Source organism: Microtus oregoni, unplaced genomic scaffold, assembly GCF_018167655.1.
Source record: "Microtus oregoni isolate MIOR12 unplaced genomic scaffold, Mior012 000029F_ref0000214, whole genome shotgun sequence".
Lineage (NCBI taxonomy): Eukaryota > Metazoa > Chordata > Mammalia > Rodentia > Cricetidae > Microtus > Microtus oregoni.
Window position 1 is genome coordinate 25,521,042 of NW_024543088.1, and position 288,358 is coordinate 25,809,399.

At 44.7% G+C, this 288,358-nt stretch overlaps 4 protein-coding genes and 2 pseudogenes across 8 annotated transcripts; 3 read left to right on the forward strand and 3 right to left on the reverse strand.

The window, feature by feature from the left end:
* Positions 1-4,052: 4,052 nt before the first annotated feature.
* Positions 4,053-4,616, reverse strand: LOC121465124 (phosphatidylethanolamine-binding protein 1-like). Its single transcript, XM_041678309.1, has one exon. It carries the CDS (start codon positions 4,614-4,616, stop codon positions 4,053-4,055), a length of 564 nt encoding a protein of 187 aa, XP_041534243.1.
* Positions 4,617-46,363: 41,747 nt separating this feature from the next.
* Positions 46,364-46,802, forward strand: LOC121465170 (60S acidic ribosomal protein P1-like). 2 transcript variants are annotated; one of them, XM_041678366.1, is made up of 2 exons: positions 46,364-46,523; positions 46,605-46,802. In XM_041678366.1, the coding sequence occupies exons 1-2, from the start codon at positions 46,458-46,460 to the stop codon at positions 46,800-46,802; spliced, it is 264 nt and encodes an 87-aa protein (XP_041534300.1). In that variant the 5' UTR covers positions 46,364-46,457. The 2 variants fall into 2 exon arrangements, with proteins under 2 accessions (XP_041534300.1, XP_041534299.1); XM_041678365.1 differs by having other exon boundaries at positions 46,364-46,802.
* A 12,651-nt stretch (positions 46,803-59,453) lies between these two features.
* Positions 59,454-60,619, reverse strand: LOC121464831 (annotated as a pseudogene).
* A 6,033-nt stretch (positions 60,620-66,652) lies between these two features.
* LOC121464669 lies at positions 66,653-67,023 on the reverse strand (annotated as a pseudogene).
* A 965-nt stretch (positions 67,024-67,988) lies between these two features.
* Positions 67,989-68,349, forward strand: LOC121465088 (40S ribosomal protein S26-like). Its single transcript, XM_041678271.1, has one exon. The coding sequence runs from the start codon at positions 68,002-68,004 to the stop codon at positions 68,347-68,349; it is 348 nt and encodes a 115-aa protein (XP_041534205.1). The 5' UTR covers positions 67,989-68,001.
* Positions 68,350-86,554: 18,205 nt separating this feature from the next.
* Positions 86,555-226,558, forward strand: St6gal1 (ST6 beta-galactoside alpha-2,6-sialyltransferase 1). 4 transcript variants are annotated; one of them, XM_041678067.1, is made up of 8 exons: positions 86,555-86,897; positions 115,222-115,365; positions 183,341-183,476; positions 187,033-187,666; positions 193,120-193,217; positions 219,482-219,580; positions 220,848-221,022; positions 223,758-226,558. In XM_041678067.1, the coding sequence occupies exons 4-8, from the start codon at positions 187,081-187,083 to the stop codon at positions 223,997-223,999; spliced, it is 1,200 nt and encodes a 399-aa protein (XP_041534001.1). In that variant the 5' UTR covers positions 86,555-86,897; positions 115,222-115,365; positions 183,341-183,476; positions 187,033-187,080; the 3' UTR covers positions 224,000-226,558. The 4 variants fall into 4 exon arrangements, with proteins under 4 accessions (XP_041534001.1, XP_041534002.1, XP_041534000.1 ...); XM_041678068.1 differs by lacking the exons at positions 86,555-86,897; positions 115,222-115,365 and adding an exon at positions 173,426-173,515; XM_041678066.1 differs by lacking the exons at positions 86,555-86,897; positions 115,222-115,365 and adding an exon at positions 177,282-177,416.
* The last annotated feature ends 61,800 nt before the right edge of the window (positions 226,559-288,358 follow it).

Genomic DNA, 288,358 nt, shown 5'->3' on the forward strand with positions numbered 1-288,358 from the left:
TTTAACAACTGATAAATACTTTCAGCAAACTAGCAGGATATAAAACTAACACACAAAAATCAGTAGTCTTCCTTTATACAAATGGCAAACAGATGGAGAAAGATTGGGGGAAAATACCTTTCACAATAGCCTAAAATAAAAAGAAAACAAAATTTAACTCTAACCAAGCAAGAGAAAGTCTTGTAGACTAAAATCCGAGAAATTTAAGATGATAAGATATGAAGATCTCCCATGATCATAGATTAGTAGGATTAGTGTTGCAAAAATGGCCATCCTACCAAAAGCAATCTACAAAGTTAGTGCAATCCCTTCCAAAATCAAAAATTTTCACAGAAATTGAAAAAATTAAACTCTGTATAGAAATGCAAAACATCCAAGATAGGGCTGGAGAGATGGCTCAGCAGTTAAGAGCATCGACAGATTTTCCAGAGGATCTGGGTTCAGTTCCCAGCACCCATATTATGGCAGGTCACAGCTGTCTGTGACTCCAGTTCTAAGAGACCCAACACCCATGGCAAAACACCAACGGGCATAAAAAATAAATAAATAAATAATTTAAAGAAGGAAAAAAACACCCAAGATAGCTTTTTAAAATTCTGAACAATAGAGGAATTGCTGGAGGTACCACAATCCCAGATTTTAAGTGGTCTTGCAGAGCTATGGCAATAAAAGCATCATAGCATTGTCTTAAACACAGACACATTGCTCAATGGAATAGAATCAAAGACCTGGAGATGATTCTACATACCCACAGAGAGCCGAGTTTTGACAAAGAAGCCAAAAATATACACTGGAGAAAAGGCAACATCTTCAATAAATGGTGCTGGTCAAACTTTATGACTACATGTAGAAGAATACAAAAAGATCCATATTCATTTCCCTGCATAAATATTACCCTTCAATTCCAAATGGATTAAGGACCTTAACATAAGACCAGGTACTCAGAATCTGATAGAAGAGAAAGCGGAGAATAGCGTTAAACTCACTGGCACAGGAAAGATTTTCTGAAACTGACAGCACAGACACTGAGATCAACAATTAATGAATGAGAACTGTGAACGGTGAACTGTGAACTCTGTGAACTATAAAAGTGACAGGTGTGGCAAGATACGAAGTAGTGGTACAATAGTGGCATGGATGTCCTGGGAGTTATCAATAGATTTCTGATTGGAAGAGACTCATGCCTGGTGCTGTAAATCTAACCAAGAGTAAATAGTGGGGAGCTCACAGGCCCCAGGGATGAACATACCACTGCTATTCTACTAAATGGTCATAGTGTCAAAAATGAAATGAGTGAAATTTATGCTCTGGCAATGCTGAAGTATTCATGGGCAGCCTGTATATGGTGGTACTTTTGAATTTGTCCATGTTGGGTTTCATGGTCTAAGTTGATGAGGACAACTGATCAGGTCTTGTCCTCAAGAGGATACCAGATCTCATTATAGATGGTTGCGAGCCACCACGTGGTTGCTGGGAATTGAACTCAGCACTTTAGGAAGAGTATACACTGCTCTTAACTGCTGAGCCATCTCTGCAGCCTGCCCTCTAAATTCATGTCTCTAAATCCATAGATTAGTACAGCTCTCAGACCTAAGGAGAGAAGTTTCACTGTATGGTGGATAGTGATTAACACAGAAACTCATAGCTGGTCAAAATGCAGACAACATATGCCAGGGAGTACTCACCCAGAGGTGGTATATCTCTATCACCCTGCACTGAGTCTTAGGGGCCTTTACAGAAGAGGAGGTGGAAGAATTATAACAGGCAGAGGTTGGGGAGGACCAGATTGAAACAGATCCAGAAAGGACAAGATCTCAACACTTTACACACAGCAGCTGCGGTTACCTGCAAAAACCTTCACAAATTCAGTTCTGTGAACATTCCAGCTCATAGTGAGAGGGACTCAGGAGTCCCTTCTGCTGAGGAGCTATGGACAGTTGATGGCTTCTATGGGAGAAAGAGTCAGTTTTCTTTAAAGGTGTGACTCGTTTTATGTTGAATTCGTTCTACTGGATGGCCCCACACTTGTGAGTACATTGGCAGCACAATCTGGGCTTAAGCAGAGAGAGAGAGAGAGAGAGAGAGAGAGAGAGAGAGAGAGAGAGAGAGAGAGAAATATCAAGAAGCATGAAGTTGAGAGGAGTTAGGGAGGGGAGGATCTAGGAAGAGTTAAGGGAGGGGTGGACTATGATCAAAATACATTGTAAGAAATTCTCAAAGATTTAATAAGAGTATTAGTATTATATTAAAAATGACTGATTTGAAGATTGTCTATTTATTTTTTATTCTGATAACTTTTGCTTGATATTCTGAATCTCTGTCATTAGGGTCAGACACAATATGTTGTCTTCTTGAAGAATTCACTCTTTCATCCCTGCAAGGGGCCTCAGAGTTGGCACGGAAGATACCCAGATACCAAATTCTCAACACAGTGGAGACTTTCATTCCCTGTACAATGTCCCGGTTTTTAAAATTAATTAACTATTTCATTTTATGAGCATTGGTGTTTTGCCTGCATGGATGTCTGTGTCAGTGTATAGGATTCCCTGGAATTAGAGTTACAGATTGTTGTGAGCTGGCATGTGGATGCTGAGAATTGAACTTGGGTCCTCTGGAAGAGTAGTTAGTGCTCTTAACTGCTAAGTCATCTCTCCAGCCCCATAGTGTCCTATTTTAAAGATTAAAAACCATTCATTTATTTATTTTATACATATTGTGTGCACTACAGCACGTGTGTGGAGGTCAGAGGACAACCTGCTGGAGTCAGTGCTCCCCTCCATCTGTGGGTCCTGAGTGAACCCCAGGAGTAGTGCTCCCCTCCTTCTGTGGGTCCTGAGTGAACCCCAGGGATTTCACTGCCCCACCAGCCATCTCACTGCCCCAGAATGCCCTTCTTTAGCTCTGGTAATTTTTATTGCTATGAAGTTGTTTCTTCACTAATTGTGTGTGTGTGTGTGTGTGTGTGTGTGTGTGTGTGTGCGCGCACGCGCATGTGTGTGTGCACGGATGCTCGTGTGCATGTGTCTTAGTTAGGGTTCCTATTGCTGTGAAAAGACAACTTGACCTCATCAACTCTTATAAGAAAAACATTTAATTGAGAGGGCTCGCTTGTAGTTTCAGAGGTTTAGTCCATTATCGGCAGGGACCATGGCAACATGCAGGTAGATGTGGTACTGGAAGAACAGCAGAGTCTTACATCTTTCAGGCAACAGGAAGTTGACTGAGACACTGGGTGGTATCCTAAAGCATAGAAATCTTCAAAGACTGCCCTCTAAGTGACATACTTCCTCCAACAAGGTCACACCTAGTCCAACAAAGCCACACCTCCTAATAGTGCCGCTCCGTATGAGATTATGGAGGCTTAATAGGATTTACCATTGTGTCTTAGGTTTTCTATTGCTGTGAAGAGACACTATGACCATGGCAACTCTTTTTTTCCCTGAATTCAATGCCTTTATTTTTATTTGATGATGTACAGACAAGATTAACACACCTAGCAACTCCAGGAACTTTTGCTCATACAACTGAGAAGCAAGGCTTAGCCCTCTCTCTGGGGCCTTGCCTCAGCACAGTGGCCCTGTTCTTTAGAGCTACAGGACACCAACACCTGTGCAGCCACCTGCCCCAGCTGAGATGGAAGCCTTGTGTTGTCCCAGTTGGGGACAGAACTTTAAAAACACATCTCAGAAGATGCCATCGTGCCTGGTTCTGGGCGAGTCCTTGTCAAACCACATACAGACAACACTAGCCCTCACCCTCACATGGGGCAGAGTGTCTTTACTTTCCAGAGTTGCAAATCTTAAATTAACAACACAGGACTCCATCAGAACACCAAACACCCCCTAGGTGGAGACTAAATTCGAACAAACACAAACCTGGATACGATTATTAGAATCCTAAGGATGGGCAGTGGGAAGTCACCCTACACCTCTACCCTAGCACAGCTCAGGACTCCCTGCGAGGGGGTAGGAAGGAAGGAGGAGAAACAGCATGCTTTGCACAACTTGACAATACTGTGGAGGTCCCCAGGACCGCTGGCCTCCACGGCGCCTCTATTTCCCAGAGGGCTGCTCATACAGCTTGGGCACGTAGTCATCCCACTCTGCCTGGTAACATGTGCCCGCCACCGGGGCTCCCAGGTGATACTTCTTGCGGAAGGCTGCCACCTTGAACTTGCCGCGATGATCTCCTGACCTGTTGCTGAGGATGAGTTCGTCACAGTTCAGTGGCTTGTCCTGTTCGTACACCAGCCAGACGTAGTGGTGGAGGCCTGTGGCACTGGGAGGCCCAGAGCCCACGTAATCGGAGAGGACCTTGCCACTGCTGATGTCATTGCCCTTCATGTTGACCACCAGAAAATGGTGCCACTCCCTGAATTTGGGGTCTTTCCTGCTGGGAGCATCCGGGTTGGTGAGGACCAGGGTGTAGAGTTTTCCTGGGTCAAGGCCATCCCATGAAATGCTGCTGGGCCTATTCTGAACCTGGGTGGGCGTCAACACTTTGCCCAGCTCGTCCACCTCCACCTCAGCGTAGGCGACCCGCAGCGCGTGCTGAGGGCGTTCGTCCACTTCCTGCAGGCTCAGTGGCCCGGACCACTGGCTGATGTCGGCGGGCATGGCGACAATGAGGACGAGGACTCCATGGCAACTCTTATAAAGGAGAACATTTCACTGGGGCTGGCTTGCAGTTCAGAGGTTTAGTCCATTATCGTCATGGCAGGAAGCATGGTGGACCACAGGCTGAAACGGTGCTGGAGAGGGACTGAGAGTTCTACATCTGGATCCTCAGGTAGCACGAAGAGAGAGTGAGGCACTGGGCCTGTCTTGAGCATCCGAGACCTCAAAGTCCACTCCCAATGATACACCTCCTCCAATCAGGCCATACCTCTGCCACGCTCCCTGCCGTGATGATAATGGACTGAACCTCTGATACTAGAAGCGAGCCCTCTCAATTAAATGTTTTTCTTATAAGAGTTGCTGTGGTCCTAATAGTGCGACTCCCTAGGAGCCTATGAGGGCCATTTTCTTTCAAACCACCACACATCAGGCTGTGGAAAGTAAGCAACAGCTTTGGCAATATAGACTGTGATGTTTTGGTTTTTCCATGGGGCTTTGTCGGGTAATGACTCAACTAGATGTAACCCATTCTTGGCAATGGAGGTTTTACTTGATGTTGTAAGCTATATAGTTGAATCATTGTCTCCTCTATTTGGTGACTCCATTTAGATTTCCTTCATATATGCATATATTTTAGAAAGCATCTGCAGTAGTCGGCTTCCATATTGTTTCTGTATGGCTTTTATTGTTGCCCCTCTCTGTATTTCCTTCTTAAACCTTCTCTTCCGGCCCCCTCCCTAGTAAATCCTCCTATTCTAGCTTTCCTCCTGTCTCTCTATAATAATATTTTCTATTTCCTCCTCCTTGGGATATCCTCTCCTCACCCCTAGTCCTTTACTAGGTACCTAACCTTTATGGTTATATGTATTGTAGCACACATATCAAAGGCTTAAATGCTAACATCCACATATAAGAGAAAACAAGCAATGAGTTTGGGTTGCCTCATTCAGGACGATTGTTTCCAGATCTTTTCACTTACTTGTGCATTTCATAATTTCATTTTTCTTAATAGCCGAGTAATATTCCATCGTGTAAATGTACCACATTTTTGTCATCCATTTATTAGCTGATGGGCATCTAGGCTGTTTCCAGTTTCTGGCTATTATGAATTAAGTATCAGTGAGCACAGATGAACAAGATGTAAAGTCCTACGGGGACATACCCGAGGGTCATAAAGCCAGATCTTGAAGTAAATCTATTCCCAGCTTCTTGAGGAACAGCGGCTACACCAATTTCCATAGTGACTGTATAAACTGGCATTCCCACCAAGAATGAATAAGTGTTCCTTCCTCTCTCCTCGAATCCTTGCCAGTGCATGCTGTCATTTGTATTAGTGATCTTGGCCTGCCTGGCTGGTGTAAGACATTTCAGAGTAGTTTTAGCTTTCATTGCCCTGATGGCTAAGGATGTTGAAACCTCAGCCATTTGGGTTTCATCTTTTGAGAACTCTCTGTTTAGTTCGCTATCCCATTTTTTTTTTAATTGAGTTGTTTATTTTCTTGATGTTCAGTTGTTTGAGTCTTTATATATTTTGGGCACTAATCTTCATTCAGATACGTACTTCACACAGATCTTTCTGCATTCTGCAGGCTGCTGTTTTACATAAGCAATGGTGCCTGTATAACTTTTCTATAGAGAAGTATTTTTTAGAGTTCTCATTTATTATTTGCTGATCTCAGTGTTTGCGCTAGCCATTTCTTGTTCAGAAAGTCCTTTACTGTGCCAGTGAGTTCACGGCTATTCTTCACGTTCTCGTCTATCAGGTTCAGTGTACCTGGTCTTATGTTGAGGTCCTTAATCCATTTGGAATTGGAGTTTGTGCAGGGTGAATATGGATCTATCGGTATTCTTCTACATGTAGTCATAAAGTTTGACCAGGAAAATTTATTAAAGATGTTACCTTTTCTCCAGTGTCTAATTTTGGCTTCTTGGTCAAAACTCAGCTCTCTGTGGGTATGTAGAATCATATCCAGGTCTTTGACTCTATTGCATTGATCAATGTATCTGTGTTTATACCACTATTATGCTGTTTTTATTACTATATCTCTGTAATACAGATTGAAACCTGGGATGTTGATACCTTTAGCAGTTCTTTTATTTAGGTTTTGTTTTGTTTGTTTATTTTGCTATCCTGGGTGTTTTCTGTTTCTATACAAAGTTTAATGTTTTTTTTCAATTTCTATGAAAAATTGTGCTGAAATTTTGAAAGCAATTGTATTGAATCAGTAGGTTGCTTTTGGTAGGGTAGCCATTTTCACAAGATTAATTCTACCAATCCTTGACATGGGAGATCATTACATCTTCTGATATCTTATTCTCTCTTCAATAATTTAAAGTTTTTATTATATTGGTTTTTCACTCGATTGGTTAGAGTTGTTTCAGGTTTTTATATTTATCTATTAAGCCTATTGTGAAAGCTCCTGCTGCTCCTATTTTTTCTGTCTGTTATTTATATATAGAAAGGCGACAGATTCTCATGTGTTAAGTTTGTATCCTGCTGCTTTGCTGAAAATGCTCATCCACCGCAGATGTTTCCCAGTGCTCATCCACTGCAGATGTTTCCTAGTGTTCATCCACTGCAGATGTTTCCTAGTGTTCATCCACTGCAGATGTTTCCTAGTGTCCATCCACTGCAGATGTTTCATAGTGTCCATCCACTGCAGATGTTTCCTAGTGTCCATCACTGCAGATGTTTCCTAGTGTCCATCCACTGCAGATGTTTCCTAGTGTCCATCACCGCAGATGTTCCTAGTGTCCATCACCGCAGATGTTTCCTAGTGTTCATCCACTGCAGATGTTTCCTAGTGTCCATCACCGCAGATGTTTCCTAGTGTCCATCCACTGCAGATGTTTCCTAGTGTCCATCCACTGCAGATGTTTCCTAGTGTCCATCCACTGCAGATGTTTCCTAGTGTTCATCACCGCAGATGTTTCCTAGTGTCCATCACCGCAGATGTTTCCTAGTGTCCATCCACTGCAGATGTTTCCTAGTGTCCATCACCGCAGATGTTTCCTAGTGTCCATCCACTGCAGATGTTTCCTAGTGTCCATCACCGCAGATGTTTCCTAGTGTCCATCCACTGCAGATGTTTCCTAGTGTCCATCACCGCAGATGTTTCCTAGTGTCCATCCACTGCAGATGTTTCCTAGTGTCCATCCACTGCAGATGTTTCCTAGTGTCCATCCACCGCAGATGTTTCCTAGTGTCCATCCACCGCAGATGTTTCCTAGTGTCCGTCCACCGCAGATGTTTCCTAGTGTCCATCCACCGCAGATGTTTCCTAGTGTCCATCCACTGCAGATGTTTCCTAGTGTCCATCCACTGCAGATGTTTCCTAGTGTCCATCCACTGCAGATGTTTCCTAGTGTCCATCCACTGCAGATGTTTCCTAGTGTCCATCCACTGCAGATGTTTCCTAGTGTCCATCCACTGCAGATGTTTCCTAGTGTCCATCCACTGCAGATGTTTCCTAGTGTTCATCCACTGCAGATGTTTCCTAGTGCTCATCCACTGCAGATGATGTTTCCTAGTGTTCATCCACTGCAGATGTTTCCCAGGCTCTTAGAGCATTAAATGATGATTTTTTTTTCTAGTTTTGTTTTGTTTTTCTTTAAGGGAAGGTCTCCTTGGGTTGCCCAACTTGGCATTTGACTGCCACGGTCCTTGCATAGGCCTCCCACCACTGGACCAACTTGGAATTTTGTATTGGATCTAGCACATTTGGGCATTGTAAAGCCAAATTCTGGGTCCTGTTAAAATCCTCTCGTAAATGTTGATGTTTGTGTGAACTGTTAACTGGCTTAGGTACAGATTTCAGTGTCTCATCCACCATGGGTGTGGTTCCTCCCCGGGAGGTCAGGCTCCGAGCCCTGGAAGTTAACACTTTCCATTCCGTGTGTTCCCGTGTGGCATTTACTCTGGGACTTGACAGTTGGGTCTGTCCCCTTGGATCTATTCCATGTTGTGCAGGCCGAAATTGAGCTTGGGAATTATGTAGGGACCTTTACAGAGTAAGAAGGAGCTTTTTTCAGTATCCTCTCTGGCACTTCCTGGCATCCTCCAGCTTCCAGGATCCTCCCATACCTGGTTCTTCTGGACAGGAGTCTGGGGGCCTCTAACAGCTGTAATCCCTGCGATCCAGTGCTGCTTTGTGTGACTAGGGCCAGTTTAGAGTAAAGCAGTAAAACAGAAGAAAAAGCAGCAGTGGGTTTTCTTGAACTGTTTGAAAGGTGACACCCTCCCTCCTACTTCTCTCTGGCCCAGGGCAAGCTTGCTTCGGTTGCTGTTGCTACTTCCTGTCAATGCTGCTGCTGAGGCATGGGAGCCCTGGCAGCATCACCGCTGGGAGGCTGGAAAGGGCATCCAGAAAGCCAGCAGTTTCAGTTACTGTTTCCGGTACAGAGGCTACTTTTCTTGGCCTGTTGGTTTGCAAAGGTGATTTCTGGAGTTTTCCTGATAGTCCTGAACACACACTTCTAGAACCTGACCTGCCTTTGCCTTAAGTCGAGGAGGCAAAGAAGACAAATGCATTCGGGATGCTCGACTAGGTTGTCGTTTCTTTGGCTTCTGCGCCTGCACCTGTTCACCTTTCAGGCTCCTTCAGGGTTTGCCTTTTGCCCTTTGTTCAAAGCATTATTTGTAATCAGTGGGGGAAGATAAACTGTAGCTGGCTAGCTTCGGCTTGGCTGGCACAGGACAGTCCACCTGTACTAACACTCCTGTGAAAAGAAAAAAAAAAGGAGTTTGGGAATGGCGGGTACCCCCAAGAGTGCATGTGATTTTGCTAAACTTGATAAAAGTCTAAGAAAATAAATCTAATCTTGAATTAGTCTCCTACTGAGGAGAAAATGTTGAAGGTTCCAAATAGGGTCCATGATGGAGGGAGGCTGGAGCAGAGAAAATTCTGGAAGGTGATCCAGCCCCTGCTGTGTTGCTGAGGCAGGTGTGGTTGGGGAGAACGCAGATGTGGTTCCAGATACTAACAAGTTACCCCAAAGCAGGAACCAAAGTGGAAGTATTTACCTCTGGACTCAAATCGTTTCAAGAAGTGCTTTCCTTAAGAAGATTGGGCCATAGGTTTTAAGACTATTTACTATTTTTTTTAAGTTATGAGTTTCTACCCCCCCCCTTGAGAATTTTCCTGTAAATAAACATGTTTTTGAACAGAGTTTATTGCATAAAACAACAAATTATTTTTCACGATAAGTGGAGTAATAAAAGCACAGAGACCTCTTCAGTTTATTTATTTATTTTGTTTTTTCAAGACAGGCTTGACCGTTCTAAAGCTCACTCTGTAGACCAGGCTGGTCTCAAACTCTCAAAGATCTGCCTCTGCCTCTGCCTCTGCCTCCTGAGTCGGGGGACTAAAGGCGCGCACCAGCCACGCCCAGCCCTCATCACCGTATTAACTGACTTTCTTTACAATAAGGCCTTGGGTAGAATGAAAGGTTTATCTGCAGTGGGTGGGCAGAGACTCAAGAACTTCCACCCTTAGCTGAGATACAGCTGGCAACTGGTGTGGACATCCATTTTCTTCAGAGATGTGGTCCGTGAGAGACTCCCATGCTCCTGTGGTCCCACACTCGCGTACATCCAGGAAGCACTAAGTGGACAGTGCGGTGAATGTGGGAGGAGGCAAAAATGGGACTGGACTTAGGGGAGGAGTGAGAGGGTAGAAGGGATCAAAACACGTTGTATGCATTTATGAGATTCTAATAAAAGCATCATAAAAGGTTCATCTGTGGTTCAGTTTATGGTGAGAGTCAGGGCTCTGATGTTTGTGCACCTGCTGGATCTTTTGGATGCTCTCTTATCTGTCCCTCAGCAGTGGGCAGCTTCCTGGTACAGCTCTTCTGGCCCCCTTGAATGCAATATGATTTTCTTCTTCTAAAGACCTTTGAATGGCCTTGAGTGGGCACAGGAAGCAGCCCGGGGGGGGGGCTGTTGGAATGAGCTCTTTAAGCTCCTGTTGAGATTTTAGTTGCCATTGTTAAGAATATTAGGGGACACAGTCTGCAACAGGTGACTGGGTCACAAGGGCTCCGTTTTAAAGGAAGGATTAACACGCTCACGCTGGGAGTCCATTCTGCCTTTTGTTTTTGTTTTGTTCTGTTTTGCCTTTTTGCCACGTGACAGCTTCTGCTATGGGCTACTGGCAGCAGGAAGGACTTGGCCACACACCTACATTTTAGATTACCCACGCTCCAGAAATTTGAACTAATAAAGAATGTTTCTGAAGCAGTTTGCTGTATAACCTTGGTTGGCCTCCACCTTGAGATCTTCCTGCCTAAGCTTCCAAAGTATTGGGATTACAGATGTGTGCCATTATAAATAGCTAATTTCTGTCTCATGAATTACCCGGGCTGTAGAATCCTGTTATAACCTCTCCAGACAGACTATTATACCAGGTCAGCCAGATTCCTTCATCAGTGCGGATTAGGACAAACACTATGCAGACTTAAAAGTCAGGGGTAGCTGTCTTCTACCATGCAGTGCAAGAAAGGAAGCCGGGCTGCAGAGAAATAAGTGGGGGGAGGAGGGACAGATGGGGAAGGAAGGGGGGATTAAGGGAAGGAAGGAGAGAGAGGATGAGAGAGAGAGAGAGAGAGAGAGAGAGAGAGAGAAAGAGAGAGAGAGAGAGGAGATATCTCCTTGGTTTCTGAAGGGTTTCCTATGTTTTTACTCAGGGGTCCTTGAGACAACAGTTTCTAGAGTTTTACACAATTTCTCTTTCAAGCTTGGCTTGAGTTCTTTTATGTGTATCCAAAGGTAGAGGGCCAGGAATTATTCCGTGACTGTGTCCAGGGACCAGGCTGAGGTCTAGTCATGCAAATGATCAGTTAATAGAGCAATAAAGGCACTATTATTAGACCCTCACAGGACCAAAATAGAGAACTGCCATTTCCCATTTGTTCATTAGCATTAAATCACCCCACTTAGAATCCCCAGTGAAATGCTCCATTTCAACACTGGAGTCTTTACAGAAACCCTCCATTCACTCAGCAGATATCTATTCAGCAGCTCCTTTGTCCAGACATAGTACAATGAGAAAAATATCAAGAATATTATTGAAACTCCTAAATGGTATTGCATTATTTAATCCTCATGACACTTTATAAATTAAATATCGTCAACCAACTTGATGGGTAAGAAAGCTGTGGATCAGAGAAGCTAACTAATTGCTTCAAAGCCACAGCTAGCTCTTAGACGGTCTAACAAGGACTCCCACCCAGAGCCCATATGGTAGAGGGGAAGAATCCTGGTGGCCAGTTTCCTGCTAGGGCTGAGACATTTGGGGCACGGGTTGTTCATAGGAGCCTTTGCTTGAATAGTCACGGTGTTGTGGAAAATCTCACCTTGGAAAGTGAGTCACTGAGTTTGGTATATGACAGAGAGTCTGGCTCTTAGGAAAGATGAGGGAACGTCTGAGCCGTCGTTCAGACAGATGAGCTCTGAAGCAATGGGGTTCTTTGTAGTGTGACGCGAGGAACACGAGGGGCATGTCCCTTGCCCGAGGAGTTTGTTTATACCACTGGAATGAGGCTGGGTCAATGTCAAGGATTCTTTATTTCAAACACTAATAAAATGCTTTTTAAATTACACATTAAATGTAAATTTAAAAAATAAGAATTAAAAATTAAAATACGGTTTCCTTAACATTATGAAGAATGAAGAATCTGGAGCAGTGTGAAGCAAGCGAAAGTGTGTCCCATTGAAGTTGGTCCAAGGTAAGGGCGCTGCTGATCTCCATCTGGGTTCCAGGTTAGCCAGGGCTACAGAGTGAGAGATCTTCTAAAAAAAAAAAAGAAAGAAAGAAAAAGAAAAAAGAAAAGAAAGGAAGGAAGGAACAGTGTTTCATGGGTGGGATAGTGAGACAAACAGCTGACTTTGCTTGGATATAGAACCACAATAAACCAGGTGACTCACTCCTGTCCTAAGATTAGGTAGGCAGGCTATAGCAGATTTATTACAATTATAGGTTTGTAAATGAAGCTTATATCTTCCACTTATTTAGAGTCTTGTCTTAAGAAACACCTGGGCAACCTTGCAAATTGATCAGGAAAGTAATTTACAGTAGGCCTGGGAATGTAGCTTGCCTACCGCACAGGAAGTCCCAGTACCCACAGACTGAGCACGGGAAAGCTCAGCAGTCGTGATGTGGAGACAGGAGGCACAGAAGTTAAGGGTTGTCCCCAAACATAGCAAATTTAAATTCTGGGCCAACCTGAGCTACACCACACTCTGTCTCAAAAATATTTGCTATGTGTCATCGTATACAACACCTTTACACCTAGCATTCAGTAGGCAGAGGCAGGAGGATCTCTGTGAGTTCTAGGTCAGCTTAGTCTACTTAGGTACAGGGCAAGACCTTGCGGGGGGGGGGGACGAGGGGAGGATTCAATAAAAAAAAAATCCTTCAAAGAGTTAAATAAAACCAATTCCAGAATCTCTGGGTCAGAGAAGAAAATGTGTAAAAGACTGCAGGGCTGTGGCTCTCAACCTTCCTGAAGCTGCGACCCTTTAACACAGTTCCTCATGCTGTGCTGACCCCAACCGTAACATTATTTTCATTGCTGCTTCATAACCGCAACTTTGCTACTGTGATGAATCATAATGTAAATATCTGATAAGCAGGATGGCTGATACATGACCCCTGCTCACAGGATGAGAACCTCTACTGTAGAAGAAAAGATAGAGAGATACGGCTACTAATGAGAAACGTAGCTTCACTGCCTTTAAAAGGCTCTAACTGGGCTCAGTAGGCCATATATCTATCATTCTCATCCCCCCCCCCCCCCCGTGTGTGTGTGTAAAAAGAGAGACTATAATCATAGAAGACGAGGTCATGAACTTGAGAGGCAGTAAGGAGGACCCCTGAGGAGTCGGAGGGGTAGAAGGAGCAGACATATGTTAATATACCAGTCAGTGATGGTTCACATCTTTAATACCAGCACTCAGGAGGCAGAGGCAGACCAGTCTCTGAGTCTGAGGCCAGCCTGGTCTACAAAGTGAGTTTCAAGACAGCCAGGGTTACACAAAGAAAACCTTTCTCTTAACCCATCCCAACTCTCCCCCACACCTCAATACCACTCATACCACTCACGCATGAAATTGTCAAAAAAAAAAAAAACCCTAAAAACTGTTTAAAATTATAAGGCAACCAGTAAACTTGGAGTTATTTGCAATAAGTGTGCCAAGTTAATGTCCATAAAATACCAAGAGGCCAAACACAGGATAATAAACCAACTCATGGGCAAGCGGATGAGGAGGCAAGTCACACAGATAGGCCAGGAAGTAAATTGAGCATTTAGCAAATACATCTTTCATAAGATTGAAACAACAAGGCACATATTTTACTTTTACCATTGTCCACTATGCAATTAAAGATCCTGATCTTCATTTAATGTAGGCATGAGACATGAATTTGGATTCTTCATATGGCTAATTTATTACTTTACCACTCTTTGAAAGTAAATTAGTCAACATTTTATCAGACATTGAAACGATTGTATGTTTTTGTCTAATAATTAAACTCTTGAGATTGTACAGTAAGAGAAGAATCCTAACTGTAAGGAGACCATCTTGGTATTTACTAGTATACTTTATAATAGACAGATGCTGAAAATGAACTAAATACTTAAGAATGGAATTATAACATCATTACAGGACAGCACAAGATACTGCATATTCACGAACAGTGAGGTCCACAAGGAGGCTTTAATTACTCGTGATTTAATGTTTAAAGAATTATGTTAAGTAAAAGTACAGAATTGTGGTATATAATTATAAGTATAAATATATATGTATAAATTAGGCATAGAAAAAGATGAATGAGCCTGGTGAGCCTAGCATCCAGGAATTAGCGGGAAAATACTGTGCTGACTTTCTGTTACCGTAGCTAACACTGGAGATCTCCCGTGTAAAGAGCAAAGAGTAAAGCTTCACTTTGACATTCAGTTTTGGAAGCCAGTTAACTTGGTTGGCTTGTGACAAGGCAACACACCGTGGTGGCAGTATGTGACAGAGAAAGCCATTCCACAGTCTCTGGAAGCAAGCCAGAGCACAGGCTAAGTCCCAGCACTCCTTTGAGCCCATCAGCACAAGGACATTTTCTGCATTCCTCTTCCTAAGGATTTCACAGTCTACCAATAGTGCTGTGGGCAGGGCACCGAGTCTTGCACACTTGGCCTGGCAGGGACATTCAAGATCTGTACATCTGTAAGTCCCAATGCTTAGGAGGAAGAAGCAGGCAGAGTTCTATGAGTTTGAGACCAGCCTGGTTTACATAACGAGTTCCAGAACAGACTACATACAGAGTTCCAAGACTACATACAGAGATACTGTCTCAAAAAACATCTAAACTTGCCGGGTGGTAGTGGTGCACGCCTTTAATCCCAGCACTCAGGAGGCAGAGGCAGGGAGATCTACAGAGTTCAGAGTTCTACAGAGTGAGTTCCAGTATAGCCAGAGCTGTAACACAGAGAAACCCTATCTTGAGAACTCAAACAACAAACAATATCTAAACTTAGCATCAGATACTAAAAGGACACAGTTGTCTTTTGGTGGATACTTACTTTTCATTGTATTATTCATTTACTTCATTTTTGGTTTTTGAGGCAGGATCTTCTGTATGACCCATGCTGGCCTCAAACTCTCTGTACTCAGGATCCTCCTGTTTCAACTTCAGGCCTGGCTGGGTGGAAAAATTAACACTTCATTTTTCCTTTTATAATTTTTTGATTGTTAATATTCTTTTGCAAATGACACAAACCCAACTAGCTTGCCCAGAAATCACAATTCTATCATCCCAGCTCTGCTTTTCTCTATCTATCTATCTATCTATCTATCTATCTATCTATCTATCTATGTCTATATATATATATATCTATATATATCACATCAGGTGACTTCTTTTTTAACTTTTTAGATTTATTTATATTCTGCATATGACTGTTTGGTCTGCAAGCACATGTCTCTGTGTGCACCACTTGGGAGCCTGGTGGCTGTGGAGGCCAGACAGGGGTGTTAGATCCCTGGGAACTGGAGTTGCATATGGTTATGAGCCATGTGGGTGTTGGGAGTTGAACTTAGGTCCTTTGCAAAAACAAGTGCTTTTGCCAGGCGGTGGTGGCGCATGCCTTTAATCCCAGCACTCGGGAGGCAGAGGCAGGCGGATCTCTGTGAGTTCGAGACCAGCCTGGTCTACAAGAGCTAGTTCCAGGACAGGCTCCAAAACCACAGAGAAACCCTGTCTTGAAAAACCAACCAACCAACCAACCAACCAACCAACCAACCAAACAAACAAACAAAAAAAAACAAGTGCTTTTAACTCTATCTCTCTACTCTCTATTTCTCTAGTACTGTCTCTCTAGTCTCTTTAGGTGACTTCTTTTGTGAGACCAGAGGAAAAAGGCTGTGAAACTATATCAGTTTCTATGTATTATTCTTTTTTTTAAAAAAATATTCTTTTGTAATTTCACACATGTGTACAATGAAATGTGTTATATCTACTACTCATTTCCCCTCTCAGCTGCCCCATGCCCTCCCCAACCAGCCATCCTCCCAACTTTATGTGATTTGTTTCCTGATAAGTCCAATATATATATATATATATATATATATATATATATATATATATACTGCCTGTATATATGTGTGTTTGGGGGGGACCTTTTATTGGAGTGGAAATCCTGTCCGTGGCCACACCTCCAAAGAGGAGCGATTCTCACTCCTGCAGTCAATGCTGTCTCAGCAAGGGATGGGGACTGGAGAGCCATTACCCAGTCTGCGCTGGAATTCTGGCTAGCTTGATCCCGTATAGGTTTTATGCAGGCAACTACAGCTGCAGTGAGTTCGTGTTCAGAAGACAGCATTTCACAGCATGATTTCCCATCTTCTGGCTCTTACCTCCTTCCTGCCTCCTCTTCTGCTAAATTCCCTGCGCCTCGGCAGTGTTGGGTTGACCTAGGTGTCCACTTAGGGCTGAGCACCCAGCTGGTCACTTTCAGCCCTCTGACCAGTGACGCATCTCTCCATTGACTGCCGACTGTGCAGAAAGAAGCTCAACTGGCCAAGGCTGGGAGCAGCCCAGGTCCATGCGTACAAACACAAATATTTAGAAGACAACTTGACAGCAAGATCATTTAGCAAAGTATCAACAGCAGGTTCTACTGCAGTATCTCTGATTTCCTCAGCCACGGGCTTTTGTCCTGCATGACAGTACCAGGCATGAATTTCCTTCCTGTGAAGCAAGCTTCAAACAAGAAATATGTCAGTTATCCTGATAACTGCTGTGCCACTGTTGCTCCAGTGGGCACGTCTTGCCTGGTAGGTTGGTATTGGAACATACAGGATCCAGTGCTGGGTAAAGTCTCTTTCCAAGCAGCCTGTAGAGAATCTTCCAGCATCAGGAACGCTAACCAACAGGGAGGAAGCTTCCAGGTTAGTTTGAGATTGATTTCTCTAGGTCTTGCAGTCCAAGTGTGTGGTATCTTCAACAATGAGATCTTACCATGTAGTTATGGCGGGTAACCAAGGGCACGGACAGTAGAGAGCACTGTTTTGTGCTGTGGGAGAATGCTTCTGTACACTGTAAGATTTGTCACTCATATTGGTTTAATAAAGCACTGATTGGCCAGTGACCAGACAGGAAGTACAGGCGGGACAACCAAATGAGGAGAAGTCTGAAAAGAGGAAATGCAGAGACACAGTCATAAGTCAGATGACAAGGCAGCAAGATGAGAATGCCTCATGGAAAAATGGTACCAAGCCATGAGGCTAAACATAGATGAGAATTATGGGTTAATTTAAGTTGTAAGAGCTAGTTAATAATAAACCTGAGCTAATAGGCCAAACAGATTATAATTAATATAAGCCTCTGTGTGTTTCTTTGGGATTAAACAGCTGCGGGGATCAGGCAGGACAGAAGCTACAGTTTTGGAGACCTCTGGGGCTTCTCTGACCAAAAGCTCGTGAAGGAAGGTATTGCATACCTGTACTGTGATTTTTGTTTAATAATCTGTGTTGGTTAGATTTTTGTCAATGACAAAACTAGGATTATCTGTGAAGACAAAGAGTCAAATGAGAAAATGCCTCCATCAGATTGGCCTGTAGGCAAGTTTTTGGGGGCATTTTCTTGATTGATGATTGTTGTGGGAGGGCCCTGCCCCCTATGGGTGGTGTCACCCTCAGGCAGGTGATTTTGAGACATCTAAGAAAGGTAGCCAAACAAGCCAGGTGGAGCAAGCCAGGCAGAGTCAGCCAGTGTTAGGGTTCCTCTGTGGTCTCTGCTTCAGTTCCTCCCTCCACATTCCTTACTGCCCTGACTTCCCTTCATGACAGACTATAAGCTGTAAGAAGAAACAACCCCTTTCCTCACCAAGTTGTTTTTGACCATGGTCCTTATCACAGCAATAGAAAACAAATGAAGAAAATGATTTAACAACTCTTGTGACCTTTAGGTAGGTTCTTTGGAATGTATGAGTCCACCTTGAATTTCCACCTATCAAAGGGATAAGATATTTTTTTTTAGCATCTAAGATCTATAGCAGAATTTTTCCTGCTCTGTTATAGTGTGCCTACTGAATTCATCCATCAGTATATTTGAAAAGTGTGTTATTCAAGTCCAAAAAGACCTCAATATAAAGCCAGCCACACTGGGCCTTATAGAAAAGAAAGTGGGAAATATACTTGAACACATTGGCACAGGAAACCACTTCCTAAATATAATCCCAGTAGCATAGATGCTGAGAGAAACAATTAATAAATGTGATCTCCTGAAATTGAAAACCTTCTGTAAAGCAAAGGACACAGTCATCAAGACAAACCGACAGCCTACAGAATGGGAAAAGGTCTTCACTAACCCCACATTAGACAGAGGTCTGATCTCCAAAATATACAAAGAACTCAAGAAATTAGACACCAAAAGATCACATAATCCAATAAAAAAAAATGGAGTATAGACCTAAACAGAGAACTCTCAACAGAGGAATCTAAAATGGCTGAAAGACACTTCAGGAAATGTTCAATATCCTTAGTCATCAGAGAAATGCAAATCAAAACGACTCTGAGATTCTATCTTATACCTGTAAGAATGGCCAAGATCAAAAACACTGATGACAATTTATGCTGAAGAAGATGTGGAGTAAAGGGAACACTTTTGCATTGCTGGTGGGTGTGCAAGGTGGTACAGCCCCTTTGGATGTCAGTGTGGTGATTTCTCAGAAAATTAGAAGACAACCTTCCTCAAGACCCAGTAATATCACTTTTGGGTATATATCCAAAGGATGCTCAATCGTACCACAAGGACATGTGCTCAACTATGTTCATAGCAGCATCGTTTGTCATAGCCAGAACCTGGAAACAACCTAAATGCCCCTCAACAGAAGAATGGATAAGGAAAATGTGGTACATTTACACAATGGAGTACTACACAGCAGAAAAAAATAACGACAGCTTGAATTTTGCAGGAAAATGGATGGAGCTAGAAAAGATTATTTTGAGTGAGGTAACCCAGACACAGAAAGACAATTATCACATGCACTCACTCATAAATGGTTTTTAAACATAAAGGAAAGAAAATCAGCCACAAACCACAAGCCCAGAGAACTTAGACAACAATGTGGACACTAAGAGAGATTTACATAGAGCTAATCTACATGGGAAGTAGAAAAAGGCAAGATCTCCTGAGTAAATTGGGAGTATGGGGACCTTGGGGGAGGGTTGAAGGGGGGAAGCAGAGAAAATGTAGCGCTCAATAAAAATTAAAAAAAAATGAAAAAAAGAAGTGTATTATTATATAACTTTCTTTGTTCTGTTACTGTAAAAAGTTCATGAAATAGCTACATCATTGAGGCGTGTCATTTGGGGAATTAATCTATGTCCCTGGACCATGGTTGCTCGTATCTAGCTCCAGGAAAAACCATCTCTTTTCTTCCTTCATGGTATGAGCTGTTTTTTCATGAAAGTGCTTAGATTTTTGAGTTCTTAACCTGCATGCACGGACAGAATCTCTCCCATTCCGCAGGCTGCCCTCACATGGTGTCCCTTGCTTCTTTTGCCTTGTGATTTGTTAACCACTGGTCAGCTTGTGCTCTTACTCTTGAGCCCCTGCAGGTCTCCTTCAGGGAGTCCCCGTGTGTTGTTCTGTGTTTTGCTCTGCTTGTTTCAGAGTTTCAGGTCTTACAATATGGTCGCCAGTCACCTTTGAGCTGATTTAAGCATATTCTGAAAGACTGGTATATAGCTTGATTTCCCAGTATCACTTGTTGAAGAGGCTCTTCTTCTCAAGTTTATTGTCACTTTTAGCGAGATCCAGATGGCTGGCTGTGGTGGGGTCTTCCACTACACTCCCTTGGTCTGGTTTTGATTCAGCACCATGCCCTTTTGTTACTATAGTTCAATAGTTAGAAGTCAGGTGCTGCCATACTTCCAAATCTGGCTTTTGCTCAGGATTGCTTTGGCTATTTGGGGTCTTGTGTTACCGGATGAACCTCAGTGTTGGGGGCCAGACCAAACATAAACCATTTCTTGTACCAGAGTGGAGGTGAGGGAATAAATGAGGCACACTTCACACGACAATATCAGGAGGGAGTGTCAGGGTTCATTCAAATCCTGAAGATCACCCGTGTTTATTATTCAAACAGCTTCTATATCAAAACATGAGGGGGAAATTCATTAGCATTCTGTTTCCTATGTAGCTGGGGTGGGGGGACTTAGGTCACATCCATAGCTATGCCTGTTTGTTACATAGACTGAAAAACACCTCTTCCCCAGGCAACCTCCTAAATTGCAATAGAAAGAGCAGAACGACATTAGCATATCCTGACCACTTGCTCAGGCTGTTTCACTATCAAAAGGCTAAGCAACCAACCTGCTGTGTGGCAGGTGCAAACTGTGCTTTGTAGGTCGCTCAGAATTCTGACTGCCAGTTTGTATGCTCACCTTACTAGACCTGGATGGAGGTGGGTGGTCCTTGGACTTCCCACAGGGCAGGGAACCCTGATTGCTCTTTGGGCTGACGAGGGAGGGGGACTTGATTGGGGGAGGGGGAGGGAAATGGGAGGCGGTGGAGGGGAAGAGACAGAAATCTTTAATAAATAAATAAATAAATAAATAAATAATTCTGACTGCCATACAATGTAGGAATCCTGCCCTTATACCTCAGGATTAAACTTTTCTATTTCTTTTTATTTTTTTTTCCAAGACAGGATTTCTCTGCATAGCTTTGGAACCTGTCCTGGAACTCACTTTGTGGACCAAGGCTGGCCTTGAACTAAAAGAGATCTGCCTGCCTCTGCCACCTGAGTGTGTTGGGATTAAAGGTGTGTGCCACCTCAACCTGGCAATTTTTTTCTATTTCTATGATGAATGGCATTATTTTTGGTGGGAATTACATTAAGTTTATAGATTGCCTTGAGTAATACGGGCATTTTAACAGTATACTTGTATTTATCAATGAACATGAGAGAACTGTCTTTCGGTGTTTTATCATTATTGTTACTATTATTAGTATTATGTGTGGTGCAAGCATGTGTATGTGTTCATGTGTGTGTACTTGACCTCAGTTTTGAGACAAGGTCTCTCACTGACCCTGGAGCTAGACTGGTTAGCCAGACTTATTGAACAGCCTAAGAGAAGGGTTCCTTCTTGCAAGAAGGCCACGTGGCTATTAGTATTTTACAACTGTTTCCATAAAATGTATAAGATAAGATTTCCATTAGGCAAGGAGTTGTAGGCCCCTACCACAGGTCAGTCAGGAAGTCTTTGCATTGGAGATACTGCTGGAAGGAGGTGCTGAGTAAACTGAGGCCAGCAGAAAGGACAGCCACTCACAGCAGACAACAGTTGAAGAGCAGAGATAGGCTGATAAAGCAAAAGGAGAAGCCCAGGGTGGCCAAAGGAAAACATGATAGAGAAAAGGCCACACAGAAAGGCAACTGGCAAGGAAAATTTCAGATGGAAAGATAAAGACCTTTCAAATAAGAGAATAATATAAGCAGATAGGCCAAGCAGTAATCGAATGAATACAGTTTCTGTGTGCTTGTTTCAGGGCTGAGCAGCCGGGAACAAGCAAGTGGCCTCCTGCAACAAGCAGAGGTAATTGAGTTCAAGTGGAAAGACCCAGGTCCAGAGATACAGCTGTTTTAGAATAGGAGATTACAGACTCAACTTCGCTGTTTCATCAGTGAGACTGCTGTTCTTAGTCAAGTGAAAGGAGGGGGTGAGGGTGTGCTGGGTGGAGTGAGGGATCCAGCCTCCACTACAGAGAAACAGACATAGCATTTGGCCTCTTCTCCAGCCCGTCATGGGAGCGCTGTGCTCTTGAGAAAGTGGTGTAGCTGTGAGGACAGTCAGGAAAATACTGCGTGACCTCCTTGCCAGTTGGACAATTGGAGACAGAAGCAGCCTAAGTCCTCTAGAAAGTACAAAAACGGTCTTTGCAAGTTGCCTTTGCATTGGGGGCACTGCCTTTAATAACTGACACCTCTAATTTCCATGCGGTATCTTAATCTAGGACTGTCTACATGCTGAAGGATATTATTAGGAAGGGTTGGGATGAGGTTTTTAGAATTGTGTAACTTTGAGTCTTATGAAAACATCGTCTAAGGTTGAAAGAGGTCTGTCGATGAAGAACTTTTAGGAGTTGATGCCAACCAATGAGCCTTTTCCCACAATTATGATTATTCTTATCCACATTTTATGTTTGAGTTAGTTACTGTTTTCAAGAACGAGTCAGGAAGTGTGCATGGCAACGGCAGTTGGCCAGATAAACCAGGGGTACCATTCCCCTTTGTCCGCTGGCCACAGACTCAGGCTTCCTCCTTGGTTGGGTAAACATCCTTTCCTTATCCCTGTTTTTCCTCTGAGTCAGCACTTCCCTAATGATTTCCTGTCCTGGCCCCAAGTCTTCCAGCAGTCAAATGTCAAGTCGAGCAGGAGATTTGGTAAGGACGGCTATGGTGAGGGAACTGGAATTCAAAGAAGTGTTGGTGTGCCTCAGGTCCCCAGCTGACTAGCTCTCTCTCCCTGTAGGGCCTTCTGTGGGGACAGGACACCAGTGAACAGAAGACTCTCCATGAAAGTAGCCTCCTACAGTCATGTGGAAAGAGCAGCATTCTTCTCAAGTGGAAAAAAAATTAGGACCAGAAATACATGCTTCTTATCTAAGAACGCTTCTAATTAGCAAGCTGCTTGTCTCCAAAAGGAAAGGTTAAAGCCACTGCCTTTTCTTTGCAGTATTCTCCCTGGAGGGTCTACTGTCAAGGTCCTGACATCCTTCTGAGGTGAAGAGTGGTCCTAAAGTTGATATATGTCTTCGTTTATTTTGTTATGCTCCCATAGAATACCTGAGACTGGTTAATTTATAGAGACGGAAATTTATTTTTTTTTTTAGCAGTTCTGGTATCTGGGGAATCTGAGACTAATATGTCAATATCTCATCAGGTTTGGCCACTGAACCCAGCACAGTGCTTTGAATACCGTGTTCTCTAGATGGGAGGGATTCTGTGTGTCATCGGGGCACCTAGCAGAACAAACCTCTTGCAGCTTTTCCTATAATGTCATGAATCTGTTCATGAGTGTGGAATCCTCCAGACCCAAGGATCTCTCATTAGGCCCCACCTCCAGACACTGCTGCATTAGGACTCAACATAGCAATTTTGGGGAATCGTGCAGATTGTAGCATTAGCTTAGTTTTTGAGATGTTAAATGCTGTTTGTTTTCTCCTTTAGATCAAATATTGGGTCTCCCAAAGATCAAAGGATGTGATATATTAGTAGAAACCCGGTTGTACAGACCGATGGGTAAGAATAGAGGGGCTAGGATACAGCTCAGTGATGGCATGTTTGCCTAGCGTGCAAAGGTCCCTAGGTCCGAGCCCTAGCGCTGATGAGAAACAAACAGGTCCCACTTCTAAAACAGTTTTGGGCCAGTGAGTTGACTCAGCAGGTAAAGGCACTTGTTGCCGTGTCTGAGGATCTGAGTTTAATCCCTGGGACCCATGGGTTGGAAAGAGAACTGACTTCCCCAAGTTGTCTTCTAACTACACAAGAGTAGGCATTGTATTGTGTTGTGTTGTGTTGTATTATATTGTATTGCATGCCCACCTCCCCCCAAATAAATAACTAAAAATTAAAAATAGAAAGCGCAGACTTAGACTTACACATTAGAATACTAGTAGCTCAATTAAGATAAGACGAAATGTTATTAAAAAGAGGTAAAATGTCAAAAAGCTTCACGAATATCCACAAAATCATGAAAACCATCCATCATCAGAAATATTTTAGTTAAAAGTCATAGTACTACTTTCTAGGCACTAAAGTAGTTCTTTAGCCTTTAGAAGTCTGACAGGGCGACATTGTAGTCACTGTAATAACACTACAGAAAAGCAGTGTGGTTGTTACATGTAAAGTTAGGTGTGTATTAACCACACAACCCAGGGAAAGGAAAGCACCTGTGTAGAAGAGGAGCTGCCGATCAATATTCACGTAGGCTTAACTGTAAACTGGAGTAGCTCTGGGTTGAAAACCTAAAAGCTTGCCCACATGTAAATGGATAAACAAATCATTGAATGTTTACTGATGCAAGACACTGACATTCAGCAATCAAAAGGAACAAACTTCCGTAATCAATGGAGAAAATGTGGAGTGAAACAAAGCTAGATTCGGAACCCAGACACTGTGCGACTCCATTGATGTGAAAGTGTTAAAGAGAATGGATCTACACTGAGGGACGCGCGCGCAGTGATCTACAGTGAGGGACGCATGCGCAGTGATCTACAGTGCCGGTCCTGTGCTGGGTGATGGCTGTCTGAGATGATAGTGAGCCGTACTGCCTGAGCTCGGACAGGATGGAAATCGGCATTGTAATGCAGGGCAGTCACTGTGTTGCCCAGCGGAATTTTATGTATTTATAGCATATAGATTCTATCTCAATTAACTTGATAAAAACACAGTTAGATGTACAGTAATACGCATGTATTTAATGCCACTGAATTCTCTCTGTCTCTCTTTGTCTCTGTTTCTCTCCCTGTCTGTCTGTCTGTCTGTCTGTCTCTCTCTCTTTCTCTTCTTCTCTCCTAGTAGTTTTTTGAGACAGGGTCTCACAATGTAGCCTTTGCTGACATGGAACTTGCTATGTATTTTTGGCTGACTTTGAACTCATAAGAATTTGGCTGTCTCTGGCTGCCGAGCGTTGGGATTAAAGGTGAGTGGCATCATGCCCAGTACCAGCGAATTCTTGAAGTGATTGAAATGGTAATGCTTATGCAATATATAATGTACTATAAAAATCATAGTGATGTCACTTACACACATTATATTTGACTGAAAGTTCCAAATATAAAAGTTGTAAAGGATAATCCAATTCTTTCCTTTGACTCTATTATAAATTTTCTAAATTTAGCATTTATTAAATCAAATATGGAACAATATAGAATGGAGTTAATAAAGTGTTTAATTATATTTATTATACTTACCATGTTTATTAATATTTATTATATGTATTATAGCTGAGTGAATTAATAACTAATTTTTGATTTTTGATTTTTTCCTTTGTATAGCCTTGGTTATCCTGGAACTTACTCTGTAAACCAGGCTGACCTTGAACTCAGAGATCTGCCTGCCTCTGTCTCTGCCTTCTAAGCACTGGCATCAAAGGCATGCAGCCAGATCTCTATGAGCTCAAAGTCAGACAAGAATATATAGCAAGTTCCATGTGAGCAAAGACTACATAGTGAGATCCTGTTTCAAAAAACTATTAAGAGAAAGAGAAAGAGAAAGAGAGAGAACTCAGTGGCATGCAGTACAACACCAAACTTCGAAATTTTCTTTTTTTTATTGTTTTAATTGAACTATGTATTTTTCTCTGCTCCCCTCCCTACCTCTCCCCTCCCCTTCTACCCTCTCCATGGTCCGCATGCTCCCAATTTACTCAGGACATCTTGTCTTTTTCTACATATCACGTAATTTAGATCCATGTATGTCTCTCTTAGGGTCCTCATTGTTATCTAGGTTCTCTGGGATTGTGAATTGTTGGCTGGTTTTTCTTTGCTTTATGTCTAAAAGCCACTTATAAGTGAGCACATATTGTTGACCAAGTTTTCTGTCCCACTTGGTCGTCCCACAGCTGTCCAGCCCTAAAGATACACAGAGGTCTATATTAATTATAAACTGATTGGCCTATTAGCTCAGGCTTCTTCTTAACTCTTATAACTTATATTAGCCCATAATTCTTGTCTGTGTTAGCCATATGGCTTAGTACCTTTTTCAGTGACACATCACATCACGTCACATCTTGCTTGCTGTGTCTGGCTTCCTCTGTGTCTGGGTGACCACTGCAAGCTGACTCTTTCCTCTTCCCAAAATTCTCTTCTTCTCCTGACCCCACCTCTACTTCTTGACTCTTTTCCCCGCCTATACTTCCTGCCTGGCTACTGGTCAATTAGTGTTTATTTAAAATACAAGTGACAGGGTACATACTATTGTCCCACAGCAACATATGATATTTGTCTTTCTGGACCTGGGTTACCTCACTCAGTATGATATTTTCTAGATCCATCCATTTGACCACAAATTTCAAGATGTCACTTTTTTTCTGCTGTGTAGTACTCCATTGTGTACATGTACCACATTTTCCTTATCCATTCTTTGGTCAAGGGGCATTCAGGTTGTTTTCAGACTCTGGCTATGACAAACAATGCTGCTATGAACATAGTTGAGCACATGTTCTTGTGGTAGGATTGAATATCCTTTCGGTATATACCCAAAAGTGGTATTGCTGGGTCTTGAGGAAGATTATTTCTTGATTTTCTGAGAAATCACCATACTGGTATCCAAAGGAACTGTACCAGTTTGCACTCCCACCAGCAATGGAGGAGTGTTCCCTTATCCCACATCCTCTCCAGCATAAGTTGTCATCAGTGTTTTTGATTTGGCCATTCTTGTAGGTGTAAGATGGAATCTCAGAGTTGTTTGGATTTGCATTTCTTTGATGACTAAGAATGTTAACATTTCCTGAAGTGTCTTACAGCCATTTTAGATTCCTCTGTTGAGAGTTCTCTGCTTAGGTCTGTGCCCCATTTTTTTGATTGGATTATTTGTTATTTTGATGATCAGTTTCTTGAACTATTTGTAAATTTTGGAGATCAGCCCTCTGTTGGATGTAGGGTTGAAACACTGTGATGGTCTGGATTATGGCCACCCCTTGAACACCTCTGGTACCTGCTTTGTGTTGCTGGGAGGTGTTAGCAACTGTCTTGCAGTGGCTCGCTGCCTCCCCACAGGTCCAAAGCAATGTGGAAAATCCACTGCAGACGAAAGCCTCTAAAACTGGGAGTTCTGATCAATGTGTTCTCATAATAAGGGGATTATTTATCACAGTCACAGAAAAGAGACTAATACTGGTGCCTTTCTCCCACATGATACAAGCTTTCTAAGTCAGCAGGCAAATTGGAGTGCCTCATATTCTGGATTGAACTGCTTTTTCTATTGCTGCTTATAAAGTCACTTTGTCTCCTTTCTTTCTTATGATGTGGAAATTTTACAGAGGGAGGGCTTGATTGGCAACTTAAAATGTCAGGCAAGAATTGTTCCTAGGTAAGTTGATGGTGTTCATATCATTATGTGATACCATATTGTACCACCAAGTCATATCATGTTATATAATACCATCAAATCATGTATTATCATATCATCACATACATATCATTATATCATACCACACCAGACCATCATATCATATTATATCATACATATCACATCATATCATCTTATCATTACATTTCATATCATCACTCATAATATCATATCATTATATCAATAGCATATTATACCATACCACATCATCATATCTCGTCATGTCATGTCATGCCATGTCATATCATGGAGATTGTAATGTCTGGCATTACAGACATAATGCCCATAATCAATGATGTCAAATCTAGTTGGTGAGCTAATGTGGTGAGGCCTGTGTCTTTCTACAGTAAGCATACCTTTCTTTCTTCCCAATTCATAAGCCATGGTTTCCGCTTCTATTGATGATCTGTGCCAGAGTCACTTGTGTTGGAAATCAGGCACTCTACCGGCCTGCCCTCAGGGACTTAGCACCAGTGCCACCAAATACGACACATTCTCCCCATGGCTATGAGCTGCATTTTTGCCCTATATGACACCAGTACCCTTTAAAAGGTCCCTCTGGATATCACACCCTCTCTTGTTCATTCTCTCTTTCTCTCGGTCCCTCTTTCTGTCTCTGCATCTGTCTCTCTCTCATGTCCCCACTCCGAGAAGGCCTTTTATCCCACTCTCAAATAAACCTCTCTGTTAGATCTACTGCATGCTGTGACTTCTGCTCAGACCGCCAAGGTCCTGATGCATGAACCCTAACATTGGTTCTGCCACTAAATCCTAACAGCTTGTTTCCTTGGGGTGGAGACACCGTTTTAAATCCTCTAGATTGTCATAAATTTTAAACCCTGATAGTACTAGAACATTAAAAGAAGTATAAAGCTGTACTATCCCTTACCCACTGCTGGTGTTACGAATAGTTTAATGCCACTGGAAATTTTACATTTACCTTGTTATTTGTAGCACCGAAGGAAGTACATTTTACAACCCCCTCTTTCTCCTTCTTAAGAGAAACTCACAGAGAGCTTTACACAGGGTGACAGATGGAAGAATATTCATAGAGATACTGATTTTTAGTAAAATTTGGATGAATCCAACATGTGCATAAATTGGGTAAAATGTTATGGGAATAGAATGCACAGACAAATGATGTAATACTATAGAATAGCGAGTTTTGGATGACCTAAAGCCATAAGTACAGATTTGGTGAATCTCAGAGTCATTAGATAGTCTACATATTTTAGGAAAAACGTGCACACACTTGGACTAAACATGGCAGGAAGAATGCACATACTTATTCTGCTCTTCCTACGGACGTCAGGAAAACAACAGCACTTTGAATAAGGGCACACATTTTGCACAAAGACATGAAAGAGTACACAATTGGGATGAAAAGAAGGATGCAGACTTCGCCGCTGCGCCAGTAGCATACACCTGTAATCCACATACCTGTGAAACTCTTAGAGAGGAAGACTTCCTCGAGTGTGAAGTCAGCCTGGGTTGCATAGCAAAATCCTGTTGACAAAACTAGGAACTGATCAGGCTGACAAAGTCATTTTTGACCAGGTAAAGTGAATGAGAATAAGCTACAGATTTTCTAAAGCATTCAAGGGGTCGGAAAAAAAAAAAAAAGAACAGTTAGTTTCATTTCTCTCTCAATCCCTAAGTGGGAAGGCAGCCTCTCTATATCCTGGCAGAAGACAGAGTGAAACAAAGGTCAGGTGTTGGAGTAGAACAGTGGGAATAAAACTCTCACTTAGCAAACACCGTGGTCCCATAGTCAGCAACGAGGATGCCCCTGAAGGTCTAGATGGGGAAAAGATCAACCTACCAGAATCTAGAGAGGAAAAACTGGTTGAGTGGGTGTTGGGGGGTGGAGGGGTCTGAGTTGCAGGTATGAAAGGAGATTTCTTTCAGAGTTGAAGCCTGAGGTGAAAATCATGCCCATTTCTCTTCAAGGATGCCCTGCTGAGAAAGAAGCATTCTCCAGGAATCGGGCTCCAAAGCAGTGGTCCTTAGCCCTCTCAATGCTGCAGCTCTTTAATACAGTTCCTTGGGTGGTGGTGACCCCCAACCATAGAATTATTTTGTTGCTACTTCACAACTGCAATTTTGCTGCTTTTAAGAATTGTAAAGTGATATCTGATATGCGCCCCCTGAGAAAGAATTGTTTAACCCCCTGAATGGGTTATTGTTCACAGGTCAAGAACCACTGCTCTAAAGCATTCGGGTTAGGAGTAACGGCATTCACTGTTTCCCCCTATTTTCAGGGAGGACCCATAGAGAAAAGTAGGTCAAGAAAGAATGTTCTTGAATGTAATGAAAGGTGGGACAAACAAAACTGCAAGAGTTGTTCTTGCTGTAAGGAGCAACAAGGGTGTGAGATGGAGCCTTGAGCCGCAGGACAGAGCTGGGGCATGGTGGCGCACACCTGTGATTCCAGCACCGGAGAGGCTGAGGCACAGGGATCTGGAGTTCAAAGCCAGCCTCGATTACCCAGGGAGAAACTATCTTACAAGTGATAAAACAAAACAAGAGCATGCAGAAAAGGCCTTGCTCTACCTGGCTACCTGTGACAGCTATTCTTGGAATCTTGGCCAGCAAGCCTGCCTGATGCAAGGCCTTAATTTCACCAAAATCTGGAGGACTACTCCTCCAACCTCTTCCTTCTCCTCTTCCTTCCCCTCACCTCTCTTCCTCATTTTCTTCCTATGTTCCTCCTCCTTCTTCTTGTTCCTTTTCTGTTTCTCTTCTTTTCTTTTAGAGGAAAAGAAATTACTTTTTGAGATTATAATATAATTTTACCACATCCCTTTTCATTTCCTCCCTTCAAACCCTCTCATATATTCTTCCTTGCTCTCTTTCAAATTCATGGCCTCTTTTTCTCACTATGTATATGGAAATGTATAGTCCTAAATACAACCTGCTCAGTTTATATAGTGTTACTTGTATGTATATTTTCTTGGTTGACTATTTGGTACTGAATGACCCTTTTGTGTGTTCTTCCATGGGGAAGACTATTCCTCCTATGTCCAGCATTCCTTCCTTGTCTGTAGTTCTTTGTCTAGGGTTGAGGCATCATGGACTTTCCCCATCCAAGTTAGCATGTCTGTTGTGGTTTTCTGTAACTGTCTCCATTTGTTGCAAAGACAACATTCCTTGATTGGGAGTAAGGACGGTACTTACCTGTGGGTATAAGGACAAATATTTAGAAGGTAGTTAGGGATTGCACTGGTTTAGTAAAGAGGTGGTTGTAGATTTTCCTTCAGGATCCATGGTGTCACCTGCCCTAGGTTTCCAATCCCAGGCCTGATTTCCCTCTTGTTGAGTGGGTCTTAAGTACAATTAGAAAACTCTTGGCTGGCACCATGGTATGCATGCTGTTACTGCACTTGGAGGGTTATCATGCCAGGCTGCTCATTGTTGTGTATAGGCATCACACTGTTGATTGCTTCCCTTTACCTTCTGGTACCCATGAAACGTAGTCCCTCAGTGAGGTGACTTTAAAATTAATTCCAGTTCAGAGGCCTCTCGGCCCTCTGAAGTATATGGTGTTTGTGACAGAAGGGACCTCTCTTTCACCCCTCTGGGGCAACTAGGAGCAACCGCAATAGTCTGTAATGTTTGGGAAGTCTCTCAGACAACCTAACCAACAACTTAAAAAGAGGTTTCTTTTTTCATGCTTGGTTTTGGGGATTTTATTAGATGGTCTTTGACTCTTGGAGGGAGTGTTGTCAGCTCAGATGGGAAGTTTTCATCTAAACTGTATTTGTATATTCATTCGTAGACATATTCTTCTAGGTAGATTGTTAGCAGTATGACTTTCCCAGACATCTTTCTTGTTACTTTATCCCCCTCTCTCCATATCTCCCTCTGCCATCCCTAATTAGTGCCTTCCTTTTTACCCATTTCCTCAAGCATATAACATGCACCCCGATACTCCCCTCTCTATTGTACCCCCTATATCTCCCACTCCAACAAGGCCCCATTTACTTTTCTGATCTCTGCAGTTGTTCCAGGATGTATACTCACATCTGAAGACTTGGGACCCCACATGAGAGAGAAAACCACAAACAGATATCATCAAGCTATATCCACATGCTGCTTTTAACATTTATAGGGTATTTTATTTGTTTGCTTTGAACCTCTTGGATGCTTTTAGCAAATGATTACCACAATATACACATACATTACTCTGGGTCAGGGGCATGGAAGACTACATCACTTAAGATTGAAGCTATGCATTTAGCTTAGTTTGTAAAAGTAAGATTACATGGGAAATCCAAGACAGTAAGGTTGGGCACGTTGTTCTATTCTAGGCAAGCTAAACACAGATAGGTTGAGTAGACAGCCGGACAGCTGATTGAATACATTGTCTTAAATGATCTCAAGGCATATTATTAACTTGGCTGCGAAGGGTTGTCTTAGTTCGGATTTGTATTGCTTCAATAAAGCACCATAGCCAGAAGGAATTTGGGAATAAAGGGTTTATTTTAGTCTAAAATTCCTGAAGGCAGTGCGGGTAGCTAAGGTAAGAACCTAAAGGCAGGAACGGAGGCAGAAGTCATGGATGGGTGCTGCTTACTGACTTGTTCCTGACATCTTGCTCAGCCTGTTTTCTTATGTAATCCAAGACCACTTACAGAGGAGTGGCACTGCCCACAGTGAGCTGGGTCCTTCACCATCAATTGTTAATAATATTTTTTTTTAAAAAAAGAACACTTTAGACTTGCCTACAGACAGATTTAATAGAAGCATTTTTTTTTTTCTCAACTGAGAGTCCCTTTTCCCAAATGACTCTAGCTTGTGTCAAGTTGACAAGAACTAACCAGGACAACTGATCCTTTGCCAACTTAACACACAAAAACATTAATGATAATCATAACTTTTTTTCTTGTTCATCCAAAAGATCTTATAGAAATATGAATATAATATAAATATAAGACAGAAATAACTTTAAGAAGTTCTAGTCTTTAAAAATTCAAACATTTAAAATTTCAGACTCTTTAAAAAGTCTGTCTCTGCAAACTTGTGAAGTTTCTCTAGAATATGTAAAGCCCCTCTAAAATGCCAAAGTCTCTTGACTCTGAGTTCCTAAACAATTAAAAATAAGTTAGGCACTTTCTTCCTTCAAGAGGGAAGAACAGTTACAATAAAATCAGAGTTCAAATGTATAAAAATGTCAGTGCTTGATGTCTGAGATCCACTCATGATTCCGCTGAGATCCCTACCGTAGCTCCATTCCTCCAGCTCCGCCATCTGCAGCGTGTCCAGCTTGACTCTTAGGTGTTGTAATATGAGAGGCGGGGCTGCGTCCCCAGCACTCCGGCCGCCTGGCTAGCTTATGCCCCAAAATAACAACACACAAATTGTATTCATTTAAACACTGCTTGGCCCATTATATTTAGCCTCTTCTTGGCTAACTCTCGCACCTGGACTAGCCCATTTCTAATAAGGTATGTAGCACCCCAAGGTGCGCTTACCAGGAAGATTCTAGCCTATGTCCATCCTGGGTCGGAACTGAATCGTGCATCTGCCAGGTGAGGGGAGCATGGCGTCTCTCTGAGACGTCTGCTCCTGAGAGGAGAGCTGTCGAGTCTGAGCTCACTTCCTCTTCCTCCCAGCATTCTGTTCTGTTTACTCCTCCCACCTATGTTTTAACCTATGAGGGCCAAACAGTTTCTTTATTGCTTAACCAATGAAATCAACAGATTGATATATGACACTCCCACATCACTTAGGCATAGATCAGGTCTCCTCCACAGCTGCTGTCCTTGCTGGTCATCCCACGGTACTGACATCCCAAAATGCTGGGGCCTCTACTGCAACTTCACCAGTTGTCACTTCTGGCCTGTCTTCAGGGACTCTGATCCTGACATGCGGTACCACGCCTCAACATTTCCCATAACTCCTCAATTCTAGAGACTCTCCTTCAACTGAGGCTGTCTATTCACTAATGGCCGCTCCTGGCATCTTGCAGCTTCGAGCCTCAGCCAGTTTCCATGACTCCTCATACCTTTAACTACAGTCTCACCTGGGAAACTCCTGCACATTATTAAACTGTCAGTGCCACAAAACAATCCATAACATTATTATTCCTTAAAGATCAGATTAAATCAAATAAAACCTTCGAGAACATACCACTTCACACTCACAATGATGGTTATCACTTACAACCCAGGCATTAGCAAATTTTGGTGGAGGTATCATGAAATTCAAACTCCCACATAGTGTTGCCAGGAAAGTACTGGTATAATCACTTTGGAAAATGATGCAATATTTATTTGAAAGGATAAACACAGTTATCACTCCTAGATACATAATCAAGAGAATGGAAAATACGGGTAAACATAAAACTTGTACACAAATGATCATGGTAGCAATATTGACAATGGACAAAACAGTGAAAAAAATACAGTGTCCTTCAATTAATGAATAGGGGAACAAAATTTAAGATGTTCACATAATAGAGGATTAACTAATCAAAAGGAATGTGGCAGTTGTCAATATTGTAACATGCATAAATCTTCAAAGCAGGAAATTAAGTAAAAGAAGCTGGTCACAAAATATCTCTGTGCAACGTCACAAGAAATGTCCAGGCCAACTTGATCCAGAGAAGCAGAAAGTAGATGAGTAGTAGCCTTGGAGGGAGGGACTGGGAGGAAACAAGGAGTGACTGTTTATGGGAATCCACTTTCCTCCCAGAGGTGATAAAAATGTTCTGAAAGGTACTTATCTTAGTTGGGGCTTCTGGTGCTGCTACAAAACGCCATGACCAAAAAGCAAGTTGGGGAGGAAAGCGTTTGTTTAGCTTACACTTCCATAGCGCTGTACATCCCTGAGGGAAGTGAGGATAGGAACTCAAGCAGGGCAGGGTCCTGAAGGCAGGAGCTGATACAGATGCCTTGGAGTGGTGCTGCTTACTGGTTTGCTTCTGGCTTGCTCAGCCTGCTCTCTTACAGAACCCAGGACCACCAGTTCAGGAATGGCACCACCCACCATGGGCTGGGCCTTCCCGCATTGATCACTAAAGGAGAAAATGCCTTACAGTTAGATCTCATGGAGGCATTTCGTCAACTGAGGCGCCTTCCATTGATGACTCTAACTTGTGTCAAGTTGACACACAAAACCAGACAGCACAGTACTGTAGTGGTTCTACACCTTGTGAATACATTAAAAACCAAAGAAAAAGGAGGACCAGGTTAGATGCCTGAATTGTATGATGCTACAATTCAGTGAAGCTCTTGCAAAAGAAACAGCGATGATAATATGATCCGTGGTTCGGGAGAGCACAACCCCAACCTTTTAATCTTCTATGTTGCTATAAATTTTTTGGATGACTTTAGCTTCTTTATGAAAAGTTCAGTGAACAGCAGAGGACACAGGAGATCAACCGACACACATGAGAAAAACAGGAAGCATGCAAAACAAAGGCATTTCACCAAGGCTCTGCTGAGCAGAGACAAGAGATTAGCAGCAGCTCTGCATCCGCTCACGTGTGATTGCACGTGGTTAAACAGGCTCCAACTGACAGCTCTAGAAATTCCACCCAAGTTGGGGATTCTCAAGCTAGGGCTGTGCATTTCCCTTGTGGACTTCTTACCACAGATGACTGGTTTTTCCTCTCTAACAGGATCTAGTTTAATAGGTTTGGGGTGGTACCTGAGTTTCCTGTATTTCTAAAGTCTCTGATGGTGCAAGCCATCATCTAGGTCTTTGAGGATGTGGGTTCGATTTTTCTCAACTCCTCTTTCTCTGATTAGATTAAAGAAGTTGTCTAAAAAAGAGAAAGAAGGGGACTGGAGACATGGCTCAAAGTGTAAGAGCACTGACTGTTCTTCCAAAAGACCCTGGTTCAATTCCTAGCACCCATATGGGGGCTCACAACCATCTGTAACCCTAGTTCTAAGGGACCCAACACCCTCCCACAGACATGTGCAAGCAAAACACCAATGCACATGAAATAAAAATAAGCAATTTTTTTTTTTAAGAAAAGAAGAGAAGATATCCATTGAAACAGCTGACTTGAGCTAAGGAGAGCTCACTGACTCTGGGCTGATAGTGGGGCCTACATAGGAACAAATTAGGCCCTCTGAATATGGGTGACAGTTGTGTGTGGCTCGGACCACTGGCAGTGGGACCAGGATTTATACCTAGTGCCTGAACTAGTGTTTTGAAGCACATTCTTTTTGGAAAGATACCTTGCTCAGCCTGGAAATAGTGGGGGGGGGGGTGGGTCTTAGTTGCCATGGATCGGCTCAGAGGAGCCACTCAGACCATGGGAGAAGCAGGGTCTTGGTAACAGGAAGGCACAAGTTCGGTGAATGACAGACAGACACAACACACAAGAGAGTGGTTGGAATCTGCTGCGATTTTACTGAATTCATGTTTTCATTATATAGCATTCAAACAAAGAACAAATCAGAAGGTCATGTATCATTGGTTGGCACAGTATGAAAGCTTCTTTTAGTCACATCAGCGATATTTAAGAAAAGTATATTATCAGGAACAGGTGTTAGACATAAAGCATCCTTAGAAGAGGAAATCTTGTCCTTGGGACTGCAAACCTCAGGCAAGTGGTTTCATCTTATGAATATAAAGTTTCTGTCTCATTATTGCTATCATGGCCCTTCCTCTTCCTAACCCTTTATTTCATCTAGTGACCAAATATACCTAATCAGTTCTCTGCACCTGTTGAAATATACTTTTTAGTACCTTCTTATGCAGCAGACATCATGGGGGTTGGGATCTAGCAAGCCTATCCATAAAGTTCAATGTATAATATTACACTCTTTGTCCATCTACATTAACCCATCTATTCCCTTGCTCATCATACACCCCATGTATGACAAGGGTTCTGCTGTAGTCTTATACATTCCCATACTGTGCTTCCCTATCCCAGAGCTGTTCCTGAAGAGATAATCCTTGTCCTGTAGATATATAGAATATCATAATTATGAAAGAGATTGTGCAAAGCCCATATCTTGCAAAGCCAGCTAATCGAGAAACCTGTCTATACCTCAAGGGCGGCTAATGCCAGGCTGTCTGCCATTGACCTCCAGGAAGCCTAGTCCCATGGGACACATAACTCCCATCCAGCATAAAGACATATGCTATGTCACACAGACAGCAATGGAATTGGTATGGCACATAGTCCTGCCTCAAAGTGATGTATCAGACTTTGTTGACTCCACTTGGGAAGCCTTACCCTCTCTGAGGAGTGGATGGGGGCCTAGGGTGGAGGGAAGGTGGAGAGAGTGGGAGGAGGGGAGGGAATGGGAACTGGGATAGGTATGTAAAATAAGAAAAGATTGTTTTAAAAAATAAATTTAAAGAAAGAAAGAAAAAGAGAGAGAGAAAGAAATAAGGCAGGAAGGAAGAGAAAGAAGAAGGGGAGGTGGGAGGGAAGAGAAAAAGAACTGTCCAAAGGGTGGGGGAGGGGAGTTGAGGTTAGTAAAGTGACTTCTCTTGTAAAATTCTGTTAAAGACTTCTGTAAAGAATTTCCCATCTTTTCCCATACTGTGTTTTCTGAGCTGTTAAATAAATGCAGAGCAAAGCCCATTGATAGGGATCAGCACAGACAGACAGCACAAGAGACACAGACAGACAGATACAGAACAGATAAGGACACACACACACAGGCAACAGGGACAGACAGATCAGATACGAGTGGGAGGCAGACAAGTTACAGACCAGCAAGCCCAAACTCCAGATAAATGGAAAACATAGGAGAATTGGCCTGGATGCAACTCTTGGCCAAATTCCTACAAGGGGAAGTTGCTTTATTTTCATTCCTAAATGCATTTATTGGTGCAGGTATGTATATGTTTTTTAGGGCTGGCCATTTGGTGTTAGTTAGATAACCAACTGGGGACTCATTCCTGGAGAATTGCTGACTCAACAGTCATGAAATTTACCCTTTCATATTCTTCTAAGAGTTTTTACTAGTTTCAGTTGTACTGTTTAGGCTTCATTCTGTTTTCATTTTTGTATGTTGTAAGATGAGTCTGTGAATGAAAATTCGTGGAAAGAAGCTCTCTCTGGCTGTTGATGAAGAATTTCTGGAAAGAGTTTGTGTCTTCAGAGACGAATGGATGGAAAGAAATTTCAGTTCTGTGGAGAGATTGGGATTTTGCAGATTCAGAAGCTAATTACTTTATCTCGGGCTAGTTTTGGCCTTCTGGCATAAGCAACTCTATATCTGAATTAACATCTCATGATAATAATAAAAACTTCTTAGACGTTTTAGTAACTTAACAAAACACAGCTTCCACCAATTCAAGATCTAAGAATGTCATCAGATAGCATCTTAGGACTAGACGGTAGCTCCTCCATCTTATTGTACCTGCCTCTCTTGTGCACCTGCCTACTTTCTTTGTTCTGTAAAACTATGCATGCTCCATGAAACTACTTCCACATTGGAACAAGGAATTTTGTAATTTTATAAGCTAAATCTTTATTCTCAGACCATGGTCAGTCAAAATGCTTCCAGAATAAGCTATTTCTTATTTCTTTTAAAATGAAAGCTGTGGTTTTTGCTTCAATAGTTATGATGCCCAATTTGGGGCCTGAGCTGGACTACTTTTCATTGGAGGAATCTCCTAAATAGAAGCCAGGACCTATGGAGTCTGTACCATCTGGTGTTATTCCCTAAGGTGAATTGTTGGTGAGTTCTTTCTGGGGCTTCAGACCTTTCTTGGTTTGGTTTTTGGTCTATTATGCCTAATAGTTAATTAAGTTGTGCTGCTTAAGAAGGACCCTACTTTGATATCTTTTTTTTTATCTGCTTTCTTAGTATTTGGTTTAAGGCATCTAATTTGTTTGCCTTGAAAGAATTTTGGTCTAGATGTTTGGCTTTGTTTGCTGGCTTGCTTTAGATCTCCAAGGGCATTGTAGATTCTGGTTGTTAAACTATTTTTCAATATTTTGTTTACTTTTGTAACTTTGAGGACATTTTGGTTTTTGTTTTGTTTGTCTTGTTTTTTGTTGTCTTTGAAGTGTTTTGATTTATTATTGGTTGACCTTTGCCTCCTGACATTCCTCCACAAATGCATAATCTCATGCTTTCTTGCTGCTTCCCCTGTGATTTTTTTCAAGTCTTTAGCTTAGTCTTATGAGCACCCAGTGATAAAGACACTGAAGAAAGGAGACACTTGTTCCCTCGCACTCAAAACTATGGAGATGTCAGAGGGACAGCCCTACAATGTGTGTTGGTCTCATAAAGAAACCCCCAAAACAGACCCCATTCCTTGATAAGAAGGAACTGTACTGGCTAGCTTGGGGAGGGACATATAAAGTCACACTCAGTGTTTTGAGTCCTCCGGTGGTGTTATAAGCATACAGGATAACCCGGAGAGCCAGTATGGATAGATGAAGAAAGTTGATCCCCAAAACAGCTGACCTAAAACTAACCCAAAACATATTCCCAAGATAGCATAAACAGGCAACTTTTCAGGAGGAAAGGAAAACATTATATCTATAGGAAACTACATATCTATGCACATACATATATATATATATATGCATACAGACATATACATATATTCATATACATATATCTATGCACACATACACACTTCGATGCACATATGTATTCACATACCCACATATATGCACATAATACATATATACACACATATACATACATACAACAAGTATGTGTGTGCATATACAAGTTTTCCAAAAGGAGGAGATGTTTTGAGATAAACCATGATCAGGTACTCCAGTTGGCTTTATGTGTGATAATCATTAACTTGCAAGTATTTGAAAAGGAAAGGGGACATCTCCAAACTTGTTTATCTTTTGCACTTAACAGAGTCCTAGGCAATAAAATTTGATTTTTCTTTTAAATAACTAACAGGCAGCCTGCTTTAATTAGAATGTATTATATCTACTAACAATAACAAAAACCCTGATAAAATTGGTAATGCATAAAAATTAAGATCAAAGAAAACAGCAAAACCAACAAATTCTCATCACAAAACATTCAGGAAATCTGGGACATAATAAAAAGACCAAACCTAAGAATAATAGGGGTAGAAGAAGGAGAAGAAGTACAGCTCAACGGTCCAGAAAATATATTTAATAAAATTATAGAAGAAAACTTTCCCAACCTAAAGAAAGATATTCCTTTGAAGGTTCAAGAAGCATACAGAACACTGAATAGACTGAACCAAAAAAAAAAAATCTCCTCGCCATATAATAATCAAAACACAAAACATACAGAATAAAGAAAGAATATTAAGAGCTGCAAAGGAAAAAGGTCAAGTTACTTATAAAGGTAAACCTATCAGACTTACACCTGACTTCTCTATGGAAACGATGAAAGCCAGAAGGTCCTGGATAGAGATACTGCAAAAACTAAGAGACCATGGATGCAAGCCCAGACTACTATACCCAGCCAAGCTTTCGTTCACTATAAATGGGAAATAGAAAATCTTCCAGGATAAAAACAAATTTAAACAATACGTAGCCACAAATCCAGCCTTACAGAAAGTAATAGAAGGAAAATCACAACCCAAGGAGTCCAACAATGCCCACAATAACTCAGACATCTAATGACCTTTCACCAGCACAACTTGAAGAAGAGAAACACACAAACTCTAATACCAAAAAAAAAAATGACCAGAGTTAACAACCACTGGTCATTAATATCGCTTAATATCAATGGACTCAACTCACCTATAAAGAGGCACAGGCTAAGAGATTGGATAAGAAAACAGGATCCAACATTCTGCTGTTTACAAGAAACACACCTCAACCGCAAAGACAGACATCTGCTCAGAGTAAAGGGCTGGGAAAAGGTTTATCAAGCAAATGGACCTAAGAAACAAGCAGGTGTGGCCATACTAATTTCTAACAAAGTTGACTTCAAACTAAAATCAATCAGAAGAGATGGAGACGGACATTTTTTACACATAACAGGAACAATTCATCAGGACAAAGTCTCAATCCTGAACGTCTATGCCCCTAATATAAAAGCACCCACTTACATAAAAGAAACATTACTAAAACTCAAGGCAGTCATCACCACACACACTAGTAGTAGGAGATTTCAACACTCCTCTCTCACCAATGGACAGGTCAATCAGACAGAAACCTAACAGAGAAATAAGAGGATTAAGGGAGGTAATGAATCAAATGGACTTAACAGACATCTACAGATCATTCCACCCAAAGAGGAAAGAATATACCTTCTTCTCTGCAGCTCATGGAACCTTCTCGAAAATTGACCACATACTCGGTAACAAAGCAAACTCCACAGTTACAAAAAAAAATATTAGTAGTCACCTGTGTCTTATCGGATCACCATGGATTAAAGTTAGAATTCAACAACAATGCTACCCCCAGAAAGCCGACATACTCCTGGAAACTGGACAGTCAACTACTGAACCACACCTGGATCAAGGAAGAAATAAAGAAAGAAATTAAAGTCTTCCTTGAATTCAATGAAAATAAAGAAACAACCTACTCAAACTTATGGGACACTATGAAAGCAGTCCTAAGAGGAAAGTTCATAGCACTAAGTGCCCACTTAAAGAAAACAGAGAAAGCACACATTGGAGACCTAACAGCCCACCTGAAAGCTCTAGAAAAAAAAGAAGCAGACTCACCTAGGAGGAGTAGAAGACTGGAAATAATCAAACTAAGGGCTGAAATAAAAAAAAATAGAAACACAGAAAACAATCCAAAGAATCAATGAAACAAAAAGCTGATTCTTGGAGAAAATCAACAAGATTGATAAACCCCTATCCAAACTAATCAAACGGCAGAGAGAGAATATGTAAATTAACAAGATCAGAAATGAAAAGGGGGACATAACCACAGACACAGAGAAAATTCAGAAAATCATTAGATCTTACTACAAAAGCCTATATGCCACGAAATTGGAAAATGTTAAAGAAATGGACACCTAAGGGTGGGCCTATCAAATGGGCCAAGCAGTTTCTTTATTGCTTAACCAATGAAATCAACAGATTGATATATGACACTCCCCCATCACTTTCCCTTTTTCCGTTCAAACAAAAAAAGGAAGGCTTTAACTTTAACATAGCAAAATTACATATAGCAAAACAGTTATCAAGCAAGAATTACAGTTACAATATTCATATCTATTTTATCTTTTATCATAACTAAGGAAAACTATAACTATCTATTCATTCTTAAACTCCATCAAAGACTCCAGAAGGATATAATACTACCTAAGTAAACAAGAAATCCAAACTGTAGAAATGACAGAGACATCTCGCTGCCTGGACAGTCACCCAAAGTTCCTCTGCACTGTTGGGGCATCCATCTTCAGCCTTCAGGCCCATAGTATCCAGCAGACATTTCCATGAAGCAGGAAATTTCAAAGACAGTCACTATCTGCTGTGTCCTGCAGAATGTCTCGCAGACTCTGTCATGAGTCAGGAACCCCGAAAGACCATCTCACCTTTAGGCAAGTTCAGCAGTCCTCTCTCTGCAGGTTCTCTTTGTCCAGTTTATGCAACAGTCCAGGCAAGAACAGTTTCTTGCCCAAATGGCTATCAAACTCCATAAGGATCCTCTTCAATGCCCATCTTCCTCTCGAAGTAGATTGGTGCCGCCAGGAGCAGACATGTCTCATTGTCATGAAAAACCCTAAGTTATTAAAATATTTTAAATGCCATATCCTGCAGCCTTTGAGAAATATGAAGAATGCCTATCTGAAATATATCTCTATATATCTAGAAAATCTAACTAACATGACTACAAGCTTGACTATTATTGATGATTATCCATTAGCAAACTATATTTCCTAATTATACATTACATTTTTCAATGAACTACACAATCACAATACCTTAATCAAGAGCACAAATACATATACATATAGCAAAATTGACCTTAAAATCCACACCAATGCAGATTATTCATATCTATATCATTTCCCCCTTTAAATGTAAAAGAACATTTATAAACAATATTTTGGGAACATGGGTGCAGTTTTTTCTCTCCAAACTGCTTCCTGCTGAATGGGGGCGCTGTTAATCAGATCATTCAGGGTGTAACCTGTGTGCCAGGTTTATCTCAGTTGGCAGTTGAGTGAAGTATTTTTTTTGAGGGTGTTCACAGGAACTTTTCGGGAGGTCGTGGTCTATCATACCATATCGGGATAGATGCAATCCACAGGGTCTGGTCCTCTGTGAAGACAAAAGAAGACCCTTTCCAAAGCATCATATCTGTAGACCCAAATTCTGAAGTCATACTCTCATGATATCCATTCTGGTTCCACATGGCAGCCCATATAATGAAATGTCTCTCTGTACTTAGCTCCTTCATAGTCAAAAATTTTAAAGAAAACACAATGTACATAATCCAGACTCTCTGTGAATTTTCCATTTTTACGTGGCTTATTTTCTTTTATTTCTTTTAATCTCTTAACTATCTGTACTCTGTCTCTTTTATTTTATTTTATTTTTTTTTCGAGACAGGGTTTCTCTGTGGCTTTGGAGCCTGTCCTGGAACTAGCTCTTGTAGACCAGGCTGGTCTCGAACTCACAGAGATCCACCTGCCTCTGCCTTCCGAGTGCTGGGATTAAAGGCGTGCGCCACCATCGCCCGGCTGTACTCTGTCTCTTTAAAGACTTTACCCCCCTTTTTTTTAAACCATTAACTTTATTCTCTATATTCTTTTTCTTCTCTCTCTCAAGCCTACGTACATTCATCGAACAGTGTGTTCTTTTATGTCTGAATCTGTTTTATTGTGAATCTGTAACATTTTTTTTTTTTTACTATCCAGGAGCATTTCTTAAAATGTTAAGCAGTTCTTAAAAACTTAAGTTGCACCATGTACAGGTAATACGATACCGTCTGTGTCCTGCCCAGTTGAAACCTTAACTGCGCTGTTATTACAGTAATTACAGTAGTTCCTGCTGACCAGCACAGTTCATCATGGCAGAGCCGAGCAGCTCCTGCCTCAGAGCCATTTGGTGCCCCTGAGCCACACACAGTTCCAGGCACACAGCAGTCCACATTGCCATCAACCAAGCTGTAGCACATTACTCCAAATGCTCCATTCAAAAGCTCTGTCTCCCACCAGAGCCAGACAGAGATCGTGATGGTGGCACAGCCCAGAAAGCTGGCACTTTAAAACAGCCAGTTTTTTCCTGCTGCTGAGTCAGGAAAATTTCAAAATGGAGGATGTACCATTTTGTGCTAGCTCTGGGGCCGCCAGGTAGGAGTGGCACTCAGCACTTTAATTCTGAGACTGAGCGTACAGCACAGAAATTCTTTTCATCCGAGTTACAGCCAAATCTGATATGCAGAGCACAACACGTCTCTGTATGTAGGCAGGAATCCGCCATGCTCTTCCATCTGCCTAAGCCTGATTCAGGCGGGGAGCGCTGAGCCATCAGCACGGTCTCAGAGCACTCTCCTTCCGATCCCAAGCGGGAATACAAACATAAAGCCAGAGTTTGCACTGGCAGCACAGCCTCAAGAAGCTGCGCTTTAAAATGACACAGCGTTTTTTCTGCTGCTGTTGCTGAATCAGGAAATCTCTCTACAGCACGCCATCAACAAACAGCAAAAATCTGTGTTAAACTCTGTTTCTTTCACTGTTTAAAATTAAGCTCTCTCAGGTTTTTAAGTGGATTTAGCCCATCACATCTGGGCGCCACTCTGTTGAATTTCCTTTTCGTTTAAACAGAAAAAGGGGAAGTGATGGGGGAGTGTCATATATCAATCTTTTGATTTCATTGGCTAAGCAATAAAGAAACTGCTTGGCCCTCATAGGTTAAAACATAGGTGGGAGGAGTAAACCGAACAGAATGCTGGGAGAAAGAAGCTGAGTCAGAGAGTTGCCATGATTCTCCCACTCCAGGCAGACGCAGGTTAAGATCATTCCTGGTAAGCCAGCTCGTGGGCTACACAGATTATAAGAAATGGGCTAGTCCAGGTGCAAGAGTTAGCCGAGAAAAGGCTAGATATAATGGGCCAAGCGGTGTTTTAAAGAATACAGTTTCCGTGTAATTATTTCGGGTAAAGCTAGCCGTGGGGGCGGCCGGGTGCCGGGGACGCAGCCCACCGCTCCTAATTCCACACCAGCAGGTGGCTAGCCTACTGAGGACCAGCCAGTCAGACATAGAGGAATCAGGAAAGCAGGATGGGTGGTATGTAGATGAGGTAAATGAGCCTTCGGGCAACACATAGATTAATAGAAATAATTTAATTTAAGTTAAAGAAAAAAAGCTAGCTAGAAACAATCCTAAGCTAAAGTTGAGTATTCACAATTAATAATAAGGTTCCATGATATGATTGGGGGCTAGTGGTCTAAGAAAGCCTGCTACATTTGGTGTACAATGTGAGGCACAAATTTCTAAGTAAGATCTGAGAAAGCTAGGGACAAAAAAGGAGAAAAAAAACCTACCCAGCTTCTAGTAGCTCTGCTGTGCAGTGAGCCCTTGAGTAGCCAGTATGGTAAGCAGAACAAGCAAACTAAGTAAAAACACCTGCAACAGTACCCACACATACTTCTTGAGCTGGGGTAGTTAAATGCAGCTCCTGGTTAAACGTAGCTATTGGCCAGGCCCTCTGGACATAAAGCTAGGCTCTCACGAACCCAAGCAGAGTGGAGCCCCTGCAAAGTTATGCCGGCAAATTTAAACTGCTACAGGGGCACAGTAAAGCAGATCCAGACCTATAAAAAAGTAAAAACCTCTAGACAGATTACAATATACTTAAATGTGCATAGGTACTTTAAGAAAAAAAATAAAAATGGGTATAGTTAGTAACAGGAAAAAATAGTGTAAAAATAATAAAGGCTTTAAAAAGACAACTATTAACCTCAAAGATTTTACTTTGGTATACATTTTGGTACATTGATACAAATTTAAAGTTACTTTTGTTATATTGTATGTGTGTTTCTACTCTTGCTTGGGGTATTGTGCTTATACAGCTCATTTAAAAGTGTAATGTATAATTAAAAAAGTGCAGGTTAGTAGTTAGTCACCTATAATAGTCAAACATATAGTTATGTTGCAGAATATTACTTTCACTGTTTAAAGCTGTGTCATTGTTGCTTATGCTTCATTTGTTTAATTATTTAATTAATTAAGGTGTGTTGCATTTGTTTCACCTTGCCTGCCTAAGGCACTTGATTGGTCTAATAAAAAGCGGACCGGCCAATAGCTAGGTTGGAAAGAACTAGGCAGGGCTTCTGGTAAGAAAGAGTAAATAGGAGGAGAAATCTCGGTTCGAGAAAAGAGAGGAACAAAATGAAGAAAGGAAGAACAAGGGACACACCCAGGGCAAGAAGCCAGGGAGTCACCACCAGTCAGACAGACACGAGAAGCAGTGAAAGTAAGGCATACAGAAAGAAAGAAAGAAAGAAAGAAAGAAGCCTTAAGAAAAGGTAGATAAAGAGAAAGAGGTTAATTTACTTTAAAAGAGCTGGCCAGAAATGAGCCTAAGCTAGGCCTACTGTTCATAATTAATAAGTCTTCATGTCATGATTTGGGAGCTGGTTGGTGCCTGGGACATTTTGGCACCCAATATGGGCCCATATTTCAGCTTAGTGCCTGATAATGCTGAGAAGAAAAAAAAAAGGTTAAAAAAAAGGACATGGCTCCTTTAAGAGTCTTTGCCCTACAGTGAGCTCTTGAGTAGCCAGTAAGCTAAGTAGAAAGAAAAAGCTATATAAAAAATGCCTTCTGCAGTTTGGGTGCCAGCATTCCAGAGCTGGGAGTAATGAAAACAGTTCATGGACACACCTCTGGACTGGGCCTGCAAGGTTAAGGCCCCACTTTCACAGGCCAGAAAAGGGGGCACAACCAGCTTCCAAAGCCTAGGCAGAGGGCCCAGCAGGAACTTAGTAGTTTGTTTTGCTCTAGTGGCAAGAAAAGATTAGAGATAAGCAGTAAAGATAGATCCAGACAAGAAAAAGCCTCTAAACAGGTTACAGTGTGTTTTTAAATGTGCATACTTTTAAAGAAAGAAAGAAAAAAGAAAATGAATATAGACAGTCATATAAAAAGAATAGTTTATAAATAATTTAAAAAAGAAAAAGCCTTATACAGAGATGGGAAATACACAGGTATTCTAGATCCTGTATAGAATTGTATTGACTTAGAAGTTTTTGAGCTTTCCTCTGCTGCCGCCAAGGTGCTCGGTCCTTCCGAGGAAGCAAAGGCCACGTTGGGGTGAGGCCCTCACTTCATCCGGCGACTAGCACCGTGCCGGCAGTCCGCAACATGGCCTCCGTCTCTGAGCTCGCCTGCATCTACTCCGCCCTCATCCTCCACGATGACGAGGTGATGGTCTCCGAGGATGAGATCAATGCCCTCATTAAAGCAGCTGGTGTCAATGTTGAACCTTTCTGGCCTGGCTTGTTTGCGAAGGCCCTGGCCAATGTCAACATTGGGAGCCTCATCTGCAATGTAGGGGCTGGTGGGCCTGCTCCAGCAGCTGGAGTCGCACCAGCAGGGGGTCCTGCCCCCTCCACTGCTGCTGCCCCAGCTGAGGAGAAGAAAGTGGAAGCAAAGAAGGAAGAATCCGAGGAGTCTGATGACGACATGGGCTTTGGTCGTTTTGACTAGGCGTTTTAATACCATGGCTAATAAAAGGATGAATCTGTAAAAAAAAAAAAAAAAAACAAACAAACAAAAAAAAAAACAAGTTTTTGAATGTTGATGAGCTAACAGCAGCTACTGAGAGACATGGGATTGGAACAAGGACTGCTGAATTAAACCAACCTAGATATTTTAAGAATGCCTTAACTTTAAAATGGAAGTAAAAAAGAAAATGTATTATTTGGGGGAAGAATATGTTTTTGTTTCCAGAGGAGATGAAAGAGTGTGAATTCATTTAAGGCTAATAGCATTCAGGTTTTTTTTGGAAAGACCCCCTTAAAATCCTGGTTACAGACATAAAGAAATAAACCTGGAATAATTACAAAACAGGTGATGTATATTTTACCTGCTCAAAAATAAAACAAACAAAAAAAATAATCTTTGGCTGGCTTGTGTACAAAGCACTGTCCATACTTGTGTTAATGCAGATTAATTAGTTATGTTATTAACACAAGTTATGTTAACACTTGTTATTAACACTTGTGTTAATAACATAATATGTATGTTACCTTTGAAAGTTTGCTGTCCTGGAATGCACTCTGTAGACCAGGCTGACCTTGAACTCAAAGATTGTCCTGCTCTGTCTCCCAAGTGCTGGGATTAAAGGTGTGTGCCACTACTACCTGACTAAATATATATTCTTATTAGACAAAGCCTTTTTATTTTTTTAAATGGTCATTGATTTAAGGACAAAATTAATTTTGAGAATGATGCTGTGGTGGTTTGAAAGAAAATGGCCCCCAAAGGGAGTGATGTTATTTTATTAATGGTGTAGCTTTGTTGGAATAGGTGTGGCATTGTTGGAGGAAGTGTGTCATTGTGAGGGTGGACTTAGAGCTCTCTTTTGCTCAAGTTTCTCTCCCTGTGACTCTCAGTTCACTTCCTGTTGCCTGCAAGATGTCGAACTTTCAGGTACTGCTCCAGCACCATGTCTGCCTGTATGCTAGCATGTCCTACCATGATGATAATGAACTGAACCTCCGAAACTGTATACCACCTCAGTTAAATGTGTTTCTTTTGTAAGATTTGTCACAGTCATGATGTCTCTTCACAGCAATAAAACTGCAGACTAAGACAGAAGTTGGTTAGAGAGACTAGGGTATTACTGTGAAAGTCCTGACTATGCTTTTGTTTTGAGAAATATGGACTTTGGTACTTTGGCTTAGGAAAGCAGTGGGATGCTTTGAGCACTACTAGTGGGATCATGGAAGACAAAGGTGCTAAGAATTATTGAACTGTGGGGGGCTGGATCAAGAGGTTTCAGGGGTGACGAATTTTAGTATGCTGCCGAGAGATGGTTCTTGTGATATTTTGGTGAAGAAAGTAGTTGCTTTTTTTTGCCCTTCTCTGTAAAGTTTGCCTGAGGCTAAAGGAACAGTTTTGGATTAATTCTGTTGGCAGAGTAAATCTCAACAGTATTGACTTTGTTGTGTGGTTATTAGTGGTAACTCTAATGAAGATTTATAATGAAAAGGAGCAAACGGAGCAGGTTACATTACAAAATGTAAGATTTAAGGAGAAGAGGAGCACCAAAAAGTGGAATGGAGCTAAGTCCTGTGTTCAAGAACATAAGAACATTTAAAAAGGGAATAAAGGGATTGGTAGCTTCAGGGCAAGATCTGACCCAGTTAAGTTTCCAACTTGTGAAAAGGAATTAAAGAAAATCTTAAAGCTGGGTGTACACCTTTAATTACAGCACTTGAAAGGTGGAAGTTAGTAGATCTCTGAGTTTCAGTCCAGCAAATTCTAGAACAGCTAAATTTAGACAGTGAAGAACAGAAGGCTGGTGAAGATGTAATTTAATGAGGGGCCCATGTCTCAGTTCCTGCAAGCAGCAGAACCTGACAGCTTTGGCCATGTACTTCTAGGTTTAGAGTCAACACTATAAGAAAGGCGTTATGGAACCTTTCTTCACAACTACGGAAAGCCACTGAGGCCAGGCTGTGTCAGAAATCTCCCTGAATGGAGGCCTAGAGAGGCCTTGTGTGAAGGTGAAGCCTCAATTGCCTTGGACCCCGAGATATTGGAGATAGCAGAGTCATAAGATGTCTGACAAGGAAAGGAAAGCTGCTAACAGGGAATGTGGACAGCCTGTTAAAAAAAAGAAGAATGTTGCAGTCAACAAAGATAAAAAAGGAGTTGGAGATCTGAAGAGCACTTTGACATCAGACATGGATGTTCAGGGTTTAGTCTACTATTTCCTCACTATGCTTCCTTCCCTACATTTTGGTATGCTAATTTATATCCTATGTTGGCAGTATGTGATCTGCTTTTTGATTTTGATTTTACAGGGGATTATAGTCAAGAGATTGCATGAATCTCAGAAGAGACTTTGAACTTTATCCTTTTAAATAAGTTTGAGACTGTTACAGACTATGAGGTCTTTTGAAGTTGGACTGAATGCATTTTTGCATTATAATATGGCTGCAAGATTTTGGGGCTAAGGTGTGGAATATGGCGGTTTGAAAGAAAGGAGTTCCCCTATTAGGAGGTATGGCCTTGTTGAAGTAGGCGTGGCCTTGTTGAGGAAGTGAGTGCCTGTGGTAGGGGCTTTGAGGTTTCTTTTGCTGAAGCTTTACACAGTGTCTCTGTCCACTTTCTGTTGTCCGCAAGATGTAGAATTCTCAGCTGCAGCTCTGTGTATTGCCATGATCCACCATGATGATAATGGATTGAACCTCTAAAACTTTATACCAGCCCCAATGAAATGTTTTTCCTTTATAAGAGTTGCCATGGTCATGGTGTCTCTTCACAACAATAGAAACCCTAAAATAGATGCCTACTTAAAATATTCCTACTAAATTACATAGTTATTATAAATTTTGTTCTACTGGACAAATGTTTAAATCTGTTTATAAAATTTGGTGTATCAGATGAGCAAAATACACATAGTATTGTAAGAGACTTTTAACTGTGATAATTGAAGTTTAAAAATAGTTACAGCATCTTCTTCAAAGGATAAAATCAGATAATTTTCCCAGCTAAAAGATAAAAGGACATCCTACAAGAGATTCTATTTTGATGTAAATATCAGGACTGCTTCCAGGTACTTATACCTCATCCTGGAAGGCAGTAAACTTTTTTGCATCAGCTGAGAGCACTTACACATAAACTTCAGCTCTTACTTTCTTCCTGTCTCCTCTTCTACAAGACTTCCTGAACCTTCACACGATTGATGTAAGATATTCCATACAGGGAAAAGTATAGTGATATTTTGTTTATACTCTAATAAATAAAACTTGCTTGAAGATCAGAGTGCAAAACTAGCCACACTAGTCAACATATAGGCCAAGCAGTAGTTGGCACACACCTTTAATACCAGCAGCCACATTAGTTAGCCATAGAGGCTGGGCGGTGGTAGTACTTGCATGTAACCCCAGCACTAGAGAGGAATATAAGGCAGGATGAGACAGGAACTTACTCTCTTTTCAGTCTGAAGATTCCAAAGAGGTAAGAGTTCTCTAGTAGTTGGCTGCTTAGCTTCTCTGACCTTTCTGCTTGAACTCCAATATTTGTTTCTGAATTTTTTTTATTCATTATACATCTGGAACCCACCTTTTAGGATACAAATTCATGAAAATGTCATTTGCCTGTGGCTTTATGGCCACTGACATAAGTCAGAGCTACATGCAGCTGGAATCACTGTACTACCTGCTAGGTTTTCTTTCCTACTCTCCCGGTGGGCTTTCCCTGAGCCCCCTTCTTGGGCTGCTACCAAATCAGGTAGCTGCCTTGAAATCCAATGGGCTTTTATTGTTCTACACAGCAACAATAAGTCTCACAACTTTATCATCATTGGTGGCAGATTTGAAGAGAAAATTTGGAATTCTTTAAGGAAGGAATTAGTTAAAAAGGAGATTTTTTTTCCATGGGTTTTGATCCTACTGCACATACTGGCTTTGTGGGAGCCTAGACCTGAAAGGAGGTGGGAGGTCCTTGGACTTCCCACAGGGCAGGGAACCCAGTCTTCTCTTCAGGCTGATGAGAGAGGGGGAGTTGATTGGGGGAGGGGGAGGGATATGGGAGGTGGGGGTGGGGAAGAGACAGAAATCTTAAATAAATAAATAAATAAATAAATAAATAAATAAATAAATGGAAGACACAATTACAATAGGCAAAGTTAGGTCTCTGTAAGATTATATAATGCATGATTTAAAATTAGAACAACTAAATTAAGGGATAATCAATTTAACTGGGATTGATATACTGTTAATTATCATTTTGATAATCCTTGTTGTCATTTTGATAATTCTTGATTTATCTCTTAAGATATTGTTTGGATTGACAGGCAGGATACAGGTCTTAGAAAAACTTAATAAAACAGAACATAGAAATATTTAGTTTCAGACAGAGGAATTTAATGAAGAGCCAATTTCACCATTGCATTATAAGGTTAAAGAGGAACAGCTTAAGATTTTCAAACAACCAACCTTAATATACCGAGCAATCTTACAGGAACAACTGCCAAATGATAGCTATACCCAAAGCTGTGTAAGAGTTAAATGATCTCCTGTGGAAATGTTGGATTTAAAGAGAGTCAAGGAAGCGATAGTCTCCTATGACATGCATTCACCTTTTGTGAAGCAAATGTTAAACTTGTGTTTAGTTTGTAATAGAATTATTCCTAAAGACTGGATAGACTTGGTTAAGGCTGTTTTAGAGCCTGTTTTGCTGCAGCACAATGGTCTTCAAGATTTGTTGCTTGTATTGCTTTAATTAAATGCTGATTGGCCAGTAGCTAGGCAGGAAGTATAGGTGGGGCAACCAGAACAGGAGAATTCTGGGAAGAGAAAAGGCTGAGTCTGCAGTCGTAACCCACACAGAGGAAGTAAGATGAGAATGCTTTGCTGATAAAAGGTTCCAAGCCACGTGGTTGACACAGACAAGAATTATGGGTTAATGTAGGATGTAAAAGTTAATAAGAAGCCTGAGCTAATAGTCCAACCAGTTTATGATTAATGTAGAGCTCTATGTGTTTCTTTGGGACTGAATGGCTGTGGGACTGGGTGGGAGAGAAATCTCTGTCAACACTGGTTCACAATTACAGTATAGTACCTGGCTCACAGAAAAGGCTAGGACTATTGAACAATGGAGTAAAGTTAGAGGTATGGAAATCTCCCAAGTTCAACTTCTTGGATAATGAGATCATGCTACTGTAGAAAGATAATCTTTATATGATGACCACATTCTTGCTTTATGCCACACAGCAGCTTTGAATGCTTGGGACAGAATTGGAGAAGAAGGAAGGAAAATTGAGTATTTACTAAAGTTATAAAGGGCCCAAAGGAAGTCTCCATGGATTTCTTACAAAGATTGACTTTTGCAGTAAATAGGATAAAACCAAATTCAGAACCTAGACAAATAATAATTGAATCTCTGGTTTTTGAAAATGCTAATTCTCAAAGTAAAAGGATAATTAGGCCTTAAAGGCAAGGTCAGCACCTTTGGAGGAAAGGATCTGAGTTACAATCAATATTGACTCTCACGACCATGGTATTGCTTAGAGAGTAGAGGTGATTTCCAGAGGTTGGAGGAAAAATGGACATTGTCAAGTGTTATAATTGTGGCAAACAAGGTCACCTTAAAAGAGACTGTAAACAGGGTATTCCAAAAAACAATATTTTTTTCTAAGGATAATCCAAACAGAACATTCCTCTCTTCTGGATTATGTAGAAGGTGTGGCAAAGGCAGGCACTGAACTAATAACTATAGATCAAAAAGGGATATTCAAAGTAACCCTTTGCTGTTGGTAAACTCCTTAAGGGGCCTCTCAAAGCCTCCTATGCCAAATCCAGTTTAGTTGTTTCCTGCCATGCGGAAATTCCTTCCCAGAACAATTAAGAAACCTAATGCCTATTGTAAGAAACCATACCCCTCTGGATAATAGAATAAAAGAGAGAACAAAAAATTCAGGAGAAACCATAATGTGAGTGTTTTGACAAACTTCTATAAATAAACAAAATTAAAGACCAAAATTAAAAATGCAAAATAAATGACATCATTAAAGGTATGCTAGACATAGGTGTACATGTAACAACAATTTCACCAGAATCTTGGCATCCAAATGGGCCTCTTCAGGAGGTAAGTGTTCAGCTTTTAGGGACTGGAACTTTATTTCAGATAAAACAGAGCATGTGATGGGTTGAATTATAGGGCTGGAAGGACAGAATGAAAAATTAAAGCCAAATATGGCTAACATAGCAATGAATTTATAGGGACATTATTGGTTATAGCAATAGAATACTCAGATTAATATTCCCCCAATCTTAGAAACAAACTATAAATTAACATATGTTTCTGGGGAAAATGTTAGAAGGCATTATAAAAAACAGTCACCAACCATTCAGGTTATATAAGAACAGGACACAATAACTGCTGATCTTCCAAGGCACCAACAGCACTACCTTTAAAATGGTAGACAGACAAACCTGTATGGGGTGTGCAGTGGTCTTTAACAACAGAGACACTGTAGGCTTTAGAACAGCTGGTACAGGAGCAACTAAATGCTCAGCATAATGAAAAATCAACCAGCCCTTGGAATTCTCCAGTATTTGTTATTAAAAAGAAATCTGGAAATTGGATAATGGTAACAGATTTAAGACCTCTTAATAAGGTAATTCATCCCCATTGGGAAAGAAAATGCTTTGCCTTGACTGAAGACAGTGTGCTATTCTACTTGGACAAGCAGAACACAAAAGAGAGTGACTGCTAAACCTTATCAAGACAAGGTGGGACAGTCTTTCAAAAATCCTGCTTCATAGAAAAATCTTTCAAATATTCTAGGTCTTTAGGCTGAAGGATATGAATGGCCCAATGTTGCAGAAGAACTGTGGGTGACTGTTCAGGCAGTCAACTGTTTCTGTAATTTCTCATTTTTTTTTGGAAGTTGCTTGCTTGTACTTTCTGCTTACTCAGTTAATATTATTTCCTTCTGGAGTCTCTGAGGTATTGAAGACTAGATAGTTATAGTTTTCCTTGTTTATGAGACTCAGAAAACAATTCACTAAAGAAGTTTAAAGTGTATAAGGTTGGGAGCTATCAAAAGATAGTTTTGGGTGGTAATGCAAGTTATGATAGAAAGTAAATTGGATATAAGACTTTGAACTCATCAAGAAAGGATAGATAATGGAATATTTTCTCTGAATTTGACAAATGCGAATGGATTAGACATTGTTGTACTTATTGCCCTTATATGTTATATATAGTTATTGTACTTATCATATATAGTTTCTCTTATATTAGATATAACCTTCTTTTTTATATTACATGAAAGAGGAAATATAGTGATATTTTGTTTATGATCTAACAAATAAAGATTTTGTAAAGATCAGAGTGCAAAGTTAGCCACACTAGTCAGCTATATAGGCCAGGCAATGGTGGCACAGACCTTTAATGCCAGCAGCCACACTAGTTAGCCATAAAGGCCAGGTGGTGGTAGTGCATGCCTTCAATCCCAACACTAGAGAAGACTATAAAGTGGGATGAGACAGGAACTTGCTGTCTTTTCAGTCTGAAGGTTTTGTAGAGGTAAGACCTCTCTAGTGGTTGGCTACTTTGCTTGTCTGATCTTTTGGTTTGAACCTCAGTATCTGTCTCTGAGTTTTTATTATTCATGCTGCAGATAAGTATTTAACAGTCACTTGCTCTTAGCACTTTGATCACTTATAAATCTCTGCACAGACTGCTGCCCAGTGCAACAAAGAAGCTTTTTTGACTTCTTCTGAGAGCAGCTCTAGTCTATGAGTGTAAGCATAAATATTTAGAAAGCAGTTTGATAACATGTCCTTTAGTACATACAACAGTACATTCCCTGCTATGACCTTTCAACTCTCAAACCATGGGCTTTTGGCTGAGTATATAACAAAAATCATGAATTTCCTCCCATAAAGCAGGCCTCAAACACAGCCAGAAAGTGGTTTGTTACCTCAGTAACAACATACTACTATTTTATCAGTAGGCAACATCTTGCTTGGCAGGTGTTATTCTAACATGTTGGGTCCATCATGGAGTAAGACCATTGATGAGTTTTTTCCTCTAGAGGCTTGCATAGCCCCCTCTAGCACTATGAAAGCCTCTTGTACCAGTTTCTGCTTTTCTTGTTTTAAATGAAGTTTTTGATTTATTTTGAATTGATTTCTTTTTCAGGTAAGAGATGTGGATCTAATTGTTCTACAGATGGATGTCCAGTTTTGCCTTCAGCATCGGCTCAATTGGCTCTCTTTCATTCTTTTGTATGTTTTTGACACCTTTGTCAAATATTAGATGGAAATGGCTCTATATATTTATTTATGGGTCCTCTATTGTATTCCATTGATAAACATGTCTATTTTGGGGCCAGTACCATGTTGTCTTTAGCATTATAGCTCTGTAGTATAATTAAAAATCAGGTATTATGATATCCCTAGCATTTATCTTTCTGTTTAGAATAACTTTGGCTAGTCACTGTCTTTTGTACTTCCATATCAAGTTTAGGATATTTTTTCCTAATCTGTAAAGAAAGTCTTTGGCATTTGATACAGATTTTATTAAATCTATAGATTACTTTTATTAGTAGTTATTTTCACAATACTAATTATGCCAATTCAGCATCATGGATTATCTTTCTTCCATCCAATATCATCTTTAATTTTTTCAGTGTCTTTTCATTTTAAAGGTCTTTCACTTCCTTAGTTAGCTTTACTTTCAGGTACTCTGCTGATTGATCTCCTGTGAATGGTATTCTTTTCCTATTTTTTTCCCCCAGTAAGTTTGTTGAGTATATAGAAAAACTATTATTTATTTATTTATTTGTTATATAAGGAGTGGGGCCCCTTGTTTGTCCCAGCTGCCCAGCTAGCTTACACCTGAAATAACCACCCAGAAACTGTATTAATTAAAACACTGTTTGGCCATTAGCTCTAACTTCTTATTAGCTAACTCTTACATCTTGATTTAGCTCATTTCTATTAATCTATGTATCGCCATGTGGCTGTGGCTTACCGGTAAGATTCTGACCAGCATCTGTCTGAGGCAGAGGATCCATGGCTTCTCTGACTCTTCCCTTCTTCCTCCCAGCATTCAGTTCTGTCTTCTCTGCCTAGCTAAATTCTACCTTATCAGGCCCAAAGCAGTTTCTTTATTCATTAACCAATGAAAGCAACACATGAACAGAAGAACCTCCTACACCATTTGCTTGTGTGTTTTGCCTATGCATGTGTACCACAGGTGTGCCTGGTGCCTACAGAGTCCAGGAGAGGGTGTTGCATCCCCTGGAATTGGAGTGGGCCTCCATGTGAGTGCTAGGACCTGAGCCTGGGTTCTCTGCAAAAACAAGTGCTCTTAACTCTTGAGCCATCCCTAGCTCCTATTCCTTTCTGTGTGTTGATTTTGGGTATTTGCAACTTTACTGAAAGATTAACCGAGCTAAAAGATTTCTAGAGGAGTCCATAGGGTTTTTTTTTTTTATATATGGAGTATGTCATTTACAAATAAAGATACTATTTGTGTCCCTTTCATTTATTTTGTTTCTCTTATTGATTGAACTCAGACTTTAAACATTATATTGTAAGAGTAGAAAGAGTAGGTACCTTCCTCTCATTACAGATGTTAATGTTTTCAGTTTTGCTCACATTAAATATAATATTGGAATATATTTGTCATATATTGTCTTTATTATTTCAGATATGTTCAACCCATCCTTAATCTCTTTTAGGATTTTATCATGAAGACATGTGGAACTTTATCAAATACCTTTTCTACATCTATCAAGATGATGATGTAAGTTTTGTTAAGTTTATTTCTGTATAATTGATTTGCATATGTTGAATGAGTCTTCCATTACTATGATGAAACTAACCTGGTTTGGTGTGTGATTTTGATTGTTCTTGAGTTCAGTTTGCAAGGATTTTTTTTGAAAATGTATGCATCTATTTGAACTTTGCATTTTAAAAAATTATTTATTTTCATTTTATGTACATTGGTGTTTTGCTGGCATGTTTGTCTGTGTGAGGGAGTCTGATCCCCTGGAATAGGAATTCTAGACAGTTGAAAGCTGCCATGTTATGACTGGGCATGGAGTTTGGGTCCTCTGGAAGAGCAGAGGTGCTCTTAACCACTGAGCCATCTCTCCAGTCTCCAATTTTACTTTTATTAATAATCAGTGCTTTGTTGAGAAAATTTAAAAATCGACAGAATCAATTAAAGTACAATTTTCATTTAACATATAGAAAGATACCAAGTAAATAACCTATAAATATATATCAAGGTCTTAGAAAATTAAAAAAAAAAGCCAAACCCAGAGCCATAGGAATCAGGAAGCAGTAGAGACCAGAGTAGACATGACTGAAATAGAGAGACTAAAAGGCTAATTCAGGGTTTCCGGTGCTGTGGTGCATTTGGTGCTGCAGGGAGATGACGAATTGAGAGCTTTGGCGAGCTGGAGAACCACAACATGGTATCAGATCCCATGGAACTAGATTTACAGGTAGTTGTGAGCTGCCATGTGGGTGCTGGTAAGTGAACACAGGTCCCCTCAAAGAGAAGTCAATACTCTTAACCACTAAGACATCTCTCCAGCCCAAAGCTATTCTTCTTAAGAAGCTTACTTGACATGAGACATAGTGTGCACAAGACTCCCCAAACCAGTTTTTTATCTACTCTACCTTATACTTTTCCTATCCTTTTCATCCCTTGGAACCTCCATCTTTTAATTCTTGATAGAAATGTACCAAAAGCAGGGCCAGCAACTCATTTAAGAGGGCAATTAAAAGTTTTTCAAAGTGGAAGAAGGCTTCTGCATTTAAAGGTTCTTGGTTCTAAGCAGCGACAGTGGTACTTCCAAGAGTCTTGAAATGCCAGCTAAAAGGTCACTGACATTGGGTGATCTGTTGGAGGAAAATACGTAAAACACTGCAGCGGCACTAAAAACATTAGAGGTGTAATCAGCAATTTAGAGCACCATTATTCACCTTGTCTTAGAGTGCAGCTGCGATCATGGATCACATCTTTTCCATCGCACAGAAAGTGCAACTCTGGATTTAACAATCTACCTCAGTCATAATAATAAAAACAGCACGGTACCAACACACACACAAAAACTTCCCAGATATATGGCCAAATCAAACGACCCAGGGAAACACCTCACATTGCTATAGCCACTGTGTATTGTCACATTGCTGTGATAAACTAAACTTGAGAAAAGCGACTTAAGGAAGGGTTCCTTTGGTTTAGAGCTTGAGGGTATAGACCACCAAGGCACGAAAGCCGTGGTAGCAGGCACGGGAAATGATGCTTAAACTGTGTCTGCAGTCAGTAAGCAACGAGAGACAAATACTGATGCTTACCCTGCCTTCTCAGGGATGAAAGAAGCAACTAATACAGGACATTCGTCCCAAGAGAGGGTTTGTTGCTCTGGTAAACCTGACCGTGTGGGTTCTTAGCCTCGGGAACTGGTTTGTGGAAAGAACAGGAAGAGTTTGGAACTATGGCCCAGAGAACCGCTAGAATGCGGAGTGTATATCTCTTAAGGGAACATTCAGGTGCGAGAGTTTTGAAGGCCAGACTGCCGAGAGAAATGTGGACAGTGAAAGCAGGAGCAGAAAGTTCCAGAAAGGAACAGGGAACTTAGTTTCAAGCCATTCTTAAGCATTTCGGTGGAGAATCTGGTTGTATTTTGCCCCGTGCGAGGTTTAAAAGTCATGAGCTAAATCGTTCAGCACGGGCAAGACAGCTTGGCGCCCATGGGCATCGCTCACTGTATTTTGTGAGATCTGCAGTGGGCACTCAAAGCAGAAAGATGGAAAAACTGGGGGTTCACAAAGAAAAGAGTGTGAAGGAGGGCCAAGTGTCAAGACAGGATGGAAGAGGGTGTGGACAAAGTAGCTCTAATTATTGTGATTACCAGAATTAAGCAGAAACCAGTACACTTTGCACTAGGACAACAGGAAAGCCCAGGACCCTACCGACTGCCAACCACTAAAAATTCCCAGGTGTAACCATGCCAACATCCTTAAAAAAAGTTCTCACCTGGAAAAGGTGAGAAAACAAAGATAGCCTTCAGGGCACGCTGAACCAGCAGACCTGCATCAGGAAATATGTTTTCCAGGTACAGGCTGTCCCATTACCTAACTAATTAAACCCCACTAGGTTCTCTCTCTCTCTCCATTCAAAGTTTATTTGGTGTTTTTGTCGGCACGACACTTGGGTAGTTGGTTGCATCATCCGTATTCAGAACTTACTTTTTACATAGTAATGCAATGTACATTCCAGACACAAATAACACACACAGTAACATCCTTTAGGATAGCCAAGCACAGGATATGCATACTGGAATTAGACACCGGAGCCAGGGTATGACTAGTAGGGAACTCGTTGGCCTAGGTGCACAGAACAGCGCCCCAGCAGGCTCCCAGTCTAACTGAAGCCTGCACACAATTGGCAGTGTGTCTCCGGGATAGTGGGACTGTTACATTCACCAGGTTACCACCACATAAGTACCACTTCGCGTCAGGGTAGAGCTGTGGGAACTGAGGTTTTCTCTAGGCCACCTTAACACAGCACCATTAACTACCGCTCAGACGAGGAGACAGAGCGTGTTCTCCAGAGAAGCCCTGCTGCAGCCTGGACAGGGACGTTGATGTTCTAGGACGTCTGAGGACCCCAGAACTGCAGATCTTGCTGGATTCCCCAGTGTGTGTCTGTTCTTTTCTTCAAGCCTGTCTCCTTCACTCCCTTCACTGCATCTGAGATTCTATTTTGTCGCAGGACACCAGGAACACTGAGGAATCCTTCTTGACTCCATAGAGACCCTTTATCATGGTGGAAATGGGATGAAGCTGCCTAAGATTCTCCATTATGCTCTTGGCCAAGTCTCCCATGGAAAGGCCAATGGCCCAAGGCTATACAACCTTTCAGTCATGTCATGGGTCCTGTCAACCATCGCCTCGTGAACCTCTTTCCACTGCTCCTGTCTGCATCAGTTCCCAGGTCTGGGTTGAGAATCTTCAGGAAGATGCTGGCAACCCTCATGCCACCCCACATGGGCACAGTGGCATCTCCATGCTCCTTTAGGACCCATCCATGTTAGTGTATCCCATGAACGCCCAGCCTTTCTCTCATCAGGTAACAGGACTGAGCTGACTCCAGGTTGGAATCAGATAACTTGGTGTTGGGGAAAGGCCCTTCTTTTCCAAGTCACAAAGATCAAGATACCCACTGGGTTAGAAACAATAAGCAGCTTGTGATCTGAACCTGTACTTCACAACACAGAGAAGGATGAACTTGAAGATGCTCACATTTCGCTGGCCCAAACTGAGTCAGCTTTCTCCCTGTTGCTGACAGGACCCTGCTGTGATGATGACCAGCTTGGAGTCTGCAGGCATGCTACAGTCTTCATCAGAGACAATTTTGGGCATTCTAAGGAAAAGGCTACCATGCTGAAAATGGATCATCTCTCCCTTCAATTTGTCTCCCGTGATATCGACAGGAGCAAGCTCATCTTGCCAAGTCCTTCATTAAGATACAGATAGCACCGCCCGACCATACTGGCGTGCGCCATTAATCCCAGCACTTGGGAGGCAGAGGCCTGTGCGTCTCTGGGAGTTCAAGGGTAGCTTGGTGTGCAGAGTGAGTTTCAGGAGAGCCAGAGCTACACAGAGAAAGCCTGCCTTGAGAAACAACAAACAAACAAACCAAAGAAACAAACAAATGATATGGATGGTATAAGCCAGGCCAACAGCATCAACCCCAACGATAGTAATCTTGTTTTGTGCGTTGTCTGAAATTACTGAGGAATGCACTTGAGCCATATCCGTACCTACTGGGCTCACTATTAGGCACTGTCTCATGCTGAGAGTGGCGTCTTCGGTGGCTGGCTGCCATCAGTACCTTTAAATATAGTTTCCACTTTGAGCTCTCCCCCGCTCTTTCCCATAGACATGGACATGCAATATTTGTTCCTGAGTCTGCTAACCAAGCTTGACTGTGAGTGTCCTAGTGACGTCTATGGAGTGCTGATTTCGACTGTGGAGCAGGCAGGAAAAGCACCCTGTTACGTTAAGGAATGGGAAATTCCACTGGCAATGGGAGCATAAAGTGTCAAACAGCTAACACCAGCCTAGTGCTCTGCTCCCTAGATGTCTACACAGAATAAAGGGAAAATGCTTTTCCCAATCTCAGTCTTCAAGTTACATAGTGATCTGAACTGAGACATCATCACTCAAGCATACCCACAAGGAGTTTGAGATACTATCTTTCTTTCTTTCCTTCTTTCCTCCTTTCTCCCTCCCTCCCTCCTTTCTTTCTCTTTCTCTCTCTCTCTTTCCCTTCTTCTTCCTTCTTCTTCTTCTTCTTCTTCTTCTTCTTCTTCTTCTTCTTCTTCTTCTTCCTCTCTCTCTCTCTCTCTCTCTCTCTCTCTCTCTCTCTCTCTCCCAAGACAGGGTTTCTCTGTGTAGCCCTGGCTGTCCTGGAACTCAGTCTGCAGACCAGGCTGGTCTCTGTTGGGAGCTGTGAACCCCCAGATCCTGAATTTCTGGTAAACAACTTGTAATGCTTACATCTGCTCTGAGCACGAGACCCTCAGGAGTTCCTGGTGGCAGGGGAGTGGTTTCTGCTGGGTTTGGCTGGGGTGTGGCTGTCAGTTAAGGATCTCTATATAAACGGCTCTGGTACACAATAGGGGGGCATTCTTGTTTCAAGGATGACCTGTGTCTCTGTCTGTGAGTCTTCATGTGTTTCAATCTGCAGCCCCTTGCCCGGTTCGCAGACTGTGTGGTAGCGCATAGAATGCAGACGGGCGTGATGCGCAGCAGATCTCGAACTCAGAAGGCTCCCCGCTGAGTGCTGGGATTAAAGGTGTGCACCACCACTGCCCAGCTGTGCCACCATCACCCAGCTATTATTCATCTATGATATTAGAAGAAATCAAAAAGTTTTATGGCACAATACTTTTTGTAATGTTAAGGAGAGACGGAGCATTTACTGATGGGAGATAGATAATGCAATACTTTCAGAAAGCAACTTGAGAGTGTCTGTCAAAATCTGAGCCTAAAGGTAGTGGTGCATGCTTTTAATCCCAGTTCTTGGGAGGCAGAGGCAGGCAGATTCTGAGTTCAAGGCCTGCTGTTCATATAGTGAGTACCAGGACAGCCAGGGCTATTACACAGAGAAACCCTGTCTCAAAGAAACCAAAAAAAAAAAAAAAAAAAAAAAAAAAAAAAAAAAAAAAAAAAACTAGTTACTTTCGGCCAGTCAGTCACTGTTTATCAGGCTAACACAGGCGTGAAGTGAAGTGCAGGTAGATTTACCCTTCATAAGATTTTTTAGTGTTTTGAGATCTTATTTATCTTTTATTTTATGTTTGAGCATTTTGCCTGTATGCATACTGTGTGCACCATGTGTGTACAGTGCCCGTGGAACTCAGAAGAGGGTGTTGGCTCCTCTGGGACTGGAGTTACAGATTGTTGTAAGCTACCATGTGGGTGCAGAGAATTGAACCTGGGACCTCTAGCATGGCAGCGAGTGTTCTTGAGGGCTGTGCCAGCTCTCCAGCCCCATTAGAGAGTTAAAAAATCAATTGTTGTTATGATACATGTGTGTGCATGGTGTGTGTGTGTGTGTGTGTGTGTGTGTGTGCAGGGTGCAGACAACTTTGTGTAGTCTATTCCTGCTTTCCACCTTTAGATATGTTTCAGGAACCAAACTCAGGTTGCCAGGCTTGCCACCCTCACTGTTTCTTTTGGAAACAACTTGAAATCAACTAGTAAAGAAAGGATTAAATAAACTGTCAAGTGTCCATGCAATGAAAAACCTTGTGGATTTTCAAAAAAAATGAAGCAGTTCCATGTATACTGACTTGGAATGTTGACTAAGCCGCAGCTTTAAACAGCAGTGATCACCCAACAAGTGAAGTACTTCGCAGGACCATCATCTAGAAAAGTTGTGAATGAAAAGGACTCTTTGCCTGTTTCCCATCCATTTATGACTTATGTATATGTGCAATGTGTTCTAGCTTGTTGCTAGGGCAGCTGAAGTCCTCAGAATTTCCTACAGACCGTGTGATTTAATGACAGAAATATTTCTCATCAATCTGAATTCTAGAACTTCAAGATCATGGTGTCCCTCGGGGAATTTTTTTCTTCTGAACTCTTTCTCTTTCTTGGCTTGTCAATGGTCTCCCCCACTGTCTTCACAAAGTCTTCTCTCTGTGTATCTGTCCTAATTACATAAGGATAACACATGCCTGAGGTCCTGCCCCAGTGACAGCTCTTCACCCGAATCTCTTCTTTAAAGAAATTATTTCCAGATGTATCTAGTCCCATTCTACAGTATGAGAAGCTTGGATTTCCACGAGTGGGTCTGAGCCAAGGAAGGGGATACAGCTAGCTCACAACAAGAAGGGATTCCTTTCTGTGCCTCAGGGAAGTTGGACAAGCAGCTATGACCCTGCTGGTCCTGGCAGAGGGGAGCTGTTGAGTCCGTCAACAGGTGAAGAGAGAAGTTATGTCTGCCTTTGAAGGTTATGCCTTATGTAAGTGACACAGATTCTTGAAACTCAATTGGTGTAACAGGACCCAAGACATCAGTAGGCCCCCAGACCTTAGCACAACTAACTCCTCAATGGGAAGGGTACCATTTGGGCCATAAGATTCAACACATAAATAGCACCACCAGCCAAATGAAAACAAAGACCTAATTCATCAAAGTCCGTGATTCTGGGAAAGTTTCTAAATGGATTAACTTCGCTTTTTGCCTTCTGTCATTCTACATCTGGCTAAGTGCTCCTGTTAATAACTGAAGTGTGTCAACAAAGAGTAAGGTTTATGATGCATACAAGTTTGCCCTGAGGAAGGCTCTGTGCTACACCACTAAACATGTGGTGCAACTGCCGGCTGGCTAGCAAAGACTTTCTGTTGGCTTGAGCCCACGACCAAGCAGTCTTCTCTGGTAGAGACCTCACAATAATGACCTATAAAAATAAGAAGAAAACAGAAAAACTTTGTTTTTTCTCCACATTGTGAATGTTCCTTCTTAACCTTTGCCACAGTTCAATATCATGGGCATTAGAATTAGCCAGAGAGATCTAGATTGGTCTCCTTTTGAGTGTGTGTGCCTGTGTGTGTGCGTGCGCGCGTGCGTGCGTGCGTGCGTGCATGCGTATGTATATGACCTCTGAGCAACCTTCTGAGACTTGTCTCGGAAAAAATTACACAGTCCATCCTGGGACAGATTCCTCTACGTCAGCCACACGGAACGGTGCTGAGAATTTTTCTGAGAAATGTCCCCATCGCTGAGACTGGTCTGGGCTCCAGGGCTTCTGGTTCACTCAAATTAATTCCTCTGCCTCTCTGGAGGTGGGGTGCAGGAGGAAGGGCATGGAGAAGGCCTGAGAGCCATTCTAGGGGGAGGCTGCCCTCCGGAGGTATCAAGGGCCCTCAGTCTCTATATTTGGCTCTGTCTTGCTTCAGGGATACCTACCGACCTTAGCACCTACATTGATGATGACAATCTGTGGGCAGCTCTTCAGACACTCTCTCAGTCCTGGATCCCGTTCTATGCACCCCCTCTGCACTTCCTTTACTTCTCCCCAACTCCCTACCCCCATAGCACTTAACACTTTTGAACACACAACAATTCCCAGGAATTGTTGCCTATGTTGTTTATAGATGATCAGGCAGCTGGGTCCATGCCTGGCCCATATAGATACTTGGTAGCTATCAGTTGATTAACAGGCAGAGCACATGACCGTCTGCTGACCATGTCCTTTTCCTTTCTGGACCGTGAATTCATGTGTCCCCTTTCAACATGCTGATCTCCACTTCTCACGGCTGAGGGCAACTAAGGCACCTGGCCTCTTATGTCTTCCAGTTTTGTGCTATCTTGTGATTAAGGCAGCAGGAATGTACTTATTTTTAGAAATGAAGGCTTACAAAAGATAAGGAACCTGGTTAGCGATTAAGATTCCCAGGCTCATCTTCACCTAAGTTTTATGCAATTTGTGACTTGGGATGATCAACTGTGGTCAGAACTCACCCTTCAGGAAGTTAAGTCTGCCTCCGCCTCATTCTCTTCCTCGCTACACATAGCCTTTTTGTTCACCTTCCTAGAAATTCAAGTCTGCTTCTTCGTCTTTAGAGAAATTTTACGAGTGAGGGTAGGTGGTTAACTGTGGAAGCTTGTTCTGGCTTGTTTTATATCAGCTTGCCACAAGCTAGAGCCCTTTGGGAAGAGGGACTCTCAGTTGAGAAGATGCCTCCATAAGACGGGGCTGTAGGCAAGCCTGTGAGGCATCTTTTAAATTAGTGATTAATGGGGGAAGGCCATCCCTGGGCAAGTTATCCTTGAGTGTATAAGAAAGCAGGCAAGGCAAGCTATGGTGAGCAAGCCAGTAAGCAGCATCCCTCCATGGCCTCTGCATCAGTTCCTGACTCCTGGCTCCTGTTTGAATTCTGGGCATGATTTCTTGCCATGATAGCCAGTTAACTGGACATTTAAAATAAAATAAACCCTTTTCTCTGTATATTGCTCTTGGTAATGGTGTTTTATCACAGCAATAGAAACCAGCTAAGACAGTAATTATGGCAGATTCAGGTCTGCACAGCAGCTTTGTTCAACAAACATTAAAGGAACACCTCCTGGGCCCCTGGCTTGGGACAGACTGCAGATTCTGCACAGCACCCCAAGAGGACTTCAGATAACCGTTATCATTTGTTTCCTAACCCACATATGAGCTTTTCTGAGACAAGCGAGCCCTTGTGAGTGCGAGGCCCAAATCTAGGTGGAGAGGGCATGCCCACATCTCACCAAGCCTTTCTTTCTTCTTGATTGAACATGCTCGATTTTAGGTGACTTCATGCAGAAGTGGGAACCGAATATTGTTTGGCACAGCAGAAAACCCCTAATACATCCTTCGGCAAGGAAGGCATTATACAATTGTCTTGGAAGTAAATTGCCTTCTTAATTATGGATGCCTGTGGCTACAATTACAGATAAGTAGCTTTTCCCACGTCTAAACTTCTTCCAGCTGACTTCTCTGAGGCCATGCTGGCAAGCCTCCCTGGATTTTCTGTTTGATTCTCAGAGGTGGTGAGGGAGATGGAAAGAGCTGGCCTGGCCAGAAGCTCAAAGGGGTCAGGGGTGGGTAGGTGAAATGATGCTGAAGAAACATCGTTTGGAACTGGCCCTGAGAGAAGGTTTGCTGCCCTGCAGCCTGGCTGGACTTCTAGATGGTCTTACCGCAGAGTGGCTTCCCAGGTACCCCTGCCCTTCCTGGGGTCCTGCATTGAGTGACTCATGAAGGGAGGACACGAAACTGATGTGAGCCATGCCACACAGGTATCACCCCAGAGCTCCGGAGCGGGTGCCCAAACTTTGTCAGGCCTGTATCTTAGACTTCCGTGTCCTAGGGCCAGATCCCATGTTTACCCTCATGGGCTCAGAAGTGTTGGTTCCTATTAAACACAGAACATTATTGTTTTCTGGAAAAGCCAGCCTGCAGCCAGAAGGTCAGGAGGGCAGGTAGGAGACCTGCTGAGGATCCTGACAACACAGGAGCGGACAACTTCAGCTCGTCATGATTCCGGGCCTTTGTTTGAGGAAGAGGGGGTTTCAGCGGTTTCCAAAGCAGAACAGTAGTACACAAAGGTGCCAGCTCCAGGCTCTAAAAGCCAGCCAAACGCAAGCCTGTATCTTTATCAAGCAAAGGCTATTCTTTCCATTGTGTCCGACGCAGGTTCTCACCATTTCTCTCCTCAGGCATTTTTGTGGCTTTTGCTACCTTTTGCCTTCCATTTGAAACCCGGATATAATTTTTTTTCCCAGTCTTGTACTTTATTGCCCTTCCATTAGGCCTTGACCGCATACTTGCGTAGCGGATACAGCCTCTCCTTCCGCTGCTGCTTCTTTGTCTTCAGCTTCTCCTCGTGATTGGTGAGCCCGCGGCGCACGACTCTAGCTTTCTTAGGTCGCAGGTCCAGAGGCTTGTACTTCTTGCCCTTGTAGAATTTCCTGAGGTTTTCCTTTTGAGTCTGGTTAATGACGGTGAGAACACAGGTGATGGATTTGCGGACAACTCGTATCTTGGAGAGCTTGGACACGCGCCGCCTGCCACCTTGGCGATGCGAAGCTGGGGTAGCTCCACCTTCAAATTGTCCAGTTGTTTTAGCAGCTCCTCCTTCTTCTTGCTGCGCAGGTCCCGAGCCTTAATCTTGGCCATGGCTGCGTTGCTCACCGCTGAGGCTGCCTGGTCAGAAAGAGCCGGATATAATTTTCTTACATAAAGCCCTTTGAAGAACCCTGTCAGCTGACTTGAGATACGGCTTGGTTTTTTCTCTCTAAGCTTAGGCCTCATGGCCCTGGTGGCTCATGACCTCTCCGGCTCCTCACCTAGAAGGCTGAGAGGGTTTTCCCTGTTGCCTTGGCTAGCTGGGCCAGCAATCAAGACAGTCGGCCGAGGTACTGTCCTTTCTAAAGGAGCTGCCAGCTTTCTGGGGTTTATTAAGATGTGGCCAAACCGATGCTGCTGTTCCCATCCCCAGCGCACCCTGCTCTCCCCTCTGCAGCCCACCAAGTCTGGGCAGAAGAGGGAAGCATGAAGAGACGGTGGTGAGGGGTTGTGAGGGCAAACAATGGAGGGGCCTGTGGGCAAGGGCGAGGCTTGGGTGGCCATGCTTGCCTCACCTCACACAGCAGGGCTCTGAGAATCACATCTCACCATTCAGCCAGAAAATGATTATTTGTGAGTGCAGTTATGTGTGTTTCCAAGCGAATCTGCATATTAGGATGATAAGTGGATTTAAAAAACTTAAAACTTAAAACTGTTTTCTGGATTCTGTTGTTTAAAGGAAACTGATCAACCAAATATATTATTAATTAAATTGTATATTAAAAAAATGGCTAAGACAATAAAGGTATGCCTTTAACCCTAGCACTCAGTAAGCAGAGTAGGAACTATCTACATAGAGAATTCTAGGTTAGCAAAGGCTAAATAGTGAAACCCTGACTTAAAGAAAAAAAAAATAAAATGGCAAATTTTATGTTAGATATGTATTACCACAATAAAGAAATTATTATAAAGTTATATTTATATGCTTGCTGTAGACAACTTGGAAAATTAAGATTTAAAGAGTCACTTATGTCTCTTCTTCCCTCATAGAATTTTTAAACTTGAGTCTTTTCGGGACTTGGCTACAAGATGACCAAAAAAAGGAGAAACAACGGTCGTGCCAAAAAGGGCCGCGGCCATGTGCAGCCAATTCGCTGCACTAACTGCGCCCGCTGTGTGCCCAAGGACAAGGCCATTAAGAAGTTCGTCATTCGGAACATCGTAGAGGCGGCTGCCGCCAGGGATATATCCGAAGCAAGTGTCTTCGACGCCTATGTGCTCCCCAAACTCCCTGTCAAGCTGCATTACTGTGTGAGCTGTGCTATCCATAGCAAGGTAGTCAGGAATCGATCTCGGGAAGCTCGGAAGGACCGAACACCCCCACCACGATTTAGACCTGCTGGTGCTGCACCGCGACCTCCACCAAAACCCATGTAAAGTGGCTTCATAAAGATAGAAGAAAACACCTTGGAAAAATCAAATGGAACTTAAACTTTTTAAAAAAAAAGAATTTTTAAACTTGAGATGGCACTATTTATATTGCATTGTTAAAAAATATTTTAATGGATACATGTATTTTAGAGATTTACAAAACTGTGTTTAATAGCTCAGTGTTTGAGGCAGTTCCCAACAATAATTATGCTGACACATTAAAAAAAACAGCTTTAACCAAAAGCAATTTACAGATTCAATGCAATGCCCAGCAAAATTCTTACACCTGTAAGAATGGCCAAGATCAAAAACACTGATGACAACTTATGCTGGAGAGGTTGTGGGGAAAAGGGAACACTTCTGCATTGCAAGCTGGTATAGCCCCTTTGGATGTCAGTGTGGTGATTTCTCAGAAAATTAGGAAACAACCTTCCTCAAGACCCAATAATACCACTTTTGGGTATATATTCAAAGGATGCTCAATTGTACCACAAGGACATGTGCACAACTATGTTCATAGCAGCTTTGTTTGTCATAGCCAGAACCTGGAAACAACCTAAATACCCTTTGACTTAAGAATGGATAAGGAAAATGTGGAACATTTACACAAGGGAGTACTGCACAGCAGAAAAACCTGGCATTTTGAATTTTGCAGGAAAATTGATGGAGCTAGAAAACATCATTTTGAGTGAGGAAACTCAGACCCAGAAAAACAAATATCACATGTACTCACTCATAAATGGTTTTTAAACATAAAACAAAGAAAACCAGCCTACAGTTCACAGTCCTAGAGAACCTAGACAACAATGAGGACCCTAAGAGAGACATACATGAATCTAATCTACATGGGAAGTAGAAAAAGACAAGATCTCCTGAGGGGGGAAAAAAAAAGATCTCCTGAGTAAATTGGGAGCATGGGGACCATGGGAGACGATTGAAGGGGGGGGGAGGCAGGGAGGGGAGCAGAGAAAAATGTAGAGATCAATAAAAAAGAACCAGCTTTAATGTGTCTATCAAAGAGAGATTCTGAGAATGGACGCATTTGTCTTTGCGTTTGTTCTGAATCCTACAGTAACTTAGGTATGAAGGAAAGCTTCGCTGAACACTCTAGCCTGCAGGAATCTTTTCTTCCTGTGACCCCAAGAACAGTCACTAAAATATGCCTGTATGAATGTATATGTTTGTCAAATATCAGTTTATTCTCTAATAGTTTTGTCTAGTATAGTAACCAAGGCCAAGTCTCATAAGTACTTCCTAAAGATCATCTCAGTTTATCTTCCCAGTACCATCCATTTTACCTACAGAAACCTGAAGCACAGTCCCGGCCTCCGTGGCTCCAGAGTCACACTGCACTGATGGTTATACCTGCTGCCTCTGCCAGGCTGTTCCAGGGATGACGAAGTGGTCGACGCAATGGCAATCTTGATAGCACTTTGGCTAGATGAACTGTATCTACTGGGGTGGTGCCCTCAGACTATGACAGGCTACTGACACCACAGCTGTTGTAACTGTGTACCAGGATACAGTCCTCAAATGTCTGTGGTGACCCTGAGGTAAGCAAAGACATTTCACTGCTAACTGTGTCCAAGCACAGCAGATGCAATTCTACATTATGTGTAACACTTGATAACAACAGCAAAGGGCTGTAACCAGCTTTTACCCTTGCTGTATTATGCCCTGTGTGATTGCTGACTGCTCCCTTCTGTGGATTCAAAGAGCCTGGAACAGTAGCATCCTCATATACCTTGTTACAGTGTCCCTTGATTGTGTTAAGGGGTCACATCCAGTGATAGATGTACACTATCCAGGTTTATACATCCTCTGATGTTCACAGTGACAAACATGGTCCTCCAGCAAGATGTAGCTTGCTGTTGACAGACTCTTGGCTGAATACTTGTCTCTTGGAGGTTGCTTACAGTCTGTGCTGTCCACTTAGTGTTTGTATTTATTACCAGTATTCCCCACTTAGCTCTGCAGTTCTGAAGTATCTTTGTGGCTGTCAGGAAGCAACTTTGTTTCTCCATTCAGTCTGCTTTTGGAAGTCCGAGCTTTAGCCTTTGTCTTCTTCCATCTCCAAGCCACATGTAACCAGTTCCTAGGTGGTACTCAGCAAGACCTTAGCAGTTTCTAGAAGGCAGCAGAAAGAGAGCTGGAACATGGAGCCCAGGCTTTGCTTGTTGAGTAACTGTTAAACACAGGGTGGTTTCTTGACCACTCTGGGGTCAGCTTCTTCGCAAGGGAGACAAAATCATCTTTGGCATTCTACAAGTGTGGGGCAATCACCCACTATTATCAGTTTTAACAAAAATGTTTCTTTTTATTTTTAAGTTTTGTGTGTGTGTGTGTGTGTGTGTGTGTGTGTGTGTGTGTGTGTATTGTGCACATGCATGCAGTATATGCAAAGGCCAGCAGAGGGCATCACATTCACATGGACCTGGAATTATAGGTAGTTAAAAGCTGCTGATGTGGATGCCGGGAATTAAATTCCAGTCCTCTGCAAGAGCAGTACACACCCTCCACTGCTGAGCTGCCTCTTTAGTCTGGTTACTTAGTTTTAAAAATGTAGTTTTTGACTTTTCCATACATATGTACAATGTTTCTGATCATAGCCACTTTCATTACCTCTTCTCTTTCTTTTTCTTTCTCTCTCTCTCCCTTCCATCCTTTTCCTTCCTTCCTTCCTTCCTTCCTTCCTTCCTTCCTTCCTGTACACCATATACATGCCTGATTCCCATGTTGGCCAGAAGAGGGTGTCAGATCCCTTGGAGCCAAGTTATTGATGGTCGTCAACTGCCAAATAGGTGCTGGGAATTGAACACTGGTCCTCTAAAAGAACAGCAAATGCTCTTATCCACTAGACCATCTCTCTGACCCCACATTTGATGTGGGAGGTCCTTCTGTCTGTGTGTTGCTTTTATTGATTAATGAATAAAGAACTGCTTTGAGCCTATGGCAAGGAAAAACAGAACTAGGTGGGGAAAACTAAGCTGAATGCTGGGAGAAAGAAGGTCAAAGTCAGAGAGATGCCATGGAGCCACCGCCAGAGTTAGACATGCCAAAACTTTGCTGGTAAGCCACTGTTACATGGCAATACACAGATTAATGGAAATGGGTTAAATTAATATGTAAGAGTTAGCCAATAAGAAGCTAGAGCTAATGGGCCAAGCAATGATTTAATTAATATGTTTTCTGTGTGATTATTTTGGGTCTCAGCTAGCTGGGCACCTGGGAACCAACAAGTGGCTCTCTCCTCCTACACATATTACTACCTTCTTCTATTCTCCACCCACTTCCTCTGAACATCTGTTTCTTCCCAACAAGTTCACCTCCTGCTTTCATGTCTTTCTTTTTTTTTGCTTTGTGACCCACTGAGTTTTATTAAGGTTGCCCCCATGAGCATGGTTAGGAATGGTTATTTATTAGATCATGGGCCACTAGCCAGTGGTTACACTACTGAAAAAAAAAAAAAAGACTCTCATTCCCCTCACCCCCATCCAAAGTGGAGTACCGAAGGATCCAATCTCATGCAGTACTGTTGTGTGATGTTTTACTCCTCGGGGCCAGAGAGATTGTGTTTTTCTCAAAAACACTGTACAGTGCTAGTAAAAAGCAAACCTGGATTTAAACTGTGTTCTGGTTGCCGCCATGACTCTGAGTTACTAACTGCCTGATTATTAGGGAATAAGCTGTGCCACCAGCCCAGTGGAACAGCATCAAGGAGGAAATACTGGCTAAGAGGAACAAATCTGCTTTCTGGCCATGGCTGAAGCCAGGAGCAGTGTCCTTCTTCCTTATCCGTGGGCGCTGGCCAAGAACGAAGAGATGCTCTGCAGTCCCTTATCCAGGGGGGCGTGGCTGAGATAGGAGCCATGCTTCTGTTCTGAGTGAGTTCACGTCTCTAAACCTGACAAATAAAAATTTATCATGATTTGTGTTATATTTTTAAATGAAGCAAAGTGGGTTTTATGGCACACTTCGTATTCACTTTATGTGTTCACTTAAAAGCCCATAAAATCCAAATTTCATAGTTATATGTTGAATGAATAATTTATTATTTTTCTTTTATTGAAAATAGTTTTATTTCATATAATATACCCTGGTTATTGTTTCTTCTCCCTCTGCTCTTCCCAGTTTCTCCCCACCTTTCTTCCCATCTGGGTCCAACCCTTTTCTGTCTCTCATAAGAACAAACAGGCTTCTAAGGAAATATAACATAATATATAAAATATTATGATAAAAAACTAACACATAAGAATAGGACAAAACAAACAGAAGGAAAATATTCCGAAAAAAGGCACAAGAAACAAATATATCTGCAGAGACCTATTCATTTACACACGCAGGAATCCTATAAAACAGAAAACCAGAAGTATAACATATATGCAAAGGACGGTAGTATTAAAAAAAGAGAAAATAAAAGAAATAAAAGTAGAAGTTATAAAACTAAAAAAAGGAAAGAAAGCAGCCCTGACATGGAATCATGAGACAAGGAACAAAGAGGCCGTTGTGTTTATTTTCTGCTGCACATCTGCTTGCTGGGGATGGGGCCTACCCTTAAGAGTTGTTTCCCCTTGGAAAAAAAACTACTCCTTCATCTGCAAGTGGTTGTCAATTGGAAATAGCCTCTGGGTGGGGACATGTGACTGCTTCTTTCAGCTGTAGGACCCCATCAGGTAAAGACCTCTGCAGGCCCTGCTTAAGCTGCCTCAGTCTCTGAGAGTTCGTGTGTTCATGTCCTGCTGTATCTAGAAGGTCTTGTTTCCTTGTTTCTCCCCCATCCCCTCTGGCTCTCACATTCTTCCTGCCTCCTCTTTTGCAGGGTTCCCTGAATGAAGAATTTAAAGGAACAATAATTGAAAGGTCATGGTTTCGGGAAATTCTGCGCATGCTGAATACTTTGCTGAAGGTATGAAGAGCTGCGGATCTGAGGTTCCCAGAGAATTCAGAGATGAACCAGGCCTTGGGAAATGGGCTGTACTCGTGAGAGCTAAGAGGGATGAGGTGAGTCAGAGGGACGGAAAAGTCTAAGAACGTTTCAATGGCAAAGACACATCTTTGCATACAAGGATGCGAGGATAAACCTGAAGGGCGTGGTGGGTAAAGCACAGCTTTGCAGTCACACAGCGCTGGCAATTACAAGCCTTTGGCAGTTGCTCTAATTCCTTAAACCTTAGTTATCTAATTCCCAATGATGTATAGCTCGGTTATTGGCTTAGTAATTTGAGGACGTCATTATCGTCTCTCTGATCATTCTGGAGATCCCAGATTCTAATTTGACTATGCTCTATTTCCCTTCAGGACCCCAAAATTGAAGACTTGTATCTTAGCTGATGAGAACCACAGAGTTGTAAAGTACTTTATCCTCCACGGGGAGAACAGGGTGAGAGGAATGGGCTGTTGTAGGCCCGGTGCCACATAAATGTTTCCCGACGAGAGGCTCCCATCTTCTGGCCCCCTCATCTCCTTCAGACCTTTCTGCACCTGCCCTGCAGTCTCCAGCTATCACTTTATGCCCCTTTCCCATCACTGTGAAGTGGTGGGCTCCAGACCTTCCTCCTGACCCCTGGGCACTAGGGCAAGTCGGAAAGCTGGGAGTAGGTTCTCTTTTCTCTTGGAGGTGCCCTTATGGAAGATCCTCAGAAGTTCCTGGTGTTTCTCCCCTTCAGCTCTACAGGTATTTGGGGGGATCTGCCCTTCTGGCTCCTTATTAGTATCTTGAACAGGGCCAGAAGGTATGGGTACTTGGCCAAACTCTGCCACTTATTACCCAGGTGACCTTCGTCAAGCTATTGTAGGCTTTGGACATCAGATGGTTTATCTGTAGGATATAGATAAACGTGAAGATGTCTGTAGGAGTGTCTTTGGAATCCTTCAAATGGATAATGAACATCAAAACAAGTGGATGACAGGCATGGGGGGGTGGGGAGGGATGGGGGAAGGAGGTGGAGAGGGGAGGCAGGGGACTTTGCGTTCATGTCTCTTTAGCCAAGCATTGATGGGCTCAGGGTTCATCATCAAACCTCTCCTCAGTAACTCACTCCGAATGTAGGTCGTGACTATTGAAATCTATTCTGAGCAAGGCAAAAATTTCAGTATCCCTCATCCCTAAGAGTCTGAAAAACGTCTCACCAAGTAACTGACTGAAGGTGTCCGACAGATGGTGTTCCTTGCTTTCTGGGATGACAGTCACCTACTAGGATCCCACAGAGATGCTGTGTGGGCCTTTAAGCATGGCTGAGTAGATTTAATACATGCTCCTGCATCTGCATCTTCCAGCACAAAGCTCAGAAACCGTCAGCATCTGTGGTCATGTTGGGAAGCTTGTTCCTTTCAGATAGAAGCCTTCGGGTCATGACCTGTAGTGCTCCGAGACCATCAGGTTGCTGTTATCCTTATGAGCTATCAGCTTGCTAATTGAACCAGACAGTTGAATGTCACATGACATCACCAAGCAGGGCTGTAATGGATAATGCTACATCCTGCAGGGGCTGTTTCCGGCAGTGAGGCCTGCCAGTGATTCCCAAATGCATATCTGACGTTCCACACGCTTAGACTTTCACTGAGTTGGTTGTGGATTAATTCAAATCGTGAAACTTTCATCAGTCCCTGCCAGGCATGGCTGTAACGTGCAGGGATCTAATTAGAAGCTGTCAAAGGTTTATGTTAAGACCTATACAAGACAGATAGAAAACAGATGTGGTCTCCCAGGAAATATGGAAACTTTAGGGGAGAGTCCAGGGATGCAGAAATATGCCTTTTCTTCCTGAAATTTACTGGACTAGTGATACGGTTCAGTGTATAAAAGCACTGGCTGCAGAAGCAAGCCTGGTGACCCGAGTTCCATTCCTGGAATGTAGGCAGAAGGAAAAAAAAAACAATACTGAAAAATTATCCTCTGACTTCCTCATAAACCCCATGGCACACACGTGTGTGCACACACATCACACACTCACACACATAAATAATTAAAAAGTAAGGTTTATTGCCCTGCTGTTTGTGCCCAGTTAATTTGGGTGATGGTTGTGATGAAGAATGGGACTGAGGCTTTAGCCCTGCCTCTTGTTTCAATAGCCTGAACAAGTAGTGGCAGAGTCCTTCAAGGACAGCAGCGCAGAGCTCTGTTTCTTACTGAGCTCCTCTGTCCTCAGGCATTGGGACCGACTTTTCTCTGTGTGGAGGAACTTCTCTGAGAGGAGTCAGAAGGAGGGAACCATCACCAACTTGGTCACCTTCTCACTGGGGGAAGCATACCACCCACAGACAACACTGGATCGGGAGGAGGAGGGGAATGCAATTCTTGCTGGTCAGCCAAGCTCAGAAACAACAGACTACCTGCCTTTATTTCATTAAAGTAGAAAACTGAGACCCAGGAGGGAATATCTTGGCAGGGTGGGTCGTGAGAACCAGGGGTAGAATGTCACACACTTTTCTCCTTCCCTTCCACCATGTAAGGTGTGGCTTTTGTGAAATAGTGGCTCTTCCTTGAGGGAGAGATGTATAAAATTCATGAGGATAAGCGAGGACCTGTAAGGCCGCCAACCACCTCTGATCGTCAGCTTACTATAATTGGTTTCATGTCTTGGTTACAAATCCAACGCCAACACTTCTGTGTGGCCCCGGTGATGTTGCTTACCTCCCAGTTACTTCAGCTATAAACTATGACTAATAGCATTGATAGCACTCATCTCGTATGGTTCAAGTGATGGTGTTTGCAAAGGGCTCAGCAAAGTGCTTGGATCATGGCTGCTGTTGGGCTTAGAGGACTCATGTGGTAAAGCATATGCTCCTGTGTACTTTATGGACAACGTCCCTGGTGTCCACAACAGTCCTATCAAATGGCATTGCTAATGGAGTTTTCCTTAGGAGAGAGTGGGAAGAATCAATGTTATTGTACCTACGGTTGGTCACAATTGGGCATTTTTGTGGTCTCTGTCCACATGAGTGACCTTAGAAATAATCTCACCAGATCAAAGACCTCAACATAAAGCCAGCCACACTGAACCTCATAGAAGAGAAAGTGGGAAGTATGATTGAACACAGGAGACCACTTCCTATTTGTAACCCCAGCAGCACAGACACTGAGAGAAACAATGAATGGGACCTCCTGAAACTGAAAAGCTTCTGTAAAGCAAAGGACACGGTCAATAAGACAAAAGGACAGCCTACAGAATGGGAAAAGATCTTCACTAACTCCACATCAGACAGAGGTCTGATCTGCAAAATATACAAAGAACTCAAGAAATTGGACACCAAAAGATCACATAATCCAATAAAAAAAAATAGAGTACAGATCTAAACAGTATTCTCAACAGAGGAATCTAAAATGGCTGAAAGATACTTAAGGAAATGTTCAACATCTTTACTCATCAGAGAAATGCAAATCAAAATAACTCTAAGATTTCATCTTATACCTGTAAGAATGGCCAAGATCAAAAACACTGATAACGACATCTTGAAATTTGCAGGCAAATGGATGGATCTAGAAAATATCATATTGAGTGAGGTAACCCAGACCCAGAAAGACAAATATCTTATGTGCTCACACATAAAACAAAGCCAGCCTACAATTCACAGTCCCAGAGAACCTAGACAACAAAGAGGACCCTAAGAGAGACATACATGAATCTAATCTACATGGAAAGTAGAAAAAGACAAGATCTCTTGAGTAAATTGGGAGCATGGAGACCATAGGAAAGGGCAGAAGAGGAGGGGAAAGGGAAGGAGGGGAGCAGAAAAAGATGTATAGCTCAATAAAATCAATTAAAAAGATTGAATGAGGTTGAGAAAAAAAAATTTAAAAAGATACATATCCATGGTAAGTCTCAAGAATGCATGAAGAGGACAGAGTAAAATTTGGCCACTGGTTAAAAAAGAAAGAAAGAAAGAAAGGCTAAAGAAAGAAAGAAAGAAAGAAAGAAAGAAAAGAAATGCAAGCTGGAGCCGGGTGCACACCTTTAATCCCAGCATTCAGAAGGCAAAGGGAGGAGAATTTCTGTGAGTTTGAGGCCAGCCTGATCTACAGTTAAATGTAGGACAACTAGGGCTACACAAAGAAACTCTAGTTGTAAAAACAAAAACAAAACTAGGAAGAAAAGAAGAAACAAGGGAGAGGGGGAAGAAGGGAGGGAGGGGGAGAGGGAGATACACACACTTATATGAGAAAAGGGGGGAGGACGGGAGGGAGGGAAGGAGAGAGGGAGGGGGAAGAAGGAAGGAAGGAAGGAAGGGAGGGAAGAAAAGAAAGAAAGAAAGAAAGAAAGAAAGAAAGAAAGAAAAAAAGAGAAAAGCAGAGTATGTGTTCAAAAGGAAAACTCTATGGACAGAAACTCATGTAACCCAAACTAGCTGAAAACTTAGTATGTAGCCAAGGCTAGCCTTGAACTTCTGATCTCCTGCCTCCACCTCACAAGTGCTGGGGGTTACAGAGTTAAGTCAACATACCCTACTCAAAACTTTGTTTCTTGTCAGGATTTCTGTCTTAGCTAAGGTTTCTTTTTAATTTAATTAACTTTTTTTTCCATTTATTTTACATGCTGACCATAGTTTCACCTCCCTCCTCTCTTCCTGTTCCCCCCTACACCTCCCATCTACCTCCCTCCCCTTCCACTTTTCCTTCTCCCTTCAGAAAGGGGCAGACCTCCCATAAGCTTGAACAAAGCAGGACACACCAAGGTGGGGTAGGGCCAAGCTCCTCCTCCTGCATCAAGGCTGGACTAGGCAATGCAGCATGGGTAACAGGTTTCCCAAAGCCAGCTAAGCACCAGGGACAGGTCCTGCTCTCACTGCTAGCAGTCTTACAGACAAAGCTACACAACTGTCATACACATGCAGAGGGCCTAGGTCAGTCCCATGTAGGCTCCCTAGCTGTCGGTCCAGAGTCCATGAGTCAGTTAGGGTTTCTATAGCTGTGAAGAGACATCATAACCATAGGAAAACATTTAACTGGGGTGGCAGCTTATAGTTCAGAGGTTTAGTCAAGTATGGTCCTTTTGGGAAGCAAGGCAACATTGAGGCAGACATGATGCTGGAACTGAGAGTCTTTACATTTTGATCCAAAGGCAACAGAAAGTGAATTGTCTCACTGGGCGTGGCTTGAACATATATGAGACTTCAAAGCACACCTCCACAGTGACATACTTCCTCCAACAAGGCCACACCTCCTAATAGTACCAATCCTTTTGGAGTCCATTTTCTTTCAAACTACCACAGTAATATTTATACAGTTGACATCTACTAAACTCAGTAGGCCCAGAAGGATCTAGGCTAGGTTAAGGGACCAAAAGACAATGAGAAACAGGCCCCAATCTTAAGGAACTTTAATCAAGTTTACAAAAATGTCACCATTATTTATTGCCTCTAGGAAGACATTTTTATGGTGAGATTATTTCTTTTTTGTTTATTGATATTTATTGAACTCTACATTTTTCTCTGCTCCCCTCCCTGCCTCTCCCCTTCCCCCTTTAATCCTCCCCACGGTCCTCATGCTCCCAATTTACTCAGGAGATCTTGTCTTTTTATACTTTCTACTTCCCATGTAGATTAGATCTATGTAAGTCTCTCTTAGTGTCCGTATTGTTGTCTAAGTTCTCTGGGATTGTGGTTTGTAGGCTGGCTTTCTTTGCTTTCTGTTTAAAACCTACCTATGAGTGAGTAAATGTGATATTTGTCTTTCTGAATCTGGGTTACCTCACTAAATGTTTTCTAGTTCCATCCATTTTCCTGCAAAATTCAGGCTGTCGTTAATTTTTTCTGCTGTGTAGAAAAAATGTGTAAATGTACCACATTTTTCTTATCCATTCTTCGATGGAGGGGCATTTAGGTTGTTTTCAGGTTCTGGATATGACAAACAAAGCTGCTATGAACATGGTTGATTTGAACACATGTCCTTGAGGCATGATTGAGCAGCCTTTGGATATATAGCCAAGAGTGGTATTACTGGGTCTTGAGGAAGGTTGTTTCCTAATTTTCTGAGAAATCACCACACTGATATCCAAAGGGGTTTGTGCCAGCTTGCATCTCCACCAGCAATGCAGAAGTGTTCCCTTTTCCCCACAACCTCAGCAAATAGTGAGATTTGACTTCTTTTCTGATTTGTATCCCCTTGATCTTCTTTTGTAGTCTTATCCCTCTAGTTAGAACCTCAAGAACCATATTGAATATATATGGAGAGAGTGGACAACCTTGAGCTTACATTTCTTAATCACATCTTGATGTCTGGTCCTTTCCCAATAAGACATAAGTTCATCTTTCTTCCCCTCGTGCATTTGGCAAAAGACTTACTGCAAATCATTTAGACTAGCTGGAGTTTTGTAAACAACCTTGGTGTGCAGCTGTCGGAGAGGGCTGGTTAGAACGATGCTCCAGTAGCTACATCCTCACTCACTTGATGCTACCTATGCCAGGCATTGCTGTAAGCACTGCTCTTCCAATCAACTCCCGTAGTCTCTAGAATAGCCTCATGAAGTGGGCACTACCATCCTCATCTTACTGCCAGGAGAAAGAGCCAGAAGAGGGTAAGTAATGTTTTTCCCCAAGGTTACAAAGCAGAGCCAAGCTTCAAATTCAAACAGCCCCATACAGAATCAGGATACTTCACCACTAAGCTCAATCCTGCAGCTGAAGGCCAGATCGATAACCACAAAAAATTTGCCTGACGACATTGTTTTGCATCTAGTAAAGGCTAAAATGGATTTAAAAAAAATATCTGCTCTCGAGTTCACACCAGAAATACTGATGGCGTGCTCTCAAGGAGGGGAAATGCAAGGTATTGCTATACACACACTGTAATCTTAGCTACAGAAAGCCCAAGAAACTCGCACAGGAAATAGCTGGATGGAGCAAGGCCAAAAGGTTAGCTTTGCTTGTGGCTGATAGACTGATGATTTTCCTCTCTGTTTTGTATATTCACTGGACCTTTTTAAAATTTCCTAAAGTGCATGTTACTGGGAAAATCAGAAAAAGGAAAAAAAAGTTATTTCAAAGTTTATTTTTAAAATGCCCCCCTTTTCCCCATTAAAAACTTGGAAATAAAGAACATCTTGCACTGAAATGAACCAGACCCAATGTCTAGACATGTCAGTGAGCAAAGGTTTCAGCGAAACGTAAGTATAAATGAATAAAAAAAACCCATAATAACACGAGGTCTCATGCAAGGAAGGAAGTTTGAAACAAATGATCAACAGGCACAAAGTATTGTTCCATTTCTCCCCTAAAGCATTAGTTAGCTTCAAAGAAGTTTCTAGAACTCAAGTAGTCTCTTACGCAAAGCCTGAACTACCCTGCCAGTTTTTCTGACAGTGGCTCTCAGAACAAAGAGTAGACAGCAGATTGTATTCACTGCAGAAGTCCCCCAAGGAAGGCGATTTTCCAGCTTTTTATAAGAGAATTTATTAGAAATTCCTTTGCTTCCTTGAATGACCTGAGTTGCCTTTATTTCCTGGAATCACTGATGAGTTTGGTAGCCTGGGCAGTTTATGAGGCTGGCTCCAGGGCAGCAGCACAGCAGTTCTGGCAGCTATAGATCGTGAGGTGTCTCTGCCTTCCAGCCCTCTACCTTTTCCGGAGACAGGATTTCTCTGTGTAGCCCTGGCTGTCCTGGAATTCACTCTGTGGACCAGGCTGGCCTTGAACAACAGGGTTTCTCTGTGTAACTGTCCTGACTGTCCTGGAAATCTCTCTGTAGGCCAGGCTGGCCTTGAAGTAACAGATATCCACCAGCCTCTGCCTCCAGAGTGCTGGGATCAAAGGTGAGCATCACCACAGGGACTGGTCCTTTGGCAGGCAGGGGCCAGAGGTAGCATGAAAGAAAAAGACCTTGGGGCCAAGATCCAGCTTAATACTCACTGGTGGACTTCAGATGCTCACTTGCATCTGCCTTTGAGTCTGCTTTTTGCCTGTATGCACAGACAACTGAGTCTGAAGGGAGGTCATGAGCAGGGAAAAAAAAGATGTATTTATATATATGCAAATATGTAAATACACAAAGTATGTAAACACACACACACATATAAACCCTTTGCGAATGTAAAGATACAAATTCATGTGAATTGTCCTTTTGGTAGTTTCCTACTTCCATTTTAAATAAGATTTGTTTTTATATATGTGTATGAGTGCTCCTGTATAGATTTGTTATTATGTATGTGTGTGAGTGCTCCCATATAGATTTGTTATTATGTATGTGAGTGCTCCCATATATTTGTCTTTATGTATGTGTATGAATGCTCCCATATAGATTTGTTATTATGTATGTGTATGAATGCTCCCAGATAGATTTGTTATTATGTATGTGTATGGATGCTTCCATATAGATTTGTTATTATGTATGTGTATGAATGCTTCCATATAGATTTGTTTTTATGTGTACGAGTGCTCCCATATAGATTTGTTTTTATGGATGTGTGTGAGTGCTCCTATATAGATTTGTTTTTATGGATGTGTGTGAGTGCTCCCGTATAGATTTGATTTATGGATGTGTACAAGTGCTCCCATGCATGCATGCACCATTTGTGTGCCAGTGCCCATGGAGGCCAGAAGAGGGCATTGGATCCTCTGGAACTGGAGTTAGAGATGTTTGTGGGTGCTGAGAACTAAGCTAGCATCCTCTGCAAGAGCAGTAAGTGCTCTTGATCTCAGCCATTTCTCCAGCTCCAACTTCCCTTGTCTTTCTTTCCTTCTTCCTTTGTTTTTCCCTTCCTTCCTTCCTTCCTTCCTTCCTTCCTTCCTTCCCTTCTCAGAGATGTCAAGGAAAGCTGGTATTTTCTAGAAGAATACAATTAACAGAGCCGTCCAGATGAGAATATCTGTGTAGATGAATGTTGAGGGTGGAGGCATGAGAATGTAGGAGGTTGACCAGGCTGCCTAGAGAAATTTCTTTATTGCTGGCTGATTGATTGATTTTTTTTTTCAAGACAGGGTTTCTCTGTGTAACAGCCCTGGCTATACTGAAACTCACTCTGTTGACCAGGCTACCCTGGAATTTATAAAGATCCATCTGCCTCTGCCTCTCAAGTGCTGGGATTAAAGGCATGCGCCACCACCACTGGCAACCTAGAGAATCTTAAAGTTTCGCTATCAGTGAATACCTGGGAGTCTTGCCCTGTGATGTCAAAACATGACTTCATTTTACCTTCTTAAGAACACATATTTTCTGTAATAATACCATCTCCAATCCAAGAGAGCCACAACACCTTGTTTGGAATTAAAATTTTTTGAATGTTTATGGAGACTCAGCAGTTAGGAACAGATATTGATTTTGTAGAGGACCCGAGTTCAGTTCCCAGAACCCATGATGAGTGACTGTCAGTTATCTGTAACTCCAGCTCTAGGGAACCCGATGCTCTCTCCTGGTCTCTGAGGTGTATTTATGTGCACAAGCCTACAGACCCCCTCCCTTACACATAATTAAAAATAAAATAATTCTTAAAAAACATTTTGAAGTCAGATCTGTAGTTATCTCCCCACCCACCAGTATGAATATCATACTAAAATTGACTTCAGGCAAAACTAGGGAAAGCATCAATGGATGCTGGGAGAATTCTGGACTTCTAAGGACAACCCTCACAAAGAGAGGGCTAGTGAGAATACTTACACAAACTGCCTTGCATCCAAATGCTGAACGCTTGTGTGCTTAGAGACATTGTTATTTTTGTTATTTTATTCCTGTCTTCTTGCTTGGCCATTATATTCTCCCCTGTGTGTGTGAGCTTCATCTTCAAGCTTGGCAGCACTGAGGGTCAACATGGGCAGCCCAGGCATATCACAGTTCACTGGGTCCCAGAGTCAACCTCATATTGGACAATGTGTGCTGAGGTGCTCAGAGAAGAACCATGAAAATCTATTCCAGGTCTTCGTGAGCATCTACAGGGGGGTTGGATAAAAGTATTTCGGAGGAAAGTTCTAATCGCTTGCCATATCCTTTGTCCCCAGGATATTTCTCAAGAGTGTCAAGGAAATACTGTTTGCAAGTGGCTTGTTGTAACTGACCATTACAGAGAAGGACCTCATTTATATTCATTAATAAAACTGCCTGAAGAGATGACTGGGAAGGGCATGACCCAAGACGCTGAGGGGTGTCTTAGTTTATTAAGGCCGCAGCAAACAAATATACAAATTAGGTTGTTTGAAGCACTAGAGATCTATTTTTCACTGTTCTGGAGTCTAGTAGGTTCAAGGTCTAGGTGACCACAGCTTTAATGACTAGTGAGGACAGATGTCCAGAATGTAGCTGGTGTCTTTTAGCTACATCTAAACATGGTAGAAGGACATGCCAGTGTCTCCTTGGTAAAGACATCAGTCTCCTTCAAGATGGCTTTGCCCTCATGACGTCTCTGCTTCTGCAAGGCCTTGTCTCCTATTGCTATTGCTGGAGGCAGGCTTGAGATTTCCACATATGAATGGAGGAGGGTACATTCAGATGGTGAAGCCTAAGTTGCTGGATGTGTGCTTCTAAGGAAAGCAACCAGTCAAGGCACAGACTACACAATAGCCTCCGAGTTAGTGTTTCATCTCGTCTCTCACTTGTAGGTCAGGAGACCCTGCTGTTGAGAGAGCCACCTTGGGAAAGCCACCAGATGGTTATCCCATTTTGCTCAGAACACCCCTTTGCATCAGCTCGTCTGTCCCAGAGCCCCAGAACTTCTTTTTAGGCTTGCCACGGTGTGTGGTTATTTTCAGTCCGGCAAGCTCAAAATTCCAAGAGAGCCCCTTCCCTTATTTTCTCCATTAATTGGCCAAAGATCTAGAAAATAGAACTCAAGACTAGGGACTGTATCACATTTTAAAAGGGTTGCTCTCTTATTGCTTGATCCTCAGTTCCTAAGTTGAGTTGAACCAAGGAGGTTGATAAAACGGATTGAGGCTTTCAGTGAATGTAGGAAATTCTGCCTTCTGAGGGGCCGTGGGTGGCCTAATTTCCTCATTCATGAACGGGCTTAGCACCTACTGTCTCTTAGCACAAGAGACACTGTCACAAGCTTTGTACCTCTGGTAGCTATGTTTAGATGCCCTTTCTTAATTTCCCCAGTTAGTGTCACTGCTGAGGTTCTTCTTAGATCTCCGCTGATGTCCATTTCTAAATCAGTCCTCTCACCCACATGCCTTGTTTCTGCCTCCATCTTCCAGCATGGCAGCGGGAGAATCAGTGCAAAACACAAAGATGTACTGCATGCAATCGGTAATCAATACAAAACACAAAGATGTACTGCATGCAATCGGTAATCAATACAAAACACAAAGATGTACTGCTTGCAATCGGTAATCAATACAAAACACAAAGATGTACTGCATGCAATCGGTAATCAATACAAAACACAAAGATGTACTGCATGCAATCGGTAATCAATACAAAACACAAAGATGTACTGCTTGCAATCGGTAATCAATACAAAACACAAAGATGTACTGCATGCAATCGGTAATCAATACAAAACACAAAGATGTACTGCATGCAATCGGTAATCAATACAAAACACAAAGATGTACTGCATGCAATCGGTAATATCGTTTTAAGGCTTCTTACTGTAGCAGAAGAAAATTGTCAGCACCCTTTCAAATAAAATATCTGAGTGGTGTGGGAGGTCCTTTTGTCTATGTATTGCTTTTATTGGTTAATGAATAAAGAACTGATTTGGTCTATAGAATGGGAGGAGGAAGGCGGGGTCAGAAAGAGCTGCCATGGAGCCCCTGCCAGAGTCAGACATGCTGAAACTTTGCTGGTAAGCCACTGCCATGTGGTGCTATACAGATGAATAGAAATAGGTTAAATTAATATAATAGCCAATAAGAGGCTAGAGCTAATGGGCCAAGCAGTGATTTAATGAATACAGTTTCTGTGTGGCTATTTCGGGGCTGAGCAGCCAGGAATGAAACAAGCCACCTCCTTCCAACATCCGAGTTTGTGTGCCACTGTTTAGTCACATTCTAGAATGTGCTGTTCTGAACATGCTCAATATGTTGACTCGAAGTGACTCGATTCATACAAGTCATTTCAAATAATCATGAGAACAGTACTGTGCCCTAGATCTCCGCGTTGCAGAAGAGGAAAGACTGGCCCAGGGAGACTATGGAACTCACCCAAGAACAAATAGCTGCTTGGCCCCAGACCTGAATTCACTGTCTGGCACTTTCTGATTCAGGTCTCTGGATTAAGCCACTGCCTCCATAGCGGCTGGGGGAGGGACAGCAACAGAGCGAGTTGGAATCAAGGGATGGAGGAAGCGCAGCCTGAAAGAAGGATGCTGGGGAGGAGGATGCAGTCTTTCCTTTCCCAGGTGGGTGGTGGGAGGTGGCTACCTGGAATTGAAGAGACCCGCTCTGGTGCTGTGGTTCAAGAAGTCTTCCCAAGGAGACATTTTGCTTCCCAGAATCCTCAGCCCAGCAGTCGTCCGCTTCCCTTGTGCTCCATTTTATCCCCCTCTCAACAGAGGCGGATATTAAGCAGGTATCTGGGATGGGATTACCGCCTCTGGAAGGCGCCTCTCTTCTCTGGTATACATGAAGAACTGAAGGAGTAGCCTGACGCCTGCTTCCAGGCCTCTTATAAATCATTTTCAGTCTTTCGGAAGTGGCCACTGGGTAATCAGATATGGTCAGCCTGCCAGGCTGCTTCTTGAACAAGATGTTTCCTCCTGACTTCTCCAGTAGTCTTATCCTAACCCTAGTGGAAGGAAGCCTGCCTTTACCATTTTAGTGGAGGCTTGCCTGCTTGCATACCTGCAGAGAAAAGTTCTTGGTCGCGGGTTCCAGAATATTTTTCCTTTCAAAAAAAAAATTAAAAAAGAATGTTTGAGGATGCTGTGTACTAGCTACGTTTGATGTTGGGAAATTTTCGTTAAACTCTAAATTTTAGAGTCTAAAATGTATGTGTTCTACACAAAAAATTCAGAGGGGTTAAACTGACTTCCCCGATCAGGGTCATTACGTGGGGCCAGCATATGCACCCTTGTTAAGAGCGTTTTTTCCCAGACCACACCGAATCCAAAACTTCGGGACATGCAGAGGTGGTGGGGTAGGGGTGGAGACAGCATTTGGGCTTCCTTGCCTGACGCATTGCTCCGCCCCACTAGCCTTGCTCTTTGTAGGGGGCCTGCAAGATTCCCTGCTTTACGGGGAGTCCTAAGCTGGCATCTTTAACCTTGAGCCTGCTCGCTGGCGACCCCCAGAGGGCCAGTATGGTTTGGGGACCGCTGTGAATAAGGACTCTAGTTCTAGTTTTAACGACTCTATTTGCATAACGGAGACTGAGCTTCCTCCCGCCGGTCTGCAGTGCTTTTCTTCCCTCCTTCTCCGATCCCCTGCTACTACATCCTCCCCCCCAGTCCCTCACTGCTCCCCCAAGGCCCCCTTCTCAGCGGACTCACTCGGAGCTTGAGTGCCGGACTCTTCTTCCCCGGCCTGGTGAGGTTCGGAGGCACCTGGAGGTGTGGAGTCCAGGACCAAGCCGGGCTAGGGAGCCGCCCTGGCACTGCCTGACCCTAACAAAGGGAAGAGAGCTCCCGGCCGGCTCGAGCGCGCGGTGGGCACAGCGGCTGCCGCCTTCTCGGCTGAGAGTGCTGCCAGTGAGTAGGGGCGAGGCGGCCGGCACTGGCCGGGAGGAGGGGTGCAGGGGTGAGCTGAGGGGCAGCCTCCGATGCCTGGGCAAGAGCCGCCGCCCGGGGCTGGGGGTGTCCGTCTTTGGCCCAGGGGAGGGACAGGCACCCTGGCCTCCCGCTGCTCGCCAGTCTGCGCACCCACAACAAATCCACGTGTGTGGGGCCCGTAGGAGCCCGCAACGCTGCATCTGTATTGTGTAAGCCGTTGCGTTGCAGAACGCGGGTCCCTTCCGATCTTGCCCACTGGGGTAACAGAGACTGAGGCTGGTGGAAGGAGAGGGAGCGCATGCACCACAACAAACGCACGTGTGCCCCGCTAGGGATCTGGGGGGTGCAGCTAGCCCTGCTCAACAGCACTGCTGAGCCTCCTGCAGGCAGAGGTTATTGTCCCAGCCAAACCCGTGGGTGCGGTGCTTGGAGACGACACTCACTGCTGGAGGGCGAGAGTTATTTCGAAAAGGTGTTCTGTGAGCGGTCGGACTAACCCTGTAGATTTTAAAATGAAAAACAAGCAAGAAAGAAACTACCAAAGCCCCCACCCTCACTTGTGTGTTCTACCCTTCGGCACGTGCCTTGAGGTGACAAGCCCTCACCTCTTCCCCCGAGGTTTCCTAGAGATGCGGGTTGAACCAAGAGTCTGTAGTTATCCTTTAAAACAGACACGTTCCGACACACCATTGTCCCCGTGCTCTGGCGACTGCCTCTGTTGGGGAATCTCGAGCGCCTCCCTAGCCTACCAAAAGAATAGTCCAATTTAAACCAAATCCACCAGTGAGGTCTTGGGTTTCGCTTGCACTTCGCCTCGGAGGTCCCTGTGCCTAGACCCTCCAGGTGTCACTGGCTCCTCCTCTTCACGCAAGGCCACCCAGGTCCTCTTGTCGTTTCCGAGGCTCACGGAGGTAGGTCGGTTTTTTGGGTGCTTTCGCTTTACTTTCTCTTGTCTACTCACGCAGCCAGATTTTACTTAGTGAGATCTGGGCTTGGCAGCTCTGAGGATGGGGTGGGGGTGGGGTGAACGGATCCTGGACGACCTGTGCAGTAGTGACAGCACCCCGCCTAATTGATGCGTCACTTCGGATAGTTCCTCTAGAGGCTGAGCGGTCTCTGAGGAGAGCTGGACAGCCTCCAGCCATGGACCATTGTTACTGCAAGGGTCCAGGCGACAACTAGAGAACCTTGTATTTTACAGGCAGGAAGCTGAGGTCTGAAAGTTCAGCCTCCTGAGTGTGGGTCTTCCAGCTGCTCTGCCTTCATCCGAAGGATTCTGCGGTTAGCTTAAAAGGCAGTCGCCTTCGGCAGAGCAGTTGAGAGTTAAACAAAGAAAATAATTCAAATTGGGATCTGCACCCTTCCATTACGGCTTTCAAGAGTTCCCTGTGCAGCGGAGAAGAGAGATTTAGAAATTCCCCGCTCACCAGCCTATCCTGCTTCCATGACTTTGTTCTGCTCTCCTGGCTGCCCCCTTGTTCTCAAGTTGAACTAGGGCCAACTATAGAGCCTTAGATGTTTTGCCTCATATCCCGGCGCTAAGAGGCCTTTGTTTGGGCAGAAGCAGGGGCTGTTGACATCAGTCCCATTGGGAGGAAAGTGTCTCTTGTAATCCGCTGCTCCTGAGCCCCTCGCTGGAGAACAAAACATTGTTTTCATTGATTTTATTTAATTAATTTATCTATTATTTATAAGTCCCATGGAAGTAACTGTGCTTTTCGTGTTTGGCAGAGGAGAAGCAGGCAAAGGAAAGAACTCTGAGGCCAGTTTCCCAAAGCTAACTATGCTCTGTGGCCCCCTCCTTTCATCCCTCACCTCCTAGGTGTCTTTACCTTCCCCTTGCTTTCCACATGGTTTAACTTTGTAATGCCAGCGTAAAAACCACAGCTCTCAACTTACGGAGAAGGGATAGTTTATTCTGGAGCCACTTTGAGCAGCCGTGGCCAGGGAACACAGATTTAGGTGACCCCCAAATTCCATGTTCCAGCGTGGAAGAGGTTACAGGGAGCCTGTCTAGCTTTACAGAACAGAGGAAGTCATAAATTAAGTCAAGCTTAAAATACGTTGGTGGGTCCATCAGAGAGGCAGGTATAGAGAAATGCTACAGAAAAAACGCTGGAAGCTTTTCTGTAGACTCAAGATGCTATCTGGTGGCATTCCTAGCTTTTAGTCTCCTGCTAAGTTAATAGATTCTAAAAGGCTTTTTATCTTGAGTTCCAAGATGTTAATTTCGGCATGAGGGGTGGTGAGGGTGGGGCAAAGAATGGGCGAGATGGGGGTGGGGTGGGTACAAGGAATGGCTTTCCCAGAGGACCAGAACTTCGTCCAGGATAAAGTAATTAGCCTCTGGACCTGCAAAATTCCAATCTTCACAGCACTGAAATTCTAATCAACCAATTGGTCCTTGCAGACGATTCACAGCTAGGTGCCTGTGTCTCCTCAGAATGCTACCCCTACAATGAACTTGAGGCTCTTCAACCCTTTTGCTTCTCACATGGGAAAATTAAGGACCCAAGAAGAGAAATGACTTGCTTCCCAGTACACAGAAACACTGCCAACCGACTTTTAGTGTCTCTTTTTTTTTGCGTCAAAGGGAAGGTGTTGCATCAAACAAACTGCTGTTGGTACCCCAGAGTAAAACCAAAGTTATTATGGTTGCTATAACAACACTCTTTAAAGTAAAGCGAAGAGTTCCTTAAGGATTTAAATGGGTTTGGCTGGTAAGCAGAGGAATGGATGCTGGTCCAGTGTAGATTGTTGCAGTTAACACTGAGGTTCAGTTTCCTTTGACTTGCTGAGTGTGGTTCACTTTGCGCTTGTCCCTGGGAGCTGCTTTGCAGATATTTGCAAAGCAAAGGACAGCGGGAAGTCAGAAGACCAGAGACTCCTTAGCTTCTGGGCTGGGCTCTGTTCTTCTCTTTCCTGGTGGATCTGCCCGAGTCTGCCCTGGCTCTCCTGGGAAGTAGGTGCTGCTGGAGGCCTTAGAGCCTGAGGAGGGTGTGCACGTATTGTTCATGGCTCCTACCTGGCATCAGTGTGTGATGTTTGTGGATAAGAAGAACTTAGTTAGGGAAACAGGTTTTTTTTTTGTTGCATATTTAGTGCAATAACTTTTTTGTTGTTTGTTTGTTTATTTATTTATGTTTTTATATCTTGACCCAAGTTTGCCCTCTGAGTTTCTCCCCTCCAACTGCCTTTATCCAATCCTTCTCCATTTCTATTCAAAAAGGGCCACATCTCCCACGAATATCAACCAAACATGGCATATCAAGTTGCAGTAGACCAAGCACTTCCCCTTGTATTAAGGCTGGGCAAGGCTAATCCAGTAGCAAAGAAGGGTCCCAAAAGCTAGCAACCAAACCACACACCTGTAACATATATGCAGAGGGCCTCGATCAGTCCCATGCCAGCCATCTGGCTGTTGGTTCAGTCTCTGTGAGTCCCTTTGAGCCTACGTTAGTTGACTAAGCTGACTAAGCGGATTTTCTTACGATGTCCTTGACCCCTCTGGCTCCTACAATCCTTCCTATTATCCCTTTTCCACAGGATTTCCGGCATGCCCCCTGGCATCTGCATGTTTCCCTTAGTTGCTGGATGAAGCCTCTCTGTTGACAGTTGGGCGCCGATCTACGAACATAGCAGAATGTCACTAGGAATCATTTCACTGACATTTATTTTATTTTATTTTTTGACAGTCGTGTCTGGTTCTATCCTAGGACTCTGGGTCTTGGCCCTCGTAGGTTGCTGTGCGTTTCCATTGCACTAGGTTTCTAGCTTGTCTCGGAGATGCTCCCGGATTCCAGTTGTCTCTCTCGGTACCCTCTTCCTCCATCCTACTCCTACCTGACCCCTCCCGGTCACATCCCCACCCTAGCCTTCTTGGGAAGCATGTTTGTTTGGTTGTTTGTCTCACTTCATGGTAGCCCTCTGACTTCCTTAGATGGGCCTTTATAAGCCCATGCGCAGCACTAACAGACTTTGCAATGGTGTCGTTCCGTGTTACATACTAGGGATGCTTTTCCTAAGTCATTACTAGGAAGGTCATGTCAGCTTTCTGAATTGAAGTGTTCTGGTTATAAAAATAAGACATTCCCGTTGAAGAACATGCCAAAAAGGATTGAGAAACAGGGAAAAAAAAATCCACTGTCCCAAATATCCTTGTACTATCTGGCAATTTTGTTTCTGTATTTCATAAACAAACATAAACCAAGCAGAAAAAAAAAACCTTGATTTTTTTTCAAAATAATTGAGAATAATTGTATGTATAGTTACAGTTCTTTTATTTCAGTTTACGTTAAAGTTTTGACGATGACCACATCAGTTGCTAGCACCTTTAAGTTCCCATGGACCTATGAGACCTGGCCAGCTCAGTGTTTATTTCAGTGAGGGCATGCCGAGGAAGAAGCTTCCACCTCCCTCTCCTATCCCATCCCTGCCTAACCTCTTCAAACATCAGCCACAGTTTTTCTTTAAGAAATTCGGAAGCACTGGCAATACAATAGACATGAATGGACCCTGTGCATGGCCTTGAACTATGGTCTTGCTCTTGTGACCTCCAGAATCTTAATAGCAAAGTTTCTGTAAATGCCCAGTGAACAACTCCAGGGCCATTCACTACCTCATTTGACATACCGAGTAAAAGCCACCTAATCCAAAGGAGGAGAGAGACCCGAGTGACAAGAGACCATTGCCCGATGCTGCTGATCACAGAGGAGAGAACCTGTGGTGACGGGGAGAGCAGTAGACACGGCTGTGGAGGCTACTCCTGCAGTCAGTTTTACCTGTTTCAACTGATATTGTAACTAACATGCTAACAGACTGGTTCCAGTTTTCTTTCCTGGGTCTCCATAGGCTAGAGTCCCAACCTTTGGATTATCGGGTCATGCTGTAAAAGGCATGGCTGTTGAAGAAACCCTGGACCCTGCCTTGACCTCATTACTCTGAAGCATGTCCCAGATATCTTATTAGCCAAGCCATAAATATTTCACTCAGCCTGATAATGCAGATTGAGTTGTGTTGGCTTCGGGCCTTTCTCTTCTCTTGCCTTTATGGGAACCGTTCAAGCTTTTGGGGAGCAGGCCAAGGAGGAGAGGGTACAGTAATCCTGGGAACTGTTTAAGCTTTGCTTCTCAAATATGGAGGTCATGCCATGTCCCCAAAAGTCAAAGACAGATAATACAGGACACAGAACTTAGAAGAAGCAGGAGACCCGATTTAAGCAAGACTCCAACTCTTATCCTTTTTTTTTTTTGTTGTTTTGTTTTTTGTTTTTCGAGACAGGGTTTCTCTGTGGCTTTGGTTCCTGTCCTGGAACTAGCTCTGTAGACCAGGCTAGTCTCGAACTCACAGAGATCTGCCTGCCTCTGCCTCCCGCGTGCTGGGATTAAAGGTGTGCGCCACCACCGCCCGGCTTTCACCTCTTATCTTAACTAGTTGTCTGCTTTTGGCAAAAGACTTGGATTTTTTAAAAATATTTATTTATTTATTTACTTTTACAGCACATTTACAAAAATTTGGTGACTACTGACCAAGGTAACCTCAGATGGTCAGTATCAGGTCTAAATCATGCTCAAGCCTGGCCTTCCTTTCTGAGAGGCAGGGTTTCCTGAGGTGAGAGTTGGGGGGAAGGCCCCACCCTCCCTGTCACGCTCTACTGTGGTGTGCCTAAGGTGTGGTTGCTCTGACGCACAGCTGACCTCCAGTGACTCTGCTTGTCACTCTTCCTTCTGTCCCCTCCCAGATTGCCAGCCCTCTCCCCACTTCTGCCCTGCTTCACGGATGGGGACAGAGACAGTCTTGGTTCTGCCATTCATTCCTTGAGTGACATGTCCTTCTGAAGCCCCTCTTTATTAAGAGAAGGGGCAAGAGTTCATGCCTATCTATCTCTGACTTCAGTGAGTCTTGGTTTCTTCTGGTAGGAGGAAGAGAGAGGGTCTGATGTGGTAATCAGTAAGGTCTCGTTTTACTGGCATTCTCATTATTCCTGAGCTTAGCCTGGGACTTGTGGTCTCTGTATAGCTTGGGGTGTGCCAGGCACTCAACAGTTGATCTTCTCCCCTGTCCCCATTCCAGCTCTGACAGCAAGTCAAAGATGTATGCCAGTTTGAGAGGCTTTTTCAGAAAAACAATAAGGGAAATCATTTTATAAGATTCAGATAATAAGGGATCAACCAACTTCCCATATGCTGTTCCTCCCATGCTCCGTCTGTTTGTTTGCCTGCAGCCCTGGAGATCAAACCCAGTTGCATGCATCCGAGGCAAGGGATCCCTGAGCCCTGGCCTCAGCCCATCCACTTCCCTAAAGTGATTTCTCCTTACAGTGATTCCCTTCCAGCCCTTTCTGCCCCAAGTATTTATGGTCCTATGCAAATGCGTTTTTTTGTTTACTTGCTTGTTTGTTTCTGGAAACAGGATCTCACTGAGTTGCCCTGACTGGCCTTCACCTCACAGAGATTCACCTGCCTCTACCTCCCCAGTGCTGGGCTAAAGTTGTGGGCCACCATGCCTGCCTGGCTCAGATGTACTTTACAAACCCAGTTGATGGAAGACATCATGACTGCCACTTTACACACGAGTCTTTTCAGTTGTGTGGAAGGGAACGCTTTCTATATCTGTGTGCACTTACTATTTTTTTTTCAGGTCTGCATCACAAGTCTATTTTTTGAGTATACTTACTTAACTTATCTTCTGCTGGCAGATATATATTTGTCTGTTTTCATAAAACATATTTCCAGTGTTTACACGTGGAGTTGCTTGTAAATGTCAGTGAGTTACAAGAAGCCGGTTCATCAGACTCTGGGGAGGGTGGCAAGAGCAGGAACCCAGGGACACAGGGACACTGAGGACCACCCTGAAACACTGGGCTAGAGGCTACGCACATTGCTAGCAAGAGACTGTATTTGGATGAAGAGATATTTTTGGAACTAGCCTGACCTGGTTGGGTGCCCTCAGCCGCAAGTGCAAAATCTGAGCTGCATCATCACCTTCCTCCCCACTCCATGGAGCCAACTTCGCCTGTTTCTGCTCTCAGGGTCAGGTCTGAGGATCTTAGGGAGAGTAAGGGGGCGGGGCGAGAAGTGAGAAAAGGTGACGTGTGTTCCCAGGCTCTGAGGGAGGGGGTTTTCTGCTCCATCTTGCTTTTAGGTCCTTTAGAAGGCCCTGCCTCCTGAGTCCCTCACACTGAGGCAGGGCTATGGCAAGGTGAGTGCTAATGACACACTGGTGACGGATTCCACGTGCGAACCGGAGCTTTTCATCCGCTCGGCTTCTCTTGCGGAGAGTCTCGCTGAGTGATTGGTGTGGAAAGGAGAACTGTGATGAGGAACCACGGGCTGGGGGGAGGGGGGGTGGCCGTAGGTGAAGGAAACAGAACTGCCCAGCTGGCTGGGGAGGGAGCAAGGCTGCAAGGTGGAGAACCCCTTTTCAGGGAGACGCCTCAGAACCGGATAGAAGCAGAAGGCAAGGAAGTCCTTGGCTGTGTAGGAAGGAGCGAAAGATAAATACTAGAATTGAAGCCATGGGATGAGGCGAGGACAGAAATGCCCGTTTTCATCTCCTCCGCAGTGTGGAATGATGTGGAGGCCTTCAAAGAGGCCTGCCTGACTGTAGTTTCCCCTCGCGCTTGGCAACCCTCCACTGCTCTGTCCTTGACTTCAGCTTGGCCTGACCTCATATTCATAAATTATGTTCACATGAATAAATATACCACATACACTTGAGAGGACCAGGAAACCTGGCAACTGGGAGAGAACTCTGTGTCCTAGGAGGATCACTGTAGAGTTCTCCGCATTATAGCCTTTCTAAATCCGCTTCTCTCTCTCTCTTCCACCTTGTAGAGTTTTAGGGCTCTGATGCTACTGCTTCATTTATTTATTTATTTTAAATTGCATGGCTGGGAATCAGACCTGGGGCCTCGTGCACGTAAAGCAAGTACTCTACCAGCTAAGCTGCACAGCCAGCCCCTCAAGAAGCTTTAAAATCTGGATCTTGTATCCTCTTGATGGCCTTCTGGGCTGGAGCAGAGAGTCCTGCCATGTCATTTCGCTTAAGCTTCAGTTTAGTCTGATGAGGGAAACATGGCTGTTGTCGTGAAGGCCGCTTGTTTGTTTCCTGGCTGTTTGGCAGCTCAGACCCTAAATAATCACACAGAAACTGTATTAATTAAATCACTTCTTGGCCCATTAGCTCTAGCTTCTTATTGGTTAGCTCTTACATATTAATTTAACCCATTCTATTAATCTGTGTATCACCATGTGACTGGCTAAAGTTCCAGTGTCTGTCTTTGCTGGGGCTACATGGGTTCTCTCTGACTCTGCCTTCCTTCTCCCAGCATTCAGTTTAGTTTTCCCAACCTATCTAAGTTCTGCCCTATTAACAGGGAAAGACAGTTTCTTTATTAGTAAGTGATATTCACAGCATACAGAGGGGAATCCCACATCACTTGGCACAGGTTTTGCTGTGTTCTTGGTTCTCTTTAGTCATTGTGTGTGTGGTTTTTTTTTGGCACTAGTAGCTCCATTTTGCAGATGAGAAAATCAAGCTCCAGAGTTGGCCAGAGACTTGCCCACAGTCCTGCTGCTGGTGGGGTGCAGTCTAGAGAGGAGGTGGCTCTTTCTCTACAGTCAGCTACAATTGATTTCACTGCCAGCATGCCAGCTTTCTCCAGTCCTTTGGGGTCTGAGAAATGCTTGGTTTTGTTGTTTGGGGGGGTGCCTCTAATTGAGCGTGAAGGACAGTCTTCCCTCACTCCCCGTGTGCCATACACCGTTATTCCCTGTTTCGTGGGCGAGGAAACAAAAACCGAAAGCGACCTGGTGACATGTCCAAAGGCGGGCCACTCAGTGGACTGAGCTGCTTGGACTTGAGTGAGCACATCCTGCTCTCCGGTCAGACTTTTGGCCTCCACTCCAGGGCCTGCAAGGGCAGGCTGAGCCCCGACTTGCTGGCTGAGATACCATTCCTTTTCTTTCTGTCTTTCAAGGGGCACATCCCCCCAAAACCTTCATCCTTCCACCTGTGTGTGCTGGTATTAACCCACCTCCGCTTCACCGAGACCGGTTGCCTGACGTAGACCCTCCCCATGGCCTGGTCCTCGGTGCCCTCCTATCTGTTTAGCCAACCAGTAGATCAGAAATCTCCAAAGAAGCCTTTATGTGACAAAGGGGAAGAAGACTGTTACTTTTCTTAAAATGTTCCAGATTCATACAGGAGATCAAGCCTTACCTGTGAAACCTATGGGATTGGGATGGGATGGGATGAGGGGGTGAGGGTGGAGGTGGGGGCGGGAGTGGGGGCGGGGCTGGGGGGGGGACATGATAGGTAGGAGGGATTTGGAAAGGAACAAAGCTCACTTTAAAACAAAACTGCTGTCTTACCCAAAGGTGAATGGGCTCTGCTGCTGTTGTCTTCATCTCCCAAGATCGTTTCTGGTTTCTGGTTTGCTGTTGGTTTTGGGCTGGGGGAGGAACTGTAGGGTCGTTGTTCAAAGTAAAGTTTACTGCAAATTAAAGTGAGACCTCAGAGACAGAATGACGAAATTGGGGACTGAAATAAGGTTATAGAATTACAAGAGAAATAATGGAGGAAAACTCAGACGATAGAGCTGCGAGTATAACAGCAGCTCAGCGGCAGAGCGCTTCCCAGCTGAGTAAAACTCCCGGCTCAACCCCAGCAACACATGCACCTTGTGAAGGGAACTGCACCGGATCCGTTAAAAACCAAATTGGTGGCAGAGAAGGGAAACCACGCGCTGAGGACCAAACAAAGACACGCCTGCCGTCTGAAGGCCGTACAAAGGCGAGCCTTTAGAGTGACAACAGGGGAGTTTTTAAAAAATTATCTTTACATAATGCGGGGTTCCATAAAACCGCTTCCATGCAATCCTCTAGTGTGCTCTGGGCACATTCCCTTCCAACCCTCATGTTCCAGCGTTGGAGAATTCATGCAGGCATATACGTCACTCTTGTTCGTGTTCTTGTTGTCCAAAATTTGGTCACGTGGCCACGCGTGGCTGCAAAGATGTCTAACAAGTCTCCGGCTGGGTGTTGTGTATCTCATAAGCTGCTGGAGAAAAGGCCTCACAGAGGAGATAGTTTGGCTGGGTGCTGAAGCTGAGTTCTGAGGTTAGGCTTTGGGAAAAGAACATTCCTGACCCAGGGTGGTAGTGAAAACACTGTGGGGGAGTGGAAGCCTGGGTCATGGTGAGTAACTTGTTGTGGCTGGGAAGACAAAAATAAAAGAACAGCTACTGTTCATTCTGAAGCCTCAGCCTGCCAGAAGACAAGCACATGGATGTGTAAGCCGAGGCTTTCGGCACCAGATGTTAAGCTGAGGACGTGACCGCTTCCGAGGTATGGTTGAGGGGAAGGTTTTACTGTAGATGCGAGGCATCTGAAAGACTCCAGAGCAGAGAGAGAGAAAGTAGTAGATTGAACATGGCCACCAGACTGGACTTGGCCATGAGAGGAGAGAGAAACGGTGAGAGGGAGCGAGGTGAAGAGAGAGTGTGGACAAAGGAGACCAAGAGAGAGGGCACCTAGAGAGAAGACAAAAGAGAGAAGGTACAGCCCCAAACGGTAGGTTTTTATAGGAATGAGAAGCTGGGGGATGGAAGCCCATGAGCTGGAGAAGTTTAGGGCAGCGGGCAGGGTGAGAAGAACCAGAAAGTCTGCATAGACGTGATAACAGGTACTTGTGCTATCGAGTGAACCTGGAGACCAGCACTGCTTTGGTAGGCTAGTAGGCACCACAGATAGCCATTTGCCCCCTTTGACAGGGATTAGGAAATGGCTCCTTTGGGAGAAGGGATCAGGAGCCAGATTTTGGTGGACCTGACAGTGTCTGAAAGCCCAGCAGCCCTGTGGAATACATTGTTGTTTCTCCTGTGCAGAGGAGGACACTGAAGTTGAAAGTGGTTTACCAAAAATCATGCCATGTGAAGTTGTGATTTGTACCTCATGGGCTCTCTGAATGCCAAAGGCTGTGGTTTCCTCTTGTGCTATGATTTACAAAGAGACCTGATTGCTATCTTAATGAAACAAACAAACAAACAAAAAATACGCAAGGCAAATGTGAAATAAGTATTTCTCAGGTTGCATTTTATCAATAAATGTGTTACGTTTTGTAGGTAAATATTTTATGTGCTTGCCTAATTATGTTTACCTATAAAATAAAGTAGACTTTAGCTGTGTCTTAGATACTGTTCCATTCCTGTGAAGAGACACTATGTGCAAGGTAACCGAGGTAAAGGAAGCATTTCATTGGAGGCTGGCTTACAGTTTCAGAGGGTGAATCCAATGACGATGGGAAGCCGACAGGCATGGTGCTGGACCAGTAGCTGATACCTTTACATCCTGATCTGCCAGCAGCAGATATATACACAGAGTGATGCTAGACTTGGTGTGGCTGTTTGAAACTCAAAGAAATTCACATCTCCTCCCCCCAGGCCATACCTCCTAATCCTTCCTTCCAATCTTTCTCAAATGGGTGCTACCCCCTGGTGACTAAGCATATAAACATGTGAGCCTATAGGGACTGTTCTTATTCAAACCACCACAAGCTATACATTGGATAGCTAAATCTTTAGCTCTGATAACTATTTATGGTCCAGACTCTGGCATCAGGCCACTTAATGACATCCCTAACTTCTTTGTTCCTAAAAGGGGTGAGAATTGTGCCCCTGCCTAGTCTCAGGAGGTTTTATGTTTAAATTAGGTTGCAGCTGTCACGGGACAAACGAGGCTTATTGTAGACGTGGGCTTTGCTTTCCTAAAAGTATACAATGGCTAAAGCCCCGGCAGTTGCCTGAGGGGATGCTCACAGCCAGGGACAGGGTCTCTGAGGCATTGAAACAAGCAACTTGGTCAAGAGGCATGGCACTGTGCCATCCTGACTCAGATAAGTTGCCCCGGGCTGCTCTCTGGGAGGCAGCAGAGAAGGCTGAGCTGGCACGGGTGCTGCCCTGGCCTGGTGAAAGACTGTTCCTCCAGCCTTTCCGGTTGCTGGGAAATGCTTGGGCTAGGGAGTTGGTCTGGATGACTGTCAACAGCTTGGCGAGGGTAGAGGAGACTGTCCAGACGTGCCAGGCCATGAGGAATGTGAGAGCTGCCAGGCGAGCAATCCCCTGGCACATCTGGGCGAGGCTGGTGGCTGGGAAAGAGACAAGATGGGGTTGTCAGGAACTGTGGGGACAGTCCTCATTCTGCAGAGGTACCTGTGAGGACAGAGTGGGCCTGGGAAAACTAAATCTAGGTGAAAGGGCATCGAGATCTCACCGCTGATGTAGTGTGGCCTGGAGCACCCATCTTACTTCTACTCTCGAAAGAACAGGATCATTCTAGGTCTGGAGACGGTTCTGTCATGGTCTGGAGGTCCAAAATCCTTAGAGTAGGAGAATGTGTGCCCACATGTATGGGCGTGGTTCACAGATGTAAGTATCCAGTACACTCCATACAGTTGAAGGAGTCTACCTTTCTGTATCTCCTCGTGAGAGCCAGGCCATATGTCTCTATACTCAATGGCAGACAGCCTTAACCTTAGTTCAAATGAAGCCCCCGAAGCCCACGGAGAAGAGAGTACTTTCATCTCTTGGACTATGGAGTTTTCTGTTAGACTGTGATTTCTTGGGCAGTAGGTATTGTGCACAGCCCCTGACCCAACAGAGGACAGAACTCCGGGCCATCTCAAGGAATGAGCTCAGCTCGCCTGGTGCTCATAGGCCACGCTTGGCCATACCGCGTGAACAGCAGCTCTGCAGGGAAGGCCAAGAGAGCTGGTAGGGGGAGCTGTAGCAGCCAGGGCAAGCGGCACCTTGCATCTGTGCGCAGAGTCAAGCCAGGTAGTATCAGTCAAGCAAGCAGAAATGGGAGAGAGGGCATGTCTGGTATGGCTTACGGCTATGAACTCTGGTGGGGATCCAGGCTTGGAGCCATGTTGGTTCGAGCCTCTTAGGAACCAACGCCATAGGAGTTTGTTCCAGGTGAGCGAGGGAGGAAAGCAGCCAGCCTGGCACGCTGGCAAAAACCGTGGGGGCTGAGTCATTCATCTGTGGGCTGTCTTTGTCAGGTAGTGTGCTGTGGGGCTGGAGGATGCTGGCCCAGGGCCTGAGCTGGAGGAGGAGGCTAATGACAGCGTGAGGAGTACGTTTCCCTGAGATGCTTCCTGCTAGAGGGCATGTGGCGGCTTCTCTTTTCATCTTCACAATGAGCATCTTATCCTGAGCTGGTTTAAAGGAGGGAGGAGACCATGCAAGGAGGAGCCCCAAAGCCTCGCCCAGGGCAGCACTCCTGTACCCGAAGAGTTCTTGGGTCTCCGCAGACAGTCTTGGTGACTCACAAGGTGAGGGGAGCAGCTTGCTGCCATCCAGTTACCTTTGCAGTCTCACTTCCTCAGAAAGCCCTTAGCATTTGAGGGTCAGGGGTGGGGTGGGGTGGGGTGGGGAGCACGTGATTTCCAGCTAGATGGACTTGGGTTTAAATTCCAGATTTAAGCTGTGTAAATTTAAGTGCTGTTTGTTCACGCCATGAACTCAGCTCCTCATTTCACATCGTGACTGGCATTAGTTATTCCTACATTATAGCATTGACATGCGTGCTCAAACTAGAGCTGAACACGTGACCATGGTCAACAAATGGCTGTTTTAAAGACCACAGCCCAGTACCCAGAATTTACAAAGTGCTGCCAAAGACAAAGCCGGGGAGACGACTGCCAATGAGCAATAGATTAACGCAATGGATAGGCAGTTCTCAAAAGAAGAGACACAAATGGTCAGTAAACATTTTAAAACCTGGTCAACATCCATAGTTATTAGGGAAATGCTTTTTGATATATTATCCTAATCAGAATGGCTGTCACCAATAAATGTGATAACTAACGTCAGAGAGGAAGGGGAAACCCTTATTCGTTGCTAGTTTGGAGTGCAAATTATACAGTCAAATCAGTATGGCACAAGTTATTATGGGGGTCCCTCAAAAAATGAAAAACAGAATTTCCACATGACACCGCCATTCTACTCTTGGGCATATACCTAGAGACTCCATACCCTCCAACAGAGATGCTTGCATATGCGTCCATGTTCATTGCTGCTCCTTTGACAATAGCAAGGAAGTGGAACCAACCTAGATGGTCGTCAACAGATGAATGGATCATGAAAATGTACTTAGACATATTTGTCCTCATATTTGGATTTTAGCCTATAACATATGCATGCGTGTATGTAAATAGGCGTAAGAGTGGTGTCTTAGGGTTTCTATTGCTGTGAAGAGACATCATGACCACAGCAATTCTTTTTTTTTTATTGAGAAAAGGAAAAAAAAAAACAAAAACAAAAACAAGTTTCCACCTCCTCCCAGCCTCCCATTTCCCTCCCCCTCCTCCCACCCTTTTCCCCCTCATCCCACCTTTCTCCCCCTCCACCCACTCCTCTCCCCCTCCCTCTCCAGTCCAAAGAGCAGTCCGGGTTCCCTGCCCTGGACCACAGCAATTCTTATAAAGAAAAACATTTAATTGGGGCTAGCTCACAGTTTCAGAGGTTCAGCCCTTTATCATCACGACAGGACATGGGTGCATGCAGGCAGCCATGGTGCTGGAGAAGGAGCTGAGGGCTCTGCATCTTGATCCGCAGGCAGCAGAAGAAAACCGAGTGCCACGCTGGGCATTGCTTGAGCATAGGAAGTCAGGAGAAGGCATCCCATTTTCTAGAAGTAGAGGTAAGGATGGTTGTGCCTGCCATGTGGGTGCTGGGAGTCAAACCCTGGTCCTCTGTGAGAGCAGCAAGTGCTCTTAGATGCTGGGCCATCTCCCTCGTCCTGAAAACGTGACTTCAAAGGTATTCTGGGAGAGGGGTTTTGAAACCTGATATTTTCTCCTTTTTTTCCTTTGTTTATACTATATCAAATATCTATTACTATATTATTTAACTTGAAAATCATATTTCTATAGATAAAGTGTGACTTTAATTTCAAAATTAAGTATAGTAGCTCTTTTTAATGGTTATTTTCAGTTACTGCTTACCTAATGGGCCAGATTCTGCTAGGCACTGCACACGCAAAGGCGGATGAGAAACAGTTTCTCCCTGGTGGAGCTTCGGTCTGTGAGGAGAGGGAGCCATGTGCAGTGAGGCACAAGAGCTGGACCAGTTGCTGATGGACGGAGAGGAAGGACAGGCCAGAGAATCGATGGGAACCCCGTCCCACCCACAAGACTATCAGGAAGAAAGAGCAGTTTTCCAGGCTTTTGCAGTAGGAGGACCAGACAGAAGCCGCACTGTTGGAATTTGGCCATAGACTTCCTCACAAGGAAGGCAGGAGCTGCTGGTAGAGGCTCCCTTGGCAAGCAAACCTGTGGGGCTTCGGCTCCTGCTGGCATTTGAGCCCACTCAGGTCGGGCTAGGGCAAGGTCGGTAGTCAGGTGGGTGGACATGGGCAGGGAACCCGGCCAAGCCTGACTATAAGAGGGTGTTAATGGGCTACTTGTCATTACAGAGTTCTTCCCAGGCTCAGGGTTCAGGTCATACGTGGGCCTCTCTCAAGCCATGAGACTCATCACTTGACTGGGATCTGTGAATGCAGAGAGCAGGGTCCAAGGAGCGTGGGCAGGAAGGGCCTCACGGCCCAGGAGCCCTGAAATGCTGATTGCAAGTTAGGAAAGAGTTCAGTGGACAGAGCGACTTCTGCAGTTGCTGGGAACTCGGGCAACCTCGTGCGCAGCATTTACGTAAAAAAAGAGCCAGGGGTGCCCTTGGTATTCAGATTCTCAGTAATCTACAGACAAACGTAAAGCCATGTGATAGACATTTGGTGAGTCATTTGGATGAGATAAGAACAGACGCTTAGTCTGCTGGGCTGTTGGGTGCCATTTAACTGATAACAGAAGCAGACGTAGCAAGTTTCCTTTGCTGGGCTCTGCACTGTTCCTGCAGACGGTATGAACTTCACGTTTCTCTCCTTCAATCCCCATTAAATCCAGTACTCAGAACCACACCTGCTTCACAAATGGGAATGTGGCGTGAGAGGTGGTGACTCACCCCATCTTGCTGGTCTCACTAGCTCAGATGCGGTCCCCTTGGTCCTGTGTTCTCACCTCTGCCTACCGTTAGTGTACCTGAATGTAGCCCTAGTTCTGCCCCAAGCTAACGAAATTAAAGTCTTTGTCAGATGACTCTGGGCAGTATCCTTTTCTTAAAGCTCTGCAGGTAATCCCCAGGCAGCCATGGCTAGGAACTGTTGTCTTGTCGTCTGCAGAGGTGTTTCACACTGTCTTCCTTTTCTTCACAAGGCTCATCCCACCTTCTTGATAGCTGGGGTTTCACATTTGCCTGAGTAATGGTGTGGATGAAGAGAACGTTCGCATTGTTTGTCTTAGCCGGTTCAGGTCACTCTAACAGTTAGTAACAGTTGAGATCGAGAAGCCCACAATCAAGGCATTGGCAAAATCACTTCTTAGTTCCCAGCTGGTATATTGCAAGGGGCTGCTGTGTCTCTGAGGTCTCTTCTATAAGAGCACTAATGCCATTTACGATGGCAGAGCCTTCCAGACCTCATGAGGTCCAGCTTCTAATACCACTGTGCTGAAAGTTAGGAATTCAAAGTACAAGCTTTTGGGGATGCAGATATTGAGACTTTAACACATCTCCATCATCAGATTTGTGCCCATATGGTCTCCTTTCTGCCTGCTGGCATGGGGGCACCCGTGTCTTAGCCCCTGTTCTATTGCTATGAAGAGACCCCTATGACCAAGGCAACTCATAAAAGGAGCATTTAATTGGGGACTGGCTTACAGCTTCAGAGGTATAGTCTGTTCTCATCATGGTAGGGGCATGGCAGCATGCAGGCAGATGTAGTGCTGGAGAAGTAGTTGAGAGCTACATCCTGATCTGTAGGCCAAGAGAGAAATGACATTGGGCCTGGCTCGGGTATTTAAAACCTCTAAGCCTCCCACTTCTTCTACTCCTTCTAATCCTTCCAATCCCATCAAAGAGTTCTACTCCATAGTAACTAAACATTAAAATATATGAGCCCGTGGGGACCATTCAAACCTCCACACTCCCAGTTGCTCATTTGTGAATCTGTCTTACTTTACCTTAATTAAAGGTGTGGCTCTGGCAACTCTTCCCTCTCCAATATTATTTTTCTCCTGTAACATTCCACTTGTTCCCATCTCTCTACTTTATCTACCTAGTTGTCCATCTATTGATCAACCTATCGCTGAATGGCCACGTTGTCTCTCCGCTGTCCATTTGTGAATGTCTGCACATTTCCTCCAATTTCTTACGCGTTCTAGTAATTGCCCTATTTTTCTGCTCCTGAAAATAATTTTCTGTTTCTTTCCTGCGGTTTATCTTTTCTCACTCCCATTTAAGTCTGGTCTGAGCATCATTTTTTTTTCTTCTTGCTCCCCAAGCCTCTACCCATAAGGCACATCAATAATCTGCCAAAAGCAATGGCCACATCTCAAGCCTTGTCTTGGCTTCTCTGTAGGAGCTTGTATAACAGGTTGTCCCACCTCCTCCCGGCTTTTGGAACTCTCTCCTTGCTCTCTTCTTAGCCATCTTCCCTCACTTTCTGTGGTTGGCTCATCATCACCTGATTCATCACTTTGGCCTCTTCTCTGGACCTCAGTCCCTACCCATCTCCTTCATTCTGTTATACTGAAAAGCCTCTCTTTGTATCACACTCCAGACCTTTCCCCGGAACCCCATGCTCATATGTTCAACCATCCACCAAACAGGCTTTCTCAGTCATGTAGCAGATACCCCAGTTACAACAAGCCTGAAAGTGAGCTGCTGTTCTTCTCTGAAGTCACTACCCTACTCCGGCAGACGAGAGTCAGAACTTAGGACACCCGAGTCCTTCTAGATGTTTCTTCCATGCCACGCTCACGAGCACAAACCACGCTGGTTGTACCTTTGTAGTAAATCAAGTAACAAATTGGTTATTTGGTTCACCAAATTCCTGCTGGCTCAGGACAGGTTCATCTCTATTTTGAATCTTTAGGATAATTTTCTGCCTGGGCCTGCTTATATTTTTGTTTCTATGCTGGTTTTCAAAAACCACCAGATTGATCATTTCAAAAGTTGCAGTAATACATGATTTATTTTTCTTTTTTTAATTTAAAAATTAATTAATTAATTCATTATGTGTACAGGCCCTCAGGCCGGAAGAGGGATCCATATCTCATTATGGATGGTTGTAAGCCACCACGTGGTTGCTGGGAATTGAACTCAGGACCTCTGGAAAAGCAGCCAGTGTTCTTAACCGCTGAGCCATCTCTCCAGCCCTGTAACACATAATTTCTTTGCTTTCTGAAAATATCATAGCTTGCTAGAACAGAGCTATGACTGAGATCTTCTCAGTGTCCACTTCGTCATCGTCGTCTACCATCTTTCTGGCAAGTTTGCTTCCCTAGCATTCACTTCCTTAAGAGACCCCAGTTTTCAGCACCATGCTGTGGGCAAGAGGCCCCTGCAGAATAACAAGATCCCTGCAAACAATGTTTTGAATGTGACTGGAGGTATCGGAAGCTGAAATTGGATGCCATGTATGTAATTTCTATGCAGAAATCAAGTTATATTGTTAACTCATTTGGTGGAACTGAGGTGAGGGCCTATATAAAGCTGAAAGACCCTCAGAGAGGACCTTTCCTCTCTGGTGAAGACCCAGAACCAGGACACTCTGAGACCAGGCCACAGGATGCAATTAGCAAGAGGTTTATTGAGTAAACACAGGTACCTGCGGGCAGCAAGTCTTTCGGAGGACTTGCACACCTGCAGACTCGGGGGAGGTCTTTTTATAGGGGAGAGCAAAAGCAAGCTTACAGAAGCAAAAGCGTGGTTATCGGTCGACCGGAATGAGGCGGGGGCATGAATGGTTTCCTCTCTCAGCATGGATGCCTGGCAACAGTCATCCTGTTCCTATCTTATAGCTAACCTGCTTTGTTGATATCCTATCTTATTGACATCTTGCCTTGCAGTCTTCCTATCTCTATCTCCTGCTCTCTCAGGCACATGGGATGTTCTTACAGGAGCAGGCTGGCTGCTGATCTGGAGAATTTTTTTTAAAGCAAACAGGACGTTCCCCCGGGAGCATGCTAGCTGCGGGTTTTGAGGAGGGGGTCTTTAGGGTCTTTCAAAGCTATGCAAATTTTTGTAACATTATTTTCCTTAAAGCTCTTTTCAGGAATGTTATCAAGCTTTCAGAGCTGACGAAGATCTCTCACAGGGGCCTAGAGAGATGACTGTGTGGTCAAGAGCATTTGTTCTTGCAGAGGACCCGGGTTCTCTACCTACCTGGTGGCTCAGAACCATCCATAACTCCAGCTCCAGGGGATTTGATGCTCTCCCTTTTACCTCCGTGGGCATCAGGCATACGTGCAAGCAAAGCATTCACACACAGACAATTAAAAAGAAATCGATCCTTTTTATTAAAAACAAAATCTATCACAGAAGGCCAAGATAAGAGGGGGTATGTGTGACATACTGTTCTGCCCCAGAGGCAAGGAGTAGGTGGGAGCCTGCTAGGTCCTCACTGAGACAGGCCAACCACCTACACTGGCTAGACAGGGTGATGCTCTGTTTGTTGGCAGTCGTGTGATGAGTGGAGAATAGGCCTACACAGGCCTACAGATGCTTAGATTAGGAGTTCCCCAATAAAATGTATAGAGTGATCTCAGCATCTCTGGGCTACAGCCTGCCAGCTCAGAGCCCATGCCTCCACACGGTTTCCATGCTTCACATTTGAATGTAATAGGATATCTAAGGAGCTTAAGCTATCTGAGGAGAACTGAGATATGAAAGACAGAAACCAAGAGGCAACAACAGCAACAGCACCAAGCAATGCAGGCGATATAGAGAGTGGTGGAAAACTTCAGAGCTGGGGTGTGGTTCAGTGGTACAGTACAGGAAATGAACAGCCGACCAACCAACTCCCCTAAACCGTGAGGCTAGACTCAGAAATAAGGTTTGGTGTGGGTACATGTAGCAAGGAGAGCTCAGAAAAAGAGAATGAAGTCCTGGAATAAAAAGCAGAAGGAAATAGCTACAGGGTTTGGATGAGAAAGTTGCAACAAATAAAGAAGGCAGAGGAATGGAAAATGATTGGGTTATTCTTTAAAAGCCCAATATCTGAATTAGCAAGATGTACAGAAGAAGGGAATAGGGATCCTGAAGGAGGAAGCGTCCTAGAAATAACAAGAAAAACATATTGGGGCTGAGGAGGCAGCTGAATTGGGAAACCGCTTACCTAGCACGCAGGAGGTCCTGGGTTCTCACCTTAGCAGGCACAGCAGGACACGCCTTTAATCTCAACACTTGGAAGGTTGGAGATGCAAAGATAAGAAAATCAGGGTCATCCATGGCTACTTAGCAAGCTTGAAGTCAGCCTGGTTACATGAGAGCCTGTCTCAAAAAAGAAATAAGCGAATAACTAAATACAGAGAAGAATTTTTTCCTCTGTTTTATTATTATTCTTTAGATGACTGTTTTTTTTTTTCTATGAAGAGACAGAAAGGGTGTGAATTCCCAAATAAGAGAGGAGGTTGGGAAGATCTTGGAGGAGGTGGGGGAGGGGAAACCATGATCAGAATACACTTTATGAAAAAAATCTAATTTCAACAAAAGAAAACCAGAAACATACAAATAGAGAGAGAACTGCAGTGTTGAAACTATTTGACGGAGTACTTGGAACAAAGCGCTACAAATGGAAACAAAAAAAAGACGCATGCAGATGGAAGCCTCTAGACAGTGATGGGGTGTGACCCAGTGGAAGAACGGGGCACAAGCAGCCTGTGCATGCAAATCAATAGGTGAGATGTGAAACTCCGGAGTCTGAGTGGATTCTGCGTGAGAACAGAAGGATGGCAACGCTGGCTAGAAGACACTGAATCCAGACCTTTGAAAGGAGAGCTCTCAGAGCGGAGCCGTTCAGCAGACAAACGTGCTTGCCACCAGCTGGGCAGTGGTGGCACACACCTTTAATCCCAGCACGCAGGAGGCAGAGGCAGACGGATCTCTGTGAGTTCAAGGCCAACCTGGTCTGCAGAGCTCGTTCCAGGACACGCTTCAAAGCTACAGAGAAACCCTGTCTCCAAAAACTGGGGGTGCAAAAGTGCTTGCCACCAAGGCTGATAGCCCAAGTTCAATCCCCAGGACCCCCAAACCAACTCCTTCATCTTGCCCTCAGAAGTAATACACAAGGGCTATGGCATCCTTGCGTGTGCACCTGCACACTAAATAAATACGCAAATGTATTTACATATTAAACATTTCCAGAGGAGATGACTTCTGAGAAACTGCCAGCGAAAACGAGTGGGTGGCAGGATGGTGCTGTCTGATGTGCCCGTTTCCTGCCTCCCACAGAGGCTTTCTGAGAAGCTACGGCTGCCGTCTGTTCTACCAACTAGGGAGTAAACCAGAAAGAATAAGCGGGATTGCCTATTAAGCCCTGAAGCCATCTAGTTTGGGTTTGGTGTAGGAGGAGAGGAATTTCCAGAAGGGAGAACTTCAAGAAATTAAAAACAAACAAAACAAAAGAACCGTATTGGTTACATAACAGTTTGGGGCTGTACTTTGAGTCGTATAGTTTTGCGAGAAAAATAAGGCTGAATCTGTGAGCGATCATTATGTAGAAAATTAGGCGTTCTCACAGGAGACAGTTGTGGACTCCAGAAATGACAGCTAAGCGGTGTGTGTGACAGGCGTGAGCCATGACACCCCACATGGTTCTACTGTGAGCATAGCCTCACGGTCATCATAACGAGAAGCTCTGAGGTTGACTGAATAGGAACGGTGTAACTTCGTTAGAAGTATGTGGGCTCAAAGAGAACTAAATCTTTTATTTTGGGTAATAGGAAGTCCATGACTAACAACACCTAGTGCTCAAAACAAGAGCCAGTAAGTGTGTGGTTTTCAGAAACTGCAGTAGAATAGACATAGCCAAGAGATGAAAGTTGTTGTGTTTGGGCCACAGAAACCAAGGCAATGGAGATCTGGGAAGGGGCTGCTGCTGCTACTGTGAGCCTGGCGGGATGCCTCGACAGGAAGGGTCATGGATGTGTTTTGCTTTGATTGAAAAGCGGGCTCAGTATTTCCAGTATCTGGATGGGTGTTGAAATCAGGACAGTGACGGCTGTAGACACCACGTTCACGGCATGGTCACGTAGATTCTCCTTGTGGGTATTTCCTCTATGGTGGTGTCAGAGAAGCTTAGCTCTGGAAAGGAACTCCTAAGTTTTTTCTTTCTGTTATGAGAAACCACTCCTGGATTTTGTATTCAGCTCAGATTTAATGTCAGCTCTCGACTTGGAGTGAGCCATGGCTTTTGGGAGGCAGGTTTGTGAGTGAAATTCTTAAGCTCTGTGCCTAGGCTCTTTACTAAAACACCCGTCACCTCATCAGCAGATGGGTGGACTGCTCCTTGCCTCTTAGGACCATGTGAGGGATAAAGAGGTCCATGAGAACACAGAGTGTCTTGCATGGCAGCTGATACCTTAGTGAGAAGAAAACCCATAGGGAACAGCTGCAGCTAATCCTTGGTCTGAGATAGGAATCCCATTAAAGCTGGGCTGGAGCCTTACAGAGGAACCTTTGAGGGGGAGCATGGGTCCTGGGAGGGGCTTGAGGGGGTAGAGCGGGTAGAGGAGGTAGGGGCTGTACCATAAGTCATCGAACTCAGCAGATGTTCTTATTGAATTTCCAGTACAGTGTTTTCTCATAGGAGCCCGGCAGATTCACAGGGCTCAGATCTTAGGTTGTCTTCTGTGTAAGAATCTATAAAAGCACTTAGCTAATTTATGTTCATGGCCAAATGTTACCTGGAAAACGACCTACACCCCAAATAGTGGAGAACAATGACTCCAGGGTCAGCAGCTACTCCTTTACCCTAGGCTTCAAGTGCCTGGTGGTGGCTGCCCATGGATGCCAAGGGCCTGGACTATGCTCCAGTCCTGTGACAGGCTATGGCACCCTGACTGGAAAAAGGACTTGTTAGCATTGCTCTGCTTCACAAGCCGAGACCATGAAATTATCAGTGTACGTTCTTGCTCAGTTTGTGGGCTTCTTGGGCAAGAGGCACTGCCAGCAGTTGAAGTCTTGGTTGTGGTCTGCGGTCAGTACCTCATGCAGCATTACTGTGGGGGTTGGGAAGCACTCCCGAAGGCTCACATCCCCGAGGCGGGCCCCTTCCTTACACTCCCCTTTTGCCATCTGGATGGAAGAAAGAGGGAGTTGCTACCAGAGTAACGAGATAGGGGGCCATCCAGTGAGGTGGGAAGACTCAGAAAGACCAGACCCGGAAGAAGGCCTTGGCCGCTAGGGCCCAGGAGAATAATTGGAAACCAATTCAGATGTCAAACTCAGTGAGTGACCCTGAGGATCTGAGGGTGGCCGGAGGAGAGAGAGCTGCTGGGAGAAGCCGGTGGAGCTGAGAGTATAGACTGAACGACAGCTGCGTGCAAGCTGCCAGGATGTACATGGCGGGCGTCTTAGTTAGGGTTTCTATCACTGTGAAGGGACATCATGATCACGGCAACTCTTATAAGGAAAGACATTGAATTGAGGCGCTGGTTTACAGTTTCAGAGGTTAAGTCCATTATCATCGTGACAGGGAGCATGGTGGCGTGCAGGCTGACATCTTGATATGCAGGCAACAGAGAGTGAACTGTGACCCTTGAGCATAGAAGACCTCAAAGCCCATCCCCACAGTGACACACTTCTTCCAACAAAGCCACAGCTTCTAATATTGCCACTCCCTTTGGGGGCCATTTTCTTTCAAGCAATCACCATGGCGGGGGGAAAAGGGGGTTATGGAAGGAATAAGGAGCTATGCAAGTGGACCAGTGACCTCCCCAGTGTGGGTAGAAAAATATTGGCAAACTCACCTTTAGCATCTTTAGTACTTAGCAACCCAGTTGGTTCACAGGTCCAGACTTAGAGCCTGGGAGAGATTGTGGGGTATTTAACTCACCCAAATTCCATCAACCCAAAAGTGGAGTTGCTGGGTCTTGAGGTAGGTTGTTTTCTAATTTTCAGAGAAATCTCCATACTGATTTCCAAAGTGACTGTACCAGTTTGTACTCCCACCAGCAATGGAGGAATGTTCCCTTTACCCCACATCCTCTCCAGCATAAGCTGTCATCAGTGTTTTTGATCTTGACCATTCTGACAGGCGTAAGATGGAATCTCAGAGTTGTTTTGATTTGCATTTCTCTGATGAAAGATAAAGGATGAACAAAATAAAAGCAGAGTTCACTGCTACTGTGGCCACCAAGCAAGCATGTGCTATCTGTCCAGGGTCTGATGGTTTCTTGTCTGCGTCTTCCAGCCTTTGCCTGGGTCACTGCATGCCAGCTTCATCCTACCGCAGGTCCCTACTGTTCTTGCCTTAATCTTGTGTGTGTCATCTGCTTATCTCAGGTTCTGCAACTTTACCTTAGCAGGGTCTATCAACAATATCTACTTTCTCTCTTTAATTGACCTTAAAGTTCTTTCCTTTATCTTCCGGGGTAGGCCTGGGAGTGTGGGTGACTTACTATTAATGTTGGAAACCTGCAAGGTATTTACTTAAGAAGTTCGAAGAAAATAAAAAACACCCAGAGAGCCCACAAACCTCTCAGGGGTCTGCCACAGTGCAGAGTATACAGGGATAGTCAACTAGGAAAGGCCAGGAGAAGGGCTCCCCATTGCCTGGAACACCAGGGTCTCAGAAATCCAGCCATTTGTGTGACCAGATTGGCTGGTGAATTACTATCTATCTTTCACTAAATAAAGGTGGCCTAGAATAAAGAAGGCAAGCAGGTTGACTCCAGAGAAAATATGTGTGTGGGGTGTGGAGTATAGGTTGGGGGGGGCTTTCCCACTAAGGATGCTGGTGAGCCATCTGCCCAAGGCTCTCCCATTGCTGGAAAGCCCCTTCTGGCAGGCCTGCAGCTGATCTCTGGCTAGCTGTGAGCATGCACCACTGGCAGCCTGCCTTCACCACAGTGCCTCTGGCTGGCTTCTGGTGTTTTGTTGACATTAATTAGACCTGTATCACCTGTTGCCTTTGCTGTTCACCAGCGCTGCAAATAGCAAGGTCGGTTTCAATTTTCTTAGTTTCTGTTCACCTCTGACCTCTCTCTCAAAAGCATGGCCTTTGCTTCCCTTTGTCTGTAAGACTTTTGTCCCCCAACCTGAACACTTGTCAGAACACTTGTCTTTGTGATCTGACTACCCTTTCCCTGCGCTTTATGGCTTCCTCACTTCTCCCTGCCTGTTCTTACTTAGGCACCCCCCCCCCCCCCCCCCCGATCTAGCATCAAGGATCTGCTCTGAGATGGAAGCTGAGCTTTTGTGAGCACAAGAAAGGATAATCCAGACTCCTGGTACCCCATCCTCATTTCCACTAGTGTGGTTGTGATGTGTGGGAGAAAGCACCATGGAAGAGATGCCACTCCTCTCTGGCACAGTGGCCTTGGAGGTTGCTGTTTCCATTACGCAAACCCCTGGGAAGTCTTTGACCCAGCAATTTGATCTGCCAGACTGCTACTTAAGGAATTGATTATGGGTTTATTCCAATACACACACACACAATTGCAAGAAAAAGAAACAATACCTTGCACTAAAATTAAACAGGCGTGAAGTCTGAACATCTCAGTGAGCTTCTGTACAATTAGAATATCAGAACCTGTGGAGCTTCACATTAGATTTTAAGCTTTCAGTATCAAATATATTTTATGCACATATCCTCCACCCCCCCCCAAAAAAAAACCCTGAAAAATGCACAACAGAGTTGAAGCTATAAAAGCGATTAGCTTTGTATCTTCTTTCATGGCTTGTGGCTCTTGCACACATTCAGTCCTTCCTTCTTACCTAACTGTTACCTTTCCCTGTTCTTCTGTCTGCACGCCATACTGTGCCCACAAGTACATTTGTTTACATATGAACATATATTGTTGGCTAGGCTCCAGATTTGAAGAACATATCGGGTTTTTTTTTCTTTTCTTTCTGAGATTGTGTGAGCTTATTAATGTTTTTTTCTTCTAAGCATTCCAAGTTCTTCCGCTTTTATAAAAATTTTGTGGGTTCGTACACACACACACACACCAAATTTTCATTATCTGTTCATCTGTTAATAGGCAAATTGGTTCCAATCGCTTCCTAGAGTGAGCAAAACAGCAATGAAATGATGTGCAAATATCTCTATGGTAAGGCAAGGAGTTCTCTGGGTATTTGCCCAGGAGTGAAACAGCTGGGTCATGTGCTAGTTCTATATCTACTTTTTTTAATATTCAAACTGATTTCCACAGCGGCTGTATTAATTTGCCTTCCCACCAACAGGGTACAAGGATTCCTTCCTGTCCACGTCCTCTTCAACATTTGTTGTCAGGTCTGTTCTTGATAGCCTTCCTGACTGGGATGACGTAGTATCTGAAAGTAGTTTCACCATTTCCCCGATTGCTGGGATATTGAAGCCATTTAAACATATTTATCGGCCATTTGTGCTTCTTTCTTATTTTCTTTTCCTGTACTGGAAGCCATCTATTCAGTTTGTTGGCCCATTTGTTAATTGGCAGTTTTGTTCGTGTGAATTTTAGTTCATGCGATTCTTTGTAATTCAGGCTCTCAGCCCCTTGTCTGCCGTGTGACTGGCCAAGATTTTCTCCACTCTGTGGGCTGTGTGTGTGCCCTGCTGGTTATTTGCTTTGCTTTGCAGAAACTTTCTGTGTTCGTGTTGTCCAACTGTTCTTGCCCGCCCCCATGAAGAGCATTCCCTGGGCTTCCTTCTCGAAATCAAGGAGTTTCAGGTTTTAAATGAAGACCTTTGATCCACTTTGAAGGGATTTTTTTATAAGGTGGAGATGCGGATCTAATTTTATCTTCTGCAGGCAGAAATCCAGTTTTGTCATCAGTTTGTTTAGCAGGCTGTCTTCACCCCCCACCCTCACCCCCGAACGGCGTGTTTATTTTAACCTCCGCTGTCAAAACTTAGTCATAGCTTGTCGTTTATTTATGTGTCCTCTGTCCTATTCCGTCGGTCTCCCTGTGTATTTTGATGCCACTATCACGCTGTATTTCCCATTACTGTGCGGTAGTGTAGAATCTGAGGCCAGGTATAGCGATACCTCCAGCTACGCTCTACTCCTAAGGATTGCCTTAGCTATTCATGGTCTTTTGTGTCTTTATATGAACTTTTGAATGGCTTTTATTTTCTAAACTTGTCAAATATGGCATCGGAATTTTGATAGGTATTGTATTGGATCTGTTTTATTGTAGAAGTCTTTTGCTATATATTTCTAAATATTTATTTTTTTGGGGGGGTAGAGTTTCAAATACTATATGTAATTATCACAAAAAGAATTTGTGGGGACTTAAATGCCAAGCCTTTGAAAGTCATGTAGAATTTATAGTTCAACTATGTAGGGCACCACACGTGGATTCTAGGGGACCCGGGGCACATGCATATTATGTAGCCCTTAAATGACACTACAGAACACTGGGAGGGCTCACATTAAGCCACACCTCATCCCTTCCCATCTTTATAAAAAAAATCTGGCTAACAGGAAAGACCCCCCCCCATCAGAAAATATAGGCCTATCATGGGTAGTTTTCTTTTCTTTTTGGCTTTTTGAGACAGGGTTTCTGTGTGTAGCTTTGGAGCCTGTCCTGGAACTTGTTCTGTAGACCAGGCTGGCCTCAAACTCAGCCATCCACTCTCCCAAGTGCTGGGAATAAAAGTTTGTGCCACCACCACCTGGCTATTTTTTTTTTTCTTCTTTTAAATGTATAAATGGAACCTGGATTTCTTTGGCCCAAGGTAAAATGCAGTTAATTCAATCTATGCAGATGCAGCCTCTGGACTGAAAATGCAGACCCAGTTAGAAGTGCTTACAGAGTGAGCGAGAAGTTTCATATTTGTAAGAGCAGAAACAGTGTGTTCTGGGTTGGGATACTGAGCAGGTTTGATGAGAGCAACAAAACTGCAGGCTTTGTCTGCACACAGGACTCGGGCTGGGTGGGAAGATGTCTTACCTCGCCTTTCTCTGGGTAACTGGGTGGCATCAGGATTCGCTGGCTCCAGTGATGTTTGCTTTCCTTAGTTTGTTCCTCAGACTGGGTGAGAACAGGTGGATTTGGGCGAGCAACCAGCCAGCTCAGGTCATTTGGGAAGAGGCTAGCTTCCTCCTGGGGGTGATGTGCCCTGAAAGGGACTCTGAATGGGGAGCTCCTGGGGCAGGGAGGTGGTGGCAGGGGTGGGAGGGGAAGGGCGCTTCCTCTCACTGTTTGTATTTACACCTGTGTTTCTGAGCTCAGCTTGCATCTCACTTTTCCCTGCAGGCAGGGCTAGAGCCAACTGTGCCAAACTCAGCAGCCAGCGGCCCAGAGGGAAGCAATCAATGCCACAGAAGCCAACTGAAATGAACTGGCCCCTTTGAGCCTCTCCCAAATACCTGGCACCCCACTTTCCGTCCGAATGCTGAGGTAAGAACTCTTAAATCCAGCTCGTGGGAGACAGCAGAATGCCTCTTTGGGGAAAGCCAGGGCAATTCTCTAAGGCTCAGGGAAGAAGGAGCAGTTGTTTTTAGTTCCAAGCATCTGCTTCCATCCCAGTTCACGTGGAGGAGGCAAAGTCACTGGAGGCCAAAGAGTCTTTGTTAGTGCAGAACTTCCAGAATCTTTCATTTTCTCCATTGCTAAGGAAACTTGAGCCCTAAAGAGGATTAACTAGACCAGATTCAGATGGATGCATCTGTGCTCTGTTCTGCCCAGGAAAGCCAGCTTGCTTACACACACACACACACACACACACACACACATACACACACACACACACCAAATCCAAGACACATACACAGATGACAAAAATTATGCAGGGCGGTTATGGCAAAGCGTTCCAGTAGGTTTACCAAAAATGATTTTAATAAACTTAGATGTGTTCTGATTATAGAAGTTCACGTCGAACATCTGGAATAAAATAAAGCAGAGTCTGAAAACAGCCCTCTGTTAGAGCTCCCCCTTGGCTCCCATGCGATACCCATGCCTTCTGCTTGGAGGTGGAGGGACGACTCGAGGGGGAGGAGAGCTTTCACCCAGTCTAGAATGTCTCCAGAGTTGGTTCTAAGCATCGCGGAATTTTACAAACCAGTTGTTAAAAAGCGGTAGTGCACACCTTTAATCCCAGCACAGACACAGGTGGATCTTTTGAGTTCAAGACCAGCCTGGTCTATAGAGCGAGTTCTAGAACAGCCAGGGCTGCACAAACAGATCCTGTCTCAAAAAAACAAAACAAACAAAAAACAAAACAAAGCACTATACTCCCCTCTCCACCAAGTCAGCCAAGAACTACAGAAAAAAACAAAAGACAAATCAGTATAAAACAGTTGGCAGCTTAAAATTGACCATTGTGGGAAAGTGACATATTGCCATGGAAAATGGAGAAGCTACAAAGGCTTCCTAGGACTTTTTTCTTTTGGTGGTGCTGGGGATCAAACCTAGGGCCTTGAGCATGTGAGGCAAGGGCTGGACCACTGACTCTGAGTCTCCTACTCATGGATAGTAGGTGGTCAGTCCATGGGATCCGGGAGAATAAGAGGGCATGGTCTGTGGTCTGTGCGCAGTCTCTCACGGATAGCTATGATGGTGGCTATTATGATAGCTACGTAATGGCAATGAGAATGACACGGGGGAGGCTCCTTGACCTCTGCAGGGAGGGGGATAGGCTTCCAGGAAACCTTTGGTTTATTGATGGAGAGAAACTGGTTGCATTTCTCTCTCTGATGGACATCTTGGTGGGGGGGGGGGTTCTGAATTATTGATACTCTTTCATAAAGGCAGATGAAAGCCCTCCATTTACTTACCAACATCTGGGGTGCGTTTTCTTCCTGGAAAAGTTGAGGAGCTGGCCAGGGGAGTGTGGAAAGAAAGCCTTAGCAACATTAGATGTGAAAGCCAGGACCCAGTCAGAGCTTTTGACTCTTCATCTCTGAGGGAGGGTGACTGTGACTTCCTGCCAAACATGAGGCTTCAACAAAAGCCTCTTTCTTCAAGGCCCCTCACCCCCACCCCTCTGTCAGCAGATTAGACTTAATTAAATTGGCATAATGGAGTCCTGGCCTCTGCCCTTCTTTCTGAGTCTTCTGGCTCCGACTTTGCACTTTTTGCACTTCCTAAAAGAGGGTATAGGGACAGGGTGAGCCTTCGGTGACATTCCAGTTTCCTTTGTGGTTCAGAAAATGAGAAAGGTGGGGAAGGGTCACAGCAGGCACCAGGGCCCTCACCCTCATCTGAAAAATCCAGGCCACCTAGCAGCTGGTGGTGGTGAAACTATGGGATCCTAGAGTGGTGTGGGATTTCCCCTTTGTATGCTGTGAATATGATTGGTTAATTAATAAAGAAAAATGGTTTGGCCTGATAGGGCAAAAGAATAGAGGTAGGCAGGGAAAACTAAATGGAATGCTGGGAGAAAGGAGGTGGAGTCAGAAAGGAGCCATGTAGCCCTGCAGGAGCTAGACAGAATATTAGCCCGTAAGCCACAGCCACATGATGATGCACAGATTAATAGAAATGGGTTAAATTAATATGTAAGAGTTAGCTAATAAGAAGCTAGAGCTAATGGGCCAGGCAGTGATTTGATTAATACAGTTTCTGTGTGATTATTTTGGGACTAAATGGCCCAGAACCAACAAGTGGCCTCTTTTCCTCCTACAAATTGGCATGCCAATGTGGTGGACTAAATGTATGTAAAACCTGAGAGAACTTGAAAAGGAACTCTATACACTAAAAAACAAAGTTTTGCGGCATTTATTTTCCCTAATGGGCTTTGCTTGCTGGGGTCACACTGTGGCTCCTTTAAGAGAGGTTATCCTGATTCAGCGGTAGGGGAAAAAAAGCTATGCTTTTGAAATGCCAGCTTTCTGTGCTGTGCTGTGCTGTCAGCATGAACTCCCATTCTTTCTGGAGGTCCATCTATGGAGCACTTGAATGGGGTTTGTGGGCCTGGGTGCTTGTATGCCCACTTGGGAAAGTAGCTGAGACCATGCCCGCAGCTCAGCGCCCCTGCCTGGGCAGGCGGTAGGATCAGGACTGCTAGGAGTGCACAGGCAGGAGAACATGGCAGATTCCTGCTGCCATACAAATAGATATTTCCAGGCTGCACAATGCTCTGCATGGCATATCTAGCTATTGCTCAGATAAAAAGGGTTTATGTGCTGCATGCTCATTCTCAGAGTTAAAGTGCTGAGCATGGCTCCTACCTGGCAGTCCCAGAGTAGGAGTATTGGTACCTCTACCATTTTAAAATTGGAGAGAGGTGGAGACAGCATCCAGAGGCACTCCAACCAAGCTGCTTACCATTTTAAAAGCTGTTCAAGACAGTAAAGAATTACAGATACATAATAGGACAGACTCAGACATAAAATACCTCTAAATCGGTCACAGTGTTGGATAAATGTACATAGGCTTGGGAGAGAGAAGAAAAAGAGTATAGAGAGTTGGAAAAGAAGTAAATGGTTTAAAAAAATAAAACAAAGTCTTTAAAGAGTCAGAGTACAGATGGTCATAGATTAAAGAATTAATCGTAAAGATGGAAAATTCACAGAGAGTCTGTACTATGTATATTATTGTGTTATCTTTGAATTTTTTTGACTGCAAAAAATATTTTTGACAGCAGAGAGACCTTTGATTCTGGGGATTGCTAAGCTAAGCCAACATATATATTTCAAAGGAATCTTAAATTCAAAATTTGAGTCTAAGGATATGTTGCTTTGGAAAAGAGGTTCTTCTTTTGTTTCCACAGAGGATGATGAGAACCTGTGTATTGCTTCCAGACTAATATAGTTTGGTGGACCAAGACCTCCTGAAAGGTTGCCTTGAATACCCTCAAAAATTACTTCACCCAATAAACAGCAGGAAGTACTTTGGAGAGTACTACAACCAAATTCCCAAATATTGTTTATAAATGTTTCTTTATATTTAAAGGGGGATATGCTAGAAGACTTGCATTGGTATGGATCTTGGTTTATTGATACAAATTTAAGGTCAATCTTATTATATGTATATTTCTGCTCTTGATTAAGGTATCGTGTGATTGTGTAGTTCATTTAAAAATGTAATGTAAAATTAAGAAATATAGGTTAATAGTCATCTGTAATAGTCAAGCTTGTAGTCAGTTAGGTTTTATAGATATAGAAATATATTTTAGTTAGTTATTCTTAAAATCTTTCAAAGACCTTCAGAATATGGCATTTAAAATGTTTTAAGAGCTTAGGACTTTTTAATGACAATGAGATACATCTGCTCCTGGCAGCACCAATTACTTCAAGAGGAAGACAGGCATTGAAGAGGCTACTTATGGAGTTGGTTAGCCATTTGGGCAAGAAACTACTCTTGCCTGGACTGCAGGACAAGCAGAAAATGACTGCTGAACTTGCCTAAAGGTGAGAAAGGATCTTCGGGGTTCCTGTTTCATGAAAGAGTCTGCAAGACATTCTGCAGGACACAGAAGAAAGTGACTGACAAACTGCCAATATAGGTGGAATTGTCTTTGAAATTTTCTGTTTTGTGGAAAAGTCTTCTGGATACTATGGGCCTGTAGGCTGAAGATGGATGCCCCAATAGTACAGAAGAACTTTGAGTGACTGCCCAGGCAGCAAGGTGTCTCTGTCATTTCTAGAGTTTTGGAAGTTGCTTACAATGCACTTCCTGTTTACTTAGGTAATATTATATCCTTCTGCGATCTTTGATGGAGTTCAAGAATTGATAGTTATAGTTTTCCTTAGTTATGATAAAAGATAAAGTAGATATAAATATTATAACTGTAACTCTTGCTTGATACCCGTTTTGTATATGCAACTTTACTATGTTAAAATTAAAACATTACTTTTTATTTAAACAGAAAAGAGGAAGTGATGTTAGATTTTCCTTTGTACGCTGTGAATATGATTGGTTAATTAATAAAGAAAACTTGCTTGATCTGATAGGGCAAAAGAATAGAGGTAGGCAGGGAAAACTAAATGGAATGCTGGAGAAAGGAGGTGGAGTCAGAGAGAAGCCATGTAGCCTTGCGGGAGCCAGATGGAACATTAGCCGGTAAATCACAGCCACGTGGCGATACACAGATTAATAGAAATGGGTTAAATTAATATGTAAGAGTTAACCAGTAAGAAGCTAGAGCTAATGGGCTCAGCAATGATGCAGTGATTTAATTAATACAGTTTCTGTGTGATTATTTCGGGGCTAAGCGGCCAGGAACCAACAAGTGGCCTCTCTCCCTCCCCAGGAGAGGAAGAGGTAGGCTGGGGCAGGCTTGGTCCCTGAGGCTGCCTGCCCCCTGAGCTGTTGTTGTATGTAACCAACAAGTGGCCATGGCTGATGTTTCTGGTTGCTAGTCCTGCCCTTGCCCTTCCCAGGCCTTTCTCTACATAGTGGCCAAAGTTCTAGTACCCTTCAGAAGCAGTCTGAAGTGTTCTTGGATATATGCCTCCTTCCTCTTCAAGGGCTTGGTTTCCCTTCTCAAAGATGATGCAGGAGAAGAAGGCCTTACTCTAAAGACTATGAGGAATCTTTGTGAGGTAAGAAAGAGTAGGTCGTAGATGGAGCCCCCCCCCCCCCCCCCCCCGTGTCACCTTGCTCTGTGTTTTGTCTCCAGCAGCATGTGTCTGCACCTATGCCTCAGATATGGAAACTGAAGTGCTGATATAGTTAAGGTCTGTTCAGAGTCACTTAGTGCCCTTCGCAGCAAGTGGTCTTCCAGGTTGGGGGTTTGCATCCTAGCTTCACCGGGCCTTTCCTAGGGAGTATGGTGTCACCTTGGAACAGCTGCAGTGGAGTTTGCAACTCTCTGAGCTGATCTGCTAAATCCCAGGACTCTTTCTTGTAGGGTGAGAGACCATCAATCAGATGAGGAAGCCTGCCCTTCCTGCAGCTTCCACTTGATGCCCCAGGTGGTGAGCCTGCTGTAACTGTCCCAGCCCTCCCTACTGGCTAGAAATGGGGTTTCTGACCCCTGAGTTCTCAGATGTCTTTACAAGGGGCAGAGTATGATGGATAGACTTAATTTTCCTCTGTGGTTGGGGGTGGGGTCTGGCTCAGCACAGTGATTTCCAGTTCTGCCCATTTTTCTGCATGTGCCATGATTTCATTTTTCCTTATGGTTGTATAAAATTCTACTGTGTAGACAGACTTGTCTTTATCTTTTCCCCAGTTAATGGGAGTCTACCTGGTTCCTTCTTCTTGCTATGATGAATGGTGTAGCTATAAACATAGATACATAAGGCATTGTTCTCCAATGTGTTGACTGAACCCTTTAGGAATATGCCCAAGAGCAGCATAGTTGCATGTCAATTTGCTGAGAAACCTCCATATGGGTTCAACAATGACTGTTTTAGTTTACATTGAATAATGTAATGAATAATGGGTCCTTTGCCCCATGTCTTCACCATAATTTATTGTTGTTTGTTTTCTCGACTGTGGTGAGATTTGTGGTTTTAATTTACATTTCCCTGGTGGCTAAGGGCATTGGACAATACTAGAATGCAGGTCTCGACTGTCTGTGTTTGTTGTGTGGACTGCCTGTTCAGTTCACTGACACATTCACCAACTCTGTGTGTTTAGTCTTCACCATCCTTTCTCTTTCCTGGATACTACATCCCTTGCCTGAGGTGTACTTGGCAAAGAGTTCTTCCTGTTCTGTAGGCTGCCCATTCATTCCAGTGTTTGCTCTCTTTGTTGTATGGAAGCTTCTTGATTTCATGTCATCCCTCAGAGGATTATTTCTTGTGCTATTGAAGTCCTGTTTAGCAAAAAAAAAAAAAATCCCAGGCAAGAAGACTTTGATGTAGTTTCGTAGATATTTACTGAGTGTCCACTCCATGGCAGCCAAATAGCCCAGTTTGCTTGCACCACACAGATCTGACAAAGACAAGGGGAGGAACTTCCTTGAAACAAGACCTTATAGGACATAGGCTCTCCTTTCTGCTGGAGCAATGCACCTTCAGCTTGTCTTCCAAGGACTCCAAAGGCAGAACCAAATCTGAAGCCACTGTGCATCCCAGGGCACTGGGCCCGTTACTCTTTGAAATGTTCAGTCTGTGACTAGCACACAAAGCAACACATGAAGGGCTCGCCTGTCGGGGCCAGACTCGACAAAAATACCTTTCTTCCAGAGTGGAGGCATGGGAGTTTAGAAATATAGTAAGGAATACAAAGACACAAACAAAAATTATAAAATGCAGAAACACATAGGATAGCATTGGGAAGGAATTTTAGTGAGTACTGAAAATTCGTCCATGTTTAATTTCCAACATCTTAAGATACCCCTGACTTAAAAAGGTAGAAGTAGAACAAAAGGACTGCATTAACATAGAAATTGAAAGTCATGGGGCACATTCATCGCTCACGCCCTAGACCAGTCTGTAGGCAAACCACTCTCTGGGTAGAATCCCAAGTTATTTCCATAAAGGGAACTAGAATTTGGCTGGACCCTTAGACTTTTGTTTTAGGTAGGAACCAACTACTTCCCTATTTCAGGAGCGCGAGGTCTGGCAACTAGCCACACTTGTTTACAATAGCCTTGAGAGAGTGGAACTCTGATTTACCTCTAGGTGGGACCTTTGAGTTAGAAGCACAATAATCTCAACTAAAAACAGTCCCCAAACTCTCTGACCTTTGGCCTCTTTGGACCTCCACAAACGACACAAGTTAGAGTCGCTTAGAAGAGGGAACATCTCTATCCAGGTCTCCTAAGGTGAGCATCCAAACTGCCTAGGCTCCCACAAAGCCAGTACGTGCAGTAGGATCAAAAACCCACTGCAATTGTTCTTGAATTCTCAGTATTCCTCATTGTCCGCTATGTTCAGCTAGTCCGGATTTATCCCATGCTTTTTCAGACCTAGGCCAGCTGGCCTTGGTGAGATCCCAATAGAACATCCCCATTGTCTTAGTGTGTGGGTGCACCCCTCGTGGTCCTGAGTTCCTTGCTCGTGCTCCGTCTCCTTCTGCTCCTGATTTGGACCTTGAGATTTCTGTCCGGTGCTCCCGTGTGGGTCTCTGTCTCTGTCTCCTTTCATCGCCTGATGAAGGTTAATATTCATGAGGATGCCTATGTGTTTGTCTTTGGATTCACCTTCTTATTTAGCTTCTCTAGGAACATGAATTATAAGCTTGGGCTTCCCACAGGTCAGGGAACCCTGATTGCTCTTCGAGCAGATGAGGGAGGGGGACTTGATCGGGGGAGGGGGAGGGAAATGGGAAGCGGTGGCGGGGACGAGGCAGAAATTCTTAATAAATAAATAAATTAAAAAAAAAAAGAAGAGGGAACATCAAGTGAGAGGATACCCCTGCTAGACTGGCTTATGGGTATGCCTGGCATGCATTTTCTTGATAGATGGTTGATCTGGGAGGGCCTGGCTCACTGAGGGTGGTACCATCTCTGGGCCGTTAGTCTTGGGTTCTATAACAAAGCAGGCTGAGCAGGCAATGGGGAGCAAGCCAGTCAGCAGCTCTCCTCCATGGTCTCTGCATCAGCTCCAGTTCCTGCTTTGAGATCTGCTCTGGTTCCTCTGATAAACTATAAAAGTGCAAGTGAAATCAACCCTTTCCTCCTCAAGGTGCTTTCGGCTGTGGTGTTTCACCACAGCAACAGAAACCCTGACTGGGACACAGGGACAGTGGGACCACTGAGGGAGGAGGCAGAGTGGCCAGCGGCTGCCTAGAAAGTCACTGTCAGATGGAGAAGGGTACTCTGCTCCAAGCTTGGACTGGTAGAGTCAGGGGGCCAGTTTCGCAGAGAATCAAGACTCCCTATGACTGTGGCACCCCTGCACCTTGGGAAGGAGGAAAAGCGAGGTCCTGCAGGGCACCTAGAGAACATAAAAATAGGATTAAATGAGTTCCTTAACCTCCTCCCTTGGAAGAAGTAGAGGCCCAGAAAGGGGAAGGCCCTGTCCACTGCTCAAGTGGAACTGGGATCTGGTCTCTTGACTGACTAGGGTCATCAAACTTTCTGGTCAAAAAGAAGGCTGTTCTGGAGGCCTTCACGCCACCTTCCTGTCTCAGTCTGCAGAGGGCTTTGCCGCTAGAGGCATCTGTAGCAAAGACAAGCCGGGATGGGGAGCTGGTGCCTTAGTTAGCAGAGGTCTCTGCCTCTCCGCTCCTCCCTTCCCCACCCCTCCACCCCACTGTCTCCTTTAGTGTGTGTTTTTTGCGGTTGGGGAACCTTGCCATTGAACGCTCACATAGAAGTGCTCAGTTTTGCAAGGTTTGATGCTAGACTCTAACCTGAGGACAGCTGCAGTCTCCCCAGGCCCTGGAGGCCCTCTGACCAGCTTCCTCCAGTATCAGATAGCTTGAACAATTTCTACCATGAATGAAGATTAATAGTAATTTGCATAAGGCTTTTCTCTTGAAAGGAGGTGCCTATTAAATGTTGCCATTATTATGCTTCATCTGCCTTTACCTAAGATTGATTAATAGACAACAACCTTGTCTGTGTTTAAATTACTCAACCTGAGGAGTTTCGGCATCTGTCTACACACCTGGGGACCGCGTTAATGTTCACAGCCGATTGCTGCCTCTCCACATTTCTTTCTGTGCTGTATTTGTCCCTCCTGCTCCTTTCTGTCACCTTTCCACCTCAGCAACAGCCAGATCTGCTTCCTGTCACTCCAGCGTGTGCGTTTCCTGGGCCTCATGAGGGTGGAGTTCTGTAACACGGACCCTTCAGATCCCTCAGCAACTTTATAATGTTGATTTCTGTTATGCGAATCAGTCATTTCTTCCTTTGTTGCTGAAAGGGTGTGGATGTCCCACAGTTTAACCACCGACCTTTAGGCAAATATTTGGATTGCTTTCAATTCTCAACTATTAAATTGAAGTATTCATCAGGAATTTGTGCGTGGGGGGATCTTTATATAGCCGTGGACATAGATTTCTCTTGTGAAAACCCATGGTCAAGCAGTTGGTGTGCGTTTGCTGTTTAGGAAGCTGCACACTGTCTTCTAGAATAGCTCTGCAGCTGCTCCACTGCCTTGCCAGGGTCTGTAGCCAGGTGCTTTTAGCTTCAGCCACTTTCCCTGGGTCGTCTTTCCTGTGGTCCTCCGGTCTGTATTTCCCTCCAGGTTAATGTTGTTCAGCCGCTTTTCATGTATGCGTCTACTAGCTACATATTTCCTTATATGAAGTTTCAGCTTACGTCTCTGGGCGTTTATTAAAAAGATTATTTACATGGGACTGGAATGATAGCTCAGAGTTCAGGAGCATTGACTTCCCTTCCAGAGGTCCTGAGTTCAATTCTCAGCAACCACATGGTGGCTCACAGCCATCTATAATGAGATCTGATGCCCTCTTCTGGCATGCAAGCATACATGCAGAGAGAACACAGTATACATAATAAATAAAATAAATCTTAAAACAAATGTTTGTATTAAAATTACATTGACTCTCTTTTTACAGTTTGATTGGAAGAATGGCTTATATATTCTCCCATCAAGGCTTTATTAGCTAGGTTTTGTAAATACTTCCTCAAATTCTGTGCTGTGTATGGAGCTGGAGATACAAATAACCTAATAATTATAGCTGAGTTGAGTAAGTATGATGTCCGTTCTGGTAAGAGGGACCAGCGGTCCTGACATGAGAAGTGTCCTGGGGGAGAACGGATGGTTTCACAGGCATGAAGAGAGCTGTGTGTGGAGGTGAAGCAGAGGCCGTGGCTTGACAGAGTTAAGGGTGCTTTGATCTGCTTGAGCAGTAGGGTTTGGAGGCGATGGAGGCGGTCTGTCATCCGAGCTCTCTGATTACACTCCTCTTTTCCAGTCCTTTTCGCTTTGAAATAATTACAGAATTCACCAAAAACTGCACAGGTGGTTCAGAGCTGGGTAGGACCGAGCTGTGGTTTCCCCAGTTGCCCCGTCTTGTGTAATTACAGAACACTGGGAAGGGTGGGTTCCCAAAGCACTGTGCTGAACGGCTCTGCGCAGACCAGTGCAGCCACCACTGCAATCGGGATTCAGAAGTGGTCCGTAACCACAGAGACCTCCATACTGCTCTGCTTTTGACATCGCACTGGCTCCTCCCACTTCTGCATCCGGATGGATGTCTCACACAATATGGAATCTTCAGAGATACACTTTAGATGCCCCTCAAGCCCACTGACATTGTTGACTGTTGCTTGTTTTCTCTCTTTTCATGGCTGAGTACTATTCCATGGTATGGATGTAAGATATCCTAACCTGTGTATTCGTTACTTTTCTATAGCTGCAACAGAACACCTTGGCCAGAAGCAAGTCAAGGAAGAAGGTCTATTTTAGTTTATGATTCCAGAGGGATTAGAGTTTATAACGGTAGGGATGGCATGGCAACAAGGAACAGGCATGCTGGCAGGAACAGGTGAAGCACGACCAATGAAAACTCAGAGAGAGAAATTGGGGTTCAGCCTGAAGACGAGAAAAGAAAAGCAGTCAGCCACTAGCTCTTACCTAGACCTCAGTCCCAAATGGCGATCCTGCCTCCAGGAATCAGAATGAGACCGTGTCTGAGAGCTGTCTCCTCCCATTTTATAACCCTCTCTCGGGCTGGGATTAAAGGCATGCACTGCCCGGTTTTCTAAGGCAGCTAGTGTGGCTACCAGGAATAAAGGTGTGTGTCACCACTGCCTGGTCTGTAAGTGTTATGAGCTGGGGGACTTCAGCTCCAGGTTCTTTTCGAGTAATATCTATGAGGACTCTGTGGCCTTCTCCCCAGAGAGCGATGAGTAACCAGACCAAGCAAGAGAATTGTTTTTATAATGATTCTTTACTAGCAACTTCAATATCCAATTCATCAATGGGGGTTACAATCTCAATCGGCATGGGGGATTGATAATGGGCAACACACAGGCAATTCAATATCACAATTATTAATCCTACTAAGCCTAATACATAAAACCAATTCATAACCTTAATCTAACTTATCACTTATTCATAAAACACTTCTTAACCTTAACTTATCCATTAACATTTCCTAATCTTATCAATTATCCATAAATATCTCTTAACATGTCACACACTAAACGTATGTATTAACACGTCTATGCTCTTCTCTTAACATCTCATACACACATGAAATAGCATCATACAACCTGGTATTCCCTGGCTTAAAAAGGGCTTTTTGAATTTCTTCAGGCTGGGCTCTTGTCTGCACTGGGGGCTGGGTAGCGAAGATCGACTCTTGACCCCGTAGTCTGCGCTCGGGAGATAAGGTTCCGATATCAGAATGTAGGGCCTTGGACTCAGCTTTTTTGGTGACCGAGTCTACTCTTGAAGATGAAGCTTTGCTCTCGGGATGGCAAAGCGTTCTGTCTGCTCAGAAGACGAAGGGGATGGCAAAGCGTTCTGAAAGGCAGAGTATCTTGTCTGTTCTCGGGAGACAGGCCTTCAGTGTCCACTCTCAGGGAATGAGGCTTTGCATTCGGACATGCAAGGCGTTAAATGTCTGTTTTCCGGAGACGAAGCTCTGTACTCGGGAGACAGAGCATTAAATGTTTAGGCAAGGCATTTAATATTTCTGCTTTTCAGGAGGCAGGCTTGGAGGATCTCTCTTTCCATGGAGGCCTGATGCCAGAGCCATTGTGAGAAGTAGGATAACCGTCCTCCTTCAGCCTCCTCTTTTAAGTCAGTTCGAAACTGCCCCTCGTTTGATACTTCCGATAACCAGATTCCTAGGTTATCAAGTATCGAATGGCCACAGAAGGGTAGGGGTCCCTCTAGTGTGGCAAGATTATTTTGTTACCACGGTTGCTGGGTGCAGCCCCCACATCTGGCAGGGCCAGATGGGTGTGGCAGCCTTCAAGGGCAAATGTTCTCTTAATATTTCACCTTAGTAATTTTCCACACCACACACAAGAAGAAATGCTTTTACATTACACCAAGTTACATTCATTCTTATTCTATAAATTTCCTGCTCTATCTTCACTACAGATTCCCCTTTATTCATTCAGAGGAATCTGTTTCCATGCTCATTACAGAAAGGCTGACCAGTGGGGCTGTTTGACTTTCTGATCTTCAGGCAAGCTTTATTTATTAAAATACAAATGAAACGCCACTACAAACAGGACACAGAGAGCTCACATCTCAGCCACATCAAGGAAGCAAAGAGTGAACTCTCAACCTTCCCTTAACAAAATACCTTACTTCACTCAGGCCGCTCCTCCAAATGGTTCCACAACCTCCCCAAACGGGGCCACCACCCAGGACCAAGTGTTCAAATACTCTAGCCTGTGGGGAACAAATTTCTCATTCACTACAGCCCTTTACCCATTGAAGGCTATTTTAGACTTGGGACTGATTTGATATCTGTAGCTTTTGTATGAACATAAAGTTTCTTTTTTTTGGGGGGGGGCAAGTGTCCAGGACTAGAAACAGCGGATTCTATGGCATACATGTTGTTTAATTTTTTGAGACTGCCAGAATGTTTTGTAGCATGACAACCTAACGGCCTTCCTGCCCCCCCCCCCTCGTCTCCCTGCTTATGCCGGGTGATACAGGGTGTGTCTTCTTCAACTGCTCCAGTCACTGCAAGGGAAGCTTTTGTGCCTGACTGCCTGTTTTCCTGACTGAGAGTGACTTGCCACTCTCGGATCTGCCTGCTTGAACTCAGACCTGTCTGCAGTTACAGCCTACAGCCTAGCGTGCCCTCTGATGGGTTCCCTCTTTCACCATTTCCAGAACCTCTTTGACCCAGTCATTGTTCTGGGTGGCTAAGGAAGGAGATATTTCATAGAGCCATTTATTTTTTCCAGGGAGGACAGGTTTTTTTGTTTTGTTTTGTTTTTGTCCTTTTTCTTCAAAGTTGAGCAAACAACCTCCAAGTGGGTTTTTTTTTTTTTTGCTGTGGTCCCACCCTGCCCCTCCCTGGCACCAGTGTCCCACTGTCTGTCCCCCTGGAACTGGCCTGGGGGAATGTTTTCTCAGGGTGTTTTGGTGGGATGGTGCTGAGAGCAGCGACTCGTCTTCAGGCCCACCTCAGCCCCAGGGTCTTCTACTCTTCCTTCCTCTAGGCACAGAGGGGGTTTCTGCACACTGCAGACAGAATATAGGCACCTGACAATGATAACACGCTCACATCCTGGGCCCCAAGTGTTGTTCCCAGTTAGTTCATTTATCTTCACCATAAACGTAAGAAGGGCATAGTTTAAATCTTTGAACACAGAGAAGCAGGCATGCAGAAAGGTTTTACAGCAAATCACTAGGTAGCCATTGTGACCCCAGCAAGGTGACAGCTGCCTCCTTCCTGCCGCCAGCCCTGAACACTACGGGAGTCTGTGAGGACACCTGCTGTGGTGAGCTCACAGCTGTGTGCCTACAAGGTCATGGTCACAGGTCTCCCCTTAGGGACTCACCCAGAGAAGTGTATTTGCTGCCAGTGTTTGCTGGAGCTGGAGCAATTTGGGGTATCCCGACAGAAAAGGAACTTGGTTGAAGGCAGTGAATGCATTTCCCTGGAGGACGGGAATGTCCTTGGAGAGCTGGTGGGACTCCACTCTGTGTTGGTGTCAGAGGAGCTTAGGTTTCAAGTACCACACCCACCTGGGGGGCAGGAGATGCAACTCTCTCTGAAGCAGCTGTGTGCTCAGGGCCCATTCGTATAAACTCTAGGGAAAGGCTGAAGGAGGTAGTACAGGTCCCTGACCTGGGGAGATAGATAGGGTGTGACCTTACTACTGCTAAGATTCTCAACTAGGCGCCCAGGCAGAGGTAACCTTGAGAGGGAACTGTAGAGCCTGCTACCACCACCACCTAATCCCCCCCCCCCCTCCCCCTAATCGTTTCTACCTATCAGGAATGGCTGGGAGAGAGTCAGCAGACTATTCTGAGGAGTCTGGGCTCCAGTAGACTTCCTTCTAATTAAGACAGGATTAATGGCTGCTTTCTGAGCAGAGAGGAGAAGAGATTGGGGTGGTGGGGGTGCATGGCCCCTGGGGAGTGTTAGATCTGGCTGCCTGTCCTTCAGGTGTCCCCTGCATGAACACAAAACTGAATGTGAGCCTCCCCTGGCCATGTGAGGAAGCATGCCATCTACTTACTTCGTGGTACATCTGTTGGTATATCTTATATCATGGTTATCACATGGTTCCATGTGAGCACATGAGTCCAGTCCTCATCCCCACACAGGTTGCCTGGAGAGAGAGAGAGAGAGAGAGAGAGAGAGAGAGAGAGAGAGAGAGAGATTAACTCCTACAAATGTGAAGTTACAGATTCTAGGTGGGGAACTCTGGAGCTGTGTGAGTGAACAGTCTGAGAGACAGGACACTTCACCACAAAGTGATCCTGACGTGGGGCTTTCGACCTTAGCTTTGGCCACAGGCAGAGGAGTCCTTGTGTGATATTCAGGAAGGTATTTGGTGCCTGGCTCAATGCTTGGCCATGCAGGACCTTCCGCCTCAACACAGACCACTCTACAAGGTTACAGATGTCCAGCCTTTTACCTGCTAATGTACCCATGGGTATGAGGGGCGTCTCCAAGACTATGCCCCAAGGGGTAGCTGTCTTTTTCTGTTGTAGAGTGTGTTTATGAATCTGTTCGGCAAATCTAGAGGGCCACCATGATGGCTTAGAGAGTAATAGAGTTTTGAAACAGATTTGTGGGGTGTAATCAACAGTCCATGAAGATGACCCAGACTAGAAGAATGATTCAGAGATGGCCCAGTGGGAAAACACTTTTCCTACCAAGGCTGATGACCCAAGTTCCATCCCCGAATTCACATAGGAAAAGAAGACCAGACAGGTTGTCCTTTGAGGTACCTCCACAAGTGCTGTGGTGCATACACCCACGGTCCACTCACAAAGTAAGTGCATAAGAAAAAAATGTGTGAGAGAGGAAGCGGGGGGGGGGGGGGGGGGGGGGGGGGGGAGAGGAGGAGAGGAAAAACTCTGACTTTTTTCTTTTTAATGTAAATTACTGTGTCGCTACATTCTGTTATGCAACTTTATATGCGTTGGGTCATCTTTCTAAACAATAGACAAGAATATTTTTATTTTTCATATGATCGGGACTGTGCTTCCAGCATGAAGATCCCGTTCATTAATTAATTCAATTATTTACTGAGAGCCTGCTAAAGACCACAGTTGGGCTAGGTGCAAAAAGGGAATAAAGAGATAAACGGATGCCGGTGGCTGTTTTTCTGCCGCTTGCTGGGACTTCTTGCTAAAGACTTTAACCTTGACCTGGCCCACTTGCTAAAGACAAGTTTAACCCTGATCTGGCTCTCTGGTGTGGGGGTGGTGTTTGCTTTCTGCTCCACGATTCTAGCAAGTAGAGACCTTGCTTTTGCAACCCCATGTCGTGTACTTGTTCAGTCCCTGAAGACAGTGGTAACTGGGAGGGTGCTGACGATCATGACAAAGTCTTGGCCTGCTAAGCACTCATGTCTTAGAGCTGAGCTGCTTTAGGAGGCTTCCAAAGTCCAGATCACAGATTAGATCCAACTAATAGCAAGACCCCAGGAGCTACAGCCAAGTGTTTTGTAGCCCGTTCAGCTCCCTACAGTCATGTGCACGCACCCCCCCAACTGATGCTAGATGCTATTGGGGTCTGTTCTGTATCTGAAGCAGAGAAGTTCATCATGGGGTGCCTGGCTGTTTCTGTGCATCACTTCAGGGCAACGCATGATGTTCTACATCACATTTGTAAAAGAACTTTTAAACTTGTGTGATGCCATCCCATTTTCCTGATGAGGAAGCTGAGGCTGAGAGCAAGGGAAGAGCTGGTTTCAGTGTGTGTCACTACTGCCGTGGACACAAAGCTAGGGTTTTCTTCCCCGCGCACCACATCCTACTTCAGTTACTGGTACTCGCTGAGTGCCTTACCATCTTGGGTGCAGAGACCTTATGGACAAAAGGCATGCCAGTCCTGTTGTCCGTTACCCTGGGGTGCTCTCCTGTACCAGGCTTTCTTTGGGGCCACCAACCGACTCCCAAATCATGACACAGAGACGTCTTATTAATCGTGAATGCTCAGCCTTAGCTCGGGCTCATTTCTTGCTAGCTCTTATAACTTAACCTGTATTTCTCCACCTACGTTTTGCCCGGGGCTTTTCCCTTTCTTTTCCTTTCTTTCTTTCATCCTACTTTCCCGCTTCTCATCTGGCTGGCAGCTGCCTGGTTTCTGGCCCAGGACGTACCCCTATCTTTCTTCCCCTTTCTCTGCTCCCCCCCCCCTCCTTGTTTTATTTATCTCTCTTCCCACCAGCCCTTGCCATTCCCTCTCCTGCCTAGCTATTGGCCAGTCAGCTTTTAACTACACCAATCAGGTGGCTTAGGCCACAAAGTGAAACAACACACTCTGACATAATTAAAGGCAGCGTAAACAAATGGAACACACCTTTACACAGGTATGTTCTGCAACCTAAACAAATGTAGCACATGTTCACACAGTTAGGAAGGTTCCACAACACTCCCTATGTCTCCTGTCTCAGGCAACTGTGCTGCTGTAGTCTGCTATGCTAAGAGGAAACCCACTGTTCTGGTCACCACTGGGACCCTAAGTCACAGGGCTGTATCCTCTTGTTTATGGCTTTTTCCCTCCACTTGCTAACAGTATAGTTTTATTTTTTTTTTAATTTTTTTCAAAATTTTTTTGATGTTTATTGAGCTTTACATTTTTCTCTGCTCCCCTCCCTGCCTCTCCCCTCCCCTTCAACCCTCCCCCGCAAGGTTCCCTTGCTCCCAATTTACTCGGGAGATCTTGTCTTTTTCTACTTCCCACATAGATTAGATCTCTGCCCATCTCTCTTAGTGTCCGCATTGTTGTCTAGGTTCTCTGGGATTGTGATTTGCGGTTGCTTCTGGCTTCTATAGCATTCCCTGGAAAGCTCTCCTAGTGGGCCCCTCCCTCTGAGCCCTCGCCATTTCCTTTAGCCTCGCCCTGATAACTAAGTTCCTCCTGATAAAGGTGAGTTCCTCCGGCCACCCTGCCCTGCGTCCCAGGGAGAATTTGGACACAGTGTTTTCACTTGTCATTTCAGACGGTTTGCCAGAGTTTGCGGAAAAAGGCCTGTATTATTAATGCCCTCACTGGGAACAGCTGCGCCTGCCAGACTGTCATGTGAGACCCAGAACGCTCCTGAACCCACCAGGTCAGGGGGAAACTTGATCCTGCCGAGGTGGAGAGCAGCATGGGAGGCAGAAAGCATTTGGAAGCATTCTTCTGTCTCCCATAGAGACCTAGCAGGGCTATGCCTCTGGGCAACTGACTCCACCTGCTCCCTGTGGGGCCCTTTGAAGCCTCAGCAAGATAAAAACAAAGATATTAGTAATTAGTTAGACAACCAAGAGGCACTGCAGCTTACAGCACCCACTTTGAAAGAAATTAGCTTTAGTGCTCAGAACTAGGCTATGGGGGCCCAGCAAGCGCGTGCATGTATGTGTGTATTTGTGTTCCTTTCAAAAATGAGAAGACAGGTTTTGGTGGGGTTTTTTGTTTTGTTTTTTGAGACAGGGTTTCTCTGTGTAACAGCCCTGGCTGTTTTGGAACTCAATTTGTAGACCAGGCTGGCCTCAAACTCACTGAGATCCACCTGCCTTTGCCTCCCAAGTGCTGGGATTACAGGCGTGTGCTACGACTGCCCAGGAAGAAGACAGTTTCTTATTCAAGCTTGTGCGGGTAGTAAAGAGCAGCCGAGGGATGCAAACCAGGTGTGGGTTGTTCAGGTTTCTCTCAGGACTTCGTGCCTCGTGACATAACAGTGTTTCTCAGGTTGTCCCCACTGTTGGTCCTGTTACTGAGGTTTTGGGCGAGCTCCTGAACCCCAACAGCCTGGGAAAAGAGACAAAGGTCCAGTGGCTTCTTCTCCCCCAGTTCATCTTTGGGACTGAAGATGCCACTAAGGCTTAAAACAGGTGTCAAGCAGTGTGTGTACTAAGCAGTCCTGGACAAGATGTGAATTCCACCTACTGTTTCCTTAGCCCCAAATGTTCTTTTCCTCCTTCCTCTCAGGGCAGTTACAGTGTCCTTTGTAGCTTACCTCTGTCCTTGTGACTAAACCTTAGCGTTCATGTGTGGACCCGACTGAGTTCCACACCAGCTGGTCAGGATGACTGAGGTGCTGGTGGGAGTTGATGGGACACACCTCGCCTGCCCTCTGTTGGATTGCTATGTCCTTGGCTCTTAACATTCCACCAAAGCTCATCCCAGCTTAGAGCGGGTGATTCTCAGCCTTCCTAATGCTGCGGTCCTTTAATGCAGTTCCTCCTGTTGTGCTGACCTCCCCCCACCATAAAATGATTTTCGTTGCTACTTCATAACTGTAATTTTGTTACCGTTATGAATTGTAATGTGTGTGTGTGTGTGTGTGTGTGTGTGTGTGTATATATATATATATATATATATATATATATATATATATATATATGGAAATAGAGGGTTGCTGAAGGGGTCTCGACCCACAACTTGAGAACCGCTGATTTCAAGGAAAGACATATATATCATGATGTCCCCGGCTTGGAGTGGAGCCAGCCCTTCAGTCCTCACTGACGCCTCCTGGTACTGATCATGGAGCTTCCTATTCTCCCGCCTTCCCCAGCCCTGAGCACAACAGGCCCATTTCATGACCCAGTTTGGCCTTGCTGTCCTCAGCTGGGCTTTGCCTTGCTCTTTCTGGTAAATACTTATTCATCCTTTAAGACGGGATGAACCGTCCCTCTTCTGACTTCCTCTAACAATGCTGACAGCACCCCACCCCAGCCTTCAGTTCTTAATGCTTCATACAGTTTCTCAACCATCAGGTCTTTTTCTTCCCCGAAGGCCTAAGCAGCAGAAGGTGAATTCTGTTTGTTCCTGAGTCACCTGGTCTGGGACACATCTGTGTGCAAAAAGATTGATTAATAAGTTACATACCCATGGGTGGATCACAAGTGAACTACTTTTTATCAAAATCTTAGAGGCTGAATAGTTGAGAGACAAAAGAAATAATGGGTTTGGTTGATCTGAAGGCCAAGGAGAGTACCAAAAGCATCCTTTCATCCATAACCCCCGTCTCCCACCCCTGCCCTATTAAGGGACTGTGCAGAGTGAGACTCCCAGCCTCGGGCCAGTCTTGTCTTCCAAGAGGGGGGCCTCATGAGGCAGGGCTGAGTACAGCTTTGGGGGAAGAGTGGGAGTTCTGACTATACCCCCAAGGGAGTTGGGGGGAAGCCGTGCAGGGTGGGGATAAAAGCAGTGGCTGGAGGAAGCCTAAGGCCGGCCTCCCTTCCTCCCTGTGGTGATTAGGGGCACCTTGCTGGCTGCTGCCACTCCCTAAGAACAGCTCCCAAGGAAGCAACACGAACGGTGTCCAAGTCTCCACTTGGAGCCAAGACTGCTCATGTGGGCCGTTCTAGCTGACTGGCACGTTGCCCATCTACATCCGCCTACTTCTGAGGCAGATGGGAAGTTCCCGGTGTCAGTCAGTGCTTTGTCTTCTGCACATGGCCAGATCCAAGTTTGAGGTCTGGACATAGACACTCTATTGGCTCATTGTGCTGCTTTGAGAAGGGTGTAGAAACCTTATTTGCTAAGGCCCCAGGCTGCTGCTGGTTCTAAGGAGAGTTTTTCTGAGCTGGCCATTGTGCAGGGTGTTGCATGTGACCATTGCCTTCTTGATGCCTCTGGATCCCCCAAAAGACACAGCTGGTGACACTGCGACATCATAAATGCACATCTAAACTTCAGCACAGTTAAGCTGCCCAAAGTAATATGAGCAAATGATGGTTGCTATGCCGTGGACCAGGTGTGCATCTCCTTAACTACGATGTCCTTGCTTGTCAAGCCTAAGTGACCCTAAGACTCCCTGGGTCTCCTGTTAAAAATGAGCCCAGCTAGGAATGATGGCACCCCGGTAATCACAGGATCCCAAGTTTTAGAAACGCGGTATGGTAACTTCTTGCCTGTTAAAGTATGGCTCGTGGTGGGCCTTCTTGTCAGCTAGTGTGTTATGATTGAAAAGAAACTTGACTGTGAACAGGTATTCATCTTTTAAAAAAATTCATTAGTCCTAGGACTTGATCTTAAAAAGGATATAGACTCTGGCTTAGTGAGTAGCCAGCCACTCTAAAAGTCTAAACCCTTCACCATGTGTGAGTAGAACCAGCTACCTTCCATTGACTCTTTCGCTTGCCATTGGGCTACCTGGATCTGGGGGCGACGATCGGGGGAGGCTAATATGCAGTGTATGCAAAGTTGGCCTTTCCCCCCATGGATGCTCCGGATGCAACTGCACTCCAGGGGTGGAGCAGTGTGCTAAGTAAGGGCTAATGGCATGTCGACAAGAGAAAGAGTGTCAGACAGTCAAAACAAAATGAACGTAATAGCAACTGGGCAGCACTGGAGCCAGAGAAGGCCGGTGGGGTTTCGTGGACTGCCCAGGAGTGAGCCAGCCAAGCAAAGCTGAAAGGTCGGGGCAGAGGACCCTTTGTGAAGGCCAGCAGGAGGCGTGCGATTGGTGACATCTCTGCAGTCCAGCGTTGGCACTGAGCTGGCTTTTGGTTTGCTTACACAAGAGCTCCAGTTACAGAAATAATAGCAGGCTTCTGGCCTCTTGGCGTTGACAGAAGTATGGCAGAGGCTGCAGTGAGTAGATCACATCCTGCTGTCGCCTATTGCTTCAGGTCCTCGGAGCCTGCCCTGACGGGTATAGATTCTGAACCTCTGGAGGTAAAGCAAGCACTGTGTTCTTCTCAGTGACTCTGATGGATGGTGCCTCTCTTATCCACCTTTGTTTTACATTCTCAAGGCCCATCTTAGTGTTATTAACTACAGAAGATAGTCAGGGGAGTTTCCCCATCAGAGTCCCGCGAAAGGTTCTATCTCTTATCCGAGACCACTTTCTGTTTCCAACAGCATACAAAACAACTCAGCAAAGGCTTCCTATAGGATAGGAATGCCCTGAAAGGTGCTGTTATAGAGGAAAGGAACCCCAGGGAAAGAACATCCTCAGATATTTCCATCCCAAAGAGCCAGGGTTACCTAGGAGTTAGGGTCCAGGGAGTTAGGACTACTGCTTTGATGGTGGCCTGGGCTCTTTCTCATTTTTTCCTTACACTAACTCTCTAATCCTGATGGTAGGATTACTGTTTTACAAACAAGGAAGCTGGGACCCACAGACTGACCTTGGTTGCCCTAGGTAACAGTGCCACGAATGGCGCTGGACTTTACACTGAGGCCACTGTGGCTCACAGGCGAGATTGTCATCTGCCTGTGTCATTTACTGGAATACGTCATGTCTTGTTCCCTTGAGTAAGGAGGAAACTGGGGGATTAGTTGCTCTGATTCATATGTGAGAGTGAAGATCCGAACAGACGGCATTTGGGTGGGGGTTCCATCTTCACACTGGAAGTCATTCCTGCATTTGAACTGTGGATGTGATGCTTGTGGCAGAGATGGAATGCTGGCATCTGGTTCTCAGGAGCCTCCATTAATGTCAATAATGATGCCTGTGGTGGTTTGAATAAGAACTGCCCCCATAGGCCCATATGTTTGAATGCTTGGGCAATAGTTAGTGGAACTGTTTGGGAAGGGTTAGGAGGTGTCGCCTTGGAGGAGGTTTGTCACTGGGGTGCGTGGACTTTGAACTTTCAAAAACCCACTCCAGGCCAAGTCTTGCATTCTCTCTCTCTTTCTCTGCCTGCTGCCTGTGGATCAGATGTGAGCTCTCAGCTACTGCTTCAGCACCATGCCTGCCGGGTGGCTGCCATGCCTGCCGGGCAGCTGCCATGCCTACTGGGCTGCTGCCAAACCTACTGGGCTGCTGCCATGCCTGCATGCTCCTCACCCAGATGACTGTGGATTCACCCTCTGAAACTGTAAGAACCTCCCACTTAAATGCTTCCTTCTTGAAGATGCCTTGGCCACGGTGTCTCCTCACGGCAAGAGAACAGTAACTTAGACAGTGTCCAGCTATTGAGGAACGTGTGCCTGCCACTGGGCTCTGTAGTAAAGATAAAGAGGACTAAGGTGTGGACTGCCCTTCAGGAGTGGTGACAGCTGAGAGGAGGAAGGAGAATGGACCAGTTTGTCTGGGAACCAAAGTCACGGTTCTCAGGACCTCATCTGAGTGCCCATCTCTGTTTACACAAACTCAAGGCATCTAGTGTATAGATCCTGCTGCAGCTGTGAAAGGAGTCCGCTTGTGGGTGTACTTCATGAGTCTGAGACAGGCTCACTAAACCTCGCAGCGCAGGGAATCCTTGAGTTGCCGAGTAACTCCCTCCTCGCTTTCTGAGTACCTGGGGTTGTAAGCATATGCACGTGGCCCTTCGAGGTTCCCATTCTAGTTAAAGTGATGTGCATATGATTAGGATAGTTGAGTTTGGGCTTGGTGGCACACCCTTGAAATCCCAGTTCAGGAGACTAGTTCAAGAAGGTAATGAGTTCAAGGCCAGCCTGGGTTACACAGTTAGACCCTGTATGTGTGTGTGTGTGTGTGTGTGTGTGTGTGTGTGTGATTTAAGCAATATGTCAGTAATGAGAAAAGAAAGACATGGTAGGCAAATTTCCAAAATATGTTTAGATCAGAAATAATACTTTCTGATCCATTGCTATGGACTCCACACCTTTTCTGGGTTTCCTGTAAAATCATTAAATATTGAAATGGCCACTGTAAGCTAGGAGCACTGTGGGTCAGGATGACCAGGAGCACTGGATCAGGATGACCAGGAGCACTGTAGGTCAGGATGACTGGGAGCACTATGGGTCAGGATGATCAGGAGCACTGTGGGTCAGGATGACCAGCAGCACTGTGGGTCAGGATGACCGACAGCACTGTGGGTCAGGATGACCAGGAGCACTGGATCAGGATGACCAGGAGCACTGTAGGTCAGGATGACTGGGAGCACTATGGGTCAGGATGATCAGGAGCACTGTGGGTCAGAATGACCAGGAGCACTGTAGGTCAGGATGACCGGGAGCACTGCGGGTCAGGATGACCAGGAGCACTGTAGGTCAGGATGACCAGGAGCACTCTGAGTCAGGATGACTGGGAGCACTGTGGGTCAGGATGATCAGGAGCACTCTGGGTCAGGATGACCTGGAGCACTGTAGGTCAGGATGATCAGGAGCACTGTAGGTCAGGATGACTTGAATACAAGGTCAAAAAGAAGAGTTTAGATCCCATGTTTGGCAAAATATATTGAGGGGTGAGGAGAGAGAGAGAGAGGAGGGTTAATCACGTGCTCATTCTAGTGTGCAGGGTGTCAAATGCAAAGGGCTTCGGTCTTTTCACCATTGCCCTAGGAAGTGGGTGCACTTACATTTTCAGGAGTTGTTGAGCACCCCCAAGACCGCATAACTATTAAGTAGTAACCTCGGTTTAAACTCAGGAAATCAGAGAAACACTTGTATAGCCTGTGGAGAAAAACAGCCACCTGGTCAAGAATTCCCCAAGGGCCTTTATATCACCAACACAGGCATCCCCCCTTCCCCCCAAGACTTCCAGGACTTCAGTCTGCCTGCTCTGTTTGATAGACTGACCTGGGCCTGGAAATTTCCCAAGTTGAACTTCCAGTGGATGGCCCAGAGCTGCTTTCTCTGGCCCCTCATTTTCCACTGAAAGCGGGGCCACCCTTATCATTGGGGAGTCCCGATCTTGAAGTCATTTTGACTGTCTAGTTTGTGACCACATGCTTTCAAAGCACATCTAATGTACATCCACTCCTTACCAGCTGCACCGTAGACAGCCTAGTCTAAGCCACGAGTGCTGTTGTGCATCTTCCTGTCCCTGCCACAGAGTGACTTACTTGAGTCGTTCTGGTGGCATTAGGTCAGAGAGGGCTCCGCCTGTGCTTACCACCCTGCTATGACCACAGGATGCCCTCGATATTCTGCTCCTTGTCCTCACCATTGAGTGGGCACTTCCCGACTCCTCTGGCTTTCCTCTGGCTTTGTGTTCTCCATCACCTTCCATCCCTTTTACCAGACACACCTCTCGGGGCTTTACACACGCCTTTCCTCTCTGTTTCAGGTGCTCTGCTTCAGACAATCTATGTCTTTCCCTGCGTCAGCTATCCCTTTTGCATCGAGGCACTTCTGACTTGTTTTGTGTCTCCCACTACTGAACTACAACGTTGTCAGGGCAGTGGCTGTCATATTATTTATTCTGTGTTCTAGTCTAAGCACTAAGAATCGTGCCTAGCACATAGTAAGTAGTTAATATGTATAAAGTGTGTGTGTGTGTGTGTGTGGTGTGCATATGTGTGTGTATGTGTATGTAGTATGTATGCTAGTATTGTGTATGTCTCTGTGTGTGGTATGTATGTGTGGCATGTGGTGTGTGTGTATGTGTGTGCACTCGTGTGTTTTGTGTATATGCATGTAATGTGGGTGTGGTATGTGTGCGAAAATGTGTATGTATGTGTGTTTAAAAATGAGTAAATATAGAACATAACATTTCTGTATGGGTTTCCAGTTTGGACATTTTTAGAGGTCTCTGTGGGCAATGCCAGAACTCTGAATATAGGAATCTTCATGAAAGAGGTAGAGTGAAGTAAGCATTTTTGGGTCAACAGGTTGCTGGTCAGCATGGATACAGTGGTGGAGGAAGAGCTGGTCAGCGTGGATGCAGTGGTGGGCGGGAGCTGGTCAGCGTGGATGCAGTGGTGGAGGAAGAGCTGGTCAGCGTGGATGCAGTGGTGGGCGGGAACTGGTCAGCGTGGATGCAGTGGTGGGCGAGAGCTGGTCAGTGTGGATGCAGTGGTAGGCGGGAACTGGTCAGCGTGGATGCAGTGGTGGGTGGGAGCTGGTCAGCATGGATGCAGTGGTGGGTGGGAGCTGGTCAGCGTGGATGCAGTGGTAGAAAGGAGCTGGTCAGCATGGATGCAGTGGTAGGCGGGAGCTGGTCAGCGTGGATGCAGTGGTAGGCGGGAGCTGGTCAGCGTGGATGCAGTGGTGGCAGGGAGCTGGTCAGCGTGGACGCAGTGGTGGGTGGGAGCTGGTCAGCGTGGATGCAGTGGTGGGCGGGAGCTGGTCAGCGTGGATGCAGTGGTGGGCGGGAGCTGGTCAGCATGGAGACAGTGGCAGGGAAGGGAAATGTGGAGGATGCTCCAAAATAATTGGAAGGAGTCGGAAGATGGCCCATCAAGGCTTGACTGAAGTAAGACATGGAAGGGGGTGGTCTCTAGATTTTGCTATTAGGGAAGTAATCTCAGTGGAACGATATGAGTTAACTTCAATTATTTGTGGGAAATGGGGAAGTGTGAACAATTTAGGACACCCTGCCACAGAAAAGACATCTTTTCTTTAGCTTTGAGGAAGTCAGTGGGGAGGAGCATCCCATAAACAGATGACATGTTGACTGACTTCTGCAATATCGGCCAATTGTGCCTGGAAATTTGCTCCACGTTGAATGGTTGCTGCTCTGGTCAAGGCCGCATCACCGTGCTTGTCATAAGGTAAGTCCGCAAGGAAAGGTGTTGAGTCCACTAAACACTGTAGATGTAGAAGCAGGCCACTGTATGAGCACTAACCAAACGTGTCTAATGGGAGGAATGGCTCTAGGTGTTTTAGCATCGTACCTCTTGACGCCTTGAGTATCCATATGTGACTTTGTTAGCTTCCTTTGTACTGCACAGTGGTTATGATTTTCACAGATAAATCTCCAGGCAGCTCACTTGCATGACTAGAATAATGTTTTATCCTTCATGAATGCGCAAGAATGTTACAGTCGATGTGGAGAAGCCAAGGGGATGAGAGTTTCCCAAACGTGGCGGGGTGACCTCGGGACTCAGGTCAGAGGCTGGCATCAAACCAGCTCCATCTTGCAACAAGTTGAGCCACTCCTCTGAAAGGTAGACTTGAATGATCTCAGGTTATTTGTTTGTGGTTTGATGAAAAGAATAGTGGGAGGGAAGGACGGGGGTGGGGGTGGGGAATTGAAAGAAACCATGACTTGCAAAACACATGAGACTCTCAGCCCCCTGCCCCTTTAAGGAAGCAACGTGCTGAGGATGCAGGATCTAGTTCCCCATTGGGAGCAGATGATGCAGCTTTGGCAGACATCCTGCAGGAAAGCAGAACTGTTCAGCTTCTCTTTGAATCCCGTCGTCTCTGAAAAGAGACACATTATCAGACTGCATGAGAAAGAGTGAGAGAAAGGAAAGATCGGAACCAAACCACAGGGTGATTATGTGTCTTGTGTCTCCAGACCTGGGCTAGGCACATGCGCAGCTTACAGCCATCCTTGCGTGGGGGGGGGGGGGGGCGTTAGGGTGTCAGTGTTCGCAGCGGCCTCCTCAAGGTACGTGACAAATAGTAGGGACATGCCATGAGGAAAGAAGATGGAAGAGCAAATCTAAGAGACGTAGGTGCTAAAAGCCAGCTGATTCCCTAGCAGCTAGCACAATGCCTCATCCTTAAGAGAATCTTGAGAAATAGTTATTGATTGAAGGGATTATCAGGTCCTGGAGAAAACTGCTCGGATTTTATTATTTGTTCATTTATTTTTGCTGAAGTATAGTGGAAGTACTCCGGGTCTTGTGGAGAGTGGAAGAATAAGAGGGAGAAGAGGATACATTTTTCAAAAGAAAACTATAAACGAGTAATATCAAGCAGAGAGTTAAGAGGATCTATGTCTAGTGCACAGCATGTGGCAGTATCCAATACCAATCAGTATCACCAATACTGATAACTCTGAGGTTTACATAAATGTATGCCCACTGACTTTCCTCGCAGCCGGACGGGATACTGAGAGTTGAGCGATGGGAAGTGCTACAGCTTTTCTCTGGTTAAAAATATCTTTTTATAGGTCCGGGGTGGTGGCACAAACCTTTAATCCCAGCACTCGGCAGGTAGAGGCAGGCAGATCTCTGTGAGTTCTAGGTCACTCTCATCTACATGGTGAGTTCCAGGGCAGCCAGGGTTATGTAGAAAGACCCTGTCTCAAAAAGAAAACAAACAAACAAAAATAACAACAAAACCATGAACCTCAGAGAAATTTGCATGAAGTCCCATAACCTATTCTTCACAGATAATGCCAGCTATCCCAAACCACTTTTTTACTCCCCACTCCTCCCCCCAACAGGGTTTCTCTGAGTAGCCCAAGTTGTCCTAGAACTCACTTTGTAGACCAGGCTGGCCTCAAACTCAGAGATTCGCTTGCCTCTGCCTCAGGAGTGCTGAAATTAAAGGCGTGCACCACCACCTCCCATCTCCCACCAACCCAACCACTTTTTAAACACAGAAACCTAGAGAAACTTTATGTTTCAAGATGGTGCTGACTTGGAATATATTTCAGTGTTAGGGATTGTAGGTTGACTTGCTAGGCAACCACTCTACCACTGAGCTAACCTTGGGTTCCTTATGTAGCCCAGACTGGTTTGGTACCCAAGATCTTCCTGACTCAGCCTCCTGAGTGCTATAATTACAGGTATGTGACATCATGCTTTGCGTTTAAAAGGTTCTTCTGTGAGACACTATCGTCTCTGTGTAGTAACTCAAGGCACACTTTTTTGTTTTGTTTTGTTTTGGTTTTTTGAGACAGGGTTTCTTTGTGTAGCAGTCCTGGCTGTCCCGGGACTTGCTTTGTAGACCAGGTTGGCCTTGAACTCACTGAGAACTGCCTGCCTCTGCCTTCTGAGTGCTGGGGTTAAAGGCGTGCGCCACCACTGCGTGGCTCACGGCACATTTTTACCTACAAGATGGAAGATGTGGACTGGGAGATGGTTTTTTTTGTTTCTAAATGTAGCCCATGAGTAGCTTAAAGGGTACACATGAAGATACTGCATTCCCTCACCTTTAACCAGTGACTTCGATGAATGTATTGGAGGTGTCTTAATCACATTCCGGGTGATGCAAAGCCGGGAGGACTTAGCACATGCTATGTATGGCGGGGTCCACATTCTCTGTATACATAGGCGGGAAGAACTATGGGAAGAAAGGAGACACTGAGGTGGATGCGAGGGTCTGTCTGTGGGCTCAGTGAGTCACCTTTCTCTTGCTCTCATCAAACACTGTGGCCGAAGGAACTTACACAAGGGAGGGTTTATTTGACTTACAGCTCCAAAGGTGTCCAAGTCCGTCATGGCAGCTAGTGACAGGCATGGCAACAGAAACAGGATGTTGAGAGCTCTCGGTTTGAATGGCAAACATGAAGCAGGACGAGCACGTTGGAGATGATGTTGGAGCCTTTAAACTCTCAAAACCACCTCTAGTGATATACTTCCTCCAACAAAGCCACACTACCTAAACCTCTCCAAACATGAGACGGGGGGGGGGGGGGGGGGGGGGGAAGGGAGGGTGGTGTTTCTCATTCAAAGCACCACAGGCTCCAGCCACCAATAGCCAAGAGAGACAAAGGGGGCGATTTGGCTGAAGAGCAGGTCTTGGAAGAAAAACCAGTGAGTCTGAGATACTGAAATGAGATTCCTTCAAGTGAACCCAATGAAAACTTGTCAGAAACTTAACAATTGGCAGGAAAGGTGCCAGCATCCTTTCTGTACTCCATCACACCTGGGGACCGTGTTTGGTCCTTAAAGACAGGTGTAGACCAATGGGACAAGGCCAGAGGAGATCAAAGAGTTCAGAAACTATGAGGAACACTGCCTTAAGAAGCATTCATTTCCATCCGGAGGGCAGAGTTAGAACCAACATTGGGAGCTGAAGTCTCCTTTCTTCCCATAGTTCTTCCAGCCTAAGTATACAGAGGATGTGGACCCAGCATACATAGCATGTGCTAAGTCCTCCCGGCTTTCCATTGCCCGGAATGTGATCAAGACGCCTCCTATACATTCATCTAAGTCACCAGGGAGGACTTCAGACTCGTGCCAGTAAAATGCGTTTCATAAGTGGATGTGGTTTAGAGGCTGTCATTATTCTAGGCATTAAGTTGGAGTAAGCTGCCCCCTTCCTTCCTTCCTTCCTTCCTTCCTTCCTTCCTTCTCTCTTTCCCTCCCTTCCTTCCTTCTCTCCCTCCCTCCCTCCCTCCCTCCCTTCCTCCCTCCCTCCCTTCCTTCTTTCCTTTCTTCTTCTTTTTTTCCAGTTGAATGGAACTGTGTTTACTGCTTGAACGATGGCCAGACTGTCTTCTATAGTCTTTTCTAACCACTGTTGTAATAATGCCCTCTCTCAGAGTGTCCATGGTCTCAGCTGCTGCGTGCAATCCAGGAAGGGACTGCTGGCAGGCAGGGTGGTGGTGGTTTAGTGGTGGGGAAAAGGGAGGGAGGAGGAGGGAGGAGTCATGACATAGTGCAGAAGGTGTGAGATGAAGAACTACTGATCCAAATCTACACGCATTGGCCTTGCTTTCAGCATAGTCTAGCACACCACACTTTCAGCATAGAGAATCGACTGATTTGAGTATAGCAAAGCACTCATGAGTTAGTTTTTAGTATTTGAAAACACCAGCTAACTCTTGGGCATTTGCCTTTGAGTGTCTCCTCCCAGGGAACCTCAGGGATGCTCAGCACCTTCTGGGTGTCTGTCGGTCAGCACTATTTTAGCCATGTCCAGGCCCAGTCTCCACTATATCATAGGAAACCATTGTAGGAATGGCCTGTCTTCAGTGTGCTCTAGGTACAGGGCTGGGTCTCAGTTATGCATTAATTGCATGGTCTTAAGGGATTAAAGAGTCTAACTTCTATTTATAAAAAACTCCACAGCCTTTGTTTTTACCCTGTAGGTTCTGTAAGATAGAAAGAGATCGACGCCTTGGAAGAATAGCAAGGACATGTTCACCAATCAGTGGCAGTGATGGTTGACTGACATCAGACCTTACTTCCAGCATGTAGCTACCTGCTGGGGATGAGTTCCCTGTGTTGAGCATTGCTGGAGATGAGTTGAGGTTTGACAGAAGGGTCTTGTTTTTCAAACCATTACAACCCTTTCCATACGATATCTCTCCTGATTTCCTCTTTAAAAGAAAATGTGGACAATCATAACATGTTCCCCTGTATCTGGAGGGTTGTCAGCCATGGATTCAATCAACTCTGGACAGAGAATATTTGGAATAAAATTTCTGTCTGTATTGACAGTATGCAGTCTGATGACTATTTATACTGCACATACACCATGTTAGGTATTATTAACCATCACCTAGCCATAACTTTATAGTATGTGGGAAGATGTGTATGATGGTATGTAAGTACGTCGTTGTGTATAAGGGACTGAGTATCTGTAAGTTTTGGTGTCGGAGGGTGCTGGGACCTAATCCTCTAAGGATGTCCCCCAAGGGATGACTGTATGAGCCAGATTCTGGCCTTATTCCGAAGCAGCTAGCTTTGATATTTGTTCCAGTGATATTTGTTCACAGAACAGGCATGAGTCACCTCCTTTGTTATTGTTAGTAACTAAGCTATTGGAGTAGTCAGGACCTCGCATTGAAGCTTTCCATTTCTAACAGGGAAGAAGCAGATGGTGTCTGCCCACTGCCACTTCCTGTCCTTGCCGTGATTGGGTTCTTCAGCGAGGCCTGGATTTTAGGAAGTGTGGTTGATTTGCTGGTGGGCAACTCACTTGTTAACATTCATTCCAGGTGTGCAGAAGCCACATCATGAGATGCAGCCTGGGCTGAGAAGTGCGCTAAGTGCCTGAGCCTCTAAGAAGGCTCAGGAGATTCCTCCTTTCTGAAAATCCACGCTTGGTCAAGTAGATGAACAGAGAGACTGTGGGAGAAGTGCGCATCCTGGCTTAACCCAGGATGTGTGAGGATACAGACCAGGGCCTCCTCATCCAGGATGTGTGAGGATACAGACCAGGGCCTCCTCATCCAGGATGTGTGAGGATACAGACCAGGGCCTCCTCATCCAGGATGTGTGAGCAAACAGGGCATGGGCTCCTCACCCAGGATGTGTGAGCAAACAGGGCAGGGGCTCCTCACCCAGGATGTGTGAGGATACAGACCAGGGCCTCCTCATCCAGGATGTGTGAGCATACACACCAGGGGCTCCTCACCCAGGATGTGTGAGCAAACAGGGCAGGGGCTCCTCACCCAAGATGTGTGAGCAAACAGGGCAGGGGCTCCTCACCCAGGATGTGTGAGCAAACAGGGCAGGGCCTCCTCACCCAGGATGTGTGAGGATACAGACCAGAGGCTCCTCACCCAGGATGTGTGAGGATACAGACCAGGGGCTCCTCACCCAGGATGTGTGAGGATACAGAGCAGGGGCTCCTCACACAGGATGTGTGAGGATACAGAGCAGGGGCTCCTCATACAGGGAATGGTCTCTAAATTTCCCCATATGCAACAAACTATAAGCAAAGACCCACTGATTCTTTTCACATAACAAGTCAAAAGGCACTTACAGCTCTGTGTGTGTGTGTGTGTGTGTGTGTGTGTGTGTGTTTGTGTGGGGTCTATATAGTCTTTCAGTTTCTTCATCAAAGGGATCATTTCCTTCATCTTTCAGGACTCATGGATAAATATAATCTGTAATTTTTGAAGCTTCGCCCCATACTGAGCATGGATGTCATCTGTTCCCGACATCCCGTGATGGTCCTTATCCAGTCATCATGCTTCCTTTGCGCCCATAACGCCTGTGCTGTATCTGGAGCTATCAGACGTGTAGACATTCGGGAGCACACTTGACTCTGCTTGCCTTCTTTCATAGTTATTTTTATGTTCCTCTGATAAAATATCCTGTCCAAAAAATGCTTAAGGGAGGATGTGTGTATTTTAGCTTAAAGTTCCAAAGGGGATGTGCTCCATCCTGGTGGGGAAGGCATAGCAGCAGGGTCATCTGACCCACCCATCAGGTGGCGTTGGCAGTCCTGAGAGGGAGAGAGGGATAGAGAGAAGAAGGAGGGAGGGGGACAGGGAATGAACACATAGACAGTAGGATCTGGCTGGAAAACCTCAAAGCCTATGCCCATTGCCATACTTCTTCCAACCAGACTCCAGCCTCTCAAGGTCCCACAACATCCCAAACATCACTATCAGCTGGGGACCATCGAGCCTATGCCCATTGCCATACTTCTTCCAGCCAAGCTCTAGCCTCTCAAGGTCCCACAACATCCCATATAGCACCAACTGGGGACCAACTGTTCTAGCCCAAAGGCCGATGGGGGACATCTCACGTAGAAACCATAATAGTATCCTATAACAGCAGCTGGAGTAGGCTTTCTCTCTCGGTCCTTCTCAAAGGTAACAGGACTGCAGTCCTTGGGGATGCCCATGCTTTAGGTGATTTGAGAGCTTCTGGGTACCATCCCAGCATTTCCCATCTCCAGCACTTCCCAACTTATACGCATGATGTTGTGGGTCCTACTTCCCCATCACTCCACCCCTCAGAAAAGAGTCAAACTGAATCTTCAAACTGCCGTGGCACCTGAGACTAGTTTCAGTATTTGACTAAAAATGTCTTTAAAAGTTCTAAACATAGGACATGACCATAGTTAAAATAAGCTGTTAGCAATTTGGGGGGGGGGACTCTTTAGGGGACTACCAAGGCACAGTGGATATGGTCCCCTTGACACTCAGAAGCTAGTGTCATGGCTCCCACAAATCTGTTCCTGCCCCCGACTGTAGCCCATCTTCTTGGGTCTTCCTGGGGTAACAGTGCTGCATCCTCACAGAGAGGATAGCATCCCCGGGTTCTGAGAGCTGGACCTCACTGTGAGCTGGCTCTCTCACTTGAGACGGATGCCCCACTGTCCAGCTGGGGTAGAGGTTGCCTTCACAGGCACTTGATCTTCCTTAGGGAAGACTCCCAGGAACAGTTCACAAAGGAATCGGCAGCTCGGATGCCTTGGAAATTCTGTGGTCCCCGACTGGGCTTTGGTTGGAACACATCTTTTGTGGATCTCTTTTGTGAACAGCCAAGCTGATTCAATTACAAAGAGGTCATAATAATCCATAATAATGGGATTGAAATTTAAAGAAATTTTTATTTTTTTTACTCCCCCTCCCACTTTTAATCCTAGCTCTGTTACCTGTACTTTTTTCAGTCTAAATGGAGTCTAAATTTTCTGCCTTCTCAAGCATATCAGCAGAACTGAAGGGAAGGCCTTCAACAGACTGTGAGAACAGCGGCAGCACAGTTTTACAAAATTACAGACCCCATTTTGTGGGTACCACAGACTGGGGATGGTCTATGCATCTTAGACAGCTCAACTGGGTGTGTGGGATGGAGGAAGGGTGGATATGGGAGCAGGGAAGTAGATATCATAATTAAGGGAGCCATTTTAGGGTTGGCAAGAGACTTGACTCTAGAGGGGTTCCCAGGTCCGAGGAGATGTCCCCAGCTTGTTCCTTGGGCAGCAGAGGAGAGGGTGCCTGAACTGGCCTTGTCCCATAGCCACACTGATGAATATCTTGTATCTCACCATAGAATCTTCATCTGGTGATGGATGGAGATAGAGACAGAGACCCACACTGGAGCACTGGACTGAGCTCCCAAGGTCCAAATGAGGAGCAGAAGGAGGGAGAACATGAGCAAGGAAGTCAGGACCACAAGGGGTGCATCCACCCACTGAGATCGTGGGACTGATCTATTGGGAGCTCACCAAGGCCAGCTCGACTGGGACTGAAAAAGCATGGGATAAAACCTGACTCTCTGAATGTAGCAGACAATGAGGGCTGACTGAGAAGCCAAGGACAATGGCACTGGGTTTTTTTTGTTTTTTTGTTTTTTGTTTTTTTTTGGTTTTTCGAGACAGGGTTTCTCTGTAGCTTTGGTGCCCATCCTGGAACTAGCTCTTGTAGACCAGGCTGGCCTCGAACTCCCAGAGATCCGCCTGCCTCTGCCTCCCGAGTGCTGGGATTAAAGGCGTGCGCCACCACTGCCCGGCGGCACTGGGTTTTGATTCTACTGCATGGGCTGGCTTTGTGGGAGCCTGGTTTGTTTAGATGCTCACCTTCCTAGACCTGGATGGAGGGGGGAGGAACTTGGACTTTCTACGGGGCAGAGAACCCTGACTGCTCTTAGGACTGGAGAGGGAAGGGGAGGGGAAGTTGGGGGAGGGGGAAGGAATTGGGAGGTGGGAGGAGGTGGAAGTTTTTAATAAATAAATAAATAAACAAGAAGAGAGAGAGAAAAAAGAAGATAAAGGACGTCTGAGCTACCTCAAAGGCCCGCTCTTCACCTTGTAGCATGCCAAGGAGAGGGCTAGGGTTGAGAATGAGAAGTGACTCTTCTGCCATTCTCCTGCCTGGCCTTTGGGGAATCACTCACTGTCTGTGAGCTTCTGTTTCCTCAGAGGTAGAATAATTTGCCTGTAGGTTTCTAATAAAGTGCCCAGCAGAGTCCTTTGTGTAAATGCTCCCTGCAACAATGGTAATGGTCCCATAATGCTAAGGACATAACGATCGTGGCTGATCCTCTGCTCCCATGGGTAGACCGAGCTGTGTCACCAAAGCCCGTCGGCATGCCTCTTCTCATCTGCATCTTTCTATGTGGTCCTCTGTGACTGTCCCCACTCACTCTTGACTCTAATTCTAGAGGCTGAGGGTAGCTGCCCCACCCCAACCTCTACCTATTTTTAGTTTAGCTTTTTTTTTTTTTTTTTTTTAATTTTCTTCTATTTTGAAACAGGGTTTTGCTGTGCAGCCCAGGCTGGCTTTGAAATAAACCCGTTGCCCCAGCAATGAGTAGCTTAGGTGTTGGGGGGGAGGGGGTTCCAGGTGGCACCACACCTGGCAGGAACAGGATGTTTTGAGACAGGCCCTCCTACACTCACCAGTTTCTCTGTGAAAATAGCCAAGATTTACACAGATGTCACAGGTGGCTTTCAAGCTTACCACATACATCCCTGAGTGGGGTGTGGGGTGAGCTGGGGGAGGCCGGAGCAGCACAGGCAGAGAAGCCATAGCTTCCCATCCACAGAGAGGACCTGCGGCCAGACGCCGCTCACCATACGATTCCCACCGAGCAGCCACTGTATGTATCCCCACACGCTGGGCAAATGCTGTGGATTCTGGGCTTGCTCAGACCTTTGCATCGTCTCGTTTGTCTGAGGGTGTGGCCTAGAGTCCTCCGTGTTGTCCGGTTGTCGCCCTCCTCAATCCTTTGGGCTGACCACTCCGTCACAAGCACTACCTACCAATACTGCCATTTTGCTGTGAGGCTGTTTCTCCTGGAGCTCCTTCAGGCCTGCCTCCTCAGGAACTGTGTCAGGGTTCGAAGGGCTTCTGCTTGCAGCACCGACTGTGTTGTGGGGAGGGCAGGCAGGAAGGAGGAGACATATTCCTGAGGAAATTCGTTTCTGGAGGATGCAAAGCATCGAAAGTAGTGTGATCCCGCAAGCGACACTTCTTAATCCTGCCCAGAGTCCTTTGCGGTTTACCATGTACCGCGTGTATAGTCCCGCATTCAAAGAATAAAGGCTCATGACCCTTGGTTTCGTTGATGACAGGGCTGTGCCTCGAACACAGCATTAGGTTGAAAGTTGGTAACCGCGGTAGAGAGCTGGGGCATTGCCGTCTGAGTTTTGCTGTAATTTTCTTTCTGTTTTCCTTCTTGGCTCTCTTAGTGGTAGCCTGGTGCACAGGCTGGTTTTGTGTGCCAACTTGACACACATTAGAGAGGAGGAAGCCTCAGTTGAAGAAAGAAATGTCTTCATGAGATGCAGCTGTAAGGCATTCTCTCAAATAGTGACCAACAGTGTGGGGGGGGTGGCAGGGGGAGGGTTGGGGGGACAGTCCATGGCGGGTGGTGGCATCCCTGGACTGGTGGTCCTGGGTTCTATAAGAAAGCAGGCTAGGCCGGGCGGTGGTGGCGCACGCCTTTAATCCCAGCACTCGGGAGGCAGAGGCAGGAGGATCTCTGTGAGTTCGAGACCAGCTTGGTCTACAGAGCTAGTTCCAGGATAGGCTCCAAAGCCACAGAGAAACCCTGTCTCGAAAAAAACAAACAAACAAACAAACAAACAAACAAAAAAAAGAAAGCAGGCTGAGCAAGTCACGGGAGCAAGCCAGAAGCAGCACTCCTCCATGGCCTCTGCATCAGCTCCTGCCTCCAGGATCCTACCCTGCTTGGGTTCCTATCCTGCCTGCCTCCAAAGATGGACTGTAATTTGGAAGTGTCAGCTAGACAAACCCTTTCCTCCTCAACTTGCTTTTTGGTCATGATGTGTGGTCGCAGCAAGGGAAACTTGAAGTAGGACACCTGGGTCTGGAAAGGAGAACCCCTCACCCCGTGCTGCCTGCCGTGGTGACAAAGGCCTGCAGGTGTGCCGAAAATGCCGAGCTGGTCATGTGGCCGACAAGCAGGAGGGAGAAACAGAGAGGGAGCTCACACCGAGGCTGTCACTCTCTCCCAACCAGTGCTATCTGATGGCAACAGCAAGCCACAGATGTCAGCTCTTCCTTGTTTCTAAAATTGGAAGAGCATCATAAAAAGTAAGAAACGGCCGGAAAAAGTAACGTAGGTGATGTTTTACTCAAACATGTTCGGAATATTACTCTATCAAGCGATCAGTGTAAATATCTGCTGGGCATTTTAGATTTTTTTCTTTCCACGTGAAATGCAGGAATTCGGGTGAGAAAATTTCCCCCGCTAGCATGTCTGTTTGAATAGCCACATGGGGCCAGGACTACAGCACTGTAAGTTCTCCGCATTTGACATGGATTATTGCATATACCTCAGCACCATGTGCAGAACCGAATTACCTAGGCGGGACAGGGGAAGTGAGCAGAGGCCATGGTGTCACCATACTGTCTCTGAGGGCTAAAGTTGCTGGTGATCCTATAGTGTACAAGAGGGAGGAGGCCCATTGGTGAAGCAGGGGTAGCCAGCTCCCCAGCTGCCCTTCAACCTATTGTTGGCAGGGCAGAAGACACAAGGGGAGCCATTGCCGTCAAGGTCAGGTGACAATGATAAAGGAGACCTTTGACTAGTCATGACTCCTCTCTAAGGGACCTGGGCCCTCAGGACAGCTTTCCTTTTAGATGACCTGCAAGGCCGTAACAGTTCAGCCGGGCCAGGCCAGGCTGTTGCTGGTGCTGAATTCCCATTGCAGCCTGTGAGTTCTGACTACGGACCCTCCAGAAGAGGCCCACAGAGTCCTTTCAAGGAAGATCACATCAGGTTTGTCGAGAGACAGATTAGGAGGGCACATGCCATTCTGTGGGTGACCACTGTGGTTCTGCTTTGGTTCCTAAACATTTCAATGCTAAATTGTAAGGCAAAGGTAGACTTTGGAATCCTGACACCCCCATGCACTGTTGTCAAGTCGTTATAGTGTTCCCCTGCCCCCACTGACCACTGGCAGAAACGCATCTAATGACATTATATTTTACTCTTGATGAAAAGTTCATTTTGTTGTTTCTTCATTAGTCATAAACTTTTCCCAGTCATGTAGTGCCTGTAATAATAGGCTAGCAACTTCCTAGGATGACTTTGAATTCTGTATTATAGTTTGCTTCTTTCTGTAGATAAATTTTAAGGGTGCTTCGGTATTTGATAGCACATTCGATGGTGTGGTAGGCAACCACCCACTCAACATCCCCTTTGACCTTCAAACCGTATATTATAATTAACACACAGCCTTTGTATTTAGCACCTCGAGAGTGCTCAGTGTTTTTAGGCGTTAGTGGGGTGTATCTTATGCTTTCTACTTCCGTGTGACGCTCAGGGGCCCCAGTTTTGCTAGTTTTATTCCGAGTTATGTTCAGTTTTGGTGAAGATATATGTTTTGCCTTTGGGTGTCCTTTCCCACAAGCCTCGTACAGAGTCACTTGACTAGCTGAAAGCTGGGACAGCTGAGGCCACAACCAGCTGGGGAATTACCTTTTCACTAGAACACTGATTAGACACCCTCGCTCTGCAGACTGGCCTAAGGGTCTTCGGGCCGGCAATAGCATGTGTCTAAGGGCTGCCCAGAAAGAGGGAGGAGCTTCATTCCTAATGGTATATAGCTGTAGGAAAGGGGTGACCTGCCTATTTCTGTAGCCCTGTTGCATAAGGCTGTGACTCAGGCTCTGGAGGCAGAGATGCATGTCCTTGGATAGGTTATTTACTCTGTTTTTTATCTCATCCCCCCTCCCAAATAGGGAAAAAAGCAGGTATGGTAGCTCACGCCTCTGATGCTAGAACTTGGACGCTGAGGCGTTAAATTTGAGGTCAGTCTGGAATGTATGAGAAGATCGTGTCTCAAAATAAACTAGAGATGACAGCCGTGGCTCTGTATACAGTCTTGCTGTGAGGATTATACTGTTATAAGGAAAGCTAGCCTAGAGCAGTGTTCAGTACTCGCGGGTACAGGTTTGCCTCTCCTCTGACACTTTGCGGAGACTGCCCTTGGACTGCCTTCTGCAAGTGAAATTGTGGTACTCGTGTTCTAGGAGGTGTGTGAGTGACGTCACATACTCAGAGCTCCTCATGCCACATCCTGCATGTCCAGGCATGCAGGTGCAACACCGAAAGAGCACTCATTCTCGGTTTTATGTTGTTCTTTATAAAAAGATGTTCCCACCTTACACAGTGTAAGTGGCGATCTTGTTGATTTTGGTGGTGTTTGTTTCTGTAGACTTTTTTTTTTGAGTCCACATTGTAGGTGTATTCCACAAATCAAAATGGGTAGCAGATCAAGATTTTTTCTTTTTTATCTTTTAACCAAGTCTCATTGAGGTAACCAATGCAAAATTTCATAGACAGAGCATTTTACTTGCTATGTTCCTTAGTTTAGTGACTTTCTCTGCAAGCAGCTTCCAAAGGAACTCTCAGGCTTATGGAAAAGCTCAGGAACACTTATCAAAGATGTCTACAGGAGAAGGGAAAAGTCATATTCTCAAAGAAGCATAGAGAAATGACTGAAGAGGCTTCTATGCCTTCCCCATCTGCCCGGCAGCCCCTTTTTTACATCTGGGCTGAGCTGTGCATCCCAAGAGCATTCCCAAGAACATCTAGACCTGGTTGTAGCCCCTCCAAATGTAGACCACGTTGCAGTGGTAAGTTTATCCCTCTTTGCTCTTCTCCCCTGGGAGCTGAGCCACTGGGGGATACTGTAATGTTTGGGGTAGGCGCTTGGTCATGAGTGTTTGTTGGCTTTGCTGATGAACTTGGAAGTATCTGTTTGAGATGCTGGAAGTGGGGTAATCGTGACAAGTGGCTCTGCAAAGGAAGGTTAGGTCTAGGTAAGTAGCAATATCCGTTCACACTATGAAAAAGTAAAAGCAGTAATTATGCCCAGAAATGCCAAGGACTTTCCCCTTGCCCAGATGGCCTTGTCCTCTGTGAATCATTAGCTAATCATTATTCCAGCTCATTCACAAGCTTGAATAGCTCCTTGCTCTCAGCACCCACCTCAGCCACCTCTCTGTACAAGTATCCTTTGCCAGGGAAAGTTCTGGGTGGGTCTGTCTCTGTTTTGTGGCTCAAAGCTGATTTGGGACATTTCATAAAAGGTAAGACCGTTTCCTTCTTTGGCCTTCATGCTATGCAGAGCCTAGACAGGCTGTGCAGATCAAGACAGTTCTCTCTTGTAGCCGGCACCAGGTAGCACAGGCATGTGATGGCTAATCTTGATGGTCAGTTGGGTTGGATGAAGACACACCTAGGGATTTGTGAAGTGCTTGTCTGGGGTTTCTCTGTTCCAGAGACTGACCAAGAGGGCTCAGTCTGACCAGTAAGTTCATCCCTTGATGGATTCATAAATGACGGCATTGGAGGGAGGTGGTGAAAGATACAGACAGGTAGAGCCTGGTTGGAGGAAGTACTTGACCATGGCTATGTCCTTGGAGCTATTTCTTGCCCTGGTCCCTACCCATACTTCCCCTCTGTTTTCTACTCTTCTTAGACATGAAAAGCAACCTCTGCCATATATCCTGCCACCATGGCTTTCTGACCACATGGGGCCATGTGATCATGGGCTGAAACCTTGAGCCAAAGGAAATCCTCCTTCTTGAGTTGTTTCTCTTAGGGATCTGGTCACAGCAAAGAGAAAAGGGACCAACTCTGGAGCCACCTCACATTTGTGTTCTGTTTATACATCAGTTGGTAATAATCTGTTTCTGTTTAGCTGTCTAGACTTACCAAAACTATTTTTATTTATTTTTCAGAACTATTTATTAAGAAGTCTTTATTTCTTTCTCCATGGCACTCCATTGGTTCCTGTAAATGAATATAGGTGTGAGGTCCTCTTTCTAGATCTGTTTTTTTTTTTAATTTATTTAATTTTTTTTGGCTTTTAAAGACAGGGTTTCTCTGTGTAGCTCTAGAGCCTGTCCTGGAACTCACTCTGCAGACCAGGCTGGCCTCAAACTCATATAAATTCACCTGCCCCTGCCTCCCAAGTGCAGGGAGAAGGGCGTGCTCCACTACACCCAACAAAAGCTTTGTTTTTAAAGACATACACAGTAAAAGTATCTGTGAATGGAATAACTCATGAGATTTGTTTAAAAATACTCTAGCCGGGTGGTGGTGGCGCATGCCTTTAATCCCAGCACTTGGGAGGCAGAGGCAGGCGGATCTCTGTGAGTTCGAGGCCAGCCTGGACTACAAGAGCTAGTTCCAGGACAGGAACCAAAAAGCTATGGAGAAACCCTGTCTCAAAAATAAAAAAAAAATACTCTAGATGACTCAGAAGTAGACAGGACTGCAAACAAGAATGGCTATAAGTTGCTCATTGACTGTGGTCCATGGGAGTTCTCTAAGGATCATCCATACATCGCCATCGTTTTCATTATCTACTGGAGACAAAGTTCCATGAAACACTGCTTGTCCTTACATCTGATGAATTCTGATATTTAATCATATAGCTTCTTTTTTAAAAAAAAATAAAACCGGTTATTATACTACAACTTCGACTCTGAGATCAGGTGTATCAGGATGGTGTGGCCATGTACTCCAGCTTAACTTTCAAACAGTAAAACGATACCTGTTTTGGAAAATGCTAGTGTAGGCATAGAGACAAAAGTTCATGGACCAGGCAATTCCATCCACTGTAAAGTGACCATGGGCTGTGTACCGTGGGCTGTACAGAACCACCCACACTGTAAAGTGACCATGGGCTGTGTACCGTGGGCTGTACAGAACCACCCATACTGTAAAGTGACTGTGGGCTGTGTACCATGGGCTGTACAGAACCACCCACACTGTAAAGTGATCGTGGACTGTGTACCGAGGGCTGTACAGAACCACCCACACTGTAAAGTGATCGTGGGCTGTGTACCGTGGGCTGTTCAGAACCACCCACACTGTAAAGTGACCGAGGGCTGTACAGAACCACCCACACTGTAAAGTGACCCTGGGCTGTGTACCGTGGGCTGTACAGAACCACCCACACTGTAAAGTGACTATGGGTTGTGTAACGTGGGCTGTACAGAACCACCCACACTGTAAAGTGACCGTGGACTGTATACTGTGGGCTGTACAGAACCACCCACACTGTAAAGTGATTGTGGGCTGTGGAAGTATTGGGGCAGGAGGGTCACAGCAAAGAGAAAAGGGACCAACTCTGGAGCCACCTCACATTTGTGTTCTGTTTATACATCAGTTGGTGATAATCTGTTTCTGGGAAAGTCTTAGGAGCGCCCTGCCAGGAAGGGAGACGCATGAAAAGCTGATGAGAAGATAGCCATTTGAGCTCAGTGAGGAGGGAAGCAGGTAGCTTGACCTTAGTTTAGCACGGTGGAAAGCGAGGGTTAAGAGAGTGACCTTAGGGAATGATGGCACAAACAAAAGGAGCAAAAGTCCCGTTAAGTCCATGAGACAAATTAAAGATTTAGATGTGTTTTTCCCTCTCTGTTTAGGGTTTTAGGGTAATGGAGAAATGAGCCTGCCCCACTGGACTTTAAAGGTCAGTTATGTGTATATAGAGTGCGCTGTCTGTGTGTCAGCTTTGAGCAGACAGCTCAGACCCCAAGGAGGACCATGCCAAACCACAGATCTCTTGATCTGCCTTATATAATTGCCCTCCTTCCCTCTGCCATGGGGACTTTTCAGAAGATCCACACAGATAAACAATGTGGGCTTTTTCAAAACAAAAGTCACTTTCACTTTCAGCAAACTGGAGGAAGTGAGAATGAAGGACTCTGCCTGCTCTTGCCCCTTTGTCTACACAAGGCTCCCTCTTTTGCAGGGTCAACTGTGGCGACCTCTGAGACCCTGAGGATATATACCCGGGGTACTTTTCTAGGTCCTTTCTGATGATTAGACAATAACTTATCTAATATTCCCCCCTAGAAACTCTGGGAAGTATTACTACCATCCTTATTTGTAGTTTATAGAAACTAAACTTTGTAGAAGTAGTTGCCTTGCCTGAGGTCACAGATTTTCCAGTTAGCAGAGCTGGGATTCAGGTAGCCTAACTCCGCAGTCTCTTCCCCACTGGTACGCGTCTTCACTAGATGCCTAGTCCGTAAGTATAAAGGTGGTTAAGAAAGTTGAGGGAGCTGATGCTCTCCTCAGGCCGACAGCTGTGAATTAAGGGACACTTCCCTGGCGTCTGTGGTAGAACTGCTCGTGTTGGCTGCAGGGTGATCTGCACAGCAATTCGATGATGAAAAAGACAAGAAGAAACTGGGAGCTTTGGCTTTCTGCCATAGCTTCTAAGAAATCAGTCACATGAGAAACGCCGGAAACGACAGACAGAATGGGGTCCTGGAGTCAGAACGTGAACTGATGACAACCCCATCTCCAAGAATCACACCATGGGAGGCTGGACTTCAGTGACACCATCACTGTCATTTTAGCTCTGGGGACCTGGAAAAGAAGCCCCTAGAAACCAGCAAGTGTTGAGGACAGCCTGAGAAGAGAGACGGTGAAGAAAGCTTGCTAACATAACCTCTGCATGGAGTCAGAGAGGTCCTCGGCACTCTGGGGACGGGCATGGAGTCAGAGAGGTCCTTGGCACTCTAGAGACAGGCATGGAGTCAGAGAGGTCCTGGGCACTCTAGAGATGGGCATGGAGTCAGAGAGGTCCTAGGCACTCTAGGGATGGGCATGGAGGCAGAGAGGTCCTTGGCACTCTAGGGATGGGCATGGAGGCAGAGAGGTCCTCGGCACTCTGGGGACGGGCATGGAGTCAGAGAGGTCCTTGGCACTCTGGAGACAGGCATGGAGTCAGAGAGGTCCTGGGCACTCTAGAGATGGGCATGGAGTCAGAGAGGTCCTAGGCACTCTAGGGATGGGCATGGAGGCAGAGAGGTCCTTGGCACTCTAGGGATGGGCATGGAGGCAGAGAGGTCCTTGGCACTCTGGAGACAGGCATGGAGTCAGAGAGGTCCTGGGCACTCTGGGGACAAAAATGGAGTCAGAGAGGTCCTGGGCACTCTGGGGACGGGCATGGAGTCAGCGAGATCCTGGGCACTCTAGGGATGTGCCTTCTTGGAGCAGATCTAAAGTTGGCCTGAGGAAGTTTTGACAATACAATTGTGGTATTCACCACTACCAAGTCCTAGGCAGCTTCCTGAGTGGCACCCATGATATGCAAATATGAACAGTGTAGCCAAGGTTTTGACATCTGAACTGATGTCAGCTGCCACTTATAAAAGGGGAAGGGGCAGTATCAACAGCTTCATTGCCTGCCAAAACAGACAGAACCCACATTTCTCAGGGGATTTCAACAGGACCCAGCATCTCATAATACAGTGTTTAAGTGTCCAGGTTACAATTCAGCTTGCGTTTACTCAATATTAAAAAAAAAAATCTCAGACAAAGTCCAACTGTATTGAAAGAAAAGATAATAAAGCAAATCCGACTCCGGGATGACTCAGACCGGGTTGGGGCAGTCCTTGTATCCATTCTCCGGTCTTAAGATGAATGAAAAAACCACCCAATTTCTCAGCAGAGAAACAAAACCAGTGCAGAACAACTAGATGGGCATTTTAAACCAAAATAATGACCTCGGAAGCAACTCATTCACTGGGTCGGCTTAGCTGCAGAATGAAGATGACAGATAAAGGAATCAGTGAGCTGGAAGGCAGATGGATAGAAATCTTACCCTATGGAGGACAGGAAAAATAAAGTTGGAAAAAAAACAGTATTTCACAGAAACAATATTGGAGAAACAGAATTTCATAAGATAATATCAAGAGGTTGGAAATTTGTGTTGTTGGAGTCCCTTATGGACGTCGAATATAAAGATATTGGTGTAGGGAAAGTACTTGAAGAAGGGCTAAAAATGTCCCAAGTGCAGAGAAAAAAATTTACAAACTATAGACTCTGTCAGTAATTTCAAAGAGGGCGAAGTCAATGAGCTACTTTATAATTAAGGCTGCTCCTTGGCTTCTGCTTCTTCCAGGCGGCTGGCCTGGCCTGGGGTTCTTCTTTGCCACTTGGCTCCTACAAAGAGAGTGACTCTTCAGCAGTCTGTATTGTTTACTCTTGGGAGGGAAGAGCCTAGGAAATCTGGTCAGTTTCAGGAACTTCCTGAGCCCGTTCTAAGTTGTTTACCTTCTGTCCAAAGGTGCTTCTGTGAAGAATGGAATGCTTCAGTCTTCCAAATTCATAGAAACTGCTACCCAGTTCCAAGGCTCTGTTGTCAGTCTGCCTGCTCCTAACTGAATTCTAAAAGTTTTTTAGTACAAAGGGGAGTGCTGGGAAGTTTGAACTCATGGAACAAAAAGGGAAATGTAACTGATATGTTCCCTAGTAAACACATATTAAAATAAGCAAAATGCCCGTGACCTTATGTACACAATGACGACAGAGAAGTGCCAGTATTTCTGGGTGCATTTCAATTCATTTTTCTCAATGAGTAGACACGTCTGTCTGTCTCTTGGGTATTTGATCCATTCATTTCTTTCTTCCTCTATTCCTCCTCTGCTTTCTTCCCCTTCCTCTCACTATTTCTTCCCTTTAAAAATCAATCAATCTATGTATCTATGTATCTATCTATGTATCTATCTATCTATCTATCTATCTATCTATCTATATGCTTGCCTATCTGTGCAGAACATGTGTGCAATGCCAGCAGAGGCCAAAGGCAGCATGGCAACCACTGGAGCTATGAACAGGTAGTTATGAACCACCTGATATAGGTAGGAGCTGAAACCAGGTCATCTGCAATGGCAGTCAGTGCTTTTAGCTGAGGATCCACCTTCCTGATCCCTTTCTTCCATTTTTTATTTCCTTTAAAGTAAGATTATAGGGGTTTGTGAGTTTATTTCATTAATTTACATTATATTCTGGGCATTTTCTTGTTTTGTAAAACAACAAACAACAACAAAAAACAAAACAAAAGTTATTAATGCATTAAAACTTTTAAGCTTGAGGATGGCACTCTATTATATGTTTAAAGGAGGCCCTCTGACATTTGTGGGTGTGATGACACTGTGCCAGGATCGTCTCGGCTTGCCTGGGGTGGGCAGTGCTGAGGGACAAGGGTAGCCATGAGCAGTTGCCAGCAGGCTTCTGCTTTATGCATGTGGCCTTGTCATTAAAGGAAACTTGAAGGATTCTTCATAAATGTGGCTCCTAATTATTTGATTATATTCCACCTGTGGATATTCCACCTGTTCAATGATTCTTCTTCGGTTGGGTCAGGGTTGTTGCAGGTTTTAAATGAACTGAGGTGAAATTCAAGGCTTGGAGATTCTCTCACTTCATTCCTCCATTGTACAGCAGAATTCTATACGATTTTATGGGGTGTAAGCCTGGTGGCCAGTGAGCAGAATGGAAAAGGTAGCTGTATTATCCTTGCTGCTGGTGCCTCAGGGTAAACAATGCCGACACACCATTGCTGCCTGAGTACTGGTCCCCCTCTTGCAGGGAAGGCTCCTGCAGGAATCACTAATGGCATTCGGAGCACTGCCTCTTCGCCTCTCTTTCTTCACCACCTGGTAGTCCTAGGTCCTTCATTTCCCCTGGGCATGGAGGTGGGGAAATCCATCTTGGTCAATTAGATGGTCTGGGAACTTATTCTGATCACTGATGGCTCTTACAATTAGTGGGAACACCCTTCACGGTGATTGGTGTGGAGGAGTGCAGGATTTCAGGTCAGTTTGTGAGACAGCACCTTGCCTTATATACTAGAGCAAGGTTCAGCCCTGGAGCATGGTCTTTGCAGGACAACACCGCCAAGCTAACGCCCTTACTTCAGTTGATGAGCTTCCTCCCACCTTGCTCTTCTGTGCCCAGATTTGGTGTTTCAGAGGTGAACATGCTTTTGTTAAAGGTACACACGAATACCGGAAACAAAATGGGGCTGCCGCTAATTTGCCTGCTTGCAGACCAAGAGAGGCCTCTTGGTGGGGATTTGGGCATCACTAGGGGTAATAAATATCATTGAGATTATCTGGACGGAGAATGAATGCTGGGGCCAACAACCTTACTTTTCTGAACTGTCCTGGAATCAGGACTGAGAGGCCTTGGGCTTCTTGGTTTCTCTCTGGGTCAGCTCACTGATGCCTGGTGTCTTCCTGGACACATTCCTGGGCAGGAGCTTGAAGGAAGTGGGGATGGTGGAGGTGTGGCTGTTCTGATTTCTAAGCTAAGGAGAAATCCAGAGTTAGTTGATTGGTTCTGCTCTGAGGAGTTGGGTACACAATATTTTTCTGTTGTGAGTGGGCCATACCCTCTGTTCCATGCCGTGATGTGAGCACACAAACAGGGTGAAAGAGGTTGCACTCTTATGGTGAGTGACTCCTATGGTAGAGAAGTGACTCTGCCAGCAGTGTTGGCCCCAGTTCACAATTACCCAGTGTGTTAATTAACGCAAGGAGCCCTCCAGTGCTCTGTCTCCTGCATGGACCAGTTTGAAACTTTACAGAACTTTGTCTATGTTTTGTTGTCTGTGGCTTCATGGAAAGGATAAAGTTATAGCACTGACTGGAAAAATTTAAAGTAAGACAACTTTCATATGTCAATCTGATATACTCTTATGTCTATTATTTCCTTTGTGTCTCATTCGATTCTGTGAATAGGGAGTATTATTACTATTTTGGTTTTATGCATGTGTGTGCGCGCATGCACGTGAGACAAAGAATGAGGGAGAGAGAGAGAACAGAGAGACGGAGACTCACTACATAAGCCAGAGGTGGCTTTGAACTCATGACTCTCTTACCTAGTTCCATAGTGCTGAAATTACAGGCCTAAGGTGTGGGTCTCAGTTTGTGGCAGGCTTGCCTTGAGTTCCTGGGCTTCAGGAACTCAGCTTCCTGAGTACTGCTCTTAGCTGTGAGAGAGGGTCTTTTTCATCTTTCCAAGTAGACACAGAAGGTGGGTGACTTCTAAGGAGCATGTGGAGACTATGATTTGATTCAGGAGCAAACACAGCCTACGTATGTGTCTAGTTTGGGGGTTTTTCTATTGTTCAGTTTTCTTGGCTTCAATGTCATCTACTCTGCCTCTGGTTCCCCTAAGGGTTCTGTTCTGTTTCCTCTGTCACAGGGAAGTTTTTGAAACAGGAGAAATTTAAAGGGGGGGGGGGCAAATATTGGTTTTGTTGAGATGAACACTTAGATCCTGGGTTAACCAAAGGCAAATATTGACTCACGACACTCCCAGAAATGCCATCTCATCTCAGAAAGGAAGACTTCCCACCCCACAGCAGCTGAGCCAGGTTCTGGGCTCCTGTCACTCCTGCCTACTTGCTGGGGCTCCACAAGTATAGATCTTACAACAGAGAAAATAAATCCTGGCGTGTTCTGATGTGGGAGGTGATGTATGTTGTGAATATGTTTTATTGTCATTGGTTAATTGTACCGTCCATACTACTACGTGTATTATGGTACTACGCCGGTAGTGCGGTCACTTGCACTACAGGACCATTCACAAGTTGGGCAAGGGCCTGGAGATTTAAACACACAAAGACATACAAACTGAGACACTGGTCATCCTTGAAACAAGAGTGCCCCTTTATTGTGTACCAGAGCTCTTATATAGAGATCCTAAACTGATAGCCACACCCCAGCCAAACCCACCAGAAACCACTCCCCTACCATCAGGAACTCCTGAGAGTCTCATGCTCAAAGTAGCTACAAACACAGGAAAACAAGTTGTTTTTTCTCAGAGCGGCTACAAGCATAACAAGTTGTTTACAGGAAATTTAGGGTCTGGGCCCACAGTCCCCAACAGTTAATAAAGAAGCTGCTTTCAGCTAGTGGCTTAACAGAATATAGCCAGGCTGGAAAAGATATATATATATATATATATATATATATATATATATATATAGAGAGAGAGAGAGAGAGAGAGAGAGAGAGAGAGTAGGTGGGGGTCAAAGATAAGCCATGTAGACCCTCCAGCGACAGACACCGGGATGCCTGACAGAACTTTACCCAGTAAGCCACAGCCACATGGCAATACACAGATTAATGGAGATGGGTTAGTCTAGGATATACGAGCTAACTAAAAATACACTTAAGCTATTGACCACATGGTATTTCAAAGGATATAATTTCTGAGAGATTGTTTTAGGTCTGAAACAAAACAAAACAAAAGCCAAAAATGAATGAGCAGCCTCCCCCAACAGAATGGCGCCCAACGTGGGGCTGACCATGTCCACATAAAAAAGCCTGAGAGAGCTTATAAAGAAATTTTAGACACACACACACACACACACACACACACACAACAGAGTTTAGCACAACTTTTCGGTAGCAACAACTTCTCTGATGGGCTCTGTTTCATAGAAGCAAGCAGAGATGAGATTCTTTAGAGAGAAGGCTTCCTAACTCAGTGGTGGCAGCAAAAACTGCATGGTTCCTTTAAGAAGGCTTCCTGGTTCTTGATAGTTGTACGAACAACTCTGGTTCCTCCAGGAGGCCAAACACTTAAATGGGGTCTGTGAGCAACCTGTTACAAACTGCTTAATGGTGACACAGATCCACTGTGACCCTGGATCTGGGGCAGAGAGAGTGGCTCTCAGAGGCAGCAAACATGCCTCTGCCATGTTGGACTGGGTGGAGTTAGCAGGCAGGACTGCAGAGTTGGTCCTAGCCATGCCCACTTAACATTTAAAAAAAAAAAACAACAAACTTCTCAGGTCAGGCTCACCTGATGACCGTGATGTCTGCTATGTAGAGCCTTTGGTGAGCTGTTCCAGCTGCCAGATGACAAGTCCTGCACACGGCTCTCTAGCACCTCACGTCTTTCTATGCAGTCAGGTCTACCTGAACACCTACACGACTCTTCTCCCTCACAGAGTCTATAAATGCAGGCTTATAGGAATGTCTCTATCTGTTGAATGAGATTCATCCCCCAAGTACAAAAATCGTGAGCACACTCTAGCTGTTGGGTGTCCTTGGGAGTCATGGGTTACAAGCAGTGACTTTTCACTTCTGGCTGCACTGAGGTTATGGAGAACTTGAAAAACTGGGTCCTGGTCTGACAGTGTGAACTCCCTATGCGCTGAGCTGGGGCTTTGTACTGGCTAGCTAGTTTTTAATGTCAGCTTAACACAAGCCAGAGTTATTTTGGAAGAGGGAATATTAACTGAGAAAATGCCCCCATAAGATCTGCCAGTAGCTGAGTCTGCAGTACGTTTTCTTGATTAGTGATTGATGTGGGAGGGTCTAGCCCATGGTGAGTGATGCCACCAGTGAATGGTGGTCCTGGGTTCTATAAGAAAGTAGGCTGAGTAAACCAGGAGGAGCAAGCCAGAAAGCAGTGCTCCTCCATTGTCTCTGCATCAGTTCCTGCCTCGAGTTCCTGCCCTGACTTCCCTCAGTGATGGGGTGTGACCTAAGAGTTGAAGCTGAAATAAATCCTTTCCTCCCCTAACTGGTCATGGTGCTTCATTTTAGCAAAAGACAGAAACTAGTACCAGGTCTTGAGGAATTCTGACAGACCTGACTACGTGTTTGGGGAGGACTGTAGTTTCATTGAAACTTTGGGTGGGAAAAGCTAGAGTCCGTTGAGCTTAGCGGGCAGTTTTGTGGAAGTCAGAAAGGTAAGTGTGCTGAGACACATGCAGAGGATGGGACCTGGCTCTCTGTGGGAAGTTTGGGAGTCCCTTAAAGACGATCTATCCAGACCATTGCTACTTTGGATTAAATATCTGTGGTTCAGATCAACTGGCACTGAAGAAATGGCTGTGTTAACAAGAGACCAGTGAAACTGAAATCTTTGCATCGTTGGGACAATGGATGCTGGTCAGCTGGGGCTGAGCAATCCGCTACAGTAGAAAATAGACCAGCATCCCTGAGGTGAAGCCTGGGAAATACTTCCTCATTCAGCACACAGAAATCATGTCCAGAGGCGGCCAAGGTTGTACCTCATGCTGACAGCCAAACTTGGTAGTGCAAGAGTCACCCAGGTGGTACCAGTTTTGACAGCGGGAAGGAGTCCTAGAGAGCAGCTGAGGCTTGACACTGTGTGGCCGGGCTGGAGTCCCTGAGGAGAGGCCATTGGTGAAGTTGTAATCTCAGGTGTAGTCGAAGCCCCAGGTTGGAAGGTGTCTTGGAGAGATGTTGAGTTTGGCACTGTGTGGCAGGGTCAGAATTCTTGAAAAGAGCCCAGGAGAAGCTATTGGAGTATTTTGAAGATGCCCAAACCATTAGATGACTGCCAAGGACAGCCAGCCTGAGTCTACGAGACAAACTGTGTGTGCTGTGGACGGCAGAGCCAGAGATGTCTGGCTTGCTTTGGAACCCAGAAGGTTGTGAGTGACTCTCATACACTGGACACTGAGTTATTCACCCGTACAGTTTGGTTTTGCTTTGTTTGTACTGTAACTGTACCCTGGCTCTTCCTTCTCGGGGCAAAATTATTTAATTTAGTTTTGATTTTACAGAAGTCCTCAGTTAAGAGACTGGGGGATTTTTTAGACTAGATATTTTAGAGAGAATTTGCATGGTTGAGACTGAGCTGTTAAAGTGTTTGAAGTAAAACTGTTAGGTGCCCCCCCACTCAATCAAGAAAGGAGCTAATGAATTGAATAGGTAGTTCTCAAAAGAAGAAATAAGAGTGAGTGACCAATAATAGCTATTGTCAAGAAAACAATCAACCGAAGCTGGCAAGGATGTGGGAAAGGAGCCCTTCTTCACTGCTGGTGGGAATGTACTTTGGTTCAGACACTACAGAAATGAATATGGCGGTTCCTGAAAAGGCCACAAATAGAAATCCCATATGACTCAGCTGGGCCACATCTGGGTACAGAGCCAGCGAATGAAGTCAGCACGCTGCAGCAGCTCCAGCACGTCTGTGCATAGTCCTGCACTGTTTGTTGTAGCAAGACATGGAACCGGCGTAAACGTCCGTCAGCCGATGAGTGGACAAAGAAAATGAGATACCTAGATGCTGTGGACTTTGATTCGGCTCTAAAGAATTGTGACAGGACAGCAAAGTGGAACCAACGGTCCCTGGTCACTGTGCTGAAAGAAATAAGCCAGACTCAGACAAACTTCATTTTTCTTTTATATATAGGTTCTGAGTGTGTGTGTGTGTGTGTGTGTGTGTGTGTGTGTGTGTGTGTGTCAGATGAAAGTAGGAAGGGACAGGGCAGTGTGGTGCATGCTTTTAATCCCAGCACTCGGAAGGCAGAGGCAGGTAGATCTCTGTGAGTTCGAGGTGAACCTGGTCTACAGATCTATCTAGTTCCAGGATAGCTAGGGCTGTTACACAGAGAAGCTCTGTCTCAAAAAACTGAAGAAAGAAAGAAATAAGGAAGGAAGGAAGGAAGGAAGGAAGGAAGGAAAGGAGCCAAGAGAGCAGAAGAGGAAGAGATCTAAATGGGGCTTAAAAAAAAAAGAGAGAAGGCAATGGGATTTATGTATCATGGAAGGTGGGGTGAGGGGCAAATTTATTAATATGCCAACTTCCCAGATCATACAAAGAACAAATATAAAATGCTAAATTAAATAAAACAACTTTACAAAAATAGTATTAAATTATTGAATGAATTTGAAAGAAATTCATGTGACTCAAAGTCACCTGAAAATGGCAGTTAATAAAATAGTTCAATATGAGAACAAATACACACACAGAGTAGAGGCTTTGAGTTCAGAAGATCCTGGGTTCAAGAGTTGGCTCCGCCCTTTACCAGCAGTAGCCCTTCAAGGACCTTCTGACCCGTGAAACAGGCTGGAAAGACCAACTTTGCAGTCCTGTGGTGAGGACGGAGTGCAGATTTTGAAGCAGCAGCCCCTATTGTGTCTGGATGCCCTGAGTCAATGACACGAAGTCCAGAGAGCTGAACTGTTACGTGGATCCGGCAGGAAAGCCTTTGGAAGAGTCTGTAGTAATTAGGTGCCTGGCCAGGGATTTACTCAGCCCAGGGCTAAGCTGGTATTGCTCTTGCTCCTGTTCCTCTTGGGAAAGGTGTGGCCTCATCCCATCTGTGAAGGGCACACTATTGTAATCTGTAACCTGTAGGTTCCGATCAGTTCAGTCAGAATCCATTGAGAGTAATGTTGGGCACCAGTGTTAACACTGCTGCCAGGATACTGTGAGCAGACTTGAGCAAGCCTTTCCTCCTCCAGCTTACTTCCCCTTTCTCCATGCATGGTGCTCTGTGTGGGCTTAGCCTGGTCCTAGGGAAGATATTAGTTTACCAAGACGAGCGCTCAAAGCACTTCTTAGGCTGGTAACCGTAAGGGGAGGTTAACTGTATTCAGTGACTGTGGCATCTAGGAAATGTCCACTGGAGGGGTGGTTTTGAGGTTAAAGCCATGGATTCCTCTTCCAGACGACCCTGGGCTCCATTTCTGACATCCACAACTCAAAACTGCCTATAACGCTAGTCCCAAGGGATCCATAGCCTTCTAGATGCCCACTTTTGACCACTGGAGGAACCATGCCCATGGTTCTCAGATATACATGCAGTCAAAACACCCATACACATGAAATAATTTAACACAAGACCAGGGGATTCTGGCCCTGATTTCCTTTTGCACAGATGGGCAAGGACATAATAGAAGGCAAGAACAGCCCTTGACATGACCCCTGCACGTGGACGTTCTGGGTGAAATGATGCTGAAGACAACACTTCCAGGGTGAACGTTCTCACAAAAGACACGGTTAAACTCAGGTTCCAACAGAGAAATTTATGGCCTTAGGTTTAGGAGAAAACTCTGGTTCTGAGACAGGGCCTTGCTCTGTGGTACGCAGGGTGGCATTGACCTCACCCTGCGGCCCTGGCTGGCTTCTCACTCTCCTCCTCTTACCGCTGCCTCTTTCTGCCTCTGGGATTGTTTTGTATACTGTCACACATGTCCAAGATTGAAGAGAAAATTCTTGATGTCTGACTTCCTTCCTTCTCTCTCTCTCCTTTTTTTTTTTTTTTAACTTTGCAGCCATCTGGCCCTCTTGCGATTTAGCATATGGGTCTTGTAGGCAGCCCATTCCCCTGCTTGTTATAACTACACTGCTGACTGTCCACAGCGGAGGCCTCTCAGATCCAAAGGGCATCCTCTCCCCAGTAAAAGACAGACCCACCAACGTATCCAAAATAGAATCTCGACCCAGCTCAACCTGAGCTATATAGGAGGATTCCTGGCGGTTAAATAATTTCTCAAGAACTAGTGAAGCTGTTTGCCATTTGCCAAAAGGAGTCCGTTCCCCTACTTCTGGCAAAAGGGATACATGGCTCTCAAAATATCACATAGCTGTGACCCCTATCAGTATGTCGAAGTCCATGCTGACCTCCAAACCCCCTACTCACAAGTACTTGTTCTACATTTCAAAGCCCATTCTAGCATCCTGGTCCTTCTCATCTCCTTCTTTAGCCTAAACTCCCCCAGGCTCAGGGGCTTCCCTTCCTGCAGCTACTCAACCTTCTTATAACCTGGCTATTCTTTTCACACTGTTCTTGGCCCCTGCCTTTCTCACCGTGCTCTCTCTGTTCTCTCCCGCTGCTTCTCTCCACTCCTGCAGGTAGCCCTGACTGTGTCCAGTCCGCTGCCGTGTTCAGCCTACTTCGTTCTCTCTCTGCTCTGAACTCTCCCAGATGCCTCTGGCTGTTTTCTCCCCCTTATCTACAGTAAAAACCTTCCCCTTAACCAGTCCTGTTGGCAATGTCTTTACCGCAACCCCCTTTGCATAGATCTGGTGCTGAAACCCTCCCACACAAGGCCTCTTTTTGGTATAGGTGCTCCTTGCAAGGCATTTGCCCGCTGAGTGCTGAGCTGGGGAGGGAGGCTCACGTCTGGTCAGGCAGTCACTAAAATCCTGGTTTTAACTTGATGCTCTGATTTCTAAGCACTCATCTGTTTCTTCTGGATAAACTTAGAATGGATTAGCCCTGCCAAGTGAGGGGCAGTTGGGGGTATTTAAGTGCCTGCTGACCATTGATCCAACTATGGAAACCTGCTCTCTGGGAGGTGTGCTGATGTCCACTGCGGGGGCTGGAAATTATCATTACATAAGGCAAAACTGGGTGCATTCAAGGTGCTGTGGTCCTAGATAAGAGAGTGGTGATAAACTTCCAGTGAGCTATGAAAACCACGATTCCTTGCACAAGGTCTCCTGGGAACCAGTATCGCCAGAAACGTGGTGGGGCCTGGATTCCACAGTAAATCTGCATAGCAAGGAAGCTGGGTTTCTGTGTGTGGCGCTGAACTTTTATTTGCAATTTGTTAACGATGATCGTCTCCTTGGCAGACCTCTTACGGGAGCGATGTCTGCTTATGTAACAGCATCCAAGAACTGAGATTCCTAGTTAACAACAGCTGTCAAAATCTAGCGATTATGTCAGGCTAAAACGAGATGCAAAAGGTACTTGGCGTGAATTGGTTTAGGAGTCATTGGCTCTGTCTAATGCCTTGTTAGTTTGTGGTTCTAGTGAGATGCTGTGTGCAAGGCAGAAGGATGAAGAGTCAATCAGTAGTTGAACAGTTCATCAGGTTCTTATGTGAGTAGCAACAAACCACAAACCTCCAGGCAGTTTCTGCTGGGTGGCTCTCAGGGTAATGCTTGTTGCTATAAGCTAACAAGACAACATGGTCTGTACAACAGATTTCTAAATCACCTTGATCCAGAAGTGACCAGTTTTGTTGTATAACACTTGATGATAACTAGTGAAATGATCAAGAAGACAAATCAGGACCAGGCGGTAGCCAGCAGCAGTCATGACTTGGTCGCCTAATGACAGGCATGCATGGGAACACAGCCAGTTTGTCTGTTAGAATAATGTGGTTTACTTCATTTGGACTACTATAGTGTTGTATGAGAGACTTTTCGGGTTTGTTTTTGTTTGTTTGTTTGAGACAGGGTTTCTCTGTGTAGCCCTGACTGTCCTGGAACTCTTTCTGTAGACCAGGCTGGCCTTGAACTCACAGATATCAATCTGCCTCAGCCTCTAGAATGTTGGGATTAAAGGCCTGCACCACCACCACCTGGCGAGAGAGAGAGAGAGAGAGAGAGAGAGAGAGAGAGAGAGAACGAGCTTTTTTCTGGAGAGGCATAGTGCACACGAATCTATTCACTCCAGAAAGAGAGCCCACAACAGACCAAAGGGATGCTTGCACCAAAGTCCAACTTTAGAGTTTTTATTAGGATTACTAACTGGAGATTGGGGGAGGGGCTGCTTACAGGAGCAAGGATGACTCACATGTAGCTGTGTCATTGCAAGGCCAGCCTGGCAACTCAAGATGCTCCCATTGTCAGCTCAAGACCTCCCACTGGTAGTTCAAGTGGTTGTTGTGTAGTCCTGGGGAATGGGACATCTCAGATATGTTTATCTTCTGAGCCTCCCCCTTCTTCCTGGGGTTGGAGTGGTGGGGGAGTTGATAATGTTCCAATTTGGAGGAAACAGCTATATAATATACAAAGACATCTTAAAATGATGGTGTAAACTCTGAACCTCATTTCTTCACTAAAGAAAACCCTGACCTTTTGTCAATACCCTTGCTCCTAGGCTGATAAGATCAATTTTGATAACATAAAAAGCTAACACACAGTAGGACCTCAGTAAAGAAGTCTATGTGTCTTCTTTGAGCTACAGTGTATGAGCTGCAATGGTAGCTCCTCCTCCCCCTCCCCACCCTCATCTTTAACACCACAACCACCACCACCACCACTACCATCATAACCACCAAAACCTCCATCACCACTAATACCATCATCACCACCACCTCCACCACCACCATCATCACCACCACCTCCATCGTCACCACTACAACCTCCATCACCACTACCACCATTGCCACCACCATCACCACCACCTCCACCACCACCATCATCACCACCACCTCAATCGTCACCACTACAACCTCCATCACCACTAACACCATCATCACCACTACCACCATTGCCACCACCATCACCACCACCTCCGTCGTCACCACGACAACCTCCATCACCATTAACACCATCATCACCACTACCACCATTGCCACCACAATCACCACCACCTCCACCACCACCATCATCACCACCACCTCCATCGTCACCACTACAGCCTCCATCACCACTAACACCATCATCACCACCACCTCCACCACCACCATCATCACCACCACCACCATCGTCACCACCTCCATTACCACCTTCTTTGTTTTGTTTTTTGAAAGAGGATCTCACACTATTTTCCAGGCTGGACTTAAGCTTTCATGCCCCTGCCTCAGCTTTTACATTGAGAGTTGAGGTTGTGGGAATGAATCACTAGACTTCTTGGGATGCCTTCCTTTTGTACCTTCTCTGGTCTGTTGTCTACTGTAGCGGATTCTCAGTACCATAGCTGGAATGAGCCTTCTCAAACATGTCAACCAGGGAAAGCAAAAAGTCTTATGTCAGTTTAAAGCCCCACAGGCTCTGACGGCTCTCAGGACCCAGCTCTCTGATCCAGGCCTTGCATTGTTGTGGAAGTATGACAGCCTTGTTCCTATCTGCGAATCCTTCCTTCCGTGTAGAACCCTCTTGTCTGAGAAGACTGCATGGCCCCCTCCTTGCACCTCCTGCCAGTCTGAAGATGCCCTTTTGTCGGCGGGGGGAGCTTTTACACACCCAGTTTATTGTCCACTCAGCTAATTTTCGTCTCTTTGCCCACTCCAATTGCCTGCAGAAAAGCGTATCTCGTCCCAAAGTTCTGCCTGCATATGTATTTGCTTGTTTTTTTTTTTTTTTTTTTTTTTATTTCCCCCTAACTACAGGGCGAATGTTAGGCATGGGAATCTCTGGCTTTTAGGATTTCCCTCCTCTCCATCTTTCTTGGTTGAACGTGCCCACTGTGAGCCTGGGCATATGTTTCCTCCACACTTTGGGACTACGACAAAGTAGAAGAAGCTGCCCCACTCCCTACTTCTGTGCTCCTAGATGGTAGGACTTAAGTATTTTTAGATGTAAAACCAGAGCAACAATGAGAAAAACCACAAGAACTGCTGAACTTAAAATAATTGGGTATTATTTCAAGGTCTGAAATCTGGCACTCGGTTTTGAGGATTCAGAGCAGAAAGAATGTGAGGAGTGCCAGGGAGAGCCATCTTTAAGAAGTTAATAGTTCTAGATCTCTGTTATAATATGACCTTACATATTATAAACAAAGAATGTTTAGGGCTATTTGGACTTAGTCTCCTCATAAAACACAGCCAAGAAAAGCTGTAGGGTTGGGGAACTGATATGAAACCTTAAGGCACTTGAGAAGAAGAAATATATATACATACATTCATGCACACACACACACACACACATACAGACAGTGGGGGCAGTAAAGATTAGAAGGAAGTGAAACAGTTCCTCTTCCTGGTGCGAAGACAGACCGGAATTTTCTACTTTCCTGCAGCAGCTTAGGGGTGTGGTGTGGTGTAGGGGAGGAGTGGAGAGAAAGAAGTGGATGTGTTAGCAGTATGGTGTTTGCTCAGTCCTCTTTATTGTCTCTTTCTGTGCCGCCCTCCTCTGCTTATCCCTTTGATTATGGAGCGGAATGCAGCTTGGTCTTTGGTGTGGTAAGACTGGGGGAGATGCCCTCTGGGGGGGTATGGCATCTACTACTGGCCCTGGGGAGTGGGTGATATGCCTTCTGTAGAAGGAGGGCTAATGGGGCGCGAAGGGCAGCTTTTCATCAAGAACCTGTGCAACAGACTGGCAAACATTTGCCTGCAGGGTATGAGGCTGAAGACAGCAAATGGCCAGGAGGTGTTTTATCAGTTCAGATTAACTGGCTTTGGTCAGGAACTACAGGTACGAGGTCAGTGCCCTTCTCCCACGAGTTCTGTTTGCTAGGCTGTCAGACAATCTCTGTGGGAATAGGTCCCGGTGTTTCTGAAGACTCTGGCATCTTTTCTGTCTTTGTCCGCCAGGCTAGAGAAACATCAGATCTCTGGTAAGAGAACCCTTTAGAAGCCTGAACCTTTTAGAAAGCTCCTTTTTTTTTTTTCTCAAAGTTTTGATCTTGGCAGGATTTGCCCACCCCTACCCCCACTTGGCTTTTTTATGCTTGGCTTTGGGTAAACATTACAAAGGCTGCTGCCCCTCCAATTGCAAATGGCTCAGAACTAAACTCATTTTTCAGATTCCCCAGCTATCACACACTTTCTTGCTGCTTATCATGTGCCTTTGCTAGCAAAATAGTGACTTGTTCGAAGTGTTCCAGAGGAAGGTCTTAATCTTGACCCACGCGGGCTTCCACTTCAGGAGAAGTTTTAATCTTGACCCATGTGGGTTTCTAACTTTAGGAGCTCGGGTGTTGGAATCGGACAGCCGAAGTATGTTCCCAGGTGCTGATTGTATTCCCTCAGGCACTCCTGTGGTTGCGGTCCTATCGTGAGCCCCACCACATCGCAGGCACACAGAGTGCACACAGACAGCATTCAAGTATTGTTGTCTGGAGAATATGAGGCAGTGTGGTAAAAACATGTCATTGAACAGTTACCGTACCTGGTACAGGTGACTCTGAAGTATAACTTGTGTCTTGCAGAGGAAGTGCAAGGATTACCGAACTCGGTTCCCCAAATGGACAGGTAGAAAACTCAGCATTTAAGTCTGCAGTTTTGAGACCTTAGCTCCAGCTAATGCTTTCTCCAAAGTCAGGCATCTCTATCTATTTGTGATAAAGTACTATTAGCACCCCCATTTCTCATGTATCATAGTTTTTTTTAATTAAAAACATAGCTTATAGAGTAAATATACAAAGAAAGGATATTCAGAATATTAGTCCCATTTTTCAAAGTCTTATTGTATAAGTCAGATATAAAATGGTTTTTATTAAATTACTTGTTTTCTTGTTTGTTTTTGTTAAAACATTGTTGCTTCTTGTGCTTTTTTTCCTTCCTGGGGTTTGGAAGCCTTCCCAGGCTGTTGCTTTTCTTCACGCCTCTCTTTGACTAGTGTTGCCCTAGCAGCTTCCTTCTCAGAGCCTGGGCATAGACCCACCAGCTGCGTCCTTGTGTAGTATAGGTCGGTGGCAGGGGCAGGAGGCCCTGGGTTTGAGTCTCAGGACACAAAGCAACAAAAGAGCACCCACGGTGCTTCTTAAACACACGCTTCTCATCCCCAGCACGGACTCTTTAGATCCCAATGATCACGAGAGAAGGTAGGAGGCTCCATTTTGACAGGACGTTTTGCGATCTTCCCGGAAACTCCTAGTTCTCTGCGGTATTGCGTCCGTGGGTAATGGATGAAAGGGTCAAGAGAAGCTGCTGCCACATTTGGTTCCTGCTCCTCTGTTGCCACCCCACACTCTTTATTTTCATACCCCTCTCCACCTCTCTCCACCAGAACCTGCTTTGATGTATTTTAGTGAACATGTTTGGGGCGCCAACTGCCTTTTGGGTAGTGGGAGATCAGACTGTGAGATGCTTAGAGCAAGTGGAGACTGCCTACATAACCTAGGGCATTTCAGAATGTAGAGATGGGGGAGATGAGGAGGAGCCAGCTACAGACTGCTGGTTGGGAGGCAGAGTGGGGGGGACCAGTAAGGTGGAGAAAACCCAGGGGGGTGAAGGCTGTGTGTCAAGAAGGAGGATATACAGATGCACAGAGCATTGTTGATAGGTGAGTGAAAGGAAGACGGAGTGCAGACTGCCTGGTTGGCAACGTGGAAGCCATGGTGCCGCTAACAAAAGCAGGTTCATGAAGTCGGGGGATGAAGCGAGAATGGGAAGATGGGATTTGGGGAACAGAGAGTTTGACTAGAGGATAAGAGAGCCAGGGTTAGGAAGTGCAATGGGGTTGAGAGGTAGAGGGAGAGGGGCCATACACTAAATTTATTTAGAACCATATGGTGGCCTTTTATGAAAAAGTTGTATCTGACCTTACAGTGAGTTCCTTCAGAGTAATAACCTTCCAGTTTTTACTCTTTCCACTCCCAAATCATAGCCATTAGTCAAGAGTTTATGGACCAGTCTTGTTCCTTATATAACGTAATGCAAGTACATTTGAAAAATATTTTCCCCATGTATGCTTTATCCATGGTTTGGTTTTGTCTGAAGCATTTTAAAGTAAAAAAAAAAAAACAAAAAAAAAACCACCCACTACATATGCATATACATTTACAAATAATCCCATTTCTCCTCAATTTTTTTTGTTCAAATTAAAGTTCAAACACAGTCTAATTGTATATTATTATATCTTTAAGGATATTTAGTTTTCATATGTTTATTGATTGGCTGATAAAACCAGTTCGGTTGTCATATAGAAATCTTATTTTCTGAATTAGGAAATAAGAAATGTCTGTGAACTTCCCTATTTACTACTTTAAGGTCCCCCCCCCCCACTACAATTTCCTAATAACTGGAATTGCATTTGAAGCCCTGACAATATAGATTAAACATCTGTGGTCAGGGTGTTCATAGGTGGTGAATGTTCTCTGTGTTGTCTTATACTGGGGGCAAATGAGGTCTATTTGCCCTACTCTTAGTGACGTCAAGACTCCACAGTTCACGGGGGCTTCCTGAATCACGCATGAGAGATGACTTGTGTTTAGTTTATGATTTTTTTTGATAGGAGAATAATAGTGCACTTATCTAAAGATGGGGTCACCTTTGAGAAAGGGACACTTAGTAGTGCGGAAGAAAAGGGGAGGACTTCATGAAACCCTTTCCTTAAATAGGCAAGAGTATATAGTATAAGCATTACAGCTCAAATGGAAAGGTATCCTGGCAGCTGGGAGCCAAGGAATACCACAAAGTCATAACACACAACAAACTTCACACAAGAGATTCATTGGGACGGTGAAAAACTAAGAGGGTGGTTGCCTCTTCTTGGGCTAGAAACAGCAGCAAATTGAACAGAATACAAGACTTATGCAGAATTTCTTGGGAAGGGGGTAGAACTTTCCACCATGGAGCTTTCCAGGAAGGAGGGAATTTCATGTCCAGAGATTGAACTTTTTACTATGTATGGTAGAGGCAGAGTCCAGAAGTTAGGGCAGTTAGAGTCATCTGTGGGTAGTATAGAGGAAAAGGGGCCGCCAAAAAACACAAACTGATCTTGAGACTAGAGACAATTCACTGACCCTGAAACCAGAGCCAAGAAACTCTGCCCTTGACCAACTCAGCACAAAAAGCAGCCAATCCCTGAGCAGAAAAACCAACCAATCCCTGAACCCCAAACCAACCAATCCCTGAGCATGAAATCCAGCTAATTTCTGAGGTTGTCCAAACTCAACTGAAATCTGGCCAATCCCTACCCTGAAAAATCTTCACTCTGGAAAAACTCCACCTCATATAAGCCCTGTGCCTGTTCAATTGTTGGGCTGCCCTTTTCAATGCTGGCAGAGACAGTCACCCTCCTGGATTCTTCCCTCCCAATAAATCTCTTGAATGAGGTTTGGGCGAGACCTTTTTTTCCTCTGAAGCTGAGCAGAGAAGTAACAATTTTCACCAGAGCCAGGAGCGGAGCAGATCTGTAGGTAACCCGTTTGGTGGGGAAACCTTCCCTTGCGGAACAGAGTTACTACACTGGGATTCTCTGGAGCAGGGCTGTAAGCTGCTGTGCTAATAATCCAAGATGCAATGCTTACAGGTGGAACCTGGTAGTTAGAGGTTCTCAGGGGAGGGGTCTGGCCACTTGTGTGGCTTGAGGGGTTTAAATATAGAATCTAGTGGATAAGTCATCGTCACTGTAAATGTCAGACCGGGCCAGTTCATTTGAAATAACAAGAGGAATGTGGGTGAAGTCAGATAATGTGGGCTGTGACTGCAGGGAACAAGTTTTGTACTGGAACATTCTGCTTTTTTAACAAATAAGCAGCAAGTTCATCTGAGTGGAGTGAGACTAGCAAGGGTGATCAGGCAGAACTCTACCAGAGTGGGAGATGAGTATATTGGGAAAAGACTATCATTGCCTGACAGCCTCAAGTACAGACTGGCTGTCAGTAAGCAATAACGTGAAATGAAATCAGTAAATGAATCTCTCTCTCTCTCTCTCTCTCTCTCTCTCTCTCTCTCTCTCTCTGTGTGTGTGTGTGTGTGTGTGTGTGTGTATGTGTGTGTGTCCATATGTCTGTGTGTGTATGTTTCTCATCAGTTCAGCTGCATGACTGCTGGGGTGGACTAGGAGAGTTTGATTTAGCCAGGATTGGAATTTAACAAACTGTGTGTAATGAAAGTCAGTAGGAAAGACATCCTAGGATTGACCCTAGAATTTCAGGTGGCCAGGAGGACATGAGAACTTGAAGGGAGAGGGAGGGCATCCAGAGAATATCACTGGGGTTGAGGTGATCATTAGAGTAAGCTCCAAAGACTGGAGTGATGATTGGAAGGAGAATGTCTTAAACTGAGGTTATTGGTTGGGTAGATTTCTTTGGAAATAATGAGACCAGAGTTTTGTCCTTGAGTGGGAGTGGCTGAGATCTCAATCAACTCTAGTAGAGTAGACTGAAGAACTGTGAGGCCTGGGGACTAGAATACGTTCAGATAGCGAAGAATATTACTGAGCATCGAGACAGGCGAAGCGTTGGAGAAAGTGACAGTGAGTCAGTAGAAACATCTTTTTCTGGATTAGAGAGGAGATGCCAACAGTAATCAGGATGCAGAAATCAATGGCACAGACCATGCAGAGTCTTTGCTGCAAGGATGCTATGAAAAGGTTCTTCCCACAGCCTTCAGGTCCATGTGCTGAGCAGGTGTCAGTGGCTGTCATTCTGAGCCCACATGACTCAGAGAGCAGAGCTTAAGCCACTGGGTGTATTTTTACCGGGAAGGTGATTTTTCTTTCATGTTCAAGTCTTTCTGCTTGCACAGCCATGTGCCACTAGAGGTGGAAATCTTCCTGTCGTCTCGAATAACCCACAGACAAAAAGCACATCTGCAAAATGCTTGAAAGGAAATTTTAGCAATCTAGATAATTCTGATCTAAAGAGTCTGTGCGGCAGATGAGCAGTATGCATTTAAGAAGCACTGCGGGTGCTCTTTTGTTGCTTTGTGTCCTGAGACTCAAACCCAGGGCCTCCTGCCCCTGCCACCGACCTATACTACACAAGGATGCAGCTGGTCGGTCTATGCCCAGGCTCTGAGAAAGAAGCTGCTAGGGCAACACTAGTCAAAGAGAGGCGTGGAGAGAAGCAACAGCCTGGGAAGGGTTGATGGGGCGGTGCAATTTATTCTTTCATTAAAAATGACTGAGTCTTTCATAGTTATGGACAAGATGAAGGGAGGCAGAGATGTCTGAAAGAAAGAATTCTCTATGTGGCTGCAACAGATCTGCAATCAGGGAGCTGTCCCATAGTTTGAAGAGGACTGGAATAGGCACATTAGAGTCATTGGTCTCTATGAGAATGAGGAGCCGGGTGGTGGTGGTGCACGCTTTTAATTCTAGCACTCAGGAGGTAGAAGCAGGTGGATCTCTATGAATTCAAGGCCAGCCTGGTCTTCAGAGCAAGTTTGAGGACAGCCGAGGCTACCCAGAGAAACCCTGACTCAAAAAGAAACAAACAAAACCGAGAACAAGGAAAACTTAAAAGATAGGAGTTGGTGTTAGAAGGTGAAGTGGGCATAGCCCACATAAAAGACGGTCCACACAGAAAAAAAGTTAAAGGTCAAAGGGGCCTGGAACATTGAGAGCTCTTCTTGAGTTCTCTAGATTTGTTATTATTATTATTATTATTATTATTATTATTATTATTATTTTGTCTGTTTCCCTGTTTGTAACACTGGGATAGTATTGGCCTCTACAGAGTAGGGGCTGGTGACGTCAGTGAACTGATGTGCACACACTTATTATTGTGGCTGTTGCAGTCCCTTGGGGGCCTCTCATTTTACTTGGTTTTTAAAATAAGCCTGGGATATAGGGTCAGTCACCAGCCTCACTTTACCGCGTGCTAGCCAAGTCTTGGGGCTTGAGTCAACCAAGATCACCGGACTGGTGAGAGGCAGAGCATGGGCTCTTCCCCCAGATCAGACCGATAACAAGGAATGTGCTCTGAACTGTAAACTCGGGTCAGTGCTCAGCATGTACCCCATGCTAAATGAATCGTCACTGTCCTTTATCACAGTGGTTGGTTTGTCGTTCAGAGCCAAGGGTCCTGGACTCACTTTTGCAGTTGGCTAAAGATCACCAGACTCTAGCCATCTCATCAGTGGCAGTGAATCTTTTGGAAGCCCCTTCTTGACCCATGATAGATCTGGACAGACGTCCTCAACTGGTTTACTTTTTGGGATCAAGTTAGGCTTGGCTTTCAATCATTTTAGGAAGCAAGGCTTTCTGGGGAAATGCAGTTGACATGGCGAAGGAAGAACTGGGGTAGGTGGCTACTTCTGATGTCTGAGGGTGTTACCCAATCAGAAATCACATGTCCCAAGAGATTGGCAGGGAACTTTCATCTGCAGGCAAGAGGTTCATCCAAGGGTCAGTGCTCTCTGAGGGGGTTATGAAAGAGCCTCTTCCGTCCACAATGCCTGGAGTAAGCAAACCTGTTTGAAGACCTGCTTCATCCAGCAGACACTTGCTGAACTCCTACTATGTGCTCAATGCTCCCCAAGGGTCTGGAGTTACTCACTGATAACTATTATATTATATATTATATTATATTTATTATATTAAAATATTATGATAACTGATAACTATTATGGCATTAAGAAGGCCAACAAGGTCTCTTATAACTGTAGTGGAAAGAAGAAGCCATCAATGAATATGAATGAACATACAGTGGTAAATACTGACACCACAAAGGAGCTTATGAATGGAGGGGGAACTGTCAGAGACATTGTCTGATTCTTCCAGGAGACTGCTCCAAATTCAGTTATTCTCTGAATTGGTAAAGAAAGCCCTGAACGTTTTTTTCCTCCCCCTGAGCTGAGGACTGAACCCAGGGCTTTGGACTTCCTAAGCAAGCACTCTACCACGGAGCTAAATAAATCCTCAACCCCCGTCCTGAACTCTTTTGTGATGATATTTTGTTTGTGCTTTAACAAATATGGATTTCTTGAAGATCAGAGTGTGGAGCTAGCCATGCTAGTTAGCCATAGAAGCCAGGCATTGGTGGCACACATTTTTAATCCCAGCACTTGGGAAAACGACAGAGGTAGATGGATCTCTGTGAGTTCAAGGTCACCCTGGGCTGCACAAGTTTGAATCAGTTTAAAAGAGAAACAGAGTCAAGTGGTGGTGGCTCACACTTTTAATCCCAGATGGGGAGGTGGAGACAGGAAGTGATATGGCTGGGCAGAGAGGGGAACATGAGGTGGGAGGAGACAGGAACTCAGGCTTCAGTCTGAGGATTTGTAGAGACAGGATACCCTATTCAGTCTGAGGATTTCGTAGAGGTAAGAACTAATGGCTGGCAGCTCTGCTTCTCTGATCTTCAGGCAAGCTTTATTTGTTAAAGCACAACTAAAATCCCACCACACTCTTTGGTAAAGGACAAAATGGCTCCTTCCACATGTGTTCCTGCCATGCCTAGTGCCTGCCTTCTGTCTTGCTCCTGCCCATGACAGTAACATCTTCTTACAGCCAGAGCCCGTGGTCTTCAACGGAGCATCTTCTCCATTTTGCTGGCAACGCTGGTTGTTAAGGGTACCAAGGTTAACCCTGTGGGTGTGGCTAATCCTCTGTGATAGGATCTCTTCGGGGTTCCATTTTACAGGAAAACTAGCTAACTCTTAGGAGACTCCTTGGCCCAAGGTCATAGTCTACAACTCTAGATCTCCTGAAATAGGCTTCTAGGCCAGCTCAGAATTATGCAGCCAACTGAAGCACAGGATGAAATGTCCCCAAGAGTTCACCTTAGTTACCCAACAAACAGAGCCAGAAGAAGAAAGAATGCCAGCTCTTCACCAACTTTCCAGGCCTGACCCTTGAACATGCATGGCCTGGAACTGAGGTCATGTGTGTACGGATGGCATGTTCTGTGTGTTTCCGTTAAAATATTTTAAGTGTTTTCTTCTCTATAGTTACAAAACGAGGGTGTAACTTTAAGGGGTGTTTAGAAGTTAAGTCAATAGGTTTTCACCGTTATAAAGAGGTTTGAGATTAAAACCCTCTTCTTTTTATACACTTACAGCTTTACAGAGTTCACATTCTTTCCTCATTAATCCTCTTTTAATCTCCACTGGGGTAGGAGGTAGGGACTCGTTTTACATTTGAGGAGACTGAAAAGCATATTTCCTCTTTTCTGTTTTTTGTTTTTTGTTTTTTTTTCAGCCCTAGATTTGTGGCAGTTTGATCAATAGTCACTAGATCTTAAAGCCTGAGTACTTTTCTAGAAGGGTTAAGCTGCATACTCCTCCTTCAGTGGCCTGACAACTTTACTGTGGCTTGCCCAGGAGTGCATAAGACTGTTTTCAAGACCACCAAGTGTTGTCAAGTCTATAAACTATTATGTTAACGCTCCTTCTAGGGCTTGCTTAAGAACAACCTTAAATATCATATGCTTCTCAACTGTTGTTTTTAATTTATGATTTATCTCTCCTACTTGCTCTCCTCTTCCTTTTGAGAGGCTTTTTTTTACCTTATTAAAAATATAGGCCTCTTTATTTTTTAAATTTTCTTACAATTAAATTCATTTAGATTTTCCGTTGCTATCTATCTGTCTATCTATCATCTATCTATCTATCTATCTATCTATTTATCATCAAAATGAGAAAGACTCAATAAATATAGGGTGAGTTCTGTTTTTAACTTTAAAAATGTTATATATATTATGCTAACCATATAAAACTTGGATTTTATCTTTTGATGCACCGGGGATCAAGCCCAGGGCTGTAAGTTTATCATACAGATACTCTACCATTTAGCTTTATTCCTTGGCTCATTCTTTTTCTTAAAGAGTAATTCATCTCTATTTTAGATATTTGTGCATGCACACAAACGTCAAAGATGGAGAACTCCCTTATTCCACAGTCCTAGGCACTACTCTTCCCTGGTGCTTGTTTTTTGTTTTTAAAGTATTATTTCTGAACTTGAATAGTATTTCACAGTTCCATAACCCATGTTACAAATACATGAATTGAACTTCCCCATATCATTAAATATTCTGTACAAATAAATAATTTTTAAAAAATCTATCTGAAGTATTTTGGCAGGGGGTGAACCATTTTGCTATTTATTCTTGAGGAGGTATTAATCACAGGCTTCTCTCCCGATGGCTTTGTAGTGTCCACTTTATCTTTCTAAAGCATCCCTGTCTGGCACGATTTGTTTTCTAGGTTCTCTGCACCGTCCACGGATATCAAGTGTTGCCTCTGTAATCTATCTTTACCTTTCCTGCGTGCTCTGCTTCCTGGAATATGCCGTACCCCACAGCTACAGAAGTGCCCATCCATCCTGTTAATATTTAACACCACCCTGCTAGAAAAATCACTCTAACCTCCCCCTTTTTGTTTGCATTTAAGATGGTTTTTGATCATCCTGAGAAAAATGAGCCCTGGCCTCCAGACCTAATCAAGTAAACCTCTTTCCAATGGAGAATAGTGCTGGCTCCTGAGGACCTGGAAGGCCTGCAGCCCCAGAGGGATTAGCCAGAAGCAGGTAAGACGCTCCCAGAAGTTTGAGAAAGTAGAGGGTGGTTTTTCTGAGTGGAACAATGTGGGCCCTGCTATGCTGGCAAGCGACTCGGGTCTTCCTTGTCCCACCAAGCTTCACCGCTTTCCCTCTGTTTCTTCCTAGTCTCCTAAGCACTTGTTCAGTGAGGATCAAGAAGGTAGCCATACAGGCTTGCCCAGTTCCAGAAGCTACAGTTATAAAGTCTGTATTGTTTTATAATCGACAGCCTTTTATGAGAGCGTTTATAGACCAAGCACTGCATATGACATTAAATATGCTTTAAGAAGTAGATGGGGCAGAAGTCTCTGCTTACAGAGCTTGTCTTTAGTGTTTATATTGGTCTCTGTCGGTGCTGATGTGTATGGCTGCAGTATTCTCTTTTCTAGAAGCCTCCTGTGGGTATAAGGGTTCATTGGACTTAGCTTTGTCAGCTCACTAATCCCTCACTGAACATGACTCTATTCTGTTGACTGGGGTTTCTGTCCTGCCCGGTCCCGCAGTCATTCAGCCCCAAAGAAACACACAGAGGTCTAGATTAATTATAAACTGGTTGGCTTATTAGCTCAGGCTTCTTATAACTCTTATAACTTCCATTAGCCCATAATTCTTGTCTGTGTTAGCCATGTGGCTTGGTACCGTTTTTGGCAAGGCAGTAACATCTTGCTTCTTCTCTGTCTGAATGACGGCAGCAGACTGACTCGTTCCTCTTCCCAGAATTCTCCTGTTCTCATTGGTCACTCCACCTCTACTTCCTCCCTGACTGCTGGCCAATCAGCATTTTATTAAACAAGTACGAGAAACAAATGCTTACAGGGTAAAACCATTGTCCCACAGGGCTGTTCCAGGGTCAGTTCTGGGGTCAATTATTCAGACCCAATACCAGGAAGCATTCTCCTCTGAATAAGAGCTATCAACACCCAAGCTTTGTAGACATGACTTCCTAACAAGTAGAAATTGTGCTGAAAATCAAAGGCAGAGAACTGATTGGCTGCAAAGCCTGGCAGCTTCCAGGATAAGTCTGGGGATAGAAAAAAAAATCAAGGCATATACTGGTTTTCAAAACTTTTTGGGAGAAAAGCTCAGTCACCTCTCTTTTCTCTGAGGTAGGTGTTAGGCGAGGCCTTCTTCTGTGTCTGTCTTGCTCAAAGAACTAGGCAAGTGAGAATGGACCCTTTAGCTCGAAGTGGCCATACTGGAAACCCCGGCTGGCCTTAGATGAAGACAATATAGAGAGACCACCAAACACTGATGGGAGGTTCCAGATGAGTGTGGTAAGGCCATGAAAGCCCAGGCCAGGTGAGGGCTCCGAGACGGCCATCTGTGGAAACTCCTTTTTTTCTAAGCACCCCGGAAAAGGGAATGGCAGCCTCCATTGAGCCTCCCCCCTTAGAACAGTGAAGTGGGGCCCTCTCCGCCTTCACCCCTTGCTTAGGATTGTAAGTCACATTCCAGCTCACCATTCCTACGCCATTCACACGAGTTCAGAATCGCTCACCCAGCCTACACATGGAGCCCATTGGAGCACCACCCTGAATAGTATAACACTTAATTCATATGAAAGAGCCCACCAATGGTGCCTGATGCAGGACGCTTTGCTCTGAGAGTTTCATCCTTGGGCACTCTAGCTTCTGAGTTTGATGGTCAACACTTACTGTTTACTGATCCTGACTGAAGATTTTTGTTCTTCAGTGTAAAGACATCATCCAGCGGTTCTCAGTCTTTCAAAAGCTGTGACCCTTTAATACAGTTCCTCGTGTTGTGGTGATCCCCCAACCATAAAATGATTTTGTTGCTACTTCATAACTGTGAATTTGCTAGTGTTATGAATCCTAATGTAAACAGCTGATACTCAGCGTATCTGATATGTGACTCCCAAAGGGTTTTCCACCCACAGGTTGAGAACCGCTGCTATTCACCATTAGAAACAGACTGGCCTGAATTGGAATCCCTGTTCTAGCAGTGTGGTGAGCTGATGGCACTGGAGAAGACTATTAAAGTCTTCATTCACCCAGAGTCGGAAAAATTTACTTTGTAGTGTCTGTTTGGTGAGACGTTGCAGATACAGTGTCTGAGTAATAGGGTTTCTTCCTTCCTTCCTTTCTTCTTTCTTCCTTCCTTCCTTTCTTTTATTATTTATTATTTATTTTATTTCAATACAGGGTTTCTCTGTGTAGCCCTGGCTGTCTTGGAACTCACTCTGTAGACCAGGCTGGCCTCGAACTCAGAGATCCACCTGCCTCCGCCTCCCTTTTTCTGGGACTAAAGACGTGAGCCACCACTCACGGCCAAGCTGTAGTAGGGTTTCTTAAATGCTATCTCCCCTCTAGTGACTCTTGAGCTGTCATATGGTCACGTGGTTAGCGTTAGTGCATGTCTGGAAAAATTTAATTTTTTTTCAAAAGTGGAACAAGCCTTTCGTCTCTTCCGTCATGAGGTTGCGTCTGAAGTCTTCTCCCTCTAAGCACATTCTAGTAGCTTCTAAAATAACCCCCACTCTGCCTCTTACTCAGCCCGTTGCTGCCCACCTGCCAGTGGGCTGGCACACCCTTTAACACTGCCCACACACCACAGGGGAGATGGGCAGACAGGACTCTTCTATAGATGCTCCGGGGCAGAGGTGTTGATGTGGTCAAGGTCCCTAAGAAAGGAATCGAGACTTCAGGTTTCAAGAATTTCCCGTCTAGTAGTTCTGCTGCTTTATCTCAAGCATCCTTAGGAACAAGCTTGGTGGGAAAGGACATCAGACTGCCAGTACCAGCAAAGCCCCTGGGGCAATGGCTTTGACTCAGCACAGGGCCTAAACTCGGGAGAAGAAAGAATTTAGTGTTTTCCAAAGGATACAGACCTTGTTTGAGTTCAAAGTGCTCCCTCTTCCATTTAGTTACACAGTGGATTTTGAGAAAACAAAGTAACCCTTTACCCAGATAGAAAGGGGACTCTCTTCTATCTTACCTAGATTTCCTATCCTCTGCAATAAAAATGATCTAGCTACTCGGGTACACGGATTGTTGGACTGAGAGGCTAACTCTTGTCTAGACGTCTCAGATCGTAGGTCTTCCAGGAGTGTATCGCAAGTGCATGGGGGATTTCTCTGGCTCTTTTAACTGATGTAGGACTTCCCAGAGGCTGGGTCTTGTGTACAGTCTGCTCTCCTGTCACTGCGGCTGTCAAGCATTCGCGTCTTTGTTTCATAGAGAGCATGGGCTGTAGGAGTGGAATGATACGAGAGTCTGCTTTAAGCTTTTGGAGAGAGCTAGAGCAGAATACCAGAACTCCAGAGTCGCGGTGCACAGACTAAATGGGGCGGGGGAAGGTGCATAAATGCTCAGGGCTCAGGGAGGAGTTCAGAGGAACGCTGTCTACTGTCTACATTCAGAGCCCCTCCCCCCAGCTTGCTCAAGGATGCATCATTGGTGGGAGGCCATCGGAGCTGGGCTTCAAGTCCGTTTATGCTAGATCCTTTGCTTGGCTCATCACCCCCCTGCATGCTGCTTTGGATATCCTCTCTATCATTGTTCTTCCCTTTGTTCTACTTTCTTAGGCTTGGCTCCTGCTCAGAACGGTGGCCTTCCTGGCTCTATCTTCCATTATGATTCACACCAACCTGAAGAAAAAATTCAGCTACTTCGTCCTGGTGTTTCTCCTGTTTGCAGTCATCTGTGTGTGGAAGAAAGGGAGCTATGAGGCTCTTAGACTGCAAGCCAAGGAATTTCAGGTGTCGAGACTGGCCGTGGGATCTGGTTTCCAGTCTATGTCTACAAGCAGCAAACAAGACCCTAAGCAGGACAGTCACATCCTCCGTCATCTCAGGGGCACGGCCAACGTCAAATCACCATCTTCCTCTTACCAGGTGTGGGACAAGGACTCCTCAGCCAAAAACCTGAACCCCAGGCTGCAAAAGATCCTGAAGAATTATCTGAACATGAACAAGTATAAAGTGTCGTACAAGGGGCCAGGGCCGGGAGTCAAGCTCAGTGCAGAGGCCCTGCGCTGCCACCTTCGAGACCACGTGAACGTATCCATGGTAGAGGCCACAGATTTTCCCTTCAACACCAGTGAATGGAAGGGTTACCTGCCCAAAGAGAACATTCGGACCAAGGCTGGGCCGTGGCACAGGTGTGCCGTGGTCTCCTCCGCGGGATCGCTGAAGTCCTCCCAGCTGGGCAAAGAGATTGGTATGTTGAGCGTCCTCTGAGTGCCTGATGCTCTGGGACTGCTTAGGAGATTTCAAAGCGCTAGAGCAAGAACCTGTGCCTAGCTCAGAGGACCGGCAGAGTTGTCCCAGGATAGAGTTTTCAGCGGTCTTTCTTCGAGTGAAAAAACGTCCCCAAAGATCTATCAGAAAAGAAAGGGACCAAGGCTTAAGCATTGTTTCTTTTAATATAATTTTAAGAATCGCTTCTTTGAGAATTTCCCACATGTACGCAGTATATTTCTTTTAACTATATTCAGTCCACTCCCTCCTTCTCCCTTTCCCTAGACTCCCCACCACATCCCCTTCCCACCTCTGTGTTCCCTTTCTCCCCCTTTTCTGTTATAACCTGAGTCAGATGAGTGTTGTCCATAGGCACATGGGTGTGGTCCTCCGTTATAGCCTGAGCAACCTCCCAGCTCCCCTACCGCTGAAGAACACCGAGTCCTTCACCCCGAAGCTATCAGCTACTGCTACTTCCCCACCCAGGGGTGGGCTCTCAGGTGTCCCTCCCCCACCCATGCTGACTTGAGGTTACTGAGCTTACATAGGTCTTCCGTAGGCAACCGCGGCCGCCATGAGCAGACAGTGCAATGATTCTGTCATATCTGGAAGCTACTGTCTTGCCCCAGTCCTCCCTGGCCTCTGCGCTTACAGTCTTTCTAACCCCTCTTCCCTGACATCACTTGAAGGTCTCCTGTATCTTTCTCCATTAGAATATATTTTTTTTATCTGTTTCAAATACTGGTGCTCTATGGAGTATTCCATTAAAAAAAAAAAAGAGTTGTAGTGTGGCCAAAAAGCAAGAGTCCTATAGCTGACTCCCCAAAATACTTTAGGCATACAACTCAACTTTGGTTTCAGTATTTAAGCTCATGTCTGTCTCTTTAAAATCCTGTGGAGAGTGGGCAGCCATGTACCACAGATGTCAGCCTCAGGCATTGGCCGTCCCCTTCCACCTTGTTTCAGACAGGGTCTTTCTGTGGTTTGCCACTGCTGGGTATCCCAGGGTAGCTGGCCTGTGAGCTACTGGAGATTCTCCTGTCTCTGTGTCTGACTTCAGGTGGGTCCCGAGAGTTTGGCCTCATGTCTGCATGCTTGCATTTTACCCCCTGAGCTGTCTGAGTCACGAGTCTGCTGTGTGGTAAATTCCTTTTAAGTCTCACCTGGCTAATTTTCACCTTTTCTCTTAAAAAGAAAAAAGGGAAAATATATATTAACTCAGCAGCAATTCGTGTGTGTGTGTGTGTGCGTGTACACGCATATGCACACACATGTGTGTCTATACTGGGTGTGAGTATGGAGGTCAGGAGACAACCTCGTGGAGTTAGTTCTCTCCTGTCACCTTGATGTGTGTTCTGCAGGTCAGACTCAGGTTCCCAGACTTGGGCAGTGAGTGACTTTCGCTGATGAGTCTTTGTAGACCTTCCAGCAGGAACTCCTAAAGCGAGGTGGGGGTGAGGGTTATAGACTAGCACCAGATGTTTCATGATTCTTGAAAGTTGCCTGCAAAGCTACCCAGCGGTTAGGTGTTTGCACTCCTGCCTGCCTTCTCCTAATCCTGTGCCTGATTCTCAGAGGGCTCTGTGATGGAAAGAGACCCCAGGTCAAAATAAACTGGTTTGCTCTTCATGAACCCCTAGCAGCTAATAATAAAGAGACAAAGTCTGTTCATATTGGCAGACCCACAACTGAGAGCTAACCAATTTGGGCAAAGCCATTTATTTCTGTTATTCTGAGAGAACTCTGGCTATAGAGAAAGTCTCACCATCAGGCTGGGGTCCTGGAGAAGGTGAGGTCATTTACTCCTTTTAATTTCCTTTTGGTGACTGCCAGAAAGAATGGCCTGAAGCCAGGCATAAACTTGCAAAGAAGGAATGCAGACCCAAACTGGTATATCTAGAGCAGGAGGTGAAATCACATTTTCTCCCAGTCTGTAGTGGTTCTAATGAGGTCCCTAAAATGGCCAGCCCCACCCCAACTTTTGTTTTTGCCCTTTTAGTTTCTTAGGACTTCTTTCTAGAAACAAAACGTGATTGATTTCTGTCATGTTGTAACCCCCAGCAGCGTCACATATCAGTTATCCTGCAGATGAGATATTTACATTATAATTCATAATAGTAGCAAAATTACAGTTATGAAGTAGTAATGAAAATAATTTTATGATTGGGGTCATCACATCATGAGCTTTTGTGGCTCTCTTTTCATCCATGACAAAATTGTTCACTAGAGAGACTCCTCAATGCCTTGGACTCCAGTACTTCCACAAATCAGACTATGGTGGCTCCATAATCATTGGATCCTTTAATTATTATTATTAATTGTTATTATTTATTGATAGTGTACTAATGTGTATAAGCTATGTAGGTAAGTTGAGAATTTTATTTCAAATAATAGCATATTTTTTAACATACTATCACCAATAGAAATAATACATTGTGTACTCACTATGTGCTTGGCATACCTGCTTTTATCTTCTTTTTAAATTAGTTTTGTGTCTGGGTGTTTAGCCCACATGTATGTCTATGTACTATGTACATGACTAGTGCCCATGGAGCCTATCAGATCCCCGGAACTGAAGTTACATACATAGTGGTGGACTGCCATGTGGATGCTGGAAACAGTACCTGGATCCTCTGGAAGGGCATTCAGTGTTCTTCACTGCTGGGCCGTCTCTCCAACCGCTCAGTTTCAAAAATATATTTCTGTTCATGCTTTGAGAATTTCGTACATGCACATAGTTTATTTTGAACATATTCACACCCTGCCCTCCCCTGCTAGATCCATCCCTGGCTCCTCCTAACTTCTAGTGCTCTTCTTGTTTTAATAACTCGCTGCGTTCCAGTTTGTATTGCTCACATGCTCCTGGGTGTGGGACCGGCCATCCACTGCAGCTTTTACCCACTAGGGGCTACACCCTTAAAGAAAACTGACTCATTCTCCTCTAGAAGCTATGAGCTCTTCACGGGTTTTCAGCTAGGGACACCCCCCACCCGCATCCCCACGAGCTGGGCTGTCAACTGGCTATGCCTTGTGCAGTACCTGCTGGCTTAGAACCCTAGTGGTTCCTGGGAGTTAACTGTGGAGGCTGAGAGATTTGTACAACTTGCTTGTCAACAGAGTAGGGGTTGAAAGTGGTCACATGACCCAAAGATAACTTTGGGTCTTCTTCTCTTATGTTTCATAATGATATTGGCCTCAAGTGAATTTGGCTGGGTTAGTCTCTTCTTGCTTCCCTAGTGGAAAGAAAAACAACGGCCTGAGGCAAAATCAAGAAATGAAAGCTGCAGGGAGAACATAGAGCCTGCTGGATTGTGAGGGCCAGGGGGTGGAGAAGGGGGAGGGGTTGAACCAGAAAGAGCTCCAGGAATCACAGGAATCAGTGGTGAGAAGTGACAGACTAAATAAGGACTTTGGAACTTTGGATTTTAGTCTTTTTTTTTTTTTTTTTTTTTTTAATCTAGATTTTATGCCCCTGTCCTGTTCTGTTCTGTGCTGACCTGCGCATCTTTTTTTTCTTCTCTTCATTTCCCTGTCCCCAGCCCAGTGGTTCTCAACCTATGAGTCGCCACCCCATTGGCGGGCGGGGGAGGGAATGACCCTTTTCACAGAGGTCGCCTAAGACCATCAGAAAACACAAATATTTACAGTATGATTCATAGCAGCAGCAAAACTACAGTTATAAAGTAGCCACGAAAGTAATACCAGTTGTAATTTTGAACTGTGTCAGTGGCTTGTCTGGAACCAGCTCAAGGGAGCACTGGCTTGTATCTGGGAAAGAGGAAGGTGGGACTCAGCTCAGGGTCACTTAGTGCCCCCACAATGACTTCTGGCTGTTGTTTTCTGGAATCAGAAAGTCTCAGCTCCTGTCAGATGGGACTTTCCAACTGCGCTTTTGATTTCATTTCCCTCCAGTCCTGTGAGATCAGGGGATGAAGCAGAGGAGAGGAGATGATTCCCAAAGTGGCTGGATGTTAGCAGAAGGGTGCTCTTCTCCCGCAGGGTACAACTGGTGACAGTGATCTTCCTCAGCTCCTCCTGCTGTGGTATCCCTTGGGGTAGAAACAGCTGCAGGCAGCTCTGGGTGTTAGTTTGGTTTCCTCTAACTCTGTCTTGTAAACAGCACTTGCCTTCCTCCCGGGAACTGACTGGGAAAGCTGTGCAGTTTCTCACAGGTCTGCTTTTCTTGCGGGTTCTACTGCTTACTTTTGACCCCGTGCCTGGTTCTGAAGAACCTATCTGGACTGTGTTGTGTAAGGTGCACCTGCGCCCTCCCGGCAGAGCACTGCCTGGAAGCTGATAAGATTTGGACTATGTTCATCCTGTATCATTTCCAGACCATTCCAAAGGCATGTTGTCTAGGAACCCAGTTCTGCTGTTCCCGTGAATAAGGTGTCTGGATTCCTGAGGGTTAGAAAAAAATAGAGGAATTGCAATAAAGATAAGGACTTGTGTTGCTTAATTCTGGAGACGTTCTCCTTCACAGGTCATTTCCGATAGAACTGAATGCCTTTTGTTCTTCTCATCTGACCTGTGTAAATATTGAGCAGCCCTAACCAAATACTCAAACAATGGATGGTCTCCAGTCTGGTGCAGGTTTTACTAACAAACCCCAAACCTGTTTGAGAAGTGAGGTTGGAGTGAGCTCTCTTAGGATCGCAGAGGCTAGGGATGGGGACGGTACCTAAAAACCATCGCTTGTCACCTCCATCAGATGAGTCAAATGTTAGATTCAGAGACTTGCGTAAACATGGCAAATCATGCTTAAAGAAGGCAGGGACCAGGGAGTAACTGTGTGTTTTTGAGATGGTCTGTCTGACCTTGACTAGAATTAATGAAGTATTTGATTTCTAACAAAGCATTTAATTAAAGAGCAAAGCACAACCCTGCAGTTTGGGAATTTAAGTGGCACTATGACCTGTCCCATTTTCACCACACCAGACTTGTGGGCCTCAGGTTCCTAAACGGAACAGGTACTTCAGGGTTGTCTTGGATGACGTAATGAATCCCTTGTAGGTGCTAAGCGTTGTATACTTTTCAGAGTGCGAGGATTACCTCGCACATACGATACAGAATCAACATAATCCGGCAGGACTAGAAACACAATCTACTGGTGATGCTGAGGGTGTGTGTAGTCTGGTCCTTTGGCAATTGAGAAAGGAGTCTGGGATGAGTATAGCACGTTGGCCTTGTTCATTTTTCTGCCGTGTCCCAGCACACTGGTGCTACTGAAAGATCTTCATAATCAGTGGCCGGACATTGTTGCTCCTGCAGTGGCTTGCAGTCAGGTACCGCACTCACGATTCCGACCTCCTCTGTACATCATGAGATAGACGGCGTATATTTTGATCTCCCCTATGCCTCCCTTCCCCTTCTTCTGTCTTCCTACATATTGCCAGCACTCACCCCCCTTTTTCCGTTTCCTGTGGTTTACAGACAATCATGATGCAGTGCTGCGGTTTAATGGGGCACCTATAGCCAATTTCCAACAGGATGTGGGCACGAAAACCACCATTCGCCTGATGAATTCTCAGGTAAGAGTTCTTTTCCGCAGATAGTGCACCTCAGGTAAGAGTTCTTTCCTCCAGATAGTGCACCAGACGAAAACGGCTACAGAGTGGGCCCCAGTGCCGAGGGCATTCACATCAAAGCTGCCGGCTTGATTAAGTTTCTAGACTTCCTGGGTCGCAGATATGTCACCAAAGACGGGACCATGATCCCATGACCAGCCTTGTGATGTGTCCTTAAGATAGTCTCCACTCTGATAGTGTGCCTTGATGGAGTTGTCTAGGATCTAGGGAAATGGGGTTCGTGTTTCTCTTGCAACTAGGCAATCATGCCTGTAGTTTTGGACAAGAGACAGAGGAGCACAGGCTGTCTAGGGGAGAAGGAAGGAGACGGAAAAAGATTGTGAAAAGTAAGCAGGGATACACTCTGAGCTCGAGCTGGGCTATAAAACGCGGCTCAGCATAGGACACAGCCCCAGTGCCCCAGGAGTCTTTAGGGTGTGCACCAGAATCCATACATTACTTCATAAGTTGACTCAGTCCTTCCCCAAAGTATTTCTGAATAGTAGACATGCTGCGTTCTCAACGCCAGCAGGAACTTTAGACATGCTCTTGCCAAAAGTTCTGTTACTAAATATAGTGACAAAAGCCGAATTCTACACAGCCTGTAGCCAGGCACAGCGCTATGCGCATGTGGTCCCAGCCTTGGTCCCAGCCACCCAGGAGATTTGAGACAGGATTAAGACGCCATCTCCAAATAAATAAATTTTGTGCTGGGACCTCTCCAGTCTTGGCAGTGAGGTTTGCTCTTTCCTGAGCAAACGCTGGGCCCTTAGCTGTTTCTCTGTACGTGTGTAATCTCTGTTTGCCTCTTAGCACTCCAGGGCCTGGATAGCATCAGAAAAGCCTCTCTGGCACTTTGCTGGTGTGGAACTTGCTTTCTTTCCTGCAGCAGGGCCCCAGTGCTGAGTGTGTCCACATCAAAACTGCCAGCTTGATCAGTTTCTTGATCTCCTGGGTCCCAGATACGTCACTGAAGTAGGGACAGCGATCCCTTGGCCAGCCCTGTGATGTGTCCGTAGCAAAGGAAAGAAGCGTACCTCTTTCTCTTCGCTTTCTGACTTGCAGGACCATCCAGCTGGCCCGGTACTGCTTCCTGTGTAGCGTTCCTTCTATTTGAGGCCCACAGTTGAAAGAAGGTGGCGGGGGGCAAGGAACAGAACTGCTGTTCATGCAAACTTATTTTTTGTTTCTTTGTTTTTCCCTGTAAAATTATTTCGGGGAACAGTATCTTGCTATACTGTCCAGCCTAACCTTGAACTCTCAATTCTCCTCTCTCTAGTGCTGAGAGTTATCTGCTTGAATCACAATGCCTAGTTTTAACCCTTTGTGTTATTATCTTTTTAATTTCTGTTCTGGCAGCTGTCTCCAGTGTCCTGGTACTTTCAATGTCTCTGTTGTTCTACCTAGGGGTTTTTCTTTTATTTTTCTGAGACGGATCTTTCACAGGGACCCAGGGCTGCAAACTAACTGCACTTGTTGACCACAAACCCCAGGGTTCTCTCTATGCCTCCCCTGCACTGAAGTTACAAGAGCAAGCTCTTGTCTTTTCTTGTGGGTGCTAGAAATGAACCGTATGTCTTTGGGCACACCCAGGGAGCACTTTACTATCTCCCTAGCCTTACATTTTGGGGTTTTTATATCACTTTTTTTAAACAATGAAAGAGATAAATGTTAAAGAAATGGTTTTGTTAACAAGATTCTCTGAACTTGACTCCAAAAGGGGCTGGATTTGGAAAAATATCAACAGGGAGGCCTGCCTGACGGAGGGATTGACAGGGAAGAGATACACAGGAAGTGAGAGATTCTTCCGAGCTTGGACTGGCCTGAAGGAAGAGGGTGACAGGTTTCTTATTGCCTGGTGGTGGTGGGGTGAGCTTGGGCTTCCCAGCTACTCAGATTAACACATCTGGAAATTCTGATATGGAGTTAGGGTCCCCTTATGTTTGTTTTCCTGCCTTGAGCTGGAAGCACCTTAAGGAGCACTGATATCTGTCCTCTGCTTCCATGTGAGATGGACTAAAAACTATGCATACATGCATCCATCCATCCAGCACGCGATGCAGGCGTGCATCCATTCACCCAGCATGCGATGCAGGTGTGCATCTGTTCATTCACCATGTGATGCAGGTGTGCATCCATTCATCCAGCATGTGATGCAGACGTGCATCCGTTCACCCAGCATGCAACGCAGGCATGCATCTTTTCATCTAGCACGCGATGCAGGCATGCATCCATTCACCCAGCATGCGGCGCAGGCATGCATCTGTTCATCCAGCATGTGATGCAGGTGTGCATCCATTCATTCAGCACATGATGCAGTCGTGCATCTGTTCACCCAGCATGCAATGCAGGCATGCATCTGTTCACCCAGCATGTGATGCAGGTGTGCATCCTTTCTTTTAGCGAGTGTTTAGAGTATTAGGTATTGGTAGCAGTCAGTCCTTGGCCTCTGCAGTTAACTTGCCTGAGGGCTGAGGACAGCTCTATATTTTACTAGCAGAATCGTCATCCCTGAGTTCTCTCTAAGAAAAGAATAACAGCATTTTCCTTGTAAAGTCATTGAGAAATACAGATGAAAAAAAGTGGGAGGTAGTGTGAGGTTTTTGCTGCAAAAGAGTACACTATGCAACAGATCTCACGTGAGAGAGGGGCATGCATGAAAGGCTGCCTCTGAGCTGGGGAGGGGAGGACCACAAGAGACAGAGAGAGGGCCATGATGGCATGGACTGATGGCGACAGAGGAAATGTGTTGCATTTGGTGGCTGCTGGTGCTGGGTCACTGCAGGCAGGCTGAGGGGGAGCCTCACCTGGCTCTGGAGTGTGGGCAGTTCCTAACACTTCCGACTGTACTTGTCATGTAGGTCTCGAGTTGTCAGCTGCTTTTACTATTTGTGTCTGCGGACGTGAGCTGGAGTGGAGAGTGCAGTCCTGCGCAGAAGCCTCCCCCTCTCTTCTCTGACTACCTATAAAACCAAGTACTCACACCAAGAAGAGAACTTCAGAAGTGTGGGGGAGGGACTGAGGGAGGGAGGAGCATGGAGCTAGGAGAGCGCTGCCTAGGGGGTCCCTGCACTCCGGATAAGTCTGGAACGCTACCTGGGGGAGGTGTACTCAGGGGTGTATTCAGGGGAGGAGTAAATAATGATGCGATGGATGTGGAAACAGCTTGCGTGAAATCCTGTATGAGAGCCTGCTGAGGACATGGGAGGACTTGGGAAGAGTCCCGTGGCAGTAGGTTGTGGGAGAGACTACCGAACAGTTCTGCCATGGTTCCATGTGCAGTTTTAACTCACGGTTGTCCATCTGGTCACCCCGAGGGACACAGTGAGGAGGGTCCTGGTGCCTGTAAAAGGGTTTGCACTAGAGTAGAATGCATTCCAGAGCTGCTGCAGGGATCTGGGTGGTTCAGTAGATTCAAGAATTCTTTTAAGTACAACAGTATGAGATGTGGGATTCCCCTCTGTATGCTGGAAATATGTTTTGTTACCATTGGTTAGTAAAAAAGCTGCTTCGGCCTATAGCCGAATAAATAAACCCAGGTGGGAAATCTGAACAGAGATATATATAGAGAGAGTAAGTAGAGTCAAGCAGACACCCGTGTAGCTGCCAGAGGAGAAGGACGCTGGAACCTTATTGGTTGGCCACACCCTCATGGTGATACACAGATGAATAGAAATGGGTTAATTTAAGATGTAAGAGCTAACTAGGAATCTGCCTAAGCCATTGGCCAAACAGTGTTGTAATTAATATAGTTTCTGTGTGTTTATTTGGATCTGGGCAGCCGGGAAACGAATGAGCAGTCTCTGTTTACACAGCGTTATTTCTTTCACATAGGCCACTCAGGGTCATCTTGCCTTCCTGGCAGAATTTTGTTTTTCTCAAGAAGAGAACTGCTCCCTTGAGCTGCCTGTTAGAGGCGTGGCCTTTGGTACGAGGACAGGCCTAATGGGCGCGGTTGTTCAGTCAGTGCCGCGTCGGATGGTCGGTCAAGCCTGGTAAACAGCATTCACATCTTTGCATCCTAAATTTTGCTCTGACAGTCTTCTTTAGCATCCTGCTTATACTGGCTGTATCTTGGAGGTGGTGCTCCCTTAGCTGAATTCTACTTTGTGTGTGTCTTAGTTGGGGTTTCTGTTGCTGTGAAGGGACACGATGACCCCAGCAACATTAAGCCTGGCTCACAGTTCAGAGGTTTAGTCCATTATCGTCACAGGGGGAAGCATGGTGGCACACAGGCAGACATGGTGCTGGAGAAGGAGTGGAGAGTTAGTTCTACATCTTGATTTGCAGGGAGCGGAAAAAGAACTTTGTGTCTCTGAACCTGGACTTGAGCATCTAAGACCTCAGATCCTAGGCTGTGTCTTCAGTAATTCTTTCTGCAAGTTTTTGTAACTGATTTTTTTCTTTAATTAAATTGCCACTGTCATATGCACACAGCACATTTCTCTAGCTTCTCGACATCATTGTTGGTGCATTAGCAATAGGGAATTAATAGCAGCCCTGTTAATTAGTATAGCCTGTTCCTGTACTTTTTGTTCTGTGGGAGTATAGTTTAAGCCATTAGCTGTTTGACAGGTTGCCCAGTTGTTGTATACATCCTTGTTATTGTAGACAGCCACACTGGGGAGACCTCTTGCAGAGAGGGTGATGGCCACAGTCTCAGGTTTTGAGACAAGAACTATTTTATTAATAGTATCCAGCCAGGAGCTCTCTCTATCTCTGACATCAGGCTGTTTTTTTTTTTCTGGACGGCTGGAAAAATAATAGTCTCCTTAAATATCAGTGGGCATTGTGAGACAAGTTAACAGGAATAGAGTTATAGGTGGATTGTTCACAAGTGAAAAGGCATCCTCCAGGCAAAGAAATATGTCTGGCCCATAGAGGATGGCCTTGGCGTGGGAACAATTTTATTTGTCTCTTGGGGATGTGTAACATTTTTGGGTTCAGTTTTATATTTTAGCACACATGCCGTTTGGATGTCCTGTAACACAGGGAGTATGGGGTTCTACTGTGTCTAGTGTTTGCCATTAGAAACTCTTCCCCAGTTGTAAGAATCTTTATAATGGGACAGGCTTTGGGATACCTGTTGAAGAGTTAACCTGGTTAGGTTAGCAATATCCTGACAGGTTTACAAATGGGTAAAAGACAAATGCCTCACATACGTTCAGCCTTTAACTTCTCTTTTAGACAGAAGTCAGTAGCACTTACACTGTGAGCTGATTTTACCCAGGTGGTATAATGGAAATGCTGTCCTAGCTACAGGTTTTATTTCTATTTCTTTCTGCCCTAGAATTGGGCAGTCAAGGCAGAGAGACGTAGTGGAAAGGAGAGCCGGGTTTGATAATACTCAGGGGGTTTTGTGTCTTACATGGACCTAGTGGACTGGGCTCCACCTCTGGGAGCCGGGTGAATTTCACCTTGAAAGGATATTCTCAACGAATCACAGTCCACTTGCTGGCCAGGAATGTCTGCTGCTCCCTTGAGCTACGTGCGGTGAATCCAGGAGTAACCCAGCAACACTGACAACCGTGGCTGTGGTGAGAACCGAGAACCACGGGGTATGGTCCCCTCCAGCGAGGCTCAAGGGTCTTTGGATGGTGGTGTCTTTTAACCCAGACAGTGCCACCAGCATGGTAAAGTGGGGTATCAGGTCCCAGTCTTTTTCTCCCGCAGTTTTGCAGATATGCTAAAGAATCTATTGCAGAGCCTGGAGGGACTAGAGAAGGGAATGGTTAGAAACTCCAGCTGAGTTTGCATCCTGCAGTATAGGTAGGAGAGAAGGAAGTCTGCCAAAAGAAATTTCAGAGAAAATCCCTCCTATAAGAAATGTACTTGCCTGTAAGCCAGTAAATGGAAAGAAATAATTTTAGCAATTAGAGTTTTTTTTTTCTTAGAGTACTTTCATGAATGGTATAGTTGTAGTTCAGTAGCCTACTACAGTGGCTTTGCACAATGTCAGGATTTATTGAATAACAGTTCATAAACCATTGTGGTGTCAGGGACAACAGTTTACCAACGCTTCTGCTTTCCTTGGCAGCCCTCGCCTTCAAAGCAAACATGGCTCTTTTATTCCCATCTTAGTTACTGACATTAACTCTCAGATTACACATTTCACTTCATACAGTAAATCTGTCCATCTACACACACACACACACACACGCACATGCACGCGCGCGCGCAGGTTGCAGAGTGACAGACAGGGCTAAGAGGTGGCTCCGGTGAACTTCAGCAGGTCTATGAAGCCTTAAGAGGGGAAGCTGACAGAAATGCAGGGAATGAGATAACTAAACAAACCCAAGCCGGAGAAACTACCAGTGTTAGGCTTCGGGACCAGAGCTGAGCTATAGCGTTTAGTGGAGCTGTTCAGGCAAAAGGGCAGGACCAGCTCGAGATGAAGGAACAGATGGATGGATGGATGGCAGTTCCAGGTGGGCGAACGGGAGGAGGGTGTGGAGATGGCAGTTCCGGTAGACCGCATCCAAAGCAGGACTGAGTCAAGCTATGGCTTCTGGAGCAGCGGGGAGTTCTCTGCCACTTGCTTACTTGGCATGTATATTAGGTGGCCAGCTGACAGGTTTGTGGGGGTTACTGCCATTGTAATGTTAGGTTTCCCAAATTATGGTCTGGTTTGTCACCTGATGTGACCTTCATCTGCCCGTGTGCATCATTCTCCATTCACCCCGATAAATTGACAGGGCGGCACCCTTTCTGTTCCCAGGAATGAATCAGTTATTAATTCTGTGCCGTGTGAATGACACTGGGCATATCCACACTGATCAGAGCCATCCTCCCCCTTTAAGATGGGTACCAAAAATTATTGCAAATGGCTTCTCTCGGTGCAGTGTCCAGTGTGATAAACCACCGTTTTATACAATACAGAATAACTTGGAGCAGGGCACAGCCATTTTTCCTCTTCCCATGTTGTAGATGGGATGGAGCTGAGTAAGTCTGAAAGCCAGTGTAGGTTTGGAAGGGAAGTTTTTTTGGAGGTGCACAGGAGGAACCCCCAAACCTGCCCCCCACCCCAGATCACCACTGTGTTCACTGTAGAAGCCCACTATTTTGGGTCTTGCCAGTCTAGGGTGACTTAGAGATTCAGGGAAAGGTTTGGATGGTAAGATGCAGTTGAGTTAGGCCAGTCACTACTGTTAGCATTTAGAAGCACCCACCTCCCATTCTTAAGCCCCAGGACAGGCAGCTGTGTACACAGTCCTAGATTAGCCTAGATAGAGATCCAGTCTTGCTAATTGTGGTTTCTTATCACAGAGATACAGGTACTGGGCGATGGCCATCATCATTATACTTCCTCTTCATTGTTAAAAGCAGCTTCCACCAGGGAGATTTTAAAGTCCACATCTCCCCCTTTACCCTTTCAGGAGACAGTTATTGACAACTAGTCCTTTCAAAACAATTTAGGGAACATTTTGAGTAGTTTTTATTACTACTGCAAATACAGTAATTAGAGAACACTTCTGTGTTAGAGGCATTCTTGTTTTCTAGGCAGGAGGGGAAACTTAGGCTTTATTCTCTGGAGGCTGTGAGAGGTGGATTGTGACTCCTGGGGGCCTCCATGAATTTCTTTAGTTCACAAAAAGAGATAACGTCTTTTAGATGTTAGCATTATTTTTGTTTGCAATCTGTACTGAAATCCACATTGTAGAAAAGCAGCTAATGGTGCCGTGAAGCGGCAGGAGTCCACTCACGCCTAGCAGCAAAAGCTAGGACTCGGGGTTAAAAAGCATGAACATTCTTCTGTCCAGAGGGCTGGATAGATAGATTGGACAGAGATGCTTTTAGCCCAATGAACAGCGCCTCTAAGTTTATACTTAGTAGACAACCAAAGAAAATTTGAGGTCTTGAACTTGTGACTGAAAATAGCATAGCGTCAGTGCTGTACCAGCTTATCAGAACCCCATTGATCAATGTTAAAGCTCCGACCTTTTGACATCCTAGTATAATAATAGCATAGTGGAAAGGAAAGAAATCTGAAGCTCTTCTCATTTTTCACATCCCTTAGATGACTTCCTTAGACCTGTAGAACTTACTACTTAAGCTTCCACATCCTCAGAAATCCCCTTCTTAGACCCTTGCAACTTTAAACCCCTCTCTTTTCATCTAATCATTTACCAGGTCCACGAGTAGCTATGGCTGGAGCTGTCACTGCAAAGCAGGCTCTTTTGTGTGTGTAAGAAGTTTAGTGGGCAACAATGAGGACACTAAGAGAGACATACATAGATCTAATCTACACGGGAAGTAGAAAAAGACAAGATCTCCTGAGTAAATTGGGAGCATGGGGACCTTGGGAGAGGGTTGAAGGAGAGGGGAGCAGAAAAAAATGTAGAGGTCAATAAAAATCAATAAAAGAAAGTTTATTGGAGGAGTGGGGGAGGAAGAGTGAAAAAAAAATGAGAGGCCATCTCAGAATGGGGGCACGAGAGAGGCAGGCAGGCAGGCAGACAGAACGAACAGGCAAGGAGGGACACAAGAGACAAGAGAGAGAGAGAGCGCGCTGTGCCTGGCAGACACTTTTAAGGGGTGCACATGGCAACAGGTGATGATGTAACTCACTGCCTCAGCGGCTGAGGCAGGTGGCTGCCATGGAGTAGGAACTCGTGTGTGTGTGTGTGTGTGTGTGTGTGTGTGTGTGTGTGTAGGAGGGGGTGGGGGGCAGGGATGACGACTTACCTCATCTAGGTAAAGAGGCACAGCCGACTCCCCGGTGTCCTCTTTGTTCACAGTCTGGACAGGGTCTTGGCAGCAGTTGAGGTGAAAGGCAGTTTTGTGGGGGGCTTTTTGTTTTGTTTTGGCTCAGTGGCCAGCTTTGCCACATTTACAGCAAGCTCCAGGTGGAGGTTCTTCTGCGCCTATCATCTTCTTTTGAAGAGATAGGTGTGCTGCCAGGAGCTGGCATGTCTCTCATGAAAGGCTTCTTTTTAGTAAACATTATAAATGCCGAATTCTCAGATCTCTGCAGCGTTTGAGGACCATTGTCTGTTACGTATATCTAAACTAGACAGACATGGCTTGTTTCTAGTTACTTATTTCAAGCTTAACTTTGAAAACATATATAAGACGCTAACTCTGGACGTGTCAAAGCATTGGATCCTTTATGAGGTGACCGACTGTTCACTTGTGTTCCTTGATAGTCGACAACAAGCAGCTTTTTAAAGACTGGGACTGTACATTCCATCCTGTTCAAGGTGACTGACCATTAACTTGCATTTTAAAAAATCATCCTTAACAGATTACAGTGAGTTCGTAGCTTTTATAAGAATAGGACTTTACACTCCATTTTCCATCTCTGTTAGATTTAGCTTTAAAAAAAATCAAATTTTGAATTGAAGATTTTTTTTTAGTATCAAAATAAAACTTTTAATCATAGATAATAGGCTCAGTAAAGAAACCACAATAGCTGTTCTGTGGGTGAAAACAAGTTTGTTCCAAACTGCCAAGGGTGTCTCCTGAGAATGCAAGAAAAAGCGACATGGTAAAGACCCCCGGCACCGAATGGGAACTGGAGAAGAAGTGCCTGTGAGGTGGGGTGGGGCCCATGAGCAGGGACTAAGGAAACCCAGAGACTAGCGCCACCCATGACAAGCCAGCAGGCACCACAGTTGCATGCCAGATAAGGAGAGTGACTCCTCTCCTAGCAACAGGAACTTTCCTCAAGCACCTGAGGGAATGGGGGCCCCTGTCCAAATGACCAACCCTGGGAAAAGGACCCCCTTGGGGACCAAACACTTCATTATAGTTTGCATTTTTTGCATTACAGATTTTGCATTATATTGCAGTTTTTTTACATTGCTCAGTTTATCCAAACAGCTAAAGCTTAGAGTGAGCAAAGACAAAGCTAGACAGATGTTACTGTGGACCTGCGTGGACCTTAGGAGGCCACAGATCTTATTTATCGATACATTATTTATCAGAATATGCTGGCACTTGTCTAAGTTCTCCAGAAGCTTGGTGTGGAGCATTTGGCAGAGACATAAGTACTTGGGTGTAAAGCTCTAACCAGCTTTGGTTAATCTGAACAGACCTTTATAACCTTACATTTATATCGCCATATGGAGTATATTCTAAACCACATATGCAATATGCTGTAGCAAACATAACCTTACATTTCTATCATTATATGGAAGTCCATACCGATCCAAAGTATTTGAGATTTGTGCTTCCTTAGTCTAAAAGGAGATGCGATGAACAGCGAGCTCAGTAGGAATAAGAAGCGTTGTATGATGTGTGCTCTATAACCACAGTAAAGATGGCTGCCACCTGTATCCTGATGAGGTCGCCATTCAAGATGGCATTTTACTGAGGACTTTGGAACAGTCCATGAGATATACTGATCTAGCTTTCATTCATTCTGATGTCGTTGCTGATTGTACTATGAGGGAAATGTTCACAGAATTGGTTAGAGTCTTTCTTCCTCTTCATTCTTTGGGGAAAACTTTTGAAAAATAATGCAGTTAGCACTTTAATATTCAGTGCTATAAAGCCATGGGGTCCTGGACTTTGTCTAGAATTAAAAACTACTTATTCAGTTTTGTTACTAGTTTTAAGTATGTTTCATTATTTTTTTAAGTATGTTTCATTATGGTTTAGTTTTCTTAGGTTTTGTTTCTAGAAATTTGTTTATTTCATCTAGGCTGTGCTATTGATTGCTGTAACTGTTCATAGTATAGTCTTTTATAATCTTTTTAAAAAGTTTCTGCAGAATTGTAGTAATGACTCCATTATAATTTCTGGTTTTAATAGTGGAATGCTTCCTTCTTTTTACCTTTGTTCCTTGAGCTAAGATTTATCAGTATTGTTGAATTTTGCAAAGAACCAACTTCTGGGTCCTTGTTTTCCTTTTCTTCTCTCTCTCTCTCTCTCTCTCTCTCATTTTTATTATTTCCTTCCTTCTGCTAGCTTCATATTTAGCTTGTATCTCTTCTTATGTTATAAAGTTATGTTAATTTGCGGTCTTTTCAGCTTTTAATGTAAGAAAGCAGAGGTAAAAATTTCCCTTTACTGGTACTTTAACTGAATCTTGTACATTTTATATACTTCATTGTGTTTTAAATCATTTCTAAGTATCCTCTGATCTCCCTTGTTATGGGCTACTGAACTATAGTTATGCCATTTCATAAAAGAATTCCTAAGAATACTTTATATGCTAAGTAAATCTTGGTAAAACTGGTCTTGGGACTAGCCCTAAATTCCTATGCAATATGACCCTGAGCTAAAGATTACCTACTGTCTCTCCACTTCAGTAAACAAAGTTTGCTTGCTGTAGATGTCCATTCTGTATATGTCGCAATTGTGTGTTTTTTCAAAACTTTGAGCCAAATGGAGGTTAAGGCTGTGTCCCACTAACCTGTTTGGGAAAGTCCCACCAATGGTTAAGACTCTGTTGAACTCGGCAGTTTTTCTCTGCAGGTACCCCACAACACTTTTGCTATTTCTTTTATCCATTAGAGTGGGCTGTGTGGTTTCCAGAGCTGTAAAGGACAGAACACAGAGGAGATGAGGACATGTGGAGAATCACACAGTAAGCTAGCTAGATCTAATAGGCATGTAGAGATGTTCTCCAACCAAGATATGTACATCTTCTCAAGGGCAAATGGGATGTTTTCCCAGATAGATTGCAAGTTGTGTGACCTACTGGGAGGGCTGATGTGTTATGTTTTAAGTTTAAATTCCTATGCTTAAGAGATCTATAGAACACAAATGCCTCTAACCTGTAAGTCCTACTTGCCCATGGACAGATAACTTCCTGGGATGCTGGAAGTTGCTGTTCATGGAAGGTTACAAGTCATGTGACTTTGCTTCTGTATAAACGCTTGATTGCTGCAACTGCACAAGACTTTCTTGATCACATGTACACAGGAGGTACATAAGCAGGAAGTATGTCAAGATGTGTGCTTGCCCCTAATTGGATGATGGGGGAGAGAAGTACATAGCCTTGTGGGTTGTGTGGGTTTTGCCTTTATAAGCCTCAGACTAATTGGCAGCCAAATACTGGGAACCTCAGGTGTGGACCTGGTTAGTGTCAATAGTCCTGGCCATTTAATAAAGCTTCACATCTGGCTAAGAGGGAACTGCGGTACTGAGAAAGAGATGGAGGAGAGTCACGTGGTCACTATTTAAAACATGTTTTTTTAAACAAGAGTTGAACCAAATATATACTAGTTGTAGCAAATATAATTTAAAATTTTTAACATCAGACAAAAGTCCATCCTAATCCAAAATGACTTGGAGACCTGTTGTTATCTCTTCGGTAGGCTCATTCCACCTGGTCACCTTTAATCAAGATGGTGGTGAAGTCACAGGATGTCTGTCTTCTCCAGCCCTAGCAAAGATGGCGCCAGCCCTGTGGTTGTCTAATGATGTCGGCAAGCCATGTGTTGCTTATATCCTGAAATGGAATCATGCCACATGGTTCCTTTAAATTATCTATGCATACATTTTTCACTATCAACGCCCTGTGTTGCAAGTTTTAAATTGAGCTTTTTGTTACAGATTTTTACAGATTTTTAACCAAAAACATGTGGTGGCTACCACCACTCATACATTCAACTGAGCCTGATCAAGTTCTGTCTAGGTTTCCATGTTTGCATACCAGAAAACACATACCCACCTGCCTATGCAAAACAGACAGACAAAGCTTTGTGACATTTAACTGGGCCTAACCAATTTCTGTCCTGGTTTCCAGTATCCAAACCATTAGAACCAAGGGAGAGGGACAACGTCTTGCTTTTTTTGCCCTGGGCCGGAGGATGTTGGGTCCCATCAAACTCCTCCTCATCCCAGACTGGAATTCCAGCAGAACCAGATGTCACAGAAAATGACTATGACTTCTCATGGGAAGTAGACACTTGCTATTTTTCCAGCCCAGCAGTTCACTCTTAGTCTGCAGAACTGAAAGCAAGCCTTGAAGCCTTAGACTGTCTCAAGGTGCGCATCTCCCAAGGTGGCCCTTCAGCTCCAGAGTCCCAGAGAGATGGCCTGACTTTAGTTTTGGGTTGATGGTCTGATCTTACTGAAGGCTGCCAGAAAATGTTAATCCCATTGGGTGAGAAGAAGACCTCTGCCACAATTTTTGAGCCAAATTTGATGCAAGCTTTATTAAATGGCCGAGACTATGGATTACAGCCATGACTAAGTGGAATTTGCTTCTGGAATGCAAGGATGGTTTGACATAAAATGTTGATAACATAATGTGCTGAATGAATAGGATGAGGGGAAAATAATCATTTTAACTGGACAAAAGTGTCTGATAAAATTCAGTTCTTTTTCATGATTAGAAATGCTCACTAAACTATAAGTAGAAGGCAACCACTTACCATAAGAAGTGCCATTTATGTAAAACAGGCAAACACCACACTCAATGATGAAAGACCAAAAGTCTTCCATTAAAACCAAGAACAAGACAAGGATACCTGTTTGTGCTTGTTGTATTTAAATATCACTGCAAGACCTGACCAGAAGAATTAAGGGAAGAAAAATGAAAAATGGATCTAAGTTGGAAAGCAAGAAGTAAATTCAAATATTTATTTTATACATTAAAAGCTCTATATTTTACCCAGCCCTCCCACAAAGTTCCGTTAGAACTAACAACTAGTTTGGTAAAATTCTACACATAGAAAACAGCTGAACTTTTATACAACATACGCCAACAATGAGTGTGGCTTGTTTTATGTCAAGTTGAGACTAGCTAGAGCTATCTGAAGGGAGGGAATCTCAATTGAGAAATAACCTCCAGAAGATCTGGCTACAGTATATTTTCTTAATTACTGATTACTGGGGGAGGATGCGGGTGGGTGGGGCCACCTCTGGGCTGGTGGTCCTGGATTCTATAAGAAAGCAGGCTGAGCAAACCATGAGGAGCAATCCAGTAAGCAGCACCCCTCCACGGCCTCTGCATCAGCTCCTGCCTCCAGGTTGCTGCCCTACTTGAGTTCCTGTTCTGACTTCCTTCATTGATAGACCATGCTGTGGAAGTGTCAGCCAAACAAGCCCCTTTCTCCCCAGTTTGCTTTTATTCATGGTATTTCATCCCAGCAATAGTAACCCCGACTAAGACAATGAGCAAATCCAATCCGGCCCTCCATGAAACTCACATCCTTTCAAAAAGCATCAAAATTTAAAGCTGTGTAAGATTTGTTTTTCAACCATGCAGTGTCTTTTTGGTACATCTAACACACTATCACGTGTGCCTTTCGTAGCCCTGTTCTGCTGGTATTTGTAATAGCCACTGACCTTGGTGGTACAGAATGGGGTTGGAAATTGGCATTTAACTCTAAAGAGGGCTATTCTTGAATAGTTCCTTTCTGTATGGGGCCAGTACTTTTCTTCAGTTGTCTCTGATGCAGCTTGTATGACAAAAATTGTTCTGTTACCTGAACATCACCTTGAAATTGCAAAGCAAACAAATAAGCAAAATCTTAAGCAGCAGCGCCTCCAAAAACAAACCCAAAAGCTTAATGCAGCTTCTCTGTTGACATTCTGAATGTTTCTAGATAAATTTAAAATAAATTTAAAAAAGGAAAGGAAAGAAAGGAAACACTTGAAAAGGAAGAGGTGGGCTTGGTGGCATAACCCTAGCAGCCAATCGGAGAGCTCTCCAGCTTGAGAGGAAGGCAAGTTTGAGGCCACCCTGGGTCTTCAAAAAATGAAACAAAGCATTAAAAAAAAATTGAGAAAAGATGTGAGTGGAGGAGACGGCCGCAGTAGGATCCCTACTGGTGTGGTTGCACTTAGCAGAGCAGATGTAGCGGTCACTGGTGAACCTGCTAAGTAGCAGGGAAGGAGTGGGACTTACTGGTGAATGGGTACTGTGTTTCAGTTCACAAAGAGTAAACAGTTCTGGAGGTGGATTGTTTTAATAAGTGCACAAAAACATGATTGTTATTGAGCTTGGGACTTTAAAAGATGGCCCAAATGCCACTGGGCTCGGTATTTCAAAAATGGCTAACATGAGGTTATGCTATGCATATTTTCATCAAGTAAAAAGTGTTTTGTTTCATTTTTCTCATTGGAGGAGAAACTATCTAATGGGGGAGATATGGAATATACTGGGAAAAGGAGCAGACAAATGAGTACTGAGACAGAGACAGCTCGCCCAGGGGAGGACCACTAGCAGCAGGAGGTGTTCCTAGGGAACCTGAGGGGAAGATGCTGGGACCTGAGAACAAGAAGGCATCAGAATAGAAGGCTGGGGAAAGGTCCAACAGCATCAGTGTGGAGGGTGGGGAACTGGGGATCTGGCAACTGTGAGAAACAGGGCGGCGTTCGCAGGCCATGTGGGGGCAGTTCTCTTTAAAGCTGGGCCTGTGGTTTGTTCGAGCTTCCTCCAGCCCCGCATCTTTGTGGCAGAGGCTAGCACTGGACACAGCTGGGTTGTGACGAAGCCACAGGAAACAAACTGGGGCCTTTCTCATTAATAAAGTGACTTTTTCTAGAAAAGAGTGTCATATTTCAAAGTTTTGGTTCAGCTGACACATTTTTGCCTTGTGCCAGATGTGGTAAGATTCAGCAGGAAAGTGGTCTATTAAATTTGGGTCCATACCTTGACCCAGTTTTAACTCTCAGTTTACCATGGTTTCTGTGAAACTCAGCTGTGCACCTGTTGTGCACAGGGGACCTGAAAGAGGAGATGCCAGGACAAGAGAATATAGTGGCTTCTTTAGAAACATCTGGAGCCCTGGAGAGAGAGCGTCGTTCCTGTGGTGAGGCACAAATGTGCTCACAGCTTCATCCAGGTCATCCCCAGATAATTATCAGGGCTGAGCCTAAATAATAGCCCCATTTACTAAACATCACCTGAGGTGCTCCACGTCTTGGCTCACCTGATTTTTACGACATATGAAGCTTGGTCATTGTGTTACCCAAGGTCGTTTAGGCTCAAGCTCTAAGAGTTACTCTGAGAGGCTCAGCAAGTGAGCAGGAGGGAGCAGAGGTGGGGTTGGATGTGGTCTGTTTCCTGGCGCTACCTGAAACCCCAAAAGCAGCTTTTGTGTTTTTGTTTACTAGTTAGTTTTACAGCATTGGGAGCAGATCTGAGGTTTCTTCCTGTGCCAGAAGGTGCCTATCGCAGCCATCTCCCAGCCTCTGTGGCATTCCTTAACTGCCAGCTTTCTTTCCCAAGGTGTGGGTAGACAGGTGTTGGTGGGGGCAGTGTGTGCATTTCCATCGTGTATGATCAGAGCTGAGGTGAACAGAAGGTGAGTGAGCTCTCGTTTCGCTTACTGTTGACATTTTTAGTTTTTCATTTATTTTACAAGGTAGCAGGTTTCCTTATGGGAGTTTTGTTATGTTGAGCCCTTCCCCACTCCTGCCCCTTCCCATGTCTCCACTTCCCACCCCTCCTTAAGCCCTTCTATCCCTGGCATTTCTTCTTCTCTTTCATGCCCTGTGTATTCTGTTACCTTTCCCACCCTTCCCTTTAAAAAGTCGGGTGTCTCCCTCTTGTTAGCTCCTTTCTGGTTTCCCAGGCTCAGCACGTACTCACTCCCACAGAAATACACAGCGGGAAACATGACACGCTAGGATCACAGATGAGAGAATGTGCATTTGTCTTTCTGAGCTGGGCCACCTCACTTAATACAACATTTTCCAGTTCCATCCACTTTCCTATAAATTTCACATTTTTGCATCTGAATAAAGTTCCATGGTGTACAAATATCACACTTCATTGTCTGTTTATCCATAGACAGACATGTAGACTGAATAGGAACAGAAAGTGGATTCTTGTCTTGTTCCTGATTTTAGTTCTAACTCATTGAGTTTTTCCCATTTTTTTATGATGTTGGTGTGGATGTACGATGTGTAGCCTTGATTATGTTGCGAGATACATTCCTTCTGTGCTTGGTCAATGCAAGGAACACTGCTTTCACCTCAAATGGAACAATACATAAGTTTTTTTTCTGGAACCAATATGAGGTGACCATGGTCCAGAAACAAATTTTCTACCCCAATGTGGGAACAGTTTCATGACGTCTGTATAGTAATAGAGCAAAGAAAGTCATAAACCAGCATGACTTTCAACACATTGCTGTAATACCGGGTAGGCAGGTCACAACAAGAAACAGAAAATTCTGCTATATGGTTCAGATGCCATCTGATGGTGGGTACGAGGGTCCATTCATAAATTCTGAAAGATCCACCCAATTGTCTCAAGGATGTTGCTTCATACTCAAAGAGGGACAGTGGAGGCCGAGGAAACCCAAGATTATTTGTAATTAGGCCCTGGATCTGCAACATCAAGTCCCCACAATCACCGAAGTTCTGGAATGTTCAACACAGACATTTTCTCTTTCTGAGAACTTTAGTTCACACCTTTATCCTGAGGAGATATTGACTGATGCCTGTAATGTAGTTTTTGGCCTTATGATTTGGAAGTTAAGCCGTTTGAGTACTGTGACTTCTGGGGCTTCTTGATTCTGACCATCAGGTACATTCTGTGTCACTGCTGAGCCGAAGAGGGTCATGACTTGAAAGTGAATTCAATCACTTACTTACTCAAAAGCCCCAGCTAGAAGTTTGGCCAGCTCTGTGTCCCCTCTCCCCTGCATTGTCTGTCTGATGTGCAGCTAGCAGCCCCAGAATCTGTTCGGTCAGCTGAAGTCCTCTGCCAAGGTTGAAGAAGAACACAATACAGTTTCTTCCCTATGGATTCTAGTAAAAGAAGAAAGCGCTCCCCCATCGCATACATACACAAAGCCTGTAGAACGTATACACAAAACACAGTTTATCTGCGGAGCCAGGTACCCCTGATCCGTTATGTTAGACAAGGGAACAGCAGTTTGGGGCTCAGAGTTCTTTTTGTGAGGGCAATATTGAATCCAAGGTGATAATAAAAGCCTATAAATTAGAAGCTATCTCCTCTTATCTAACTCATGTTTCTTTTCAACTCAAACTCCACCATAACTAGTACTTCTATTAGAATCTCATCTAACCCTAGAACATTTCCACTAAGGGCAGTTTTCTAGGAAGTGTTGCCTCTGTGTCTATGTGGCATATAGGATCATGGGTTGCCTTCTCATAACATCTTTGTCTGGCATTTGGTGACGGAGTAAGGGCCATTCACAGAGGGGGGTGGGCCATGGTCTTCAATTTCCTGGAGAGCTTTGTGTAGAATTAAGTATTATTTTTTGTGGGAGTTTTATTGAGAGAAAGGGAGTGGGGGAGGAAAGAGAGGAAGAAGAGGAAGAAGAGGCAAGGACCAGCCTGCCTCTTTAGAAGAACAGTGGGAAAAGAGAAAATGTTTTTGTTGGTGGTGGTGTTTTTTTTGGGGGGGTGGGTGGTTATGAGTTTCAAGACAGGGTTTCTCTGTAGCTTTGGATCCTGTCCTGGAACTTGCTCTGTAGACGAGGCTTGCCTTGAACTTAGAGATCCGCCTGCCTCTGTCTCCTGAGTGGTGATATTAAAGGCATGCACCCCCCCCCCCAAGTATTATTTTGTTCTTTGTAGAAAGCTTTTCAGCAATAAAGTCGGTTTCTTTGATATGTGGCACATCTTGTCTGAGCATTCGTAGTTTGTATCTTTTAAGGAGTTTGCATATTTCTTCCAAATTAGCTAACTTATTGGCGTGAAGTTGTTCCTCATATTTCCTCACTGTCGTAAGTGCTCATGAAGTCTCTAGAGATGGCAGTTCCTTTGAGGCAAGTCAAATGGTTATTGGAAATCACAGCTTTAAAAGACAGAGAAGGTAGAAAGCAGTTTCTTCATTTCAGAAGTTGCTATGGACCGCTTTCTCTGAGGCAGGTTGTGAGGGGCACTGAAGCTCAGCGGCAAACGGCAGTCAGACAGAAATAGCAGCTCTCTATCCAGGCTCTTACCCAACCATTTCACTGTACAAATGAGGACCAGAAGGAAGGGGGCCGGGAATGTGTTGAAAGGAGAGCGGGGGTCCCTTGTTCCGGCTGCCCGGCTAGCTTAACCCCCGAAATAACCACACAGAAACTGTATTCATTTAAACACTGCCTGGCCCATTAGCTCTAATTTCTTATTGACTAATTCTAACATCTTAATTTAACCCATTTCCATTAATCTGTGTATTGCCACCTGACTGTGGCTTACTGGGCAAGATTCTAACTGGTGTCTGTCCTTGGCAGGAGATCCATGGTGTCTGCCTGTCTGTCCTTCTTCCCAGCATTCAGTTCTGTTTACCCCGCCTACCTAAGTTCTGCCCTATCAGGCCAAGCAGTTTCTTTATTAACCAAGGAAAGCAACACAAATACAGAAGGACCTCCTACATCAGGAGTGGGGGTAGGTGACCTGCCCAGATTGCATCGAAAGGAGTAGCAAAGTCTGCATAGGACATAACCCTCTGACAGATAGCTGGTTCAAGGCACTCCCCTGCTTTTCTAAAGACATCCTCAAGTCCTTTTCTCTCATTCTTTACTTTGTTTACCCATTTTCCTTACTTCTTCCCTCTTCTGCTATAAGGTAAGATCTGTGAGAATGATAATCTGTCATTTTGTTCACTGCAATATCAAAGTGTCGAGAATAACATCAGTTAGCCAGTCGGTGTGGGAAACACCAGTCGAGGTTGTATTTGTTTCTGTTGTTCACATCACTATACTAGAAGGCAACTTAAAATGAAAGAGTTAATTTTGGCTTGCAGTTCAGAGGAACATAGTCTGTCACCACAGGGAAAGGATGGTGTCACGAATGGCGTGGTCTGTGGCAGTGGCCCAGAACCAAGGCGGGGAGGTGCCAGTCCCCAGACGCCTTTTTCCATTCCCTCCTTTTAATTCAGTCTGGCTCTCATGACTCATGACAGCCCCATTTAGAGTGAGCTTCCTCTTAAGTTAAATATGTCCGGAAACCCCCTCACTGACAAAGGAAACCATGTACCTCTTTATTGCCCTGTTACTTTCCAAGCCAAGTTATGGCGTTCACTACCACAGGAGTACTAGCTGCTAGATAGCCTTCTGTGATTGACGCTAAATTTCTTTTGCTTATTTTAACACTTTATCTGGAAATACTTCAAACCTTTCAAATATTACAAGACCATATCAGACAAAGATTGTGTATGCTGTTATCCAGACTCAGTTATAAATAGCCTTTTATGATATTTGCTAGATGGTCTGCTCCTTTATATGTTTATTGAGGGATTGATGGATTCGATTTGATATTTTTTTTCTTTCTCTGAGACAGAATCTTCCTATGTGCATAGCCCCAGCTAGCCTCAAGCTCACCTTTCTGCCACAGGCTTTTCTGAGTACTGTGATTATCAACATGCTATACGTTTGATAGATACCAGTCCTTAAGTACATTGGTGTGTGATGTCCCCAATTACCAGCCAGCCACTGCCCCAGCAAGGACCCCCCAAAACTGGTTTTGTTCTCCCTGTTTGTGAAAGCCAGGTGTGGCTGCCCTGAGCCCTCTTAATGGGCTTCTTAATTAGGCTCCACACACTCATATGGAAATAAGCCATTGGGAGTGAAGTTCACAAGCCTCTCTTGAAATGTAAAGACCGAGGAAAACCCGACCTCAGTCTTCTGGCCGCAGAGGGCTCCCCTAGATATGTACTGTGGGCTGTGACATTTGGCCTCACGGGGACCAGTCAGGAAATGTACTGTCTGGAGAAGAGCAGAGCCCTGAATTCAGAAAACAGCTAAAGATTTGATTCTCACATGAAGGACTGGTGAAGAAGGGGCTTTTTTCCCCGAGTACTGAAATTCAGAAAGCTTTCTTTCCCTCTCTTGTCTTGGTTGCAGAGGGACTTCTGCTTTCTTCTAAGGCTCTTTTAACCTCACAGATCCTCTTTATTGAAAAATGGTTCTGGTAACCCAGCTCTGACCCTGGTGTGCTGACTCCTGATGGAGTAGTCTTGATTCTCCATGCTTGTGCAGGTAGAAACACACACACACACACACACACACACACACACGTGTGTATATATATATATATATATACACACACACACACACATATACATCACATACATTATATACACATATACACGTGTTCATATATACATGTGTTTTATATACACACAGATATATAGTATTGCATGTTTATACATGTTCATATATACACATGTGTTTTATATACATGAAAATATATAGTATATGCATATTTGCATGTGTTCACATATATACACATAGGTGTGTGTATATACATCTGCATACACATGCTTGCCTTTATCTTTGAAAGCTTCAAGCACTTAGATTCCTTCTATGAAGTTCAGATATATTTTTATATCTCACAATGCATACTTATAAGGACACACACATGCTCATGTGTGCTGAGGGCCGGCTTCTTGCTGTGTCCTCCCTTCACCTTTCTTCTAGTGCATGCACAGAGACTCTGGTGCCTCTTTCTAGCAAGGTTGTCACACTTAGTGGATGAGAGCTCCACCCTATGGCCTCAGTTCCTCCCTAAAGGCCCTGTCTCTAAATGCAGGCACACCGTGAGTCAGATTTTCATCATTTGAATGGGGCACAGCCCTACGTGGAGAGAAAGTGGTCTGGAAAGACAAAAGTCACAGATAGAACTAGTCAGAAGTAAGGTCTGAGCAGCGGAATCATGTGTAATCATAGATGAGAACCCCTTGCATGCATGCGTGCATGTGTGTGTGTTCCACACTTATTTTCTTTTTTTTAAATTTTTATTTTAAAAATATTTTACTTCTTAACAAGTTTCCACCTCCTCCCAGCCTCCCATTTCCCTCCCCCTCCTCCCCCCCTACGCCCCCTCCTCCCACCCTTCTCCCCCTCCCCCCACTCCTTTCCCCCTCCCTCTCCAGTCCAAAGAGCAGTCAGGGTTTTCTGCCCTGTGGTAAGACCTAGGACTGTGACTGAAAAAGCATGGGATAAAACTGGACTCTCTGAACATGGCGAACTATGAGGGCTGATGAGACGCAAAGGACAATGGCACGGGGGTTTGATCCTACGTAATGTGATGGCTTTGTGGGAGCCCAGCCAGTTTGGATGTTCACCTTCCTAGATATGGACGGAGGTGGGAGGTCCACACTTATTTTCTATACATTAGTATTTGTTACTTTGTGGTTGGGAAGGTTGCTTTTGAGCAGCAATGCCTATCTCCCCGAAGTAGCCTTTTCTTGCTAGCTGTTTTTCTAAGCTCTGTTGCTATAGGATGATTGAGTCTCTTCATGATCTCACCGCTCTCCCATCAGGATCCTTTGACAGTTCATACTGCCTTGTCACATAAGTACAGGAGCTTTGCTCTTTCCAGTATAGGCTGGTACCTTAGGCACGGCCTCATAGGATGTGGTGTGTATGAACAAAACATTTAGACCTAAATCTACCAGGACCACAGAGAGGTAGCATGAAGGAGGAGGGAACAGGGCAGGAATTCACACTTCCTGCCCTCCATAGGTCTCAAAGAATCTTTTTTGAGGTGATGTTTAAATGTCACCCAATAGAAACAGATGTGGATAAGTTCAGAACCAAACAGACACCTTCCATATATAATAGAAAATAGGTTTGGCTGTAGTAACAGGAACCACCTCACCACCTCCCCCCTCCCTCCCCAGACTTTCTTAATTAGGCCAAGATTAGGGAAGATGGGTACAGCGATGCTTTATGACTTTCCCTTTTCCCTCCAGCAGAGCCCAGCCCTGGCCACTTTCTGCTCTCCTCTGCCTAAATGTGCCATTTATCGCCTCTCTCCGGTTTCTTGAAATGCCTTTCTGTTCATCTCAGGCAACTCAGAGGACCATGCAGTTGCCGTGTGTACAAGGGGATGTGCTTTATATAAATTCCTGGGGGGCTGTAAGAGTGCCCCCCGCTGGAGCAGGAGGAAGACTGGGGGTAGCCTGCCATTAAGCTCCTGTTCTATCTCTGCCTTCAGCTCACAACCTCTGACAGTGCTGCCTCTTCCCTGGACTTCACTTTACTCATCTATAAAATGGTGCTTTTTAATCAATCCTTCTGGAATCTTCCAGGTACGGCATGCTAACCTCAGACAGGAATCAGTATTTTCATGATATACGTTCAAGCTTCTCCCCTTAGACATCTCTCTCCAAGAGCCTGGAACCCATGTTGCGTGTGTGAGTCACTTTAGGGTTTGGTTAGAAGTCTGTCCTCTCGAGACAAGTAGGAGACTCATGGTCTGACTCAAACTAATAACTTGCGTGACTTGGGCAAGTTCCTTGACATCCTGAGTTTGGTACAACTTTTATGAACATATCAATGCCTCCTAGGACCATTGTGAATATTTTTACGATAACGTATAAACACACTATTATCATTTACAATAAAGGTGAAAGTTTGGCTTCTCTCTTGGGGTTTCTGAGGACAGTAAAGCCACAGATGCAGAGAAAGTTTACAGAAGCCAAAAGAGGCTGGCAGTAGCCTCTTTCCTTACACATGAAGGAAACCGCTAGATTGGGGCATATGTACTTAGGAAGACTACCAGAAGCTGGCTCACCTTTGGGATACAGATGAAAAGGACCTACCACTTGGCTCCTGTCCACATCCCTCTGTCTCTGTATTCTAACCACACTGAAAACTTTATAGTTCCCAAACAGACACCTTCCATATATAATAGAAAATAGGTTTGGCTGTAGTAACAGAAACCACCTCACCACCTCCCCTCTCCCGCCCCAGACTTTCTTAATTAGGCCAAATGTATTCACTCTTCTGTCTTACAAAAGTTCAGGGTAGACATTTCTGACTTTCACATTATCTGCTGTGACAAGGTTCCAGGTCCTTCTACTTTTTATTTCACTGTTGTTGTCAGCCTATGACATCATGATGGCCACTCAAGCTGCAGAGGTCACATCCACATTTCAGGCAGCCAAAGGGGAAGGACCACCTCCTGGAAGCCATGCTCTTTACCTGTTATTGGTTAAAATTAGTTACTTGGCCGTTTAGCTGCAAGAGAAGCTGACAAGTATTTATTTCGGATAGCCTCTTCTAGGTTGTCACTCGGGAAAATAAATATGAGGTTACTGAGGAAGGAAGAAAGAAGAGGCTTGTGTTGACAGTTCTCCATTTTCTAGCATCAGGGATCTGCACTTGTTCTCTGTGTTTGGAACATTCTTGCTCCCTTGACCCCCATGGTGTGGCATGTTCATATTTACCATGCCCTAATGATTAAACATCCCATTGTCATCCTTACCTTGTCTCTGGTATGATACTATTGTATATTTAGCCATTGTTTCGTTGTTGACCTTCTCTATCAGGCTGTGACCACCTGAAGGTCTGTGCAACCCTTGGCTCTTTAGCAACTGATCTAACGATACAAATCCTGGCCAACATGAGCTCATCACCATAACACTTGTCTCACAGAAGAGCATGCTCGGCAGAAGATGATATCTACAGGCTTCCAGGGGTCCTCCAACTGTAGGAAGGGATGGGAAGTTCCTAACATTGCTGTTCTTTGTACCACACATAAATCTCCCTTAGTGTCACTGCCAGACACTGTAGTGATTCTGTGGGGTCTCTGCCCTAACACTGGTGACCGAGGTAAGAAGGGATTGTTGTAATTTTGTTCCTCTCATTTTCAGTCCCTTCTCAGTCTGGTTTTTACCACATGCACCGCTCACTTTTAACCCAGGAACCTCATGCCTGAGCTATTCTTTACAATGAGTGTTTGATAGATATCTCATATTACGTGTGCATATGAATGCATGCATGTGTGTGTGTGTGCACTCGCGCGCATACGCACGCGCATGTGCGTCTTTTAAAAGGATGTAGCTCTCCTCATTATTAAGCCTTTAGGGCTAATCTTTCCTGTCTACTTATATCCCACATTTGATTTTTAAAACAGTTCCTCTTTTGTGTTTATTTTTGAGGTTATAATCTAATTACGACATTTCTCCCTTCCCTCCCTTTGAACCCTCTCATATACTCCTACTCGCTCTCCTTCAAATTCATGATCTTTTTCTTCACTGTCTGTTATTGTATGTGTCTATGTATTTGTGTATTCACATATATTCCTCAATATCCAGTCGGTCCACATAATGTTACTTGTATGCGTGTTTTCAGAGCTTCTGTTTGGTGCTGGGCAACCAGCTGGAGTACTCTTCCCTGCTCCCAGCTTTCTTCCATTACCTCTAGTTCTTCTAGTAGGGCTGAAGCCTCCTGAGCTTGTCCCTGTCCAGGCTGACAAGTCTGTTGGTGTCTTCCTTGTTCAGCTCATGTTTGGGCAGTCATTTTGGTGAGATGTCACAGGTGGAGCTTCTGATGTTACTAGGAGACACACACTCACAGTAGGTGGCAGATGAATACCTCTCAATCTGCTGAGAACCTGCATCTGAAGTGCACTTATTTTATTTTATTTTTTAAGTATACTTGGTCCCTTCACGTGAGCTGCTGACTTCTATTGTTCAGCCAAGTGACCTTGTCTTGGTAACAGAGAAACTATGATCTGTATTGGCCAATATGAAAGATGATGTAATCAGACTAGACTAGACTTTGTGGGTGGTTCAAAAAATTTTCGTGGCTCCTCAATTACATTTAATAAGGACTTAAAATTCACTCTGACTTCTCCTGTGAGGCACAAGGACCCTCGCTTCAGAAGATGAGCATTGGAGACCCAGGGTGGCCAAAGCAAGTCAGTGATTTTGCAAGGCCAGGCATCAGCCCAGAGTGACTGGCACACTGACTGAGTTCAGAGAACAGACTTAGAGCTCAGAGAGCCTGATTCTTCCTCCCTTTCCTCACTCGCTGGATCCAGAGTGAGTGTCCACATCAGCTGGCTTGTCTTTCCCTCTGCTACTTCTGTTTGTCTATTTCTTACCAAAGATAGTGGGTAGGTTCACTGTTAAATTTGTTGACATTTGTCGAGTGTTTATTTAAAACTTATCAAGCGTTTGACCTTGTCATGTCCCTGGTGCTTAGGCAAACTTGGCTGTTAGTAATTTGTCCTGGGACTGTAGCTGGACTGGCAGAGGCTAGCTGGAACCCAGTATTCTCAGTCTATCTGTAACTGGGCCCAAGCTTGCCTGTGGCATCTTTGAAAATGGGCCATTATTTTTCTGTTTCTCTACTCCTGGCACTGTCTAGCTGTAGGACAAGAGTGCTGTACCATTTTCACTGTGACCCTCTAGATTCAGGGTCCGAGCAGAACCCTTTCGACTCCATGCCTAACAGCTTGCTGTAAACACAGTTCTCGCGCGCATGTTCCTGTCTTTCCATTGAAGGGAAGCGCTAAACCAGCTTAGGTCTCAGGCGGTACCAACTTGGTGATGTATCAGTTGTTATTATGAGCCAAATATTTACACACAGGCGCTTATGTCACATCCTGTCTCTTTCTCCCTGCAGTTAATCACCACAGAAAAGCAGTTCCTGAAGAACAGCTTGTACCATGAAGGAATCCTCATCGTGTGGGACCCATCTCTGTACCATGCTGATATCCCAAGTGTAAGTGGACCGCTCATCTGCCTTTTGATTTGTTTTTATGTTTTTAAGTCATACCTGACTGAGCCATTCCTGGCTGTTTGGGTTTTAGGCAGCCCTCTACACGGTTGTGGGGGTGGGAGCTAGCAAACTCAGAATCCCCCCCCCCCCAACCAGCCCCTCTGGGTGCCTTCCCTGGAAGGCCATTTGCATATTTTCTGGAGAAGATGCATAGTGAGAGTGTTGGGGACTGAGCCAGTGGTAACCCAGAGTAAGATCTGTTTATGAGTGCTTACTTACTGTGTTCATCAAGGCCACTTACTCCTGATGAATCCTGGTGAGGAAAGAACAATTACTGTTACTCCTATCAGTAATGTCACATTTCTGCTCCTCACTTCCGGCGTCTAGAAGTCTTCTCGTTTCACTCTTGTAACCCTATCAAGAAGTAGGTGGAAGTGTGATGGCTCCCATTTTACAGATGGGAAAGCTAAGCATAGAAAGGCAAAATCCGTGCCAGGACCTGATTTCCCAACTCAGTGGCACAGATCTGCATTGTCCATTGTTTTAGGGTAGAAGATCGGAGCCACGGGCCTGCTGGCTTCTTAGGCTTTCTGTCCCCTCATTTTGTGTTATAGATGTAGGTTAGCCCCTCTTGTCATAGGCTGTTGTGGCCTCAGGTGAATGGCTTTCCAGAAGCAGGACAGAAAGCACTTCTCCTGGCGCACCAAATCCTTAAATGCCCACTGACGGCTAGTCAGCTGTGATAGTCACCTTTGCTTCTCAAGTCTCCAATTTTCTAGTGATCTCGGTTATAACCAAGTCTGCCTGGTCGGGCGAAGGATGATTCTTGAACCCACAAATGCAACAACTTGGGCCCCAATTTTCTCTCCTTCAATAATAAGTGTACCTTAGTATACTGGTCCTAGCTACCAGGGAAGCTGAGGCAGGAGGATCACTTGAGACCAGGAGCTCAGGACAGCCTTTTTGCAAAAATAGCGAGAGTGGTTCAAAAACGAACAGACAAACAGCAAATAAAAGCTAGTTTCGACGGTGCAGAGACCCCCTTTCAGCTGATACCATCCCCAGCTTGGTGGCTCTGAAACCTGAGGCCACCAGTCCAACAGTGCTGTGAGCATAGACTACATCCTGGTCCCTACCCCACTACCCACGAATGCTGTGATTTGGGGAAGTTTGTGATCTGCTGCAAGACAAGGCTGATGCTCTGGAAAGAGTGTTTATGCAAGAAGCACATTTCTTCACTGACCCAACCACTTCCTTTTTTTCCCCCCAGTGGTATAAGAAACCAGACTACAATTTCTTCGAAACATATAAGAATTATCGCAAGCTGTACCCCAACCAGCCCTTTTATATGCTCAGGCCTCAGATGCCATGGGAACTGTGGGACATCATGCAGGAAATCTCTCCAGATTGGATTCAGCCAAACCCCCCATCCTCCGGCATGCTGGGTGAGTCCGGGCCTGCAGAAGTCCTACGTTGTTTTCTAGAAGAAGCTCACTCTACTTGGGTTTCATTCCTTCACCAGAACAGTTGTTCAGCTTGTACACTGTACTAAGTTCTGTCTCAAGTAAGATGTAATTTTTCTTCTTCGGATGTCTGATGGGGGAGAGTCTTCTGTTTTGTTTTAATTTCATTGGTTAAATAAAGAGACTTCCTTGGCCCTTTAATAGGACAGAAAATTAGGTGGTTGGAGAGATGGCTCAGCCGTTAAAGGCTAGGCTCACAACCAAAAATATAGGAGTTCGGGAAGGGAAAGCAAGCCGGGAGCGCGCTGTGAAAGCTAGCGGGCTAAGCGCGAGCCCAGTCGCGCTTCCTGAGCACGCTTCCACGCAGGGAGGCAAAGAGCCCCACGTTAGAGCGCCAAAATGTAGCGGCGTAAATGAAGGCAGACAGAAATTATAATAATATATTCAGCTTTAATTGGCTAAAGACTTACAGAACCCTAGGTTCCAGCAGAGAACAGGAAAGCAGAAGGGGCGGGGAAGAGCACACCAGCAATATTTATTAGTAAAAAATATCCTCAGGTGACCCCACCCTACAAGTAAGGTGATTGGCTGGGGCTACCCCTACAGATGTCTGCCAAGGGAGTTCAGTCAGGCATCTCAGGCCACACTGAGGAGTGGCCTTGCTGTTGTCGGAGAGAAGAACCCCGCTAGCTAGACAGTCAGAGATAGTTCTGTGGAGGAGGAAGGAGGGCTTAACATGGAGCAATAGTGTAAGGAGAGTCACAAGCCAGGAGAAAGTGAGAGAGTGGGGCCTTGGATGAAGTGAGACCCTGGGCTTAGGTTTACAATTTAGAGAGGATGCCAAAACTATGAATCAAGTAATATGATTAATCTTATAGTAAAACTATTAATCAAGATATTCAGTATCTTCAAAATTCACAGTGCTAAAAAGTACAAAGAACAAAATGTTACACACTTAAATATCGACAAAAATAGAAACACCACTCAGTAGAATGATGTTTGGAAACTGAATCAGTTGTATCTCTCTTGCTTTGTGGATGCCTTCCTCACAACCCTAAGAGAAGATGGGCAAGCTTGCCTGTGTGGGGTTGTATAGGAAGTGGGGAACTGACGGGGGATGGCCTGGGCATCAGGGTCCTGAACTCTTGTCAAAGGCTCTCTTCTTGAGCTCTTCCCATGCCTTCAGTTCTTACCACCCATCTCTCTTTCCCTCCCTTTCTCTTTGGGCGGACCACTGGGACATTTCCATGAGTGTACAGGCTCTCTGGGCAGAGGGATGGACACTCTTTCCATGGGTACCTGTAGTGGAACACTTTGAGGCAGATGGTTCCAGGGACCCACCCCTGGTGCAATTTATCTGTCTGCTTCCCATACTGGGGCACTAACTGTGTTTTACTTATCCTTGTGGGATTGGCATTGGTAAATATTCCTAGGGTAAATGAATAACTTTTCTATTCGGGGCAGAAATGAAAAAAAATTAGGGCCCTTGCAGTATGGCATCCCCTCTCTAACCTCTGCTTCAGCTGTTATGTAGGTGCATCTATGTTCTCCCTGGAGCCTTTAGAGCAGCTACAGTTGACATGCCGAAGAACACACTTCCTGTTACCCCCTTACCCTGTCCCAGCTGTGACTGTTCTTCCTCCTATATATGCTGCCCCTTCACCCCACCCCAGTGCTCTCAGGCCTTGCTGAGGAGAAGTGTTCCTTCCTGACATTTCTAGGGGTGCTCTCTCAGGCCTTGCTGAGGAGAAGTGTTCCTTCCTGACATTTCTAGGGGTGCTTCTGTAGTGCCTACATCTGTCACAGAGCTAACTTTTCTTCCTCATTGAGCCAGGAGCCATTGGCAATCAGAAGTGTTTTTTCCAGCACATGATTCTTCTAGAACAGGCCACAATCTGTAGCTTCACTCCTGATTTGAGAGCTGCTCCATTTTAAAGATACCCTCTATTATTAGTGACTGAAAAGGGCTCCTTCCGTTGCGGTCTTTCTGAACCCTAACAGTAACCTACATAGTAGAAGCATTGCATAGGCCTCCTTCTCAGAGCAGATATGAGACACATAGAGACGTGGTTTCCGGCACAAGACAACTCAGCCAGTCGGGATCAAGTCTGGGTGGCCATGAGTCCCCTGTGCCTGGATGAGCTTGCATTCCACTGCGCCGCCTCCCTGGACAGCACCAGTGTGGGCCGTGCTTTGGTTCTGTTTTCCTCTGGTCTCATACTAATGAAGGGGAGAAGTGTTCTGTCCTCAGAACTATGTCCTATGGGTGAGTTAGTCTTCTTAACTGCTCTCCGTGAGGCTTTGGCCGGGTGTAGTAACTCTTGGAAGTGCTAAGTACAAGTGTCGCCATTGTTTTATGACTGTCTCCTATCCATTGGCATACTATAGCTTACTCCATCCAAAACTTCACCGGGGGAGCCCTTTAATCCTATAGAATGGCGGAAGATTTACACGTACCAGACTGTCACCTTGGTGCTGGGGACACAGCGCTAGGAAATGGATCAGTCTGTTGGTCTTGACTTATCCAAAAAACAAAACAAATCAAAACAAAACAAAACAAAAAAAAACCCACAACAACAAGAACAACAAAAAACCCAGGCTAAAAATCATAGGAATAGCTAGAACACTGGGTGGCTGCTCACCAAATTCAGGTACTGGACAGAGTTCTGGGTTGCTTCCGGTTACTGGACATGACTTGCCTCTGCTTCCTTCTCTAGGTATCATCATCATGATGACGCTCTGCGACCAGGTAGATATTTATGAGTTCCTTCCATCCAAGCGCAAGACCGACATGTGCTACTACCACCAGAGCTTCTTCGACAGTGCCTGCACAATGGGTGCCTACCACCCTCTCCTCTTCGAGAAGAACTTGGTGAAGCATCTCAACGAGGGGACAGATGAAGACATTTATTTGTTTGGGAAAGCCACGTTGTCCGGCTTCCGGAGCATTAAGTGTTGAGCACATGTCTCTAACTGGACTCTCCGATTCTTCTCCTTGGGTTGTTTATATGGCTGGTCTCCTGGTTACCCCTGCTTGGAGGAGCGGTTTGTTTGTTTGTTTTCCCCAACAGGCCCAAGCCTGCTTCTTGTACTCTAGGGAATTTTGTTGGCAAGAACTCCTGGGCTTCCATAGCCTGATGGCAAAAGAGGCAGACCCAGCCTTCCCTGCAGCCACAGAGGATAGGAGCTCAGATTCCTGCCACACACATTCCTCCTAGATAGCACCCTCCGAAAGAGCTGCATTTCTCATCAGGCTTGTTAAAACCAGACTTTGTTTTTCCCAACTGAATGATGTCACCCTCACAAACCAGCACCCACCCCCCCCCCCGCCCCCGGACCCCACCCCCTCCCCCACCCCCTACATAGATATCACTATCTCTACATAGATAGTGATTTCACATCTCCAAGAAACTCTCCCGGTCTTGGTTTGTGCCAGATGCAGGGTGGCTTGGGGAAGTGAAAGCAAATCGTTGGTAGCTCAGTTAGTCCAAAGCAAAATCATCCTCAAGGGCACTTCCCTGGGGACAGTGTCCTCTTGTCACCCTGTCTGGCTAGGCCGATCCTTAAGCCGGGGTACTTCGGAGCAAAGGCTCTTGAGTGGCCCCTCTTCCCATTGTGGAGACCAAAGGAACAGAGACCTCCTATCTCTGTCCTCAACCCGGTGAACAGAAGAGATGACACCCAACAGGAAGCTAGAATGCAAACATTCCCTGTGCTCAGGGGCACTGGGCTTTAGAGAGGAGGGGCCTGCTGTCCGTATGCCCAGGAGGAACCAGTGCTGCCATGTTCTCATAGAGTCGTGACATTGGGAAAGGGACACATGCCAAACAGAACGATGTCACCCGAGTCAGAAGAGCTGTGTTGTTCTTTCTCCCGTTCTCATTCTCTAAGGCCTGTTAGGACATGGGAGCTAAGATATTTTTGTTAGGAAGCCCCTACCCACTTTGGCAGCGAGTGCTGCCCCACAGAGGACACCGGGGGAGTCAGATAGACTGGGATTCTTTTTATATTTCATTTTTTTAAAAAATGTCAACTCTCTGACCTTCTACCATTCCTCTCCTGTAAAGCAGTATCCCCCTCCCGGATTACTTTGGATCATTTTTCTGTTTAACAATTATCCTGACCCCCAACTTCTTTGACCTCATGGGCCCTCCATGGAAGGTCTCTCAGGGCGTGGGGACTACATTTTCCAGGACTTTAAGTTAGCATCTTAATCATACCTGATTCTCACTAGGCGTGAGGTGTGTGGTTGCTGATCGTCCTGCGCTCCACCAGCTCCCAGCAAGGGAGTGGCCTTGGTTTCTGGGCAGGAAGTTTGGCAAGCATACTCTTGCAGGAATTTTCTGAGACCTGTCTACCTGGTGGGGAACCACAATGGCCCACTCAGGCCCCGGTGTGGAGCGGCTCAGTGACTTGTTTATGGTCAATGAAATAAAATGAATGTGAACGAAGCAAGGTCACTAAGAGAGTTCGCTAGCCTCCCAAGCCTGGCCCTGTGTTCTCACAGGGCTCCGGTGTTTGAACTTCAGACCCACGGTCCTTGATCTCAGACGCCTGTTTACTGCTGACCCCTTGCCTTACACAAGCAGACAGTAGGAAGCCTGAGGTGGAAAGCCGTGGGTTTTCAGGTTGACCCCCACTGACTCACTGTGCCATGTCACACAAAGTCTCTTCCTCGGGCCTTTGTTTCCATATCTGTACAATGGGGGTGACAATCCTACCTCACAGGGCCGTGTGGGGACCACAGGAAGGCTTGTGGCTGGACTCTGTCCACGGTGCATAGGAAGTAGGTACCCTGCTGTCCCTTGCTGCAAGGGAGCAGGGCGGTGAAGAGGAACATGAAGTCCATTTTATTGTGAGGCCACTGCCTCATTCGCAACACCCAGGAGCCTGCCCCTCCTTGCTGCCCGCACCTCAGGTCTGTTTCTGCTCCAGGGTGCACCAGAGTGTTGGGCTGCTTGGTGGCTGTGTGGGGTGAGGCAAGGGCATCCCTGGCTTCCTTCGAGTTCTGCTCTCATATGCCCGTTCTAACTCATCAGGACTGGGGTGGAGTGCCAACGAGGCTGCTATCCTGTCGGCAGGTGGTACATGGCGACGTAGGGATGGGGACAACACTGGGTAGATTCTAGTTTTTTAACTATTCTTAATGTGAGGGAATAAATTAATTTAAGTATAATATGATTCTGGCATCTGTAAAACTTTCTCTGTGCTCCATAAGTGTGGAGGCCTGAGTAAAGTAGACCGTGGCTTGGATGTAGGTGGTGGTGTTAGTTTGCTGATATGTTTAATATTTGAGACAGGCAGTTTCAAAATGTGTGATTTTGAAAGCCTCTGTCTACCTGGGCATTGACTTTAGTAGTCATCTGTGCATCCTAAGTCATAGGACCCTTCTGCCAATCAGATCTGCTGTTGCTCTTGGTTCGGGGTATGAGAGAGTATCAGAGACTTTAACAGCATACCTGTTGATTCTAAATTATCCAAAGACCGTATACATTTTAAAATAAATCATGTTTTTTTTTGAAAAATCTGCCTCCTCTCTTCATACCTGCTAAAGGGGATGAGCAGTCATCCACGCTTGTGTCCCAAGAAGACCCATCTGAAATGCCAAGCCCCTGGATTCCTCCAGCAGTCTCTGGCCTAAATCTCCCTTTCAACACTCCAGGAAAAGGTGTACAGGTTATGTATTTATTGCGAAGGGTGGAATCTTGGAAATGTTGATGGTTTATTGATTCTTCTCCTGTTCACTCTTGCTAGGCACAGGTAATGATGCATTCACTCCCCCTTCACCTTAGGACAGAGGATGGCTTGGAATGGGAGGAGAAACCCCTGCTCTGGGTTCTAGAACCTTTCCATCCTTAGGAAGCGCCAAGAGAGCCCAGAGAAAAATATTGAAGAGGAGCCGTGGTTTTGGCGGGGGTTTCTTTTTCCCTGAACCGCCCGCTTACAAGAGAAGGGCGTCTCCTCAAAGCCTTCATATTGAATTCCTAACCCCGGGACTTAGAATGGACCTCTGTGGAAACGGATCAAGGCGGATTTAATTATTTAAGATGAGGTCATGCTGCAGCAGGGTGGGCCCCTCCTCCAGTCTGATTAGTGTCCTCATAAAAAGGAGAAATCTAGAATCAGGCGCACACAGAAAAAACACCATGTAATGATGAAGGCTGAGGTCGGGGTGATGTATAAGCCATGGAATGCCGAAGACTGCCAGAAACCCGGCAGAAGCTGGGGAAGCCGCCTGGAACAGATTTCTGCCCCACAGTCCTCAGAGGGACTCCCCTCGAGCTGGGAGTTCTGGCTTCTAGAAGTTTGAGACAATACACTTGTATTGTCAAAGCCACACACTTTGAGGTGCTTTACACATTATAGCCCTTAACAAATCAAGCCTAATGCCTCTTCCCTCCACACCCCCGCCTTTATAACTCCCAGCTGCGGCTTCCTGGGCTGGGATGGGAAAGGAACCACAGGCCATCGTTCGAGGGTGGTGCCTGCTATCCAGTCAGGACTCTGGGGAATACAGCCGTAGATGCTGAGGCAGTGGGTCTTCTCCTTCAGGAAGACAGGCCCCCTCAGCAGCCACCCAAGTCCTCCTGGTCGGCCAGAGAACCCTGAAGTGTATCTCTGACACTGCATCCAGTGATTTGGCTTTATCAGCTCCTTGGCCTCATTCTCCGTAATGATAGGGAAGCATTGTTTGGATGGGAGTTGGAAGCAGAAGTTACAGAAAAATATTTCTCTCTGGCCCAGTGTCCAGTGGCCGTGTGCCTGAGGACCATCCCGCTGGGCTGCTGAGCTGGCGGGTGGGTCTCCCTCTGTCTGGAGGCTGCTTTCTCTTCTTCCTCACTCTCGGATCCCATTTTTCTATTTTTCAGATATACATGTTAGTGATGGGGGTGTGTGTGGACGTTCCGGCCTCAGTTCCTTAGTTAACTGTAGGAAGGAAGAAGCATGCCTCCATGAGAGAGAGGCTCACCTGAACCTCCGTGCCCACTCCACCATAGGACTCTCTTCACTGACAGCCCAGCGCTCAGCGTCTCAGAGAATGTTCTCCTCTGCCATCTCATAAACTGTTAGTGCCCTGAACTCACACCGAAATCTGGCCCCGAGCCAAATTCCAGGAATCGGGGGAAGGGCTTGCCAGGTCCCAGGGACTGTCACTACCTTATTCTTAGCTCCTTGTCCTCCGTGAGGTGTGTGGCTCTCAGCACAGAGTCTAGCATGTGCTGCCATGCGCAGTACGGCTCTAGGCTGGGTGTTCCCTCTCTTGGGAGACAAGAGTCCCATAGGCTGGAGCTTGGCATCAGTTTAGGAGAGGGGAAAGGATGCTCACATGCTCATATTCGGTCTTCCTCGGGATTACCTGGCAAACAAATTTTTGTTGCTGTTGTTTTTCGAGACAGGGTTTCTCTGTGTAGCCCTGGCTGTCCTGGAACCCAATCTGTAGACCAGGCTGGCCTCGAACTTAGAGATTCCCCATGCCTCTGCCTCCCAAGTGCTGGTATTAACGGCGTGAGCCATCACTGCCCAGGGAGAAGCAAGTTTCAATGGACAGAGAAATGCAGTTCAGTCTAGTGAGCTCATGGGCACCCCGTGTGTGCCTGGCACGGGCAGATAAGGCTGTGTCTCATGGCTTCTGCCCTCCGAGGAGCAGAAGTCTGGAAAGACAGGCCTGCCTGGCCAGGGTATAGCTATTTTCAGCAATGATAGCCTGGACAACAGTGCTGTGCTCTTGAGCGCACATTCATAACTGCCCCAGAGAAAACACATGCGCACGCCAAGCGCAGTGCAAACATGGCAGCACAGGTGAAGTTCCTAGAGGAGGCTGGAGAGCAGAGGGGCTCTCGTCAGTGGACATACGGAAGCCCTGGTGGACGCCGGCTTTAAAACACAGCAGGATTTCTCCTTTCTTTTTTCCTTCTTCTTTCTCTTTTCTCTTTCTTTCTCTCTGGTCTTCGTCTTTTCCTCCAGTTTCTCTCTCCCTCGTTTTCTTCCCCCTCCACTGGTGGGCCACTGGAATTACAGGTGTGATCATTCCTTCCTCCCATTGCCTATCTTCAGGGAGGCAGGAACTGTCTTGTGCACAGGCCACGTGCACCAGGCTAGCCGGCCCAGGAACTTCCCATCCCGCTATAGGAATTCTGAGGCTACAGATATGTATGTATGATGTGAATTTCTGACATTGAACACTGTAAGTTGGGCTTAGACAGCTAGCTCTTTCCCCACAAAGTCATCTCCCAGCACTCTTTGTGCATATCTGAATGTATAATTTCAAATATTCTATCTTTACATCTACGGATACTTTTTCTACTTGACTAGTCTGTGGCTGATGTTTTCTACTAAAATATTTAGCTCAGTTATTGTATTCAGTATTTCTAGGGGATCTAATTTCCTTATCTCTGTCACTTTAATTTTATATTTCTAGTGAATTAAAAATATGTTATCCTTTTATTAGATGTGGATAAAATGTTTTTTAAAAATAAATAATTTTTCATTATGAAAACTTTCAACAAGTTAGATACAGAAAACTGCATCCCACGTAATAAAGGCTTTTTCAGAAAAAAGCCTACAGCTAACACTTTTCTCAGTGGCAGATAGTTAAAGTCTTTCCATCAAGACTCAGAATCAGAAGAAAATAGGATGGCTGGCACTTCTTTTCAGCACAGAGTTGGACATCTTTGGCCAAAATGGAAATACTAGGCCATTCAATAACAATTCAGTATCCTTACGTGATTAAAAAATTTCAACAAATCAGCTATTCCAAATTCATTCTTGGTCATTTCATGCATTTCCATTTCTTCAGACTTTATTTTTTAGAACTTAGTTATTTCTTTCTGCCGTGTTCTATTTCCTGTCTTTCGTGTTCTGTCAGAAGCACCCGTGCACTGAAACAAACAGCGACCCCTTCCAGCCTCCACTGTGCCCTTTGGTCCTGGTAGGCCTTCACTGTTTGGTCTCGCCTGCGGTTTCTGCTGTGCTAGTTGGTGGCCCACAACCTAGCTACTGCGGACTTCACTACTGCATTCTCCCAGCTGAGCTGGGCTGTAACCTACAGTATGAGGCTGACTTCAACTACAGGCTATGCTCTGTAATCTGGTGAGGCTCCCTTTGTGAATAAAGATCAGCTTGGCCCCAGCTTGGCCCTATCTATCCCTGGCCTGGGAGGTTCCAAGGTGAGCATTAAGGTTACATGTGAAGCCAGGCAGGTGTGAGCCAAGGCCAGGGAGACCACTGACGACTTCTTCTTCTTCTTCTTCTTCTTCTTCTTCTTCTTCTTCTTCTTCTTCTTCTTCTTCTTCCTCTTCCTCTTCTTCTTCTTCTTCAAAAATATTTTTATGATTTATTTAACTTTTATTTTATGTGCATTGGTGTGAATGTGTCAGATCCCTGCAACTGGATCTTCAGACAGTTGTGAGCTGCCATGTGGGTGCTGGGAATTGAACCTGGGTCCTCTGGAAGAGCAGTCAGTGCTCTTAACCACTGAGCCATATCTCCAGCCCCCACTGACTGCTTCTTAAAGTGTGCTGCTCCTGCTGCTGCTGCTCCTGCTGCTGCTGCTCCTGCTGCTGCTGCTCCTGCTGCTGCTGCTGCTCCTGCTGTTGCTGCTGCTCCTGCTGCTGCTGCTGCTCCTGCTGCTGCTCCTGCTTGCTCCTGCTGCTGCTGCTGCTCCTGCTGCTGCTGCTGCTCCTGCTGCTGCTGCTGCTCCTGCTGCTGCTCCTGCTGCTGCTGCTCCTGCTGCTGCTGCTGCTCCTGCTGCTGCTGCTGCTGCTCCTGCTGCTGCTGCTGCTGCTGCTCCTGCTGCTGCTGCTGCTCCTGCTTGCTCCTGCTGCTGCTGCTGGCTAGTCTCCCTGCTGAAACGAATGCAAAACAGCTGCCAAGATTGGCATGCTGGTTTCCATGAGCCCACCCTATTCTTTGTCTCCAGCTGAGCCTTGGCATCCATGAGGCCAGACCATGCCACTCAGAAATGGTCCAAGAATGGTAGAGAACCAACATGATGGACTAAACCCACTTAAAAAACCTGAGAAGACTTAAAAATAAGGGAGCGAGAGTTTAACACAGATTTTTGCTGTTTGTTGGTGGCGTGCTGTAGAGAGATTTCCTGATTCGGCAACAGTAGCAGAAAAAACGCTGTGTCATTTTAAAGCGCGACATCCTGGGGCTGTGCCGCCATTGCGATCTCTGTCTGGCTCCTGCGGGAGACAGAGCTTTTGAATAGAGCATTTGGAGTAAAGTGCTACGATTTGTTTGATGGCAACTAGACTCACTGTGTTCTCGGGTCTGCTCTGCTTGTTAGAGGCAAGCATGTGCTTTCATCTAAGAGAGGCTTCCTGACTCAGCGTTAGCTGCAAAGCCTGCAGCTCATTAAGAGGTCCTGCCACGAAACACTTAAACGGTGTTGACGAAAAGCTGAACGCATGCTTTTCAGTTTTCAGCCATAGCAGGAAAAAAGCTGCACCGTTTAAAAATGCCGGCTTTCTTACCGCAGCGTAGTACTCTAGCGTGTATACATTCCATACTTTCTTCATCCATTCTTCCATTGAAGGGCATCTAGGTTGTTTCCAGGTTCTGGCTATTACAAATAATACTGCTATGAACATAGTTGAACACAGACCCAAAAAGATGAATATGGGATGTACTCACTCATAATTGGTTTCTAGCTATAAATAAGGACCACGGAGTCTACAATAGGTGAACCTAAAGAAGCTAAGTAAGAAGGTGAACCCAAGGAAAAACATATAGTTGTCCTCTTGGCTAAGGGAAGTAGACCAAATTTCCGGGGAGAAAATGGGATCTTGGGGGTGGGGTGGGATGGGGGTAAGGGGAGATGGGGAGAGAAAAGGTAGAAGGGAAGGAGGGGGGACCTGGGAAACAGGAGAATTGGGATAAAGGAAAGGTGGATAGGGGAGCACGGAACCACAATTCTTAGTTAAGGGAGCCACTTTAGGGTGGGCAAGAGACTTGACCCTAGAGGGGCTCCCTAGTGCCCAAGATGAGGTTCCCAGTTAGTTCTTTGGGCAGCTGAGGATTGGGAACCTGAAATGACCCTATCCTAGAGCAATACTGATGAATATCTTGCATATCATCATAGAATCTTCATCTGGTGATGGATAGAGATAGAGACAGAGACCCACACAGGAGCACTGGACTGAGCTCCCAAGGTCCCAAGGAGGAGCAGAAGGAGGGAGAACATGAGCAAAGAATTCGGGACCACGAGGCGTGCATCCACCCACTGAGACAGTGGAGCTGATCTACGGGGAGCTCACCAAGGCCAGCTGGACTGTGACCGAAAAAGCATGGGATAAAACCGGACTCTCTGAACATGGCGAACAATGAGGGCTGATGAGACACCAAGGACAATGGCAGGGGGTTTTGATCCTACTTAATGTGCTGGCTTTGTGGGAGCCTAGCCAGTTTGGATGTTCACCTTCCTAGATATGGACGGAGGGGGAAGGACCTAGGACTTAACACAGGGCAGGGAACCTGGACTGCTCTGTGGACTGGAGAGGGAGGGGGAGAGGTGTGGGGGGAGGGGGAGAAGGGTGGGAGGAGGGGGAGAAGGGTGGGAGGAGGGGAAGGGAAATGGGAGGCTGGGAGGAGGTGGAAACTTGTTTTTTGTTTATGTTTTTTTTTCTTCTTTTCGCAATAAAAAAAAATAAATAAAAATAAAAAAAAATGCCGGCTTTCTGGGCTGTCCTGCCAGGACAAACTCTGACTCTTTTACGCAGGCGGTTTGTGCGGTTTGCTAGCACAGGCTGCTGAAGCTCGCTTGCTGGCTACAGCCAGTACCTCAGCCAAGAGGCTGGAAACCTAAGGAATGGGCTGGATCCAGCTGGCAAAGCCACGCCTTTAAACCTACTGAGATTGCTTGGTAAATTAAAGATTCATGTGGTCAGAAAAAGAGAGATATACAGTAAAGAGAGATTCAAAGACAGAGAAAATTTCTGAATGGTTTAAAGTGTGTTAAAAATATATGCAGACTAAAAGTTGAAGTTCTTAAAGTAAAAAACAAAAAAATAAAAGGAAGAGAGTTGTTGTGTGTGGTAGCACTGCCTTTAATCCCAGTGCCTAGAAGGCAGAGACAAACAGATCTCTGTGAGTTCAAGGTGTAGTAGCTTACACCTTTAATCCCAATGCCTGGGAGGCAGAGACAGGCGGATCTCTGAGAGTTCAAAGACAGCCTGGTCTACAGAGTTACTTCAGCTCAAAGATACAGAGAACCTGTCTCAAAAAGCAAAGAGTTAAAAGTAAAAATAAACAAAATAGAGGTTAAAACAAAGCTGTACAAAGATGGAAAATACACAGAGAATCTTGATACTGTATGCTATTATGCTCTCTTTGAATTGTTTAAATGCTGAGGAAGGAGCAACAGCTGCTAAAAGATATTTATAAATACTGCTGAACTAATCCAACATGGATATTTTGAATTTGGATCTAAGGATATGATACTTTGGAAAGAAGTTTCTTATTTTGTTTTCACAGAGGATGAGACGCTGTTCATTTCTTCTATTCCGATTTGGTATGATGGACCACGCCCTCCTGAAGGATTGTTGTGAACATCTTCAGAAAATTGCTTCGCTCAACTGCCAACTGAGATGAAACTAACACACAGGTTATACCATGAAAGACCTAATTAACGATGCCCCCATTCAGTAGGAAGCAGTTTGGAGAGAAATAACTGCGCCCATATTCCCAAATATGGTTTATAAACATTCTTTTACATTTAAAGGGGGCTATGATAGAGATATGAATAATTTACATTGATATGGATTTTGTTTTAGTGATTTAAGGTCAATTTTGTTATATGTATATGTGTTTCTGATCTTGATTAAGGAACTGTGATTGTGTAGTTCATTTAAAAATGTAATGTATAATTAGAAATATAGATTGTTAATATATAATCATAATAGTCAAGTTTGTAGTCATGTTAGTTAAGATTTTCTAGATGTACATAGATATATTTTAGATAGGCATTCTTCATATTTTTCAAAGATTATAGAATATGGCATTTTAAATGTTTTAATAATTTAGGACTTTTCATGACAATGAGACACTCTGCTCCTGGCAGCACCAATCTACTTCAAGAGGAAGATGGGCATCGAAGAGGCACCTTATGGAGTTTGATAGCCATTTGGGCAAGAAACTGCTCTTGCCTGGACTATTGCATAAACTGGACACAGAGAACCCGCAGAGAGAGGACTACTGAACTTGCCTAAGGTGAGATGATCTTTCGGGGTTCCTGATTCATGAAAGAGTCTGCGAGACATTCTGCAGGACACAACAGATAGTGACTGAACTGACTTTGAATTTTCCTGCTTTATGTAAATGTCTGCTGGATAGCATGGGCCTGAAGGCTGAAGATGGATGCCCCAACGGTACAGAAGAACTTTGGGTGACTGTCCAGGCAGCGAGATGTCTTTGTCATTTCTAGAGTTGAAGTTTCTTAGTTCTTGTTTACTTAGGTAATATTATATCTTTCTGGAGTCTTTGATGGAGTTAAGAATAGTTAGTTATAGTTATAGTTTTCCTTAGTTATGATAAAGATTATTGTAACTTTTACTTGATAACTGTTTTGTTATATGTAATTTTGCTATGTTAAAGCCTTTTTTTTTTGTTTAAACCGAAAAAGGGGAAATGATGGAGGAAGGTCATTGGCTAATAAAGGAACTGCCCTGGCCCATTTTATTGGTTAGGACATAGGTAGGTGGAGTAAACAGATCAGAACGCTGGGAGGAAGAGGAAGTGAGGTCAGAGACTCGACAGCTCTCCTCTCGGGGCAGACGCCTGAGAGAGACGCCATGCCGTGCTCCGGGATGAAGCTCCGACCCAGGATGGACATAGGCTAGAATCTTCCCGGTAAGCGCACCTTGGGGTGCTACACACAGATGATTAGAAATGGGCTAAATTAATATGTGAGAATTAGCCTAGAAGAGAATGGGCCAAGCAGTGTTTAAAAGAATACAGTGTCTGTGTAATTATTTCGGGTAAAGCTAGCTGAGCAGGCAGATGGGGTGCCGGGGAGGCAGCCCCATCGCGCCCCCTATTACTACACCTGCTTGCTCCTGCTGCTGCTGCTGGCTAGTCTCCCTGCTGATACGAATGCAAAACAGCTGCCAAGATTGGCATGCTGGTTTCCATGAGCCCACCCTATTCTTTGTCTCCAGCTGAGCCTTGGCATCCATGAGGCCAGACCATGCCACTCAGAAACGGTCCAAGAATGGTAGAGAACCAATGTCTACCTCTAATTTTCTCCTCCCCCTGTAATAACCGAGGTACCCAGGAACTGTTTGTGTGTGGTAGTGTTACCAGCTTGGAGAGAGGCAACCCAGTAAAAATGGTACGTACGGCCCCTTTTATCCTTTGTTTGCGGATATTTTAATCTTTGAGTCAAAGCAAGAATTTTTGCCTTGTTTGGGGGTTTTGGCTATTATCTTCCATGGTGGTTTGAAGGAGAATGGCCCTCGTAGACTCCTATGTTTGAATATTTGGTCCCGAGGTGCTGGTCCTGTTTGGGATTAGGCGGTGAGGCCTGTCTGGAGGAGGACTGTCATTGGGGTTTCAGGAGGAGGACTGTCATTGGGGTTTCAAAAGACTTAACACGAGTCCCTTTATGTCTCCTCCCCGCCTTTCTCTCTCTTGTCTCCTGCTTGTGGGTCAAATGTGAGCTCTCAGCTGTTCCTGCTGCCATGCCTATAGTGTTCCATCATGGACTCTAATCCTCTGAAATGGTGAGCTTAGATTAAATCCATTCCTTTATATGTTACCTCTGCCATGGTGTCTTAGCACAGCAATTGAAAAGTAACCAAACATTTCCTCAAAGATGTTCTAGTTTTCTGTTCCCCTTGTGGGACAATTATATGCACATCACCTCCGGGCTCTCCCATCACCCAATCATTCTTTCTGCTTTCAGTTATCTTTCCTTCCTTTTCCCATGGGGTCGTTTGTAGAATCTGTGTCGTTCGTCTTTTTCACCCCCACAGTGTCAAATATACCATTAGTCCTAGGCTGAGTACTTTTCATTTGGGCCACTGAGGATTTCATCTTTTCTTTGGCTTCTTGAATATTTAAAACATAGTTTTAGCAACTTAAAAGAAAAAACCATTTTTGACTGCAGGTTTTATCAAGTGTGTCTTTTCTAGTCAACTTAAAGTGAGTTTCCTCCTTGCTGTGGAAAATATTTTTCTGGTTTCTCAGCATATGTGTTAAATTCTAACTTCCAGAAACTTCCATAGTCTGTGTTCATGGTGTGTGGTGCTGTGCTATAGAAGGATATTTTCTTATAGGTGTATATTTATTACATATCTCCACCTCCTTCCTGTCTCCCCCACCCCCGCCTCCCCGTCAGTTCCTTTGTCCCCTAGATGGTCTTACATCTACACTCAGGTCACAGATACATACATGCATGACTTTATGTATCTATATGAAATCTAAGAACCAAGAATGAGAGCAAAAGCTCACGATTTTTCTTTCTGAAATTGGTTTAATTCACTTACGGTAAACCGTCTCCAGCTGTATTCTCTTTCCTGGAAAGAGCATAGCTTTATTCTTTGTGTGTCTGCCTGGTAGGTTTTGACTGGATGCCAGTCATTGTAAATGTTTTCTCTTTGCCTACTATGTACTTTTGGATTCTGATAAATGTCTTCAACTTTGCTCTAGGATTACAGCTAAGCCTCTCGGCAATCATTTGCTGTCTCTAGAAACTGATTCCAGGCTTATGGCCTTCCGGTTCTCAAAGATCATTGTTGTTTTACTACCTGGCTTTGGGTGTCTGACCAGGGTGTTTCACTCAGGAGAAGAATCCAATCTCCTTCCGCAGAGTCAGGCCTCTGAATGTCTTCATTTGAAACAGAGGAGCATAATTTCGCTACAGGCGGTGTTCTTCAGTGGAATTGGTTCTTTCAGCCATTTGGATCTGTAGCAGAGACAGGAAGGAGGGATCTTGGGCATCTGTTTGCATTATCGGTAGGGAACTTCCTAGCCATTTGCCCAGAAGGGGCCTGCAAAGCTGAGTCAAGCCCACCTGGCTCAATTTCAAGAGACTATAGAATGGGAGGGGGGACGGCAGTAGTTGTATTGGGTCTCCCCATCCTGAGAATAGAGCAAACAGAAGATCTGTAAATTCTAATTCTTCAGACTGGTGGGATTTGAAATTCAAGCATAGCATGACCAGTTTAGCAGCACCAATAACAGAATATGGTAGCATGGAGAAGAAACAAAAATGTCTGGTGTCTAGCATTAGTGTTAACAAAACAAACAAACAAACAAACAAAAACCGAGGAACACAATGGCTGCCATGATGGCAAAGCCTCCTCTGAGCCTTGCTCTTGGCCACATTGGAGTCAAAATTTGAGAGGACTGGATTTCTAGCCATAGGAGCAAGACCTTGGGGAGTAAAAATGGCTCCTCACGGAGAAGTGCATAGAGTTTTCTTGTGTTTGCACGCAAATAGGTCACACAGGATGGGGACAGGATGCAGGGTGGGCGCTGGGCCACAAGTTGGTATGGTTGGATTGAATAAGTGAATTTTAAGTCTTTAGTTCTTCCTGGATGTTATGTCTAAGCTGTTTCTCTGTGGTGATGAGGGCTTGTTTTGTTTCTAGCCATATTTTGGCTCTGAGGAAAGCCACAACTCGACGGAATAAATTGGGACCAGGAGTAAAAGCCTAAGGCCTGGCATTGCCAGAGGCTCTCAATGGTGCCTCCTCAGAGGTCCCTTTTAAACTTTTGCCAAAGGAGGATCGTGAAAGCCTTAAAGCAGGTGGGGAAAGGCTACATGAAATTCTTCAGGAAGCTTTGAAAAGCACTTGGCTACGCTGCCTGTGGCGTCCTGGTTACAGGATGGGAAAGAAGCAGTCTTCATGCATGGGCATACGGTTTGGAAGATGGCAGGAAATCGGTTAACCCCAAGAGTCCAGGCTACGAGAAAGGCTATGGCAACTTTGTGACTCTGTTGAAGGAGGTCAACAGAAAAACACCTTTAAAGCTGTGTTGAGGACCCCATTGCCAGCGTGAAGTTCCTGACTCCTGGAACATACTGCCCAGGAGAAGCGATGTTCTATAGTGACATTCAACAGGAGTCCCAGCGAAAACAGCCCCCAGGGAACCCCTGCGCAGACCCTTTTATAATGAGATAATCCAGCCAAGCTTGGATGCAGCACCCCAAGCAATGCCTAAGAAAAGCAAGTTGCAGGCTTTGGGAACCACTCTGACCCCAGTAGAAATACTTCGTTTATCAGATCATGATAAATGCCATCAGAAGCCACACTGCTTGCTCAGTTTCACATGTACCAGCTAAAAGAACAACAGCCCTGCTTCCCAAGAGCTATCTGGCTTTCCAAATCTGCCCTCACATGGGAACCTTTACTGTTGCCTACCTCAGTGACTTACAACCCTAATTAAAGTTGTAAGTGCATCTTAAATTCTTATAATGGCATCTGCATCTGCCAGATGCCTTCCCATCCTTTTCCTTTAGAGCTTTAAAGCTTGTGTAATTGATTAGTATTGATGGATTGTGCATATCAATGGGGATCAATTCCGTATTTCAGTACATGCATACAGTACACATGGAACTAATCTAATCCCCTCCCTTCCTGGCCTCTAGCTAAGACTAATCTTATATTCGGGCCAATTTTCTTTATCTCCCATGGGTGGGAAATAAACACAGCACTTGTCTCTTTGGGTCTGGACTATTTCAGTTAATATTGTGTTTTCCTGTTCCATCTATGTGGCTGCAAATAAGAGTGCATTCTTTCTTATAAATACGCAGTATTCCAGTGTGTGTATATATACCACTTTTTTTTTATTCTTTGGAAATGTCATACATGTCAACAATGTTTATAGATAATATCCAGCACCATGTCTCTTGCTCTAATTCTTCCTGAACCACCCACTCAATGTCTTAAATAAATATTAACAAAATTGGGGGCTGGAGAGATGATTCAATGGTTAAGCAAACTGGATGCTCTTCCAGAGGACCCGGGTTCGATTCCCAGTACTCACATGGCAGCTCACACCTGTCTCCAAATCCAGCTTCAGGTGATCCCAATGCCCTCCTTTGACCTCAGTGGGCCCTGTATGCACGAGGTACACAGACATATATTCGGGCAAAATACCCATACACATGAAATAATAAAATAAAACTTATTTTAAAAATAATTAAAAACAAATGATTAACTTTTACAACCCTCTGAGTCTGATTAGTGCTTCCCATATCTGTGTAGGTGTAGGACCGTTTCACTGAAGCATGATCAATTTATCAATGGCCTTACCCCTCAGGAAACAGACTTCCCCCACCCTACAGCCATCTGCCAAGATCTCTTCAGCTAAAGGTGGAGCCTCCTATGTCCCTCCACCACCCTGCCGGAATGCTGACTGGCTTGGCCTGCAGCATCCTGCAGGAGGTAGTTCTGGAAACCTAAGTGGGGTTACATGGGACTGGAGACATGACAGACGCTGACAGACAGACATACAGAACAGCTGGCAGCGGGTGAGCTGCACGCTGATGGAAGCCACCTACTATATACTAAACGTGTACTCAGCGCATTTCTTAGGTATAGCCCGAGGAGGAGGGGCTAGCTAGTCCTGGTGCAAGGTCTCTGTCAGGAAAAGTCTTGGGCTGTCAGCATCTGTAAGGAGGATGCCGGGGGAATAAGCTTTCTGTACATGCGGTCTGCATTTGTTCTTGGACCAGGGGAAGGCTTTGGCGTTCCCAAGGCTCTGAAGCATGGGGACCTTGACATGGCCATGCTTGTATCAATGACACACTCACTCACTCAGGACTTCCTCTACTCCCTACAATGATCGCGTGCAGGGAGGGAGACAGCTGCTGTGAGCTCCTAAGTGCATCAGCCCTGCGGTGTCTGGAGGACCCTTTTCCCAGCAGTTCTCCACTCCCTCTGGCTCTAACAGCCTTGCTGCCCTTCTTCCTCAATGCCTCCTGAGCTGTGTGGGAAGGGAGGGTGATATAGATGTCTCATTTAGGAATGAGGAAGCCAGTTGTGATTCTCCGTTATCCATCACTTACTACAGAAAGAAGCGTCTCTGATGGGGAAAGCTGCAATAACCTTCGGGCATCAGGGTGAGTATTTAGAAGGTGCCCTGATACTGTGTCCTTTTAACAGGATGGTAGTCATAGTTTCTCCTCTAGGGTCTGTGATCTCCCCAACCACAGGCTTTTGGTCAAGTTTGAAGTACCAGGGATGACTTCTCACCAGTGCAGCAGGCCTTATATCCGTTTAGAAAGCCGATGGCTGTCCATTAATATTCAGACCTCTATTATGCCAATGAGTGTCTCTTGCTGGCTCATCATTATATGTCGCCGGATTTGCGGCTGGATGAGCCAGCCAATGACTTATCTTCCACGGTAGCCTACATAACACCTCCCAGCCCTCTGAAATCTAGCTAGAAAGAGGGATGCTTCCAGGTCAGCAGCAGCTTGATTTCTCTACTTTCTGTGATCCGAATATGTGATAGTCTTACCATTAAGTCCTGGTGGCCCATAAAGAACAATGTTGGTGGCTTCCATTGTATTGGGGATTTCTGCTCCATTGACCAGCAAGGCAAAGGAGCTATCCCACACATGACACTGGGTCTTTTGTTTAAGAACGTATAGTTATAGCTTCTAGGAGGACCATCATCCCACCATATATCATATTTTACTTATCTACTCATTTTTCAATGGCCATCTAGAAGGACTCCACAGTTTTCTATTATGAAACATGGACGTGAAGCTAGCTCTTTGGCATGGAACATTTTTCAGTATTAAATGTGTTCACCTATTCATCCATCCAACCGTGCATCTTTCTGTCTATTCATTTATTCAACCAGCAAATATTAGTCTACATATATTCTGCTCAGACCTGGTACCCCAAGATATAGTTGCAAAAGTATCAGTGGCAACATTCATGACAGGATCTTGGATGGGACTTGCTAGCAACTATTGAGAAGTTGGTGAGCTTATCATAAGTTATTAAACTCCGTGAGAGGACACTGTCATCACTGGGCAAACAAAAAGACCGATTAGTTAGACATCAAAGGCATTCACAGAATAGTCAGATGCCCAACACCATGTACAATAAGGTTCACACAGTCAGGTTCTAGTATCAACCCAAACCTGAAAAATGAATGACATAGGATGATTTCAAGTGGAGCAAAGGAATATGTTTTAGGTGCTTTCAAAAGTCAATGCTAAGGAGCTGGGTGGTTGCAGTTGATTGAAGAAGTACCCTCCAAAATAGCTTGTCCAACCTGCAGCCTGTTGGACTGTACCTGTCCCAGGAAAGTTACTAATGTGTCCCAGTACATTTGTAGATTAGAATGTTATGCCTCAAGGCAAAAAGGTTGGACACCTATGTAAAGGGATCAATAAGAATTGGGTGCATGCTGGGTGTGGTGGTGTATGCCTTTACTCCCAGCACTTGTAGGCAGATCTCTGTGAGTTCTAGGCCAGCCTGGACTACAGAGTGAGTTCCAGAATAGCTAGCACTGTTACACAGAGAAACCCTATCTCAGAAAAACAAAACAAAACAAAACAAAAAATGCTCTCCAAACCCTCCCCCCACCAACAGCAAAGGAATTGGATGCCTGATAGAGACCTAAAGTGCCAGCAAAGGGGCACGCTCAGATGAGATTCCAGTCTTAACCTGAGCCTAAGGAGAATACAGGAGTGGAAATTGTACCTTAACCTATCTGGAAGCAAGGAAACTGAGGTTTTGAATCCCTATCAGTAACTGGCACAAGGACCCTTGTGTTTGTGGAGGTGGGAAATCCCCAGGTACTTTGGGTATGACAGTCGAGTGATGGGACAGGCCTACAATGCTCTGTGTTTGTCAGGGCTGTCTAGAGAAACAGGATCAATACGTTACAGGGGCGATTATTGGGCTGGCTTACATAATGTGGACTGGGCAGTCCAACAGTGGCTGGCAGTGTTCTGGAGAGACTGAGAATCCAGGAGCTGCTCAATTTACAGGCTGGCGACCTTAGCGGTCCCAGTCTGGCACTGAAGGCCTGGAGGATTCCTAGAGAGATGCTAGTCTTCAGTCAATTCTGGCAAGCAAAAGATGCCAGCGGAGGACGGCAGCTACGGTAGAAAGGACTCGCTCACTAGGACAAAGTGAAGGCAAATAAGCAGGCGACGTCACTTTCCTATCTGATCTCTTTATACCTGGACCACCGCACTGCCCACTCTGGGTAGGGGTCTGCCCCCTTGAGTTGATCCTTTACAGAGTAACCTTCACAGATCCTCCCAGAAGCCCATCTCCTAGTTGTCTCCAGATCCAATCAACTTGACCACCAAGATCAACCATCACAAGTTCCTATGCCTGCAGATCAATCCTGTTACTATCTTAAGTCAGACATGCAGAGTTGTGATGGAAGAAGGTCATTGGTTAATTATAATAAAGAAACTGCCTTGGCCCATTTCATAGGTTAGAACATAGGTGGGTGGAGTAAACAGAACAGAACGCTGGGAGGAAGAGGAAGTGAGCTCAGACTCGACAGCTCTCCTCTCGGGAGCAGACGCCTGAGAGAGACGCCATGCCCTGCTCCCGGGCAGACACACGCCATGAAGCTCCGACCCAGGATGGACTAGGCTAGAATCTTCCCGGTAAGACCGGTTCTCACAGATTATTAGAGATGGGTTGATCAGGATGTGAGAATTAGCCTGTAAGTGCTAGAGCTAAAGGGCCAAGCAGTGTTTAAAAGAATACAGTGTCTGTGTAATTATTTTGGGTAAAGCTAGCCGTGGGGGCGGCCGGGTGCCGGGGATGCAGCCCCGCCGCCCTTATTACTACAGAGTTGCAGCATGGGTACCCAGAACTGAAGACAATAGCATGAGGGTCTGGAGACACACCAAGGGTCCTGCAGTGGTTCGCTGGTTTGTCTTGTGTCTCCCACGCAAGCTGGTTTCTCCCCATCCTCAGTTCATTCTACCTTTGCACAGCTTTCCAAAATTCCAGTTGGGTAAAGATTGAGGGGAGACACTTACAAGGATTACGTTAATAGTGTAAGCCATGGACCTCACCATTACAGCTGATCTTTGATTGGTATTTAACTGTCATTTCCTCCTCTGTTACCCCCCCACACACACACACCCCGTGCCTATTTCAGACTTCTCCTGTCCTTAGCTACTAGTGATGGATCCGATGGTGTTAGACCTTAGAACTGGGAGTTCCGACTCCATGGCTGCTGTAGTCACCTCTTTATACTTGATGTTAGCCATGAGAAGTTCCCAGCAAACTCTCTGAACCCTCAACTTACTTCTCCCCACTTTCATTATGCAGCACAGTTCTACACTATGATGCTGAGAGTCACCGACTGTTAGGAAGGTTGTCTGCATCTTTTGGTCTACAGGTAGTAACCAGTTAACTACCAAGCTTGATGTTTACTGTGATTCTTGATGCATCTTCAGATGGAATTATTATATCTTCTAGAAAATAGGGCTTTAGACCCACCGAGCATGAGTTTGAGGGGTAAGAAGTACACATTCTGCAAGTTGGAAATGACAGTAGCTTTTTTGTTGAATAATTGTATTCTTTGACCATTTCATACCTTATATAATGTATTCCAGTCACCTTTCCCCTGGCTTCTTCTCTCCCTCCCATCCCTACCAATATCCTCTACAAAGTCTATTGTTTGAGTAGTGATTTTGACCACAGTGGATTGGAGCTTTGCATGATTCAGTATTTCCCAGATTTAGATTCACATAGAGGATAACGTCCAAAACATAATCATTACAAATCACTGTTCTTCGCCGTGTTGACAGAAGAGGGCACCACTAATCCAAGAATACTGTAACTCATCCCAGCGCCACAAAGAATTGGGTAGAAAAAAGTCCTTGCAAGACCATTTAAATAGAAGGAACGGGTAACTCAATGCACCCCAAGCAAGGAACAGAGACAAAATAAGTAAATGAAGCCAGGAAAGCAAACAAGGCTTGAATCAAGTAACTTCAAACACATATTTGGAAATACAGGAAGCTACTTTTAATCAGAAATTAAATGATAAATGGTTTAGGGGAAATAGAGTGAAATTAAGAATGCTGCTTGAAGTCAAGATGAAAATAAAAAAGAAAAACCTTCTAAAATTAAAAACTAAATTAAAAGAACAACCCTCCCCCCATCTCTAAGCCTCTTTTCAATAATTGCAACGCAGTGGTGCCAGAGGGGCTCAGGATGGAGTTGTGATCCAAAAGATAAGACTAGGAGCCACTGGGGCACACCAAGGGTTGGGACATGTCCTTTTGCTCTCAGTGGGTTTTCAGGTGAGATTCCTGAAACACTGCAGGTCTACAGCTGGGTAAAAAGAAGGAACTTAAGCCCGTGTTGTTGTGTTGGGGTTCTTTATTCTCAGCCGTGGAAGGTTCCTTTTCCTTCTCACATCCCCGTGATTTTTTCTTCTTTTCCATCCTGCCTCAATGTCCACCTCTGTGACTTTGATCTCTTAATCTTCAGGGTTTATGAAGCTGAAAATACATCTCCTGTCACTTATTTGGTACCTATCCAGGGACTGAAAGTCTTCCTTAATGGAATTTAAAGGGAGCATGAGAAGAGCTGAGTTTGCAGATTATGTTGGCATCATTCAATAGAAACCCGGAAGAGAATATTGTTATTCAAGATGTCAAACTAATAAGTAACGAATCTGTCTTCGAGTTTCTATTGCTATAAGACAGTTGGACCAGCCGGGCAGTGGTGGCGCAGGCCTTTAATCCCAGCACTCGGGAGGGAGAGACAGGCGGATCTCTGTGAGTTCAACACCAGCCTGGCCTACAAGAGCTAGTTCCAGGACAGGCACAACTACACAGAGAAACCCTGTCTCTAAAGACAAACAAAACAAAAACAACAATAAAAATATCCAAACCAAAAGCAACCAGAGGAGAAAAGGGTTAATTTTATCTTACATTTCTAGGTCATATTCCATCATAAAGGAAAGTCAGGGCAGAAACTCATGGCAGGAAGTTGGAGGCCAGACTGAAGGAGAGGTCATTGAGGAACATTGCTTACTGACTTGCCTCTCATGGCTTCCTCAGCCTACCTTTTTATCCCATCCAGGAACTGTAGTCCAGGGATGGTACCACCCACAGTGGGTGGAGCATTTCCACATCAATCATCAATCAAGAAAATGCCCTACAGTCTTGCGTACAATCCAATTTTCTCTGGCTATAGGCATTTTCACAGTTAAAATTTCTTCTTCCCAGGTATGTCTAGATTTCTGTCAACTTCATAAACACACACACACACACACACACACGCACACACAGACATAAGCATTGTTACACCTAGATGGGGCACCAGAAACAGTAGGGCCTCTTCATTTCCAGATACCTGGTAACTAAGATCATTAAAGTTTACGGCAGAATGTGGCAGAAGTTTAATCTGGCTGTGTAAATCTTTGAGGATTGAGAACATATCGTTTCACTTGTGAGATGTGCCGCTCAGCAGTGGCACAAATCCTCCTCAAGGGCTGTTAGAAGAAAAAGCATTAGGTCTTGTAAGATGGCTGAGCTTATATTTGACTTGCAGGTTTAGGAGCGAGAGCCCACAGACTATTAAAGAACTTCTGACAGTTATATGCTAATACTGTGGCCAAACATAAAAGCACAAATTTAGAAAGGAATCGGAAAGGAAAATACTGTGTGATTGTAATTGTGGGTACATATACACCTGCAGTGTAAAAAGGAACATAAAAAAAGGGTGACGAGAGGGCTCAGTCAGAGAAGTGCTTGCCATGGAAGCGCAGGAACCAGATCAGACCCATGTCTAAGAAGCTGTGATAGTGGCACATGCTTGTAATCATGCAAATAGGATTAACTGAAATTTTAAACTCTTCTGAATAGCAAAAGGAACCATTAGCAGAGTGAACAGAAAGACCCTGTCTCAAACACTAATGGTCTTCACACACACACATAAACACACACAGTCATGTACATACACTAAAATAACACACAATAAATTCAAAAAAATAAGGAAATGAAATGTGGTATGGCTACTGAATTTTATTTTTATTTATTTATTGTTATTTTTAATGTGCACAGCTTACTCTTCATTTTTGAAATAGTATTCAAAGTAGCAAGTTTCCTTTTGGCATTTTTCTATATGCCCAGTTTTGGTCAGTGTCTCACACCTGCTCCTGCCCCCTGTCTCCCAGGGGACATCTCCATCCAGACGGTTTCCCCTCCCACGTTCATATATCGTGTATTAGTACAATCCTCAACCTTCTCTCTTAGAGCCACTTCCCCCTTCCAGTTTCCTGACCTCTGTCCACATCCACCTCATACACGCACATATGAAAATTATATATTATATGTGACAAAATTATATGTGAGAGTTAATGGAGGCAATGGTCCTTCTGAACCTAAATTTTCTTTCAATACAATGTTTTTCCAGTTTCACCTACTTTCTTGAAAATTTATTAATCTCATTTTTTATGACAGAATAGATTTCTATTGTGTGTGTGTGTGTGTGTGTGTGTGTGTGTGTGCACCAGAGTTTCATAACCCACTAATCTGTTAATGGACATCTAGGCTGGTTCCAGTTCCTTAAGGTTGTGAATAGAACAGCAATAAACATGGTGCACAAACAAGTACCTCTGAGGCAGGATGTAGAGCTCTTTGGGTGCACGTCCTGGATGGATATAGCAGGATGATGTAGCTGAGTTCTGTTTTTAGTGTTCGGAGAAACTTCCATACTGAGTTCCAAAGCGGCTGCACCAGTTTACAGTCCCATCAGCAGTGAGGATTCCTCTTTCTCCACGTTGGCACGGGTGTTCGCCGTTGTGGGTTTTCTTGATGATCGCCTTCTTGACTTGAGTGAGGTATGGTCTCAAAGTTAGTTTTTATTCTCATTTTCCTGTGACAAAAGGATGTTGATCAGTTCTTAAATTTTTTATTGGGCATTTGTATTTCTTCTTAGGAGAATTATTGGCCCATTTATTGGTAGGTGGTTTTAGGGTGTTTGGTGTTTAATTTTTGCAATTCTTCATATATTCTAGATAATAATCTTTTTGGCTGAAGTATAGCAAACAAAGATTTTCTTCCATTCAGTAGGCTGTCTGCTCATACCGCTGAGAGCTTCTTCTGCTATTTGGAAGATTTTTAAAGAAATTAATTATATTTGCAGGGATATTTTCTGTGTTGTTGGGATTCTAGTTAGATGCTCTTCCCAATATTTACATTCTGGAGTGTTTATTTCCCTATCTGCTCCTTTCCTAGCCATTTGTTCCTCTATTTTTTTTGTGAGCTCCTACTGTTGGAATTTGGGCTTACCAAGATCACCTAGGGTAGTGATCTCACCTTCCTAATGCTGAGACCCTTTAATATAGTTCCTCATGCTGTGATGACCCCCAACCATAAAATTATTTTCATTGCTACTTCATAACTGTAATTTTGCTACTATTTTGAATTATAATGTAAATGTCTGATATCCAGATGGTCTTAGGAGACCCCTGTGAAAGGGTCATTTGACCCCCAAAGAGGTTGCAACCCATAGATCGAGAATCACTGACCTAGGGTAATCTTATTTCAAGACCTACAAAATGGGTCCTGTTCATAGATTTGTTAATCTATGGAGTGGGAAGTGTGTCACCATGGGGGCGGGGCTTTGAGGTTTCCTATACTGAGGATACCAACAAGTGTCTCAGTCAACTTCCTGTTGCCTGTAAGATGTAGGCTTCTCAGTTATTCCAGCATCATGTCTTCCTGCACACTGCCATTGACGTAGGATTTCCCTCTGTGTGCTGTGATTACCATTAATGAATGAAGAAAACTGCCTTGGCCTGCTGATAGGACAGAATAGAGCTAGGCGGGGGGGAGAGGGGACACGGGGGGACGACACACAGGACGGACTAAGCTGAATGCTGGGAAGAAGAAGGGCAGAGTCAGAGAAACTAAGGAACCACGAGAGACAGATGTGCTGAAGCTTTGCTGGTAGGCTACGACCTTGTGGTGATGAACAGATTACTAGAAATGGGTTAAATTAAGATGTAGAAGTTAGCCAATAAGAAGTTAGAGCGAATGGGCTAAGCAGTATTTTAATTAATACAGGTTCTGTGTGGTTATTTCAGGGCTGAGCAGCTGGGAACAAATCAAGTGGCTTCCTGCAACATGCCATGCTCCCTGCCATAATGATAATGGACCCCAACCTCTGAAATTCTAAGCAAGCCACCCCAGTGAAATGTATTCTTTGTAAGAGTTGCTGTGGTCATGGTGTCTCTTCTCAGCAATGAAAGCCCAGAGTAAGACAACACATCTGTAGCAGGAGTTCTTGAAAGAACTCTACAAACAATGTGAATTGTTTGTTCTCTGTTCTTTTCTTGATGAAGCCATTGTGACGAGGGTGAGTTGGTATCGAGTTAGTTTGCAGCACCCTGGTGGCTAATGAGAGTGGACATGTTTTTCATGTTTGTTGGCCATTTGTATTTATTTATTTTTTTTACAAGTATCTGTTCAGATCAAGTCCACATTGTAAAATTATATAACTACTTCTTAGGAAATCTTTTGAGGTCTCTGTGTATCTGAATTTAATCCTTTGTGAGATGATCGCTGGCAGACATTTCTTCCCACTGTGTTGGTTTGCTTTGCAGAAACTGTTTGGTTTGATGTAATCCCATTGTCAATTTTTTTTCTTTTGTTTTCTGTGCCCTTAAGATGCTAGGAAGACTATTACTGACCTCAGTGTTTCTCAAAGTATATGGCAGCCTCCTACTTTTATAACCTTCATAACCCAGAAACAATGGAAAGCCTGTCCCTTAGGGACTCATATAAAATTGCAGAGAGGATCTGGCATGATTAATACCTGTCTCCCATCCAATCGCTGCACTGGAAAAATGGACTGCCATGATTATACAGGCTTCAATTATGAGATAGGTGTGTGTGTGTGTGTGTGTGTGTGTGTGTGTGTGTGTGTGTGTTTTACTGGGGATAGGACCCAGAACCTCACATGTTAGGCTAGTGTTTCCACTGAACTACATCCTTAGACCCAAGATACTCTAATAAGAAGTACCTAGAATTACAGACGGGACAAACAGCAGTTTCCCTGAGGAAAATAAATATTACTGTAAGGAAGAGATTAATATTGGAGAGGTGGCAGTTTTTCATCATATTACAGGTTCATATTTCCTAACCTTCCTGTTGGTCTCTCATTCTGAGCTCTTAGCTGGCTGGCAAAGGGGGATTATGTGATACAGTTCTGGCAGGGGTTTTCAGCGTCTTTAATCTACCCTTCCATGTAGGCTTTAGGGATGAGGAATGCAGGGAAAAGGATACTCATGGTGTTTAGTACAAACTTAAAGACATTATTCATGAGCGTGGTGTTTTATCACATCAATAGAAACCCCCAAAAAGTCAGGAATTGGCACTAGGTTGTGGGGTACAGCTGTGGCAGAGCTGGCCATGTGTTTTGGAGAGCCCTTTGGGCTGGAAAATCCAGAGAGGGCTTTAGAGTTCAGGGGGCCATTCTGTGGGAGCTCAGGAAGTAAGTCTGCAAATCCAGAGAGGGCTTAGAGTTCGGGGGGCCGTTCTGTGGGAGCTCGGGAAGTAAGTCTGCCTAGAGCAAGGCAGATGGTGGAGGCCTGGCTTGTAAAGTTTCAGAGAGAAGTTTTGAGAGTCCCTTTAACACACTATCAGGGTCATTAAATATTTTGAATTAAGACTCTGTGGCTCTGGTCATCTGGGACCGATGACTTAGCTGTGATAACAAGAAGCCAGAACCACTAAAACGAAACCTTTGCTTTGCTGGGACAATTAGTGTCAGTTAGCTGGAGCTGAGAAATTAAAGCTGGCTAAGGAGAAACCAGCTCCGCGGAGAGGAAATCTTCTGGGAGAATGTTTTCCCAGAAACTCTGCTCCAGAGGAGACCGTGATGACAGCTGAACCTGGGAATGAATAAGAGTCTCCCAGGTGGTACTTGTTTTGTAGGCACAAAAGAGTCATGGAGAACAGCCGAGGCTTGGCACTGTGAGAGGCCAGGAGAGACCACTGGCGAAAGTCAAAACTCAGTAGCAGTGAAACCCTCAGGATTGGAAGGGGCCATGGAGAGAAGCTGAGGCCTGACACCATGTGACAGGTTCAGAGTCCTTAAGAGAGACCAGGAGAGGCTCTTGGTCAGGTGCAGCTCAATGGAGACACCAACATTTTGGAGATGCCAGTGCTTTGGGATGACCACCAGGGACAGCAGCCGCTGTGGAGTTGGGCTGGCTGGAGCCTAGGAGACAAGATACAGGTGCTCTGAATAGCAGAGAGAAAAATGCAACTGTCCAAACCTATGGGGCCCGTTGGATGCTGAGTTATTTACACAGTTGGAGTTTGGTTTTAGTGATTGTGTCTGTGTTCTGGTTCTTTCTTCTTGAAATAAGAAAGTAACTTTTTTTTTTTTAAAAAAAAAACAGGAGCACAGTTAAGATACTTTGGAAATTTATAGAGTCAGGATGTGTCAGAGAAATTGGATATTTTATAGAAACTTTAAAGAGACTTTGGATGTTTTATGAGATTGAACGTTTAAAAGTATTTGAAGTTGTAGACTGTGGAACTTTTAAAAGTTGGAATATTTTATATTGTGACATTAATATTGACAAAGGAAAGGACAAGAAAGGAAAGGTTCTAGCTGAACAGTGATGTGTGTGTTAAAGAGGGGTCAGCTGTGCTGACGGGTTGTGGGTCAATTGTTCTGACGGGTTGTGTGTCAATTTGATTCAAACTGAAATCATTTGAAAGGGAGAAACCTTGGTTAAGAAAGTGCCCCCATCTGATTGGCCTGCGGGTAAACCTGTGACTTAGATTCTTCATTAATGGTTGATGTGCGAGCGCTCAGCTTACTGTGGGAAGTGGCATTCCCTGGGCTGTTGGGTGCTGTGGTACTTGGAATGAAAATGGCCCCATAGACACATAGGAAGCAGTGTTAACTGAAATGGTTAGGACACGTGGTCTTGTTGGATTAGGTGTGGCCTTGTTGAAGGAAGTATGTCACCGAGACTGGGCTTTGGGGTTTTAAATGTCCAAGCCAGGCCCAGTGGCTCCTTCTTTTCTTGCTGCTGCCAATCCAGATATGGAACTCTCAGCTCCTTCTTTAGAGCTGTCTCCCCCCACACCGCCATGCTTCTTACCATGATGACAGTAAGCTAAACCTGTGAGGCAGCCCCAATGATGTTTTCCTTGTAAGAGCTGCTGTGGTCATGGCGTCTCTCACAGCAATGGAAACTGTAAGGCAGTGCCTGTTCTATCCGTGTTCCGTCTGGAAGACTTTTCTGTGTCAGAGTTCAAGACCATCTCCCTCTTCTCTCTGCTGTTGGCTTCAGGGTGTTTCTCTGGCCTTATGTTGAAGTCTTGATCCATCTGGAGTTGAGGTTTTTGGAGGGTGGTAAATATGGATCTATCTGGATTTTTCTAGACGCAGCCATCCGGTTTGACCAGCTCCATTTCTTAAAGATACTTTCTTTTTTTCCTATTTATTTCTGGTCCTTTTTAAAATTAAAAGTCAGATGTCCATAGATGTGTGAACTTTTAATTTGATTACACTAATCAATATATCTGTTTTATGCCAATACCATGCTGTTTGTATTATAGTTCTGAAATACAGTTTGAGATTGGGAATGGTGATACCTCCAGCAGTTTTTTTTAATTATTCAGGATTGTTTGAATTATTATGTTTTTGTTTGTTTGCTTGTTGTGCTTGTTTGTTGTTTGTTTGTTTCCATATGAATCTGAAAATTGTTCTTTCAATTTCCATGAAGAATTGTGTTGAAATTTTGATGAGGATTACATTGAATCTTAGATTGCTTTTGGTAGCATGGCCATTTTTACTTTATTGATCCATCCGATCCATGAGCATGGGAATTTTTTTTTTATCTTCTGGGAGCTTCAATTTCTTTCTTTAATGTCATACAGTTTTCTATTATACAAATCTTTCACACACACACACACACACACACACACACACACACACACACACCAGTTTTGTATCCTGCTATTTTGAAGAAAGTTTTTATTTGCTATAAAAGTTTCCTGATAGAGTTTCACTTATGTATATGATCATATCATCTGCATATAAAGATCTTTGACTTCTTCCTTTCCTATTTGAATCCTCTTTTGTTTGTCTACTGCTCTAGCTAAGTCTTCAAATACTATATCTAATAGGTATGGAGAGAGGACAACTTTACCTTGCTGCCGATTGTACTAGAAATGCTTTGTGTTTCTCTCCATCTAGGTTGACGCTGGCTAATGATGATGGACTTGCTGCATATCCCCAGTATTTTGTTGAGGTATGTCTCTTGTATCCCTAGTCTCTCCAGAACTTTTATCATGAAGAGGTATAGATTTTGTCAAAGGCTTTTTTTTTTTTTGCATCTAATAAAAACAGTCTTTTGGCCTGTTTACATGGTGGGTTACATTTATTGATTTATAAATGGTGAACCATCCTTGCAACTCTGGGATGAAGCCTACTTGATCACAGTGGATAATCTATTTGCTCTGTTCTTGTGTTCAGTTTGGAAGCGTTTTATTGAGAATTTAAAAACAAAATCTATGTTCATAAGGGAAATTAGCTTGTAATTTTCTTTCTCTTCCTTCCTTCCTTCCTTCTTTCCTTCCTTCCTTCCTTCCTTCCTTCTTTCCTTCCTTCCTTCCTTTCTTCGTTACAGTATTAGGATAACTGTGATCTTTTAAAAAGAATGAAGCAGTGTTCCTCCTGTTTCTATTTTGTGGAATAATATGAGGAGTATTGGTGTTGATTCTTCTGGTAGAATTTTGCACTGAATTCCCTATAGAGGGCAAAAGGATCCTTGTGTACACAGATAAGTACTGGAGGAGCCAGGAAAAGTTAAACACACAGCTGATTTCTCCAAAGGGAGAGGATATTTTGCTGTTCACCCAGAATTCTAGGGGGAAGTGTAGTTTACAACCTGATAATCCTTTGCTACCTGTTGAACCAGGCTCTGCCCGTATGCCCAGAATACTGTGTTTGTTCATTCCAGACCATTTCCCCTTAAAATCTTGAGAGTACTTCTAGGCCATAAAACTCATCCCTGTGAGAGACGTCATTTGGATTTTACAATAGTCTAAGTGGCTTCTATGCTATCTCAGGGCCAGGCACTGTGTTTATCTCAGTTATCCTCCCTAAACCCTCATTTTAAGCATTGTTTCTAAGTCAACAAGAGCCCATCTATTGTACGAAGACATACGTGTTTTGTAAAGAGCATCAGTGTAAACATGCCTTAAGCTTTACTGTACTCATGGGGCTGAGTTGATATCAGAAAAATTTGTTTTTAAAATTGTGCTATGCTTAAATATGGCAAAAATAAAGGAATTGATGTTAGACTTCAAGAAGTCTTGGCCCAGTACTGACTACATAAACTGGGCTGATCCAAGTATCATCCTTACTGCACCTGATCCTTTCCTTGTGGGCTGTAAAGCCTGCAGGGACCTTTCCTCAGGTTCTGGGCTTTTTTAGTCCAGAGATTTTTAATTACTCCTTCTATTTCACTAGGGGCTCTTGGCTTGTTTAAAGTGCTTATCTGATCTTGATTTAACTTTGGTGTTATGTTTTAAGAAATTTATTTATTTGTTTATTTATTTATTTACTTTTGGTGGGGTACAGGTTTTTAAAGTATGTCCTTGTGGATTTCTTTGGTGGCTGTTGATATGCCCCCATTTCATCTATAATTTTAATTTGAACCACCTTTCTCTGTCCTTTAGATAATTTGGATAAGGGAGGGTCAATCTTATTTATTTTCTCAAAGAACCAACTCTGTTTCATTGATTCTTAGTGTAATTCTTTTGTTTGTTTCTATTTTATTGCTTTCAGTCTCAATTTTGATTATTTTCTGCTGTGTACTCTTTTTGGGGAGTTCTTTCTTCCTTTTGTTCTAGAGTTTTCAGGTGTGATGTTAAGTTATTAATATGAGACTTCTCCATTTTTTTAATATAGGTTCAACAAGTGCTATGAAGTTGCTTCTTGGAGCCACCTTGTGTCCCATAAGTTTTGGTATGTTGTGTTTTCATTTTCATTCAGTTCTAGAAAGTAATTTCTTTCCTAATTTCTGTCTTGACTCATTTTTCACTCAACAGTGCGTTTTTCAGTTTCCATGAGTTTGTAGGCTTTTTGTTCTTTCTATTGTTGATATCCAGCTGTAATCTGTGGTAGACTGACACGCTGCAGGGTGTCATTTAAGTCTTACATTTTCTGAGTATGTGATCAGTTTTAGAGAAAGTTCCATGTGGCATTGAGAACAAGGTATATCCTTTTGTGTTTGATTGAAATGTTCTATAAATATCTGCTAGGTCCATTTGGGTTTTGATGTCAGTTAGCTATTGGTTTATGTCCATTTGGTGCATGATGTTAGTCTATCATTTCTCTGTTTCTTTCTCATCTGGGTGACTTGTCTATTGGCGAGATCAGGTATTGAAGTCTCTCACTAGCCCTCTGTGAAGGTCAATATGTGACTTTAGGACAGGTCCCTGTAAATGGTTTCCTACAGGGCTATGCATGAGACCTGGGAACGAACTGGCAGTGAAGGACGTGAAGGAGCATGAAGGAGCGCGAAGTCGCCTACTTGATTTCTAGCCCAATGTGGCTCCTGGGTTCCCAGGCAGACAGTGTTTCTAGCTATTGGTGGTTGATACAAAGGAGCCAGAATGGGCTCACAGCAGGGGAGGGGATACCCTCTTGCTAGGACTGCTAAGGACACAGGCTGTGACTCTAACTCTGGCAATACCCTCCTCCTCTGCTAAGCCATCTCAGTCATGAGAGGTCATCCATAGAAGCAGGCCGAGGCACAACCTACCTGTCAGAATAAGAAAGAAGGAATTCGGAGTAACGTCGGCCGGCATAGTGCTCGCTGAAGGAAAGGCTCTAGAGGGCAAAGTGACAGCAGCATGGTTGCCCAGATGGAGGTCAGGGGAGGTTTCAACAGAGTCTAAAAATGTGTCAAGTGGAAATGTTAGAATCAGAAAACATGGTGGCAAGCAAACAGATCTACAGAAGTGATTCTTAACTGGGACAGTTTTGAGTCTGGGTGGGGGGACATTTGCCAGTGTCTGAAAACATTCTGGTTGTCACTGTGATGGGGATGGCAGTAGGAATTGGGGTGTAGAGTTTCCCATGTTTAGTCATAATGCCAACAGGACTGGGTAAGGCATAGGTAAACCCTGTGCACAAAGAAATTCCCAGTCCCAAAAGCTAAAGTTGCGAGGCGTCCACCAGAGAAGACTGCTCTGACGTGGGGTCAAGCCAGTAGAAAATCTTTATTGGCCACCAGCAACCACACTGGGTATTTAAGACCTGAAAGCAGACCCGAGCCTTTCTCAAGGTGAGCTTTTAAGCCCAAAACCACATCTTGGGTTGACACACCTCAGTTAGACAGAAGCAGAACTTTGGAAGCCAAAAACAAAGTTAGCACATTTAGAAACTTTAACAGAACCACAGACTTTGATGGATTAGGTCTCTGTTCTCATGTTGGCCTGCGTTGTTGCCTGTGTGCTGATTTCCAAGGCCTGAATGGTACTTCCATCATGGTGTCAGTTGTGCTAAGGTCTGGGGCCCTGTTACATTAGTAGTGTCAATTGGTAAAATTGAAAATGACCAGTGTCTGGAACGAGAAGAGACAAAAGAGGCGTCAAGACATAAACAAGTCAGGACAACATCAGAAACCAGTTTCCTTGACCACCAGCTGCCAGACAGTCAGAGGATGCAAGCCCTTCTGGGGCCACATCTGTGTGCCTCACTCAGTACCAGTGTGCTGGAAACGCCAGGAAGTCCAAGATCCAGGATGTTTCCAATGCCTAGTTGCACGCTCCTCTTGCTCTTCGTGCCTCCAGGGGTTCCCACATAGTTCACACTCTTCCACGCAGGCATCTCTGTTCCAAGTGCTAACTTGATCAGAGTAGAAAGTCCTTGAATACGCTGCTTTTGGTTGTGGGCTTTTACTCAAGAGTTTGTATATGTGTCCCTGAGTAAGGTTGTATGGGCATACGACTTCCCTCTTTCTCTCTCTCTTTCTTCCTTTCGTTTTCCCCTTACTTCCCTGCCTCCGTTTCATCCACCTTCCCACCCTCTTTCCAGCTCTCCTCTGTCTTTTGCTGAAGGCAGTGGTTCCAAAATGGAGGTTCTTGGATCACCTGTTTATTATAGATTCAGAAACAGTCTCATGTGAAACTGTTTTGAAATAGCATTTTTGGGGGGAAGACAGGCCTTTGTAAGGTCTTAAATAAGTTTGCGGTAACAACTGATCTATTTCGACCAATTTTGGCTGAGTTATATTTCAATAAAATTAGCTTTACTGGAAAATTACTTATTTCATCACCGTTTTCAAATTTAGTTGCCTGGGTTTGCAAAAGCATCTCGTGTGGTTCTGTCTGCAATGATTTCCTCTGTTGCAGTTCTGTTTATGTAACTGCTTTTTTAATTTTATGAAGTTAGGCCAACAGCAGACCAACTTGACAGCTTTCTTTATGGATCTCCGAAGAGCAAGCATTCGGGCTTTAAAATGCATACCAGCTTTTACAATATTTAAATTCATAACAGCCCAGCATTTTCTTTTGAATTCTTTCCACTCACTTTCTATTTATTTCTTTTTCCTGATCTGAAAAGGTAGCTGCTTCAGTTCTGGCGGTCTCTCTTGCTGGCTTCTGCATGCATTCCTTTCATTTTCTCCGAAAACTGTGGTTATAGCCCTGGGTTCTGGGTATAATAATTGGATAATTATTATTTGCTCTTCTATGTTCTATAATTTGAGTTTTAAAAATTGATTCAAGAATTGTTGTAAAGTTGAAAAGCTGAGATTTCCAAGTGATAAGGGAATCTTACTTAAAATTTAGTATAAATGCCATAGTTGTATTATTTATGATAAAGAAAGTAGCCCAAATAGGGTTTTCTCCATTTAAAAAAAGTATTACTTGTCGGACAATGGTGGCACACACCTTTAATCCCAGACCTCAGGAGGCGGAGGCTGGTGAATTTCTGAGTTCAAGGATAGCTTGGACTACATATTGAGCTCCAGGACAACCTGATCTTCACAGGGACCCTGTCTTGAAAAACAAAACACAAACAAACAAAGACAAATAAGAATTTACTATTTTCTTACAGACTGATATGTGATTGGCTCTCATGATTGTCCATTTGTGGCTTCTAGTAAAGAAGGCAAGGACCCTTCGTAGGTGATCTGATTTTTAAAAAAAAAGGATTGTGTTTTCTTGTTTTTCAGTGACTTGCTATATCTATCATCAGAGGCTTTTATATCTTTATTCATTTTTATTCACTTGGGATTTCTTGGCACGGAAGCGATAAAACATCTTTATCCATTTCTCCTTGCAATATCTAACATTTTTGCTCATGAATATAGATATTATATTGTTTGGTGCATAGATTCTCGCAATTAGTATTCTGTATCTGGATGCGTTATTACTATGATGCAGTCTTTAAAACAACTCACTTAATACTGTTTTCTACTCCCACCTACCTCTGCCCCAGAACCCGCAAGCCACCATCATCATCAAACATTCAACTTCCATGTTGTGAAAGGATCGCCCCATAGACAGCCCCAAGTTGGTTTGGCTTTGCAGTCCAATGTAAAACCTCTCTCCTTATCTGAATTCTATTTATTGCTGTGACTATTGCTGTGTCGAAAGCAGACCATAACTCATAAGAGATTAAAAAATGAAGTGTCTAGTTCTTCTCAAATTGACATCAGCAATATCAGATCAGCAGCTTGATACTGGCCACGGCAGAAGTCTGTACACCTGGGGCAACAGCAAAGACGGCAGCTCAGGCATTTGTTCAGTCCCCTAGTGCTCACTGTTTGGTAAGCAAGGCCAGTGTCAGGACCTCTCAACTTGGCTTAGTTCTGTCAGATTATTCATGGTTTTGTGTTGTATATACCATGAAATATTTTGGTAGTTTTTTTTAATGTGTATGCTTTCTTAATAAGTTGGAGTATTGTTTTTAGTATAAAGACTACTATTATACCCATGATTTCAGTTGACATTTTTTTAACCTTTTCGTAGACTACTGACTCTATACCTTGAATATTCTCAAATTAGCCCATTTCCTTTTTCTTCCTTTTTATTCTTCTACCCAATGCAGTGCTCTACTTTCTGAGCAGTTACCTTTGTCTTCCAAATAACTTTTCAATTATCTTGCTTGAGTTAGCATCTTCTAACGGTGCCATTTAGCTCCGTTCTATATGGGATTCAGCATGCATGCCTAGGAGTTATTCTGCCAAGTATTTTCACAAGGTTTTGTTCTTCCCTGTTACTATGGCCCCTGAATTCCTCTAAGCCTTGGCATATCATCAAGTAGATTCAGTATCAATGTGAGTTCCGCAGCTTTTTCGTCAGTCCCTTAGCTGACTGAAGTTTGTTCGTGTTTTCTGTCAGAAGTGGGTTCCTCACATAGCCAAAGTGGGTGTGTCTTAGCGCTGTCTACCCGAGGACTTTGAGCCATTTCTGCACCATTTTCTGGATTGAAGTTTTACTCTGGGGAAATCTGAGGACAGCCTTACTTTTTTTTCCTCCTTTTAAGTGACAACATTTTTTCCATAGTCCCCCAAAGAGTTCTTTCTCTTTGAAGACTGCAGCTTTAATTATAGTATGCCTCTTTGTTCCTTTTCCTTGGGACATTGCATGTCATTTCCATTTTTAATCAAATCTCTTATTTTTGCAAACTACATCTGCACACCCTTTTGCTTGCCCGTCTCACGTTTGACCATGGAGATACCAATGCATACTGAGTTTTGTGTAGTGTCCTTACACAGTTTCTCCATCATCCCTCTGACCTTCATTTCTATTTAATTTGGGTCCATTTCCTCATTTGTCTCTGTGTCCATTAGTGACTTTCACAGTTTGTCCTTTCCTTGTGCTGTTCCCATGATAATTTTTTTTTCTTTCTGTGATGGTTCCATTTTTGTTTGTTCCCAGGCCCCTGTGAACTGTTCCAGGCTGTATAGTTCCTTGTGCATGCATGCGTGTGTGTATTCACACATGTTAAAATTTAATGACAAAATATTTAGCTGTTTCAGAATGGCCAAGTACACACTTTCTCCCTGAGAAGTTCTATTCATTTGCTTCTCCTTTTTCTCATTGTTTTTATAATCGGCACACACTTTTTTCTGGTTCCTTTTCGATGACCCCAGTCTTAAAGAAAGTCAATTTTGGTTCTGCCGGACATTTACAGAGTTGCGTGTGTAGTTTGAGATACAGATTTTTATTTTTAAATTCTGAGATTTACTTATACCTTCATTCCCTATAATAGAAGATGGCAACTATGGGTCTCTTCTGCCAACAAGCCTCTCTTCTGCTTCCACAAAGGTGAATACGATCTTAAGGTAGGTGTGTGTGTCTATGCATTCAACTTTCCACCTTAACTTTTCATATCACAGCTCCCAATGGTTTTACACTGTCTTCCAAATACTTCTCTATCTTCATGCTCATAGATCCATGCAGCCCTCGATCCTCCTCAGAGAAGTTCCCCTTCACAGTGGACTGTGGTTAATGAGACTCACCAGTCATCAAAGGACAGAGAATAAGGCTGTGAGATGCTCAGACCTATTTGGAACATGTATATCACTTCCTCCAAGGTTCAGAGCGAGGCAGAGTTTACGGTGAGGTTACTGCTAGAAAACAGTGTCTACTGGACATGGCCCAAGAGATGCACTCATGAACTCACTGCCTGTGGTGGTTTGAATGTAACTGGCTCCCATAAGTTCATAGGGAGTGGCACTATCGGGAGGTGTGGCTTTGTAGGAGTAGGTGTGGCCTTATTGAAGGAAGTGTGCCACTGTGGGGGTGGGCTTTGAGGTCTCATATATGCTCAAGCCATGCCTAGTATCTCAGTTTACTTCCTGTTGCCTGCCAGTCAAGAGGTAGGACTCTTAGTTACTGCACCATGTCTGCCTGCACGCTGCCATGTCCCACCATGATAATAATGGACTAAACTTCTGAAAGTGTAAATTACTCTATTAAGTGCTTTCTTTTATGAGAGTTGCCTTCATCATCGTGTCTCTTCAGAGAAACAGAAACCCTAACTAAGACATGGCTGCTGTGGTTACTTGCACGAGACTGTTCCATCAGCATTTCAGCCTGAAATGGAGGAGGGCTCATGAGGCCCATTCTTTTCTGAGGAACTATTTACTGTCATGGTGCTTAGAAGAAAGATGGTCACTTTCTTTAGTAGTGTAACCACTGTTAAGTTGCCCATGTTTCAGAAAATAACACCCTATGAATGCTAATGCATGCAAACGTAAACTCAAAGGATCAAATACATTAAAGGCACGTAGATAGAAAGGAACTTGCTGGGAGGAAGGCTTCAATAGAAGGAGGGGGATGAGAGTGCAAAAGGGGTGACAAGCACTAAAATTCATCATCTATTCATGCAAAACTGTCAAAGAATAAAAATTAGACACAGCAAACAAAGGCAAACCATGTCCAGGGAACCTGCCATTGCCTATTCACTGTGTTCTCTCAGTTATAAGTGAAAGATTTCGTAACTCTGAGGGTTTTAGCCATAGAAAGCTTTATGCACTTTGTCAGGCCAGTTGCCGGGGCACCCCAAACCCCACTCTCTCCTAGATTGTTCAAAGACATCTACTGCTTTTTCTATCCCCTTCCTATGCCCTTGAGTTTCAGCAATCTCCTACTTTCTTTGAAGAAAGAATTCATATTATGCTGGGTGCTCTTAGTCTCCAGGAAGAGGATGAAATGGAAATGCTCTTGGGAGAAAATGAAGTCATTGCTGTTTCCAATTGGTTGTCGTTGGGTCCCTCTGAAGATACTTTTACCACGTGGGGACCTGATAAATTCACACGATACATTTCTAGTGTGTATTCAGACTTTTGTAAAAAAAAAATGCAGTAGTTTGGGAAGTTTATAAACAAGAGAAATTTGTTTCTCATGCTTCTGGAAGCTGAAAAGTTCCAGGTCAAGACCTTAACAGATTCAGCGTGTGGTGAGGACCACTTCTTGGTTCACTGATAGCAGAAAGGGTAAGTGACCTCACTGGGCTCTTTTTTCTAAGAACACTGTATTAGCTACTCTCCTCACTGTTGTGGCAAAACACCCGACAGGACCAGCTTAATGCATTGCTTTTGACTCTTGGTTTCAGGGGTATCGATCAGTCATCGAGGGAACGCTGTGGTAGTTGAGCAGCTCTGTCCATGGTATCAGGAGCCTACAGCATGGTGTGATCATGTCTAGGTGATCCAGGAAGCAGAGAATGGGCCTAGAAGTAGGGCCAGGGAATAATCCTTAAGGCCTGCATTCCTCCCACCCCACTGGCCAGTTAGTTCTCATGTGCAAATGTTCCAGAGCCTGCCAGCACAGCACCCCAAGTTGGGAAGCAAGTGTCCAAATATGTGAGCCTGTAGGGAAGAGTTCACATACAACACATAACAAGAATCCATTCAAGGGTGCCATATCCTACTAGCCTCACAGAGGATTACATGCTAACATGAGTTATGTGGCATGGGCCACAACAGTCATAATGAGATATTCCTCTTACGGGTCATCTCCTTTGAGTGTCTGTCATAGCGTTATGATTCATCACTGACCATCGTCCTCGTAATGACCCTTCTCTGCAGGTCAGTGTTTCTGTTCCCTGTGAGATGATGCATTTGTTGTCTCGTTGCTTTCCATCACCCTGGGGACCACCTAAGAGCTCCCAGACGCACTCTCACGTACTATAGGTCTATTTCCAAAAGTGGACTTAAGTATTTCCTCTCTCCAGGAGACGTCTGAAGCAAAACCAGGAAAGGACACTTTGGAAGGTGACCCTGGCAACAAATCCACAGACTCCCTGGCATGACACAATCTCTTCACTGGGGGTATCATTTGCTGTGTTTTTAAAAAGACGAAACAAAACAAAACAAAAACAAAAATAACCCCACTTTTTTTTTCCATTTAAAAATTTTGCTTTGTACTAAACAAAAACCTCTTCAAGGAGTGTTCAAGAGTCTTTGATCGTCCTGAATACTGTGACTCATAATAAGCTCTATCTGTTGAGCATGAGTAGGCAGCAGAACTCCTGGGAGAGCGTCTCCCCATCTTCTAGAACATTTCAACACATTTTCAGAACTCCTGTAGGACTCCAAAAACTACAAGTTGAAAATGCCCCTCTGTGCCATGGCTTGTTCTTAGCCACTGGGTTCCTTGGGTAATCAAGAGCACTGAGAGGCTGAGTTTGGAAAACAGTCCAGTGGGAAGAAAAGGACCCCTTATGACCATCACACATCAAGCGTGAACCTTTAATCAAACAGTAACCAAGCAGAACCCCCTTCCCAAAGAGTCTCCCGAGGTCAGCATGATAAATTGTGTCAGCTAAAAAAGGGATCAAAGGAACTGTGCTCTGATCGGACCACACTTTTTATATCACAGGGAAACTGAACACATCACTCGGAGCCGTCATCTCAGTAGTTAAGCAAGGGAAGCTTTCCCAACAGCTTCCTTCTGATTGGGCCTCTGGACCTTGTGGGAATTACATGAGAGGAAGAATTCTGTGTTGTGAAAGATGGGAGTCTCTGTCAGATCAGTTCAGGAAGCTTCTTGGAGCTGTGTGGGCTTGGCAAAGTCTCCCTGAGTCTTTTATTCTTCAGCCTTTAGATCCGAGTTCTCAACCTGTGGGTCACAACCCCTTTGAGGTTCAACAACCCTTTCACAGGGGTCACCCAAGACTGAAAACATAGATATTTACATTACGATTCCTAACCGTAGCAAAATTACAGTTATGAAGTAGCAACAAAAATAATGTATTGTTGAGGTCACGATGGCACGAGGAACTATATTTAAAGGATCACAGCATCAGGAAGGTTGAGAACCCTTGCTTTAGATGGTTATAACTATGTACTCACCACATAGGTATTATATCAGAATTCAATACTATAATAAGATAAATAAAAATTCAATACTATAATAAATAAAATAAAAATTATAAATAAATAATAAAAGAAATAAAGGCATGGGAGTCATTTAGCGGAATGCCTGCAGCAGCCACCCACAGGCCACATCTGGTGTGATGCCTCTAGACTTCTGAACATCTGGCCTCACCACTCACCTCTCAAGAATGAGTTCCTAGCAGAGCCTGCAGTGATGGCTTTGCCATGCAACACTGTTATCTTCCTATCCCATCATCTGATTAGCTATCCCTTGGCTGTCTTTGGCCTGCCCTGACTCCTTTGCTCAGCTTTGGTGGCTCCCTGAGGTTCTAATGTGGTCTTATTCAGTTGTCTTTTCTCTCAGGCTCTCTCTTCACACGTAATGCATCCCGCCCATGTCATTTCCCCCACAGAATGTCTTCACGTTCTTGCTCAACTGATACCCTTTGCTGTAGGTGTTGCAAATGATCGCTCAATTAAAAAGACAACTATGGTTATTGTGTATGCAGTGTGTGTGTGTGTGTGTGTGTGTGCAGTGTGTGTGCAGCGTTTTTGTGGCAGGGGCGGTGTGCCATGGCGAGCATGTGGAGGACAGAAGATACCTTTGCAGAGTCAATTCTCTCCTACCTTTTTGAACCCATGGTTCAGGTCTGGAAATCATCTTTATTTATTCACCAAGCCTTCTTGCGGGCCTTGCCACTCAATTTTTATAAAAATTGTTTAGTTATTTATAGCGTCAGGGCCTTTCACTTGCAAGGCAAACATCCTACCCCAGAATGGAATCCTCAGTCGTCTGCGCTCGATATTTGCACCTTTAAAAAGTGCCTTTGTGAAGTCTACACAGAAGAGGAGTTGAAACCATGGCATTCAAAGCACATCTTGACAAGGACCCAGAAGGGGCAGTGAGACGTGCGCTGCTGAAGACTGAAGTGGAAGCTCGCCTCGAGGCGGGGAAGCACACGCTCTCTGGCTGCCCTATCCTGGGGCTCCAAAGAGCACAGCCTTCCTTCCTTCCTTCCTTCCTTCCTGCCTTCCTGCCTTCCTTCCTCCCAGTTAGTCCTTGCATGATTCAGCCCAAGCTCTGAGTTTTAGCTAGATTATTATAGTCCACGGAAAGAAAAGCCCCCTAAGATCAGTCCTCCAGGCTTGCTTTTGCTACAGTCTCTGTCTGAAGGAGGTACTGTTTGAATAGAGGAAAAAGGTAGAGCTGGTGAAAAAGAAAATGATAGCCTGTTTAGGACCCGAACTCCTGGCAACACTTAGGGCAGATGAGGTAGTAGGCCTGGATGTGGTACCCAGGACCAGAGGAGGCCATCGACATGCCCTTGCTTCACAGATTAGCACAACTGTTAGCATCACAGTTCGGAATCAACCTGTTTCTCTGAGCAGAGGGATGGAGAACGCCCTAGCATAGTTAACTGCTTTCCCAACATAGAGACCACGGCTGTCTCCGTCAATCCAGGGCCCCCGACAAGTACATCTGTATGCAGATGGGAGAGAGTCAGGCAAAGAGTGCACATAAGGTGAGTTTTATCTAAAAGTCTCCAAAAGGATGAAGGAAGAGTTGTGTCATCTTGAGTCTCTCATGTCTTGTGAGGGATGGGTCACCAGCGTACTTTGGCCCAGTTCCTGCCTGGTCTGTGTATAGCAGATCCTCTGCCATTGAAGGGCTCAGAGCATCTTGGCTTCTAACTCTGTGGCACTTTTGCTTTCTAGTTAAAAACCTCACTGTAAGATTGAATCTCTCTAGAGCTCAGGTCTCTGCAAACTGGCCTAACATGTCCAAAGCAACTCCCATGGTTCTTTCCTTTCCTAGATTCCTCTCATCTCTCTTCACCTGTTATGCTATCAGGCCCATATCTAATTCTGTAAAACCTCAGTCACCAGCCCAGCCAGCCTGCTCCCAGCTGATAACCCGATAGAGTCTCACCAAGACAGCAGCCTCGTCAGGGGCACCAGTCTCCACCAACAGGATGGGAGGCACAGCGAGGTGTGATTCTGTGATCGCAGAGTGGATTCAAACGGGGTCCCCCGGTACTGCTGTGGGGGAAGATGCTATTTGGGTGCTGCCCTGGCCCTGGCCCCTGGGGCTCCAACCAGGAGGAGCTCAACACTCTGCTTATCTGCTGCCTCTGTGGCCACTACTGCTGCATCCTTCCCTCTGCTTTGCTTTGGGGGGACTGGTGGGCCGGAAACCTGCAGCCCCTACCCCACTTTCTGATCTCTGATTCCCTTGAAAATGATTGATCCACTCCAATCGGTCAAACCTGACTTTACAAGTGTCCTGCTACAAGAAGAGAAAGAGGAACGGTTTTGTTCAAGATGAAATCAGGTCTGTCAGGGGCCTCAGTTGCCATCTTGAACAGTGTGGTATGGGCTTGGTCCCTTAGCTGAGGGACTTTAGCACAAAGGGCTGAGCTTCTGACACTAACCAGAAGGGCAAAGTCATCATTGTGTGTATGGCCAGTAGGTAAACATCTTCACGGGACCCTGTATAGCCAGGGGTTGTGTGTGTGTGTGGGGGGGGGGTGTCCTCACCTCAGCCAGAAAAGAAAACCAAATCCAGGAACAGAATTCCTGGCCGTACCAGAGGCCATCTGGCTGACAAGGGAGGTAGCCATTACCACTGCAGAGGATTCCAAAAGAGAAATCTCTAGAGATCAAGAGGACAGGCCCGCAGACTTGGCCACTCAGAGGTGACTCTAGAACAGGGCAGCCTCCCCAGATCTTGGTTACCTTGACTGAACCTTCTCCAGAGCCCAAGCTATGCACAAAGAAACTAAGTAGACAAAGAGGGAAGACACCAAAAAGAGGCAAATAGGTAGTGGTTCTTGCCAGATGAGAGACCCATGCTCACTGGTGTTAGCAGAAGATAAATGGGGGCCAAACTCCACTAGGCCACCCATCTGGAGGAGGGGGGAATAAAACTGCCGTGGTACTTGGGTCCGGATATTACAATAAATTTGGGTTACCCCTTTTCCACAGTCTGACAGTGGCCCGGCATTCACAGCCAAAATTTCACTACATCTTGCAAAGGTCCTAAATGTTGATTGGAAACTACATTGTGCTTAGAAGCTACAAGCTCAGAACAGGTAAACTGAATACATTGGTGAGACCGGTAAAATATTGGGCCAAACTCCCACCCTTTGCCCCAGTAAGGGCCAGGTGCACCCCATATACAGAAGTTCATAAGACAGAAATTACTAACCATTCCTTCCTCAAGTCCTTACAGGCCCTGCCACGGATTCAGAGGGCTAGTTACCAGATGGTCTGAGAGGCTGCACCCTTGCCCGTGTTTGAACCTGCCCACAAATTGCAGTTTGTCAACCTTGTATGAGTAAAAAGAATTCAATCCAGAGCCTGAAACCAACGTGGAAAGGCCCATTCCCTGTGGTCCTCACTTCCTCTCCAGCAGTGAAGGTCACCAGGGTCACCCTGAGGACACACGACATCTAGCTGAAGGAGGCTACAGAAGAAAAGATAGATGGGTCATCACTAGGTCTTATGATCCCCTAAAGATAATACTGACATGGGGCCTATAACTGCTATCCTATTATTTTTTCTGATTCCCCATGGGAAAGGCCCCAAACCCTCATTAGCCAGGACCTTGGGTATGAAAATTAAGAAAGACTGGAACTGAAGAGTTCATAGAAACTCCACTGTAAATGGGACCAACCTACGCTTACCCCTGGGAATAGCCAAGGGAAGGGAGCCCTGTTAATGTCAACAAGATACCCTTAGATAGCTCCCCCATGCAGATTCCAGAAGATTAATCTCAGGAATGGCAGTCAAGTGTATTTCTAAGCCCTATAGACTAGCTGGTTTGATCGCACTATGGCGTAACCACGTGTGCATCTTCTGAATTGTTCACACTGGAGGAGAGCCCACCCCTTTGCGTCCTCATGCATGCTATACCGCAGGTGTTCGTCTGTAATGGAGGAGAGGGCAGGGCCCCTCTAATCTAGATTCTGGGCTCCCCCATGCAGGGCAAACCATCCCACTCTCATCCCCTGTTGGGGTGGGGGCAGCATCACCGGCTCCACTGCAGTTGGGACTTCTGCCCTAGGATTGAGGGATGGAAACTTTAAGGACCTCGGTGCTCAAGTAGACACAGGCCTGAGCCATCTAGAAAATTCTACTTCTTGTCTGGAAGCCCAGTTAGACTCATTAGCCAAGGTTGTTCTTCAGAATGAAAGAGAACTCGACCTCCTCTTTAGGAGACAAGGAGCTCTCTGTAGGATACTGGGGGAAACTCGTTGTTTCTCTGTCAATCAGTCAGGGAGAATTAGAGAAGGTTTATAACCTCCAGGACAGGGAAAGGAGATGTCAAGAATCCAACGACTGGTGCCAACCTCTGTTCTCCTGGTCCCCTTGGTTGGACACTCTACTTTCGGCCATGGCTGGACCATTAATCCTTTGGCTCCTACCCCTCACTCTCCCCGCTTGCTCCACCCCCTACATAGCTATGTAAAACAGAGAATAATTTACATTAAATTACTAGTGCTAAGGAGACAACCTAACCCTCTGCCCCCAGATGAGTCCACAATTTGACTTAAGGTTACAGAACTACTGGGGAATATAACAGGCTTCAGACCTTAACACAGCTGACGCCATGATGGAAGAACCACGCAGGCCTTGGAACTCAGCACATAGGCAGAAGCACCAGTCAAAATGAAAACAAAGGCCTAATCCATCGAAGTCCATGGTTCTGGAAAGGGACCTAGATGTACTAACCTTGCTTTTTTGGCTTCTGCAGTTCTGCTTCTGGCTGATCGTTCTTGCTAACTGAGGTCCATCATTCCAGGATGTGGTTTTTGAGCTGAAAAGCTCACCCCAAGAAAGGCTCAGGCCTGTACTCGGTCCCAAACACTCAGGGAACTTTCTATTGTCTTGCAGCTGTGTCTGAGCGCCTTTCTCTACAACAGTATGGTGTAACCCAGGCTAGCCTTGATCTTAGCAGTAGCCAAGGCTGGCCTTGACCTCGTAATCCTTCTGCTTCTACTTCTCACAGGCTGTGATTACAGTGTGTGCTGTCAGATCTCAGCCCCCCAAATGATAACTGGGGTTCGGCTGAGGCTGGTCTCCGAAACACTGAGCATTTCTGAGTAATCTTGTAAAGGGGGTTTATGTGTGCCAGGAAAAGCCAATACTTTCTCACCTGCTCTTACAGCCCCCCATCTCCCAGAGCCAGCATCTAGTTCTGTAATAACTCAAACAAGCCTCTAATAGATCGGAGTCCCACACCAATTCCTGGGCTGTTGCAGCTGACCTTCCCCCTCCCACTACAGCACAGCCCCTTATAACTGGCAGGACCCTCTCACTATTTTTGCCATCTCTCTGCTCTCATAGCCCTGGCAATTGCCAATTTGCCGCTTTCCCCACTTTCTTTCTCTCTCCTCCTTGCTCTGTCTCTAAGGTAGCCACTGCAGACTCTCCCTGATGCCTCTGGGTATTCTCTCTCTCTCTCTCTCTCTCTCTCTCTCTCTCTCTCTCTCTCCACAGCTTTCTCTGTAGTTTTGGAGCCTGGCCTGGAACTAGTTCTAGTAGACAAGGCTGGCCTTGAACTCACAGAGATCCACTTGCTTCTGCCTCCCAAGTTCTGGGATGTGCACCACCACCACCCAGCCTTATTCTCTCATCTACAATAAAACCTTCCCCCTAATAACAAAGCAGTCATGTTGGCATTTATTTATTGCAACCCCTTGAATACATATGCCACCGCCCACGAGTGCTTTCTTCATTTCTGTAACCTCTTATTTCCTTTTCCTGTTCTTGCATGGAAGCAAGTCATTGCAGCCCATGAAGCTGCTGCATTGGAAAAAAAAAAGATTAGAAAACAGTGATGAAGACGCACAGAGGCGGAGCGGCGGCGGCCAGACGCACAGAGGCGGAGCGGCGGCGGCCAGACGCACAGAGGCGGAGCGGCGGCGGCCAGACGCACAGAGGCGGAGCGGCGGCGGCCAGACGCACAGAGGCGGAGCGGCGGCGGCCAGACGCACAGAGGCGGAGCGGCGGCGGCCAGACGCACAGAGGCGGAGCGGCGGCGGCCAGACGCACAGAGGCGGAGCGGCGGCGGCCAGACGCACAGAGGCGGAGCGGCGGCGGCCAGACGCACAGAGGCGGAGCGGCGGCGGCCAGACGCACAGAGGCGGAGCGGCGGCGGCCAGACGCACAGAGGCGGAGCGGCGGCGGCCAGACGCACAGAGGCGGAGCGGCGGCGGCCAGACGCACAGAGGCGGAGCGGCGGCGGCCAGACGCACAGAGGCGGAGCGGCGGCGGCCAGACGCACAGAGGCGGAGCGGCGGCGGCCAGACGCACAGAGGCGGAGCGGCGGCGGCCAGACGCACAGAGGCGGAGCGGCGGCGGCCAGACGCACAGAGGCGGAGCGGCGGCGGCCAGACGCACAGAGGCGGAGCGGCGGCGGCCAGACGCACAGAGGCGGAGCGGCGGCGGCCAGACGCACAGAGGCGGAGCGGCGGCGGCCAGACGCGGCGGAGCGGCGGCGGCCAGACGCGGCGGAGCGGCGGCGGCCAGACGCGGCGGAGCGGCGGCGGCCAGACGCGGCGGAGCGGCGGCGGCCAGACGCGGCGGAGCGGCGGCGGCCAGACGCGGCGGAGCGGCGGCGGCCAGACGCGGCGGAGCAACACCTCATACAGGAAGAGGCTTTCGGGGACCAGCGCAGAGGCAGACCCAAGCGGCGGGAACAGGCGTGCAATAAGGAGAGCAGATCGCCCTACTACAATCGAATCAAAGAGGTAGGCCTTTGGTTGGCCAGGTCACTGGCACAAGGGGAGCCTGGTCCTGTCCTGAAGATCCTTCAGAGGGGTGAGAGGGTTCTTGGCCTGCAGCAGGAACCAGGAAAGAGAGTGAGGGCATTTTGTAAGCGGAGCCCTTGGCCAGCAGGGAAACCTGATCCGGTTTTTAAAGGACCCATTGGATAGGATCAATAGGAGGAGATGGGCAGGCGCCAAGGCAAGAATTCTCCCAATAATCCGAAAAACAACATGAAAACATCAGAACCCAATGATCTTACAACAGAAGTATTTGAACAACCTAACACAGAAGAAATGGAAAAAATCGACTTTATGAAGATAATAGAGTCCCTTAAACAACATGTAAAAAATGCCCTTATAGAAATGGATGAGAAGTATAACAAAAAGTTTGAAGAAATGAGTAAATACGTACATGATACCCTGGGAAACCAAGAAAAAACCATCAAACAGGTAATGGAAACAGTTCAAGAATTGAAAACTGAAATGAAGGCAAAGAAGAAAATACAAACTGAGGACCAGCTGGATATGGAAAATCTAGGCCAACGAGCAGAGTCTACAGAAACAAGCATAATCAATAGAGTACAAGAGCTAGAAGAAAGACTCTCAGATGCTGAGGACACCATAGAGAAAATAAACGAACAGATCAAAGAAAACAGCAAAGCCAACAAATTCTCAACACAAAACATTCAGGAACTATGGGACACAATAAAAAAACCAAACCTAAGAATAATAGGAATAGAAGAAGGAGAAGAGTCACAGCTCAAAGGCCCAGAAAATATTTTCAACAAAATTATGGAAGAAAACTTTCCCAACTTAAAGAAAGATATTCACTTAAATATTCAAGAAGCATACAGAACACCAAACAGACTGGATCAAAGAAAAACATCTCCTCGCCATATAATAATCAAAACACAAAATATACAGGTTAAAGAAAAAATATTAAGAGCTGCAAAAGAAAAAGGGCAAGTAACTTATAAAGGTAAACCGATCAGACTTACACCTGACTTCTCGATGGAAACTATGAAAGCCAGAAGGTCCTGGATAGAGGTTCTGCAGAAGCTAAGAGACCATGGATGCAAACCCAAACTACTATACCCAGCCAAGCTATCATTCATTATCAATGGAGAAAACAAAACATTCCAGGATAAGAACAAATTTAAACAATACGTAGCCACAAATCCAGCCCTACAGAAAGTAATAGAAGGAAAATCGCAACCCAAGGAATCCAACACTGCCAACACTGCCTACAATAACCCAGGCATCTAATGACCCTTCACGAGCACATCTCAAAGAAGGGAGACAATCTCTACTACCAAAAGCAATAAGAATAACCGGAGTAAACAACCACTGGTCATTAATATCACTTAATATTAATGGGCTCAATTCACCTATAAAAAGGCACAGGCTAAAAGATTGGATACGAAAACAGGATCCAACATTCTGCTGTTTGCAAGAAACACATCTCAACCACAAAGACAGGCACCTACTCAGAGTAAAGGGTTGGGAAAAGGTGTTTCAAGCAAATGGTCCTAAGAAAAAAGCAGGTGTGGCCATACTAATTTCTAACAAAACTGACTTCAAACTAAAATCAATCAGAAGAGACCGAGACGGTCACTTTATACTCATAACAGGAACAATTCATCAGGAGGAGGTCTCAATCCTGAATATATACGCCCCCAATATAAAAGCACCTACTTATGTAAAAGAAATATTACTAGAACTCAAGGCAGACATCAAACCACACACACTAGTAGTAGGAGACTTCAACACACCTCTCTCTCCAAGGGACAGGTCAATCAGACAGAAACCTAATAGAGAATTAAGAGAATTATTGGAGGTAATGAAGCAAATGGACTTAACAGACATCTATAGAACATTCCACCCAAATAGGAAAGAATATACCTTCTTCTCTGCAGCTCATGGAACCTTCTCAAAAATTGACCACATACTCGGAAACAAAGGAAACCTCCACAGATACAAAAAAATATCAGTGTCCACCTGTGTCTTATCAGATCATCACGGATTAAAATTAGAAGGCAACAACCACGCTGCCCCCAAAAAACCGACAAACTCATGGAAACTGAACAGTCAACTACTGAACCACACCTGGGTCAAGGAAGAAATCAAGAAAGAAATTAAAGTCTTCCTTGAATTTAATGAAAATAAAGGGACAACATACTCAAACCTATGGGACACAATGAAAGCAGTGCTAAGAGGAAAGTTCATAGCACTAAGTGCCCACTTAAAGAAAACGGAGAATGCATACATTGGGGAATTAACAACACACCTGAAAGCTCTAGAAAAAAAAGAAGCAGACGCGCCAGGAGAAGTAGAAGACTGGAAATAATAAAACTGAGGGCTGAAATCAACAAAATAGAAACACAGAAAACAGTCCAAAGAATCAATGAAACAAAAAGCTGGTTCTTGGAGAAAATCAACAAGATCGACAAACCCCTATCCAAACTAATTAAACGACAGAGAGAGAACACGCAAATAAATAAGATCAGAAATGAAAAGGGGGACATAACCACAGACACAGAGGAAATTCAGAGAATCATTAGATCTTACTACAAAAGCCTGTATGCCACAAAACTGGAAAATACAAAAGAAATGGACATTTTTTTAAATAAGTACCACATACCAAAGCTAAACCAAGACCAGGTGAATGATCTAAATAGACCGGTTTCTCGCGAAGAATTAGAAATGGTTATCAAAAATCTCCCTTCGAAAAAAAGCCCAGGACCAGATGGTTTCAATGCAGAATTCTACCAGAACTTCCAAGAAGAACTAATACCTATACTCCTTAATGTATTTCACAATATAGAATCAGAAGAGTCATTGCCAAATTCCTTTTATGAAGCTACAGTTACCCTGATACCAAAACCACAAAAAGACCCAACCAAGAAAGAGAATTACAGACCGATCTCACTCATGAACATCGACGCAAAAATTTTCAATAAAATACTGGCAAACCGAATCCAAGAACACATAAGAAAAATTATCCATTATGATCAAGTAGGCTTCATCCCAGAGATGCAGGGCTGGTTCAACATACGCAAATCTATCAATGTAATCCACCATATAAATAAACTGAAAGAAAAAAACCATATGATCATCTCACTAGATGCTGAAAAAGCATTCGACAAAATTCAACACCCCTTTATGATAAAGGTCTTGGAGAGAATAGGGATACAAGGGTCCTACCTAAATATAATAAAAGCTATTTACAGCAAGCCAACAGCTAACATTAAATTAAACGGAGAAAAACTCAAAGCCATCCCACTTAAATCAGGAACACGACAAGGATGTCCACTCTCTCCATACCTCTTCAATATAGTGCTTGAAATTCTAGCAATAGCAATAAGACAACATAAGGAGATCAAGGGGATTCGTATTGGAAAGGAAGAAGTTAAGCTTTCGTTATTTGCAGATGATATGATAGTGTACATAAGCGACCCCAAAAATTCTACCAAAGAACTCCTACAGCTGATAAACAGCTTTAGTAATGTGGCAGGATACAAGATCAACTCCAAAAAATCAGTTGCCTTCCTATACACTAAGGATAAGGAAGCAGAGAGGGAAATCAGAGAAGCATCACCTTTCACGATAGCCACAAAGAGCATAAAATACCTTGGGGTAACCCTGACCAAGGAAGTGAAAGATCTACTTGACAAGAACTATAAGTCTTTGAAGAAAGAAATTGAAGAAGACACCAGAAAATGGAAAGACCTCCCTTGCTCTTGGATTGGGAGGATCAACATAGTAAAAATGGCAATTCTACCAAAAGCAATCTATAGATTCAATGCAATCCCCATCAAAATCCCATCAAAATTCTTCACAGATCTGGAGAAGACAATAATCAACTTTATATGGAAAAACAAAAAACCCAGGATAGCCAAAACAATCTTATACAATAAAGGATTGTCTGGAGGCATTACCAACCCTGACTTCAAACTCTATTACAGAGCTACAGTATTGAAAACAGCTTGGTATTGGCATAAAAACAGAGAAGTCGACCAATGGAATCGAATAGAAGACCCTGACATTAACCCACAAACCTATGAACACCTGATCTTCGATAAAGGAGCTAAAAGTATACAATGGAAAAAAGAGAGCATCTTCAACAAATGGTGCTGGCAAAACTGGATGTCAATCTGTACAAGAATGAAAATAGATCCATATCTATCACCATGCACAAAACTCAAATCCAAATGGATTAAAGACCTCAATATCAGTCCGAACACACTGAACCTGATAGAAGAGAAAGTGGGAAGTACTCTACAGCACATGGGCACAGGAGACCACTTCCTATGTATAACCCCAGCAGCACAGACACTAAGGGCATCATTGAATAAATGGGACTCCCTGAGGCTGAGAAGCTTCTGTAAAGCAAAGGACACTGTCACTAAGACAAAAAGACAACCCACTGACTGGGAGAAGATCTTCACCAACCCTGCTACTGACAAAGGTTTGATCTCCAAAATATATAAAGAACTCAAGAAACTAGACCGTAAAAGGCTAATCAACCCAATTATAAAGTGGGGCACTGATCTGAACAGAGAATTCTCAACAGAAGAACTTCAAATGGCCAAAAGACACTTAAGGTCATGCTCAACTTCCTTAGCGATCAGGGAAATGCAAATCAAGACAACTTTAAGATACCACCTTACACCTGTCAGAATGGCGAAAATAAAAAACACCAATGATAGCCTTTGCTGGAGAGGTTGTGGAGAAAGGGGTACACTCACCCATTGCTGGTGGGAATGCAAACTTGTGCAACCACTCTGGAAAGCAGTGTTTCGGTTTCTCAGGAAATTCGGGATCAACCTACCCCTGGATCCAGCAATACCACTCTTGGGAATATACCCAAGAGAGGCCCTATCATACAACAAAAGTATGTGCTCAACTGTGTTCATGGCAGCATTGTTTGTAATAGCCAGAACCTGGAAACAACCTAGATGCCCTTCAACGGAAGAATGGATGAAGAAAGTATGGAATATATACATATTAGAGTATTACTCAGCAGTAAAAAACAAGGACTTCTTGAATTTTGCATACAAATGGATGGAAATAGAAAACACTATCCTGAGTGAGGTAAGCCAGACCCAAAAAGAGGAACATGGGATGTACTCACTCATATTTGGTTTCTAGCCATAAATAAAGGACATTGAGCTTATAATTCATGTTCCTAGAGAAGCTAAATAAGAAGGTGAATCCAAAGACAAACACATAGGCATCCTCAGGAATATTAACCTTCATCAGGCGATGAAAGGAGACAGAGACAGAGACCCACACGGGAGCACCGGACAGAAATCTCAAGGTCCAAATCAGGAGCAGAAGGAGACGGAGCACGAGCAAGGAACTCAGGACCACGAGGGGTGCACCCACACACTAAGACAATGGGGATGTTCTATTGGGATCTCACCATGGCCAGCTGGCCTAGGCCTGAAAAAACATGGGATAAATCCGGACTAGCTGAACATAGCGGACAATGAGGAGTACTGAGAACTCAAGAACAATTGCAGTGGGTTTTTGATCCTACTGCACGTACTGGCTTTGTGGGAGCCTAGGCAGTTTGGATGCTCACCTTACGAGACCTGGATGGAGGTGGGCAGTCCTTGGGCTTCCCACAGGTCAGGGAACCCTGATTGCTCTTCGAGCAGATGAGGGGGGGGGAGTTGGTCGGGGGAGGGGGAGGGAGATGGGAGGCGGTTGTGGGGACGAGGCAGAAATCCTTAATAAATAAATAAATTTAAAAAAAAAAAAAAAAAAAAAAGAAAACAGTGATGAAGAAAGATGGATTTATTTGCAGTGTTGCCAAGTGTGAGTGTGAGTGTGTGTGTGTGGGGGGGGGGGGGCTAGCTCTTCCCCTCCCTTTCTGTAGGGTTATAGCAGCACTGGAGACCCATTAAAGAACAATATAATGGAATCTGCCTCTGGGTGGAGACATCTTACTGTCTCCCAGACTAAGAGTTAATCCAGGTGGGCAGGTCAGTCACCTGACTAAGAGTTAATCCAGGTGGGCAGGTCAGTCACCTGACTAAGAGTTAATCCAGGTGGGCAGGTCAATCACCTGACTAAGAGTTAATCCAGGTGGGCAGGTCAATCACCTGACTAAGAGTTAATCCAGGTGGGCAGGTCAGTCACCTGACTAAGAGTTAATCCAGGTGGGCAGGTCAGTCACCTGACTAAGAGTTAATCCAGGTGGCTGCCTGACTTCCCCGTGGCTGCCTGACTTCCCCGTGGCTGCCTGACGTCCCCGTGGCTGCCTGACTTCCCCGTGGTTGCCTGACGTCCCCGTGGCTGCCTGACTTCCCCGTGGCTGCCTGACTTCCCCGTGGCTGCCTGACTTCCCCGTGGCTGCCTGACTTCCCCGTGGCTGCCTGACTTCCCCGTGGCTGCCTGACTTCCCCGTGGCTGCCTGACTTCCCCGTGGCTGCCTGACGTCCCTGTGGCTGCCTGACTTCCCCGTGGCTGCCTGACGTCCCTGTGGCTGCCTGACGTCCCCGTGGCTGCCTGACTTCCCCGTGGCTGCCTGACGTCCCTGTGGCTGCCTGACTTCCCCGTGGCTGCCTGACGTCCCTGTGGCTACCTGACGTCCCTGTGGCTGCCTGACTTCCCCGTGGCTGCCTGACGTCCCTGTGGCTACCTGACGTCCCTGTGGCTGCCTGACTTCCCCGTGGCTGCCTCACCTTTCCTGTGGCTGCCTGACTTCCCTGTGGCTGCCTGACTTCCCCGTGGCTGCCTGACCTTTCCTGTGGCTGCATGACTTCCCTGTGGCTGCCTGACTTCCCTGTGGTTGATTTCCTCCACGCCTGTTTAATTCAAACTGCATGGCTGCTGTCCCCTGCTTCATTCTCCTCTGGACAAGAGTTACAGCTTGCCACCTTGGGGGCTTCCTTTTAAAGTCTAATAAAATTGTCCGGGCACTTCTATCTGACTGTTTTAAAATTCTTTTATGAAAGAGAATAAGACCCCCCCCCAAAGGGGATCCCAATTTCCCTTGTATTTGTAGGCAATGTTACATCTTTATGGAAAAGATGAAAGAAGAAAAGAGGAAGGAAGGAAGGAAAGAAGGAAGGAAGGAAGAAAGAAAAAAAGAAAGAAAGAAAGAAAAAAAGAAAGAAAGAAAGGAAACATAGGCAAGCCCCAGAAAATACACACGTTAAGTTGTAAAACCTGTGTGAACCCTCTAGAATGGAAATCACTCCCCTGACTAGCTTTAGCCCCTTCCCCGAGCGTGGGATTTCTGGGGAATTTTAATTCTTTGGATTCTTTGTTTCAATAGGGCGATGGCCAAAGGAAGGGCCAGGGTGTCTCTCCTTTGACAAGCTCCCCTGCTGCTGGGATGGTTACAAAACGATTGGTGTGAAGTTTAACTAATTTGTATCAGCTGGGAACTTGTGTGCCTTCTGCCAAGGTGAAGGGATTGAACACAGCAGGTCCCATTCACCAGCTGTGTCCCCTCCTGACCCTGGGTACCCCCACTGTGGCAAGCGCACAGTGGAGACTCATTCCTTGCTATTCCTCAGTTTTACTGTCTATGAGTATATCCTAGATAAGAGAGTTTAGTTTGGCCTATTTCTGAATATCATGTACACACACACACACACACACACACACACACACTTTGTGTCTGGCAGTGTGTTGTGAGAGTCTCTCATGTTGCTGCTTACAGCTGTAGTTCCTATTTTACCTTTGGCTAATACGGTGTGATTTAGATAATTCATTCAACACCTAATTTTGGTTGTCAAAGTTTCTGTTTCAGATGTTTAAAGCAAGAGTGGAAAGTGCTGCCCCCTTGTGTTTCCTGGTGGGCATAACAACCCTTGGTACGATTCCTTTCTCAACTTTTCAGAGGCAATCAACTGTCCCCCAAGGTAGCTAGAGTTTCAGAGTGCCTGCTTGCTCAAATTGCACCTGGAAGGTTAAAAGGCCACTTGATTCCATTGCAAGGAACTCTCCTGTGAAACGGTTTTTATTTCCAGGAGGAAGCTCAGCTCTCCCTACCTGCTGAGGTTTCTGTTATCCGGTCAGAAAGGGATTTGGCACAAGTAGATCTGCAGACATGCAGTGGGCAGGCAGTGCTCAGGCGCTCACCAGGGTGATCGCGGAGAAACTTAACCATGTGGTTAAGTCGTGTCTACTATGAACTCAGAATAGAGACGGTCATCATGCATGCATGTTTGCATGCTCGCGTCTGTGGGCACACATGCATGTGCGGGTATGTGGGTACGTGTGCTCATGGTTGTGAGCTCTAGAGGTTGATGCTGGGTGTCTTACTTCTCCATTTTATCAATTAAGGCGGTGTCTCAATTGACCCTGAGCTCAGTGGATCTAGCTCGCCAGCTTGCCCAGGAATTCCATCTTCTACTCTTGAGCACTGTAGTTGCAGGCAGTCTTCTCTACCCACCTGGCATTTATGTGACTGCCAGGAATCTGAACTCAGGTCTTCCTGCTTGTCCAGGAGGACTTCATCTACTGAGCCCTCTCTCTAGCCTGTCACGTTCATTTTACTGGGTCTTTCATTCTTGAATTTACCTGGTATTACTGAGTGCCAAAAGTTTCTGGCATAAGAATATAAAATTAGACAAATACAATAAATACCTAGCAAACAACCACTGGAATCTACTTCTTTTTTATCTATTTTTATTATTTTTTTCTTTTCTTCAAAATATAATTTTTTTTCACACAGTACATTCTGATTACAGCTTCCCTTGTCCCCACACCTCCCACTTCCTCCCACTTCCCTTTTCCCATCTGGATTGACATAGCTTTCTAAGAAATAATGTTACAATACAATAGAGTATAATACAATAATATAAAACAAAAACAAACCACAACATACTTCTGAGCATACAAGAATGATTTGTGGAAAATGTCTCAAAGACAATGACACTAGAAAGACAAGTGAAATAGTGGAATAACAATACAAGTGGAGGGAAGGCCCTCAGGAGCATACAGCACAGGGCTTGAACTGGAAAGGGGCTGTGATGTTCTTAAAATGATGGAAAGCTACTCAAGGATCAGTAGGATTAGTAAAGCAAAAGAGGCCATCCTACCGAAAGCAGTCTAAGGATTCAATGCAATCCCTACTAAAATTACAACACAGTTCTTCCCAGAAATGGAGAGGACAATTTTTAGTTTATTAAGGAAACACAAAAAACCCAGGAGGGCTAAACCATCGTGAATAATGAAAGAACTGCTGTAGGTATCGCCACTTCTATTGCTGTGAAGAACGGTGCAGTTCCCCAGGGGCGGCAGTGGGGCAGCTGGTCCCATCACCTGAGGCCTCTGCGCCTCCCCAGCAGGTGAGAGACCTCAGAGGGTGGGCAGAGCAGTCCAACAAGGAGCCTTGGCTGGTGAGAGATGGATAGGCATGCCATGCATGGTAAGTATATGCTTATATGCAGATATTAGCTGTTAAATCAATGATAAAAAATTAGAATCCATGGAAGCACAGAGGTTAGGTATAGAGTAAGGGACTAGGTGGGGACAGATAGATCTCCCTAGGAAAAAGAAATAATAGATAGTTATGGATAGATGAGAGGATTGAGTGGGAGGATCAAGTGGGGAGGAGGAAGAAGATGGAGATGAGAGAAGAGGGGGATAGGGAGGGAATAGGAGAAAGACAGCTAAAATTAAGGGTCATTTTAGGGGTCATATGAAAATCCAATACAGTGGAAGCTTCCTAAAATATATACATATATGAAGGCAATACAAATGAAATTGCCAAAATCTTTTCACCAAATGAAGCTTCCATTATTGGGATTATGCTACATTTGACTGAGTTGTTAGGGTACCCCAACATGGAAACCCCCAAATAATCTATGTTGTTGTGAAGGACTTTAGATTGCTCTCCACAAACTGACAGCAAGGCCCTACTGCTGAAGACAATACCTACACAACTCATAGAGAAAGTTGAGCTGGTGCCCACATAGAGTTTTTACCCCTACATTCTAGTGCCTTTGGTACAGGAAGGTACTCAGCATGCTACAAACACCAACCTAGCCACAAACTGTTTGAGCTACATTGGTGTCTTGTCTGCAATAAAATGACTTCTAATGACATTCTGCTACACTCATAGATAATTATTGTGTTGCTCAACCATCTTCAGAGATGCTTCCTCCTGTAACAGATGGGAACAAACACAGAGACCCACATTCAGACATTATGCAGAGTGAGAGACCTTGGAACACTTAGCCTTAAATGGGATGTCTCCACCAAGTTCCTCCTCTCGGGGCTCAGGGAACTGTGTGAAAGAAGAGCAGGAAGAGAGTAAGAGCCAGAGGGGATGACAACACCAAGGAATCAAGACCTTCTAGACACAACAAGGCTAGTGCACACATGAACTCAAAGAGACAGAGGAAGCATGCACAGGGCCTGCATGGCTCTGCACCAGATGGGGTCCTAAAGTTGAAAGAAATGGACATACACACCATCCCTAACCCAGACGCTATCTCCAATTGATAACTACTTGTAAATGAAAAGGTCATTTTTTTTCTCCATGGGAGTCTCATAGGGGAAACAAACTACTCTTAAGGGCAGGTCACATGTCCAGCGATAGATGATTAACAGAAAATGAACTCAATGACAAAATGGCATCTTTGAAAGTTGTAGACAGAAGTTTCTGTACTGCCTGGTTCCACAGTCATTCAGTCCCAAATAAACACACAAAGGCTTTTATTAATTATAAACTCTTTAGTGGATTAGCTCAGGGTTATTATTAGCTAGCTCTTACAACTTAAATTAACTCATAATTCTTATCTATGTTTAACCACATAGCTGTGCTACCTTTTCTCATTGAGACATTCTCATCTTTCTTTCTCTGCATCTGTCTGGTGACTGACTCTCTGCCTTTCCTCTTCCCAGATTTTCCTTAGTCTGGTCATTCTGCCTATATTTCCTGCCTGGCTTGGTCAATCAGCACTTTTATTAAACTAATACATTTGGCAAATCTGATGTGGGAGTCCCCTCTGTGTGCTGTGATTACCATAAATGAATAAAGAAACTGCCTTGGCCTGTTAATAAGGTAGAACTTAGGTGGGCAGGGAAGGTAGAATTGAATGCTGGGAGGACAGAGTCAGGGAGAAGCCATGGATCCTCTGCCAGAGATGGACACTGGCATAACATGAGGGCCTGCAGTCGAGGGTTTCTGTCCTGCCCAGTTCCCACAGCCATTTAGCTCTAAAAGAATCACACAGAGAGTCTGCATTACTTATAAACTGATTGGCCCATTAGCTCAGGCTTCTTATTAGCTCTTGTAGCTTATATTAACCCATTATTCTTATCTATGTTAGTCACATGGCTCAGTACCTTTTTCAGCGGGGTAGGTCACATTCTGCTTCTTCTGTGATCTGGGCAGGACTCGGAAGAATGGGCTTCCTCCTTCCTAGAATTCTCCTGTTCTCATTGCCCTGCCTCTACTTCCTGTCTAGTTGACTCGCCTATACTTCCTGCCTGGCCAATCAGCGTTTATTTAAAACATGATTGACAGAGTACAGACAATTATCCTGGACCACACCAGTTAGAATCTTTCTGGTAAGATACAGCCACGTGGCAATACACAGATTAATGAAGATGGGTTAAATCATGTGTAAGAGTTAGCCAATGAGAAGTTAGAGCTAATAGGCCAAGCAGTGACTTAATTAATACAGTATCTTTGTGATTATTTCAGGTGTAAGCTAGCCAGGCAGCCGGGAAGAGCAAGAGGCTTACTTCCTTGTTACACAAATCTTTACAGTGTACAAGAGCATTATCCCACAGCAGACAGTTCCTTGTCTCATTATGTGTCAGGTCTTTTTTGTTGTTATTGTTTTGGTTTTCCAGACAGGATTTATCTGTGTAGCCCTGGCTGTCCTGGAACTTGCTCTGCAGACCAGCCTGGCCTCAAACTCACAGAAATCTGCCTGCTTCTGCCTCCCAACAGCTGGGATTAAAGGTCTGTGCTATCACCATGCCTTTTAAAAAAATTATCTTACTTTAAATAAGTATATATTTTTTGTTATCATGTTTTTTTCTACAGGTCCTTTGCATTTATTATTATTTCTATTTTTTATTGGATTCCTGAGTGTGTGAATGAGTCGGTATCTGACTTTATATCTGTTTGTGTGTGTGTGATTTCTTGGGTCTTCTTTCTTCTGTTTGTTTTGTTCTAGTCCAATGTGTTAATTTTTGTTTTATCTTACTTTATTTTATTATTATCCCATAGAAACCTGTTTGTTTTCTCATGAGAGACAGGAAGGGAGTGAATCCATTTGGGAAGGGAAGGACTGGAAGGAGTAGATAGCGAGGAAAATGTAATCAGGAAATATTATGTGAGAAAAATCTATTTTCAATAAAAGAAAAAAATAGTTTTATGTTTAAAAAAAGGAAAAACAGCGTGGAGGGTTATCAAAGGAAAGCTAGGAGCAGCAGGTTGAGACCATGATTCACAGCGGGATCATACAGCATGGGAACAGCAAAAGTCTATGGGTGGAATAGGCCAGGCTTCTTTAATGGGACTTAAGCCCATGAGGAAAAGGGAGCCGGTGTTGATCAAAGAGCTGATCGGGCTCCAAAGGCTTCAGCAGCTCTTGTTTCTCTAGAGTGTGTTGAGGCTGGGTAAGTTTTCAATGAACAGCTATGGTTTCAAAATGTGTTTGCCTTGTGTCTACAAGTATCCCGGCTTTGAAGTTCATAGGCCAGTGGGTGGTTTACTTAACCCAGGAATGGCTGAGTTATTCACACAGCTGTTAGTGGCATCTTGCTTAAACACTCTGGCCTATAGTCTGGCCTGGCCTTATCATAGGGCTAGGGACTTGGGGGTGCATGAGCTACAGAGAGGGTTCAAGGGCAAGGCACAAGAAACCCACCCTGCTGGTAACCGACTAGGCCACTTTGCCCTCTATTAGTCTTGGCCACAGCATTTTTGAAATATGATTCCCATGAAAAGCAGGGAAGGTTCTAAGGGTTAAGGCTTAAGACTGCAAAGGAAAGAGGCACAGCATAAAAATAGAGGTGAGTCTTTTAGCTCATTGTGTTTGGATCCTCATCAGCAATCTGTAGGTGAAAATGAAGAGTTAGTGTTTTAGCAAAAGCAGCTTTTATGTTTCCCGAAGTAACCTTAGCAACTGTTAATCATAGGCCAAAGGTCAGAGGCATGATCCATTACAGACCTAGAGGTTAGCTGACAGTTCACTGCCCAGTGCTATGACCTCCAAAATTAGTGACTTATAGGGTAAGTAGTGGCAGATGAGGTCCAATGCCTCCTTTAGATCTTCCCATGGTGGCCCTGATAACTCACATCAGGAAAGAAGAGTTCCCTATGAAGGGACTGTGCTGGACAGTCTGATATCTAAAGTGATTTGGGAAGGTTCTGCCTTCTTAACCATTCCCACCAAGCCTTATTTGTCTTGAGGGTCTTGGGTTGTTTCTGTGGGCCTCTTGAGCCTTGTTCCTACTAGCCATTCCAGCTCCAAGGGAGTCCCATGCTCTAAACACTTGGACTTTGTGGCCCGCTTCTGTGTTTTACAGCAAAGCTGTTGAGGGAATATGAGGATGAGGGGAAGGAAGCACACATTGTTCTTTAAATAGTAGCTACTAAGACCCAGAAACTCCTTACGATGATCTCTTTCCCAGAAAGATGGGTGGGGCCTTGTAGATGTGTTTGATTCAAAAGTTAGATTTCTGTTGTGAGCAATAGGAACCCATTGGAAAGTTTGAGAAGGAGTGTGGTATGGTGTAGTTCAAGCCTTAAAGCTGCCTTTGTGGCCGCTAGCATATGTAGTGGCAGAAACAAGTGGTTTTGTTTGTTTGTTTGGTCTGATGGGAAATCATAGAGCTCAGAACTGGTTAAATGGTAGCATGGTGCAGAGTTATTTCAGAATGTATTTTGAAGCAGTGTGGATAAGGAATAGAAGGATGGGGAAAGAGGCAAACACTTCAGGATGACCTTTGTATTTGGTGTTGAGTTCATGGGGGTCACGCAAAGATGGGGACAGACCACCAAAGTCTAGTGGAAACCAGAAACGAACTTTATTCCAGGAAAAAATAAAAAATAAATCTCTATGAGGCACAAAAAGCTTATCTGGTAGCTGAGACCAGAGTCAGAGATGGACGTTTAATGCTGTGGCAAAGGACGGTTTCCAAATTCCCCCTTTTATAGCAAGGAGAAACAAGCATTAGGCAATAACAAAGAAATTTTTACAATCTTGAGGTGAAACATAGACACAAATTGCCCTTTTTTATAATTTCCATTTACAGAGTTTTTCAGTTAAACTAGTGTTTGTATTTAGTCCTGGAGCTCCCTGATGGTGTTTACCAAAGCTTTGTATGCTGCCTAATGCTGTTGGTTTCACAGAGCAGGGACAATGCATAACCAAAATGTCACGTGCATCCCACGCTCTAAAGGTTAGCTCAGCTCATATCCGTTGTTAGTCACTGGTGGTCAGGGTGTCATTTTAGCGCTACCTCTCAGTTGCACAGGGCTGCAGTCTGTAAACAGAGCATCCAGGTGTAAAATGAAATAACCTACCACTGATAATAGATCCTTAAGCAGCTGAGAAAATAACCCACCTTAGATAATTGATCCTTAAGCTGCTGAGAAGGTTGTTGGTAGTTTGTTTAGGTTTACAACTTTATGTGTCTTTCTTTCTACATTCTAATTTCTGGTACCTATATTTCTATATTTTCTATATTCTTATTCTAGTTTCTAGACCGTTCATTTGGTTTCACTTTGTCCTGAGAATTTGAATTAAGCCCCTTGATATCCTTGCAGAGATTGATGTTGTTCTCTTGTGACATGTTTTATCTTTACACAATGGTGTAGTTTTATGAACAGCAGCATTTCCCAAAAGACTCTGATCTCTCTGTGTGCAAAAGCACATTAGTCACAAAACATGCTTGTTGCTCAGTGCATGTGCTGAGATAGAGTTCAGCCAACATCTTTACAGTCTTGAAGGGACAGGCCTTTTGGTTCTTAGTTTGGTCATCAGGGTTGGTGTAGACACTTGAAACATTTGGTAAATCAAGTTAAGAAGGGGGCACCCTGGGTTTGTTTTGAGTATGTTTGGTGATGGTTCCTTCCAGTAGCTCTTTAATGAGTACCCAGGGGAGAGGTTGTGCTCAGGCCTCAGCATTGGAATGGCACTGTACTTGAAGATCTATTTCTTTTCCTGTATAGGCACTGGGATCCTTCTTACTATTCCTATTTCCTTTTTCATGTTGGTGGCTCCACAGATCCAATATGGCTATGCCCACAACGGATATTGTGATGTATACATCTTGGGATGTATAGAACTAATTTGTGCAACAAAACTCCTGTTCTGGATTAATAAGCCAAGGCTTATATCACCACTGACCATAAGGCCTTTTACATTAAAGAATATGAGCTACAAGTTAAACAGGTACAAGCTTCCCATCCTAATTACAGAAATGAAAAACTCAGACAGGATTTTTCCCAGGTTCACTCCCAATCCTAAGGGCCACTGCTTGCTCCCCAGTGCCAAAAACCCAATGGGAACCTGGGGACCCCATGTAGGTTGAGCAGTGGCCTCTACCTTTTTTTAAGTTACAACAGCTTGATGCCCTGGTTAAGCAAAAACTGTTACTGGGACATATCCAGAATTTCCCTGTTTTTGTTATAAGAAAGGATAATAGCTCCTGGAGGCTCTTACATGACTTAAATAAAACCAATGAGAGGATGATCCTGTTTGGGACCTATGAAGTAATAATAGGGGCGGCGGGGCTGCGTCCCCAGCACCCCAGCCGCCCGCACGGCTAGCTTATGCCCCGAAATAATTACACGGACACTGTATTCCTCCAAACACTGCCTGGCCCATTCTCTTCTAGGCTAATTCTCACATATTAATTTAGCCCATTCCTAATCATCTGTATGTAGCACCCCAAGGTGCGCTTACCGGGGAGATTCCAGCCTAGTCCATCCTGGGTCGGAGCTTCATCCCGGGAGCGGGGCATGGCGTCTCTCTCAGGCGTCTGCTCCCGCGAGGAAAGCGGTCGAGTCTCCGAGCTCACTTCCTCTTCCTCCCAGCATTTTGTTCTGTTTACTCCTCCCACCTATCCTCTAACCAATAAAATGGGCCAGGGCAGTGCCTTTATTAGCCAATGACCTTCCTCCATCATTTCCCCTTTTTCGGTTTAAACAAAAAAAAAAAAAAGGCTTTAACATAGCAAAATTACATATAACAAAACAGTTATCAAGTAAAAGTTACAATAATCTTTATCATAACTAAGGAAAACTACAACTAACTATTCTTAACTCCATCAAAGACTCCAGAAAGATACAATACTACCTAAGCAAACAAGAAAAAAGCAACTTTTAAAACTCTAGAAATGACAGAGACATCTCGCTGCCTGGACAGTCACCCAAAGTTCCTCTGTATCGTTGGGGCATCCATCTTCAGCCTTCAGGCCCATGGTATCCAGCAGACATTTCCATAAAGCAGGAAAATTCAAAGTCAGTTCAGTCACTATCTCTTGTGTCCTGCAGAATGTCTCGCAGACTCTTTCATGAATCAGGAACCCCGAAAGATCATCTCACCTTACGCAAGTTCAGTAGTCCTCTCTCTGCGGGTTCTCTGTTTCCAGTTTATGCAATAGTCCAGGCAAGAGCAGTTTCTTGCCCAAATGGCTATCAAACTCCATAAGGTGCCTCTTCGATGCCCATCTTCCTCTTGAAGTACATTGGTGCTGCCAGGAGCAGAGTGTCTCATTGTCATGAAAAGTCCTCAGTTATTAAAACATTAAATGTCCTATTCTGTAATCTTTGAAAGACATGAAGAATGTCTATCTAAAATATATCTCTATATATCTAGAAAATCTAACTAACATGACTACAAGCTTTACTATTATCGATGATTATCCATTAACAACCTATATATATTACATTTTTAAATAAACTACACAATCACAACACCTTAATCAATATCAGAAATACATATACATATAACAAAATTGACCTTAAATCTCTATCAATAAAGCAAAATCTATACTAATGCAAATTATTCATACCTATATCATATCCCCCTTAAAATGTAAAAGAACGTTTATAAACCATATTTGGGAACATGGGCGCAGTTTTTTCTCTCCAAACTGCTTCCTGCTGAATGGGGGCGTCGTTAATTAGGTCTTTTATGGTATAAACTGTGTGCTAGTTTCATCTCAGTTGGCAGTTGAGTGAAGCAATTTTTTGAAGGCGTTCACAGGAACCATTCAGGAGGACGTGGTCCATCATACCAAATCGGAATAGAAGAAGTGAACAGCGTCTCATCCTCTGTGAAAACAAAATAAGAAACTCTTTTCCAAAGTATCATATCCTTAGATACAAATTCAAAATATCTATGTTGGATTAGTTCAGCAGCATTTATAAACAAATATCTTTTAGCAGCTGTTGCTCCTTCCTCAGCATTCAAATAATTCAAAGAGAGCATAATAGCATACAGTGTCAAAATTCTCTGTCTATTTTCCATCTTTGTTCGTTTTATTTTAACCTCTATTTTGTTTATTTTTACTTTTAACTTTTTGCTTTTTGAGATAGGTTCTCTGTGTCTTTGACCTGAAGTAACTTTGTAGACCAGGCTGTCTTTGAACTCTCAGAGATCCGCCTGTCTCTGCCTCCCAGGCATTTGGGATTAAAGGTATACACTACTACACCTTGAACTCACAGAGATCTGTTTGTCTCTGCCTTCTAGGCAGTGGGATTAAAGGCGTGTGCTACCACACACAACAACTCTCTTCCTTTTTTTTTGTTACTATAAGAACTTTAAATTTTAGTCTGCATATATTTTTAACACACTTTAAACCATTCAGAAATTTTCTCTGTCTTTGAATCGCTCTTTACTGTATATCTCTCTGTTTTTCTGACCACATGAGTCTTTAATTTACCAAGCAATCTCAGTAGGATTAAAGGCGTGGCTTTGCCAGCTAGATCCAGTCCATTCCTTAGCTTTCCAGCCTCATGGCGGATATACAGGCTGTAGCCATGTTCACTGCAACAACTGTATGGCATTTCAAGGTCCCTGCCAGCAAGCGAGCTTCAGCAGCCTGTGATTGCAAACCGCACGAACTGCCTGCCCTGTGTAAAAGAGTCAGAGTTTGCCGTGGCAGGGCAGCCCAGAAAGCTGGCATTTTTAAACGGCGCAGCTTTTTTCCTGCTATGGTTGAAAACCGAAAAGCATGCATTCAGCTTTTCGTCAACACCGTTTAAGTGTTTCGTGGCAGGACCTCTTAATGAGCTGTAGGCTTTGCAGCTAAAGCTGAGTCAGGAAGCTTCTCTTAGAAGAGGCGCTTGTTTGCCTCTGGCAAGCAGAGTAGAACCGAGAAATTGCTGCTACCAAGAAACCAGGCACAATGCTTTCATTTTGTTCTAGAATTACTTCCCAAGCTGTCTCAGGCTTTATGTGGAAGCAGTTGTCCACGTGGGCGCCATATGAAGTAATAAGAGCGGCAGGGCTGCGTCCCCAGCACCCCGGCTGCCTGCTCAGCTAGCTTATGCCCCGAAATAATTACACGGACACTGTATTCCTCTAAACACTGCCTGGCCCATTCTCTTCTAGGCTAATTCTCACATATTAATTTAGCCCACCTCTAATCATCTGTATGTAGCACCCCAAGGTGCGCTTACCGGGGAGATTCCAGCCTAGTCCATCCTGGGTCGGAGCTTCATCCCGGGAGCGGGGCATGGTGTCTCTCTCTGAGGCGTCTGCTCC

Coding starts and splice junctions, on each gene's coding strand:
- LOC121465124 (XM_041678309.1), bottom strand. CDS start 4,616: ATGCCCGCCGACATCAGCCAGTGGTCCGGGCCACTGAGCCTGCAGGAA.
- LOC121465170 (XM_041678365.1), top strand. CDS start 46,458: ATGGCCTCCGTCTCTGAGCTCGCCTGCATCTACTCCGCCCTCATCCTC.
- LOC121465088 (XM_041678271.1), top strand. CDS start 68,002: ATGACCAAAAAAAGGAGAAACAACGGTCGTGCCAAAAAGGGCCGCGGC.
- St6gal1 (XM_041678067.1), top strand. CDS start 187,081: ATGATTCACACCAACCTGAAGAAAAAATTCAGCTACTTCGTCCTGGTG. Junction 193,218..219,481: donor TTCGCCTGATGAATTCTCAG/GTAAGAGTTCTT, acceptor TTCTCCCTGCAG/TTAATCACCACAGAAAAGCA. Junction 219,581..220,847: donor ACCATGCTGATATCCCAAGT/GTAAGTGGACCG, acceptor TTTTCCCCCCAG/TGGTATAAGAAACCAGACTA.